The following is a 231,307-nucleotide window of genomic DNA, read 5'->3' on the forward strand; positions in this document are numbered from 1 at the left end:
TTGTACAAAAGTTAGTGATTTGCCAAAAAGTGTAATGTCAGTAAGTCCTATCTCATTTTACAGTCCATGGGTTTATCCCTAAGTTTTATTCCAATCTATAGGATATTTCTTGCCCTGATAGTATATGAGAGGAAAATAAAAACCAGAAACCTTATATTTTTAATGAAATATGAACATTTTGTGGGGAGGGGAGTGTCATTCATTCAACACACATTTATAGAGTGCCTAGCCAAGCACTGTGTTGCTGCTGAAACTACAAGAATAGTTAGGGGAATGGATTTTTTTTAAGTGTAAAATATATTAATATATTTAATATGTACTGTAAATATACAGTACATATTAATTCCCACACAAACTAAGGAACAAGTGAAGAAAGTCTCCAGTTATTACTTCTTATAAAAGTCTGCATATTTTATCCCACTAGGATCAATTTTCCAGTTAGAATTTAGATTATATTTGATAATTAATTGAAGAAATCCTGGATTCTTTGGTCTATAATTGTGATTATAACTTAATTTATATTTTCTCTTTATAAAACTTTTCATATTTTTTAAAGATTTGAAATCCTTAGTCATTCAACAATTTGATATAAATCTCTTATATTTTTTTCTAGATGTGTACTGCTGATTTTTAACTCTCTTTAAAGTGTTTGGGATTTGGTAGATGATGAGTGAGACACTGAATAGATTTTCTCAAATGTTCAGTCAGTTTTCACAGCACCATTTATTGAATAATTTTCCATCCCTCCATCTTTCTTTCTGAGAGATTTTATATGAGATGAATGTTGCACACCTTTTGGGCATCTGTCGAAATGATCATATGTGTTTTCTGATTTCACTGGCTGATATGATGTATTTATATTATAGTAAGGGTTCACATGTTTGCAATTATGTTATGAACTTAATTATTATGGTATAATCCTTAAGTTACTGTTGAATTAAGATTTTTAGTATTTAATTGAAGATTTTCTTTAGTTTTCATTTTAATAATTTTTTGGTTACATTTTAGTCTCAGAATTCTATTAGGTTAATAAAATGATTGGATAATTTTTAACCACGTTTAACTTCTGAATAGCTTATAAAGCAGGGGAAAATGCCATTCCATAAAAGTTTGCTGAAATGATCTGTCTGGACTTAGCAATATTTCAGAGTAATTCTTTAATAATATTAAAAGTATGTATCTTTTAGTTGGTTGTTCTTGATCAACTATAAAAAGTTTGGATAAAAGAAAGTATGAGGAAGAGAAATTAATTACTTTCAAGCCCATCTTTCAGAGATAACATTTTGGTGTATTTCTTTCTAACCAATTTTTAAATAACAAAATTGGCATTATGATGTATTTTTTTCTGATTTTCTATACCATATGTGCTTTTTCTCCTATAGTCAAATATCCTTTAAAACATATATATTTAAAAACAAGCATTCAATTGGTAGACATTTAAGTTTTTATTTCTTTGCAATTATAAGTAGTACATCATTTTCCTATGAGTCGCTCTAAAATATTTTAAAAGTCTGTTCACATCCAGTGTTCTATTAACTTACCTGAATAACCTATAATTTTTAATGATGGATTAATTTTGCTTTTACATTTAAAATTTAGAATTTCATCTGCACTTTGCTTTAGTGGATGTAATGTGAGATTGCAGTTTTGCATTCGTTTATTTATCCAATGATTCATTCAGTGGATATTTATCAAGTACATATTCTATTAGGTGCTGATAAACCAAACATAGTCCTAGCTCTAGTGGAATTTACAGTTTAGGGAGTGAAGACAGACATAAATCAAATAATCACACCAATAAAATACAAATATAAACTGAGATAAGTGCCCAAAATGAAAGGAAATGTGGGTTCCGTGGCAGCAGGGAGCATGATATCATTTGAAGTATTAGAAAGAGGGCCAGAGTGGCTGGTGTTGGGTTGCAAGGTGGAGATAACTAAGAGACGAGACTGGAGAAGCAGGCAAGGATACACCATGTAGAGCCTTCTGACTTATTAAGAATTTTAATCTTTATCTTAAGAGTAATGAGAACTATTTAAAGATTTTAACAGCAGGTTAACATGATCAAATTTACATTTGGAAAAGATCACTATGGAAGCAGAAGAAAGAGTTGGGGGGATGAGTGTCTTTGTGGATGGCAGAAGCCCGTAAGCTATTATAGTAACATAGGCAAGAAATGATGGTAGCCATTTCTGGCTACGAATAATAATTGATGACTAAGTTGGTGTTGCTGGAGACAGAAAGAAGTAGATAGCTTTGATGGATATTTAGAAAATAAAATGAGTAAGATCTGGTGATTGATTGAATGGGTGGGGTACTGGTCAGGGGATAAGGGAGAGAGGTATTAAGGAAGACCTCTAGATTTCTGGCTTGAACAAAATTGGATTCACAAAAAGCCATTTCCCAATATCATTTGTTAAATAGGCTATCATTCCTCCTTGGCTTATGACATATTGGAGTTTCTTCCAACTATCTGTACATTTCTATGGCAAATATGTTGCAACCATTTTAGTTTTACAATGTATTTCAATATTTAGAGAGAGGAATACACTCCACCAAAACTCTTCTTTTTAAAAATATCTTTGTTGGCTGGGCATTGTGGCTCATGCCTGTAATCCTAGCACTTCGGGAGGCTGAGTCAGCAGAACTGCTTGAGGCCAGGAGTTCAAGACAAGCTTGGGCAACATAGCAAGACCCATATCTACCAAAAAATAAATTATCCAGGGGTGGTGTTATGTGCCTGTAGTCCTAGATATTCAGGAGGTGGAGGCAGGAAGATTGCTTGAGCCCAAGATTTCAAGGTTACAGTGAGCTATGATCATGCCACTGCACTTCAGCATGGGTAACAGAGCAAGACCCTGTCTCTAAAACAAACAAACAAAATATTTGTCTGTTTCCACCTATTATTCCATATGAAGTTTAGAATCTTTTTTCAATTGCTAAGAAAAAACCCTAGAAATTGAGAAGTTCTCTTTTAATTTTTATAGCTCAGTATGAAGTTTTATTCATTTCTTTGTATAGATTTCACATATTTCTTGTTAGAATTATTCTTTTTTTTTTAAGATGGAGCAATCTCAGCTCACTGCCTACCGAATTCAAGCAATTCTCATGCCTCAGCCTCCTGAGTAGCTGGGACTACAGGCGTGTGCCACCACGCCCAGCTAATTTTTGTATTTTTAGTAGAGACAGGGTTTCACCATGTTGGCCAGGCTGGTCTAGAACGCTGACCTCAAGTGATCCGCCTGCCTCGGCCTCCCAAAGTGCTGGGATTACAGGCGTGAACCACCATGCCAGGGCTCTTGTAAGAATTATTCTAAGTATTTTGTTGTTACTATTGTTATTGTAAATGCAATGGATTTCGTTTATTTTAATGCAATAAGGTGACAAGATTATAGAAGCTTGTTGAAGAAAGCCACAATGATGCTATCTCAGATGTAAAACTTTTGGTCATTAAAGGATCCCTCTTTGTCCGAGCCCAAATACCTAACATGATTATATTTGCTGTTTGATGTTGCAAGCAAGATATCTGAATACACTGAACTTGAGACTGTAGAGAAAAAAGTGAGAAAATAGATGAGTCTGTGAAGGAACTAGTTATTAATATTAATACCAGTACCTGGGGAGTGGGTAGATGTTACTTGGAGCGCGCATTCATGTTCCATATCAGAACTGTCCTGTGCTAAATGGAATCACAGAATTTGAAGAATGGCTGAGCTATTTGGTAGAAATAAAATCTGAATTTCAAAAGAAATTCACTAGTTTTCATTAGCGTGAATTATGCTTTAAGATTCTGCAGCTGACTTTAGAGAGATGTGTTTGAATTTTGTAAGCATCTGCCTTGTCAACATGGCTCTACTTCAAGAGGAATTGATTGAGCTGAAAGCAAACCCATATAATCTCTAGGACTTTTTTTAATGAACATATACATCATATATTACTATTCTGAAATTTCTGGCTCTGTAGTCAAATTCTTGCAACATGAGAGTCCTCCAACTCTTTTAATGTATATTTTCTTTCCTGAAACTATGGAAATAAAATCTAAGGGCCACTTTTAATAATGTAAACCTGGACTGGGAATTGAGATGGGCCCTGTCTATATTCAGTTCACCCCTGCTTTTTTTTTTTTTTAACAGTTTCTTTGAAATAGAATTCACATACCATACAATTCACCCATTTAAAGTGTACAATTCAGTGGTTTTTAGTATATTCACAGATATGTGCAATCATCACTGCAGTCAATTTTAGAGCATTTTCATTACCTCGGAAAGAAACTCTACCCTTTAGCTATTCCCCTGCCCACCCATGCTCCCACCCTCGGCTTTAAACAGCCAGTAATCTACTTTCTGTCTGCATAGATTTCCATATTCCATTCATTTGAATGCAATCATATAGCATATGGTCTTTTGTGACTAGCTTCCTTCACTTAACATAATGATTTCAGGATCCACTCATGTTGCAGCATGTATCAGTACTTCATTCTTTTATATACCATAATATACTACATAATATACCATTATATGGATACCATATTTTGTTTTTGCATTTGTCAGTTGATGGACATTTGGGTTGTTTCCACCTTTTGGTGATTCTAAATAATGCTTCCATAAACAAATGTGTACAAGTTTGTGTGTGGACATATGATTTCATTTCTCTTGGGTATATACCTAGTAGTAGAATTGCTGGGTCATATAGTAACTAGATGTTTAATCACTTGAGGAACTGCCAGACTGTTTTCCAAAGTGGCTGTGCCATTTTACACTCCTATCAGAGTGTATAAGGGTTGCAGTTTTCCTCTATATCTTTGCCAATAATTGTTGTTATCTGACTTTTTTATTCTGGCTATCATAGTGAGAATGAAGCCTTGTAAGTGAAGAATGAAAACCTTGTAGTTTCTTTATTTGCTTTTCTCTGGTGACGTCAAGCATCTTTTCATGTACTTATTGGCCATTTGCATTTCTTCTTTGGAGAAATGTCTATTTAGATTCATTGCCCATTTTAAGTGGGGTTATTTTTTACTAAGAGTTCGTTATATATTATAGACATAGATCCCTTATCAGATACATGATTTGCAAGTATCTTTCCTATTCTGTGGATTTTTTCACTTTCTTGATGGTGTCTTTTGAACCACTAAAGTTTTCAATTTTGATGAAGTCCAGTTTATGGTGTTTTTGTTTGCTTGCTTCTGGAGGCTTGTGTTTTTGGTGTCATAGCTAAGAATCCTGTCAAATCCAAGGTGATACAAATTTATCCTTATGTTTTTTTCTGAGAGTTTTATAGTTTTTCTCTTACATTTAGGTCATTGATCCATTTTGAGCTAATTTTTGCAAAATGGTGTGAGGTAAGGGTCCTAGTCTTTTGCATGTGAGGTAAGGGTCCTAGTCTTTTGCAGTTGTCTCAGCACCATTCGTTGAACAATAGCCTTTGGTTCTTGAACAAAGTTTGATCCGTTATATACCAGTATTCTCGCTGACCTCAAAATTACTTGAAGGCTAGTACTTGGCCCATAATTTTACACCTTTTTATAAATAAACCTCATTAAACTAATGTGACACTACTTTGTAATACTGTAAAACTAAATACTTTTTTTCTGGTTGTTGAGACAGGCTCTCACTCTGTCACCCAGGCTGGAGTGCAGTGGTGCCATCATGACTCACTGCAGCCTCTACCTCCTGGGCTCAAGCGATCCTCCCACTTCAGCCTCTCAAGTAGCTGGGACAACAGGTCCACACCACCACACCTGGCCAATAAAAAAAAAAAAAAAGTTTTTAGAGATGGGGGTCTCACTTTGTTGCCCAGTCTGGTCTTGAACTGCTGGACTCAAGCAATCCTCCCACCTCAGCCTCCCAAACTGCTGGGATTACAGGCATAAGCTACTGTCCTCAGCCAAAAACTAAATACTTTTGAATAGCTAATAGGTTATAATTCTACTATTGTTATAATTTAAAATGTATGTGGCCCACATACATATGGATTTCTGATAGTTGTGATTCACTACTGGAAAACATGTAAACCTCTGAAATATGGCATAATCTTCACTTCCACCCTGTCATGCTAGTTTTTGTCTTACCACTAGGTGACATGAACAATCAAGAGTATATTTACCCTTGATTTAAAGGAACCGAAATGTGTGGGGATGGTGGGAACCAATGGTGAGTGGATAGATATTATGAGAAGGTTGGTAGTAAGATAAATGTGTTAAGAAGGAGTGATGAAAGTGAAGCAGCAAGAATGGTTAGCAAGCATGGGTTGCATTGGAGTTGCACCTTGGGGTGAGAACAGACAAACTACTTGGAAAGTTTGCTGTAAGCTTTCTAGATGTGGGATGAAAGTATTATTAAGTTGAAAGTATTATTGTTAAGGAGATTTGCTGCTAAAAAATAAATTATTAAATCATTCGACTGGTTACATTAACTTTCTCATTGATTCACCTTTCTCCACCCTCTCTTACATTCCATCCTTCCTTCATTCAGTTGCCCAAGCTTCTGTTTTAATTGAAATTACAAAAGCAATATATAGCCACCTCAAGAGTTCAGATGTGAAAGTATTATGTCAATGAATATGAACATTTTTACAGCTCAATACATATTTCTAAATTGTACGAAATTTCCAAGTTCACCACACCTTATCCCTTTTGTGGGGTAATGTTATAGGTACTTCTTTTTACTGTTAATTGTAGAGTTATTCTAAAATGCAAATTTTATCATGATGTTATCCTGTATGTAAAGTTCTTTCATATTTATTTGTTGAGTGTGGGGTAACAGCTGCCTCCCAGGTTCAAGCAATTCTTGTTCCTCAGCCTCCCAAGTAGCTGGGATTACAGGCATGCGCCACCACACCTGGCTAATTATTGTATTGTTAGTAGAGATGGGGTTTCACCTTGTAGGCTGGTCTCAAACTCGTGACCTCAAGTGATCTGCCCGTCTCGGCCTCCCAACGTGCTGAAATTATAGGCATGAGCCACCACGCCCCACCTAAGAATGTTATCTGTCAATTTGGATGTGCTAATTCAAAATCTTTAAGAAGCTCATATTCTGATATTCTTAGAATACAGTAATATTCCAAAAAAATAGGGAATTAGATACTTACTTATATTCAGAGGCATACTAAACTCTTATTAGTGAATGTAATAGCTACATTGTAGTCAGAATAGTTTTCAAACCAGTTTTATGGTGAGCATCTCCTAAAGAGCCAGATTTCACAACTATGATGTTTTACAGCAATATTGTATACAGAATGAAAATCCAAAAGATTTAATGTAAACACAAAATTAAGCTTAAGCATGATCATTTCTAAGCTCCTAGCCAAAATGGACATTCAAAAGTTTTTACAGAAATTCTGAAAGATGTGCAATATGTTCTTTAAATTAAAAATACTTTTCCATCTATATTGTCAATACTACTACAGCTCTTCTAAATTCATAATGTAAGCTATTTTCCCATGCATCAAGCAAAAGTTACATCATTTGGCTAGATATGATTATAAGGAATCATCTGACTGTATTGGAGAAAGCTGATGAATGTTGATGTTAGAATTAGGAAGAAGGCAACGTTGAGTGTTAATTGTACCGTTTTTGTAGAGTTAACTGTAGATGGTTTAGAAGCAGTACAGAATTCAACAGTGTAAGATGGAAAGAAGCTGATAAATCAGAAACATTACTATTAAATTTAGGTTTTGGTGCTGCTTTTTTAAAGAGAAAATAAAATATTTCAAATGTCTAAAGAAAAATGTTAAAAGCAGTATTCATGTGTGGGTACAAATTCCTGACTAAACTTTTATATTTAATTTTTTAGCAAAAGAGAAATTCTTTACTCAAACCTCATGATTTTGTTCACTGGAAGTCACTTTTTTTGATGGTTTTCCTAATCTGTCACTACTCCTTACTCTGGAATAAGACAAGATATGAGCTATTTTCTCACCAGCCTTTGTTTGGTTGAGTTTATTTATTTATTTATTATTTTATTTTTTTTGAGACGGAGTTTCGCTCTGTCACCCAGGCTGGAGTGCAGTGGCGCAATCCCGGTTCACTGCAAGCTCCACCTTCCGGGTTCACGCCATTCTCCTGCCTCAGCCTCCCTAGTAGCTGGGACTACAGGCGCCCACCACCACGCCCGGTTAATTTTTTGTATTTTTAGTACAGACAGGGTTTCACTGTGTTAGCCAGGATGGTCTCTATCTCCTGACTTCGTGATCTGCCTGCCTCGGCTTCTCAAAGGGCTGGGATTACAGGCGTGAGCCACCGTGCCTGGCCAGAATCTTTTAGATTATTAAATGAAAACTAGATAAAACAGAAATACCTATACTACATACCACAGATTCTGAAATGTTGACTTTGGTGACAAAGTTACTAGTTTTTATTGGACTTTGACATGAATTAACCCACTACTATGTTTATCAATCAGGAATAGTTCATGGCAAAACTATTGCCACTTTATTAATTTAATTTTTAAAAGTTCATAATAGCTATTTTTCATGAGTGGAAACATTTAAAAGCTTAGGCTGTTTATGCAATTCTAATAGCCCATATTCACCACAACTCGTGTGTAAAGGAAACAAATAATTAGAAGTAGTAATACTGGTTGCATTGAGGCTTTTTTGGTATTAAAATGTCTCTAGGCTGGGCGCAGTGGCTCACGCCTGTAATCCCAGCACTTTGGGAGGCTGAGGCGGGTGAGATCGCGCCACTGCAGCACTCCAGCCTGGGTGACAGAGTGAGACTCTGTCTTAAACAAACAAAAAAAATGTCTCTAGGACTGATGAGCTGTACATCTTGGATATCATCGCTGTGATTAACTGACTTGACACCAAATGCCAATTTATAAAATAATGCCAGTATAATATAGCATTATAAAAGAATATACCCTTCAAGAAGTTTACAGTCTACTTTCTAGTACTCAAAATCGAATAATTTGCTTTTTATTTTTTATTTTTTGGCTGGAGATCGGAGTTTTATTATAACTCAAATCAGTCTCCTGGAGCATTTGGGGATCAGTTTTTAAGGATAATTTGGTGGGTGGGGGAAGGCAAGTGAATAGAGAGTGCTAATTGGTTGGGTTGGAGATGAAATCATAGGGAATTGAAGCAGTCCTCTTGCTCTAAATCAGTTCCTGGGTGGGTGGCCACAAGATCAGATGAGCCAGTTTATTGATCTGAGTGGTGCCAGCTGATCCATCAAGGGCAGGGTCTGCAGAATATCTCAAGCACTGATCTTAGGAGCAGGTTAGGGAGGGTCAGAATCTTGTAGCCTCCAGCTGCATGACTATTAAACTATAATTTCTAATCTTGTGCCTAATTTGTCAGTCCTACAAAGGCAGTCTAGTCCCATAAATGATTTGCTTCTAAGTATCACTTTCTTGAAATCACTGGTTGCATACTGAATTTGTATGATTGTTCATATATGAATGAAATTAAATCTTTCAATAAAATTTAAGAAGTTTGTCTACTTCATAATGAAGATATGCTCCATGTCCTATGGAGATAGTGCTTAAGAAGTATATTTTTGGAAGGAATAAACACATGAGTAAAAGTATATATGGTATGTTTCCACAAACCTTGAAACAAGGGGCTAGACTAGCTAATTCATTTGGTTATTCAACTAAAAATGTTTGGGTCTTTGTATTTTTTATTTTGATGCAGTTAGCTAACGCTCAGCTCTTATAGTTTCACTTCAAATAATAAATAGATCACATCTATTCATTCAATATGCACCCATTCTATCAGGCATTTTGAAGTTCTTAGACAAGATTAAATAAACTGACATAATCACTTAGCTACTAGATTCCTCCAAACATCTCTCACAAAACAGATATTACTTTATTTGTTGTGTTTATAAACAGTAGTGGAAACAATTCTGTTCTCTAATTTTAAGCTGAAAAATCATGTCCTTATTAATTCATTGTAATAATTTTTTATTAAATTTTATCCCTTGTGTCTTAAATTAAATGCACATAAATTTGATGTACAACTTTATAGTTTTAAAATGTGTCTATTTATGGCCTAATTTCAACTTTAAGTGAAAATGGAATTATTAAGAAATATTCACTGTTACATTTGGCTAGCAATTCATCATAGCATTAAGGTACTGTTTTCCATGGTTTTTCCATCTTGTGTTATAATACTGAGACATTTCACTTGTATAGTTCTGCATTCAATTTTTCTTCCAATTTATTTCCTGCAAGGTAATTCTGAGTTATAATTGTCACTCTATCCTTATTTGATACATTGGTTGCCTTTCTCTCCTTATGACTGTCTTTTTGGTAAACTCAAAAAGTGAGCAGGGGCCATACAGTTAAATTCAAAACAGGAAGTCATATGATGTTCCTTTATAGTCCTACCTTTCATGATTGACTTGGCTCCCTCTGCTGGTTAGTAATATAATTCCTTTCTTAGTTCAATAGGGTATGTGTTAACATTGGTGAAATATTTGGGGTGAATAAGCTTGGAGTTAGAGCTTCTTATATGTTGATTCTCTAGCAAATTTTGTGTTTAGCTAAGGTTTTAACCAACCTAGGCCTTCCTTATCTATAATGGAAAGGGACTTGGTATCACATGCCTGAAAAACAAAATTTTTATTAATGCCATCTTAAATAGACTTGCCAACATTACAATACTGAAATCTACAAATAGCAAATAAAGTGAAAGAGTAATGAAATATTTAAATTGTAATAAAATATTTCAGTATAATATAATCCTTATCTTATTTGCTTTCTGGTTAGATACTTTTCATTCTAATCATGCAACATAATGCCTCCTTTTTAAATTCTATACACAATTCCTTCCTTCCTAAGTTTCCCCCTTTTAAATCCTATACACAAGTGTAAGTACATTTATTTAAATATATAGAATGAGTTGGATGGCAAATGAGAGTTACCTATTTAACAAATTATTTACTTTGGCTAGAGAGAAAACACTTATTGAAAGTTTATTTTTCGGAGGGAGAAAGAAGTTTCCACCATTTTCAGGGAGTAATTTGTTCCTATAATTACTCTGTGAAAGATAGAAATTTGCTTTGCTCTGACTTATTAATAAACACTTGTTTTAAAATTGAAGGTGGGAAAAATAGAAACAAACATATATTTTGCCCCATGTTTATTACTGTGCTGTATTGGACATTTTAGATTGGAAAATGTGCTACAACAGATCAATAATAGTCACAGATCTACACACAACAAATGTAGGTCCACTAGGAAAATAATTCCTCCTCACAACTTTAACCATATCTGACATTTCTGCTAACAACATACTTTATTTCCTACCCTTTGCTTTAAGATTACCTTTCTGAAACCAGTATCAGATCTCTAAAATATCCTGGTACTTCCTCTAAAATCCTTCACTAGTTCATAGGCAGTCAGATCTTTCTAACATTCTTTTTTTCCCCATTTTCTAAGGAAAATCTGAACTGTAGATTTTTAAAAACAAAAACAAACACTTTTTTTGGCCTGTAACCCCCAATAAGGAATATATTTTACAAGGTAATCTAACACATATACACATGAACAAATGTTTACTTAAAAACACATACCCTTACCATCTGTGATATACTCTTTTATTTTCTATTCTTTCCTATATTTTAAATAAAAAATGCTAGTCATAATGCAATAAATTAATTTCATGACCCATAGTGGTATTATAATCCACAGTTTAAAACACTGGTCTGGAGCAGATGCTTTGACTACAAGCTAACCTACTCAAGAATGCTGTTAAAATGAGCACCATAAGCCTCTCTTCATACCTATTTTAGATGTTTTAAGTTTTTAATAGATTTTATATTCTTCCTTCATAAATACAGTAATTTTTTAAATGATGTTTTTCCAGATTAGTTCAGTATTAAAATACTTGACTAGTTTAACTCTGGTTCACATGCAGAGTATGTGTAGGTTCCAGAAAGATTAGGCTTTCATGAAACTTTATGGTCTTAAATAATTTTACATTAAAACATTTCAGAAGTGCATTTTTTGAGGCCCTTCCCTCTGTGTAATTCTTATGCATTACACAGTGAAACTTGCAGTATAATGTGGAACTGGTCACTTTGATTTAGTAACATAAGCTATAGATGTATGAAAACATAAACAATAAGGCCGGGCACAGTGGCTCACGCCTGTAATCCCAACACTTTGGGAGGCCGAGGCGGGGGGATCACGAGGTCAGGAGATGGAGACCATCCTGGCTAACACGGTGAAACCCCGTCTCTACTAAAAGTACAAAAAATTAGTCAGGCGGGGTGGTGGGCGCCTGTAGTCCCAGCTACTGGGGAGGCTGAGGCAGAAGCATGGCGTGAACCGGAAGGCAGAGCTTGCAGTGAGCCGAGATTGCACCACTGCACTCCAGCCTGGGCGACTGAGCAAGACTTCGTCTCAAAAAAAAAAAAAAAAAAAACCATAAACAATATAGGAGTGTCATAGGATTATAAATACATGGCATGGATAATAAAATCTACAAGTTTAGAGAAAATTCGTAATTATAGGTGAGAAGTATTAATGAAAGGACAAAGCCTGCTCTTAGAGGATCAGAATAGGCCAAGATAAAAAAAGGCATCCATGGGAAAAGAACTGTTCATTTCTATAATTTTAACAAAATAGATAATCTATGTTGAATAAAATCCATAAATACTATTTCCAAATTTGATTAAGGTATTTACTTTGAAAACCTGAAACAGGAACATCTTTACAGTGTTAAGTGATTTGATAATTTTTGTAGCTCTGCCCTAAAAATCAATATCCTTAATTAACTCTTCATCAGTTTCTTAAGTCATCTGTCATCCTAAAAGCAATTTAATTATTCTAAATGTTAAATAATTTTGGTAGTGTCTAATCTATAAAACATACACACACTACCAGTTATTTTTTCTACCTTTAACAAATTCGTTCCCATAAGAGACAATTTTATCACTAACAAAGGACAACCGGCAGGCATAAAATAGTGAGTAGAAAATGATTTTCTAAAATTTTTCATTTCTATCATTTTATAGCAAGTTGCATTTATCTTAAAGATAAATATTCTTCAACAAAAATAACAATTCAGATTTTTCAGTTGTAGAATTTCCTGGTGATGACATTTGATATAGATAGTTTATACCTGAAATCCATTTAAAATTTTTAATCAAATCTTCTGCAATTCATTGATCAAGAATACATATGAGACTATCCAGGGATATTCCTAGCAAAGAAAACTGAGTCATGCAACTCAGTTCTTGAAGCAAGGGGGCAATTTAAAGTCAGAATAAAGGTTTACTGGGCTATCCTCAATGGACAAGTGGAGGATGTAAGTCACCTGATTTGGAACATAAAAGACTTAAAAATGTAAGAGCAGAACAAATGGATGGTATTGGGAAAAATAATTATTAAGAAAAAAAAACCCACAACAATGAAATGAAGAAAACACTAATATTAGATTAACAGATTCTATGTAAGATCTAAACTTGGATACTTAAATTTATGCAAGCAAAATACCATTTGATTTAATAGAGAAATACTGTGATATGAATTGAAACAATTTCTTTGATTCTATAACCTGGAAAAAAAATGGTATAAACTATATAAAAGTTAAAACCCTCAAAGGCAGTGTTGTGTTTTCATTCACTGCCATGCATGAGATGTGTAGCATAAAGCTAATTAGCGCCTAATAAGTCCTCAATAAGAAAGGGAAGAAACTAAAAAAACTTAAAAATTTTAAATTAAATGACACAATAATGCCAAGACTTTCCAAAGTAGATTGACTGTAGCAGCTGCAGTTACCTGGACATGCAAAATTACTAGTTTACCAGTAACATTTAAGAAAGCAGACAGGAAGATAATTGTGCTTCTATTAGCGAATTGAAATAATGGTATTTTGAAACTGAGTGAAAAACACATTCTGAGCCATCTGTATTAAAGCTGTTCTGAAGATTAATGGGAAAAATAATAATGAACAGACGATTGGATTTACTAAACAATGTTTGATTAATTGTATTAATGGTTATAAAATACCTATCAAGGCTGTCTTTTCTTGTCCAAAAATTCAATACATGAAATATGAAAATTTGTAATACCATAGCCAAAGCCTTATTGCATAGCTTCTAGCTTACTGATATATTTACTTATTTTAATTTAAAAAGCCTATTTTTCCAGCCACTAGGAAATAAAATTTCTCACGTTTTATAGTACTCAAAAATCATGATTAAGTACATCTAATGCTAACCTAAGTGTAAGCAAACAGCAAAATAAATGGTGAATTAAAATATCCACACCAAGCCTGGCCTCACCTTTCATTGAACCTTTTCTTCAGAAGAAAACTAAAAATAAATTTCACTAACATTTGCTTTGCTTGACAGCATAATTGAGTAGCAACCAAAGTAGCCGTATGTGGTCCTTTATGTAAAGCCTCCTAGCCTCAGAAACACACACCTTTTGAATTACCGTGCCTGGTACCCATTTGTCCCCAATAAATACTTGCTGAATGAACTTTTCCAATAGTGCTGGATTTGCTCTGAGCCAACCAAATTCTCACTTTTGATGTATTTTGCAAGACAGAGGACGACAAGATGAAGAATGCAGTTTGAGACTCAGGAGAGCAAAGATAATCGGCCCAGTATGGATATGATCATTTGATGCACTGTCCTCGGGCATGCCCATTTACAGAAGCCTAAAAAATTTTATCCCTCGTTTGTGGGTTTCTGGTGTTGTGGAGGGCTTTCCAATGTTTAGAAGCAATATATTTTTATAGAATTCTGTAATAAACGTTTTTTAAATCTTTTATAAAGCTCTCCGTAGCATATAAGTACATATTAAAGACAGAAATGGGGGAGCATCAAGGCCCTTATAATCGTCATTCATTCATTAACCACATACTACGCATCTACTGTGTGGCATTCTAGGCGGGGGCCGTAACACCAGTGCAGAAAAACACAACCTCTTGTCCTCTTAGAGCTTACATTGCACTGGGGAAGGAGAGATAAGAAGATAAACAAGTAGGGATATGTAGACTGTCCAAAGGATAAAATGAGAAGGGGGCTAGGGAACTTTCAGTTTAAAAGTAGCCGCGGAAGCACCGAGTGACACGAGCAAAATCCTGAAGGTGAAGGAGCAAGCCCTATGGACACTCAGGGAAGAGTCCTACTCGCAAGGATGCCAGGGCAGGCCCGCCCCCACCCCCAACAGCGCGCGGGGACTTCTGCCGCGGTCAAGGCTTTGGCTCACTCCCCTCAAGACGGGAAGCCATTCGCAGGGCCTAGAGAAAAGGAGTGACAGGATCTTGGCCCCCTGGGTGGCCTGAGGCAAAAGGAATAATCTAAGCCAGTTTTCCTACTTACTTTTAGCGCACTGGTACACACACAAATACACAATACAATTCATATAACACGAATTTCGTCCCGGTTGAGTAAAATTCCCCTTACCTACTGCACTTTTTACCGAAAATAGCCCCTTTTTAATTTACACAAACTTAATAGAGAACTGTGGAACGATGGAGTTATTTCTTGTTTTACAATTTAAACACTACAACAACCATAGTACTGTACGTATAATCACATTTTGTATTCCAGCCTTGTCCAGCGCCTCAGTGTTCCGAACCTAAAGAGGAAAACGATGTTTGAAATCAGCTGGCCGCAGGCCCGCGGGTCGCCCGCAGTCACCGGTGGCTGAGTCGGGGCCGGCGGTTCTCCCCGCGCGCTCGGCTCCACCCACACCTAGAGGGGGGCGCCGGGGCCGCCGCGGGCGAGCTTCTCGCTCGCGCAGCGTCGCCTACAGGCCTTTATCTCGACGGTTAGAGAAGAACCCAAACCTCTGCCGACAAAAAGCAAGAGCAGCGGAGACCGCGTATTTCCAGAAATAAACGCATCACAAACACGATTCCAATTCAATCCAGCCGAGAGTCGTCTTCACCTCCAAAGGTTGCGTTCTTATTCCGCAGAAATAACACGCAGTCGGGCGTAAGGTCCCGGCTCTCAAAAGGCAAGGTGTACGATCCATCCATCCACCCGGCTGCAGGGACACCATTTAAAACGGGCATCATCGCCGTCGAATCGCGGGCGTCCTCTGTGGGGCCGCCCGGAGATCGGCTCCCTAAAGCTAACGACGACCTGGGACAGCCAGCGCGGCCTCCTGCCGCCGCCGTCGGCTACCTGAGAGCCCGTCCGGGCCTGAGTGCCCCCCACGCTCACGACCACCACCGAACTCGGGCCCCGCTCCTGTCCGCCTCCAGGAAAATAAAGACAGAGGAGAGCCGGCCCGCCTGTGTCGCAGGGCAAACGTCGCTCTGAAGCGTCGACAATACTGGCAACATCCACAGCCGCCCTGAGGGGACGGGCGCAGAGGAGAGCTGCCGCCTCCCGGCTGCTGGACCCGGCTGGGCCCGGGTGCGGCGCGGCGCGGCGGAGGACGCGAGCCCAAGTGGCGGCAGCGGCGGCGGCGGCGGTGGCGGAAGTGGAGTGGGGAAGAGGGGGTGGTTGTTAGTGTTTGGCGCCGGCGGAGGGAGTCATTCCTGCAGCTGCACTTCCGGTCGGCATTTTGTTCTGAGAGGGAGAGACGGAACGAGAGAGACACACACACAGGGCTCCTTCCCCCCGCCCTCCCCCCCCTCCCTCCGTCGGTACCGACTCACCCGACACCACCAAGCCGCAGGGAGGGACGCCCCCGCCGACAGGAGAATTGGTTCCCGGGCCCGCGGCGATGCCCCCCCGGTAGCTCGGGCCCCTGGTCGGGTGTTTGTGAGTGTTTCTATGTGGGAGAAGGAGGAGGAGGAGGAAGAAGAAGCAACGATTTGTCTTCTCGGCTGGTCTCCCCCCGGCTCTACATGTTCCCCGCACTGAGGAGACGGAAGAGGAGCCGTAGCCACCCCCCCTCCCGGCCCGGATTATAGTCTCTCGCCACAGCGGCCTCGGCCTCCCCTTGGATTCAGACGCCGATTCGCCCAGGTAAATTCCTGCTCTTTATTTCGGCGGCGGCGGCGGCGGCGGCGGCGGCGGCGGCGCCAGGTCCTCAGCGTCTCTCCTCCTCGCTCCCCTCCCCGCCGTTTCCTTAGCGGCCCCAGGTCTCTTCCACAGGCGAGTCTAGAGTTCGCTCCTCTCTGGTGGCAGCCGCCTTGGGTAGCGGTGGTTTTGTACCCTCTCCCGGCCGGCTCCGGTGGCGGGGACTGGGCTCTTGCCGGGCGGCCGGGGAGGCGTAGGCCCGGCGGAGAGTGCAGGCCGCGGGCCAGCGGAATCTACTTGAGCTCGGGGATTAGGAGAGCTCCGGGCTGAGCGGAGCGACTGCTGGTCGGTGACAGGCCTCGCCCGGGAGTGGAGCCGTAGCTAGTGAGGAGGCGGAAACAATACAACTAACAGCAAATGTGCCCTGATCGTCCCCATATTTACAACTTTCCCGGTCCGGGAGTGGGGAACGTCCCAGTGAAACAAACAACCCCCCTTCTTCCCCCTGTGACCCCATGAAGGGAGGAAGTAGTTTCAGTTAGTGAGACAAACGTAAATACTCAGACGCGGATCCAGTGGTAATTCTTTCTCTTTCTAAAACTTGTTTGGACGTTGGAAAGTTCATAAAGACTCATTTTCTTTTTTAAAGAATTAAATCGTCCACATGAATATTTAATACAGAAAAGCATACTGTGGTAGACACTGCACATCTCCCCTTCCCCAAGAGCTTTTATCTTGTTGTTTGACAGTGTGTTGTTTCACATGGACTTTTTATTCAAAGACAAGTATAAAGTACTTGACAGGTTTACTCTGCCACTTTCTATTTGTATGCGTTATGTAAGGGCAGTTTTAAACGACTATACGTAAAACACTCAGGTACTTCCTGACCAAAACGTGTAGGAGCATACAAAGAATTTTAAGTGTTCTGAGAATTGTGCTGAGATACGGGTAAAACCAATTTTCTTTTCTTTTCTTTTCTTTTTTTTTCAAAAAATTAAGTTATACTTAAAATCCTTGGGAGGTTAAAAAATTGTAGAAGGTGCCATCCTTTCATGTCAGGGCAGTTCTTCTTGAGGTCCCAGGATTGTCATTGGCTGTTTGTGCCATGATGTTTGACTGTGTAATGAGAGAGGTGTCATTTTAATAGGTCAAATGTATCTGTAAATGCTGGAGAAAAATATCAGTTCTAACTTGACAAGTTCTAGTTCATGAGTAAGTTAAGTGTTTCGAGCTTGTTTATGGAGGCGTTCGTAATGTAGGTTGGTATAAGGGGGAAACACCAATTTAAGATTCCTCAAGTCAGGCAAATTGCTAGAAAAATGTACCTGGGTTACACGTTTTGATACTTTGTTTCATATTCGCTGAAGGAAAACTTTCATTGGTTAAAATGAAGCAGCACTGCTCAGCGAAATACCTTGTTTTACTAGTGTTTGTTACATTGGTTCATATTTTTTGTGTCATTAAATTATTGTCACTGTAGAATAAGTTATTTTGTGGAGGTTATTTTTGAGTTTAGCGTCCTTCTTACAATAAATTGTTTCACATTTCCTGCAAACATACGGATAAATGTTTAAAAGAATGAAGTTAATATAGCTGTCACGTACTAGGCATGTTTTTAATGCTATAAATCCGTGTAGTAGTCAGTAGCGTGTCCGTGATTTGTATTGGTCAGGGAGCAGTTTGAATTTTAAAAAGCCTGAAGCTCCTGCTGAGCCCCAGTCCCGGCCTCCCTCCCTCCCACTAATCTCCCATTCCTGTCTTTGTGCTGCCTGCTCCTGTTAGACACTGTTTGCTACGGGGCCTCAGGCCTACTGCGGGTGGGGGGGTGTACGAGTGGGGGGCATGCTAGGGAGGGAATGCAGACGGGAGGAACACTTCACATCTTAAGAAAGCAGAGGGTTTGCTTTTTTGGGGATGGGGGTGGTAAGGGCTTCATTATAAATGTTTAAAAGGCCTTCATATATTCCTGTGATTGTCTCTACAACTTTTATTTAATTAAAATACTAAGATGTATATCAAGGGATAAACATATTTTTACTAAAGATAATGGAAAGAGGAGTTGTGCTTGCTTAATTTTCACGAACTGAAGCAACTTATTTTCAGAGGTTGTCTTATGCAGATGTTTGAATAAGTGTGTTAGAGATGGGTTTATGTGATTGATTCTTTTTTTTCCTGAGACTTTGGAATTGTTATAGTGAATTAGTTCTTCCCAACTTATTTTCCCAATTCTACATATTTAGTAATTTGTGAATAATATAGATTGTGTGATATCTTTCATTATGATAGCATAAACATTTCTTTAAATTTAAAAATATGTTTTGTTTGGTCCAAACCAATTAAATACGTCATTTTTAAAGGAGAAAACATTGTGTAAAATTCAAATTGTAAAATTTAAACTTGAACTTTAAATCTCTGATAACCTAGTTGGAGAGAATAGTCTGTTTGCTTAAAGACTGTAGAGTGTTCTGCTTCCCCTCTGTTGGTTGGAATATTCACCAGTGGCTAATCATCTATTTCCATTAAAAAAAAATTAAAATTCAGTGAAAGGAGAAATCAGAAGTATTCCAGTAACCTTATAATCCTAGTTATATTATTTGGAGAAATATTTTCTCATGCACCTAAAGGAAATTTCAGCAATGTCGCTTATTGTTTCTCTTGACTGAAGAGTTGTCAATAACTTTTGTTACTTGAAAAGAGATTTCAAGTAAATCATGAAAGTAAATCAGAGTTGAACATTAAATAGATAATTTTCAGTGTTTGAGAAGTGTATATAGGATGCTTCCTTTTTAAAGTTATTCAACAATTTGTTTACTAAAGTTATTTGAGAACATTTTTGAACCTGTTCTAGAGATCATTATAATATTTTCTGCTTTTAAGGAAAAGTTATACATTACTTGAAAAAAGAAAAACTGTCTACTTGAGATTCTTTTTAGGGATGAAAAGTGAAAGTTTTTACTATGGCAGTAAGCTTGGTTCTTCATAGCAATCATTATTAAATTTCAAAAATATGAGCAAAGCTATGCCAATACAAAATTTTCTTTACTTGCAGCCAAAAAATGTATTTTCTAAGGCTTCTTCAACTAATTTCATATTTAATTTTTTGGTACCAATCCATCATCAAACTGTCATAGAAATATTTGAACATATCTGTGTTACATGTTTGATATACCCCATTGTGGTATTTTTACTTTCTCAAAATAAGATGTAGTAATTAATAATATGAGTAAATAAAAACCAGGAGTTTGAGTTTTATTTAATTTCATTTAATCCTCCTTTCTGGCGCTTATTAGGAAAAGCATAATTAGGAAGAAATTCTAAAATTTTAAATTAAGATTTCAGTTTTATGTGAAGTGATTAGGGAGTCTGAGGTAAACAATAATTCCTTTTAGAGAAATATAACTTTAATTCTGTTTATCACGTTTACTTGCCATAAAAATGAATGGGAAATAATTGACTAGGAACCTTTATAGAAGCCTGACAATTAACTGTTCAGTTGAACATGCTTATTTTAATATCCTGAGCATACTAGGTTAGGTTTGGTGGTAATTTATGGTCTTATATAGCCTTTAAAAATTGTTTTAAGATGGACTTTTTAAGCAAAGTTTTTCGTTTTTTCAGCAGTTGTCATTTATAATAATTCTTTGTATTTTAAAACTAGTCGTTTTTCAAGGTGACCTGAGTTCATTTAAAAATATTCTGATATCCCTGTGAGAGAAGTGACCAGCATGATTTCCGTTTAATGATGAAATACTTGACACTTAAGAGACCATAAGATTTGTGTAGATTTATGTAGTAAGTCAGCGGGAGGATAAGGGATTCCCTGACACTAGTGTTTTCTTAGATTAGGTTGCTTTAAGAAATACGTGAGCTCTGGTCTTGAAGCTAGGTATTGCTCAGTGCTGACACTGATACCATTTGTTACTTTTTCAGTTATCTAAGTTCAAAGTGCATTTTTCTCGTCTTTGAGAGAGAGGATACCTGTTTCTTGGTTGTATTTTCCTGGTATGAAAATAGAGTGGGATTTTAGTGTTTCTGGTTGATTTAAAAGGAATTTTAAACTCCATGTCTCTTAAGGCCATCATTGTAATTTTAAAGGGTATTTTATATGCTTAGAATATTTTGCCCAAATAAATTAAGTAATAAAAGTAATTTTAGGTATTTGTCTTGTGTGTAATTTTTTTTTGATGTAAATCTGGAGTCCGTTCTATTGAATTTTGTCAAATTGCATTATGTTTTAAGGCATATTTTTTTCTATTCCCAAAGTTATATCATTAGGAGAGATCATTGCTTGATGTAACATTGCCAGCTAAGATTTTGTCACATAAGATTTTGAGGACTTATTTGCCAGGAGTTAAGTCTGTCCCCATAATATCTCATTTAATCTTTTAACATGCCCAAAAGTAGAAACAATAATTATCTACAATGTACAGATGAGGAAACTGAGGCTGGAAAGGTTTAAAAAACGGCCCATGGTCCTGCAATTAGTAAATGATCAGTCTGATTTACATTTGTTCTTATGGATTCAGGATTCTATGTATCTAGTTTCAATGAAAATTTTAGTATTATCTTTTGGGTGTTAGTTGATTTGTTACTTGCCAGTAACTTAGTCAAAAAAATTGTGTACTTCAGGAAAAGAAGCTGAAACAGAATTCAGGCTATATATTCTGTATATATAATACTTTTAAAAAAATCAATAACTCTTTACCATCTTATATTTAAAACAATTTTTGTTAAGCAGTCTGTGAAGCTTTTAGTTCTTTTAAGTATTTTATATTGAGTTGAAGTTGTTTGTCAAAGCATCTGTTGTTAGACAAAATTCAGCTTTAGAGAGTCATTTCATTCATAGAAATGTATATGACCAATTGTAGGATAGTAGCTAAATCTATAAATTAGTATGACTGATCATTTTGTCAAGTTTCAGTATTTTTATAGCCAGAGAATGTTGATCATTATAGTCATCAACTTGGGAGGTTGTGCACTTATTCCAGAACTGTTGCCATTACGTACAATCTTATAGGAATTCCTTTTGTGAATACCTTTAACACATTTGAAATAGTCTTTTTCTCATCTTTATGACAAATCTTTATTTTCTGGGGTGAATTTGAGTTTTAGATACTGTACAACATCACTTGAAACTTAGTTTAGGGATTTTTTTGTGTCTGGCACTATGTTGAGTGCTTTATGTTTGTAATATGTAGTAGTATTGAATGTTTCCATGTGACAGAAACTGCGAGGGAAAAGGTTTTTCAGTTCCTCAAGGTATTGAAAAGTTGAATATGAAGTTGAAGTTAGTTATATGAGAAAACTGAGATATGGAATGATTACGTGACTAGCCCAAGGTCACACAACTAATAAGTTCAAGAAAGTGGAGAAAAGATTTCAGAGTTGATACTTTACCCATAAGCCTTAACCACGATACTGTGTATCATGATTTGAACCACCCAACTACTCAGTGAAGTTAGTGATACTGTTCTCTTTTTACAGAGGAAATTGAGATTCATCATGCTTAAGAAACTTATTCAGTGTAGCAAACCTAGCAAGTGTTAGAAGTAGGATTCCAGCTAAAATGTATCTAATTCTAAAACCTCTATTCTTTACATTCTACCACTCTGGCTCTTCAAAATTTATAATACAATTTTTGGTGAAAGGGTAGCCTTGGTTATGAAGTTAGTGACACTGTTTTTCTTGTGGAGCTTACAAGAGTAATTCTAAAATGTTTTGGTCAGTTATAGCTGATTGATCATTTGATTATAGTCTTTTTTTTTTTTTTAAAAAAAACACCTTGTTACTTTACTTCATGTATAGTACACAAAATGTTTGTATATTCAAATATGCATGTAAATAGGATATTGATTTTTAAATGCATGTACTGTGGAATATATTAAATGTAGGTATCTGTGGAATAGGTAGCTTTAGAAAATTTGGCAAAAGCTATTCTCAGGCTATAACAGTACTGAAATTTTAAAAAATGATCAGTCATGCTAATTTATAGATTAACTGTATTTTTATGATTTTATTGTGACTCTTGTTACTTTTAATAATGTTAAACATTAAAAAAATTCCCAAGAATGCGTTGAATTTTCAAAATAATTCATGTAGGTAAATTGCTTTGCCATCTTACATGTGTAACATATCTCTAAACATGGATATACCAATTTTCTTTGAGTTCTCTTTTGTACATATTTGTCCTTTGACAGAAAAGAAAAACTTTTTCAGAAATTAGCAATATTAATTTATTAAAATAATTATATATATACTTTTGCCTCTCCTGAGAAATTCAGAAGCTGTGACATAATTTTAAAATGCTGGATTTCCTTTTGTTAGAATTAACATATTTGGGTCACTTATGCAGGTGAAATGCACAGTTATTTTTATGTGAGCACTATTGAAAAAATACTATTCTAGATACATTAAAACTAACAATGTCTAAAACACTAATAAATTATTGAATTCTGACTATAATTTACTTTTAAAATATTAGTCTTTATGATTGATATTTATGATATTTAATTTGGTATTTGTAAAGCAAAAATGTCCTTTAATCCTGGCAAGGAAATACATTACGGAGTTTTCTCAGCACTGCTACTTGTCAACCCTTTCAGTATTTTAAAACCTGCCTTTAGTTGTCTTTATTTGAATCAGATTGTGGGTTGCCAATTTTGAGCTAAAGACATCGATCATCTGAGTGTATGCTCTATGTAATTTAGTTTTTTTTTGGTAATGACCAAGTTGAAATTTTACATTGTTTTAAGTTGGGCGTAACTCCATTTATTATTTATTTATTTTTTATTAATACTATTCTTTAAAATTGATGCACATGAAAAAATTTCTTCCTAGGATTCTGCGTATACCTCAGAAAGCTCTAAGATTGAAATTTGAAATGTCATGACCTGAAAACTGATTCTTTTCTCCTTTAAGAAAAGAATTCAGAAACTAGTATTTATTCCATAACGTTACCTTCAAGTTATCCTGAAAGACACACGTGACATATGCTTTTATTTAACTCTACTAATCTTTTTACTATTTTCTCTTTCCCTTTTCTTATGTATCTCTTCCTTTCACTATCAATGTCTATTTCATCTCCCCCAAAGCAAATTTTTACATACTGTGTAATATAGGTATTTGTTGTTAATGTGGATGATCTTGTAATGTGTTACTTTCCCTGATGAAACCCAGAGCAGTTTCAGAGGCCTCAAATTCTGTGATCTTCATAAGTTCAAAATAGATTGCTGGTGGAAAAGCATTGACATTAACCATAAAAATATATATTTGTGTATTGTTCCCACTTCTATAGACATGTATTACTTCGCAAAATGTCAGCTTAAGGACCAGAAATTTTTTCTGAGGAGAAAGAGAAAGCATTGCCTTTGCAAAAGTTTTCCTGATCATTCCATTTCATAGCATTTGTGCAGTTTTTTACCTGTATCTCTTGATAAAATAATTTGTTCCTATATTCGTCAGCCATACTAAACCATCAGCTCTGTGAAAGCAAAGAGACTTTGTATTATCTTCATCTGTATGTCTATAACATCATCACAGTGCTGCTCCTGTTTTAGGTATTCAATATATATTTGTTGTTTAGTTAGAATTGAGCCATATGGTATTTCTTAAAGGTATGTTTTTAAATCTAAGATTAGTGAATGGCAAGTACATTTCTCTTAATTTCAAAATACAATTTTCTTAGGTAGAGCTGTGTCCTTGAGGGCTTCTTGCTTTGGGGGTAGGAATATTTTATTTAAATATATCCCTAACAATACATACATAACTTTATAAAAATAAAGAAAAATTTAAAGCAGAGTTCCTTTTTAAGCTGTTAGTGAGGATCGTGAAGTACAGGAAGGGTTTTTTGTTCTGATTCCTTAGGCAGTATAATTGGAGTAAGATACTGGAGTATTGCAAGAGGTGAAGTATCTAAATACTTTCTTGTTTTAATCTTTGGATTTATTGCAGTTTTAATTTTCTTTGCCAATTTAAGAATTATATATAATCAGATAAGTTAAATAATGAGAAATACGTTACAGCACGTAAAAAATGCTATTCAGGGTCAGCAAAGCCTGAGTCCTGTCCTCTTGCTCTCCTCCCCGGACAGCATGTGCTTCACCACTTGCTCCACCTTCTCCACCAACTACTGGTTCCTGGGCTCCGTCCAGCCACCCAGCTATGGCGCCTGACCGGTCAGCAGTGCAGCCAGCGTCTATGCAGGCGCCAAGGGCTCTGGTTCCCGGATCTCCATGTCCTGCTCCACCAGCTTCTGCGGCGGCTTGGGGTCCAGGGGCCTGGCCAAGTGGATGGCCCAGGGTCTGGCAGGAATGGGAGGCATCCAGAACAAGGAGACCTTCCAAAGCCTGAACGACCACCTGGCCTCCTACCTGGACAGAGTGAGGAGCCTGGAGGCCAAGAACCAGAGACTGGAGAGCAACACCCGGGAGCACCTGGAGAAGAAGGGACCCCAGGTCAGAGACTGGGGCCATTACTTCAAGACCATCGAGGATCTGAGGGCTCAGATCTTTGCAAATACTGTGGACAATGCCTGCATTGTTCTGCAGATTGACAATGCCCATCTTGCTGCTGATGGCTTTAGAGTCAAGTATGAGACAGACCTGGCCATGTACCAGTCTATAGAGAATGACATTCGTGGGCTCTGCAAGGTCATTGATGACACGAGTGTCACTTGGCTGTAGCTGGAAACAGACATCGAGGCTCTCAGGGAGGAGCTGCTCTTAATGAAGGAGAACCACGAAGAGGAAGTAAAAGGCCTACAAGCCCAGCTCGCCAGCTCTAGGTTGACCATGAAGGTAAATGCCCCCAAATCTCAGGACCTCGCCAAGATCATGGCAGACATCCAGGCCCAATACGACCAGCTAGCTCAGAAGAACCAAGAGGAGCTAGACAAGTACTGGTCTCAGCAGATTGAGGAGAGCACCACAGTGGTCACCACTCAGTCCGCGGAGGTAGGAGCTGCTGAGATGACACTCACGGAGCTGAGACATACGGTCCAGTCCTTGGAGATTCACCTGGACTCGATAAGAAATCTGAAGGCCAGCTTCTGGAGAACAGCCTGAGGAAGGTGGAGACCTGCTATGCCCTGCAGACAGAGCAACTCAACAGAATCCTGCTGCACCTGGAGTCAGAGCTGGCACAAACGCAGGCAGAGGGGCAGCACCAGGCCCAGGAGTACGAGACCCTGCTGAACATCAAGGTCAAGCTGGAGGCTGAGAGCACCACCTACCACCGCCTCCTTGAACATGGCAGGAACTTCAATCTTGATGATGCCCTGGACAGCAACAACTCCATGCAAACTATCCAAAAGACCACTACCTGCTGGATAGTAGACGGCTGAGTGGTGTCTGAGACCAATGACACCAAAGTTCTGAGACATTAAGCCAGCAGAAGCAGGGTACTCTTTAGGGAGCAGGAGGCCAATAAAATGTTCAGAGGTCATTGGGGGAAAATAGGCTATTCCGTTAAAATAGTTATCTGATGACTGAAATTTTTTTTTAATATGTCAGGTGTATTGAGGTATAATTTATACAGTAAAACTCAGTCTTTTGGGTGTACAGTTTGATGAGTTTTGGCAAACATACACAGTCTTAAAACCACCACCACAATCAGTATATTTCCATTACCCCCAAAAGTTCCCATGTATCCCTTTGTAATCAGTTTCCTGCCCCTACTGCAGCCTGAGGCAACTAGATCTGGTTTCTGTCTCTATAGTTTTTCCTTTTCTAGAACATAAAAATGGAATCATATATAGCCTTTTATGTCTTTTTTTTAAATTTAGCAGAAAGCTTCTGAGATTCATTCATGTTCTATGTATCAGTAGTTTGTCAATGACTGAAGTTTAAAATTGTTAACTTTAGTGATGCTCTTATGAAAGAGTATTATCAAAAAATAGTACTTTGAACAGTGGTAGATATTTCTCTCAGATTTTGGCCTTATTTTTGCCTTATCATTGAACATTTTACTTGCTCATTTTTACCCCTCGCCCCCCAAATGTTACTTGCCTGTTTAACCCTCACCCCTCAAATGTAGTCTAATTGACATCATTATATGACATTTATTTATATTAGTAAATGCTGTTTAATGCTCTACCAAGCATATGAAATAGACCTACTCTCTTTTTCATAATTAAAATAGGTAGCATCTTGCATTTTGAACATATAGCACATAGAAACTAGAATAAAAAATGAGGGATGGTGCAGTAACACCAAAAACTTGAGTTTACATTTGCTTTAGGTTTAGTGTTTATAAGTTTGTGCTAAAAATAGAGCATAGATTATAGTGAATAACAGTCACAGCCTCTCTTCCAATGATTAAAGTTAGAAAAGCAGTGCTCTTTACTGAAAGTTGGGGGCAGATAATGAGAAAAGAGTCATTTTCTGGACATTTTATTCGACCACCTTTCCCCCAACCCCTTCCTTTTTGAAACAGCTTCATCTCTGGGATATTCTCTTCTTGTTGTTTCTTTATGTCTTTGACCTCCCATTTGTTAAGTCTTTTGCTAGGTCTTGCTCCTCTACCTACCCCTTTAAATATTTGTGTTCTCCAGGAGGTGCTTCAGACTTATTTCTGTTCTCCCTTCCTGTTGATCTCATTTATTCACATGACTTGTTACATGCTACCTGTATGCTGATGACTCACAAATCTATCTCCAGAATATATTTCTCTTCCGAGCCAGATCCAGCTGTCTACCAGGTACCTCCTGATGTCCCACGAATAACAGAAATTCCATAGTATGTAAGTCTGAACTCATTCCTTAATTCTTCCTTACTCTGACCTGTCACCCAAAGAAAGAAAACTATTCTTAAAAAATACATGATGTAGGTTAATGTTTTCACTATCAACTCATTTGCCTAAACTAGAAATTCGGGATAATCCTTGACACTTCTTTACCATACTTCCAATTCAGTTGTTCACCCAGTTCCGACATTTGTAACACTTCCTTGAATTATCACTTGAATCTACCCCTCCCCCAATGTTTTGAATCTGTGAGAGGGCCTGAACGTAGTTTTCTCAGATTTAATAACTTCTAGTACTTTAAGAAAGATTTAGAGGTAATTGTGAAAGTAATATGTATTTAGTATTGGATACTTTTTGCTTCTATGCTTGGGCTCTGGTATTTAAAATTAAGGTGTAATCTTTAGTAACAGTGACACTATATAGCCTAAATGTGACTGTGTTCTGTTATATCTAAAATTTAGGACTTTTGACTTACAGCCCAGTTTATCAGCTGGGAGACTTGAACTCATTTTTTATCTTTCCATTCTTGCTTTTAGAATACTGCATTTCATGGAGTTGTATATTCATTTCAATACTTTGTGTTTATGTGTTTTGGAGCAGGGTAGAGGAGAAAATGGGAATGTATAAGGAAAGTTAAAGGAAGGACTTTTGAATTGACTTTCCTATACTGTAGAAACGAGTTTACTTAAATAACTTTCACTTTTATTGCAAACAACAGAAAACTAAAGAAATGCTGTGGGATATGATACCATTCAGGTGCTAGGCATGCACATATTTTTAATGACAGGAGTTAGATGTGTTGTAACAGTATTACTTGTTTGTGAGTTTGGAAATTAATGTTCATGGTTTTGTATAACTTTATGATATTTCTTCCTTAAAATAAGAAATTACCCCTCCAGCCCACAGTTTGAGCCAAAGGGTCTGCTTGAAATTATTAAATAATCCTGAGCGCAACTTTTGTAAAGGGCATTTTAAAATGTAATGCTGCCTTGAAAAACAAAGCAAGCATTTTCTTCGTTATATCTAGAGTTTATAACTAAAGAAGTAATATGTGCTATATTTTGCTCTAGTGCCAAGTACCATATTTTGGAATGAATAGAATCAATCTAAAGGCAGTTTACAAAGGCTGAAGGGAGACCCAGTTTGGTAGTCATTGGATCCCTTTGGTGGCTTGCACATAGTAAGCACTCAGCAAACAATTGTTGAATAAATGAATTTGAATATATTTCAGTTTGGGGACATAGGACTAATTAGAGTGACAGAAGATGGGTGGGGCTTGCTAAATACTGAGCAAGTTTCATAGAGGAAGGAAAACATGAAACCCAGAAATGGTGGACAACATTGACGGCAAAGAATTGGTGTAATTTAGTTAACTATTTTTATCTGGACAATAAGATTTGTTTAGTTGAATAAGAGAAAGATCTATATACAGAAGTGTCTTGAGTTCTTTCTACTTTCATTTCCACTCTGGCTCTACTTCTGAACCCCCATGTTCACTGCTAAAGAACAAATTGTAGGCTTGGGGCTAAAATGATCTGCATAATCCAGATATTCATATTAAGAACGGGGAGGAGGTGTTGGGAAAGAGGTATTTCTTACAGTTCTTCAATCTTTCCAGTTACTCATGTTTCTTAGTATATGTCAGGGTGCCACTGCACTGTCCTCAGTATTCATATGAGGATGTCTAAAAACTAGAATTTAAAATCACATATAATTTACAATAAGCTTGTAACTGTCCTAGGATGAAGTTCAGTATCTGAATCTCTAATAATTAGTTACCTAGCTGTTGAGCCACATTGCCATCTACTCTGATTATCATATGGTTCTTATGATTCTGATATTTTAAACTGGAAGATAAACACCACAGTTTTAGTGTGTTTTATAAAAATTTTATAATTCAGTAGCAATCCATTCCTTTATTTTCTTGGAAGCCAAAACTACATATAGTTTTCTGATATGTTAAGCTTAAACTGTGGAATTTAGAACTTAAAAATTTTCAAGAGCTTCAAAGTTGAAGACTTCTCTTAATTTTTTTTCAATTGTAGAACCAATGTGAAAAAAAAACTACATGCTATTTGGGAAATGGGAAAAATATCAAATTTCATGTTTTTCCTACTAAGTTTCCTATTAAATTTTTACATACAAATATTTATAATGAATGTAATTATGGTTAAATACATATATTCATCCTATAAATTTATTCCTCTTTTAACATTGATCATAAAGATTTTCCTAGTTTTCTATATAGTGTTCATAATTCTTTAAAATGTTGCCCAGTATTTTGTCAGTGGATGAACCATAATTTATTCATTCTATTCTTGCGTATTTTTTGCTTTTACTTTTTATCTGTATAAATAATGAGGCAGTGAATATCTTTATATGTAGTTTTTTCCCCCTTTAGGAGCTTTATTCACTTAGAGTAGAATCTCTTAAGAGGAAGTAATCCTGTAAGTGGAAGTTGGGCCAAAAGGTTTGAACATTTTTATGGCCTTTAATATATATTTCCAAAACTAATTTTATTCTGCTATAATCTTTATTTTCATTCACATCTTAATTCATTCAGTAGATTCATTGTATTTTTCATATAGAATACACACTGCCTATGAATATTATTAGGTCATTTAAATGCTCCCTTTTCCCACTATTGTGCCTGTGGTCTCTTTTTACTATATATTTTTAACCTCTTGATGATAAACAATTGTGGCTTTTCAAACCCTGTATATCATTTCGAGGTGTTATATAGTAAAATTAGCATGGGATCTAAACTGCTATTAGCCAAGTGACATTTAGGCCATTCTTAACCCAAGCCCATGTCTTCAACTGTAAACTGAAGAGGTTCTCAGCTTTTGAGATTTCATGGACTAGTCAGAACAAAGCAAGAAAGTGCTTTTCTGCAGAAATAAAGTGGTAAGGATATGTAGATTGGAATGTAGTAAAAAGAAAAGTAATGTCTAGGTAAGACCCATTACCTAGTCTTAATATTTGAAATGTGAAATACCCAGTGTGATGTGAACATGGTCATGATCTCATATTTATTCTCTTGTATGTCAAACACTGAGTGATTCCTATGTCTTTTCTCAGGAACTATTAAGGCATTGCAGATGGTGAAATAAAAGACTTCAGGCCAGGCCGGGCACGGTGGCTCACGCCTGTAATCCCAGCACTTTGGGAGGCCGAGGCGGGCGGATCATGAGGTCAGGAGATGGAGACCATCCTGGCTAACACGGTGAAACCCCGTCTCTACTAAAAATACAAAAAATTAGCCAGGCGCGGTGGTGGGTGCCTGTAGTCCTGCTACTTGGGAGGCTGAGGCAGGAGAATGGCATGAACCCAGGAGGCGGAGCTTGCAGTGAGCCAAGATAGCGCCACTGCACTCTGGCCTGGGCAAAGAGCGAGACTCCATCTCAAAAAAAAGAAAAAGAGAAAGAAATAAAAGACTTCAGCCCACCCATATTATAGTCTAATACAGTTTATAGACAGGTAAACAGAGATTATGTTACAATATCTAAGTGCTATGATCAGGATAAACGAGGTGCAGTTGGAGCCCTGGTGGTAGTGGTGGTCACCTAATTTAGACTAGTGTGGTGAGGCAGTAAGTCAGGAGCCCTCCTAGGTGTGATGGTTAGTAGGTATGCAAACTAAGTTTTGAAGGCTGTTAGTCATACTATGGAGTCTGGGACAACAATTTGATTTTTGGAAACTGATGATGGCTTAGATTATTAGAACATAGGCTGGAAAAAGGGGCATGCCAAAAAGGTCTGAAGCTACAGAGATGGGCAGGCTACAGATTATGAAGGAATGGATATGCCTTACTAAGAATTCTATGTTTTATTTTACAGATGAGAAACCAGGAAGTTATTTAGTAATGGAGTATGTTTTATGCATATGTAAAAAATTTTTTGGGTAGTAGGCAGGAAAAGGGAGGCTCAGGAGGCCAGTAGGAGTTGAGGTCCTCAATTAAAATGGGGGATTGTAGCGAAGGAAACCCATAACAAATATTAAAGAGTTAATCTGGTTATAGTTTAGTGATTCTATGTAGGTAGACTGGGTAAGAGAGAATGAAAACAGTCAAGGATATATCCTTGTCTCAAGTTTCATGTGGGCATATGAGAGTAGAATATAAGTTAAATCAATTTTGGCTGCCTGTGAGTAAAAATATAGTCTACCAAAACCTGTATCACCTTTCACATTTTAAAGGGAATGGATATTGAAAAATTTAGTGGCTTGGTCAAATTGTACTAACGATTATTTGGAAATGACTTTTACAGCTGACCTAGAAAATCTCTCTAGTGTTAAATCAGGGTTAACAGTAGCATGGTGGATGAAAAAATGCTCATCATCACTGGCCATCAGAGAAATGCAAATCAAAACCACAATGAGATACCATCTCACACCAGTTAGAATGGCAGTCATTAAAAAGTCAGGAAACAACAGGTGCTGGAGAGGATGTGGAGAAATAGGAACACTTTTACATTGTTGGTGGGACTGTAAACTAGTTCAACCATTGTGGAAGTCAGTGTGGCCATTCCTCAGGGATCTAGAACTAGAAATACCATTTGGCCCAGCCATCCCATTGCTGGGTATATACCCAAAGGATTATAAATCATGCTGCTATAAAGACACATACACACATATGTTTATTGCGGCACTATTCACAATAGCAAAGACTTGGAACCAACCCAAATGTCCAACGATGATAGACTGGATTAAGAAAATGTGGCACATATACACCATGGAATACTGTGCAGCCATGAAAAAGGATGAGTTCATGTCCTTTGTAGGGACATGGATGAAGCTGGAAACCATCATTCTCAGCAAACTATCTCAAGACAAAAAACCAAACACTGCATGTTCTCACTCATAGGTGGGAATTGAACAATGAGAACCCTTGGACACAGGAAGGGGAGCATCACACACCGGGGACTGTCGTGGGTTGGGGGGAGGGGGGAGGGATAGCATTAGGAGATATACCTAATGCTAAATGACGAGTTAATGGGTGCAGCACACCAACATGGCACATGTATACATATGTAACAAACCTGCACATTGTGCACATGTATCCTAGAACTTTAAAGTATAATAATAAAAAAAAAAAGTAGCGTGGTGGATTATTATCTTATGTGATTAAGTTACTAGAAGATAATACTATTTCTTTTTAGTGCTTTGTTTTCTAGTATATTGAGTATATTATTGTGAGCTTAGAATAACATAATGAATGTTCTTTAATAACTATTTTCTATTGTGCAAAGTTCTCTTAGGGCTTTTCTGGTGTATTTGTTTATCCAGCGTCATCTGAAGACTGCCCCTTCAGTTAGTTTTATGCTAAATCCATACATACACTATAATGAAATCTTGTAGTGAGAACTATGTTACTTTGTTCATGAGGGGATTATCTTTACAAATATAATTAAAGGGATGCTTTTAAAATAAATTTTAAAATGGCGGTAGCTTTTTAGAATTGTTATATGCAGGAACAGTTATAAAGCAGTCAAACTGATGTATCCAAAATAACTGACCAAGTGACATACTGCCAAAACGAAAATAGTACTTTCCAAGGTTCTAAGTATACTTAAACAAATGTACTTCATTTTGGTTTTTGGCTTAAGAGGTAGCATATCAGAATCACTTAGGAATTTTTTTTTCTCAAACTTTAATCCTTTTTTGGAGATGAAGGATAAGTTTTTAAGTTTCTCTTTTAGCTGTGTTCCCTTAGACTTCTTAATCATTCAGTAAGAATTAATTGAATAACTGCAATGTGCTCAGCAATGAATACTAGATATTTGATATGGACTTTTTTTGAGTCTTCCTCCTGAATTTTACATGGCTACCTAAAAGATCTCTCTCTTTTTTTGTATTCTATGAAAACATAATCTGTGAGGTATAAAGGAGCAAGGAATCATGTGAGTAGAGTTAGTGAATTAGATTTTTTAAAAAATGATAGAATGGTGAGATGTGTTTAATTCTGAAGAATGGAGGAGGAGTTGCTGGATACTAGAGAGGACGTAGAAGTGAGGAAAGAAGTTAGGGTAGGAGATAGTGTAAATGAATGTGGTAGAAAAAATTCAGTACAACCTACCAGCAGTACTTCAAATAAAATTAGAAATTGTGAACTGACCTATCTGTTCCTAAAGGTGTCTTATATTTTAAAAGTCTGCTTAAAAGTCAAATTGAATCTTGTATACGTTAGAAATACACTACTTAAAAATATAAACCATGCCTGTGTGTTCACACTAAGTCCTCAGCAAATACTTCTTATTCATAGCTGCCTTTCTACTGATTTGATGGAAAATATATCCTTCTCAAATATATTTCCAAATGAAAATCTGCTAATTTTTGACATTTCTAATGGATTATTAGGAAGGAAAGTATTTGATAAGAAGCAAAGAAAAAGTAATCAAATTAGCTCAAGTTCATCTGATATTGAAATATGATAAGTACTCCTTAGTAACACAACTTAGCTATAAACCACAGATAAAGTGAAGTATCCCAAAAAAAAACTCTATTTATATGAGAAGTTTGATTTAACTTTTGTCTAATATCTAAAGTTAATTATGTCTCCAAAGGTATTGTACAATACTATACTGTCATGTATGTACTTTCAAAAATACATGTATATAAAAATACATATATACATATAATATATTCATATATACAAATATATCCTATGCACTTTGATAGCTCTATTTTGATAACTTGTTTTGTATTTTCCTACCTCACACCTTTTAATCAAAACATTTACCTCCTTTTTTATCCATCTATCCAAATCATACTTTCTTTCTATCATGATCTTATGTTTCTTCCCCCCACTGCGGGGAGGTGGCATATCAGAATCCTCTGTGGATTATTTTCAAGCTTAAAATCCTTTCTACCTTTTCTCCTACCCCAGTTCACATGATCTTTTCTAGCAGTACCTGTGTGTAGGAGTTATAGAAATTTTATGTTAGCTTGTCACATTTTCTTACTGTATATTAAGCTAAAGTTTATTTTGTTTTATTTTTACCTTATTTGCCTTCTCAGTCAGATTATAAACTCTTAGAGGACACAGTCTGCCTGTGGTGCTTGGTGTCTTACCTGCAACAGGCTTGTAGCAAGTGTTTGCTGATAACTGGTGTAGCTCATCTGGACTGGTTTGAAGAGATTTGGAAAATACCTCATACTCTTATAAACTGTAAAATTCACCCTTTTAAAGTGTAAAACTCAGTGATTTTTAGTATATTCACAAAGTTATGCATTCATCATTACTTTCTAGTTCCAGAGCATTTTCATCACCCCCCAAAAAACCACATTTCCATTAGTGGTCACACCCTGTTGTCTCCAGTCAGTCCTTGGCAACCATTAATTTACCTTCTGTTGCTATGGATTTCTGTATTCATATAAGTGGAACCAAATAATGTGCCCTTTTGTGTCTGGCTTCTTTTACTTGCTCATCTATATTGCAGCATGTATCAGTACTTCATTTCTTTTTAGGACTGAATATACTCCATTGTATGGATATACCACATTTTACTTTTGCTTTGTCGCTTGATGGACACATGGATTGTTTTCAGCTTTTGGCTATTATGAATAATGCTGTTATAAGCATTCATTTGTACGTTTCTGTGTGGATATGTTTTTACTTCTGAGTAGGTACAAAGGAGTAAAATTTTTAGGTCATATGGTAACTATGTTTAACTCTGAGGAACTGTCAGACTGTCTTCCAAAGAGGCGTATGGTTTTACATTTGTAGTAGCAGTGTATGAAGGTTAGACTGTCTTTACATCCTCACTAACACTTGTTATTGTCTGTCTGATTGTATTGGTCCTAGAGGGTGTGAAGTGGTATCTCTATGTGGCTTTGATTTGCATTTTCTTAATGACTGATGATATTAAACACCTTTTTATGTGCTTATTGGTCATTTATGTATCTTCTTTGGAGCAACATTCATCCAAATCTTTTGCCCAATTTTAAATTGGATTATCTGCCTTTTTATTGTTGAATTATAAGTTGTTAGACATATTCTAGATACAAGTTCCTTATCAGATACATGATTTGCAAATATTTGCTCCCATGCGGTGGATTGTCTTTTCACTTTCTTGATAGTGTCCTTTGAAGCACATACATTTTTAATTTTAAAGATCTCTATTGTTTTCCTTTGGTTGCTTATGCTTTGGGTGTCATAAGAAACAATTGCCTAATCCAAGGACAGGAAAAGTTACACCTGTGTTTAGTTTTAGCACTTACATTTAATACTCTGATCCATTTTGAGTTAATCTTTTTCATAAGGTATGAGGTAGGGATCCAGCTTCATTATTATGTATGTGTCTACCCAATTTTCCATTACCATTTGTTGAAAAGACTATTCTTTCCCATTGAATGGTCTTGGCATCCCTGTCAAAAATCAGTTGAATGTAAATTTAAGAGTTTATTTTTGGCTCTCAATTTTATTCCATCAGTCCATATGTCTATCCTTATGCCAGTACTACAGTGTCTTGATTACTGTGGCTTTGTAGTAAGGTTTGAAAGTGAAATGTGTGAGTCCTCCAACTTTGTTCTTTTTCAAGATTGTTTTGACTATTCTGGATCTCTCATTTTCATATGAAGTTTAGGATGTTTGTCATTTTCTGCAAAATAGGCAGCTGCAATTTTGATAGGGGTCATATTAAACTATAGATGAGTTTGGGGAGTATTGCCTTTACAATAATATTAAGTCTTAACAATCCAAGGGCATAGGAAGACGTTCCATTTTTTTAAAGCCCTAATTTCCTTTAGTGTTTTGTTTGTTTGTTTGTTTGTTTTGAGACAGACTCTTGCTTTATGGCCCAGGCTGGAGAGCAGTGGCATGATCTTGGCTCACTGTAACCTCTGCCTCCCTGGTTCAAGCGATTATTGTTTCTTAGCCTCCGAGTAGCTTGGGGTTACAGTCCTTTGTCACCGTGCCTGGCTAATTTTTGTATTTTCAGGAGAGGTGAGGTTTCGCCATGTTGGCCAGGCTGGTCTTGAACTCCTGGCCTCAAGTGATCTGTGTGCCTTAGCCTCCTAAAGTGCTGGGATTACAGGCTTGACCCACCACACCTGGCCGGTGTTTTGTAGATTGAAATGTACAAGTATTGCGTTTCTTTTGTTAAATTTGTTCCTGTGCATTGTATGCTTTTTAATGCTATTGTAAATGGAATTGCCTTTTTTTGTTTTGTTTTTTGAGAAGGAGTCTTGTACTGTCACCCGGGCTGGAGTGCAATGGCACAATCTTGGCTCACTGCAACCTCCACCTCCCAGGTTCAGGCGATTCTCCTGCCTCAGCCTCCCGAGTAGCTGGGATTACAGGTGCACACCACCACACCTGGCTAATTTTTTGTTTTTTCAGTAGAGACGGGGTTTCACTATGTTGGCCAGACTGTTCTTGAACTCCTGACCTCGTGATCCACCTGCCTCAGGCTCCCAAAGTGCTGGAATTACAAGCGTGAGCCACCGCACCCGGCCTGGAATTGCTTTCTTAATTTTACTTCCAGATTGTTCACTGCTAGGGTATGGAAGTGCAGTTGATTTTTATATATTGATCTTGTATCCTGCAACCTTGCTGAACTTGTTTATTAATTGTAACTCGTGCTCTTCTTTCTAGGGACAGTTTATGTTCTTCAGTTTGGTTCATTGTGCCCTCCTCCAGTTTTCCAAATAATACATGTCAACAGTGTTATAAGAAAGAAATTTCTTATTTTCTCAATCCTGCTTTGTGACTTAAACAAACTTGTGCACCTATGAAAAGTAAGATCAGACAACTCAGAAGAAAAACGATATCCACTAAAAACTATGTCAACATTTTCATTTAGTGCTCTGGCTGTAGCATAGGATTAAAAATTTGAGGATTGTGGTTCAGTAGTTAAAGCAGTAAGCTTTACCTGTAGTGAGGCATCTTAAGTATTTGTTGCAGAAATAAATAAATGCCTGCTAACAATGTGTATATAGGGGTGCAAAATAAATTCTTTTGGTCAGTAATTTCTGAAGCCTTTACTCCACTAGTCAGTAAGTGATTTTCAGTAGTGCATCTGGAAAGCTTGAGTCATACGGGGGGGGAAAAAAAGGAGGGAAGAAACAAAAGGAAGTAAGATTAATAATTTGAATTTTATTAATACAGATAAGATTGTGATTTAAATAAATCTATTGATTAGGAACAAAAGAGGAAAAAATGGTAACAGATTACAGTATTATTCCTCAAGTTCAAACTTCTGTGTTTTTTAATGCCAGAATCAAACCTAAAATGTCAAATACACATATAAAAAGATGCCCAAACTTACTAGCAGTTAGAGAAATAAAGAGTTAAAATGTAGCTAGCTTATTATGTATTTTGTTGATCAGTAAGGATAAATAAAGTGTTGAAAGTATGCTTCATATACTATAAAGTATGCTTGTTTAATAAGTTGTATCCTCTATTATCATTAATATTGTTGTTCTTAGCACTGACCTTTAGGTCTTAAAATAGATGTAGAGAAGGGTAGTGTAATCCTGCCTTTAAAAAAAATTCATCAAATGCTTTATGTCTTATTCATGGTCATATTTAATACTCCTGAAGAAACCCATGAGATAGATATTTTTGAGACAATTGAGGCATAGGAAGTTAAATAATTTGCCCAAGCTTACACAGCTTGAAACAAGAGGAAGAAGAAATCAAACCTATGTTTTTCTGATTCCTTTTTTTTTTTTTTTTTTGAGATGGAGTTTCGCTCTTGTTGCCCAGGCTGGAGTGCAGTGGCGCAATCTCAGCTCACCGCAACGTCCGCCTCCCAGGTTCAAGTGATTCTTCTGCCTCAGCCTCCTGAATAGCTGGAACTACAGGCATGCGCCATCACGCCCACCCAATTTTGTATTTTTAGCAGAGATGGGGTTTCTCCATGTTGGTCAGGCTGGTCTCGAACTTCCGACCTCAGGCAATCCGCCCACCTCAGCCTCCCAAAGTGCTGGGTACAGGTGTGAACCCCCACACCTGGCCTGTTTTTCTGATTCTAAAACTTAGTCTTAAACTTTTTTTTTTTTTAATTTAGTCTTTAACTTTTAATTGGTATACTATATTGCTTCTCCACTACCTTTGAACTTATTCCTAGGTGGATTATATAATAAATAATATTCCTTGGATTTTTAAATTGTATTAGTAAGATTTAAAGCAGAATTTTAAAATTGGATTTTGATTTTACTTCAGAAAACTCTCAAGTCTTTGCTTTGGGAAATCAAACAAAACATTTGCCCATTGTTGTAATGCTGCTGTATTTCCCAATTGTGATTTCCAAAATGTCTTTGATTCTCACTTTGGGAAATGGGGTCTTGAAATTCACAAAATCCGGTTTTGGGTCCAGAAGCAAATAGACTCAGTGAAAGAGACAGTCATGGGAGAACCTCTTAAATAGTTTTAGGACAAAAAGTTACAGTTTAAAGAGAAGGATGGGTAAATGTTGAAGAAAACTTAGTACCTCTTGTTTTCTCTATGTTGAAGACTTTTGTTTTGCATTAAGTCTTGCCTGCATTAAAAAAAAAGTGTAATGTGATTGTTTTATGTACTTACAAATTAATATGTATTGTATCTTTAATTGCATCTCTGTGGAACTTTTATATCATCTGCTTTCTTTGTTTTATACTTTTCTTTGGGAATCTCATATGCAGTGCAGACTGTTGTAATGAGTTTGGTTTGTTGACCTGGTGAGCAGTAGGATTTTGTAAAAGGAAATTCAGCTTAAAGCATTCAGAACTTTGGCTGTTGTGCCCTTTCAGAAGTGAATTTTTAAATAGGTTTAAAATAACTGACTGCCTCCAAAGGATTGCTTTCTAAATTTTGTGTTAGAGACATGCTTGCCTCCTGATTTTGTATTTTAGCCCCAAAGTGAATTATTTAAGCTTTTCTGCTTGAGTTGGTGAATATTACTTCTTAAGTACATGTATATACACAGAGTTAAAAACCTGCTAGTACTCAAAAATCAGTCCTGTACTGTATAGAGATTTGCCTGCTGATGGATCAGGTGTTGTTTTCAGTATACTGTTCTTGGACTTTATGACAGACTAGGGGTACTTAATGCCTGAGTTGATAATCACATTATTACTTCTTACACTTTGTTTATAGAATCTAGAAGGAGTTAAACAGAAAAGTATTTTCTGTTCCTTCCTTATGATTTAGAAAATAGAAAAAGTCTTCGCTAAAGCCTTTAATTGCCTTATTCTTAGTGATGATGATGATGATATTAATAGCAATGATGGCCAGTATTTGTCATGAGCTCACTATTTTGAATATTTGACTGGCATTATTTAATCTTCACTACAGTTCTTGAGGTATAATCAGCCCTTCATATTTGGGAGTCACACATTTGCAGATTCAGCCAAGCACAGATTGGAAATATTCAGGAAAAGAAACCAATAAAAAACAATACAAAAACATTTAAAGTGCAGTATAAAAACTATGTAGCATTTACATTGTATTTGGTATTATAAGTATTCTATTAATGATGTAAAGTATACAGGAAGGTGTGCATTTTATATGCAAATACTACACCATTTTAAATTAGAGACTTTAGCATCCATGAATTTCATATCTGCAGGGATCCTGGAGCCAATCCCCTCAGGACCAAAGGGGACTGTCTAGCTATAATATTATCTCCACTTTACAAATTAGGAAACTGATGCTTACAAAGAATGTGACTTGCTCAAGAGATAAGAGAAGGAAGTCCCACGAGCAATTCAGTCAGCATAATTACCATGAATGTATGCTCTCCTTAAGTTTAGTTAGACTTCTGACCTCCTTGAGGTCAGGGACTTAATATGTTTATTTCTTTAATTCTAGTACCAAGCACAGCACCCAGCATGTGGCATGTGCTCGGGTTTTTTTGTTTTTTGTTTTTTTAATAAAGAAGTTGTGAGAGGCTGATTCATTAGCTTTAGCTGTAAGTCTTCTGGAGGGAATCCATACCAATTTCATTTACATTGCGTGATTTTTTTTTCCTTTGCCTTGGAATACCCCTTGGCAGGGGACCTAGTAAGTTCCTGTTCATTCTTCAAGTTCCAGCATGATTCCATCTTTTCTTTGATGCCTTCCTTGTCTCTTTTAGGCAGAATTAATTGTTCCCTTTTCTATCCACTCCCTTTTTTTCCCCAGCCTTTATTTTAGATTCCAGGGGGTACATGTGCAGGTTTGTTCCATGGGTAAATTGCGAGTCGCAGGGGGTTTGTTGTATAGATTATTTTGTGACCCAGGTAATGAGCATAGTACTTGACAGGTAGTTTTTGATCTCCACCCTTCTCCCACCCTGAAGTAGGCTTTAGTGTCTCTTGTTTCCTTCTTTGTGTCCATCTGTGCTCTATGTTTAGCTCCCACTTACAAGAGATAACATGCAGTATTTGATTTTTTTGTTCCTGTATTAATTTGCTTAAGATAATGGCCTCCAGCTGCCTCCATGTTGCTGCAGAGGACATGATTTCGTCCTTTTTTATGTCTACGTAGTATTCCATGGTGTGTATGTACCATATTTTCTTTATCCAGTCCACTGTTGGTGGGCATCTAGTTGATTCCATGTCTTTGCTATTGTGAATAGTGCTGTAGTGAACATACACATCCATGTGTCTTTATGGTAGAATGATTTATATTGCTTTGGGTATATACTCAGCAGTAGGATTGCTGGGTTGCATGGTCCTTCTAAGTCCTTTTTTTTTTTTGAGTCGGAGATTTGCTCTTGTTGCCCAAGCTGGAGTGCAATGGCGTGATCTTGACTCACTGCAACCTCTACCTCCCGGGTTCAAGCGATTGTCCTGCCTCAGTCTCCCAAGTAGCGGGGATTACAGGCGTGCGCCACTACACCCAACTAATTTTGTGTTTTTAGTAGAGATGGGGTTTCCCCATGTTGGTCAGGCTGGTCTCGAACTCCTGACCTCAAGTGATCCACCCGCCTCTGCCTCCCAAAGTGCTAGAATTACAGGGGTGAGCCACTGCACCCAGCCCTTTCTAAGTTCTTTGAGAAATTGAACTGTTTTCCACAGTGGCTGAACTAGTTTACATTCCCACCAGCAGTGTATAAGCATTCCCTTTTCTCCATTGTCTCACTAGCATCTGTTGTTTTTTGACTTTTTAGAATAGCTATTCTGACAGGTGTGCGATGATGTCTCATTGTCGTTTTGATTTGCATTTCTCTAATGATTAGTGATGTTGAACATTTTTTGATATGCTTATTGGCAGTATGTATGTTTTCTTTTGAGAAGTGTCTGTTCATGTCCTTTGCTTGTTTTTTTTTTTTTAATAGAGTTGTTTTCTGCTTGTTACTTTGTTTAGATTCCTTACATATTCTGGATATTAGACCTTTGTTGGATGTATCGTTTGCAAACATATTCTCCCATTGTGTAGGTTGTCTGTTCACTCTGTTGATAGTTTCTTTTGCTGTGCAGAACCTCTTTAGTTTAATTAGATCCAGCTTGCCAATTTTTGTTTTTGTTGCAATTGCTTTTGAAGTCTTCATCATGAAATCTTTGCCAGGGCTGATGTCCAGAAGAGTTTTTCCTAGGTTTTCTTCTAGGGTTTTTATAGTTTAAATTTTACATTTCAGTCTTTAATCCATCTTGGGTTGATTTTTGCATGTGGTGAAAGGAAGAGGTCCAGTTTCAGTCTTGTGCATATGGTTAGCCAGTTATTATTGAATAGAGAGTCCTTTCCCCATGGGTTGTTATTTTCAACTTTGTCAGAGATTAGATGTTTTAGGTGTGTGGCTTTATTTCTGGGCTCTCACCTGTTCTATTTGTCTATGTATCTGTTTTTGTACCAGTACTGTGCTGTTTTGGTTACTGTAGCCTTTTAGCACAGTTTGAAGTTGGATGGTGTGATGCCTCTGGCTTTGTTCTTTTTGCTTAGAATTTCTTTGGCTATTCGGGCTGTTTTTTGGTTCCATGTGAATTTTAGAAGTTTTTTGTTTTGTTTTGTTTTGTTTTCCTAATTCTTTGAAAACTGTCACTGGTAGTTTGATAGGAATAGCAATGAATCTGTAAATTGCTTTGGGCAGTATGGCCATTTTAACAATATTGATTCTTTCTGTCCATGATCATGGAATGTTTTTCCGTCTGTTTTTGTAAACTCTGATTTTTTTCAGCAGTGTTTTCTAATTCTCATTGTAGAGATCTTTCACATCCCTGGTTAGCTGTATTCCTAGGTATCTTATTCCTTTGTGGCTATTGTAAATGGGATTACATTCTTGATTTGACTCTCAGATTGGACGTTATTGGTTTATAGAAATGCTACTGATTTTTGCACATTCGTTTTGTGTCCTGAAACTGTGCTGACGTGGTTTATCAGATCTAGGAGCTCTTGAGTAGAGACTGTGGGGTTTTCTAGGAATAGGATCATTATCATCTGTGAGGAAAGATAGTTTGACTTTCTCTCTTCCTATTCAGATGCCTTTTATTTCTTTCTCTTGCCTGATTGCTCTGGCTAGGGCTTCTACTACTATGTTGAGTAGGAATAGTGAGAGAGGGCATCCTTGTCTTGTTCCAGTTCTTAAGGGGAATGCTCCCAGCTTTTGCTCATTCAGTATGATGTTGGCTGTGGGTTTGTTATAGATGGCTCTTACTATTTTGTCCCTCTTTTTAAACTTTAATATATTAGTAATACCTATTATTATCATATTGTAATTATCTACTTCCTCTAGCCTGGGAATTCTTTATAGGTCAGGGAGGGGACAGTGGTAGGCTTTATCTAACTCATCTCAGTTATTGTCAGTATCAAGTATGATTTCTGGCACTTGGTAGGTGCTCATTAAATGTTTGGGCTGAATGAATTCATATAAACAAGCTAAAAATAGACTTGTAGATAAATGGTGGAGAACTTTATTTAAACGTTGTCTTCTCGGAATTACTGTCATTTGCTTTGTGATTTTAGGCTACTTCTTAGTTTATGAGCACCATTTCTCAAGGCTGCATTCTTTAAGAAATATTAGTATTTGAGGAGATACTACACCATCCAAAGATTGCCGCTAGTATTTTCTAAGATTTTTTTAGGGAAAAAATTTAAGAATGGAGGGAAGAACCTAATCAGTGAAAGATGTGATCATAAATAAGCAGACAGATTTATAGGAATAAACAGGTTAAGAATTTGAATATAGAAATATAGAAAGGAATATATTAGATTAAATGGTAGAGTCCTAAAGTAGAGTGTAAGCCAAAATTATATGTGCTCTTACACATACCACATACTGTATAGGATGGTTTATGAGGTTCAGTTGAGATAATATAAATAGAAGTGCTCGTAAGTAGGATGTTTGTTTCTACAAAATGAATTTTATTAAATATTTAGTGTACTGTAGATAAAGTGATTCTTAAGAATTTTTAAAAACTGGGCTGGGCGCGGTAGCTCGCGCCTCTAATCCCAGCACTTTGGGAGGCCGAGTTGGGCTGATCACAAGGTCAGGAGTTCGAGCCCAGCCTGGCCAACGTGGTGAAACCCCATCTCTACTAAAAATTCAAAAAATTAGCCGGGCGTGGTGGCATGTGCCTGTAATCCCAGCTACTTGGGAGGCTGAGGCAGGAGAATCGCTTGAACCCGGGAGGCGGAGGTTGCCGTGAGTCAAGATTGTGCCATTTCACTCCAGCCTGTGTGACAAGAGCAAGACTTCCTCTCAAAAACAAACAAACACACAAACAGTTATATATTGCCATGTAACAAATTACACCAAAATTTAGCAGTTTAGAGGAATAAATATTTATTATCTTAGTATTCCTATGGGCCAGGAATATGGCTGCAGCTTGGTTGAATGCCCTTTTACTCATGGTATTTCAGGAGGCTATAGTCTTCCTATAGTTAGGGTCAGTGGAAGCTGCAGTCATCACAAGGTTTGACTGGCAGAGAATCTGTTCCAAGCTTAATCACTTGGCTCTTGGTGAGCCATAGGTTGCCTGTAGCTATTGGCTGGGTATCTCAGTTTCTTGCCACCTGGGTCTCACCTTAAAGCAGCTCACAACATGGCAGCTGACTTCCCTTAAAGTGACTAAGAGAGGGTACCACAACAGAAGCCAGTCTTTTTGTAACCTAATCTCAGAAGTGACCTGCCATCACTTTTGCCATATTCTATATTTGTTAGAGGCAAACACACAATAGGAGGGAATTACACAAGGTGGATGGCATAATTGAAGGCTGTCTTAAAGGCTGCCTACCACAGTGCAATTAGCATGGCATTAGTATGAGAATTCCAGTGATGCAAAAGTGAAAAATTCAACAAAAACAAGTACAGGAAGCAAGTTGAGGTTTGTTTGTTTGTTTGTTTTACAACTTTTAATGCATAGAGGGTAAATTGGCCAAAAAAAAATTAGTCAAGAACAGAAATATGTAGCTTGTCAGCAGTTAGTTGGAAAGGGGTAATAAGCGATGAATTTGAATAATTTACTAAGAGATAATATTACTGTAATGTGTGAGTTCATGGGGTCAGTTCATCTCTTCCTATGTATTTCTCATTTCTGTGTTGGTTCTGACACAGGAGTTTTTTCCTGTTTGACTGAGATCTACTAATGGAGGATTGTTATTTGATGATTAGGATTTGGGATTGAGCAGAAAACACTACTGTTTGCTTGTAAGATCATAATTGGGGTTTTGAATATGGAATATACTACCTTCTTAAATTTAGTTTTACATATGTGAGTGAGGCAGTTTCCCCTGTGCAGTTTTTCCTTGCACTTCTCCTTCATGAACCAATCTTAATGAGGAATGTGTGTGACATGTACCAAAAAGTTCAAAACTTTAAGATAGAGAAAATATTTTGAAGATGCCTATTCATAAATTATTTATTGGTTTAATTTATTTTCAATAAAAATTTCAGTGAGATGTTAGGTAGGTGCACTATTTCTGAAATTTATCTAAAAATAAGAAAGTCAAAGAAAATTCTGAAATCTATGTTTTTTGTTTTTTGGTTTTTTTTTTGAGACAGAGTCTCACTCTGTCACCCAGGCTAGAGTGCAATGGCGCGATCTCGGCTCACTGCAAGCTCTGCCTCCCGGGTTCACGCCATTCTCCTGCCTCAGCCTCCCAAGTAGCTGGGACTACAGGCACCCGCCACCACGCCCGGCTAATTTTTTTTGTACTTTTAGTAGAGATGGGGTTTCACCGTGTTAGCCAGGATGGTCTCGATCTCCTGACCTTGTGATCCGCCCACCTCGGCCTCCCAAAGTGCTGCGATTACAGGTGTGAGCCACCGCGCCCGGCCCTGAAAACTATGTTAATGGGGAAGGAAAAACAGACATGCCTTACTACATATTAAAATGTCATTTCAAGCAGTAGTAGCTAAAACATCAATACATCATGATAAATCAGTGGATGAGAGCAACCCGAAAATAAAACCCTACCATTTCTGCGAATGAAGTATATAATCATTATCTAATATAGCTAATATGTAATATGTAGTATATAACATGTAATTAATATACATAAGATGTGTAAAGGAATTCTGCATTTTTAGACCTCCCACAACGATTTTAAATAGTGACAGTGATACGAATAATATTATGATTATTTTGGGACTCTGTTTTAACATTAATTTTAACAAGAATGTATTTTGTGTTAAGTATAATCTTGGTTGCTGGGGTTACATAATTTATCATTCTGTTAAAATCATTTTGTTGTCTTTATTAGTCTTTTCATTAAGAGTGATATGTCCTTTTTTCTATCAAACTACTAATGTCTTTTAGAAATTATTTCTGCTACCAGGACAGATTTTGTTTTACTTATTGCTTAAGATTGTTAACTTGCAAAACGAAGTGAAGTGAAAATTTAATCAACTGTGAGACTGTCCTGACTACCTTAATCACGTAAAAGAATTTACTTGACTTTGTTGCAATCTGAGCTTTTATTTTGTCAAAGTCTAGTTATCTTATTAAGTCTTCAGTAGAAGATATAATTAATACTTAGTGATTTCTAAATCTGAATATTGGAGAAAAGGGCACCAAATTGAAGAATGCTAGATTTTAAGTATTTTCTAGAACTTTAATCTATATGTTCCTCAAGGGGAATTATTGTTAAGCACTGTCTTGATGTGGGAAAATAGATCTACAAGAAATAGGAGTTTCTTCTTCCCAGCCCCTAAAGATACGCTACATTGTAACTTTAGACTTGACTGAATTTTTCAGTGTAGTGCTGTCTTTGCACAGGTATATTTCTTTGCACAGGTGGTGACTAGTAGAATGTGGTCACATCCCATCATACTTTAGTTTTTCCAGGTGAATATATAGCCAAGTTTTAAAAGCAATGCTCTGAGATTCTTACTCCACATCTTGTTAAATGGCGATTGTGAACCAGTAGATCTGGAGTAGGGTTTGAGAGTCTGCATTTCTAACAAACCCAAAGGTGATGTTATGCTCTCAGCAAGGTTCTAGACTGCTAAATTTCCTATATAGACTTAGTTGTTGTGATGTCTTTATTCAGAAAGAACTGCTTTGTTCTTGGTCTTATAATTGTAAGATATTTTGTTAGGTGAGTCCCATATATTTTTTCTCACTTAATCTTCACAACACCCCTGCAAGACTGTAATACATGTTCATTATGGAAAATTCAGATAAGCAAAAAGAAGAAAAATAAAAGTTACGTAGATATCAGAAATTAAGATAATATTTATTTATAAGTTTAAGACTCCAAGTGAAGATTAAAGCTCTAAAAGGAACTAAAGTTATAGCTTCGGGAGTATTATATGCATTTTCCCACCTTAAGTAAAGAAAACAAAACATTGTGGGAGTAATATTACTGAAACTAAAATGTATTTACTTAGAAAAGACCAGAAGAAAATGTCAGAGCATACAGTAGTTGCATTAGGGTGACAGGATTATAACAGGCACTTTCTCCTTTTATCTGCAGTCCAAAATATTTATAATGTGCATATGTTACCTTTACAATAAAAATTTAAAACCTTGGTCTTTTCAGAAATGCCACTGAGGAAAAGGTCTGAAAGGTAATAATAACTAAACTAAATAAATACTTTACAATTTAAATGAAAATCATCAAGATGGACAAAGAATAATTCACACAAGTGAAAAATGGTAAATGAACAACTGAAAAGAATAAATCAAATACAGCTTTAGTAAAATAGTAAACAGCTTTACACAATAGTAAAAAAACATGCAGCCAAGTAGGTATCTGTCTTTCCCAAAAGGAAGTATTTTAGAGCTAACAACCAATGCTGACAAGGCACAGCAAAACCAATATATTTGTTCATTTCTGGTAGTAGTATGCATCCTTTTGAAAGGTAATGTGGTTAACACAAAGATTCATAAATATTTAATGGCAATAGAATACAAAAATACTATACACACTCCATCTGTCACTATGTAACATGTTTACATGCTGAAAGACAATCTTTTGGGAAAAAAACTCTTTTTTGAGGATAAAGAGATGAGATTACAGAGTGCTTTAGTGTTTGCTTAAACATTCTTTAAGTCTTTTTAACTTAAAAAAAGCAAATAACCAAAGTTAACTTTACATATGATAGCCCTCCATCAAGTAAGCAAACCACATTTTGCATATTATGGATGTTTATGTTTTGTTTGTTTTTAGCGCTCTTTGGACTAATTCCTATAGAATTTTCCTAAATTAGAAACAAGTCTTGAGATTTGTTTTTAACTTTCCTAGTACTGAAGTCAACCACTTATTCCAAATTTATTGAATTCACCTGTATGTGGTACAATTATTATCTAGTTATCATACAGGGGACATAGAATTGAGACCACAAGGAAATAATGATTTTAAGAAATAGAAAGATTTAAAGATATTATTTCAGAAATGACTGGAGAACTTTAGGCATTAAAAAAAAATCTGTAAGTTCTGGTTTCAGTTTCTTCTCTTCAGTGTCCAAAATTGCATCAAAAATAGCACAGCCACTGCCAAACATGTGCATTAAATCTTGGAAAGCAAAAAGAGAAATGGTCTGTACCAGTAAGCCACAGTAGTAAAAAGTTTAAGCAGAGACTTTCAGAAGTAATCGGTCAGGTGCAGGTTCTGTAGAAACTTGAAGTCTTACCTAAGGAACAAGGTAAAAGAATGTATAACATATACCATGTTACATGAACATAACATTTAATATTGCAGATACTTTACAGAGCTATTATTTTATGTATATCCTGTCTGAAATGATTTGTCTCCACTTGAACCTTGTTGACTGTCTGTCCAGACTTCTTAAAACTGAAACCAAACAGCATACCCTAATTATCTAGTTGAGTATTTCCCAGCCATGTATTGGGTGAGAGCTGTTGGCATTTTGGACAAGACACTTCTTGTGCTGGACTGCCCTGTGATTTTGTGTCCCACTCAGTACTACCAGTTGCAACCCTCAGGAATTGAGTACTAGAAGCACCCTCACAGTTTTCATGGGGTTGGTGAGCAAGTACCTTCTGTTGAGAATTGGTCTAGTCCTTTGAAGAATGCTAGGTAGCTCTTTCCAAAATAGGTTAATTTCATGTCATAGTGTTTAGGTAAAAGCTTCACATTGGACATGAATAAAAAGGATTAGAGTTCAGTGTATTCGGGAAACTAATATAAGATCTTTGAATCTTCTTATTTTGTTCCAAGATTGTTGAAATTCAGGAGAGGACTTGCTGTGGTGTTTTTGGAGGGTAATTTTGCACTACTGTTTGAATCAAAATTTTAAATTATGCATTTGTCATTAACCCCACTTCTAGGAATCTAGCCTATAGGAATCTTGGAGGGCATAAAAAATTATTTGCCAGGATGTTCATTTGCAGTATTATTGGTAATCACAAAAATAATAAAAACTAAAAAAAAGAACGAAATAACCAACAACAATATAACCCCACCTACCTAAATGAATATTATAAATAGAGAAAAGGTTAAATGGGCATATAGTACATGCTATATGTTTATTATTTAAAAGGAACCAGGATGCTATATCCTGAATAAATTTTTAACAATGTATTATTAAAGGAAAAAAAAGAACAGTATGGGCCATGCACAGTGGCTCACGCCAGTGATCCCAGCACTTTGGGAGGCCAAGGTGGGCAGATCACGAGGTCAAGAGATCGAGACTATCCTGGCCAATGTGTTGAAACCCCACCTTTACTGAAAATACAAAAATTAGCTGGGCGTGGTGGCGCACGCCTGTAGTCCCAGCTACTCGGGAGGCTGAGGCAGGAGAATCACTTGAACCCGGGAGGCAGAGGTTGCAGTGAGCAGAGATCACACCACTGCATTCCAGCCTGGTGACAGAGCGAGACTCAGTCTTAAAAAAAAAAAAAAAAAGAACATTATGATCAGTGTCATCTTCAGTTTTGAAATAAAATGTGTGTGTATGGATAAGTAAGGCCTGGAAGGTGACTTCTTATATTGTTGAAACAAATAAATAAAAAAGTAGAACCAAGGCTTCAAAGGTTGAGAAAGGGAATAATACATCCTTTGTTTTTCTAGAACATGATTGGTCCTCCCATCATTTTCCTTCATTTCTTCCTTTAGACTGCACAGTTGCACTTGCAGTAAACCCTTCCTCTTGAATCCCTACCCAAGGATATTTTGAAAAGGATCTAGTAACTAATGGGGCAATAAGCAGCACTGTCATCATGGGCACCTTAGGCTCAGAATTTGTCGTGTTTTAACTGTTTCTCTGTCTTTGCTCCCATGTCATCTTCAGTTGTTGGGTCCAACTTGCACATCTTTTCCATATATCTTTATTGTTCTTCCTGTCTTTATCCTAGTTCAGTTCATACCTAGATTATTATAGTAGCCTGTGAAGCTGGTCTCTTTTCAGCTTAAGTATTTCCAGCTGTGGAGAGTATACCTCAATGAAAATATTGCTGTAGCAATTTGTACCTCTTTACTCTATAATTTATTTTTTATCTTACCTTTTTTTTAGTGGTGGAGTAAGAAGGTAAAGGGAGATACAGGAGCTGATACTATTGTGTTTCAGTACTGGTGATCAATAGCCAAATAATTATATAAGCTTGCATACTGACCCAACTCTTCTAGAAGGGAGAGTGTTAACAAAACTAGGAGAGAGATTGTAGCCAGGGTTTAAAATGGATATATTTATGGGAGAAGCCTGCGTAGTGAATTGTGTTTTAGGGTAGGAATTCTGAATGAGTAAGCATGTCTGCTCTTTTTCTAATATCTGTTAAGTTTGGGGTTATTTTATTCCATGTCTTTTATCTTCCCTTTTAGAAATCCTCAGTTGAATTAAGAGGAAAAAAGATCATTTTAAAAAAAATATTTAGATTAGCATTGTATGAATGAAGACTGCAGAAATCTGTAGAAACCTGCTAGAAATTGGTCAGTTAGTAAGGTGTATCCCCTTGATAGCAATTTCTCATAAGGAGGATGTAGTAGGGAGGTCATTAGCATCTGGAGAGCTTTTTCCTAAGTGACAGTCATCACATTCTGAGATGGCATCCCACTTATCACCTTTCTCCCTTTGAGAATCAGTTTTAATGAGTCATTATTACTAAGGGAATGTGTTTTATTTCTCATGTGCAGGGGCAGAAAATTAATTTGGAATAGTTACCTTAAAGAAAGTGAGTTGGCAGTAACAGTGATTATTTCCTTCACTCCCGTGCCCAAATCTTTCATACTCTTTAAGGCTGAAAACTGCCACTTCCTGTAGGAAATATTCCCTGCTTTCTTTCTGGCCTTTCCTATTTAAAAATAATTTGTCCCTCTTCTGATCTTACTTGAATCTTGTTTATGACCCTTGTTATTTTCTACATTGTACTATAAATTATGTGTGCGCTTATTAAAAAATCTATATTCTATACTAGAAACTCTTCCTAGAGCAGAGTACATGTCTAACGCCTCTTGTATTCTCACAGTACTTAATAGAACATCTTGCACATAATATAGAGGCTCAGCAAATATTTCCTGATCATATTATTAATTGTGAAGTTTGCTAGGAAAAAGTTAATGAACTTCAAATGTCATTGCTCTTCTACCCCTTTAAAATGTCTTTTACCACAGAGAAAAATTAGCAAAAATTATAAAGCTGATATCCAGTAGCTGAAATTAGGAAAGCAATGTATTGAAGAAGGAGCTAGTGTAAATCTAGAAGTGAGTAGAGATGTAGATAAGCAGTGAATTTTATAAAACCTTGTGGGTAATGCAAAGAGTTTGACCTTTTTGCATACTTGAAGAGAGCCGTTTGAAGACTTTTAAGAGGGGAGTCGTTTGATCAAATTTGTGTTTTAAATAAATTAGTCTGATACAATGAGGAAGCTAACTGTACAGATAGTAACACCAGAAGATGGGAACCCAATTAGGTTACTGCAAGAATCTAGGAAAGAATAAATCCTAAAATCTTAGAACAGAGGCAGTATAGTAGGATAAAAGAGAATAGATTTAAGAAATACAGATAAAATTGATAGGGTTGGTGCCTTATTTGATGTGGAGTAAGGCAAATGGAAGCATCTTGATGAGGCTTTAGAAATTGAAGTGCTGACGCCTAAGTTAGAGAAGGAATATAGGGAGGAGGGAGAATAGCAGTAACTTTAGTGGCTGAGATGAGTTTTGAATGTGGCAATATTGGATTGTCTGTAAGAGAGCCGGTTGAAGATGTCCAGCAGTTAGTTGGTTATATAAGACTCAGGTTTATGGAGCGGTCAAGTCTGAGAATCATCTCAGCGTATAGATTCAGAGTAAGAGTGGCTAGAGTTTGTCCTAGAGAACATGTATTACTGATTTTTTTTTTTTTTTTTTTTTTTTTTGAGATGGAATCTCACTGTCGCCCAGGCTGGAGTGCAGTGGCAGCAATCTCGGCTCACCACAAGCTCCGCCTCCCAGATTCAAGCGATTCTCCTGCCTCAGCCTCCTGAGTAGCTGGGATTACAGGCATGTGCCACCACTCCTGGCTAATTTTGTATTTTTAGTAGAGATGGGGTTTCTCCATGTTGTCAGGCTGGTCTCAAACTCCTGACCTCAGGTGATCCACCCGCCTCAGCCTCCCAGAGTGCTGGGATTACAGATGTGAGCCACCGCGCCCGGTGCGTTGTTGATTTTTAGAACCTTTTTTTTCACTGTTTTCTTTGGTGTTTCCATTAGCCAAGTATTTGTTATGGTTTACTTTCTATTATTGTTTTTATTATAGAAACAGTGTCTTTCAACCTGAATTTAATCATGAGGGGAAAAAAATCAAAGCAATCCAAGTTGAGGAACACTGTGAAAAACAATTGGCATTAAGTTTTCAACAATGTGTGTCTTGAAATATTAAAAATATAGGTTGTGGAATTGTTCAGCGTTAAAGGAGACTAAAAGAGACGTGATAACCAAATGCAGCCTGATTTGATTGATTGATTCCAGATAATCTTTTAGAGGACATTATTGGAATAATTGGAGAAATTTGAATATGGATTGTATTTTAGATAATAGTAACAATGTTAAAATGTTACTATACAATAAAATGATAATTTATTGTTGTATAGGAGAATGTCCTTTTACGTAGGGTAAAGTGCCATAATGCAACAACTGCAGTGGTTCAGCACACACAAAAAAGTATGTGTAAAGTGATAAAGCATATGTAGTTTGCATTGTAAGTGCTTCTTATTATGTAAAAATGTATTTTTATAAAAGTGCCTAGTTTTCTTATTTCCTTCTTTTTTTTTTTTTTTTTTTTTTTTTTAAGACAGACTGTCTTGCTCTGTCTCCCAGGCTGGAGTGCAGTGGCGTGATTACAGCTACTGCATCTTCTACTTCCTGGGCTCAAGCCATCCACCCGTCTCAGCCTCCTGAATAGATGTGTGCCACCACAGCTGGCTAATTTTTCTGTAGAGAAACTCCCAATTTTTCTGGTCTTGAACTCCTGGGCTCAAGCAGTCCTTCTGCCTCAGCCTCCCAAAGTGCTGGAATTTCAGGTGTGAGCCACTGTGCCCAGCCTAGTTTTCTTAATATATTTTTGCATGTGGTAGCATATTAGAGGTTGAATACAATTGTATTTATTACATGTTTGTGCTTTTCTCTACTGATTATGGGAAATTGTTAAGACAAAAATCGCATTCACTGTATAGCAGCTTGTTTATCCTGTGGTTCTTCTCTTTGCAGGCTAACTTACTAAGTAAATGGACCAGAATAAATTATTTTCATAAGCTATTATTATTAAACCCTGTATTAGTCAGAATAGGATATAATCTCAGTTATTTAATACAACTAGGGTTTATTCTTGCTCACATTACTTATCCAACAGTTTGTCAGGGAATAGATCTACTCCATACAGTAGCTCCAGAAACCACACTGATGGAATTTCTGACAGTGTATATCTGTACACCTGGAACATTAGTCCTCCACAGTGACCACCACATGGAAATAAAGAGCTAGAGGGTCTTCTGTTGGCTGTTAAATATTTCAGCCATGAAATGACACCCAGGTCATTCAGTCACTCACAACCTAGTAACCAGAACTAGTTACCTTACCCTGCTGGTAAGTGTCTGGGACATGTGGGAAGCACAGGTTGTTTGGTGAACTGTAAATGTCTCTGTCACATATTGTACTTCATCTCAAGAAATATGCATACTCTTTAAACCTATGGATAATGGCCGTTGTTGCCATAATTCTGCCTATTAAATTGTACTAAAAAAGTGTTACAGGCCGAGTATCCCTAATCCAAAAATCTGAAATCCAAAATGATCCAAAATCCAAAACTTTTTGAGTGCCTACGTGGTGCCACAAGTAGAAAATTCCACACCTGACCTCATGACAGGTTGCAGTCAAAACTTTGTTTAATGCACAAAAGTATTAGAGATATTGTATAAAATTACCTCTGGGCTATGTGTATGGGGTGTATATGAAACATAAATGAATTTTGTGTTTAGACTTGGGTCCCATCTACAAGATATCTCATTACATATATGCAGATGTGCCAAAATTTGAAAATCCGAAATTTGAAACACTTCTGGTTCCAAGCATTGACACTCAACCTGAATCACTTTTAGTGACAGTGTCTTTCCTCTTATATATTGACTATTTCTCACATAATCCATTTTTATTTATTACTTTCAAAACTATATAATAAATGTAAACTGATTTTGAGAGAAGTTTAGTGATTTGTCCAGAGTTACAGAGTCTATCACTTGGAGAGCTTGTAGAGTTTTGAGATTTTGCTTTGCCATTTAAATTTAATGATAGCTACATTTAAATACTATTTTAACCTAAAACTTTTTTTTATATTTTTAAAAAGGAGTTTTTTTCCTCAGATTTTAATTTTTCTTCTTAAAATTTATTTAGCATTAGATAGTGTTTTCAGAATGAAGTCTATCAGCCCTGTATATAATCATTCTTTTTTTCTTGGGCACTTAATTAGTTAGACATTTCTCAAAGGTATAAATTCTAATGTAGTTCTTAAAAAATATCCAAAATGTCCTATATTATAGTTTATCTTAAACACATTTGAAATGTCTACATATAATAGATTGATGAAATCTATATAAACTTTAGTAACATGTCTCTAAAATATGGCACTACAATTAATTTCTAATATTAAAAATTTTGATAGAACCACAAACAATAGAAAACATTTTACATTGTATTTAATTTTAGGATGTTTATTTTAAATCTAGTTATAAACAAAGTCAGTTAACCAGATTCTTCAATTGACTTGATCCCTGTACCAACCCTTCCTGCACACTTCTTTTTATTGAATTAGGTAAATTGTAAACCAAAAGCTCTTACTAGATGAAGTTCTCAGGTCAGTACAGGTTCAACAGTCTGTTATGCCCCTATAATTCCTGATTGGAGTTTTGTTCTTAAAATCATACTCTTATGAACAAACACAAAGCTATATCATAACTATTGAATGAAGGGGAAAGAGTTACATTTTAATATTTAAAATGTTTAAAGCTTTATATGTTTGAAGCAGGTTTATTAGCTTAGTAGTTTTAACTTTTGTTCAATTATAGTCAAAAGATAGCTTTCATATTTAAGTAATCTCTGACCTTTGGTTTGACATGTAAAGATGTTATAAATTTTATTGTAGTAATACATTGTAACACATGGCCAAGTATCTCCAAAACTGACTTCATCTTTTGTGGAAGTGATGCCAACTGAACATACCAGGAAGTCTTAGGCATTTGTATCAAACTGCCTAAGAACCTAGCTGTTAGCTTATAAGTCAGTGAAATTATATTTTATCATTTATTATCATTGATAGAACACAGACTAAAAGGAAATACATCTGAAGTCCATTTCTTTAGTTCATCATTATCTTCAGTGGAAAAAGATATGAGGAACAACATTTCTCATTGGAAATGAACTGTCTTTGTCATTTCATTTGTGGTAGTTGTCCTTTCTTTCTTCAAAAAGCTATTTCTTCAAGAAAAGGAAAGTTAGTGAAATTTGTTTTCTCATTATACTTTATCCAAATTTGAAGTTTCCTAATAAAAGTAGATAATTGCCTTTTGGCAAGTTTCGTCTTTATTACAAGTTCATGTAGGTGTTTGAGGTTGTTTTTCTTATTTATAAGTTAGGCAGAAGATGATACCTATTTTCACAGTTACTTACTTACTGCTTTAGTTTGAAAGAAACTAACAATTTTTTTTCTGAAACTTTTTAAAAATACAATTAATTAGGCACCTGACTAAAATAAAGTATCTCTTTGGGTTTTTAAATTGGACATGTCAGGTTGTTTAATATCAGTTGTTTTACTAAAACTACAGAAGTGCCCTCAATTTTTACAGCATTTTGTTTTTTGAGTGAATTTTACCAACCATTTACATTTTATTTTATTTTTTTTTATTATACTTTAAGTTCTAGGGTACATGTGCACAACGTGCAGGTTTGTTATATATGTATACATGTGCCATGTTAGTGTGCTGCACCCATTAACTCGTCATTTACATTAGGTATATCTCCTAATGCTATTCCTCCCCGCTCCCCCCACCCCACAACAGGCCCCGGTGTGTGATGTTCCCCTTCCTGTGTCCAAGGGTTCCCATTGTTCAGTTCCCACCTATGAGTGAGAACATGCGGTGTTTGGCTTTTTGTCCTTGAGATAGTTTGCTGAGAATGATGGTTTCCAGCTTCATCCATGTCCCTGCAAAGGACATGAACTCATCCTTTTTTATGGCTGCTTAGTATTCCATGGTGTATATGTGCCACATTTTCTTAATCCAGTCTATCATTGTTGGACATTTGGGTTGGTTCCAAGTGTTTGCTATTGTGAATAGTGCCGCAATAAACATACATGTACATGTGTCTTTATAGCAGCATGATTTATAATCCTTTGGGTATATACCCCGTAATGGGATGACTGGGTCCAATGGTATTTCTAATTCTAGATCCTTGAAGAATTGCCACACCGACTTCCACAATGGTTGAACTAGTTTACAGTCCCACCAACAGTGTAAAAGTGTTCCTGTTTCTCCACATCCTCTCTAGCACCTGTTGTTTCCTGACTTTTTAATGATCGCCATTCTAACTGGTGTGAGATGGTATCTCATTGTGGTTTTGATTTGCATTTCTCTGATGACCAGTGATGATGAACATTTTTTCATGTGTTTTTTGGCTGCATAAATGTCTTCTTTTGAGAAGTGTCTGTTCATATCCTTTGCCCACTTTTTGATGGGGTTGTTTTTTTCTTGTAAGTTTGTTTGAGTTCATTGTAGATTCTGGATATTAGCCCTTTGTCAGATGAGTAGATTGCAAAAATTTTCTCCCATTTCATAGGTTGCCTGTTCACTCTGATGGTAGTTTCTTTTGCTGTGCTGAAGCTCTTTGGTTTAATTGGGTCCCATTTGTCAATTTTGGCTTTTGTTGCCATTGCTTTTGGTATTTTAGACATGAAGTCCTTGCCCATGCCTGAATGGTATTGCCTAGGTTTTCTTCTAGGGTTTTTATGGTTTTAGGTCTAACATTTAAGTCTTTAATCCATCTTGAATTAATTTTTGTATAAGGTGTAAGGAAGGGATCCAGTTTCAACTTTCTACATATGGCTAGCCGGTTTTCCCAGCACCATTTATTAAATAGGGAATCCTTTCCCCATTGCTTGTTTTTGTCAGGTTTGTCAAAAATCAGATGGTTGTAGATGTGTGGTATTATTTCTGAGGGCTCTGTTCTGTTCCATTGATCTATATCTCTGTTTTGGTACCAGTACCATGCTGTTTTGGTTACTGTAGCCTTGTAGTGTAGTTTGAAGTCAGGTAGCGTGGTGCCTCCAGCTTTGTTCTTTTGGCTTAGGATTGTCTTGGCAGTGTGGGCTCTTTTTTGGTTCCATATGAACTTTAAAATAGTTTTTCCCAATTCTATGAAGAAAGTCATTGGTAGCTTGATGAAGATGGCATTGAATCTATAAATTACCTTGGGCAGTATGGCCATTTTCACGATATTGATTCTTCCTACCCATGAGCATGGAATGTTCTTCCATTTGTTTGTATCCTCTTTTATTTCGTTGAGCAGTGGTTTGTAGTTCTCCTTGAAGAGGTCCTTCACATCCCTTGTAAGTTGGATTCCTAGGTATTTTATTCTCTTTGAAGCAATTGTGAATGGGAGTTCACTCATGATTTGGCTCTCTGATTGTCTGTTATAGGTGTATAAGAATGCTTGTGATTTTTGCACATTGATTTTGTATCCTGAGACTTTGCTGAAGTTGTTTATCAGCTTAAGGAGATTTTGGGCTGAGATGATGGGGTTTTCTAAATATACAATCATGTCATCTGCAAACAGGGACAATTTGACTTCCTCTTTTCCTAATTGAGTACCCTTTATTTTTTTCTCCTGCCTGATTGTCCTGGCCAGAACTTCTAACACTGTGTTGAATAGGAGTGGTGAGAGAGGGCATCCCTGTCTTGTGCCAGTTTTCAAAGGGAATGCTTCCAGTTTTTGCCCATTCAGTATGATATTGGCTGTGAGTTTGTCATAAATAGCTCTTATTATTTTGAGATATGCCTCATCAATACCTGATTTATTGAGAGTTTTTAGCATGAAGGGTTGTTGAATTTTGTCAAAGGCCTTTTCTGCATCTATTGAGATAATCATGTGGTTTTTGTCTTTGGTTCTGTTTATATGATGGATTACGTTTATTGATTTGCATATGTTGAACCAGCCTTGCATCCCAGGGATGAAACGCACTTGATCATGGTGGATAAGCTTTGTGATGTGCTGCTGGATTCGCTTTGCCAGTATTTTATTGAGGATTTTTGCATCAATGTTCATCAGGGATGTTGGTGTAAAATTCTCTTTTTTGGTTGTGTCTCTGCCAGGCTTTGGTATCAGGATGATGCTGGCCTCATAAAATGAGTTAGGGAGGATTCCCTCTTTTTCTATTGATTGGAATAGTTTCAGAAGAAATGGTACCAGCTCCTCCTTGTATCTCTGGTAGAGTTCGAATCCATTTACATTTTAATATAGGATTACCAGGTTTTTATGCTGGTAAGGACATTTTTTGTAAAAATTATTCCCCCAAAAAATTAATTTAAAAAAGAGAGGACATTTTAATACGAAAAGGTAAAGTAGGAAAGGTGTATTTTCAGAATAAAAGACTGCCCTTCCATATATTTCAGTTGACATTATTATGCTGATATAGTATGTCTCCCATTGTCTTTATTTCTCTCCTACCTCTCTTTTTATTTAAGAGATAGGGTCTCATGAAACTGCCCAGGCTGGCCTTGAACACCTGGGCTTGAGTGATCCTTCCACCTCATCCTCCCTAGTGGCTGGGACTACCGGCATGTACCACTGCACCGAGTATTACTTTTTTTCTCTTTACCATGTGCTTCTGTGAACTTTATTTTAATCCTTACTTGAAAAGCATGATTTTGAACGCACCCTGTGATGAAGGTTACAATGCTTATTGCAATATTGCAATAGAAAAGGAGCTTTCAATTTTGTAGGCAAAGTTTTTGTGTGCCAGATCCCTGACTGAGAAAGACGATATTTTCATTTAAAAATAAGCAAATAATCGTCAACTTTTTTTCTAACACAGCAAATTGATCCATGTGCATGATGAAAAACCTCTGATATTGAACATAGAGATTCTTATTAATTGCAGTGTTCACAGGATTAGAATTTAAATACACAAATAGGTGTCTGCAGCTATCAATACCAGATGACTCAGTAAGCTAAATACAGACTTTAATAGAACTATCTTGGATGCCTTTTAAAATATCTTTTAAACTTGTTGTCAGGTATTCTGTTTTATGTTGTGATTTCTAAAATGGGTTGTAACATTTGAGACTCACTGAAGTTTCTTTTGTATTTTTGATGGTAATACTATTTTGCCATTTTCAGGATAGAAATACTCATTTTTTAAGCTATTACAGTAGGCAGCTTTTTTGTAAGGTGATATGAATATCAGAGAAATATAACTGCATGCTATACTTCTGATTTCATGGGATTAAAAAAAGAAAAGGCTTCTCAAGTGACACAAATGCATATGTTTTCAGAGACTAAGAAAGCATAAATTGATGACAGAACTTGTAATGCATTTAGATTTGTCACTTGAGAAGCACTTGTTACAAGCATCCTATCAATTTGTGTATTTCAACAAATAACCATTTTACAAAAAAACATAAAGTAAATAATAGTACACTGATGATACTCAGATATGGTGAACTCATACAGGTAGACCTTCAATGAGTAATGAGCACATTGCTTTAGGACAGATGTGACTCTCAACTTTTGATATTTGTGTAAGTTTAAAGTTGATGCTTTAATTTTTTAATAGGTCAAACTTGGGAATCTAATGACTGATAGTATTTTTGATAAGAAAGTACTAATATAGAACAAGAAACAATGTTCTGAAATGAAAATTATCAGACTTCCACTTTCTGTTCATATCTATTTCAAAAAATGTACGTGGCATATTGTGTTCTTTGCTACTAGTGGCTATTAAAATGGAATCATTTTATAAATGTCTTTCAGCAAAGAAAAATGTTGTCTGCTGCTGCGATCACCCACCACTAACTACTGTGCTCCTCCTCTCAATAGCTTGACCACCTTATATACTTTATGTGGCATCTTTAACCTGTGTCTGGCACCTTACATATCTTCTTCTTTGTTCCTTAATTTTTTTTTGTTTTTTCAAAGACTGCCTGGACTTACTCTCTTATTGTCTCCTCTGTATTGCTGCTATAGTTGTCATTTTCTTCTACATTCCCATTCTCTGCTTTGGCTGCTGTAATTATCTTTTGCTTTTACTATTTTGATCTTGTCATTCAGGACTGTACTATAAATTACATTTTACCATGGGTTAGGTTTACCTATCTTCAAAAAACTTTCAGATTACCTTATTCTCTCCTCAATACCAAATAATATACTCTAGTTTTCTTAGCTAATTTTTCAGTGTCTCCCCATTCTTCCAGATCCACCAAGAAAAATTCATCCTACACCACGTTTTTACCCCTGGACCTAAAGTTTATTGTATGTTCTTGAAAAGGAAAATTTCATCTCCTGGAAAAAAAAAAAACAACCATTTTTCCACTGATACTTCATGAGTACATATTGATTCTGATTTGACTACTATTTTGAAATAGAGTGGATGTAGAAATCTATGATGAAATCTTAAAACTAGTAAAATTATCATTAGAACTAGTATTATACATGGAACTATTAGTCTGGTGACATAGTCTGTTATACTACTCACGCTAAAGCAAAATAAAAAGTACTGTCTTCACTTGGAACTGTTGTCTTATAATTCTGTGCCTGCCTTCACCATTTCATGAAAATATTAATTGTTTTTCTTGGCTTACTTTTTCTTTAATTTATGTTCTTGCCAGGTCAAAATCAAAAGTGATGATTTAGGACTTGGGCATTTGTCGAGATAAGTTCATATTGTCACCACTTTCCCAATTTTGAAGCTTACAAAAAAAGTAGGCAGAATTTTAGTTTGCCTTCAGTTAGGGAAAGGAGAATTCATTTGCCACAGGAGTAAAATCCTATATTTTATAAAGCTATTTTAATGAAAATGCCAGCTTCCCAAAATGAATGGGACCAACACAGAATTGATTGATGCTTAAAAACTTTAACTGTATTGAGTTTTGGTAAATCATAATTCAAAAATAAAATGCAGGGGGACAAGAAATTATTAACTTTTTATTGTTGAAATACATTTTCCTCAATGTGTTTTTTGGGTTTTGGGTTTTTTTTGTTTTGTTTTGTTTTTTTGAAACAAAGTCTTGCTCTGTCACCCAGGCTGGAGTTCAGTGGCATGATCTCAGCTCACTGCAACCTCTGCCTCCCAGGTTCAAGTGGTTCTCCTGACCCAGCCTCCCGAGTAGCTGGGATTACACGCTCCCACCACCACGCCTGGTTAGTTTTTGTTATTTTTAGTAGAGGCAGGGTTTCACCATGTTGGCCAGGCTGGTCTTGAACTCCTGACCTCAGGCAATCTGCCCGCCTTGGCCTCCCAAAGTGCTGGGATTACAGGCATGAGCGACAGCACCTGGCCCCCTCAATGTTTTTCTTAAAAATATGTTACCAGTTTCTATCACTGCCCATTTTCCACCCCCTTATTTTTTGTATAATGACCTTAAATTTTGACCCATTTCTTAAAGATTGGATTTTTATCATAATTTTTATACTCTTATCCTAAACCTGTTGGTTTGATTTTTCAATAAGAAAAATCATGCTATTCATAGTATAGGTGAAATCTCATCTGAGGTTACCCACTCGAGTAGTATATTCATAGAAAAAGTATTTTGAGTCCTTAAGAGCCATGTAGAAAACAAAACTGTGAGGGGTCAGTTTTCTTTTGGCCATTGTCGAATATTATACTTTCAACTTAGTGTGAAATGTAGGAAGTGTCAAGCATACTGGATACTTATTTCTCTGGAATCACTCTGGCTGTCTAATGGTGGTATTTGGTATTACTGCACAAAGCACAGGTTTTGTTTTAGAAAGTCCTGGATTTGACTTTCTTACTCATTTTATGAAGTTGTGCAGTGATGAACTCTGAGGTTCATGTACTTATATTACTTACAAAACATTTAAATTGTTAGGGTTGTTATGCCTAAACTTGATCATTTTATGTACCATCGCAATTTTGTTGAGAAGATAAATGCCAAAAAGCAAACCCTTGGAAAATTAGTTTACCTTTCCTTACCTTACCTTTGATAAAGGGAGTGTTAAAGGGTAACTGATTTGAACTACAGATTTCTTTTCTACCACCTTTAAGGTCCTTTCCAGTATTATCTCTGTAAACAAAGTTAAAGAAAAATACATTTGAAAGAAAAGATTTGTTGTAACTAAACCAATTAAAGCTGGCTTCTCAGCCAGGGCTGGTGGCTTACACCTGTAATCCCAGAACTTTGGGAGGCCGAGGCGGGTGGATCACGAGGTCAAGAGATCAAAACCATCCTGGCCAACATGGTGAAACCCTGTCTTTACTAAAAATACAAAAATTAGCTGGGCGTGGTGGCATGCGCTTGTAGTCCCAGCTACTTGGGAGGCTGAGGCAGGAGAATCGCTTGAACCCAGGAGGTGGAGGTTGCAGTGAGCCAAGATCACACCACTGCACTCCAGCGTAGATGACAGAGCGAGACTCCATCTCAAAACAAAAAACAAAAACAAACAACAACAACAAAAAAAAGCTGACTTCTCAGGGCCAATGATGTTATTCTCTGAGAGATACGTATATTTTTTCTTTTCATGAATAAGTTGAGGACATTATCTTGATATCTCTTGATCTGATAACTAGAGTAATCTTTGAATATTGTTGGTAGTTAGTTATTATTAAAAACACTTATTAAGGTCCTTTATGGAAAGTGACCAGTTTCTTACTTTTATATTCATTCTTCTTTCTGTGGCCTGAAACGTTGTGTGGTCTTTGGTTATTTACTTTACAATTTAGTTATTCTGATAAATACTCTTACTTTAAGAATTTTATATCCAGAAGAAGCTTTTTCTGCAGGCACAGAAGTAGTCTTGGTTGACCTGTTTTGGCTTTCTGTGTAATGTCTGTATTAGATACCAACTGATTGATATAAATGAGACTCTAAGGGGATAATAATAAGTGTTAAGGCCCAATCAACACCCTGAGGCTGTGAAAATGTTCACTTCTGTTTGTAGAAAGTTCATATATAATATGATATAAAAATTGCAAATTGAGTCCTGACAATTTCTAGTCTTATAAATGGATAGAGCAAGATGCAGTTTTAAGTGAATGAATTCCTATTTTAAAGTGGTTAAGGATTATATTTCCAAGTTCCAAATTATCTGTATTCTACTAATTGTCCTATAGATGACATTGTTATAATTTGTTCACTCACATTTTTGCTTTCCACTAAGATCTGTTATTATTATCTTTAGGATTTTCTTATTTGTTAACATGATTAAGTGATTAATCAAACTAAATCAGATAACATAGAACTCAGTGAATATAGCTCTTAACTTTGGATAACAGCTATTTTCCTCTTGAACTAATATCCAAATTTTTAATCTTTAAATGTTACAACTGCAGTAAGCATGGAATATTATTGAAATAAATTTAAATATAACTATGTAATAAATTATTAATTATGGATGATTAATAAAATGTTTAGTGTGTTGTTGAATGTTTCTTGAGAAAATTTTATATCAGTTCAAATAGTTTTGTAGCTTGTCAGCATTACAGAATTTTTAATTTTTTTATTGTGTCGTTAAGTGTAGTGGTTAAGAACATAGGCCTAGAGTAAGATTTGAATTCATATTCTGATTGTGGTCTTTATTAGCTGTGTGAACTTAGGCAAATTACTGTAACCTCTTTGAAAAGGCTTCCATTTCTATAATAGTTTGCCAGCTGGTTTGGTCAGGAACACTGTATTGTCTTGTGTATAGGTGTATCCACAATGTCTGGCACCTTGTAGGTGCTCACTAAATTTTTAATGAAATGAATGATAACTGCTTTGGATGATTGCCATGAAAATTAAATGATGATATGAATGTAAAGCAGCTAGTAATGTACATAGCTGACACTAACTGCTCTTATTATCAACAGTGACAGAAAATCTCCAGTCTAGCTAATACAAGAAATAGATTTTTCCTCAGACTCTCATCTCACATTCCCTTTTAAGATTTCCTTGTCCTATCCCCACCCCAGATATTTCCATTTTGCTTTTATTTTCTATAATAATTCCTGGAGGCCTCTATTAAAGGCCTTTTTCTTTGACTACTTACATCCATTATACCAGCATCTTTGTCAGTAAAATTTTATATATCTTTTATCCTTACTGTCATCGGGTTAAGAAACAATAATGTATTTTTAAAGGAAAATATTTTACGATGCTACTAAGCAGTTACTTTGTCCACTTATGCAGGTATTTCATAAGTATGAAGTAGGGAGGTCAATATCTGTCTGACAGGAATCTGCTGAAGATTAATGTTATCTAGCAGAATGCCTGGCATATAGAAGGTACTCAAATAAGTGATGCTGCCTATTAATAGCATTGATAGTAATACTTTAAAACACACTTTTTTCTAGTATATCATATCTCCAAATTTAATATTTATTGTCTTTTACACTTATTTTACATACATTAATTCATTAATTTTTTTTTTCTTATGAGATGGATTTTCACTCTTTTTGCCCAGGCTGGTGTGCAATGGTGTGATCTCGGCGCATTGCAACCTCCACCTCCTGGGTTCAAGCGATTCTCCTACCTTAGCCTCCTGAGTAGCTGGGATTACAGGCATGTACCACCACACCAGCTAATTTTGTATTTTTAGTAGAGATGGGGTTTCACCATGTTTGTCAAGTTGGTCTCGAACTCCCGACCTCAGGCGATCCACCCGCCTCAGCCTCCCAAAGTTCTGGGATTAAAGGCGTGAGCCACCGCGCCTGGCCAGTTCATTAATTTTTAAAATAACTCTGTGAAGTAGGCACTATTATCCTCACTTTATAAATATAGACTGATGAAACCTTCAAAGAGACTAAGTAAATAACTTAAAGTCATTCAGCTAGTATGTGGCAGAATTATAATTAAAAACCTGTTTTTGCCACTATTGCATATTGTTAGAAGGCTGTTTCTTCTTGAGGCTGAGCTAAGAAAACATATATTCATCCTACATAACTTATGGTTCCCATTGTCTGTTCATTTGCCTATATTCTACTCACATTTCCTGCTTTCCATTCTTTCTTATTTCTGTCCAACTAGACCAAGAACATAATATTCTATACCCTGTCTCCCAAACTTCTGAGTCATGGATTTGTTTTAACCTCCTGCTATGCTCATTTAGCTAGGTATCATTTATGAATATTTTCTTCTCATTTTCATACCCATTCTCAAGTCTAATTCATTGATGACTCAGTCACGTCAGTAGTTTCTCCATTACCATGGCAATACCTTCCTAAATATGAGAATAAACATATTTCCTGACATAATTCCTTTGGCTCACTCTGTGAATTCTTTACCACTTTTGAACACTGTAAATGTACCTTTGAGAACTGTGTTGCCAATTTGATTTAAAAACAAAACAAAAAAATGTTACTGACTGTTCCAGTTATCTATTGCTGTGTAACAAACTACTCCCAGTACTTAGTGTGGTTTTAAAATAACAGCCATTTTCCTATGTCTCACAATTTTGTGGGTCAGGAATTTAGGCAGGGTTTGGCTTTGTTCATGTGGTAGTGATGGAGGTTACTTGGAGGTATTCAGCTGGTAGATGGGCTGGCCAGAATGGTTCCAGATGGCTTTACCCATATAAGTGCCGCCTTGGTAGAGACAGCCAGAAGGCTCAGTTCAACTGAGACATCATGTGTAGCATCTGCATACAGCATCATCAGCATGGCTTTTTCATGGTCATGTGACATTTAACATAGTGGATCAGGGTTTCCAAAAAGTATTGTCAACATGCTTATTTGAAAGCTGTAAGATTTCTTATCACCTAGCCCCTTTCTGCTGCATTTTATTCACCATGCATGTCACAAAGGTCAGCCCAGATTCAAAAGGAGAGAAATTAGCCATTATTCAATATGAGAACTAGCAAATAATTTGTGGTTTTTATTTTTTATTTTTGTGGGTACATAGTAAGTTATATATATTTATGGGGTACGTGAGATATTTTGGTATAGGCATGCCATGAGTACTATTCATGTGGTTTTTAATCTGCCACATTGAATTAAACCAATTATTTTAGATTGTGTAAATTCAAGTGAAAAAAATTGGTAATAGGGCAAATGGTTTCATGTATTTTTTTACCGGGAACAAATTTAAACAATTATTAGAATCAGAGCACCTATAATTGGAGTCAATTTTTCCTGAAGCTGAACCAAAATGTTTATTGGTTTGATTTGAAAGGAGAAGTTGGTTTTATTGACGTCAGAACTATAAACACTTTTTCCTATAAATGTGTATATTCTCCCTCTAATATTTGCTTTATGATTAACAGTATACTATCGTCTGCTTTTGTATCACGACTTGAGTTTAAGAGTTGTAAGTGTATAAGATCTGAGAAAAGAAAGAATCCTCCACTCCATTTCAGCTAATGTTATATTCTCACCAGTTTATATAACACTTACATATTATAAGTATTGTTTTCTCAAGTAGGATACAGGCATATATTTTACTGAGAGGAGAAAAGAATATCAAGGCGGATTTTTGGTTTAAAATGTTATTATTCATGTTCTAAACTTGTAGATCATTATAAGGATTTTGCCTTTGCTCTGAAAAAGTCATTGAAGGATTTCAAAAAGAGTGACATGATCCAACCTGTATTTTAATAGAATCTCTGGTTGCTATGTTCAACTGCCAAGGAGTGCAAGAGTGAAAAAGACCAATTAAGAGTCTGGGAAGGGAGCATGGTGGCTTGGAAATGGTCGAATTTTGGATATATTTTGAAGGTAGAGGCTCACGATCCAAAAGTTGTGTAAAAAAGATAGGAGTCAAGGATAATAAGATTTTTGGCCAAAGGAACTGGACAAATGAGTTGGCTTTACTTTAATCAAAATTAGGAGTATTGTAGAAGAAGCATGAAGAACAGTATAAGGAATTTATTTTGGAATAAGTTTGAGATGGTTGTTAGACATCCAAATGGAGATATCAAATAGGCAGTTGGATATTTGACCAGTCTGGAGTTCAGGAGAGAGGTCCAGGCTGGAGTCATTAATATATATAGTGTTTAAAATCCTTGAGACATGAAAATCACCAAGGGAGAATAAAGTGGTAAAGGAGATGGGTTTTGCCATGTTGGCTAGGGCTAGTCTGGAAATCCTGGCCTCAAGTGATCCACCTGCCTCAGCCTCCCGAAGTGGATTACAGCCATGAGCCACCATGTCCAGCCGCAGTGATTTTTCTTTTTTTAATTTTCTACCACTTTCTTCTTTCAATAAAACCATACTCGATGCACAAAAAGAGCAGGAAAGTCAGGAGACTGGGAAGCTTTGCAACTAACTTTGAATGTGTGGTCTTGAACACGTAATTTCATCTTTTTCTTATCTGTAAAACGAAGAGATTGGACTAGATTATTTGTAAGATGCCTTCCTACTTTAATATATAAGTGAATCTTTTCAAAACAGGGTAATTATATGGAATGTAACTGTCATCCTAGGGTAAGTGAAGTAGTCTTTAACTACATGCAGGTGACAGTTTGTAAGCTTGCTTAAAAACATGATTGCTTTGCCTATTCTTCTCAAGAAATTTTAGTCAAGTGCAAGTTAGAGCTAATTAATACAACCAAATCAGTGTTTGTTTTTGCATTCCCAGAAATTGTTAGTACTGTATATGATCAGTATGTACAATAAATGTTTTTACTAACTAAAAAAATTTCTTAAGGAAAAAAATATTGACCTAAGGAAAAATGTTTAGAGCCAGATAAAGGAGATTAATATCTCTAGATGCAATTTTACTTTACAACGTTATTGAGGTATGATCCGCTTAATATAAAGTTCACCTGTTTAAGTATACAATTTAATGGTTTCCAGTTTTGGAACCTTTTCATCAGTCCCCAAATTTTCCTCAAGCCTATTTGTAGTGAGTTCCCAACTCCCACAACCCTCTCCAGTCCTGGCAACTACTGATCTGCTTTTTGTTTCTATAAATTTTTCTGGACATTTCATCTAAAAAGAATTATGCTATATATAGTATTTTGCATCTGGCTTCTTTCACATTGCATGTTTTGAGGTTCATTTATGACATAGCATGTATCAGTATTTTGTTCTTTTTTATTGCTGAATGGTAGTTCATTGTATTATGATATTTTGTTTGTCTATACACTAGTTGGTAGATACTTATATAATTTCCAGTTTTTTACTTTTATGAGTAATACTTTTTTGAGCATTCATGGAGAAATCTTTGTGTAGACATACATTTTTATTTATCTTGGATACATTCCTAAGAATGGAATTGCTGGGTCATATGATAAATTAACTTTTTAAGAAACAGCCAAACTGTATTCCAATGTGGCTGTATCATTTTACATTTCTACCAGCAGTGTGTAAGGGTTCAAGTTTCTCCACATCTTCACCAACAGTTAATATTGTCTGTCTTTTTTATAATATTATGACAGTTTAATGGATGTGTCGGTATCATTGTGGTTTCAGTGAGAATATACCTAATGACTAATGATATTGAGCACTTTTTTTATATGTTTATAAGCCATTCATATGTGTTCTTTGGTGAAGTGTCTAAGTAACTTCTTTGCCCATTTTAAGAGTTGCGTTATCTTCTTGTTCACTAGTCAGAGTTCATTTAAATTCTGAATACAAGAGCTTCATCAGATTTGTGATTTGGCAATATTTTCTCCCAGTCTATGGCTTGTCTTTTCATTTTCTTATTGTGATATCGTTTGAATTATGAAAGTTGTTAGCTTTAATGAAATCCAGTTTATCAATTTTATCTCTTATGGCTCATGTTTTTGTTATCTAAGAACTCTGCCTTGTTTTTGTCATCTAAGAACTCTGCCTGACCTAAGGTCACAAATGTTTTCTCCTATATTTTCCTTTAGGTGGTTTATAGTTTAAGCTCATACATTTAGATATTTGATCCATTTGAATTAATTTTTGTGTATGGTATAAGATAATGGTCTGTTTTTTAATTTATTTTTGCATGTAGATGTCCAGTTATCTAAAAATCATTTGTTGACAAGACTGTCTTTTATTCCATTGAATTTTGTGGGCATCTTTGTGAAAAATCTAACAAATACAAAGATTTATTTCTGGACTCTAGATTGTTTTCATTGATCAATCCGTATACCTGTCCTTATATTAATACCACACAATCTTGATTACTGTAGCTTCATAGTAAGTTTTGAAATTGGGTAGTGTAAGTTCTCCAACTTTTTTCTTCACTAAATTATTTTGGCTATTCTAGATCCTTTGTATTTTCCTATAAAGTTAGGATCAGCTTATTTCTACAGAAAAAAAAAAACAGCTGGGATTTTGAAAAAGATTATGTTGAATCTATAGATCAATTTGAAGAGAATTACCATATTAACAATTTTGAGTTTTCTAATTTATGAGCATGGAATGTTTTAGATCTTTTTGGCTTAGCAATGTCTTATAACAGTGTGCAAATACAAATCTTGTACTTCTTTTTAAAAATTTATTCCCAAATATTCTTCATGGTCGTAGTTTGAATGGAATTGTTTTCTTAATTTCATTTTTGCTAGAATGTAGAACTACAACTGATTTTTGTATGTTGATTTTCTATCTTGTGATCTAGCTGAGCTTTTTTTTTTTTATTCTAGTTGTTCATTAGTGGTTTCTTAGGATTTTCTACATACTGGACAGTGTCATCTGATAATGCAGTTTCATTTCTTCCTGTCTAATCTGAATGCATTTAATATCTTAAGTTTTTTTCTTAAGATGTGTTACTTTTTGGTGTTTTACTGTACTAAATAAAACCTACAGGACAATATTCAGTGGAAGGAATAAGAACAGGCATTTTTGTTTTTCTCCTGATAGGGAAGTTAGCTGTAGAATTTTCATAGATGCTCTTTATCAGGTTGAAGAAGAGCCTTTTTATTTCTAATTTTTGAGAGTTTTAAAAAATAATGGTTGTTGAATTTTGTCAAGTGTTTTTCCGTGTCTTTGGAAATGGTCATGTAGCTTTAGTTGTTATTTCTATTAATAAGATGTTTTACATTAATTTATTTTTAGATGGTTAACCACTCTTGCATTCGCAGGATAAATCCCGTTTGGTCGTAATGTGTAGTCATTTTTATATGTTGATGAATTTGGTTTGCCAGTTTTTAAAAAATAATTTTTGTATGTGTGTTCATGAGGGATATTGGTCTGTAGTTTTCTTGCATTGTCTCTGTCTGGCTTTGGTGATACCAGACTCAGTTGGGAAATATTCTCTAGTTTATAAAACAGTTTATAAAAGTTTGCTATTCTTTCTTATATATTTCGTAAAAATCATTGGTGAGATCGTCTGTGCCTAGGCTTTTCTTAGTGTGAAGATTTTTAATAAGTAGTTCAATTTTCTTATTTGTTAGGGATCTATTCAGAGTTCCTATTTCTTGTTGAGTCTTTTCTGGTAATTTGTCTTTTGAAGAATTTCCTTTTTTTTAAATATAAGTTGTGTAATTTGTTGGCTTAAAGTTAATATTCCCTTTTAATTCTTTTTTTATTTTTTTGAAAAGGAGTCTCACTCTGTCACCCAGATTGGAGTGCAGTGGTGTGATCTCGGCTCACTGCAACCTCTGCCTCCTAGGCTCAAGTGATCTTCCCACCTAACCCTCCTGAGTAACTAAGGCCACAGGTGCATGCCACCATGCCCGGCTAATTTTTGTATTTTCTATAGAGATGAGGTTTTTCCTTGTCGCCCAGGTTGCTCTCGAACTCCTGGACTCAAATGATCCACCCACCTTGGCCTGGAAAGTGCTGGGATTATAGGCATGAGCCATCACACCTGGCCTTCCCTTTTAATTTCTAAAGGATTGGTAGTGATTTCCTCTCCTTCATTTCTGATTTTGGTAATTTGTGTCTGTTCTTCTCTCTTACTTTCCTGGTCATTCTGTTTAAGAGATTGTCAATTTTGTTGATTATTTTTTAAGAACTAATTTTTGAATTCATTCATATTTCTCTGTTTTTTCGTTTTCTGTTTATTTTTATTTTAATCTTTATTTTTTCTTCCTGTTTTTGATTTTGTTTACAGTTTTTCTAGTTTCTTAAGGTATGGAAGCATAGATACTGATTTGAGGCTGTTCTTTCTAATGTGGGCATTTAAAGCTATAAATATTCCTATAAAACTGCTTTAGCTGTGTCCCATGAAGTTTGATATGTTGTGTTTTCATTTTCATGCAGTTTTAAGTATTTAATTTCTCTCATGATTTCTTCTTTGACCCATTGATTTTCTCAGATTTTTTTCGGTTATGGGTTTTAATTTTATTCTTTTGTTGTCAGGGAACACCCTTTGTATGATTTGTTGTAAATTTAGTGAGATTTATTTCATGGTCCAGTATGTGATCAATTTTGGAGAATGTTCTTGTGTGCTTAAAAGGCATTGAGTATTCTGTGGTCTTTGGGTGGAGTGTTCTGTAAACTTAAGTTAGGTCATTTTGGTTGATAGTGTTGCTGAAGTTTTTTACATCCTTGTTAATTTTCTCTCTAGTTATATTTATCATTCAGTTCTGTTGGTTTGTGCTTCATATATTTGGCAACTTCGTTGTTAGGTATGAATACATGTATAAACGTTATATCTTCCTTATGTACCGACTCTATTATTATGAAATATCCCTCTTTTTCTTTATTACTATTTATTTTCAAGTCTGTTTCATCTGCTGTTAATAGCCACTCTGGCTTTTTTATTGTTTCTGTTTGTATGGAGTATATTTTCTATTATTTTACTTTCAACCTATTTGTATCTTTGAATCAAAGAGTGTCTTTTGTAGAAGTATATAATTGGGTCTTGTTATTTGAACCAATGTGATAGTTTTTGGCTTTTGATTGTCATATTTAGTCTATTCCCATTTAATGTGATTTTTGATATGAGTGAATTTACTTATGCCATTCATCCTTTACTGCCTTCTTTTGTGTTAAATATTCTTTTAGTGTACTATTTAAATTCCTCTGCTGTTTTTTTTTTTGTTTTTTGTTTTTAAAGAACAGGGTCTCATTCTGTTGCCCAGGCTGAAGTGTAGTGGCTATTCACAACTGCCATCATAGCATACTACAGACTCAAACTCTCTGCTCAAGTGATCCTTTCACTTCAGCCTTGTGAGTAGCTGGGAGTACAGGCATATAGGAGTGCATTGGAGTACAGGCGTACACTACTGCATGCAGCTCTCTTGATTTTTTTTAAAACAACTTTTTAGAGTTATTTCCTTGGAGGTTACTGTAGGGATTACAATATGCTTCTGAATTTATCACAATCTACTTGTATAGTTAAATTTTTATTCCAGTATAGTAGTAGAAAAACTCTTCCTTTAATAAAGTTTAAAGTAGATAAGTTTTTAAAAACATACTGTTTTTTAAAAATGTACTGTTTTTAAAATCCTAATTTTTATACTTAGTTATTTTTAGCAGTGTCACTCTGTTACGAGTTTCATGGTTACCTATAATAACCAGTTTCCCCATTACATGGTAGAATGTTATTTTTCCAATTTGAACTCTTAATTCTAAATTTTCTTCTACCTTTAAAATTCTGTGATTCTGTTTGGTCAAAAGTGTCTGTGGAAATAATACTTAATTTGATATGTTTATATAGTGGTTATTCAAAACTTACTCATCTATTATTTGCTGACATCTGATGAGATATAGTTCTAGAGACATTTTTTATTTCTGGACTTTAGTCTTGGATGGATGAAAATTTGATGTGATTTCAGGAAAGAAAAAGGATTATAAATTAGAATCCATAACATGGTGAAAGAAGTTTGTTTTTAATGTCAATCTAATGGTAATTTTTGATCATTTAATTTTTTAATTTAATTAATTAAATCTAAGACTGAGCAGATTTTTCTGTATGGTTTCAGACACCAGTAGTGAAAATTACACAATTCCATTTAATTCGGTAGCAGTAAGATATCAGTTGGCTTTTATTGATTAATCTTCCTTGCTCCTTCATCAACTATACCATATTTATATTTTATAAGTAAAAAGTTACTTATATTGCTAGCTTTTTGTGGATCTGTTTTGGATTTTATTCTCAATTTTCCCAAGGATTTTTACATTTTCAGTCCATGTAAAACTTCCAGTCTTATTTTTCTTAATAAGAGTATGGGGGGGTGGGCAGTTTCTATAATTAACTGATAGGTCTCTGCTAGAATGAGTTTCTCTTTCTAATAAAAAACAAATGTGACGTGGCTAATGTCAGCTTAACATGTAAAGATCATGGTATTAAGATCACTTGATTTATGTTTGCATATGACCACCTGGTATCATCATTTTAACTACATGAACTTGCTCAGCATCCAGATTTCACACTCTTTAACTTGGTGTTTGATTGTGTAAGGCGTTGTGTTTTTCATCTAATACATTCTCTAGCAGTTTTATATTTTATTTCAACCTAGTAACCATATGACCAGCATTGTGCTAGGTATTATGGAGAGATTTCAAAAATTAATTTTAAAAAATTAATGAGACAAGATTCTGTACTTAAGGTGCCAGTGAAATGATCTGAAAGGATGTAATTATGCATGACTGGATGCCGACTTTGTGTGCATCTAATACAGAAATTCGTTAAAGGAAAAGATTGTGAAGTAAAATGGTAGGTAGAGGATGGTTTCCAGGAAGAGTTGGAACTTGAAGGATAGTAAGTGAAATGATAGAGGAATAAAGGATGGATAGATTTTGTCTAGGTGTCATGATAAAATAGCAACATAGTCCTTGATTTACAGTGGGTCAACTTTAGTTTGGATTACTAGTGAATGGGAGCAATGGTAGAAATTATAAGATTACAGATAGTGGCTTTTCATTTTAGAAATATTTGAGCACTAACATTTTAAGGGGAAATGATTGTCACATTGGCACATTCATACATTGGTACTGTAAGAATTTGCCAAAAAAGAATCATGAATGAATTCCCACATAATGAAGCTATAAAGAACTTTCAGAGGCCATGGAAATAAATGAATTTTTGAAGAGCTATAGGTAGACCTAAGTAGCTAGAGTTAAGAAATTATCAAGGATAATGAACCACTGGAGAAAGTGGAGTCAGTAGAGTCAATCTAAGGTACAAGAAAGAAGATTGAGTCACAGAAACCAAAGAATGAGTTACCAGATAGAAGGACTCACTCACCATGCGCGTTGAATGTTGCAATACTGTTTCTCTTCTCTTCTGTGTCCCTCTTTTCCTCCTTATAGCTTAAATTCAAAGGTCATTTAATCATTCCCTTGCATACAAATACGTTCAGTTCCTTCGCTCCTCTCTGTTTTGGCAAAACCACAGCTTTGGTTAAATCTCACCCTTGCAGCTAAGTGGGACTGGAAATAATTCAAAAAGCATAATGACTGGTCTCACTTTAAAGGCAGTTGGCTCTTAATGTTACCCAGCAATTGTACCACACTTCTTTGATCCATTCACTCTCCTAAATGATTGTTTCATTCTTTTTCCTCTCCTGAAAACCTCCAACATCTCTTCTTCATCAAGGCAATTAGAAAAGTTTTCACAAGTACCTGACATCACATTTGTCCTCCTATTCTTTGTTGAACCTACCCTAAACAGGTTTCTGCTCTTCTGTCCCACCATTTTCAAAATGGGTCTTCTCTAAGTCACCAGTAACTTGTATCAAGTCTAGTGATCAATTCTCAGACTTCAGTATTCAGTGACCAGTTAATGACTCCTTTGGTATTGAGGGCTCTCTTCGTTGTGCTTCTAAGGTACCATATTGTATTAGAATTGCTGTATCAATACCATTGCCAACACAGAACACACAATATCCAAGGTTTCTTTTCAGTTCTTTTTGTTCTTAGAATATATTCCAGTATATTAGTTTCCTAGGGCTGCTATAACAACTTATAATACCATAAAGCTGGTGACTTAAAACAACAGAGATTTATTCTCTTACAGTTCAAGGAGCCAGAAGTCCAAACCAAAATGTCAGCGTGCCCATTCACCTTCTAAAGGCTCTAGGAAAGAGTCCTCCTTGCCTCTTCCAGCTATGGTAGTGGCTCCAGGGATTCCTTAACTTGTGGCTACCTAAAACCCCAGTCTCTGACTCTGTCCTTACATGGCTCCCTTTGTGTGTCTGTCTCTTTCTTCTATCTTATATAAGGATGTGTGTCATTAGATTTAGGGACCACCCAAAATCCAAAACGATCTCATCTTGAGATCCTTTATTACATTGGCAAAGACCGTTTTTCCAAATAAGGTGACATTTGTGGGCTCCCAGTGGACTTATTTGCAGGGGGTTGAGGGTTTCACATTTCAATAAACTACTCAGTAATTGTATAGTTGTAGTCCTGTCATCAAAGTTACTTGAATTAAATTTTTGTGTGTGATTATGGTATTATTTGATATATAGTTGGGTTTGTTTGTGTTCAGTTTTAGGATTTGCTTTTTCATCCAATAATCAATAATACTGATTTTTGAGTATATATAACATACATAGTCATGCACCATATGATGACATTTGGTCAACAACAGACCATAATGACCGAGGTCCTACAGGATTTTAATACCATATTTTTACTGTACCTTTTCTATGTTTAGATACGCAAATACTGTTGTGTTACAGTAGGCTACGTATACAGTACGATAACATGCTGTATAGGTTTGTAGCCTAGGAGCAATAGGCTATACCAGTAGCAATAGGTGCCTAGTAGGCTCTACCATCTAGGTTTGTGTAGGTACATTCTATTATGTTTGCACAGTGATGAAATTGCCTAATGGTACATTTCTCAGAACGTTTGTCCCTGTCATTATGTGACGCATAACTGTGTGTAGCTCAGAGGTCAAAGTTATATTAGGAGGATATGCCCAGAATTCTCACTACCATCCCATTTTACCTTCCTTGTGGATAACCATTTTATGATTACTTTCAAGTTTATCTTGACCTAACAAGTAAGTCTGATTAGTGTCATCTTAATCATGGGACAAAAACAAGCAAACTCCTCAAAGTTCCTATATTTAAAATGGTGATAACGAGACTTACTCACTGGATTATATTGAAGATTAAATGGAAAAAAAAAAGTAAAACAATTAGCACAGTGCCTGGCACATAGTAGATATAATTTCCTTTTTTCCCCCTCTGTACCTCATAATATAGGCTATGTATTGCCTACAATTAGGGAGGCTAATCAATTTGTTCACATATAGCCTTTTCTTTCTATAAAGGAGAATTTGTGGTATATTAAACAGGCATTATAAAATATTACCCAGAAGTTTTATCAGTTTTTTGGCTTTCAGCTCCTGAAACTATAGATAGCATTTATCTATAGTTAGTAGCACTAGTTTTAAAATTTGGAATCTTGATCCTCTCATTCATTTATGTATTAGAGCAGAGTCAGACTTATTTTAAAAACAATTCTAACCTGCCTGAGGCTTCTTTCTAGAAGTGGAATGTATTTTGGGTAAGCTTCTTAAACTTCATAAAATCACCTTCTCATTTATTCCTTGCCTTAATTAATAAAACATGTACTTCTGCTTTTAATGATATTCAGCCATATACTCTTTTTTTTTTTTTTTTTTTTTTTTTTAGCCATATACTCTTGACATTCTAAATTTTTCTAACACCCAATTTTGAGAAAATGTATTAATAGAGGACTGACTAAAGGTTGGCATTCTCTGCATTCCTCTGAATATTTCAAATTTTACTTTTAGGTTAAACCATACCATTGGAGATCTGTGTGCATGGATTGCATGATTTTGACCTCTTGTTAACTTTGCATTTACTGGATTGTACTTTTAGGATGTGATTTTTTTTTTTTTTTTCCAAGAAAAGAGAAGAAAAGGAGAAGTCGCCTAAAACAGATCTTTAGTTTTTTTAGGAATGCTATTAAGGACCTTCTCCATTATGTCATCCAGCGTCTTTCTGAGGACTTACTAGTGAAATTACTCTCAGATTTCTGCATCTTGGAAATGCTGTACTTCTGAACAACTACTAATTAACTTTTATTTTATATACATAATATTTTCTTCTTTGCCTTACTAACAAGGAGACTTAAGCCTTATTTTAGGACCAACTCTTGGAGTTTGGAGAACAATGTGTGTTTCTGTATGCCATTTTTATTTATTTTCGATATCAAATGTATCCTTTGCCCTGAATCTTTCCCCTGTTTATTTTTGGTCATATGTATGCATCAGAATTATGGGAAGCACTTATTAAATACCAGCTCCCATCCCTGAAAACCTTGGGTTCAGCGGGTATAGTAGATTGCATTAATAGCACCGGTTCTTTGCCATGTGACCACACCATTTACCCCCTACTCCTAAAGGGGCAGATTATATTTCCTTGCCCCCTGACTTTGGATTTGGTCATAGGACTTACTTTGGTTTTAGTGGGCATGACATGACCAAAGGCTTGAATAGCACTGGCAGGATTGGGCTCGTACTTTTGTGCCTCTATTTTCTCCAAAAGACCATGTCCAGCCTGGCCCACTGGTTCCAGGAGAAGCGTTGAGAGACTGTAGTTTTAGGCCAGTATGTATTGAAGTATTTAGGGGAATGAACTTTGATGTTGTCACCTCTTAAATGGTTCAGGGAGACACACACCACACACACACACACCCCCCCCCCCCCCGACCACCACCACCACACCACGAGTGAGGAAGGGAAAGAGTTTGTGATTATTTAAGCAGATGGAGCAAAATGTAAACAAGTGGTGAATCTGGTTAAAGATTATGGTAGTTTCTTGACTAATTATGTAATTTTTTAAGTTTGAAATTATATCAAAAGTAAAAGTTATCTCTTCCACCTAAAAATTAAAAACATTTAAAACCTTAAGAAAATTGTTCTGCAAAGTTTCTAAATCAGCTAGTTTGAACATTAAACTTTGTTCAGTGATAAAAATCTGTACTAATGAACTAGGTACTGTCCAGAATACACAGACTATTACTGTTTTTTAAAATTTTTAATTTTGAAATATGGTAAATCCATAGGAAGTTGGGAAAAAATGTACAAGGAAGTCGTCACCCAGCTTCTCACAATAATACAATTTTACATTACTGTATTACGGTTTCAAAACCAGGAAACTGATGTTGATACAATCCAGGAGCTTGTTCATATTTAACCAGCTGGATATGTACTATTGTGTGCGTGTACGGCAGGTGTGTGTGTGTACAGTTGTGTGTACATATAGTTATGTGTAACAGTACCACACTCAACTTACCATTCTATCACTGTAAACACTACTTCAGGTGCTATCTCTTCATAACGACACCTGCGCTCTTGTTGTTTTTTGTTTTTTCACAGGGTCTTGCTCTGTCACCCAGGCTGGAGTGCAGTAGTGTAGTCATAGCTTACTGCACCCTCAACCTCCCTGGCTCAAGTGATCCTTACACCTCAGCCTCCCAAATAGCTGGGACTACAGGTGCATGCCACCACACTTGACTAATTTTTGTATTCTTTGTAGAGATGGGCTTTTGCCATATTGCCCAGACTATTCTCGAACTCTTGGGCTCAAACTGTCCGTCTGCCTCGGCCTCCTAAAGTTGGTATTACATGCTTGAGCCACTGTGCCTGGCCCACTTGGGAGTTTTCAGCCCCTGGCAACCACTAATCTTTTCACCATCTCTACAATGTTACTATTTCAAGAATGTTACAAAAATCGAATCATGTAGTTTGTAGGCTTTTGAGATTGGTATTTTTTCTACTTAGTGTAATTTCCTTTGTATCATCCAAGTTGATGTTTTTACCAATAGTTTTTTTTCCCTTTTATTGTTCTAGCATTCTGTAGTATGGATCTACCATGGTTGGTTTAACCATTCTGCATTGAAGGACATTTGTTTCCAGCTTTTGGCTGTTATGAAATTGTCTTAGTCTGTTTTGTGCTGCTCTAACAGAATATCTGAGACTGGGTAATTTATAAAAAACAGATATTTATTTCTTATAGTTCTGGAGTCTGGAAAGTTCAAGATTGAGGGGCCCACATCTGGCAAGGACCTTCTTGCTGTGTCATCCCATAATGGAAAGTGGAGGAGTGAGAGAGCACAAGACATTAGTGGGGAGAAATAGAAGGGGACAGAACTCTTCTTTTTATCAGGAACCCACTCCTGAGACAACAACATTAATCCATTTATGAGGGCAGAGTCCTTGTGAACTAATCACCTCTTAAAGGTCCCATCTCTCAACCCTGTTGTATTGGGTATTAAGTTTCCAACAAATGAACTCTGGGGGACACAGTCAAACCATAGCACGAATAAAGCAGCTATGAACATTCATTTGCAGGTTTTTGCATGAACATAGTTTTCATTTCATAAATACCCAAGAATGTACAATTGCCCTTTTACTTAGCGTTTAGATTTTTCCTTTAAAGTTTATTCTGAGGCAGTTGTTTTCATACTCTATTTGTGAAAAACTATTGTTCTTTCCAAGGCCTTAAAGCTATGACTAATTCTGTAAACATAGTTATTGTAATTTCAGGTTAATATTTTTAAGGAGTATATACAGCCTTGTGTGAAAAGAGAGAAATGGATTCAAAACTAAGCAACTTTTAAGTGTGCCATGTTTATTAACTAAGATATGTATGTAAGTAACCAGTAGATTATTTTTTGAAGTAGCATGAGTCAAAATAAATCAAATTGAGAGCCCCTTCAGCTTGTCTGTCAGGTCAGGAATGAACTAATTTGTACGTACCTTTTCTCCCTAATCTTGTGTCAGTCATAATCTTCTTTCCTTAGCTAGGCTCTGTCCTTCTTCAGGGACTTGAACATGTTAATCATTACCGATCCTCATTTCTTCTTCCTCCTTTGTCTATTTAACTCTTACTTACGAGATTTCCTTAATGAGACATTTCCTCCCTCCCCAAACATAAGTTTAGTTACCTTCTTTTCTTCTCTTGCAGCACTGTTTTGTTTTGTTTTGTTTTTCATATGAAAAACAGCTAGGACTCTGGAATGTTAAGAGTGGGGATTCTGGAATCAGACTTGGGCAAGTTACTTAATCTTTATGTGCCTCTGTTATTATTGTCTTAAAATGAACATAAAAGTAGTACCTAGTTCATAAGATAAGGATTAAATGAATTAAAATATATAAATCCCTTAGATAACAATGTTAGGCATATGTTAAGCACTATGTTAGTATCATCAAATGTTGTTGTTACTGTTATGGAATTTATCACAAATATGTAATTATATGTTTCGTAGTGATTATTCATCATCCTTACTGGACTCTAAGGTCTGTGAAGATATGTCTATTTGGTTTACCACTGTATCCTCAACAACTGCTGATTGTCCCTATTGTAGGTGTTAGTTATTAAGTGCATGATAGTGAATACATAAAGGTTTACTTTTTTAAAAAAATTCAGGAAATCAGATAATCAAAAAGAAAGAAATTAATCACTTAATAAGTTTCATCTCCCAGGGATAAGAAAACTTAGGTAAAGAGAGGTTAAACTACTCCTTCACGTTCAGGCAATTCAGTATTCTAATTGAAAGTGTTGTGTTTCCTTTTTAAGTCTAGTTTTGCTTTTTGTGTTTATGTGTCATAATTAATTGTGTTAAAACATAATTTTAGAAACCGATCTTTCTATATCCCTCTTTTCTATACCCCCCAATTTTACTTCACTTTCTTAAACAACAATAAAAGTCTCCTGTAACATAAGATAAAGCTTTTCTTCCTAATTATCTTCTTTAGGTACTTTAAAAATCAATTAGCTATCACATGTTCTGGACAAGGGGAATCACTATTGAGTTAATATCCTAAGACTTTCAAAACCCAGAAACAAAATAAAAAAAACACCAAAAATGCTGTTTGGAGAGTTTCAGGTTTAATTAAAGAGTTTGTTCAGGTGTTTTTGCTGTTTGGAATCATTACCTGAGAAATTATGCTATAACATATGGTCATGTGATTCTGTTTCCATTAGCCTTCTACCCTGGGATATATGGCTATTACATTTTCTTTTTAATAATCTGTGTTTCATAGTAAGTTTACTTTTGTGGAACTCTATTATTAAATAAATCAGAAATCTCACTTAAAATTTAAAAATTTATTTTTCTAATGAAAAATTGATATTACAGAACTAAATTCTTAAAATTTTATGTACAGAAAGGATATAGTATTTGATGTTATCAAAACTTACATGTTATGATTAGTTCATTGACCATAAGTATATTAATTTAGAAAAAAATACATCCCTAATTTACATCATCTTTAATTTGTATACTTGTCATATAGTGCAGGGGTCCAGTGGAAATCATAGAAAGGTTACTGTAGGTAATGAGTCACAAGTCACTTTTCTCCATTGATAGCTTCTTTTTCTGTAAATCGAACTATTTAAAATAATTTAGAAACTTAGATCCTTAGTAAAAAGCTGTTTTTTATTTGTCTTAAGTTGACTTTTTTTTTTTTATCCTTTTAAGTTTCAGGGTACATGTGCACAATGTGCAGGTTAGTTACACATGTATACATGTGCCATGCTGGTGTGCTGCACCCATTAACTCGTCATTTAGCATTAGGTATATCTCCTAATGCTATCCCTTCCCGCTTCCCCCACCCCACCACAGTCCCCAGAGTGTGATGTTCCCCTTCCTGTGTCCATGTGTTCTCATTGTTCAATTCCCACCTATGAGTGAGAACATGCGGTGTTTGGTTTTTTGTCCTTGTGATAGTTTACTGTGAATGATGATTTCCAATTTCATCCATGTCCCTACAAAGGACATGAACTCATCATTTTTTATGGCTGCATAGTATTCCATGGTGTCTATGTGCCACATTTTCTTAATCCAGCCTATCATTGTTGGACATTTGGGTTGGTTCCAAGTCTTTGCTATTGTGTATAGTGCCGCAGTAAAGATACGTATGCATGTGTCTTTATAGCAGCATGATTTATAGTCCTTTGGGTATATACCCAGTAATGGGATGGCTGGGCCAAATGGTATTTCTAGTTCTAGATCCCTGAGGAATGGCCACACTGACTTCCACAAGGGTTGAACTAGTTTACAGTCCCACCAACAATGTAAAAGTGTTCGTATTTCTCCACATCCTCTCCAGCACCTGTTGTTTCCTGACTTTTTAATGATTGCCATTCTAACTGGTGTGAGATGGTATCTCATTGTGGTTTTGATTTGCATTTCTCTGATGGCCAGTGATGGTGAGCATTTTTTCATGTGTTTTTTGGCTGCATAAATGTCTTCTTTTGAGAAGTGTCTGTTCATGTCCTTTGCCCACTTTTTGATGGGGTTGTTTGTTTTTTTCTTGTAAATTTGTTTGAGTTCATTGTAGATTCTGGATATTAGCCCTTTGTCAGATGAGTAGGTTGTGAAAATTTTCTCCCATTTTGTAGGTTGACTTTTTAAAAATTTATTTTCCCTGGCCAGGCGCAGAGGCTCATGCCTATAATCCCAGCTCTTTGGGAGACAGAGAGGGGCGGATCACCTCAGGTCAGGAGTTTGAGACCCACCTGGCCAACATGGTGAAAGCCTATCTCTACTAAAAATACAAAAATTAGCCAGGTGGGGTGGTGCATGCCTATAATCCCAGCTACTCAGGAGGCTTAGGCACAAGAATCGCTTGAACCCAGGAGTTGGAGGTTGCAGTGAGCTAAGATCGTGCCACTGCACGCCAGCCTGGGTGACAGAGTGAGACTCTGTCTTAAAAAAAAAAAAATGGACGGGTGCGGTGACTAATGCCTTGAAATCCAGCACTTTGGGAGGCCAAAGCAGGCAGATCACTTGGTCAGGAGTTCGAGACCAATCTGGCCAAGATGGTGGAACCCCGTCTGTACTAAAAAAAAAATTAGCTGGGGGGTGGTGGTGCACACCTGTAGCCCCAGCTACTTGGAGGGCTAAGGCACGAGAATCACATGAACCTTGGAGGCAGAGGCTGTAATGAGCCGAGATCGCACCCCTGCACTTCAGCCTGGGTGACAGTGAGACTCTGTCTCAAAAAAAAAAAAAAAAAAAATTATCCTCCCTAAAAAGCTATTCCATTATCTTTTTTCACATTCATTAGTTATATTATTTAGTGGTTATATTTGGTTCTCTTCAACTGTTTTCTGAGTTTTTGAAACCAATTGCAGAGATAGAGCCCAAGGGAAACATGGTTTAGCAGTAGTAGGACTGAAAAAAAGTTTTAATTCTTGCTAACCTCACTGTGAGACTGTAGTGTTTTGTACCTAACAAAAAATTTTCCATAGTAATCTTTAGTTTAAAAAAAAAACTCTTCTATTACAGAAAACTGTATAGTTGTTATACTGTACCTTCAAATTTTTGTTGTATTTTTTATTGTCATATTGTTATTGTTTTTTCTCAAATATTTTCAGTCCACAATTTGTTGAATCCATGGATGTGGAACCTGTGAATATGGAAGGCTAACTGTACAAAAAAATCCCAGAATTAATAAGTAAGGTTAGTAAGTTTTCGGGATACAGAATTAATATACGGTATTCTATTGTATTTCTGCATCCTAACAATTAACAATTGGAAATCAAAAATTTGTCAATTATAATAACATCAAAAATGTGAATTACTTAGGAATAAATCTGAAAAAGTATGTGAAAGCACCACAGACCAAAAACTAGTAAACATTGCTGATTGAAATTAAGGAATATCTAAATTAGTGGAGACATATAAATTGTTTGTAGATCATAATGCTCAATATGGTTATCACTTCTACCCAAATGGTTACATAGATTGAATGCTATATCTATCATATTCCAAGCAGCTTTGTAGAAACTGACAAGATGTTCTAAAATCCATATGTAACTATGAAAAAAAACCCTAGCATCAGAACAGTTTGGGGAGAGGGAATAAATTTGTACTAAAGCAGAGATATTGATTGGATAGTTGGATATGAGTCTAGTATATGGGAGAAAAGTCAGATTTAGAGATACAAATTTGGGAGCCATAAGCGCAGAAGCACTATTTTGAAATCATTCCACTGAATAGATCAACAGTAGAGTATGGAGAGGAAGATAAAAACCAGAAGAGGATCCTGGAGTGGCCAGTTTAGTCAGCAGAAAAACTAGGAGAATGTGTTGTTCTGGAAGACAAGTAAAGAATTATTCAAGGAGGAGAGAGTGATCAACTTTGTTGATTACTAGGTCAAATCATATGAGGTGAGAGGCTTGCCCACTGAATCTAGCAATTTTAGTATAATGGCTAACTGTGGCAAGGTATTTGGTGGAATGGAGAATAAAAACACATATGGTTATGGGTTCCAAGAGAAAGTAGGAGAAGAATTAGGGATGAATATAAACAACTGAGGGAATTTTGCTGTGAAAGGGAACAGAAAAATTAAGCCATTGTTGGAGAGAGATCATAGGGGTCAAGATAAAGGGTGGGGTTTTTTTGGGTTTTGTTTTTATTGGGAGTAGGGAGAATTATTTGCATATGTATGTTTTATGCTGATTGGAATTATTCAATATGTGGAAAAATTGATGATGCAGGAGAGAGGAGAATTGCTGAAACGGTATTTTTGAATGAGTTAGAGCAGGATAGAGATCAGTATGCAGATTACACATAAGTGATCCATGATTTTTTGCACCTCTTCCATGTATACCCTTTCTTGATTGCTCTTTCATGTGCTTTATTAATGATCTTACCTATTGGGAGAGTTTCCTAAAGTATCTGAAGCATATTCCATGTTCTCATACTAGATTGTCTTGAAGAACTGAGGATCAAAAATCAAAGTAGCCAGAGTTTCTTGAAAAGATTCTTAAGGCAGCCAGATTCCAAATGGCTAACAGAACCAAAATGGCAAAGACTATTACATACTTTTATAATTTAATATTAATATAGAAGTCTTGTTCACAAGTTTTTCTTATATTTCACATACATCTCAAAAAGTTTCCGTTTCGGCATTTAAACAAAAAACCACACACTTCGGGATCTTTTGCTTTCTAATATTGTTGAATAATCAATTCAGAAGAATCTGGCCAATCTTTGATGTGCTAGTAAAAAAAAAAAAAACCAAAGCTGAATTTTTATTTTCTCACTTATTTACATTAGTTGAAAGTGTGCCCTCTTGTGGACTATTCAGTAATTTTCACATAAAAGCCTTTTCCTTGTATATTGCAGACTAAATTAATTGTATATCATCACATATGTTTTGGTCAGACGTTGAGATCTAGATCTTAATGTTATAGTTCTTTAAAACCTAAACCTCATTTGGAAATAAAGTCATTGTTTGATTTTGCATTTCTAATATGATTGTGTATGAAACAGTCTTATAACAGTTTCAACCTGCATAAGGGACTTGGAAACAGGCTATTTCTTTTGCAGTATAAAAGAAGATGAGAAATAAATTTTGTTTTGGTGTGTTGGGGGTGGACTAGGAATCCAAACAATTCATAGACGCGCTTGGAAATTTCCTCCATAGCCTCTATGTAGAAATAAATTTTTAATAATCAAATTCCAGGACACAGAACTATTTTTTTCCTGAGGTAGTTTGTAGTTTTGTATAGTTTGGTAGAATTAAACTTTGTGTAACTAACTACAGGCCTCTGCAAATCCATTTAACTGTATAACAAACTGGGACTGTTTAACGTTATGTGAAGTTTTATTAAAGTCAGTTCATAGATGTGTATAGTTTTACTCATTGTTTTATTTCTCAGCAAACATACACATATTTTATAAACTGCTTTTGAGAAACCCTAAATCTCAACCTTATTTACTTAGTGGTAACTTTTCTTTCTCTGCATAATAGTACTCAGTAGTGTAAATATATCCTTCTAATACACGTTATAAATATGTGATATAGCTACACTATTGGGACACGCATATACATTATTGGTATCCAGCATGATGGCTGCGGAGAGCTCAGGGTTACAGAAGCAAAGCAAGTGTCTCAAGAGAGTTTTAGAACTTTGCTTTATTTTGCATTTTAAAAATTTATTGGAAGTAATTTGAAACTTTAGAAAAGCAGAAATGTTTTAAAGAAAGTGAGAATTTTTACAGTGCAGCTTATTGGGAACTTTTTGTTTTTGAGCTAGGATTTGAGGAAGATCCTTTCAGAAGTATCTTAAATAGCATGTGAAAAATCTGTTCTTGAATAGCAGGCAGGGAAAAGGAATCTGAAGGTGGCTTGACTGAAGTGAAAGGATTCTGCTGGAGAGACGCCACTCTCTAGGGACTAACTGACCTATTTAAAATAGTAAGTAGTACCACATAGATTTATTTATTTATTTACTTAACCTGTGTAGCTATTTAGCATTTATATCCCACCTATTTCCTAAAAGGGTTTTAGGTGGTTTATAATGTTAAATGTAATATAAACCAGGACAATAAAAATATACTAGTTTAAACTTTTTAAAAAATTCTTTAATGTGAGAAGGCTGAGCAAAGGGCAAGGAGAACCTTTTCATTCTCCCCCCAGAAATCTTGCTCCTCTTTTACTAAAGCTTTCAGTCATCTCTCCAAGTGGTGGCAGGGCAATTCTAAGGTCTGACCTTAGTATGTTAACAGATTTACCCTTAGTTTCCTGGCCCACTAAGACTCCAGCAGACTTTCTGTTGTCCAGCAGGCTGGGCTGCAGCCACAGTATAACAAGGTCTGAATCTCAGCCTTGTGAGATGAGTATGCTTTTCCAAATTCTTATTTTCTTCAGATATTTTCCTCCCTTAAATGTGTGGATGGTAGCTGTTTCCTGTTATTTGCCATTCCTGTATTTTGTAGAATCCTTTTTATACCTTTTAGTTAACCATTTTTTTTACTACTTAATAATTCTATATATTAAATTTTTCCTGCTCAAAAACAGTGTGTGCGTGTGTGTATATATATATACATATATCTGTGTGTGTGTATATATATGTATATATATATGTACTTAGTTTTAAGCCTTTCCCCCACCACCAAAAAAATTAACATTAGCAAAGAAGGTGTTAATTAGCTAAATATTCCACATATATGAAATTTCAGTTTATTCAAAATAATGTTACAATCACACAAGGTGACAGTATAGTATAAAGAGTACTGACCTAGAGATCAAACACTTATATTCTAGTCTTGGCTAGTGAATTACTAGCTCAGAGACCTTAAACAGACACTTATCTTCTTTGAAGAACTTTTACTGTTTGCTGTAGGTTTATCTTTTTTCCATAGCAGTGTAGATGTTTCTCAGTTTTATGTCCTTTAGACAAACATAAGAATATAAGATTTGGTTAGAAACACCTGAGTTCAAATCCTATTTCTGCTGCATGCTGCCTGTTTAGCTGTAGACAGAGTATTTATGCCCTGAAACTTAATTTTTGCATCTGTGAAATAGTGATAATCTTTACTATCCTTTGATATTGGAATGATTAAGGAAAGGGATATATAAATATCTGACACATAAGAAGTGCCAAAAAAAATTTCCTCTACAGCGTTACTTTATTTCTTACCTATCTGATCTATTATAATGTAACTGTTATCAACCCTCAATAAGTGGCTTCCATAATTATAGCTATAGTTCAGACTACTTTTGTCAGATTGTGAATTTCCAACTTCCTGCTTTAGACATCTCCAACTAGATATTACACTGGCATTTTAATCTGAACAAGTCCAAAATCACACCATAGTTACATGTAAGTACTGCAGTATTCTAACAGAACTTTCTGCTTCCATCCTCTGTCTCTTTCTCCCCCACCCTATTTTCCTTATCACTATTAAATTAGTCTTAACTGAAAGCTTAAGGATGTGGAAAAAGATATCAACATTATGTAAGAAACTCCCTTGCAGGCTCCAATTGACCTTTCTGGCCATATGCTCTGTCTAAAGTGTTTATGAATATACCTTGCATATTACATTAGTCTTTAGCACCTAGCTCAGTATACTTCATAGAAGATGCTTAACATGGGTAATTAAATATTCAGAGAAATCTATGTACATATAGCAGCAACAGGAGACTTACTAATTTTTTTATTTTATCATAGTTTATTTTACTATTTTCCTGAATCATAAAGTAATATTCTAATCATAATAAAAGTCCAAGGAGTACAGATAGAAATACCACCAAAATAAGAATTCCCCAGCATCTCAGCATATACCCGACCCCTAATCATTGTTAAAGATTTAACAATGTTCTTCTTTTTCATGCCTAGACCATCATTTTTATGAAAATGTGTTTTAAGCAAAAGTATTTAGCTTGGTTGATGAGCTTATGATGTGCACATTGATATTTTCGGTTAGCAATATATCTTTAATATATTTTCATGAATTTTAATAATCTTTGCCACTCTTCTTTATTTTAGTGCCAATTTGTGGAGAGATTGAAATATAGAATCATCACTGTAAAGTTGATTCAGGCTTTAATTCAATGATTCTTTCTCTTTTCTCCCTCTGAAATATGTACCCCCTTTACCACATTCTTGTGGCCAAACTCAAATTTTAAAGGGCAGAGGATGTTCCATCTTGTTAGCCATTTTGCTTGCCTAGCATAGTGTCTGACACAGTAACATAAGATAAATATTAATTGGATGCGTCATGAAGGACTAAATATTTTAGAAATAGTATGTTGTGTTGGGTGCCACTTACAACTCAGGAGGTACTGACAGGTTTGAATGAACTGTTATGTAACCTGATATGGCATTTTAAACAGTTAACTATTAAGCATAGTAGAAGGAAAATGCTTTAGTTATGTTAAAGACAAGATGAAGCAGATTTTTCTGGAAAACAACACAAAGTAGAGTTTAAAGCAATTTCAATTATTAAAATACTAAGACAGATTGAATAGTTATTATGAGAAAAGTTACCAAAATCATATCTTACATCCATGATGTATTTAGCTCATTATTAGTGTATTCAAAGATGGAGGAAATAAGGGGTTTGTGCTTGGTAAGATTCATTTGTTAAAATGTCATTGTGCAAATTTTGAAAAGAAAGGTTATGAACTTAACATAAAAAATATCTTGGTGTTTACTTACTCATTGTAATCTTGTATCCAAAACTGATTTTCCTCAAAGTGAATTTTGCTTTCTGCTCAATAGTTCAGATCAAGAAGAAAGTAAGAATAATTGAAGTGCCATAGAAATGTGAATCACATACTAAATGTGGTTGTAAAGTAAGGAGCCTAACTCCATAAAGCCAGAGTCACCATACTTCGCTGTCACATGGTATAGTATACTGACTAACAGTCTTTTAAACTGGATGTTTCAATCAACCCGTAAAATAATATTTAAAAAAGAATGAGACAGATCTGTATAAATGAAAGATTTCTAAGATAATATACATGGCAAAAGCAAGATGCAGAAGAATATATAATAAATAACAGCTTGCATTTAACGAACACTTAATACATGCCCATCACAATTTTAAGAACTTTACACATATTATTTCATCCTCACAACAAAATTTAATAATAATTACCTACCTCTTAGAGATGAGGAAACTGAGGTGCAGAGATTAAATAAGTTGTCCAAGGGTATGTAGTGAGTGGAGGAGCTTGGATTCAAACACACAGCCTAATTAATCTCTTTCTTCTTGGCTGTATATTTTGAGTACATTGATTGTGTATGCATAGTAATCTCTGGATGTACCGTCATTTGTTATACTAATAATATTGTTATACATTTTAGCTGTTAGTTTAAGCATCCATGTGCCAGATAGCCTGATTTTGACTCCAGCTGTATGGCCTTAGGCAAATTATTTATCTTCTCTGTACATCACATTCTTCATCAAATAGAACTGTAATATTAGCACCTCAGGTTCATATGAGGATTAAATGAGGATTAAATTTATTACATAGTAAGTGCTGAGCAAACATGAGTTACCATTTCTATTTTTTAATCACTAAAATGTAGTAAAAATGTTGTGGGAATATCTACATGTGTATGTTTTTCAACATGTATATGATTATTTCTTTAGGATATATTTCTAAAGGTGAAATTGTTGAGAAAAAATGATGCATTTTTTTAAGGCTTTGGTTATAGGGTGCACAGTGGCCCTCCAGAAAGTTTATCTACCATCAGATAATAAGAATGCCTTTTATTCCAAATCTGTCCCAATTTTAGTATTGTTATAATCCCTGCTGATACTGGTTTATTTGCATTTCTTTTGTTTGCTTGAGGAAGTTGTAAATTTTGTTGTGAAATTAAATGAAGAAGTGGAGTCTTTAAAAATCTTGGCAAATGCTTAAAAGTTCCCTTCAGACTCATTAGAATGGGCTAAATTGATAATTTACTATAATATCTTCCCCTCATTAAGCATTCTTTTAATTAAACCTCAAGCCATTCTTAAATTTAGTTTATGATTTCTCAATGTATTTTGTTTGATTTAGTTCTTAGTATTACAACAGTTAAATTTTTTTCTGCTTTCTGTTGCCAGTATTTATTTCTCCTACCTTATGATTTAAATAATTGTAGGTGAGCAGGCCCAAGACTATGACTTGTAATACTGTGGTGAAATATATACTGGAATGCCAAATAATTATTTATAATAGATCTTTCAGAAGTAGGAATTATTTGTATTGAAAAGATGCCTTTCCCTCTATTTGTTTTGGAAAGACTCCTGTTCTTCCTCTGTTCTCCCAAATCTGTTTAGTAATGCTGTTAACTTTCTGGATCACTTACTGTGTGCCAGGTGGTATGTCAAATGATATATGTGCATTATTTTATTTTATTCTCATCACCACTTATGAAGTGGGCTGCTTTCCTCACTCTTCCATTTTTTCAAATCAGCAACTCTCAGATGGCTTTGCCTGGTTTAAAATTTACCCACAATTTTAAAGACATTTTACCTGGACTCACAAAGCACTGTGCAGTATACCCTTATAGTTCTATTCCCTCCATCCCTTTCAGTTTTCAACTCACTAAATTTGTTTTATAATCTACTAATCAGTCACCAATCACAGATTGTAAAGCACTACCTTAAGTGACAGTTTTAAAGCCCTCATTAAAATCTTCTTTACAGTTTGGTTGCAGTTTCATTCTGGACACATGTCAGCTTCAGTTTTACAAAAAACAATATACTTTCACAGAGCCAAGCAGTCCAAAACATTATTCAATCCAGAGCCAAAAATGTCATAGCTAGTTAGTTAGGGGTGTGTTTGTTCATGTTTAGAATCCTAGGAACGCTATATCTTGATGGACCCTGGTCACCTTTCAACATAAAGTAGCAACATTTCCACAGATTACTTACATTTATTAAAAGCTGTGACTTTAGCTAAAATTGTAACCTCATTTCTACCAAATTCCTCTGCTGTTCTTCAAAATCTTGGATTTCAGTGGAATTAGCCGTAGTTCAGCAGTGAAGATCAAATATTTTTGTCAGTAATCATCTATCAACGTATAATTAAAGCACTTTAAACCAAGTAAGTATTGTTGCTCTCCCGCCCCTTCCCCTTTACTCCCAGTACTTAGTTGACATCATTTCAGTGCATTTTTATGTCACTGTGAAAAGCACAATCTTGTGGTTAGGTTTATTAATCTTCTGGTTCATATATGGGTAACTGAATACATAGTCATTTTTAGGCTAAAAATCCTAGCCTGGGGTTGGATCTGCTCTATTTGTTACTCACCTAGGACTTAAGAAAACAGTCAGGTAGCCCACAGTAGAATCCTCTAGCATATTACTCTCTTTAGGTTCCTATCCTCTGAGTTAAATAATTAAATACAGTCATTTGTTACTTAATCTGCTTGAATATGGCAGTGTACATGTACAACAGTGAGTTGTATATGAATAACAAGATATTTTTGTGATCTGTAAGTAATTTTCATTCAATGATTTCTTTCCGTTAATTACCAAGCATAAGTTGGAACTTTCTTATTAGCAAAAATTTATGAAAAATTGTGTTTTGGTGACCTTTATCAGATTTTAAATTCCAACCAACTTTTTAAAGTGCTTGATGTGACTACTAACTATGCAATGTTGCATTAAACTTCTTTAGTAATTGTTAAATAATCAAATTAATAATTTCAAAGAATAGAAATTAGTAATTTCACAGTGTAGCAAATGGACAAATACAGAATAGCTAGTAGTGATTATAGCTTTCCTATATTATTTCCTGTGCCTTTTCCTTTCAGTGGGCTTCTGCTAGAAATTTTGTCAGTCATTCACCAAAGGAAAGTAATGTTTTTTCCCTTAGCTGGCAATTAGTAAAGAATGTACATATAAAGGTCTTTAAACTGTAAAGGAAAAAGAGGAAATGATTACCACAAAGACAAGATAGTTAATACCCCTAGAAGGAACCAGAATGCTAGCCTTTTGGATGATGATTCTATGGATGCTTACTTTATAACTTTGTTAAATTGTGTGTGTGTGTGTGTGTGTACGTGTGTGTGTGTACCTGTTTAATGTACCTTTGTGCAATAGGTCTTATATTTATAATAATAATGTTTGGGGTGAAGGAAATTCTTAATTTTAACTACCTGTATAATTATACATTAAATAATTCTATTTGCAATGTTGCATTCAGACATATGAGTAAGGGAAATTATTAGTATTATGTCATTTGAATGTTTGACGTTTACAACTCAAAAACTTAAGAGGTTCTCTTAAAAGTGACTGACTAGCAAATACAACCTTAAAAAGATAAATATTTAAGCTTTTTAAACTGGAAATTACAATTCAGTTTTTAATCTTAGCTCTATGGTTTAGTTGATGTAGACTTCCATTTGCTGATTAATTTATAAAGTAAAGCTGAAACTGGATCCCTTCCTTACACCTTATACAAAAATCAATTCAAGATGGATTAAAGACTTAAATGTTAGACCTAAAACCATAAAAACCCTAGAAGAAAACCTAGGCATTACCATTCAGGACATAGGCATGGGCAAGGACTTCATGTCTAAAACACCAAAAGCAATGGCAACAAAAGCCAAAATTGACAAATGGGATCTAATTAAACTCAAGAGCTTCTGCACAGCAAAAGAAACTACCATCAGAGTGAACAGGCAACCTACAAAATGGGAGAAAATTTTCGCAACCTACTCATCTGACAAAGGGCTAATATCCAGAATCTACAGTGAACTCCAACAAATTTACAAGAAAAAAACAAACAACCCCATCAAAAAGTGGGCGAAGGACATGAACAGACACTTCTCAAAAGAAGACATTTATGCAGCCAAAAAACACATGAAAAAATGCTCACCATCACTGGCCATCAGAGAAATGCAAATCAAAACCACAATGAGATACCATCTCACACCAGTTAGAATGGCAATCATTAAAAAGTCAGGAAACAACAGGTGCTGGAGAGGATGTGGAGAAATAGGAACACTTTTACACTGTTGGTGGGACTGTAAACTAGTTCAACCCTTGTGGAAGTCAGTGTGGCCATTCCTCAGGGATCTAGAACTAGAAATTCCATTCGACCCAGCCATCCCATTACTGGGTATATACCCAAAGGACTATAAATCATGCTGCTATAAAGACACAGGCACACGTATGTTTATTGAGGCATTATTCACAATAGCAAAGACTTGGAACCAACCCAAATGTCCAACAATGATAGACTGGATTAAGAAAATGTGGCACATATACACCATGGAATACTATGCAGCCATAAAAAATGATGAGTTCACGTCCTTTGTAGGGACATGGATGAAACTGGAAATCATCATTCTCAGTAAACTATCGCAAGAACAAAAAACCAAACACCGCATATTCTCACTCATAGGTGGGAATTGAACAATGAGAACACATGGACACAGGAAGGGGAACATCACACTCTGGGGACTGTTGTGGGGTGGGGGGAGGGGGGAGGGATAGCATTGGGAGATATACCTAATGCTAGATGACGAGTTGGTGGGTGCAGCGCACCAGCATGGCACATGTATACATATGTAACTTACCTGCACATTGCGCACATGTACCATAAAACCTAAAGTATAATAATAATAATAATAATAATAAAAGGAAAAAATAAAAAAATAAATAAAATAAAATATACCAACACTTAAAAAAAAAAAATTTTATAAAGTAAAAGTATCTTAATGAAAGCATATCTTTGATTAATGTGTAATTATTAAAATATTATCTACTTACAAAAAAGGACTTACCAAGTACTGTTAAAGGGAAGATAAATGTTTTACAAGCCATATGTTGAAAATAAGAGAAAAATGTGGGGGCTTTGAACAGAATAACAAAGTGTTCAGTTTTACAGAATGTCTTCATATATTTTTCTGTGTGTGAAAGAGAATTCCATCATGATAAATACTAAACATTAAAGTCAATTAAGTCATTTGTGTGGGGAACATTAAAAATGTTAACACATGTCTTTGTCCTTTATGTGGTTGCATATTGATTATGTGACTTATAAGAAACATGTAGTGATAGTTGGAAAGACAAGCTAAGTACATGAACATTAAGTAATCATGCAAGATTGAAATAAGACAAGTTTCAAAAGATGTCACAAAGGAATATATAATTATTTACCAAAATAATATTGGGCAATAAATGTCATAAGTTCAGAGTAGATTAAGATACTCATTTGGGTGAATTTGAGGTTTCATGAAATCGTGGGAACACGCTTTGGATCTTGAAGAATTATAGGATTTGGACCAAAGTAGGAATGGGCTTCCTAGGTAGGAAGAATGTCTTAAGGAAATGTATAAAGATGGGAATACACAAGGGAGATTTGGGAGAATCTGATTAGATCAGGTTGGTTGGAGAGGGTGGTTTATGTAGGATAGTGATAAAAGACACAGCTAGAAAGGCAAGTTGAAGCTAGATTATGAGGTTAAATGTTTAACATGCTTATAATGTGGAAATGAATTACAGTGCTTGTCGAGGTTGATCAAGTATTCCTTTCTAGCAATCCAGCCTAGCAGTTAAGAAACAAACTCTGGAATCAGATTGCTTTGGTTCTAATTCTTGCTCCACTAGTTACTTTAAACTCACTGTAAATTAATTTCCTCTTAGTAAAATGCAAAAAACAATAGTAGCTACCATACTGGGTTGTTGTGAGAACTGAATTAATGTGTGCAAAGCACTTTGCAATTGCTTAACATATAATAAGTGGTATGTAAAAATGATTATTATATAGGTTGAACAAACAAAAGCTGTAACTTTTTTTTATAGTGATTAAGCATTTTCCTGATAGTAATATATCTGACATGTTTCTACAAATAATTGTCTGTTTTGTGTGTTGCAGTGTTTGGGAAATGGGAAGTAATGTCAGCTGGCACCTGAACTAAGTACTTTTATAGGCAACACCATTCCAGAAATTCAGGATGAATGGGGATATGCCCCATGTCCCCATTACTACTCTTGCGGGGATTGCTAGTCTCACAGACCGTAAGTTTGGTTAATTTATCTAATTTAAGTTCTACTGTGTGTTAACAATAATTTTTACAGTGACTGTTCTAAAAATTATTATAGGTTCTTTAAAACACGTTTACAGAAATAGCAACTGAAACTGCCCTTTAAAGAAAAAAAAATTGACAGCCTAATTTATCTAACTTCTTAGTGATGTTTATTTTGGTTGTCATGTTCAGTAATCTGTTGGAGCTTGTTGGAGGTATCAGCAGCCTATTTTACTCTTAGGACTTAAGAATTTTAAAGAACATTGCCAGTCTTTTGAATTTTTTTCAGAGATTTATTCTTTTGTTAGGCATTTGTAACTATAATTCTTAGTCCTTGAATAATGATACAAAAAGCTACCTACAATTTTAGTTACTGTGTCATCCTACCTGAATAAATAAAAGGAAAAAGCTATGAGAGGGAAGGGTAGAAAGTGAGAGGATGGCATACTTTTCTTTGTATAGCATTGTGCAGGATTTGGAACTTCATAATAAGGGAGCTAGGAGAAAGTATCTTCAAGAAATGTTTTTGTCCATGTTCAGTATCCTCCAAATACAATTTTTCTGGCTTTTGTTTTTTGTGAATTTCCAGTTGGTTTTAGTGGGGTAAAATAGATAACAGCCTATTAGCTTTGAGCTTAGGAAATTAGCGTAACTAGTTTATGAGGTCTAAATTAACAGGAAAGTACTGTAGGTGATTGGGTCAGCGTTACTTAGGTAAGAAAACTTTTTGAAACTGGCATTAGTTTTTATTATCACTTGGTTGTAGGTAAGGCATAAATAGGAGTTCAAAATCAGATATACTGTCAGGAATTTCTTTTTGGTTTTTCTCCCCATGATCTTTGCTATACCTAAATATTTTGTCTTTCCAGGAAGCCCTGTTTATTAAGTAATAATTTATTTTCTGTGTTTTTATTAATGAAAATCCTGTTGGTACCTATTGGGGCTGAGCACCATGATAATTATACTGTATAGGTGATTAGAAATTAAGCCAAAAACAAAGACACCTGATATTTTAGTGAGCTTTCTTAACCTTTAGACAAATGAACAAATTTGTTAGGTGAACAGAGATTAAACGGCTGAATTTAAGCTACTATAAAACATTTATGTTCTTTTGTTTGCTATTAGAAGAGAATAAATAGGAGATAACTAGGAATTTGGAATTTAGAAGAATATTTTAATATTCTTACAGAATTCTATGCTATGAATGCTTTCTTTCTAAAGTGAGGTATTTGTATATTCTTCAGCTTTTAAAAAACGTTACTTGTCTACTTTATGAAGAGTCAGATATTGTTATTTGATTTATTTGTATGAGCATACTATTGATTCTGAAAAATCTTATAAACAAGAACAAATGAGATTAATGAATTGCTACATTGGAAGTTAGTTTGTAACCATGCCCTTTTCTCTAGTCATTTGTTAATAAAATTTAAGAAATGAAAAGCAAGGATGAATATAAGGGAGCTGAATTTTATTCCTAGAGACTAGTATAATCTGTTATGGTCCAAGTGATGTTTTGGAAATTTTGTAGGGTTGATTGAGGTTTGTTAGGAAGAGGAGGAATGCCTTTTAATAATTTGTCACATTGATATTTATAACTTACTTTTAATCCCAAAATACAGATAAGCACTAAGGAGACTTCTACAGTCACTCAATTTCTAATAACCTGATTTTATTCCAAATAGTCCTGAACCAGCTGCCTCTTCCATCTCCTTTACCTGCTACAACTACAAAGAGCCTTCTCTTTAATGCACGAATAGCAGAAGAGGTGAACTGCCTTTTGGCTTGTAGGGACGACAATTTGGTTTCACAGCTTGTCCATAGCCTCAACCAGGTATCAACAGATCACATGTAAGTATGATCAATTTTATATCTAAGTGAAAAGTTTTGGCCTAAGAGAATCCGTATTCCTGGTTTTAATTCAAAAGTTTTTAGATACATAGTTTATTTTTAAAATATATCAATATCCGAGGGAGAATATAGTCTTATTGCAATAATAGATTAAAGAGATTTAAATAGGCAATATTTATTTTTAGATAATAATTCTGACCCATGTAGCTCTATGGATATTTTTTCAGCTCTTTTGAACTTATCTTGGGGGATCCATCATTTGTGCAGAGATCTGGTCATGAAACTACATCCCTGTCCGGGCGCGGTGGCTCACACCTCTAATCCCAGCACTTTGGGAGGCCGAGGAGGCAGGTGGATCACAAAATCAAGAGATCGAGACTATCCTGGACAACATGGTGAAACCCTGTCTCTACTAAAAATACAACAACAAAAAAAAAAAAAAAAAAAAAATTAGCCAGGCATGGTGGCGGGCGCCTGTAGTCCCAGCTACTCGGGAGGCTGAGGCAGGAGAATCACTTGAACCCAGGAGGCAGAGGTTGCAGTGAGCCGAGATCACGCCACTGCACTCCAGCCTGGTGACAGAGTAAGACTTCGTCTGGGGAAAAAAAAAATTATTTTTCACTACAAAACCAATACATATTTATAACAACAACACAAAAATGCGTAAAAAGTAAAATCTCTCATTCTTATCCCTTCATATTCCACCACACGTTACTCATGTAACCTTGCATTCTTTATTTTTTTTTAATTTAAAAATTCATCATGTAAGGGAATGAGGATAAACACATTATAATAGAGAGATATCTGCATTAGATGCAGTACATATTTTTGGGGCATTTTTAAAGCTGATGACTCTAAGGTGAGATACTTAGTAAATGGATTTTCTAATGGAGAAGCTAAGAAATGATTGGTTAAAATCAGAAGGAAGTATAATACTAATATTTTGTCACTCCCAAAATTCACCAATATCTAAATCACTTCTTTTTTCTTTTTTTTTTTTTTTTTTTTTTTTTGAGACGGAGTCTTGCTCTGTTGCCCAGGCTGGAGTGCAGTGGTGCATCCTTGGCTCACTGCAACCTCCACCTCCTGGGTTCAAGTGATTGTTCTGTCTCAACCTCCCTAGTAGCTGGGATTACAGGCCCCCACCACCACGCCTCGCTAATTTCTGTATTTTTAGTAGAGACAGATTTTCACCATATTGGCCAGGCTGGTCTCAAATTCCCGACTTCAGGTGATCCACCCACCTCGGCCTCCCAAAGTGCTAGGATTACAGACGTGAGCCACTGCACCCAGCCTCTAAATCACTTCTTATGCTTGTACATACTTATTCAGTAGTTTTCACCAAATATTTAAAGATGTAAAGGAAATAGCACACATAAAAAAAGGACTTATTTTATGGAGAGCTCCCGTAAGATTGCCCTGGAAATGTAGTGAGTCTTATCATTGGACACCATCTTTATAGGTCTTCATGGTTAGATCCAATGAGTAGAACATTGACATGTATAATGTAAAATTAAAACACTGGCTATACTTAATTTTATCATCATCTCCCATGGTTATGAATTTAATTTGCTACTTACATTGAAGTTTATTGAAAATTGCTGTTGTGAAATGTATTGAAATTTGCGGTTTGGTTTCCGCTTCTCCCACACCATGAAATTATTTGAGAAAACAATATAAGATGGAAAAATTACATAACCTCTGGGTCTTGTCTTAATCAGTGTGGCAACAGTATCTTATTTGTAAGACATTCTCAGAAAGTCAGACTCACTCATATTCAGATGTAAGAAAACATATTCCAATACCAAATATCAACTTTTTGTGTAACTATCACTTCTCTACCCTTCCATTATTTTGAGTAGTTTAGAATAGAATATTTCTTTTCTATTTTAAAACTACTTGGAAATTATTAAACTCATAGTTCAATAAAATAGTGTTTTGGGCTTTTTTTCTCCTGACTGTGTAAAGTAAAATGAAGAAAAAAGATTGTCCTTAGAAGAATCCTTCTCTGTTATTTTTGATAATTATATTTCTCCCAGGGATAGCATATTTGAAAATTCATAACTGTTGGGCCAGGCACGGTGGCTCACGCCTGTAATCCCAGCACTTTGGGAGGCCGAGGTGGGCAGGTCACCTGAGGTCAGGAGTCGAGACCAGCCTGGCCAACATGGTGAAACCCTTTCTCTACTAAAAATACAAAAATTAGCTGGGTGTGGTGGCAGGTGCCTGTAATCCCAGCTACTTGGGAGGCTGAGGCAAGAGAATCACTTGAACCTGGGAGACAGAGGTTGCAGTGAGCCGAGACTGCACCATTGCACTCCAGCCTGGGGAACAAGAGTGAGACTTTGTCTCAAAAAAAATAATAATAAAAAAATAAGAAAATTCATATTGTTGGCCATACCAGTGTGATTTACTTTTATATGATAAGTCTTCTTAAGAATCAGTCACCATTTTAATTTTTGATATTTATTTTCTCAATGCCAGAGAATTGAAAGACAACCTTGGCAGTGATGACCCAGAAGGTGACATGCCAGTCTTGTTGCAGGCCGTCCTGGCAAGGAGTCCTAATGTTTTCAGGGAGAAAAGCATGCAGAACAGATATGTACAAAGTGGTGAGTTTCTTAATAACTGAATTCCCATATCAGAACTTGTTTTATACATATTTAAATCCAGGTGTCTTCTTTAACAAGCTGGCCTATCAGGAATGCCATGTTTATGCCTTCAGTCAAGCCAAGAACAAGAAGGAAACTAAACTGATAAAATTCTTGTAGTTTAATATGTAACTAAATTCCTTGAGAATTAGACAAAGCTTTAAGTGTATTTTGTTAAATATTTTGGAATATATCAGTTTACTCAGCTTAAAAATTTTTTTGTTTTAGAAGATCAGAATTAATTTGAAATAAGTCTTTCATTAATTAAATAGATATTTGCAAAGCTTTTGAACATGTATGTTGTAGCAGGTATATAGAGTTTTAATACTGATTGTGATTATATTCATGGTTTTCTAGTAATTGATTTAATACTCCTGTTGCCTTAGCAACAGAAAAATTGGTTAAGTATTATTATTAAAGAAAAATTGATTCATAGTATTATAATAAAAATATTACATCCAACACAGATATAATTTTTATGTAGTCATGGAGTACCTTTGGGTTAAGAGCATTGTTCTGTTCAAGCTTACCAAATTTGACAAGCCCAAGTGCCTGTTTGGCTCTCAAGATTAAAATAGTCAGGGCGGGAATAGCTTGGACAACTTCAGAAAGTTTGACTTTGTTAATTAAATAACTGTATTTAAGAATTTTACCAGCCGGGCATGGTGACTCATGCCTGTAATCCCAGTACTTTTGGAAGCTGAGGCAAGTGGATTGCCTCAGGCCAGGAGTTCAAGACCAGCCTGGGTAACATGGTGAAACCCTGTCTCTACAAAAAAATACAACAACTAGCCAGGCGTTATGGCGTGCGCCTGTAGTCCCAGCTACTTGGGAGGCTGAAGTGCGAGGATCGCTGAGCTCAGGAGGTCAACGCTGCAGTGAGCTGAGATTGCACCACTGCCCTCCAGCCTGGGCAACAGAGCGAGACCCTGTCTCCAAAAAAAAGAAAAAAATAAATAAAATAATTTTGCCAAGTTCATTTTGGTTTACTTTGTTGGCAGCACTTCCATGATGCTTGCCATTCCGTTTCCTTTAAATGATATTGCTTTGCTGATTCTGTGTATTTGTGTTGTTTGAATGGTATTTTGAAAGCAATTGCATAGTTACTATTGATTCCTCAAAATGCATAATGGGGATGCTTCTGACCGACTTGCCTTTTAGCAAGTTGAAGGTAGGTATGCAGGACAGGGCTCTGACTTCACCAGAATTAATAAGTCAGATTGCAATAGTAGGAGACAGATATAAATAATGAAGGAAGCTAGAGTTATGAATGCTTTCTGGAAAAATGTTGGAATTGAAAGAAAATATAGAAAGAGTTGAGTGGAAGAAAGACTAATAGAGTAGGAGTATTATATGAGAATGTGAGTAAATCTAATATTGGATAAATGAATCTAAGGCTACTAATACTACATTTTTGCAACTTACATTTTTGAGTATTTGGGTAGTAAATCACTCTGATAAAAACTTTTAGAGTGTTCACCTCTCAGTCACATATTTTGTGTTTTATACTACATATACTTGTTTTTTAGTCTAAAATATTGTTTGATTTCTATATACCCTACTTTGTAAAAGCATAAACTAGCATTTAAAATTAATCGATTAATTGCATGTTTTTTTTTTTTAAAGCATTTTCCCGATGATATATGGCTTTGAAATTTTAAAAGTTGGCTGGGCGTGGTGGCTCACGCCTGTAATCCCGGCACTTGGGAGGCCAAGGTAGGAGGATTGCTTGAGCCCAGGAGTTCAAGACCGGCCTGGGCAATGCACAGAGACCCTGTCTCATTGAAAAATAAAAAATAAAAATAAAATAGAAATTTGAAAAGTTGATTTTGGGGTTGGTAAGTTTAAATATGAGTCATGCATGTGGAGAAAATTTAATAAAATGCAAATCACTTTAATCATAGTTCTTTGGAACTTAGAGCTAATTGAAAAGGACTGTTAGAATTTCATTTACCCGTTTTATTTAGAAAGCCATTGCTTTCAAACTAGTAATTCCAGTTTGTCCCAGTGATGACTGTTAATTCAGGGGGGAAAAGCTTTTTAACTCCTGTCTCATTGAATGTTCATCTCCCTCCAAAAGAAAAAGAAAAAAAAAAAACCTCCGGCAACAATAATTATAGTAATTAAGCTATTAAGCTATGGAGCAAAACAATTTTGTGCTGAGTTTGAGTTGGAAAAGAAAAGTCAGAAGTTGAAATTTAGGCTACATACTTAAGAGAACACCCTTCAATGGTAGACTTAGAGGCAATGTAGCTAATTTCATTCAGCTACAATCTGTTTTATTTTATTTTATTTTATTATTATTATACTTTAAGTTGTAGGGTACATGTGCACAATGTGCAGGTTAGTTACATATACATGTGCCATGCTGGTGTGCTGCACCCATTAACTCGTCATTTAGCATTAGGTATATCCCCTAAAGCTATCCCTCCCCTCTCCCCCCACCCCACAACAGTCCCCAGAGTGTGATGTTCTCCTTCCTGTGTCCATGTGTTCTCATTGTTCAATTCCCACCTATGAGTGAGAATATGCGGTGTTTGGTTTTTTGTTCTTGCGATAGTTTACTGAGAATGATGATTTCCAGTTTCATCCATGTCCCTACGAAGGACATGAACTCACCATTTTTTATGGCTGCATAGTATTCCATGGTGTATATGTGCCACATTTTCTTAATCCAGTCTATCATTGTTGGACATTTGAGTTAAAACACCAAAAGCAATGGCAACAAAAGCCAAAATTGACAAATGGGATCTAATTAAACTAAAGAGCTTCTGCACAGCAAAAGAAACTACCATCAGAGTGAACAGGCAGCCTACAAAATGGGAAAAAATTTTTGCAACCTACTCATCTGACAAAGGGCTAATATCCAGAATCTACAATGAACTCAAACAAATTTACAAGAAAAAACCAAACAACCCCATCAAAAAGTGGGCGAAGGACATGAACAGACACTTCTCAAAAGAAGACATTTATGCAGCCAAAAAACACATGAAAAAATGCTCACCATCACTGGCCACCAGAGAAATGCAAATCAAAACCACGATGAGATACCATCTCACACCAGTTAGAATGGCAATCATTAAAAAGTCAGGAAACAACAGGAGCTGGAGAGGATGTGGAGAAATAGGAACACTTTTACACTGTTGGTGGGACTGTAAACTAGTTCAACCATTGTGGAAGTCAGTGTGGCCATTCCTCAGGGATCTAGAACTAGAAATACCATTTGACCCAGCCATCCCATTACTGGGTATATACCCAAAGGACTATAAATCATGCTGCTATAAAGACACACGCACACGTATGTTTATTGCAGCACTATTCACAATAGCAAAGATTTACAATCTCTTTTGTAGTACTCTTAGCAAATGAACTTCTGTTTGAATATTTCTAGTGAAAGGCACTTTTTATAACAATAGCAGGAAATGAAATTTGGAAATATAATTTGATGCTTGCAGCTCCCAAAAAAGAGATTGGCTATAGAAATCATAAGAAAATTCAGGGTGTTATTTATAGATTTTTATCTGACTTTGAAATGTCTAAATAAGTGAATTTTTCTGTGTCTCCTATATAATGAAATGTCACGTGAATAATTGAGAAATAACGTCTAGCTTGGAAATAAATGTAAGAACCAGAATGCTATTCTCAAGTTTTTATTTTTTAATCAAATATTCCGTTAATCCCTACTATGTGACAAAGAGTTATTGTGAAAGAAGGAATAGGTACATTCTGTTTTGCTTCAAAAGACATCAGATGGAAATTGCAGGAATTCAAACTTTTGGCCCATAAATAAAGTACTTTTCGAAACCTATGTCTGAACCATAATACAAATAGCTTTGTGAAATTAAGTTACCAAGCATGAGAGATGTATATGGTAAAATATTCATGTAATAAAAAGTACCCTGAGTCCTGTTGTAGAAGGAAGTGTATTGTGTTAGCTGCGAGGTTAGATAAGACAACTTTTAAAAAAATCTTTTCAATTCTAAGGCTAAATAATAGAATATTGAGTAAGCAAGTAAATTTTTTAAAAATACTATAATCTCTGTTTCTAGTCCTGGATTAGTTTTATGGAAAATGGTGTTGTAATAAAATTGTTCTTGAAATTTACAGTTTAACAGTGTCTATATTTTGCTCTTTGAAATGAAAACATTGATCAAAAAAAATCTCTGGAATGTTTGTGAAAGAATAACTGATTTCAGTTATTTAAAGGACACTTTACTGTTAGAAGAAAATAACGTTCTGTATTTTTGTGTTTTGCATAGGAATGATGATGTCTCAGTATAAACTTTCTCAGAATTCCATGCACAGTAGTCCTGCATCTTCCAATTATCAACAAACCACTATCTCACATAGCCCCTCCAGGTAATATATGTATATATCATTTATTAAATATTGTCTTGTATGGTGAATATGCTGGTGAATATATGGTTCATACATTTAGGTAATGGTGGATTATTTAGAGTTTAAATAGTTGAAATACTTAAACAGTAATCCACTTTGCATTTGCCTTAAAATGTTGTATGTGGAAATAGTCTGATACGCTAATTGAAGTAGCTACCATCTTAGTAATGTAATTTCATACAGACAAAAAATGTTAAAATAACTAATGTGTTTGAGATAAGAAGATTTAGGGAGCATGGCTTTAAGTACCTTAAACAGATTGGTACTTTTATATAAGTAAACAAATCACCTGTTTTTAAAAACTTTTTTATTGTAACTCTTTGATTATGAATTGTGAACAATTTTTGTATGTTATTTGAGTATTTTGCAAGATTCTTCTGTTTGCACAGATTTTACATATATAAACTAAGAGTTCAGAGGACTTTGTGACAGTCAAATTTCAAGGAATAGCATGTTTATTTTATTTCCTTATATTTTTTATTTGGGTTTTGGGTTTTAGCCGGTTTGTGCCACCACAGACAAGCTCTGGGAACAGATTTATGCCACAGCAAAATAGCCCAGTGCCTAGTCCATACGCCCCACAAAGCCCTGCAGGATACATGCCATATTCCCATCCTTCAAGTTACACAACACATCCACAGATGCAGCAAGGTAAGAAAGTTGTTTGTAACTTTACTGGGAATGTCTAAGTGCTTTAATTCCAAGCAAATTTGTTTTTTAAAATATAATTATTAAACGCAAACTAAAATACTATACTGTATACTTATTTGTCAGCCATATCTTTTTAAAGATATGGCTTAAATCATTAAAACAATGTTACACTTACCATTTGAAAATTTGTCATTTTAGGAGATGAAAGGAGCAGTGTCATTTTGGCTTTTTGGATTCAGTTATTATATAACTAAGTATATTTAGGTGTGAAATTAAGAAGAACTGCGTTTTTTAAAATTGCTCCTTCTTCTTACATTAGCACTAAGCCAAGGAACAATTACATTTTAATTGGTAAAGTAGATACAGTCAGCCTTTCACATACATGGGTTCTGCATCATGGATTCAACCAAACATGGAGTGAAAATATTTGGAAAAAAAATTGAGTCTGTAGTGAATGTGTACAGACATGTTTTCTTGTCATTATTACATAAACAGTACAGTATAGCAACTGTTTGCATAGCACTTACATTGTATAGGCATTGTAAGTAATCTAGAGATGATTTAAAGTACTGTATAGTGCATAGGGCTATATGCAAGTACTATGCATTTTATATCAGGGACTTTTGAGCATTTGCAGATTTTGGTATCCACAGAAGGTACTGGAACCAATGCCTCATGGATACTGAGGGATGACTACTATGAAAAATTTACTATACTGTAATAATTTGTAGTAAAAATTTACTGTAGTACAGTAAAGGAAAATTAATCTTAGATGCAAAAATTTGAGATTAAATTACCAGTTCTCACTTGATTACTAGTTCTTAATGTCATAATGTTGATATTATGATGTCTTTTTAAGGTTATATTGCCTTGAGATATATTTCATGGTTACTAAATAATTGATTTATTATTAGTATAAATTGTATGTTTTAAAGAAATTTTTTAAAGCAGAAAAGTGCAAAGGATAATATAAAACATCTTTATTTTTGTCCTTAATTAACAGCAAATTTTAAATATTTGCTGTCAGTCACTAGTTTCTACATGTGTATTCTTGTTTAATATGCATGAAGTTGAAACTTTATTCATTAATAAACTTATTAATATATAAACTTTTAACTTTGTCATCCATCAAAACAGCTAACTCTGGTTTCCCAAAATCAGATAATGAAATATTAGGTTGAGTTTTTTTACACACGAACTCAAGGAGAAACTGGGAAGCAAATTTGACACATTTGAAATAGACACAGCCAGGTGCGGTGGTATGCACCTGTAATCCCAGCACTGTAGGAGGCTGGGGCAGAGGAATCAGTTGAGCCCAGGAGCTCAAGACCAGCCTGGGCAACACAGTGGGACCCTGTCTCTACCAAAAAAAAAATTACCCAGGCATGGTGACACTTACTTATAGTCCCAGCTACTCAGGAGGCTGGGTTAGGAGGATTGCTTGAACCCAGAAGGTCAAGACTGCAGTGAGTCATGATCACACCATTGCAGTCCAGCCTGGGTGACAGATGGAGACCTATCTCAAATAAAAGAAATAGACACTTAGAAAATTACTGAATTGAGTGTGAGTGCCAAACATACATATCTATGTGTATATGTAGATTCTTAATATTTGTAAAATACTAGTATACTCAGGTATACAAAAGTCTGAGGGACATTTTACATGTAATGGAGGAAAAATGTCAAAAGAGCATATCTGTTTCTTGTGTAAATGTCCATATACACATGAATGTGTGTAAAAAAGAATGTAAATTTTATCTCTAAGAAATGTGATGTTTTTTCACAAAATTAACTTAGCTTTTTAATATAGTTTGAGGACCTATTCAGTATTGTGTCATTTCTTAGAAATGCTCAGATAAAGAACTAAAAACCATACTCAGGGATTAGCCTCACCCAGATATTAAAGTTATTCTAAATAAAAAAGTTTAGTCAGTACTACCCAAAACAGTTTGTATATTCAATGTAATCCCTATCAAAATACCAATGACATTCTTCACATAAATAGAAAAAATTTGTGTAGAACCAAAAAAGACCCCAAATTTCCAAAGCAATCCTGAGGAAAAAGAACAAAGCTGGAGGCATCACACTACCTGACTTAAAAATACATTGCAAAGCTATAGTAACCAAATCAGCTTGATACTAGCATAAAAACACATAGACCAATCCCAGAATAGAGAATCCAGATATAAACACAGATATTTACAGACAACTTACTTTGACAAAAGCACCAAGAACATAAAATGAGGAAAGGACAGACTCTTCAATAAATAATGCTGTGAAAAATATACTCAAAATGGATTAAATACTTAAATCTGAGACATGAAACTACTAGAAGAAAACATTGAAGAAACACTCCAGAATGTTGGTCTGTGCAAAATACTTTTTGTTTAAGATTTCAAAGCATAGGCAACCAAAGGAAGAAATAGACAAAAGGGATTACGTCAAGCTAAGAAGCTTCTGTACAGCAAAAGAAACAATCGACAAAGTGAAGAGACAACCTACAGAATGGGAGAAAATATTTGCAAACTATCTGTTTGACAAGTGATTAATAACTAGAATATCAGTAATATATAAGGAACTCAGTAGCAAAACAAAAACAATAACAACAAACTGATTAAAAGCTAAAAGATGTGAGTAGACATTCTCAAACGAAGACATATAAATGGCCAGCAGATAGAGCAAAAAATGCCGAACATCACTCATCATCAGAGAAATACAAACAAAAAGCACAGTGAAATATTATCTTGCGTTAATTAAAATGGCCTTTTTCAAAAAGACAGGTGATAGTGAATACTGGTGAGGATGTGAAGAAAAGGGAACCCTCATATACTGTTGGTGGGAATGTAAATTAGTACAGCCTTTATGGAACACTGTATGGTGGTTTCTCAGAATACTAAAAATAGAGCTACTGTATGATCCAGCAATTCCACTAGTAGGTATGTATCCAAAAGAAAGGGAATCAGTATACTGAAGAGATGCACGCCCATGTTTATTGCAGTACTATTCGCAAAATAGCCAAAATATGGAATCAACCTAAGTCCCCCATCAGTGGATGAATAAAGAAAAGGTATATGTATACGCAGTGGAATATTACTCAGCCATAAAAAAGAATAAAGTCCTGTCATTTTCAGCAACATAGAGGGAACTGGAGGTCATTATGTTAAGTGAAATAAACAAAACACAGACAAATATTGTATGTTCTCACTCATATGTGGCAATTAAAGTGGATTTTAAGAAGATAGAGAATAGATTGGTGGTTACCAGAGGCTGGGAAGGGTAGAGGAGGGAGGCGATGAAGAGAGCTTGATTAATGGGGACAAATATACTGTTTGATAGGAGAAATAACACATAGTGTTTGATAGCTCAGTAGGGTGACTGTAGTTGACAACAATCTATTTTATATTTCAAAACAGCTGGAAGAAGATAATTTGAATGTTTTTACCATACAGAAAAGACAAATATTAAGGTGGTGGATATCTGAATTACACTGATGCAATCTTTACAAATTATATGAATGTATTTAATTATCACATGTATCCCAGAAATATGTGCCTCTATTATCTATCAATAATAAAACATAATTTTCTTTGAAAAAGAAAAAAATTAGTCTGGCAGGGAAAAAGTGGATAGGTCAGTAGGACAGAGAGAATGCAGACGTAAGACAGTTTAGACTATTTAGAAAGGGTGCATTTTTTTTCAACTTTATATTACAAAAATTTAACTATGCAGAAAAGTTCTAAGATTAGCACAATGAACCCCTTCACCAACAGGTATCCTGCCACTTTGTCCTTAAGTACATCTGCTAAGACTATTCTCCTATATAAAAAATAAAGGTCAGTTCTACAGTATCATCTAATATCCAGAATACATTTGACTTTTACCAATCCAGTTGTCCTAAATATATTTTTAATATCTTTTCAAAGCATGTTCAAATCTAGCTTTTCACACATTGCATTTGATTTTTGCATCTCTTATGGAGGCTCTTTTAATCTAAAGCAATCTTATACCTTTTTCGCCCATGACACTAAGTTTTGGTTTTTGAAGAGTTTGGCCACTTTTGTTGTAGAATATTTCACATTCTAAACTCCACTCTTTTCTGCTGGTGTTGTTTAATTTGTTTTCTGTATTTCCTATCAAGTAGAAGTTAGCTTTAAGGTTTTACTAGTTTCCAGTTACACATTTTTGGCAAGAGTACTTGATAAGCAATGTTGTGCACTTTACATTGTATCTTATCATTATCATAAAATGGTCTCAGTGTTGGTGGTATTTAGGTGGTGAACCTCTCTTTATTGTAAAAGTGCATATTTTTCTCTTTGCAATTAGTAAATAATCTGTGGGATGATACTTTGAGATCATGTAAATATACAATTTCCCATTAATCTTTTACTTGAAGGGGGTAGCATTCAGTGAATCTCATTTTATCAGTTTTTACAAAGTCATTGGAAAAACGATGATTTTTTAAAATTTTATCATTCTAAAGATTACATTTTAAAATCAGCATATAAGAATGGATTGTTTAATAAATGATGTTGGTGATTGTCTAGGTATTTTGCAATTTTAGCTGGATTCCTGGATCACTGAAAGCAGAAGTGTTCTAGATTAATAAGCTGTTTATATTTTTTAAGTCATAAAATTATAAGAAAAACGTGGGCAAATTTTTGGTATTCTAAGAGTTGAGAAGGCATTATTTCTAAGCAGACCGAAAACCTGGATTGCAGAAATGAAAAAAAAAAGATTAATTATAAATTTGTATATAAGAGAACATAAATATATAAATTACATAAATATAAAACAAATATGGGGGAAATATGCAACATTTATTATAAACACAAAGTATTGATTTAATATACCAAAATCTCATAGAGATCAATAAGAACAAGACAAAAATGAACTAAAGAAGTAAACAGGCAATTTACTGGAAAAGAATAGCCAAGTCGATACAGAAAGATTTAATAAATATATGAAATTGTGGTCACCTTAGCTCATAGAGATGCATTCAAAATTAAGATGAAATAAAATTTTATATCAGATTGATAAACATTTCAGTCTTCATAGTGATATAAATTGGTACAACTTTTTTAGAGAACCGTGTGTTTGACAGTATCTATCGTATAATTTAAAATTCATATACCTCACTCAGTAGTCCAAAATCTACCTCCCTTAAAAGAAGGGGAAAGGGATAAAAACATACTCAGACTATTCTAACAAGTTCTACCAAACATTAAATGAAGAGATAGTCTAATCTTAATCCATTCCAGAAAAAAGAAAAACAGCAACACTTTCTCAACTCTTTTTATAAAGTTAAATTACAATCTGGATACCAAAATCAGGTGAAGTGAGGAGAGTATGAGAAAGGAAAATTATAAATCAATCATCATACGTGAACGTTCATGTACTGTTCCCGAATTGAAACAAAATGTTACTAATTTTTTTCTACCACTAGGTAAGATTAAATCAATCTCTTTTTCTTTTTTCCATACAGGTGGGGTCTTGCTGTATTGCACAGGCTAGACTCAAACTCTTGGGCTTAAGTGATCCTTAAGCCTTAAGGTGAAACAAATTTTTTAAACAAATATTAAGAAACGAGGCCAGGCATGATTGCTCACTCTTGTAATCCTAGCACTTTGGGAGGCCAGAGTGGGCAGATTGCTTGAAGCTTAGGAACTCAAGACCAGCCTGGGCAACATGGTGAAACTCCATCTCTCTCCACAAAAAATTAGCCAGGCATGGTGGTGTGTGCCTGTAGTCCCAGCTATTTGGAGGCTGAGGTGGAAGGATGGCTTGAGCCTGGGAGGCAGAGGTTGCAGTGAGCTGAGATCACGCCACTGCACTCTAGCCTGGGCGACAGAGTGAGACTCTGTCTCAAAAAAAAAAAAAAGAAAGAAAGAAAAAAGAAAAGAAAAGAAACCGAATAAGCAGTGTTATCAACCTATATGACAAAATTAGATATATATATGAATTGGTTAGTAGAAGACAATTAATATAATTCAGATTATGGGGCTGGGGTCCTGTGAGCCTTTTAATAGGTCTCAAAAGAGCATTCAGAAAGATTCAACTTCCATTCATGACATTTAAAACTTTTCACTGAATAAGAATACATTAAGCACTTTGGGAGGCCGAGACTGGCGGATCACGAGGTCAGCAGATCGAGACCATCTTGGCTAACACAGTGAAACCCCGTGTCTACTAAAAATACAAAAAAATTAGCCAGGCGTAGTGGCGGGCGCCTGTAGTCCCAGCTACTCCGGAGGCTGAGGCAGGAGAATGGCGTTAGCCTGGGAGGCAGAGCTTGCAGTGAGCCGAGATTGCCTGGGCAACTGAGCAAGACTCCGTCTCAAAAAAAAAAGAAGAAAAATACATTAAGCTGGGTGTGATGGTGCACATCTGTAGTCCCAGCTACTCAAGTGGCCAAGGCAGGAGGATCACTTAAGCCCAGGAGTTTGAGTCTAGCCTGTGCAATACAGCAAGACCCCATCTGTATGGAAAAAAAAGGAGAAGACGTTGATTTCATCTTACCTAGTGGTAGAAAAAATTAGAAACATTTTGTTTCAATTCAGGAACAGGACATGAATGCCTATAATGACATTTATTTAGTGGGTGTCCCAGCCAATACAGGAAGATAAGAAGTGTTAAAACTATGTATAATTATTGGTAAGGAAGAAAAAAGTGTCATTTTCAGGTGACATAATTGTCTTCATAGAAAATCCGAGATAAGCTACAGACAAGATACTAGAATTAATAAAAGCATTCCAGTTAGTTACTGGATATGACATCATTATAATGAAATCAATTGCATTTTTATATACAGCAATAAACAGGTATAATTGTAATCTTTTTTGATAGCATTAACAATTTAAAAGAACACCACAAGATACCTAGGAATAAATTTAATGAAAGATATAAAAGACTTTTGTGGAGCAAATTACAAAACTTTTGAAAGAGATAGAAGAAAACTTAAGAAAATGAAGAGTTATGCCATCTTCATGGATAGGAAGACTCAATAGGGTAAAGATTATTATTACACCCATATCTATAAATTCAGTATAACACTGATAAAAAATCTCAAGGAAGGTTTTTGTGAAATTTAACCTGCTTCTATAAATTCATATAGAAGAAGTTCAAGAATAGACAAAATAATAAGGAATGAAGTGTAGCAGCTCAGTCTAACAGCAGTCAAGATTTATTGTAATATTGGTGCAGGCATGGAAAAATAACATACAGTGAAGTGGAACATGATGAAGAGCTTAGGAACATACCCATGGACAAACGTAAACTTGGTCCATATGGCATTATATCTTAACGGGGGAAAGAATGATTTCTTTAATTAATGATGCAGTTATTCATATGGAAACAAGTAACATTGGATCCCTATCTCACACTTAAAAATAAGTTTTACATGGGTTAAAGACCTAACTGAAAAACCAAAATTGTAAGGCTTTTAGAAGATACAGGAGGCTGTCTTGTTATGACTTTGTATAAAGGAGGGGATCTGAATGGCCAGTACACAAGAGAAGATGCTTGGCTTCACTAGTAATCAAGGAAATCCAAATTAAAGTGACTGTCAGAAACATTTCCTACCCTTAGAATGATAAAAATTACTGGCAAGGATATAGAACAGTGGGAACTCTCATACGCCACCAATGAATACAAATGGTCATAAGTAATATGTTATTTAGTAAGGTTTAAAAATATGCATATCTGGCAATTTCACTCCTAGGTATTGGCACCTAGAGCTTTTACACATTTATAAAAACAGTCCTTACGTACAAGAACATGCATTGCAACATTGTTTATGGCAGCAAGCATTTTAAGCAATTTGAACATCCACATAAGAATGAACAAATAAATAGTGTACATCATACATCAGAGTATATGTAATTATTTAAAATAAATGGATTTAGGCCAGGCACAGTGGCTCACATCTGCCTGTAATCTCAGTGCTTTGGGAGGCTAAGGCAGAAGGGTCATTTGAAGCCAGGAGTTTGAGACCAGCCTGGGCAACATGGCAAGACCCCATCTCTACCAAAAAAAGAAAAAGCCAGATGCGGTGGCAGGTTCCTGTAGTCCTAGCTATTCAGAAGGCTGAGGCAAGAGGATCACTTGAACCCAAGAGTTTGAGGTTACAGTGAGCTATGATCATGCCAGTGAACTCCAGTCTAGGCAACAGAGCTGTCTGTAAAAAAAATAAATAAATAAAAGAATTTAAAACTATATATATATAATCTCAGTATAATATTAAATGGAAAAACAAGTTATATAAGGATAGATACATAAATCATCTATATAAAATTACAATGTAAAAACAATACAGTGAATTACTTAGGACTATATTCATGCATAGCAAAGGTATAAAGATAACACATAGGCAGAATAAACTCAGATCAAAATAGTGGTTACCTCTAGGGAGTAAAAGGAAAGGAATAGAGGAGAGAAATAACAGATAAATGGATATCTTCAACTATATTTGTAATGTTTTAGTTCTTTTCAAAAATAGATCAGAATCTGGCAGAGTGTTAAGATTTGATCAAACTAAGTAGTCAGTACCTGAGTATCTGTTATATTATTCTCTGTAATTTCTATATGCTTAAAATATTTGTGAATAATTATTATTCTCCAAGAATGTTAAGAATCTTTTAAATAAACCTTTTTTTTATTCTTATTAATTTCAGCGTCGGTATCAAGTCCCATTGTTGCAGGTGGTTTGAGAAACATACATGATAATAAAGTTTCTGGTCCGTTGTCTGGCAATTCAGCTAATCATCATGCTGATAATCCTAGACATGGTTCAAGTGAGGACTACCTACACATGGTGCACAGGCTAAGTAGTGACGTATGTAATATATTATCATTAAGGTGATAAAATAGTTCTAATATTTGTCATATAACCTAGTATTTCCATTTCAAAATGTGAATGATACCTACCTTATATCATTATACTAGGTACTGAGTACAACATGGCTCCTGCACATACAGAGCTTAGTCTAGAGCAGGATTGGTCAAGTGTGACCAGTAGCCTGAACCACAAAGTGAGAATGGTTTTTACATTTATAAAGAGTTATTTAAAAATATATATATATATATATATGCGACAGAGACTGTATGTGGCCCACAGAGCCTAAAATATTTATTCTCAGTTCCTTTATAATGAAAAGTTGGCTGACCCCTGTGACCTCGAGGTTTAGGTTCTTAATGAAATATTTCAGTTTTAGGTTAATACTGCTCACACTAAAATTTTTTTTTTTTAGATAATGAGCCTGTATTTATTAGTACTTGACTCTTTTTCCCTCTAATACTTGTACAGAGTTTTGTGTCTGAAATTTAATGTTGCCTTGATGTTATTAAAATATTCCACATTCTGGAAATTTGCCTTGCTATTGATTTGATTGTATTTTATGTAAGCTGCATGTGTCTAAGGATAATACAGATGACAATAAACTCTGCCCTCAAGACATTTACCACCTGGTAGAGTATTCATAGCTCCTTTTGTAGAAAAAAGCAAACAAAAATGGAGCATACTAGTAATACAAATTTTTTTATTCATTGCCATGCTTAGGCTGTTGATTCTTTTGGATACAATTTCAATTCTTCTAAGATATACCGAGAAGAAAACAGGAAAGTGCAGAAGAATTATGCTTTTGAATTCCAACACTTTACCTGTCAGTAATTTATGTCTCTTATTGGTTCTCTTTAAGATTTCTATAAAGCCTCTCCTGTCATTCAAAAGATAAATTGTATACTCTATTTTTAGGATGGAGATTCTTCAACAATGAGGAATGCTGCATCTTTTCCCTTGAGATCTCCACAGCCAGTCTGCTCCCCTGCTGGAAGTGAAGGAACTCCTAAAGGTATTACTGTAACTAAAATTTCCTTCTGTATATTTTATATTTGAAGTTGATTAAAGAACTCAAACTTCCTAAAGCAGATATTAAAAAGTTGTTCTGTATTTTTTTTTCATTGTAGAAAAAAAAATAAACCTGTACAAGCAGGTCTGGATCATGGGATTTAAATCTGTCCCTATTCATTGATTCATTCATCTTCCACTTACCCAGTAATCTGTTGATAGTATTCTCAGATACATCCAGTATCCATTCTCTTTGATAAATCCAGTGGTCTTTTCAAACCACAACATTCTTCTCTTAAATATTGAAATTTTTGATCAGCTTTCCTCTTTCCTCCAAAAAGACTTATTTCATATGAACCCATCTGTTTTTCTCCCACTTCTTTCGTTGATACTTTTTTTCTTCATTAGCTCTTCTCCTTATTCTTCTCAAGATTTCTATTATTAGACCTTTTATCACTCATCGTACTTTTTTCCCTGGCCGTTTTATTAAGTTTCATTAACAGCATTGATTATTTTCATGCATAAGACTCCTAAATCAATCTTTGGCTCTAGTCTTGTCTCCCAAGTTGTAATTCTTCATTTCCAGACAAAACTTCCTTCATACCTAGCAGATATTTCAAATTCATGTTCAAAATGGTTTTCACTTTTCTTTCTGCCATCCCATCTGTCTTAATGCTATTCCAGTCCTGAATCATTGTAACTTAAAAATGTTAAGTTATCATAAAGTCTCTTCTCAACTATTTAGTCATTTATCAAATCTAACCTGTTCTATTGTTACATTCTTTAATCTCTCACATCTACTTTTATCTCTGCCTTTTAAAATTCTATCTTTTATTCCAGGTCTAAGTTAAATGGGTGATCTTCCATGGGCCCTCCCCTAATCTCCTCAAGCTATTGGTTTATATTTTTTGTAAAAACTTTTACTACTTTATGTACACGAATTTCAGTTTGTTTATCTTTGAATTTTCAAAGAACCTTGCATAGTCTTCTATTTGTCACAGATTCACAAAATTGTGAATTTAAGTCCAGGTTTGAGCCAGTTTTTAAAATACTTAAAATTGTAGTCAAATAGTTTTAATTATCAGTTTGTTGGAAGAGAATACTGTCTTCTACTTTTTAAAATTAGCTTATAATTAATTTTAACATAGCTGGTAATATATTCTCTCAAGTAATGAGAATTTCTAATTATAGCCATCTAAAACATAAAGATATTTTACCTCCTATCTGCTTCATATGGTAAAGATCTTTTTTTCACTGATTGTATTCCTACTATTTATCAAGGACATTTTTCTTTTTTTTTTTCAAAATTTTTTAAAAATTTTTATTTTATTTTACTTTAAGTTCTGGGATACATGTGCAGAATGTGCAGGTTTGTTACATAGGTATACGTGTGCCATAGTGATTTGCTGCACCTATCAACCCGTCTTCTAGGTTTTTTTCTTTCTTTCTTTTGAGACAGAGTCTCACTCTGTCACCCAGGCTGGAGTGCAGTGGCATGATCTCGGCTAACTGCAATCTCCGCCTCCCAGGTTCAAGCGATTCTCCTGCCTCAGCCTCCTGAGTAGCTGGGATTACAGGCGCATGCCACCACAGCCGGGTGATTTTTTTTTTGTATTTTTAGTAGAGACAGGGTTTCACCATGTTGGTCAGGCTGGTCTCGAACTCCTGACCTCATGATCCGCCCGCCTCAGCCTCCCAAAGTGCTGGGATTACAGGCGTGAGCCACCACACCAGGCTTGTTGTCTAGGTTTTAAGCCCTGCCTGCATTAGGTATTTGTCCTAATGCTCTCCCTCTTCTTGCCCCCTACCCTCCAACAGGCCCTGGTGTGTGATGTTCCCCTCCCTGGGTCCATGTGTTTTCATTGTTCAGCTCCCACTTAAGAGTGAGAACATGCGGTGTTTGGTTTTCTGTCAAGGACATTTTTCATAGGGTGAAAGTTGAGCTCTTATGAGCCATTTCAGTTCTGTAAATTGTATGAATTTTCAGGGACAAAAACCCAGCTTCTGAAAGGGAGAAAAACTTCCAGAGTAACTATGTGTAGGTTAGATACATATCCCACAAGTGTTGTCAAGGTGAGAAGTTATTTAGATTGCCAGGGAAAGAGAACAGGGAGATAGGTGATTGATCTAGATAACTAGCTTTTTTTCTTCTGACTCTTGAGATTAGATAGATAAATAGTAGATGAACTTTAGATAGAAATGGAAAACTTTAAAACAAATAACCTCACTAATATATTATTCACCAAAAACTTGAACTTCTGTTATGAAGTTGTTTTCTAACTAGTTTTGAAGGGTAAGTGCATTGTCAGTCTATCTTGATTTTTAGATTAATTATTAGAATTTGAAGTTTGTTCTAAAGTGTATATAATTTGCCGCATAGAATTTAAATACAAAGGCATAATGGTATATTACAATTCAGACTTAGACAAATCTTGTTTTAAATCTTCAGGTTTGTTAACTACATAACCTTAGGCAAATTTCTTAACCTCTGTAGGCTTCATGTTCCATTTCTGAAAAATTTTAAAGCTAATACTCAAGAATGTTGTAAAAATCAAGTGAATTGCTACGTAAAGCACCTTTCACAACTCTGACACAAAATGTTAGACTAACATATATAGTTAATTGCTCCCATATCATCTTTATCACACTTGATTCAATAAATAAAGTTGTATGTTTATAGATAACATTTAAAATACATTAACCTTGCTAATTGAAAGTCCAGATTTATGTATCATGGAAAAAGACTGAAAGCTTAATTTAAGGCAGTTCTAGGTTTAAGTTCTGTCTGTAAAAAAACTTTTATCTTGACCAATTTTTACAATTTCTTACAAGTTTTTAAATATTTTATAGTTTAATGATAAATGTATACATTATTCAGATGCAGTTATACTATTATTTCTGAAGCATATCAATGCACTTTTTCCTTCATGTCTGAAGGATAATTTTTGTCTGAAGGCTTATTAACTAGGATAATTTTTCCATCTGATTATTTTTAACACCTTCCTGTTTCATATAACATTGGTTGATTTAATGGACTCTGGGCTCAATATATTTTATTGGGCCTTGAAATTTACTGAGCTTATTTATTTTTCTAATAAAAAGAGGATTAGCAAGCTGAAGAATGTGAATGATGTTAAGGGAGAAAGAGAAGACCACATAAAAGTATAAATCAATATTTTACCACCAGTTTTTGAAGTAAGTAAAGGCTGTAGTAATTGTAAATTGACCGCTTGCTTTTTGTTATCATCCCAGTGGTATTCATGTAAGATAGTCTCTAGGATTAAATTGTTATTTTTGTGTAATTTAACAAAAGCATACTTATTCTTACTTTAATCAGGATATATCCGTTTTCCCAGATAGTCCATGAAAGAACAGAGATGGTCGTGCCCAAAATATTTGTGTTGTATCATCTTTAGAAGCAATGAACTTTTTACCCCTATAAAGCTAAATATGTACACTTTATAGGCACAAAAATATAGAAATAATACTGGTCTGAAAAATTGAATACTCATACTTAGATTCAAACCTAGATTTTAGATTATCTACTAGCAAGCTAAACAACTGTGTGGGACAAGTCTTTAAGCTTTCTTTTCATCTTTTGTAAATAAGTAGCTTGGATTATATAATTTCTTATTTTTTTCTAGCATTACTATATTGTCACTTACTAATATTTCTATCACATTGTAAGAAAATGTGAAACCAGCACAACTGTTATTTCTATCGAATTATTTTTCTAGGCTCAAGACCGCCTTTAATCCTACAATCTCAGTCTCTACCTTGTTCATCACCTCGAGATGTTCCACCAGATATCTTGCTAGATTCTCCAGAAAGAAAACAAAAGAAGCAAAAGAAAATGAAATTAGGCAAGGATGAAAAAGAGCAGAGTGAGAAAGCGGCAATGTATGATATAATTAGTTCTCCATCCAAGGACTCTACTAAACTTACATTAAGACTTTCTCGTGTAAGGTCTTCAGACATGGACCAGCAAGAGGATATGATTTCTGGTGTGGAAAATAGCAATGTTTCAGAAAATGATATTCCTTTTAATGTGCAGTACCCAGGACAGACTTCAAAAACACCCATTACTCCACAAGATGTAAACCGCCCACCAAATGCTGCTCAATGTTTGTCGCAGCAAGAACAAACAGCATTCCTTCCAGCAAATCAAGTGCCTGTTTTACAACAGAACACTTCAGTTGCTGCAAAACAACCCCAGACTTCTGTGGTACAGAATCAACAACAGGTATCACAACAGGGACCTATATATGATGAAGTGGAATTGGATGCATTGGCTGAAATTGAGCGAATAGAGAGAGAATCAGCTATTGAAAGGGAGCGCTTCTCAAAAGAAGTTCAAGATAAAGGTAAAATAATCTCATTATTACCACTTCATCATCTGGGCAAATATGTAATTATAGTGTCAAAAATTTTTTTCACATTACTTTTTTTCCAAATATTTTGTATAATTTATGTCTACTCAAGTACATATTTTTATTACTAATACTTATAATGCAGAAGTTAAATTCGTAACAATTTCATTTATTGTCTGAAACAACTATATGAGATTTGGTAATTCTCTACTACAGGTCTGTTACTCATTATGTACTATATGATTTTACTTATTTGTGCTTTTCTGCTAAAATGAATATTAGCATTTCTATATGACATGTATATTTCACAAGTTATGTTAATATTGTTGTGCACCTTCAAATTTTTTTCTGCTGAAACAAGGTTAACCACTGTAGAATTATTTTGAACAGGTACATTTAAGAAAAGCTCGTGTGTATGCTTATTAGGCAGTTAGATATTTCACTTGGTTTATGATCCTACTGGCTTAATAATGTCAAATTTTTTTAGTAAACAAATCATGGAAAGAGTTAATATTAAATAGCAAACCTTAGAAATTAGGAGTCTTTTGGTGGTAATTACAGTGAAGTGTTCGCTTTTGTCTGACTAGTATGTTAGGATGGAGTTTCAAGACATACCTGGTCTATGAGTTTATGAGCTTTCCTTGTGCTTCATAATCAAACAAAAATAAATTCCTAGTAAGTTCTTAGTAATTTGGTATACACTGTATACAAAATTTCTTTCATGTTTTAAGAGACTGATCAATCAGTGATTGAAATTAGCAATATAATTGATGAATTTCATTGCTATATAAATGCATATACACATTTGATCAGACCAAAGGCATGCTTTATGATTTAATTTTATGATTAAAATATTCTAGGTTGATTTTCAGTTCTTATACTTTATTTCTTGGTAATGATAAAACTTCTTGATATTGGGTAGAGCTGATTTTTATATACGATGTGTTCAGTGTTTGACAGGATCATGACTAGATAATTGTGTTTCTGTGCTAAGAAACATGCTGAAGATTAGTATTATATCTCCTGCCTGTCATGATGGCCCATTTTAATGTTATTGAAAAAAAATGGACTGTATTTAGTAATTGTTGTACTACAATGTTTGCAACATGTAAATCAGAAATAGATGCAAATAAAGAGATTGCTAGAAGTCTTCATTTTACTGGCTAGGGAGCTGGGATTTTTTTTTTGTCTTTTTTTTTTTTTTAATATAGATTCAGGGGATATATATATAGGTTTGTTACATGGGTATATTGTGTGATGGTGAGGTTTGGGCTTCTAGTGAACCCGTCACCCAAATAGTGATTATAGTACCCATTAGATAGTTTTTCAACCTTGGCTTCGTCCCTCTTTCCCCCGTTTTTGAGTCCCCTGTGTCTGTTGTTTTCAACTTTATGTCCATGTATGCCCATTGTTGAATTCCCACTTACAAGTGAGAACCTGTAGTGTTTCGTTTTCTGTTTCTGCGGTATTTCACTTAGGGTAGATAATGGCCTCAAACTTCATCCATGTTGCTGCAGAGGACATGATTTCATTCTTCTTTATGATTGTGTACCATGGTGTATATATACCACATTTTGTTTATCCAGTCCACTCCTGATGGACGCTTAGGTTGATTCTGTAACTTTGCTATTGTAAATAGTGCTGTGATAAACATATGAGTGCAGGTGTCTTTTTTATAAAGTAATTTTTTTCCCTATAGATAGAAACCCGGTAGTGGGGTTACTAGGTCAAATGGTAGTTCTATTTTTTGTTCTTTGAGAAATCTCCATACTGTTTTTCATAACGGTTGAACTAATTTACATTCCCACCAACAGTGTGTAAATGTTCCCTTTTCTCTGCAACCTCTGTTATTTTTTGACTTTTTAATAATAGCCATTCTGACTGGTGTAACATTGTATCTCATTGTGGTTTAATTTGCATTTCTCTGATGATTAATGATATTGAGCATTTTTTTTAAATGTTTGTTGGCTGCGTGTACGTCTTCTTTTGAGAAGTGTCTGTTCATGTCTTTTGCGCACTTTTTAGTGGGTTGTTTTTTTCTTGTTGATTTGTTTGAGTTCTTTATAGATTCTCAGTATTAGACCTTTGTTGGATGCATAGTTTGTAAATATTTTCTCTCATTCTCTAGGTTGTCTGTTTACTCTGCTATGGTTTCTTTTGCTGTACAGAAGCTCTTTAGTTTAATTAAGTCCCATTTGTCAATTTTTCTTTGTGTTGTTTTTGCTTTTTAGGTCTTAGTCATAAATTCTTTAATTAGGACAATGTCCCAGAAGAGTTTTTTTGCAGGTTTTCTTCTAGGATTTTTATTGTTTGAGGTCTTACAGTTATATATTTAATTCATCTTGAGTTAATTTTTGTATAGGTGAGAGGCAGGAGTCCCATCTCATTCTTCCGCATATGGCTAGCCAGTTTTCCCAGCACCATTTATTGAATAGCGTGTACTTTTTCCATTGTTTATTTTTGTCAACTTTGTTGGAGATCAGTTGTTTTTAGGTATGTGGCTTTATTTCTGGGTTCTCTATTCTGTTCATTGATCTGTGTGCCTATTTTTATACCACTACCATGCTGTTTTGCTTACTGTAGTCTTGCAGTGTAGTTTGAAGTTTCCTAATATGACGCTACCGTCTTTATTCTTTTTGCTGAGGATTGCTTTGGCTATTCAGGTTCTTTGTTGGTTTTATATAAATTTTAGGATAGTTTTTCCAGTTCTTTGAAAAATTACATTGGTAGTTTGATAGGAATAGTGTTGAATCTGTAGATTACTTTGGGCAGTATAGTCAATTTTAACAATATTGATTGTTCCTATCCATGAGCATGGAATGTTTTTGATTTGTTTGTGTTATCTATGATTTATTTTATCAGTGTTTTGTAGCTGTCCTCGTAAAGCTCTTGCAACTCCTTGTTTAAATGTATTCCTAGGTATTTTATTTTGTGTGTGTGGCTATTGTAAATGAGATTGAGTTCTTGATTTGGTTCTCAGCTCAAACGTTATTGCTGTATAGACATGCTACTGATTTTGGTACATTTATTTTGTATCCTAAAGCTTTATCGACATTATCAGGTCTATGAATCTTTTGGAGGAATTTTTAGGGTTTTCTAAGTATGGGATCATGTCATCAGTGAACAGAGATAATTTGACTTCCTCTTTTCCTATTTGGATGCCTAATATTCCTTTATCTTGCCTGATTGCTCTGGGTAGGACTTCTGGAATTTTTTTTTTAACTGGTAAAGTTTTGATATTAAGGGTGAAATGTTGCTTGTACCTTTTCTCTTTAGTTTGCAGTGTGAGGTTCAGGAAATAAATACATAGGTTCCAAATTATATCTCTTCCTCTAACCTGTTATAAAAGTATGCGTATATCAAATAAAAAAGGGAATATTACTCAGCTTTTCTTATTAACCTGTTCAAAATTCCTGAATCTTAGGATAGCCAGTTTTGCAGGAAACATGCAATATCACAATTCCCTGACCAAGAAATATTAGTTACCCTGATAACTGAATTTTTGCATGACATTAAATCTGTATTATGGAAAAATGTGTTCTTGAAAAAGAATGTACGTTTTAAGTGAATTTTAATAGTTGTTGATAGTAACAAAAACAGAGAAGGAATGGTGACCTTTTTTTATGTATCATGTTTGTTGAATCCAAAGCTTCTACTTATAAAAATGGAATTAAAATAAGGGTCATATATAGTTCTAATTGCATATTAGCAAACTTATTTTATACTGCAAACTTTCCTTTGGAAAAATAGAACAAAGTCAACAGGTACAACGTACTGTTCTTGTAGAAACTTGTATATTTTATTTTCAATTATCTAAATAGTTTTTTCTGTAATCTGTGATGGCATAGTTAACAGATAACTGAAAAGTTGAATGAGCAGAGTTGACATTCAATTTTGGTGAAAATACAGGTATGTGGTGATATCCTGAGGATTAAAGTAGGTTTTGCTGAGTTCATATTATTGTTGTTATTTCTAACTTGTTTTCTGAAAGCCACTTTGCTCTTATTTCGTGGATTTATAGTCATGTATCACACAATGATGTTTCATTTCACACCAGACTTTATATACAATGGTGGTCCCATAAAAATATAATATTGTATATTTACTCTACCTTTTTTATGTTTAGATATGTTTTAGATACACAAATGCTTACCATTGTGTTACAGTTGCCTATAGTATTCAGTATAGTAATGTGCTGTACAGGTTTATAGCCTGGGAGCAATAAGCTATACCATATAGCCTAGGTATATAGTAGGCGATATCATCTAGGTTTATGTGAATATACTATATGATGTTCACGTAACAGAGAAATCTCCTAACAATGCATTTCTCAGAATGTATCCTGTTGTTAAGCAATACATGAAATACATGACCGTATTTGAAAACTTTTGGAACTTAGATGCCACCTAACCCTTTTGATTTGAACTTGGCATATTGCATTCAGTTTCTGCATTGTGTGATGGGATGGTATTTGTTATATAAGAAGTTACCTTGAGATTTTGAGATGATTAAAGGTGTGTATATTGGTCCAAGGGTGTAGGTGAGGTCATAAATAAAAGCAAAATTCTTCTGAAGTGGTGGTTTTAGAGCCCTTAAGAGATTAAATACTTCCTTGAAATTAATTTGTCCCTAGTTACCATTATTTTTACTTATTAAAGACTAAATGTTAAAGTTGACATTTAATATATTCAAACATTTGGCACTGAGGACTTTTTTACAACTGTTGTATTACTGGTGATATGGAGCAGGCAGGACTATTTGTCTGGCCTACTAGTTGTACTTTAGGATATGAGTTTGTTTGCCAATATATTCGTTTACTGTGAGAGAAATATTCCATTCAATAACCAGGAATCAAAAACACTATATCTCATAAGTAAGATTAGAAAGTTCAACAAAAGTAGAATATTTGTGGAATTCAAATAAAGGGACAGAATAATCTTAAGAAGTGTTTTACCTAGGCTGTGGTAGACCCTATTGTACCCTTGTTCCACACAAGAAAGACATTTTTCTAGCTGCTAGGTATTTATGTCCCTTTGTCCTGTTCTCTCTTTGAGCAGTTCTGTATATACATTGATAAGGCAACTTTGTAACCTAATATTTTATAATATTCCAAAAGGACCCTTTTCTCAATCCTTTTGCTCATACTTTTAGTGTCTCTAATTACATAAATTAATTTTAAAAGGCTATTCATCTTTCTTTGCTTCTGGGATGACCTGTCAGTAGATATTAATACCTTTTTCATGTGCTGAAAATTTCTGCTTTCTTTTGTCAAAGAGGGGGTTCCTTTGTTCATCTTTGCCTATTTCATCTTTTCCTAAGGTCCACTTTCCATGTTAGCAAGTATAAGGAATGGCTCAGCTTCACTAATGTTTTTATAATGTTACAGTATTCTTGCACTATAGCCCTTGTTAAAAGTCAATGATTACCTACTGTCATTTGGAATAAGAGACTGGGATTTGGTACAAGGAATAGGACAATTAGCCACTCAGCCTGTATTGTGGTTGAGGAGTGGTGTGTTTTCATTTTACATAATTGGCTACCATGTATACACAATTATTGTGCTTTCTGCTTTAAGTGTTTTCATTTATCACTTGTAGATTTAAGTAAGTGGTATAGTTTGTTTTTCTTGTAAGCATAATTGAGTTCAGAATTTCTGTAAGGGCTGCATCTTATTTTGAGAATAGCAGCATCTGGATGACAAGTGTTGGTTTTGAGATTACGATAATCCTTTTGTATGCATTTTCTTTAGGAATATATGTATTCTGATAGCTAATCTTATGGTTCCCAGTGCTGAAGAGGGCTTACAGGTGATCACTGTCCTAAATACCAAATTGATTCTTCATAGAGATGGCTTTCCATGATTATTAGGTGGTTATGATGTAATGAAGACTCATAACAAAAGTGGGTGGACAAAAGTGACCTGTACAGATTCAGAGCTGCTTTATAAGGAGTAAGTTCATGGTGGAATTGAATCAGACCAAGTGAATCAGAACATGCATGCTCTTAACATACCTAAGAATCCTTGCCACAGTAATGAAAATTTTCCAAGTTTTACAGGAGTAAAGTACTTTTCAGTAGTTGAACGATTAAAATTTTGTATTTAACAGCATTTTATATAACTGAAAAACAATGGTAAGATGTTTCCCAATCTTAATTACTTGTGTGCAAATACTTTCATACATTTTTTATTATAAATAATCATAGGATTCATAGTTTAAATAAAATATATCATTTCTTTGAAACTAACTTATTTTATTTGCTAAATTTTCATTTTAATGTCTTAAGGTAAATTCAATTGAGGTTAATAATATATAAACTCTTGAGTATTTTGTAATCCTTTAAAAATCAACCCTCTAAGCTATGTTAATGTTTTTCTGAAGACTCTGCATAAAAGAATGAGCCATAGATACCTTAAATCTTCAGATGCCTGAGACCTATATTGTTGTATATCTTAAGTATGATTAGGCTACCATTTTAATTATTTTTACAAAGCATATTTCATCAAAAATATAGAAATCTTAGGTTATACTCTTTGAATTTCTAGATTCTTATAAAAGTTTAAGGGATAAGTATAAATTGATAAAGCATCTTATTCATGAGATATCAATTGGTTTGCCCTGTGGCAAAACATAAAGATGATTTTTGAATGGCAGAACATTCTAAAAGAGGATTCTATAAACATAAATTTAGTATTCTGATTTCTTTTTTAAGGTATTGATGTAGAAAACTTCCTATAAATTCTTACCATGTTAGTTTTAACTGGTGGAAACAATCTAATGATAATATAATACACTTTAGAATTATTATGGTAGTGTTTTGCAAATGGAGCATGTGTGGTGATAGATTTGACTGGATAACTGAAGGAGCAGAAGGACTTAGTTTTACAAAATATAACTAACAAATATCTTAAGTAAATTGCAGTTATATTTGATTAGATTTTAAACTGGCAAGAACTGCTACTTCCCACTTTAAAAAGAAAACAGTGGAACTTTGCTATATAAAAGAAGCATTTCCATTAGGAAAAAAAGAAATCACAACTTGGTTCTCTAACAATAAGGAGCCATTTTTCAGTTGTCAGTTTGACTTTTAACCTTGTGATACCATCTTCCTTATATGATATATCACATTAGTGAATATTGCAAGAGAATCTAGAGATTGTCTTGTTAAAATAACTAAAAGTGACTTTTAAAACATACTCAAGCAATTCAGCAAATAAACAAAAGGAAGCCAAACCTCAAGGTGCTATAATGTAACCATTCCCAAGACCTAACTGGAGATTTAATTTATAGAAAATGACCTAGCTCCCTCTTAAGTCAGAAATGGAGTCATACACAGAAATATATAGATGTTAAAAATACCTTCACATTTTATTGTAATGGTGAATTTGTGTTTGTGTGCGCGTTTGTCTTTACATTTCATAATACTGTAAATTATTTCTTTCTGAGACCAGAATAGACCCCTAGAACATTATAACTTTATGTCGAAGAGTAGGAACTGTTTTCTTCAGTGAAAGTTGCTTAAGACAGGATTCTAATTTATACCTATTGCTCCCTGATTTTAAATTTTCTATACCTATGGTATCTGTTGCTTCCTTATTTTAAATTTACTTCTATCTAACATTGTGGTTAGCTTTTAAACTCCTTTCACACTTTTAACACTTTAAAGAATTTGAATTATTGATTAAAGTTAAATGACAAGTTATTAAATTCTTTTTTTAAACTCATTTTTTCCCAATGGCGTGGTATATATTTTCTTTCTTTTTTTTCCACACTTATCTTAGATACAGTAAAAGCTTATATTTCCTGTTTGGTATATTGGCAGATTTGGAGCTCTTTATAGTTTTTGGCTAACAGTTAAAATTAACCTGAGTGAGACTTTATGATTTATAACTGGTTGCTTGATTATTAGGAAAAGAATCTGATTTATCCTTGACATCTATGAACATAAATATGTTTGTATTTGGTACATTATAAGTTCTATTCATTTTATATTCTTACACTTATTTATATCCTTAAAGAGTATGCGATTACATTCTTTTTACTATATTTATTGAGATCTCGCAAGCATATTTCTTCAAACCTTGGTTTTCAAAGTATTGTGTCATTCATGCTTACTATTTTATGTGTACATATTTGCATTTGCATTTTGCTCCATTTTAAAAACATAACCTTAAAAAGATAAACAACGTCCATAGGGTTTTTAATAAGATAAGAATACATGTCTATTACTGATATTGATATTTATCTTTAAATTTCAGATAAGCCTTTGAAAAAAAGAAAACAAGATTCTTACCCACAGGAGGCTGGGGGTGCTACAGGAGGTAATAGACCAGCTTCTCAGGAGACGGGTTCTACGGGAAATGGGTCAAGGCCAGCATTAATGGTTAGCATTGATCTTCATCAGGCAGGAAGAGTGGACTCTCAGGCTTCTATAACTCAGGATTCAGACTCCATAAAAAAGCCTGAAGAAATCAAACAATGTAATGATGCACCTATTTCTGTTCTTCAGGAAGATATTATTGGAAGTCTTAAATCTACACCAGAAAACCATCCTGAGACACCTAAAAAAAAGTCTGATCCTGAGCTTTCAAAGAGTGAAGTGAAACAAAGTGAAAGTAGATTAGCAGAATCTAAACCAAATGAAAACCGATTGGTGGAGACAAAATCAAGTGAAAACAAGTTAGAAACTAAAGTTGAGACCCAAACAGAAGAACTTAAACAGAATGAGAGCAGAACAACTGAATGCAAACAAAACGAGAGCACCATAGTTGAGCCTAAACAAAATGAAAATAGACTGTCTGACACAAAACCAAATGACAACAAACAAAATAATGGCAGATCAGAAACAACAAAATCAAGGCCTGAAACCCCAAAGCAAAAGGGTGAAAGCCGGCCTGAGACTCCAAAACAAAAGAGTGATGGGCATCCTGAAACCCCAAAACAAAAGGGTGATGGAAGGCCTGAAACTCCAAAGCAAAAAGGTGAGAGCCGCCCTGAAACTCCAAAGCAAAAAAATGAAGGGCGACCTGAAACACCAAAACACAGGCATGACAATAGGAGGGATTCTGGAAAGCCATCTGCAGAGAAAAAACCTGAAGTGTCTAAACATAAACAAGATACTAAATCTGACTCACCTCGGTTAAAATCAGAACGAGCTGAAGCCTTAAAGCAGAGACCTGATGGGCGATCTCTTTCTGAGTCACTAAGACGTGACCATGATAATAAACAAAAATCAGATGACAGAGGTGAATCAGAGCGACATCGAGGGGATCAGTCTAGGGTTCGAAGACCAGAAACATTGAGATCCTCTAGTAGAAATGAACATGGCATTAAATCTGATAGTTCAAAAACTGATAAACTAGAACGAAAACACAGGCATGAATCAGGGGACTCAAGGGAAAGACCATCTTCTGGGGAACAGAAATCAAGACCTGACAGTCCTCGTGTTAAACAAGGAGATTCTAATAAATCAAGATCTGATAAACCTGGTTTTAAATCACCAAATAGTAAAGATGACAAAAGGACAGAGGGTAACAAGAGTAAAGTAGACACTAATAAAGCACACCCTGACAATAAGGCAGAATTTCCAAGTTATTTGTTGGGGGGCAGGTCTGGTGCGCTGAAAAATTTTGTCATTCCGAAAATCAAGAGGGATAAAGATGGCAATGTTACTCAGGAGACAAAAAAAATGGAAATGAAAGGAGAGCCGAAAGACAAAGTAGAAAAAATAGGATTAGTTGAAGATCTAAATAAAGGAGCTAAGCCTGTAGTTGTGCTACAAAAACTGTCTTTGGATGATGTTCAGAAACTTATTAAAGATAGAGAGGACAAATCAAGAAGTTCCCTTAAACCTATCAAGAATAAACCATCAAAGTCAAATAAAGGTAAGAATACTTCTACTGATGTCATTTATAATATAATCGATTTTAAGTGTTAAGGTTACTAAGTATTAAAAAGGAAATTTACAAAAAGTAGAAAGCTGCTACATGAAAATATAACATTTATGTCAACAGGAAATTTTTTTCAGGAGTATAGATAAAAAGTTTCCAATGAATTTTTTTTTCCCCACAGTTTTTTTCTTCCCACCCACTACTCAAGGTAGTTATGAATTTTACTGCTATTTGGTTACACAGAGATAAGTTATTTTACTGTTTAGTTATTTCTTATATTTCTGAAATATGCTTAAGTGAATGTTGTATTAAAATAGCTGTCTTTAAAAACTATTTAAAAGTGTCTTACAATACTACATTCTTATAGACCTGTGTCTGAGCCAATTATTGATGAATAGTTTGTATAGTTTAGAAAGTTATATAAAAGGTTATTTTTCATTTTGTTGGGGAGATGGTTAGTTAAATATGTTTTATATTTTTAAAACATATCTTTTTGTCCTTGTTTATGCAAAGGTAATAGGGAATGGTACTTACTTTTTAAATTTGGTTAAATTGTAAGTTTGTGGGAGGCAGGGGACTGGTGTTATTTTTGCATGGTTTCTGAATTAAATTCTCTGGTTACTCGAGTAAAATTATTTCCAAAGGGAGAAGAATGTCTTAAGTGCCAAAAGATAATGGCCATTTGTGCAGAAGATATACTTCTGTATCCCTTTGTACACAAGTATTTAAAATAACTTTTTTTATTTTTAAATAGAGATGGGGTCTTGCTTTGTTGACCAGGCTGGTTTCGAACTCCTGGCCTCAAGCGATCCTCTCCTCTCAGCCTCCCAAAGTGCTGGGATTACAGGCATGAGCCACCGTGTCCATACAGTCTAAATATACTGAGGTGTAGTGAAGGCAATAGAACTGAGAGTTTATTTGATTTTTAAGTTTTCCTTCTGTGAAAGAGAATTATTAAGAATTTAGATTTATACTTATATATATTACCAAGTATATGAAATCTGGAATTGCATTGGCCAAGAGGGTAGCCATTGCCTTTTTTGGCTATTTAAATTTAAGTTAACTAAAATTGGAATTTCATTTCATCAGTAGTCACATGTGGCTGTTGGCTACCATATTGGACAAAACAGAACATTTGCATCATCACAGAAAGTCGTATAGCACTGCAGTGTACTAGGAGATATAAAAAGTGTGTGGTTATTGTTTTTCATAACATGCTGTTGTAGCTTGTCTACCAAGAAAGCTCTTTGAAAACATAAAGAACTCTTTATTCAAAGAATGACTTGTGGCTAATCTGTTGTTATTCTTGCTTGGTCTTCGTCAACATTCATTTTTTCACTGTTAATTTATTTCATTTTGTCTTACAAAAATGAAAAAAGATTGCCTTCTGAGTTGCTAATATTTGTGTTCTTTGAGTGAAGCTTTTAAGTTTTAAATTATGGCAATTAGACTTACCAAAAATCAATTAAGACATCAGCCTTAATTAATAAGTAGGCTTTTTTATTTAACTTGAATACATCTTTTCAAAGTTACTTGTTAATATAAAAGAGGTTGTAGAATGGGGGGGTTGACATCAGAATTGTTTTCTTTTAGGTAAAAGTTTTCTTTAAAATTTTTTAGTGAAAGTTTGGAAGTAGCTTATATTTATAAACTAAAGAGTATGGCTATACAATTTTAGAAGAGTTAGGTGAAAGATGGAAAGTGGTACCCTCTTGTTCCTTTGATCTGGACCATCTTTCTCTCCCTCCCCTCTCAGCTTACCCTAGCCTTGCTTTCTAAACTCTGTTCTAACAAAGAGTCTTTTAAAACTCCTTAAAGAACATCCAGAAGTGAATATAGCTTTTAGTTAGTAATTGGTATATTATTTCGCCTGGTTTTTTCACATGCAGTAATATTGCCTATGAATATGTTTTTAGCACCAAAATGCATTTCTGATAGTATACTTTTAATGCAGATGTATATACCTGATATGGTCATGTTAGTATGTAAGTAAGCTATCTGGGTGTCTGTCTATTAGAGTGATGTGTGTGTATGTGTACATGTGCGTGTTTGTGTATATATACACATGTATTAATGTAACTGCAATTACAATAACAGTCCTTTTCATCAAAAAATACTATGTCAGTGCTTAGATTCATTTCAGGATGCCGTGTAGCTGTCTTTTGGATTAATTTATTTATGTCTTAGGATCCATATCTTTTTTTTTTTTTAGTAATGTTCTAATTTTGGTTTTATTTTAGATTTTTGCTACTCAGTTTAAATAGCAGAGTTGGGTAATTGTGGATTTTTTTAAATTGCATGTGTATGAAGCACAGTTGTAGATTACTGACCTTTTGTAGTATATATTGGGATTTTCTTTGGAGATTCACAGAAAATCACATTTTGATGTGTTGATGATTTTCTGAGTAAAGGAGTTAGTATGAATACTGCTGGGATACTTTTATGGTTGGTTCCTAGGGCCAAAATTGAAGAGCCATAAATTTCCATCTTTTAAGTATTTTACCTGATGTTCATATAGAAAATAGTCATTCTTTAGGATATATTTTAAGCTGATAAATTTTGATTGTGTAATAGAGGTATAGATTTATTACTCCTAATTTAGATTATTTTTGTCTTTTGTATGAGCATGATAAATGTAAAGTGGCATTGTTACATTTGATTTGATTTCTGTGGCAATATGTCTATATCCCTAGTACCTAACAAAATACTTCATACATAATAAATCATATTTAATGCCTATTGAATGGAGACGGTGTTGCCACCATTTTCAGGAAAAGTTTTTGTGTACAGATTAAAATTAGATAATCGTCTTTTATGTTCCCATCAATACACCCTAGCTCAAGAGCTACTTATTTTTCAAATCCTGCTTCCTAAACATTGTAATAACTCTTCACCCTGTCGACTACCTAGTTTTTTTGTTAAGATCCAAAGAAAACCTGCTTATAGTAATATGTGTTTAATTTTTCTGTCACACTTATTTTGATCTACAGCAGTTACAACATGGGATTAATATTATTCCCATTCTTATCCTGCTTTGTTAACTTCCCTATCTTTCCATCACCATGTTTATTCCTTGCCTGGGAGGGGTGGAGGGGGCAGTCAGGCAACGTAACTGTTTGTAGAATTCTTTTTAAGTTCTTCAAATGTCTTCTACTAAAATATACTTCAATCAGTATGTTACATGCCAAAAAATATTTTGTTAAAAATTTCATTAGACTATTACCCTAATGTATAGTGTCTCTAAATTAAAATAATAAAGTTAGGAGATCCTTTAAGATTGGCATAATCTCCCAGCATTTTGGGAGGCCAAGGTGGGTGGATCATTTGAGGTCAAGAGTTAGAGACCAGCCTGGCCAACATGGTGAAACTCCACCTCTACTAAAAATACAAAAATTAGTTAGGCACTGTGGCAGGCACTTGGTAGTCCCAGCTACTCAGGAGGCTGAAGCAGGAGAATCACTTGAACCCAGGAGGAGGAGGTTACAGTGAGCTGAGATCGTGCCACTGCACTCCAGCCTGGGTGACAGAGCAAGACTCTGTCTCAAAAAAAAAAAAAAAATTGGCATAATCATCAACTAACACATGCCTTCAGTGTTATTAACAGCTTATTATCAGTAATTACAAACATATTCGATTTTGTTTTGTTTTGTTTTGTTTTTTTAACTCCAGAGTGTCTCAAAATATCTTAGTTTTATGTCTAAGGAACCCATTTTTTCTTCTGTCTCCCCCTACTTCTTTCCAACCAGTGTATCATTCTCCATTGTGTGGACTCAGTGCTTGCAAGAAATATCCGTATTATTTGTTATTTGACATCATCCTTTAAACTGAAGAGTAAAGCAGTTTCTGAAAGTAGTCTTCACTGGGAATGTATCTAGCAGCTTTAATAGTCAATAGTGGTTAGCCTATATTGCTCACTTGATGAGCTAATGATTGCAGGCCTTACTAGCGACAGTGATCGCACTTCAATTATTTACTGTTACAGTTACACTACTAAAGGCTGATAACTATCATCAGCTGGTTGCCTTTTACTTAGCACTGAACCAGTCTAGTTAGATGGTGTTTAGGATCCTCAGCTTCTGCAAGCTTGAAAGTGTTGTTTCTGAGAGTGAATTTATAGCACAGTTTATTAATTCCTAAATTGAGGAATTTTCAGTGTGTTTTCTTTAAAGTAGATTGTAATATTGAATAATATTTAATGATGCTGCAGTGGAAATTTATTTTGTTTCATTTGTACAGTTTTATAAAATACCTTTCTAAAAAACTTAAATTTTCAGTTTCTGTAAAGATATTGATATCAGTGATATCTTTAGGAAATGTTTGGAGAAAGTTTATTACAGAAGTTGGCATAATCTGTATGTAGCTCTTGTGACTTTAGAGCAGTATTTTGAAAATTTGTACTCATGATTTCCATTTGTAGAAGTTTTCCAAAGTATGCTTAATAGATTGTTCATACAAATATTGCTTAAAAGAAATGCACTAAGTAGAAACCTTTTTATAAAAACTAAAGTTTGCTGGAGGTATTCTCTCTCCTTTCCATTCCGTCTCTTAAGGCAGTCCAAAAACATAGTTTCTATAGGGTTCTTGTGTCTGTAGAAATAGGTATATCATTAACAGCTAAGGAGCTAGCAAATATTAATTCTGTAAGACCCTGTGCCTATTTGTGAAGAAATAATCTTTGACATGCTAAATTCCCTCTTATATTCTAAAAAAAAAAAATTTAATGAAACCCTTCTTTACAAGGGCCTGATGTGAAATTAAGAGTATGAATACCTACTAGTATTACAACACCAATAAAATGGGTTTTTTAATACAGATCTCTCTGTCTTGCCTATAAAAATATTAGCATTTTCTGACTTCTAATGTATCAATTTTTAAAAATTCTCTTTTAAACTTATTACAAATTATACTACAAAGAGAACTAATATCAAAACCCTGAATAAGTCTTAACCTTTCAAAGCTTGGTTCATTCGCTTTTTAAATAAAGAAACCAATTTCCCTCCTACTTTATACAGTTATAAAGACGAAAATGAATGTTCTTATAGTAAAAGCTAAAGTCTGTCTGATTTTTTTATATAAAGGAATGTACAGTCATTCAATTTCTAATTGAATTGAATTTATCTAATGAAGAAAGTAATTTTTTTAAATAAATCTTTTTATGTATCTGTACTTTATATTCAGTGTAGATTTAAAGATATTACTGCCACAATTTATTTTTCTCACCGTGTATACATATCAAGGAAAGAATCATTTGATCCCTGCCCCCTACTTTTCTGTAATGAGTAGTAAGTTGTTACTTACATAATGAGTAGTAAATTGTCATTTACATGCAGTATTGTTTTTTGTTTTTTGTTTTTTTTTTTTTGCCCCTGCTTACCTCTATTTGAAGTTAAAGATCCATTTGGTGCTTCTGTGTTATATGGGTAGGTTAGTGGAAGAATTGTCACTGAATTGTTCCATTATGCCTGCCTAAGTTTGTTTTTTTTTTTTTTTAGGATTTATAAAATTTGGAGGTTTATGTGAGGCTCTTAGTTTTGTTTCTGAACGTGACTTGTTTCCATTGACCAAAGCTTCAGTCCCAAAGATTTTATTAGTTTACGTGATTTATTTCTATCTCAGAGTTGTTTTCCTGTTTTAAAAAGAAAACAGAACACATCGTTAGTTATCAAATCAATGATTCTTTTAAGTTTTTTGATGATTTCTGGTTTTAATAATCTGGCAAGTGCTAATTTGAGTGATTTATAATAGAAATCAAAGATTGCTTAAATGTAGCATATCTAGGAGTAAATGTATTCTTTAGCCATATTAAAGCCAGAGTATAGAGTGCACTGTATCTAATGGAATATATGTACAGAAGCTGAAAATTTGATATCTTACAAAACTGTGACTAAATGACATTATTCATCAAGCCAATAACATAAAGTTTTATGGGAATTCAGACATCTGATTTAAAGAATAAAGTAGTTAGGACAAAAGAAATTAGGTGAGAGACAATCATAAAGCACTAGTAATCTGAAGTTTTAGGAACAAATAACTTGGCAAGCAGCAATAATCCCTAAAATCATCAATCCCTAAAATACATCATCATATATTAAGAGATAGCAAGACTCTATGTTTGTATTTAATGGATTATTAACTAATTCAGGGGAAATAACATAACCAAGTATGTCATACAGATAATTTTAAGTACTTGCTGTTTATTCATTTCTGTTAAACTGAGTTAGTTATCCAGATAAGGATCCTTTTGTTTTTTAAAGACAGGGGCTCATTCTCTTGCCCAGGCTGGAGTACGGTGGTGCTAATTATAGCTCACTGCAACCTGGAACTCCTGAGCTCAAATGATCCTCCCATCTCAGCCTCCAAATGGCTGAGTTATCCAGATCCTTGATGTCATATTAAAGATCTCAGGCCTGAATATGGGAAAGTCATGCATTTTATTTATTTATTTATTTATTTATTTATTTATTTATTGAGATGGAGTCTTGCTCTGTTGCCCAGGCTGGAGTGCAGTGGTGTGATCTTGGCTCACTGCAAGCTCTGCCTCCCGGGCTCACACCATTCTCCTGCCTCAGCCTCCCGAGTAGCTGGGACTACAGGCGCCCGCCACCACGCCCGGCTAAATTTTGTATTTTTAGTGGAGACGGGGTTTCACTGTGATAGCCAGGATGGTCTCGATCTCCTGACCTCGTGATCCACCCACCTCGGCCTCCCAAAGTGCTGGGATTACAGGTGTGAGCTACCACGCCCGGCCCCTTTATTTCTTATCTTTGTAATCAAGGAACCTGGCAGAGTCCATTTATAAAGAGCTTCATGAAATGGAAGAAAGGACATGGTTAATTCAGAAAATGTGTGAAACCTGTGGAATAGACAATTCTGTTCAGAATGAAACAGGGTTCACTTTTGGAGGATGATACGTATAGAGACATTGATTCCTGGATTTTTTTTCTTTAAAGTTGGGGCACCTTCAGAAATAAAACATTTGGCCTTTGAATTATATTGTTTAAACTTTGAAAGTTTTACAGAAGTTAAAATGATCTAGAGAATACTAGAGAGGTCTCAATTGATAGTATTCTTGTTAATGTAGGGAATAAGAAAGGGTAACTACTGTTGATAAATGTTGATACCTGCTTTATTGGATATAAGGCACAGGTTATCTGTGTTTGGCTATTGTGAATAATTTTTTTAAAAAGAAAAAGAGCAGAGTCCTTGCTCTGGGAACATAATAATCCATTGCAGAGAGAGCACAAGAACTAGTACATATTTTAACCTTTGATTATTGTGTTAATTAACAAGGAAAATATTAATTCTGGGATATTAGTATTGAGTCAGTGTGTCTGTGATGTGAACTTAATCTAAGCAAAACACTTAGGTGCATTTGCTTTTAAAAAAAAAAAAAATCCCGTGATGAATGAAAGGCCAAATACTTTGGATTATCTGTATTTATAAACCCATAAAGATTATAATGTTTCCAATACTGCAAAAAAAAATTTCTATTCTTAGAAATTTTAGAAATGTACTCATTTGTCTATCAAATACAGCAGCTCAGGAACTATCCAGGAAGTACATCTGTAAGCGAACATGAGAAATTGTGAACCACAGAGTTAGGCAATCAAGAAGCATCTATTGACTATCCATATATATGTACTTAATATTATGTAGGTCATGTGGAAAAGGGAAGATGTATACTCTAAAACATGATTTTCCATCAAAAAGACACATATTAAAGTAGAGATATTCAAAGACTTTATAGTGAGGTGCAGAATGTGTTCAGTTTGGGGTGAAGATAAGCAATGCAAAGCTAAAGTTGACTTCTTTTACTTCTACCAATATTCTAAAAAAGAAGGCCCTCACTGATAAAACTTAACTAGTTAAATTAAGAAAGCCAATACAGAAAAATATTACCTGATTTCAAAATGTCAGAGAAGTTAAACTCAACATGAGTTAGAATTCTTAGCAATGAAGTCTTCGGGATATTACCAGTCATGAGTATTTCATGTTTGTTGGATAAAATTGTTGCTATGCATGTCCTTAGAAGAACAGAAGCCTGAAAGTTACTGAAATAACTCCTTTGTGATACTGAATAAAAGTTTCAGAATAATAGAAAAAGGGTTATTCTTCCACTAAGATTAATATTTTATATCTCCATCTTGAGTTATTTGATTGTATCGTCTTAATATTCTTGATAGCTATTTACTTTTCTGTCATGATTTTTATTCTTTACATAAGCACTATTATCATTTGCATGTTATAAAGGATAGTGTTAATGTTGATTGTAAGTTACTAATATTTCCTGCTATAAACCACAAAGGTACTCTTTGCTTCCAATTCATAAAATTTATCAGGTAAGATTTTTCTTTTTATACTTCCACTCAAAGTAAGTAAAGGAAGCTAAAATTGCCATCTTTAGTAATCATTAAGGACAAATTATCCTGAATAAGTAGCTTTTGCTACTTCTACTTTATTTTTTAAACTATCAGGAAGATAGTCCCAGTTTATTTCTTCATAAGAACTATTTGTGTATGTGTTTGTGTGTATGTGTGTAGGATTAAGTAGTATAATGGCTCTTATTGTCTTGTCTTCTTTGTTATTGTCTTGACTCGTGGGAAGATATGAACTTGGATTTCTAACTTGAAATGTACTTTTCAGTTACAGACATTTATATTTTAAAATATTTGTCATCTATTTATCCTGTGTTACATGTTTCTCTTGTCTTCAGTTAAATTTTATATATTGATTTGTCTATTTGAAGAAGTTCTCCATAATGCTAAAGGCATTACCATGCCCTCAAATAGACAGTAATAGGTAAAAGCATATGTAAAGCTCTTGTCTCAGCCACCATACACAACTGCCAAGATCATAGAGAAGGAGGAGGAGTGGTAAGTGTCTTCCAACACTTCTCACTTGTATTGAGGGGTAACATTAGAATCAAACTACTTCAGACCTACACAAAACAAAATTTATGTACTACCAAGAATGTCAAGTGTACCTCTTACCACAAATCCACTTGCTAATGTCAGTGAATCTCTAGTTTCAGAAAGTTTTTAGTCAGTGCAGACAAATTGAAGGCATTATATCAAAAATTTATTATATAATTACCCTTCATTTTTATGGTGGTAAGTGTCATGTTTTTAAAGTCATTACATAATTATATGTATATATGTACACATACATATATATTAACTATATCGTCACTTTAGGGTTAAGGGTATTATAGTTGTGTTTTCTTAAAATAAACAGGTGATTTAGAAAACAAATACTAATATTTTTATGATGCTAACTTAGTTAAAATTTTCCTTTTATCTTCAGATTTACATTTTTTTTATTCACCTTTCATTAATAGGTAGTATAGATCAATCAGTGTTAAAAGAATTACCCCCTGAACTCCTGGCAGAAATTGAGTCCACCATGCCACTTTGTGAACGTGTGAAAATGAACAAACGCAAGCGTAGCACAGTTAATGAAAAGCCAAAATATGCTGAAATCAGTTCAGATGAAGATAATGATAGTGATGAAGCTTTTGAATGTAAGTATCACAGAACTCTTTGTTATTATTTTAGAGTTTAAAAGCAGGTTGATGTGTTTTTCTCATAATTTGGGGGTTTAGCAAGAGCACAGTCACCTTAATTCTTAATAACACAGTATAGTAAGTTTTTTTCTCTATACTTTAAAAATGCGTGAAAGATGAGATCAGTTGGCACCAAGAAAAAAATATTAAATGAGCTACAATTAATTTTAAAACACAGGTAGGTATGTGTCTGTATGCATTCAGCAAACATTTATTGAGCTCCTGTTATATGCTAGACACTGAGAGTAAAAATACAAATAAGATATGGCCCGTGTCTTCAAAGAGCCTTCAGTCTAATGGGGGAAATATGTAAATAAATAATTGCAGTATGCTGATAAAAGTACAATGATAACAGTAAATCCAGGGTGCTATGGGAACACATTGGATTGGCATCAAAATCAGAGTGGGGGCTCAGGGAATGCTTACTGGAAGAGGTGACACTTGAGTTGAGTCTTGAAGGACACGTAGGAGATAGCCAGATGAAGAAATATTTAAAACCATACTATCACTAAATTATGAATGGATTAGCCACATTGCAGATTATCTCTGTGGTTTGGACCTGGCTTCTCCTTTTTGCCCAGCTGTGTCCTGGAATTCCTCCCTTGTTTCACTGTTTTCCAGAGCTGGCTTCTTCACTACACAGCTACCTCTCTACAACACTGTGATCACCTGTCTTTGCACTAGACTTGCTATACCTCGCCTGTCTTCCTACTGGTCCACTGAAAAAGTTCTTCTCTTTTATCCCTATCTTCCTTCTTCTGGAGCAAGAGAATTGAGCCTAGCCAAGAGGGGTCAGCAACCTTGTTTGACTTAAACGGCATTCAGTGGAAACAGACTATGGGAGATCTTCACTTGTGTGCCAACTGACTTAGTCATAATGACCAAAAGAAGTGGGAAGACCACCAGTGTTCTACTTTTTCCACCTAGTGTCCATAGATTGAGGTGTGACAAGCAAGGGCAGGAAGGACAGATGCATGCTGCCATTTTTAAATGTATATTGCTGATGGAAGCCCTTCACCTCCTCCAAAGTTTTTAATGTTAATTTACTGATTTTTTTTTAATTGTGAGCTCTTGAGCTATGAGCAGTAGACTATGAATACTGAACAAATCTGAAAAAAGTTTTAAAATTGAAATAAAATATACAGCAAACTTAACATTTAATCATGTATAATTGTTATAATTGTATTATGAAATGTATTGACACACAGTATATTAAAATGGCTAAAGTTAATTTTTTTTATTACAATCAGATATTTTGGTCATATGGGGACGTGGTTAGCTCTGGAAGATGAGAAGATATAAGAAACATGGGGCCCAGGAACTCATTCTCTTTAATATACATGCCTTACCACTCTGCCTCTTTCCCTCTAATAAACATATCACCTGTATCTAGAATAGCCAAGACGGAGGAGTCCCTGAATTCCAGTTTGATTTCAAATGACATTTCAAATCCAGTTGACTGAAAGTGGCTGCCTCCATTACTAAATTGCAAAGATTTCTGAAGCTGTCTCACAGTTAAGTGGAAAGGATAACATAATCAAAAATCTCCACCAAGTGTAAAATAGTGGAGAATAGAGCCACACATCCCTCATGTTTGTCACCAATGCAGCCACCATTCTTTTCCTCTTGATTTCTATCATGAAAGCTATTGTCTCATCTTATGGAGGCACATAGCTTCGTTGTAAAGCCATGGATCCTGTTATATCTATGCCCAACTATATCGAAAGGTAATATTTATTTTAAAGAACCTAAGCTTCACCCGCTGCTAGAAGAAAGGAAAGTTTCTCTGGATTTTTAAAGAGATGCCAAGAGTAGCTTCCTGTTTTTCTTCACTTATTTCTATACAAGTAACTATAGAAAAGTGGACACTGGAGCCACTGATTTGAATGGTGAAAGAAGTCCAAAAGATTGTTCACATAAACAACCAAATTGTTACACCACAACAGAAACAGTGTAGTGAAAATATAGCACAATACAAAATGTGAAACTATTATGAGAACGTTAAGTTGCAAACATTATGCTGCTGAGAGAGAGAGAAATTTTTGAAACTTAGCAGTTTAATCAAATTGGTTTCTCAAAATCTAAAACCAGGGAAATAGTTTTGTTGAAGGTTAGGGGAAAATGTTGAAGGATAATTTTGAAAGTTGGGCTACACAGATTTGGATGGCCATAGCACAAATATAAGGTCACTGGGTGCCTGGGGAAAATGGAGAGAGGGGCGATGTAAGAAGCTCAAGAGATATATATAGGTGAAATTTGGAAAGAGAGGATAGAGAACACCCAAGTCATATTTTACGTACCTTTCTTTTGAGTCCTTTCCCCTCCCCTGCTTATTCCAGGGTAATGAGAGAAATGGAGAAAGAATAAGCTAACCACAATGAGTTGGTATCCTAATAACCTCATTATAACACAATGTGTTATGGAAGTTGTTTTTTTTTTTTATTTGTCACCCCATTTTTATCTAAATTGTCTAAAATTTGATGAATGTGAAATAAAGATTTACAAGATCTGTGGATAGTTACCACCAATACAGCATATACTATGTAATTACAAACCACTATAAGATTTTTCAAGCATTTGCTACTCATAGGATTGAATGCTTGAAACGGATTTGTTATGAAATTAATTAAAATGTACAAAGACTAAAGCAGGTCATATTTGAGGTTGTAAAATACTAATTTCTGGCGCGGTAGCTCATGCCTGTAATACCAACACTTTGGGAGGCCGAGGTGGGAGGATTGTTTGAGCCCAGGAGTTTGAGACCAGCCTGAGCAACATAGCAAGACCCCTTCTCTGCCCCCATAAGAAAATAGTGCTTTCTGAAGAAGTTTGCTTATTAGTTGTCATCCCTTGTAATGTAGGCATTTCAGTACTTGTGAAAAAACCATCTAAGGAATTCTATATAGAAATGACCTGTTTCTCTGTCACAAATACATACACACACCCTACTTATATTAGTGTATGAAACAAGTTGTCACTAAAGGAATGTACTAGAGCATACTGTAATCATAAAAGAGGAACAGTCCTATCACTCTTCACATACCTCATAACCAAATTCATACCTAATTATGAAGAAAATCTCAGATATTTATATCCGTTTACATTTGTGCTTTATATGAACCTTTTGGCTATCCAAGCCTGTGACTGTAAAGAAGAGGAAACAAAATGACCTTTTCCTGCCATGTTGTCCATAGATTGGCTAGAAGAGTCCAGAACCAGAAACCAACCTAGATTCTTGAACAGGAGTAGTTAGGGTAGCATTTAAGAATAAGATTAGACAGAGTATAGACATTTATTACCCACACATGAAGACACTGGCACAAGCCTAGAGTGCCTGGGCCAGAGGTTGGCATCCTTACATCTAAGCCAAGTAGGGGACTTAAGCAAAACATTTGTCTTAAGTATTTGTGTATTTATCATAGTTAGGGATTCAGAAAAGAGCAGTTGCTAGTCAAATAACAGACTAGAAAGTTTATCATTGTCAGCAACAAGTGATCACAACAACAACCAGTGTGTGATTTCAAGGTAGGACACATCACTTCTCTACCCTGGTTTTAACTTGGTGGTACCCACTGCATCCTAGAACAGACATGGTAAATATTTGTCACTCATAGTGCCCCTCAGCTCTTACTGCAGACACATTTCTAATCAGTCTTTCTTGCTGAACTATGATGCTTTCTCAGGGCTTGGAGTTATTTTCAACATAATGTTCTAGGCAGCTATTGCCAGTTGATGAGAGTTGATGTGTTAGATGAAATCTGTTTGCCAGGTCTGCCTAAAGGCTCCTGTCAGTACGGGTGATTTTAGCAGAATGCTAAAATGATGGGGAAAAGATTGAAGGTAACATATATAATCATGCTTATGAAGCGTGCATAAGCTTAGAAACTTTTCTTGGGTTTAAGCAAGACTTTTGTTGAAGAACTGAATTCATTATGTGAGTATTTACAACTGTACAGGTTTTTTCTGTCTTGGTAGGCTTGTCACGTTAGGTCACCAGGGCTTATGGAATTTATCGCTGAGTTGTGGGTTTAACTTAGCTATTAATTGATGGTGTACACGGTTACCCATATTCTGTAACACTTTCTCAAAAGTTGACTTTTCCTCCAAACCCTGCTCCCCATCAGTAATCTAAGTGCTTTAAGGTGGTTCTGTTTTTCATCTAATTCCTAAATATAGTTTGTTTTACAGCCTCAACTAATCTTGAAGTTTAGATATAACCCTTACTGACTTACTGAATAACTGTCCTTGAAGTGAACACTGTAGTTTAATTTCAAGAACCTTCCTATCTGTATTTATTAGCAGTAAATACCGAGTTCATGTAAAGATCTTTAAATCTGGGTAGATTGTGCTAAAATTAGTGATACTTTTTCTATATCATAACTTAAACTTCTGGATAGACAAAATCACTGAATTTCCTAGACCCTATGGAATGAAGATTTTTTTCCCCATGTGATTCATTTGTAAAGTACAAGTTTTAATCATCTTTTTAAATGAGGTAAATTATTTGTCATGGGGATTTGCTTCTAGCCTCTAGGAAACGACATAAAAAAGATGATGATAAAGCTTGGGAATATGAAGAGCGTGACAGAAGAAGCTCTGGGGATCATAGGAGAAGTGGCCACTCTCATGAAGGAAGAAGGAGTTCAGGTGGTGGTCGTTATCGAAACCGAAGTCCGTCAGATTCTGACATGGAAGATTATTCTCCTCCTCCCAGCCTTAGTGAGGGTAATTCATCAGTGTCAACGGATTTCTTACATAAACCAATTTAAATTTAGGGCTTTAACTTTGAAGAATATTTTATATCTTTTTATGAGTTAATTAATAACTAATTTTCAATTAAGACAAAAATACTTAGTTTCTATGTGCAGTGATTATTGTTTAAGTCTTTAACATTCAGGAAAAAAACTAGAAACAAAAATGGAATTATTTTAAGTTGTCAGTCCTACATTTCAGTACTTCTTTTTGTTCGTTTTAGTTGCTAGGAAAATGAAGAAAAAAGAAAAACAGAAGAAAAGGAAAGCATATGAACCAAAACTAACACCTGAAGGTAACACTTTAGTTTATTTAATTTGTCTTTATTCATATTCTTCAGCTTCACATGTCTACTTGGAATGTGAGAATAATGAATGTATTTTTCTCTCTTGCAGAAATGATGGACTCTTCAACTTTTAAGAGATTCACAGCCTCAATAGAGAATATTTTGGATAATTTGGAAGATATGGATTTTACTGCATTTGGTAAAATCAACTTAAAATACATTTACACATACTCTAAGTGTCTTAACTGTATCCTCTAGAGTAACTGAGTTACTCTAGAGGATACAGGGGCATGCTCTGTGCTATCAAGAAACTTGAAATCTAGTTGTAAAGTCAAATCTAGTCTGTTACCAAGAAATTAAAAACTTTAGTACAAAACTAAACTATAAATTAATCAAGTCTGGATAGTATCTAAAGAATCATGAGTAAGTCAGAGTAATTAAAAAAGTCTTTATGCAGGTGAGGAGGCTTGAAAAGGCCCTGTATAGTGAAGGTACTCATAGGAGCAAATATGCAGAAATAAGCATCTATTCTTCTGTTCATTTATTCTGATGACCAATATTTATTGAATACTTACTGTATGCCAGTAGTATGTTAAGTGCTAGAGATGCAAAAATAACTAAAACCCAAACACCTGGCTTTAGGGAATACAGATTCTAATATGGAAAACAAAATAGTAAACCAGTTAGAATACAGTAGGATTAATGTTACATTCGTGTATTACTTTTACAATGACATAAAGATTACATCTATAAATATTAAAATATGTTTATAAAAACACTGCTTACAATATATAGAGCTATTCTTAACAATCTTATGCCACCTTCAGCTGGTAAAATAAGTATTTGTTTTGTGAGAATTACTTGCCTGAGTATCATTGTGTTTGCTGATTATTTAGAATGTCAGTTTCATCTTTTTTTTGTTTTAAATCATGAAAGGATGTTGAATTTTATTAAGTAATTTTTCTGCATATACATAATCATGATTTTCCCTTTAGTTCATTAACTTTGCATATATACTAATTACTTTTATAATTTTTTTTTTTAGGAGTTCAAATGTAATAGCTACAAAAATCACAAAATGTACAGATCAAATGATGAGAGTCACACAGTTTACACATTAAAACTTTACAATTCTGTGCTGAGAAATTGTCTTCTGTATCATTTAGGGTCCCAAAAGTACAAAGGGCACTCTCAAATTAGGATAATATGAGGAGGAGTTATTTACAAAGAGACCAGTTAAAAAGATGGAGGCAAAATAGTACCAGAACCCAGGGTTAACAGCCTTAAACCAAAAGAGTGAGGATACAGAAAAGTCACCAGAACTCATTCTGCGGGAAAAAATGTTGTAGAGTAGGCTGCCTTGAAGCAATACCTTTTGGTCAGGGGACAGAGCCAGCCTGAGGAGACCTTGTAAGCAAAGAATAAGAGATATAAATACCTTGACCTTCCACTCCTCTTTGATCTTCTAACAGGGCACCCTACTGGCCAAACCCAAACAAAAGCCAGAGGGCATGGGAGACTCTTGATGTAGTCCATTCAGGTCAGCCTCCTGAGGCAGAGAGTGTCAAGAGTATATACAGAGAAAGAGTCAAGAGTATATCTAAAGTAGTAAAGATAAGATATCTATCTCATCTTCCCATTTTAGTCATAAATCTGACTTCAATTTCTGTCGTTTTTCATTCAGGGTTCACTTGAGGTTTATATATAGAGGTGCCTTAGGTTGTTATTTGTTTAGTTTGCGTGTCTAAAAATTTTATTAGAAAGTTAAGCTTGACATTTTGAGCTATTTCATTTACCTAAACTTTGTTTGTGTTTGTTTGGCTTGATTTTGCAGGTGATGATGATGAAATTCCTCAGGAACTGCTCTTAGGAAAACATCAGCTTAATGAACTTGGCAGTGAATCTGCTAAAATAAAAGCAATGGGTATAATGGATAAGGTATCTCACCAAAGTAAAATTTATAAATTTACTTCATAGAAACATTTGAAATTAATTTAAGGTTTTCAGGGTAAATTATAAAATTTATGTAAAGTAAATAGTAAAAAGAAAACTCATTGTTGACTTCTGAGCGTCTAAATGAGTTTTTTTGTTTTTTTACAAAAGAATAAAAGAAGTATTCTACAGATTATTCTAAAGAGAATCATATTACTGCATTGAAAGAGGCACGGACTTTAATTTTTTCCAGAGTTTTTTTTCATTTTCTCAGATATTTAGATTATTTAAATGCAGAAATACATTAAATTTTTCTTTGACATTTGCTTTAGTCATTTAGGGTCGTTGAGTAGAAGTTCTAAGTGGGAAAGTTTTCTTACTCTTTAAGAGGGTGACAATGCTATTTCCTCCATAGCTCAAAGGGAATAATGTACAGATTGTTTCTTGAATAATATATAACTTTTACCAATGATTGATAAAGAATTTATGTTGCTATTTTAGCTTTCAACTGATAAAACTGTGAAAGTCTTAAATATCTTGGAGAAGAATATTCAGGATGGGTCAAAGCTTTCCACTTTGTTAAATCATGTAAGTTTCAGATCCATACTGTTAATTTTACCCTTAATGTTATTAAGCTCTATAGTAGTCCCCCACTTCTCTATTGTTTCATTTTCCATGTTCTCAGTTACCTACAGTCAACTGTGATCTGAAAGTAGGTGAATAATTTTTATTACAGTCTATTGTTGTATTTTTTATGGTCATTGATCTCTTCCCATGCCTAATTTATAAATTAAATTTTATCTTAGGTATGAATGTATAGGAAAAAACACAGTGTATATCGGGTTTGATAGTATGCGTGGCATGCACTCAAGGTCTTGGAATCTATCATCTGTTCATTAGGGAGGGACTAATGTGAATTTTTTCACAAATGACTTTCATGTGTAGGGGAAATTTCACATTTCGTTAATTTGAGCATGTTACCATGAATTACTAGTTACATTCATTAGCATTGCTAATAGAACTTCACTTTTAGTAATTCAGAATTAATGTTACACATTGTCAATTCACAGCTTTGCCATAAAGTAAGAATAATAAAGACATGAAAATTTTTGTCAATTTAGGGGGCAGTTCTTTAGTTTATGCTCTTCCTTATGTAAGTGTATGACTGTTTAAATTTTGTTTTTGATTTATGAGATGATAGTAGGTAGTAATTCTTTTTGTTGAGCTTCCCTGAAGAAATAACATAGTTAAAAACCTTATGATTTCCTAATATATACTAATTAATATACATTACTCCTTATATACCTTTTTTATACCTACCTCAAAGGGTTGTTCAAAGGATTAAAGAATTAATTCATGTAAAGCACTTATAACAGTGTCTGGCACACTTTAACTTCTCGGTAAATGTTAACTCCAGCTGTTACTATATTTTAATATGCTTATATCAAAAGCAGTAGCAACATGGTTGCAATGGTTTATTAATTCAGTGAAGCAAATTTCCTGGGATTTGCCTTCCTAGCATTGTAGTGGACTATAAATTATATGTGCATTCAAATTGATCTTGATATCTCTGACATTAATGAATGCAAACACTAATGCTTATAGGCATTTAATAAGTTCTGAGTTGATAAATTTTCTTTCTCTCTCTTTTTTTTTTTCTCCCCTGATAGAGCTAGGGTCTTGCTCTGTCCCCTGGGCTGGAGTGCAGTGCTACAGTCATAGCTCATTGTAGTCTGGAACTACTGGGCTCAGGTGATCCTCCCACCTCAGCCTCCCAAGCTGCTGGGACTACAGGCATGCACCACAGTGCCTGGCCAATTATTTAAAATATTTTGTAGAGCCAAGGTCTCACTCTGTTGCTCAGACTGGTCTCAAACTGCTGGCAACAAACAGTCCTCCTGCCTAGTCCTCCCAAAGCTCTGGGACCACAGATGTGAGGCACTACACCTGGCCAAATTTTATTTATTTTTAAAAGCCTGATTATAAAATTAACATATTTATTGTAGAAAATTTCCAAAACACAGAAAGCACCAAAAAAGCTATATTCTAATCCAGCAATAACCATTTTGAACACTTTTGATATATATACTTCTCATGTATACATGTGTAGTATATATATTTAAATACAAGCACTAGATTTTATTTTATCTTACGAGGGAAATGCTCTTGGTGTTTACAAAAGCCACAGGATTGCTAGGGAATCTACATGGAATAAAACAAGCTTGTCCAACCTGTGACCCACTGGCCCATGTGGCCCAGGACAGATTTGAATGCAGCCCAACACAAATTCGTAAACTTTCTTGAAACATGAGGATTTTTTGCAATTTCTTTTTAAGCTCATCAGCTATCGTAATTGTTAGTGTATTTTATATGTAGTCCAAGACAATTCTTCTTCCATTGTGGCCCAGGGAAGCCAAAAGATTGGACACTTCTGGAATAAAATATGTAGAAAAATAATCTCAGGTGGTAGTTTTCTGGATTATTAAATATATTTATATTTTTAAGTGTCCTCTCTTTTTGCATCACAGAAACAAAGGCTTAGAGAAACCTAAAGTAACAATCTACTCCATTGTTAGTCTACAAGTTACTTAAATACTTCACCAAGAAATTGTGATAATCATCATCAGAAATCTAGAGTTCTGGAGAGCTGGCTGACTCAGTCTTAAGGAAATTACTTTCATCCCTAAAAACCGTAACAGTATTTGATATGTTGTGGATAGCCTTAACGTTTGGCATGAATCATGAACCTCCTTAACTGACTCTTCCAAACAAACAGCAATGATCGCATCAAAGACAAGCTACTTTATCTTTCCTTTGTGAGTTTTTAGGCATTACTGAACAGAAAGCCCTGTCTGCTTTACATATTATATATTGTGTTTTTGTTCATTTTCCTAGGGTATAAGCTTTGAATTGGAAGTAGTCCTATAATATAGTTTATATTTCATAACTAAAGATGTGATAGGAGGATTTTTACTCTAACAGTAAGATTACTCCTAATTGCAATGTCAAGTTGCTGATGTGTAAATTAAAATAAAGTCTTCTGTCAGTTCTTAAATTATCCGTTTAAAAAAAGTCTTCATTAGTCTGCATATTACTACTTTTTAATCTCAGTTTCAGAAACTGTGTTGTCGAAAAGCAGGTGTTAGGAATGATTGTCAATAACATTTTAGTACTAAGTAAGATTTTACCCTTTGTCATTAATTTTTGCTTTGTTTATCACAGCAGCAAGCAGAATTTATAAAGTTTTTAAACTATCATAATGTTTATGCCCAAAACACAAAATTAATTTATATACAGTTAAACTCATAAGCTAAATCTTAGATTTGTATAAAGCACACAAAGGATATAAAGATAATTAAAACTTTGTCAGTAGGGTGTCATCTAGTGGTGAAATGAGGTAGAGTATATCACGTTTGAAAACATTGAAACACAAATCGTGCTCAAAGTAGTATCAGTATTTGTATCTCATTCTGGATATTCTTAAAAGAATTAACACACATCATAACACTTTTCCACCAGTGAAAATCAAATAAATCATAATTTTAATGTATATTTTAAACCTATAAATGTGTTTATTTCCATTTCATTAACAATACTGTTTTACAGAATAACGATACTGAAGAAGAAGAAAGGTTATGGAGAGACCTTATTATGGAGAGAGTTACAAAATCAGCGGATGCTTGTCTTACAACCATCAACATTATGACATCCCCTAACATGCCAAAAGCTGTGTACATTGAGGATGTAATTGAAAGAGTTATACAGTACACTAAATTTCATTTGCAGAATACACTTTATCCTCAGTATGATCCTGTTTACAGATTAGATCCTCATGGAGGTTAGTTCGTATAATATCAAAATTATTGTAAATTTTTGCCATGTTAGATGAGTCAAAATAGGACTTAAAATGGCACCAAAATTTTTGAATCATATAACTTGTAATAAACACTGATTTTGATTATGGATTTGACTAGAATATAGTACTAGTTCAATTATAGTATAGTTCAATTATAATTTCTTTAGGAACTATTTATATATAATAGAAGTTATTTCTACTTGTCAGGGAAAATCTCAGAAAATACTACCTTCTGGTTTCATTTATCACTTCACCCTAATTTTACGCAAAATAGCAGTTGTCTACAAAATGGATTGATTCAAGATAAATACTCCTTCTCTTGTTCTTAACCTTCATAAATGAGCAATGAAATGTATACATTCGAAGGAAGTAAGGTCATACTTAGGTTTCTGAATAATGAACTTGATGATCTATTGTATAATTGCAAATTAATTTAAAGGGAAATGTAATCTTACTATCCTGCTCCAATGGAGAAAAGTAGAAATCAAGATAAAATAATATTTTAGGTACAAGGATTTAATAACTGCTGAAAATTATCTGATGCAAGAATGTTTCTAATGGAATATCTCCAGAGAGTAATTCTCTATTTTAATAAATAAAAAGCTTAATATTCCAGGTTCTGTAGCTAAAAAATTGTGTTCTCTTAATTCAAAAAACAGTTTGAGTACTGTTTATTAAAAATTGTTAAAAGTTGATGTTTTCCTTATCTTGAATTTGTTTCATTTTAGGAGGCTTATTAAGTTCAAAAGCAAAACGGGCTAAATGTTCTACACATAAGCAGAGAGTAATAGTAATGCTTTATAACAAAGTTTGTGACATTGTTAGCAGCTTATCAGAATTGCTAGAGATACAACTTCTTACAGACACAACAATTCTTCAGGTAAGTTTTTTTGGTAAGCATTTTGTGTATTTCTAAACTAAATGATTAAGTCCAGTATAACCTAGCTCACTCAATAATAAGACCAGCACTATATTATCAAGAATTTTTCCTGTTAAGAGTATGTTATTTCTAAATTGAAGAAATAAAACTGCAGGAGTTTTAAAAAGACATTCTTTCAGGAGACAGACAAATGTAGTGTAAATTCCAAACTCTAAATTCTTTGAAAGATAGGTTATATTTTCATGCAGATATTAAATGTTTGTTATTTCTTTATATTCCTGTGACATTTGTAAACTCAAAAAGTAGAGATTAGAGGACTGATAGCTATGAAACAATGTACCTGTTGTATGTGCTAACTTGATTTGAGGATGAAGGGGAACAGAGAAAAGAATAGATGCTGATTAGGTGGGGGAAAGAAAAAATGCCTTCTTAGTGTTTTCCAGTAACCTTATGAATGTATTGGAATTTAGTAAGATAGAATGTTACTGAAATCAACTAAAGATGTATACTACTTACTCTTTTCTTTTTTAAACAGGTTTCATCTATGGGAATAACACCATTTTTTGTGGAAAATGTCAGTGAACTACAGTTGTGTGCCATTAAGTTAGTCACTGCAGTAAGTATAATCAATTTGTATTTTTAGTTACCCCACAAATAAAACAATATTGATGTCATTTAATCCAAACTTCCAAAAAATAATGAAGATACCTGGTTTTCAGTACATTCATTTCAATCTAAGGACTGTTTTACTAAGTCTTATTAGACTTTCTTAATTGAGGATTTATTTTTCTGTTTTGTTAATTTATTGGGTTATTCTGTTTTGTCACATTTAAAACACTTCTAAATGTTTGCAAATATTTCAGCTAATAATTCCTTGATATTTATAATAAAGTTAGAATGGTTTAAAATCATTTAAATCTTGTCTGACTGCCTAAAGACAAGATTTCATAGTCCTTAAATGAAACTAGTGTACTCTTTGACTTCTGTAAGAATGTTATAATTAATGATAGGAAAATAGAGCAACTTACCTTAGATACTGAAAACATTTTCATTCTAAATGGCAGGTAATTTTTTTAATCACATGATATTATTTTTTGGTTTGTTTTCTATTATAAGTTTAACTTGGAATCTTATAATTACTAAACAGGTATTCTCAAGATATGAAAAACATAGGCAGTTAATTTTGGAAGAAATTTTTACTTCACTTGCAAGATTACCAACCAGCAAGAGGAGTTTAAGGAACTTCAGGTAATTAATTATAACAGAGGTCAAGTATAATGAAGAACCGCCATTATATTGAACCGTCATACATTTATTCTTCATTTCTGTCTGATTTATATTTTAATAATGAAAAACTAGGCAGTTACATCAGAACAGCATGAAGAATAGCTTAGATGTGTGAAATAACATGGCATATTTAGGGGGCTTAGAAAACTTCACTGATTCTCAAAGGTAAAGATCTGTGGCAGGGTTTTTCAGTCTTGGCACTGTTGACATTTTAGGCCATATAACATTTTGTTATGCATAGCTGTCTAGTGCAATATAGGATGCTCAGCAGCATCCCTGACCTCTACCCATTAGATGCCAGTAGACACCTTTCCTCCTTCCAGTTGTGACAACCAAAATTATCTCCAGGCACTGGAGAGCAAAATCATTCCTTATTACGAACCACTAGTCAGTGAGAAGATGTTGTTGATCCTGTTGGAAATATGGCTGAAAATAATCAGATCAATTCAAAGAGGATTTTATAAGATTTTTGTGTCTCAAAAAAAATAAAAAACAAAGATTACTCTAATGGCAGTGTGGAGAATAAACATGGGGATTAAATGCTCTTTAATTGCTAAGCATACTGTTAATAAGGAATGTTACCCACTGTTGTGGTCAGCATTATTGTCTTTGCCATCATAGATAATCACCAGAATTATCTTAATATTCCTGAGTGATTAAAAGTGTTGACGTGGCATATAGGATTGTTTTTAAGATTGCTTTGAAGGCTTCTTTCTTCTCTAAAATAATTATCTTAATCATTTTTTGGACTAATTGTATACTGATAAACATTTATTGTCTGTTAAACCTGAAAAAAAATTATCAACATATAAAAGAATCCTTAGATTTTTACAATATCTGTAGAACAAAAGATGTGGAAATTGATTTTTTATAATCTGTGCTACCAACACTAGCACAGATGTCAAGAGCTGTGTAGCAGATTTTAATACCAAATGAATAACAGATTCAGCAGATGAATAGCAAAATATATGGGCATTTGGAAACTTTGAAGACTTTTATCATTTTCAAAATCATTTTGAGAAATGTTTAGTATTATGAATTTTTATCTGCAATGTATGTAAAGCATAGAAATTTATATTAAATACTGTATTTTTCCTTTGACTGTTTTAATTATCTGAGCATGCATAGGTATTTACTTGATGTTTTTGCTAACTTATGACAAATAATTACACATAAGAACACTATAAGCACTAAGTTCATGCCTAGAAATATTGGCAAAGTATCGTGAAACTTTCAGACAATAGATGACATTTAAATGAGATTATCTTGATACTCTATACAAATTTTTTTTCTTCATTAAAGGTTAAACAGTAGTGATATGGATGGAGAACCTATGTATATTCAGATGGTTACAGCACTGGTTTTACAACTTATTCAGTGTGTTGTACACTTACCATCATCAGAGAAGGACACTAATGCAGAAGAAGATTCAAATAAAAAAGTAAGGAATCTATTAAAGGTTTTACAACTGTACTTTTATTGAAGGAAATACCTATATTCTCTGTCATTCCTATAAAACTGAAGTTTTGTTTTTTTTTTTTCTTTTTTTTGAGACGGAGTCTCGCTCTGTCACCCAGGCTGGAGTGCAGTGGCGTGATCTCAGCTCACTGCAACCTCCGCCTCCCGGGTTCAAGTGATTCTCCTGCCTCAGCCTGCTGAGTAGCTGGGATTACAGGCACGCACCACCGCGCTCGGCTAATTTTTGTATTTTTAGTAGAGACGGGGTTTCACCAGGTTGGTCAGGCTGGTCTCGAACTCCTGACCTCGTGATCCACCCTCCTCAGCCTCCCAAAGTGCTGGGGTTACAGATGGGAGCCACTGTGCCTGGCCAAAGCTGATGTTCTTAATTAGAGGTTCATGGCTGGGCTTTAAGGTCCTTTTAGAGCACTAGACATGGTGTTGGAAGAGTTGAGTTCTGATTCTATTGTATCCACCAGTCATAAAACATATAAATCATTTTAATCTTTCTGAGTTTATTCTTCAGCTGTAAAATGGAGGTGATAATACTTATCAAAACTGCTATACCAGGTTGTAAGGGTCAGTGAGATATTAAATGTGAAAGTGAATATTACAATATGTAATATATATGCATGTTGAGTATCCCTGATCCAAAAATCTAAAATCAGAAATGCTCCAAAATCTGAAACTTTTTGAGTACCAAAATGATATTCAAAGGAAATATTCATTAGGGCATTTTGCATTTCAGATTTTCAGATTAGGGGTACTGAACCCATATATAAATACATAACATAGGATTATAATTAACATTAAATTCATGGGGAAAATGAGTTTATTCCCTCCCTAATAGGTAGCTCATGCCGACGATTTGCTTTTGGTTTTATAGCTTTTGGAGATGTTTAGAATTTTTCCAAGTGTATACTTTTACCTCAACAAAAGTTTAAGAGAAACAAATAATTTTGTTTATCTACTGTTAGATCCAAGCATATGTGTGTATCTTTTTGGGAATAATAATAAATATATAATAATTATTAATAACTGGACAGGCACTTTGGCTCATGCCCATAATCCCAGCACTTTGCGAGGTCAAGGTGGGCAGATTGCTTGAGGCCAGGAGTTCAAGACCAGTTGGGCAACATGACAAAACTCTGTCTCTACAAAAAATACACAGATTAGCTGGTCCTGGTGTTGTGTGCCTGTCATCCCAGCTACTCAGGAGGCTGAAACAGGAGGGTCGATCGAGCCTTGAGAGATTGAGACTCAGTGAGCCGAGATTGTACCACTGCACCCTGGCCTGGATGACAGAATGAGACCCTGTCTAAAAATGAATGAATGAATGAAAGAAAGAAAGTCAAATACTATCTGAAAAGTTCAGATCCTCTTTATTTCTCCCATCCCAATCCCATTGTTTGTCTCTAGTCTTCCTTTCCTAACCATTGGTGACAAGTGTGATGAATATGTTTATTTCTTTCTTTTAATTATTTTTATGTAAATTTGATATGCAATTATTTCATTTTTACGTAAAGGACAGTGACATATTTACAGCTAATTTTTTCACTCAACATCGCTTTTAGTACATACAACTCATACTAGATTGTTTTTTACTTGAGTTAAAAACACCATATCATAGAATCACAACTTAAAGCAAAAGTTTCTCTAGATATACTTAGAAGTAGAATTAAGATAGTATACATGCATTAAATTTACTGGAAGTTGTCAATTTGCTTACTAAAGTGGTGTTTCATTTTATAGCCCTACTTACTTAAAATTATGGTCATTGAGAAATACCCATCTTATTTTGCGTTTTCCTGGTTATTAGTGAGCTTGAGCCCCTTTTGCTATAGTTATTTGTCTGTTGTATTTTTATAACTGTGAATTGACTGTTTATATCTTTAAATTTCTGATGAAGGCATTGAATTTTTTTTTTTTTTCTCTTTTTTTTTTTTTTTTATTTTTTATTTTTTTATTTTTCCATTAGTTATTAGGGTACATGTGGTATTTTGGTTACATGAGCAAGTTCTTTAGTGGTGATTTGTGAGATTTTGGTGCACCCATCACCTGAGCAGTATACACTGCACCATATTTGTAGTCTTTTTTTTTTTCTTTTTTTTTTTCTTTTTTTTTCTTTTATTATTATTATTATTATTATTATTATACTTTAGGTTTTATGGTACATGTGCGCAATGTGCAGGTAAGTTACATATGTATACATGTGCCATGCTGGTGCGCTGCACCCACCAACTCGTCATCTAGCATTAGGTATATCTCCCAATGCTATCCCTCCCCCCTCCCCCCACCCCACAACAGTCCCCAGAGTGTGATGTTCCCCTTCCTGTGTCCGTGTGTTCTCATTGTTCAATTCCCACCTATGAGTGAGAATATGCAGTGTTTGGTTTTTTGTTCTTGCGATAGTTTACTGAGAATGATGATTTCCAATTTCATCCATGTCCCTACAAAGGACGTGAACTCATCATTTTTTATGGCTGCATAGTATTCCATGGTGTATATGTGCCACATTTTCTTATTCCAGTCTATCATTGTTGGACATTTGGGTTGGTTCCAAGTCTTTGCTATTGTGAATAATGCCGCAATAAACATACGTGTGCATGTGTCTTTATAGCAGCATGATTTATAGTCCTTTGGGTATATACCCAGTAATGGGATGGCTGGGTCGAATGGAATTTCTAGTTCTAGATCCCTGAGGAATCGCCACACTGACTTCCACAAGGGTTGAACTAGTTTACAGTCCCACCAACAGTGTAAAAGTGTTCCTATTTCTCCACATCCTCTCCAGCACCTGTTGTTTCCTGACTTTTTAATGATTGCCATTCTAACTGGTGTGAGATGGTATCTCATTGTGGTTTTGATTTGCATTTCTCTGATGGCCAGCGATGGTGAGCATTTTTTCATGTGTTTTTTGGCTGCATAAATGTCTTCTTTTGAGAAGTGTCTGTTCATGTCCTTCGCCCACTTTTTGATGGGGTTGTTTGTTTTTTTCTTGTAAATTTGTTGGAGTTCATTGTAGATTCTGGATATTAGCCCTTTGTCAGATGAGTAGGTTGCGAAAATTTTCTCCCATTTTGTAGGTTGCCTGTTCACTCTGATGGTAGTTTCTTTTGCTGTGCAGAAGCTCTTAGTTTAATTAGATCCCATTTGTCAATTTTGGCTTTTGTTGCCATTGCTTTTGGTGTTTTAGACATGAAGTCCTTGCCCATGCCTATGTCCTGAATGGTAATGCCTAGGTTTTCTTCTAGGGTTTTTATGGTTTTAGGTCTAACATTTAAGTCTTTAATCCATCTTGAATTGATTTTTGTATAAGGTGTAAGGAAGGGATCCAGTTTCAGCTTTCTACATATGGCTAGCCAGTTTTCCCAGCACCATTTATTAAATAGGGAATCCTTTCCCCATTTCTTGTTTTTGTCAGGTTTGTCAAAGATCAGATACTTGTAGATACGTGGCATTATTTCTGATGGCTCTGTTCTGTTCCATTGATCTATATCTCTGTTTTGGTACCAGTACCATGCTGTTTTGGTTACTGTAGCCTTGTAGTATAGTTTGAAGTCAGGTAGTGTGATGCCTCCAGCTTTGTTCTTTTGGCTTAGGATTGACTTGGCGATGCGGGCTCTTTTTTGGTTCCATATGAACTTTAAAGTAGTTTTTTCCAATTCTGTGAAGAAAGTCATTGGTAGCTTGATGGGGATGGCATTGAATCTGTAAATTACCTTGGGAAGGATGGCCATTTTCATGATATTGATTCTTCCTACCCATGAGCATGGAATGTTCTTCCATTTGTTTGTATCCTCTTTTATTTCCTTGAGCAGTGGTTTGTAGTTCTCCTTGAAGAGGTCTTTCACATCCCTTGTAAGTTGGATTCCTAGGTATTTTATTCTCTTTGAAGCAATTGTGAATGGGAGTTCACTCATGATTTGGCTCTCTGTTTGTCTGTTATTGATGTATAAGAATGCTTGTGATTTTTGCACATTGATTTTGTATCCTGAGACTTTGCTGAAGTTGCTTATCAGCTTAAGGACCAAGCGGACCTAATAGACATCTACAGAACTCTCCACCCCAAATCAACAGAATATACATTTTTTTCAGCACCACACCACACCTATTCCAAAATTGACCATATACTTGGAAGTAAAGCTCTCCTCAATAAATGTAAAAGAACAGAAATTGTAACAAACTGTCTCTCAGATCACAGTGCAATCAAGCTAGAACTCAGGATTAAGAATCTCACTCAAAACCGCTCAACTACGTGGAAACTGAACAACCTGCTCCTGAATGACTACTGGGTACATAACGAAATGAAGGCAGAAATAAAGATGTTCTTTGAAACCAACGAGAACCAAGACACAACATACCAGAATCTCTGGGATGCATTCAAAGCAGTGTGTAGAGGGAAATTTATAGCACTAAATGCCCACAAGAGAAAGCAGGAAAGATCCAAAATTGACACCCTAACATCACAATTAAAAGAACTAGAAAAGCAAGAGCAAACACATTCAAAAGCTAGCAGAAGGCAAGAAATAACTAAAATCAGAGCAGAACTGAAGGAAATAGAGACACAAAAAACCCTTCAAAAAATCAATGAATCCAGGAGCTGGTTTTTTGAAAGGATCAACAAAATTGATAGACCGCTAGCAAGATTAATAAAGAAAAAAAGAGAGAAGAATCAAATAGATGCAATAAAAAATGATAAAGGGGATATCACCACCGATCCCACAGAAATACAAACTACCATCAGAGAATATTACAAACACCTCTATGCAAATAAACTAGAAAATCTAGAAGAAATGGATAAATTCCTCAACACATACACCCTCCCAAGATTAAACCAGGAAGAAGTTGAATCTCTGAATAGACCAATAACAGGAGCTGAAATTGTGGCAATAATCAATAGCTTACCAACCAAAAAAAGTCCAGGTCCAGATGGATTCACAGCCGAATTCTACCAGAGGTACAAGGAGGAGCTGGTACCATTCCTTCTGAAACTATTCCAATCAATAGAAAAAGAGGGAATCCTCCCTAACTCATTTTATGAGGCCAGCATCATCCTGATACCAAAGCCTGGCAGAGACACAACAAAAAAAGAGAATTTTAGACCAATATCCTTGATGAACATTGATGCAAAAATCCTCAATAAAATACTGGCAAACAGAATCCAGCAGCACATCAAAAAGCTTATCCACCATGATCAAGTGGGCTTCATCCCTGGGATGCAAGGCTGGTTCAATATACGCAAATCAATAAATGTAATCCAGCATATAAACAGAACGAAAGACAAAAACCACATGATTATCTCAATAGATGCAGAAAAGGCCTTTGACAAAATTCAACAACCCTTCATGCTAAAAACTCTCAATAAATTAGGAATTGATGGGACGTATCTCAAAATAATAAGAGCTATTTATGACAAACCCACAGCCAATATCATACTAAATGGGCAAAAACTGGAAGCATTCCCTTTGAAAACTGGCACAAGACAGGGATGCCCTCTCTCACCACTTCTATTCAACATAGTGTTGGAAGTTCTGGCCAGGGCAATTAGGCAGGAGAAGGAAATCAAGGGTATTCAATTAGGAAAAGAGGAAGTCAAATTGTCCCTGTTTGCAGATGACATGATTGTATATCTGAATTTTTTTTTTGATTGTATGGGTTAGGTGTTTCTTAAACTTTGAGGTTGATATATATTTTTCTAAATTCTTTTTTTATTTTCAATCCATTTCTTTCTGTTCTGACCAGGATTATGATAAACAACTATTGATATTAAATTTGTTAACCACATGTGTTACTCTTACATTCTTTTGATAACACTCTATCTGTATTTTTATTTGTTTCTATAAAGTTTTAAAATATGCTTAGTGTGCTAATTTTGGCTTCTCTCGTTATATATAATGGAATAGTTTAAGCATTTTAGTATTTAAATGTATTACCCCTCTTCAGTAATAACATGACAATAGCAACAGGGCTAACTTATTATTTCTTGTATCTTTATAAACTCATTTTTTTCATTCTAGATTGACCAGGATGTTGTCATTACTAACTCTTATGAAACAGCTATGCGAACAGCCCAAAACTTCCTCTCCATCTTCCTTAAAAAGTGAGTAAAATTAATATAAATCTGGTTTTTCTTTTCCACAGTATAGAGAATAGTTCATTTTTTTAAAAAGATGAATCCAATTTCCTGCCATAATCTGAACTTTGAATACGTCTTCCTGACACTTGGTTTCTTGATCTTTAAAATGAGGCAATTGGAGTATTAAAAATCTAAAATTGGGATGGGACTACATGGGGGAAAAAAATCTAAAATTTTGTGAATTTTCTTATGTGTTAGACTCCAGAAATTAAAGTACTAGATTGAAATTCTGTAATTTGTCTTCAGTAGATTTTGGAGAATTTTCCTATTGTACCTGAATAGGAAAGTTTGTGAAGAGATGTTATTTAGCCTCCATAAGAAGTTTTTTTTTTTTTTTTTTTTTAATGAGACAGAGTTTTGCTCTTGTTGCCCAGGCTGGAGTGCAATGGTGCGATCTCAGCTAACTGCAACCTCTGCCTCCCAGCTTCAAGCGATTCTCCTGCCTCAGCCTCCCAAGTAGCTGGGATTACAGGCGTGCACCACCATGCCCAGCTAATTTTGGTATTTTTAGTAGAGATGGGGTTTCACCACGTTGGTCAGGCTGGTCTCGAACTCCTGACCTCCAGTGATCCGCTTGCCCTGACCTCCCAAAGTGCTGGGATTACAGGCGTGAGCCACTGCGCCCAGCCCAGCCTCCGTAAGAATTTATGATGACCTTGGCCAGGCACGGTGGCTCACGCCTGTAATCCCAGCATTTTGGGAGGTCAGGGCAAGCGGATCACTGGAGGTCAGGAGTTGGAGACCAGCCTGACCAATGTGGTGAAACCCCGTCTCTACTAAAAATACAAAAATTAGCCGGGCATGGTGGTGCACGCCTGTAGTCCCAGCTACTTGAGAGGCTGAGGCAGGAGAATCGCTGGAACCTGGGAGGTGGAGGGTTGCCGTAAGCCAAGATCATGCCACTGCACTCCAGCCTGGCTGACAGGGTGAGACTCCATCTCAAAAAAATAAAGAATTTATGGTGATCTTTTAGGTAGAAAAACAGTGATCATTTTTTTAAATGTGTTTCACTTGCAAGAAAGTAGTATTAGTATTGCTTAATAAATGAATTCCCTATAATTAAGGAGAAAATGGAGTTTGTGAAATAGACTCATTTTAAACCATATTTTATTTAATGTACATTTATATGTCTTGTTACTAAACATAGAAAAAAGAAAACTTAGCTAACAATTTCAATCATGTTGGTAGACAGATGACTGACATGTGTCACCTAAATTGACATCCTTTTCATTATTTGTCTTTGAACAGATGTGGTAGTAAGCAAGGTGAAGAAGATTACAGACCACTGTTTGAAAATTTTGTTCAAGACCTTCTTTCAACAGTCAATAAGCCTGAATGGCCAGCTGCTGAACTACTCCTTAGTTTGTTAGGGAGACTGTTGGTAAGAGTATAGCATTTAAAGATTATTAGATTACTAGAAGACAACATAATGAGGATGTATTCTGATTCACAGATGATGAATTCTTTAAAAATGTGTAAGGAAATATGAACATTGCATCTCTTTTTGCATGTGCATAGCTGTACACAATATTGTCAGTACCTTGTAGAAAATTTTCAAATGTTGTGAAGTTTGGTGCTTTCATTTCATTACATAAGATAACAGTGCTTTAACAGTTTTTTTTTTTTTTGGAAATGTTATATTGTTAAAAGCATCTCAACACTGAGTCATAAGTTACTCATTTCAAAGCAAGAAAATGATTAATATAGACTCCTTATCATCTTTAAGAGTATTTCTACAAATATGTGGCATTTTGTAGTCCTCATGTAATGCAGTAGGTAAATGCAAAGAAATGTGACTCTCTTTATTTTTAAACTACATTTGAACTTGCACAATACACATTGTTACAAAGCTTCTGGGACCTTTTTGTGAATGGGAAAATATGTTAATATTATTCGGAAACGATAATAACTTTTCATAGGCATCAGAATTCCACCCTAAGAAATTCTTACTCAGTAATACCACATTTTGTGCAAATAATACAGTTGAGCCTGCATATTTAATGAGTTATGTTCTTAAGGAAGTTTAATCTGTAATTTTTTTAGTCACATGAAAATGTTCAGATTCCAGAAAATCAAAAGGCAAAAATGACTTTATGGGACAGTATCACAGGAAAAAAAAAAAGTTTAAATTTTAAATTATACAATTTAGATTGGGAATTTATATGATAAATTGCTATTTAAAATATATTGTTATAAATCTATTCAATCAAAAACTATTTTGATATTTAGGTTCATCAGTTCAGTAACAAGTCAACAGAGATGGCTTTAAGAGTGGCATCTCTTGATTACCTTGGAACTGTTGCTGCACGGCTGAGAAAAGATGCTGTTACAAGCAAAATGGATCAAGGATCTATAGAACGCATTTTAAAACAGGTACTAAGATAAAGGATTAAAATTATGGGAATAAATAATAGTTATTTTCTTTGCATGTCCTTACGTTAGTTTTGCATTTCATTTTGTGGATTCAAAATAAGATTTTTACTTCTAAAAGTGGGTTTTTCAAAGCCCCAGTGAGAAATTTTAAGACCCGAGAATGAATTATTTAGTCTAACAGGGACTTCTGAATGGTTCATATAAATCATTTACTTTCTTTTTGTGAAGTACTCTTAATAATGTATAATGCTGTTTTATATTTGATTTAACATAAATTTTATTTAAGTTTTTAATTTACTGAATGGTGATTTAGCATACCCAATAAGATTGTTTTGTACTTTTGAATGTTATGTATCTTCTCATAACAAGGAGGTGTGAGGAGAGCTTTTTTATACTTTATTACATTAGAGAGTTTTCATCTTGGGGGAAAAAGGGTTTTATTGCTTTTTTTTTTTTAATGTGGATGAAGTGGTAGTAATAAAGTTACGTGAGAAAATTGGTGAGGAAATGATTTCTAATCCTACTATATACAACTTCTGTTTTCATTTTTTTCTAGTCTTTTTTTATGCTCATAATCATATCCATGTTGGTAGAAATGCCTCTAATTTTTTTTTAGCTATAGTTCGTGTTTTGAAATAATTTCAACCTTAGAGAAAAATTGTAGGAATAGTACAAAGAACTCCCATAAAAGCTTCTTGCAAATTCCTCAATTATTGACAATTTACAAAATTTCCTTTATCATTTTTCAAAATATAGATGTACGTGTCTGTATATGCATTTTTTTTTTAATTTTGTTTCAAACCACTTGAAGTTAAGTTGCAGACATGATTCCCTCATTACCCCTGAATTCTCTAATGCAGGGATTTTCAAAGTGTGATCCCCTTGACAAGTAGCACCAACATTGAAATCATCTGAGAACTAACAAGTACATTTCTAACAAAAGTACAAATTCTTAGGACCCTCCCTGGACCTACTGAATCAAAAACTCTTGGTTTAACAAGCCCTCCAGGTGATTCTAATGAATGAATGCTGACGCTTGGGAGCCACTGCTTAGAGTATATTTCTGCAAACAAGAGCTCTCACTTAAATATCTATAGTACAATTATCAAAAGCAAAAAATTATCATTAATATAATATTAACATCTAATATAATACTGCAATACCTACTCTGGTAAATTATAATTTGTTGCCATCATTATTTTAATGCTCAAATCATCCTAGATTTGATCAATGAGAACCCTTTGAAGCTGGCTTTCGTATCCTTTTGATATATTCCCATCATAATTTGAGGGCTTTCTAGAACAAAAAGGTGTTTCAGGAAGATCTTTTACCTTCCCTACCCCTGCCCTGGGGTCAGTTGTTTCTCCTAGGAATCTTGGTTCCTTTTATTGGTGAATTGTAATGTAGAAACCAAGATCTAGTTGCTGGATGACTTTCTGTATTTCTTAAAGTGGGCCTGGAACCTCTTATTGCCATGTATGGCTATGTTGATTATACATTGTGCAACTCAAGGGGAAGGATCATTTGTAAATTTTTATGGCTCTCAACACATATTTCCAAAAGGAAATTCTTCCTACCTCTGAAGATTTAACACATTTTTCTGATCATTTTTATGTCAACTACCTGTGAGCTGCTTTTTAAAAAAATGACATATGGTTCATAAAAATAATGGCCGGGCGCAGTGGCTTACACCTGTAATCTCAGGAGGGTGGATTATTTGAGGTCAGGAGTTCGAGATCAGCTTGGCCAGCATGGTGAAACCCTGTCTCTATTAAAAATACAAAAATTAGCCAGGCATAGTGGACCATGCCTGTAGTCCCAGCTACTAGGGAGGCTGAGGCAGGAGAATTGCTTGAACCCAGGAGGCAAAGGTTGCAGTGAGTCGAGATAGTACCACTGGACTCCAGCCTGGGCGACAGAGTGAAACTCCATCTCAAAAAAAGTAAAACAAAAAAGGCAAACTTCAGCTATCAATATATAATATTTTTCAGAAATAATATTTTTGTTTTTTCCTTTTAGTTACTGTGGTTGTATTTTCATTTTTAATATCAGTTTTTCCTTCAGATTTGTGTTTACAATTAGATGATTTATTAAAGCACACCAGTAATATCTTTTTTGTTCTTATTTGGTTTATTCTATAGGTTTCAGGAGGAGAAGATGAAATCCAACAATTACAAAAAGCATTGCTTGATTACTTGGATGAAAACACTGAGACTGATCCTTCACTAGTGGTAGGATTCTTTTCCCCTGTTTTGGAGATACTACATGTTTATTTAAATTGGGTTTAAGAAAATTGGGAGGTAGCATGATGAAGAGGAAAACTTAAGTTGTTTGGAATATTGATTTTCGAAACAAAGGGGTACTTGATAATTTAAACAGAAAAGAATGCTTTGGGTTGATTTGTCTTATATGGAATTCTGGTTACAGATACTGTACTGTACTAAAATTGTGTGACAAGAGAAATATTTGGAAGTTTCTCCATAAGTGATCTTTGAGACTAGGCTAGGTCATTGGTTCTCAGAATGAGTATGGGCCGAGTAGTACATGAGATGATCTATAAGCCTGTAAAAATAAACTATTGAATTTTTAAATATAATTTTACTTCTATTTCATGTATGTTACACAACATAACCAAAATATTAGTATAAGAGGTTCATGTACAAAATTTATAAACTATTATTTGAGAACGTTATACATAGAGATATTTTATTTTATTTTTTAACTGATGGGATATGCAATTGAAAGAAATGGTATACTACTAAGCTCTTCAGCCAAATACTGCAGGTTTTCAGTTTGTATTCAAAGGAACAGATTTACAGGTGTGTCTCAGTGTTAAACTATTTCAGTGACAATTGTCTTGTGTGTTTCTTGGAGAACTAAGGCAAAATTTGAAAACAGATGAAGTCTTCTACCTTCAGCATTTTATCCATTTGTTATAAACTTTCCTAGTTGACCCATCATCTGTTTAACTTTGTCATGATATTGTCCTTGATTAAGTAGTTGATAATAGTATTCTATATTTAATACAGTTGTGTTTATCAAATTATCTTGACTTCATTAATGTAAGTATTGGAACATAGTAAAATAATAAGTTTTCTAACATTTAGGATATTCTATATTTTCTGGCTTTCTTAAAATCTGTTTTTATCACATGGAAGTTGTTTTAAAGTAAACTTTAATATTTGTATTCCTGTAATGTGAGCACTCTAACTTTATTACTTAACTTGGAAATCTTGCTGCTAATTTCATCAAGCTCAAGTCTGTCTAATTTCTTTCCAGTTTTCTCGTAAATTCTATATAGCCCAGTGGTTTCGAGACACGACTCTGGAAACAGAAAAAGCAATGAAATCACAAAAAGATGAAGAATCATCTGAAGGAACACATCATGCAAAGGAAATTGAGACAACTGGCCAAATTATGCATCGAGCTGAAAACCGAAAAAAGTTTCTTAGAAGCATTATCAAAACCACACCTTCTCAGTTTAGCACATTAAAGTAAGATCCAAGGAGAAAACAGTCTACATTTATCTCCTTGATATCTATTTACCTAAGTTACAAAAAAGAAAAATAAATTTTTAATGACTTTTTGTTGCAGGATGAACTCTGATACTGTGGACTATGATGATGCTTGCTTGATTGTTCGATACTTGGCCTCCATGAGGCCGTTTGCCCAGAGCTTTGATATTTATTTGACCCAGGTAAACTGGATAAGAATTCCTTATACAGTGATACTGATTTTTCTGATTTGGGATGCTTGTGAGCAGTATATAATATCATTCATTGTTGAGTACAGATACTTAAAAGATCATAGATGTAGTATTTATTTTTAGGTTCTCCGGCCGGGTGCAGTGGCTCACGCCTGTAACCCCAACACTTTGGGAAGCCAAGGCAGGTGGATCACCTGAGGTCAGGAGTTCGAGACCAGCCTGACCAACATGGTGTAACGCCGTCTCTACTAAAAATACAAAAATTACCCGGGCATGGTGGCACACGCCTGTAATCCCAGCTACTCGAAAGGCTGAGGCTGGAGAATCGCTTGAACCTCGGAGGTGGAAGTTGCAGTGAGCCGAGGTCGTGCCATTGCACTCCAGCCTAGGCAACAAGAGGGAAACTCCATCTCAAAAAAAAAAAAAAGTCCTTGTTCTACATCCCTTTTACATATTCTTGTTTTACAAGTATATATTTGTATGAATGCACACACATACAGTATCAGTAGAGTAAGTGACATTATAAAAACATTCAACTAAACCCCAGCACTTTGGGAAGCCAAGGAGGGCAGATTACAAGGTCAGGAGATCAAGACCGTCCTGGCTAACACAGTGAAACCCCATCGCTACTAAAAATACAAAAAATTAGCTGCCGTGGTGGCATGTGCCTGTAGTCCCAGCTATCAGGAGGCTGAGGCAGGAGAATCGCTTGAACCCGGAAGATGAAAGTTGCAGGGAGCCGAGATTGCGCCACTGCACTCCAGCCTGGGCGACAGAGCGAGACTCCATCCCAAAAAATAAAGTAATAAAATACAAAACATTAACTACCAAATTATGATTTAAATGATACTAAATATCTTTGATTCAAGTTACACATAGCAAGGTTTTAGTGGGGCTACAGGTTCTGCAAATGAAGCATAACAATTAAAAAACAGGTTTAATTGGATAAAGGAAAGGCTCCAAAGTATGGACTGTACGCTTAACACCTGTACTGATCTTTAAGTTAAACTTTGAATCAGTAGGAAAGATCCTTTACTCATTTATATACAGATTAAAGAGAGGTAAATAATAGATTTGTTTTCTTTTGCATGTTTTCATGCTATTTTTAATTAAATTTTATGTATTCTAAAATTTACAAAAATGTCAATGTTTGCTTGGCAGATCCTACGAGTTCTTGGTGAAAATGCAATTGCTGTTCGAACAAAAGCCATGAAGTGTTTGTCTGAGGTTGTTGCTGTAGACCCCAGTATTCTAGCAAGGGTAAAGAGCAAAAATGATTCTTTTCTATTCGAATTGGAATATTCACTCTATTTAGGTATAAATTGTTTTTTTCTCTTCATTTTTCTTTAGCTTGATATGCAACGAGGTGTTCATGGACGACTGATGGATAATTCGACTAGTGTCCGAGAAGCAGCAGTAGAATTACTAGGTCGATTTGTCCTTTGTCGACCTCAGCTTGCTGAACAGTATTATGATATGCTGATTGAAAGAATATTGGTATGTTTGTCATTTTTATAATGATTCATGAATATAATTTTGCCTTTCAAGCATCATGTTTTGTTTTAAAGTGTTAAGCTAGAAAAATAAATGTACCAATTATGTATTTATATTGTCTAATTTATGAACTATTGCCACTTTCTAAACAAGTACATATTTTCAAGAATAGCCCTTGCAATAACATAAAACAAATCATTGGTAATAATTGGATTCCATTTTTCAGTTGCTGTTTCTTTTTAATTATACCAGTTTACAATGAGTAGATGATAGGAACCACATGGAATAGTTCAATGTTTTTGAACAAGAATCTAGAGTGATTTTATGTATATATTTATGTATGTATATATATAAACAGGAAGCATTATTTCAGTGAGAGACACGTACAGAACATTGGTATCTGACAATATTTTTGGATCCCTTATGTGCATCTTCTTGTTTCCTTAAAGCTGAGTAATGATGAGCTCAGATACCTACAAGTTAAGCCTAAAAGTTCATTGAGGTTTAAGAGCAAACTAAAGAGGTTCTACATACATCATGGAATTCTCTGGCTCTGAAGCATTTTTCTGAAAAATGAAAGGAAACATTGGCATTAGGAAATATCTGTGGAATCTCCACACTACCCATTGCAGGCATATTGACTTATTGTAGAACTCAACATAGATGCACTAGTGCACAAAATTAAGTATTACCTCAATGACAAGAGTTTATTTTGTCACCCTTGGCCTAGTATCAGAACATTGTGTGACAGAAGTATAGAGTCATTTTTAGCTGCAACTAGGCATAAATCTTGGTTGAGAAACAAGTAATTTAAAGAAAAGCTGGAAAAATTTTTTTCCTTCTTAGGGCTTCCATCTTTTGAAGGGTAAAAATCAACAGGATTCCCAAATATCTAATAAACTCTGATATTGGTAACCCTAGTAAAATATCCTAAAATATTTTGGGGATTGCTAAAATCACATGATGGAGATTAATAATTTTGCACACTTCATGTCTGATGCTTTTTATTTTTAAAACTCTTTAATATGAAAGTTTGTTAAAGAAAAATAGTACAGTGAACACCCTTGTACCTACCTCCATACTTCATCTGTACTTTCTGCTAAATTATTTTAAGTCAAACATTTTTACTTCTTTTCTTGTGAACACTTCAGTTTGTAACACCAAAAAAAGATACTGTGCTATATAAACAAAACCATTATCTCACCCAAATTAACACTCTAGTATCATCTGAATACTAATTCTTAGATCCTCCATTGTCCTAAAAATGTTTTTTCATTCTTCTTTTTTAAGAGTCAGAATTCAGTCAAAGGTAATACATTGTATTTGGGGGTCATGTCTTAAAATTGAAGACTATTTTCTTACTCTTCTTTTTTTTTTTTTTTACATCCCATATGACATTGACTGATTCAAAAGGACTGATCGGTTTTGTTATCTTCCCATGCTTCGTTTAATTTAACTTGTGTTGTATCTCTTATAAACCATAAGATAGGCCAGGCGCAGTGCCTCACGCCTGTACTTCCATCACTTTGGGAGGCTGAGGTGGGTGAATCACCCAAGGTCAGGAGTTCGAGACCAGCCTGACAACATGGTGAAACACTGTTTCTACTAAAAATACAAAAACTAGCCAGGCGTGGTGGTATGCACTTGTAATCCCAGCTACTTGGGAGGCTGAGACAGGAGAATCGTTTGAGCCTGGGAGGCAGAGGTTGCAGTGAGCTGAGATCGCACCATTGTACCCCAGCCTGGGCGAGAAGAGCGAAACTCCATCTCAAAAAAAAAAGGAAGTAACCATAAGATAGTACCAAAGGTTTGATTAGATTCAGGTTAAACATTTTTATGAAGTCTACTTTTAAGTGATACTTCATGTGCTGTTTAAGTGCCAGACACTATTCTAAAGCTTATGTTTGTTTTCTCATTTAATTTTGACAAGCGTATACTTCTAGTCTTGTGTCCAGGGCTTAACTATAAAATATGTTTCTGTGTCTTAGATATCATACTTTAAAAGTAAAGACAATATAATAAAATAACACATTTATAGTAGCAGTAAGAAAGCATGTAAAAAGCAAATATGTCAAATCTGTTTATCATGTTAACAAATAGCGAATATACTGTGTATGGATACTTATTTCTAATTTCACACACAAGGCATCTCAATTTTTCTGACACTTAAAAATACCTTTCTGTTTTTAGGATACTGGTATCAGTGTCAGGAAAAGAGTAATAAAGATTCTCAGAGACATTTGTATTGAACAACCAACATTTCCAAAAATCACAGAAATGTGTGTAAAAATGATTCGCAGAGTCAATGATGAAGAGGGCATTAAGGTAGTGTTGACTGTTTTAAATTTATTTTTCATTAATGTTTAAAATAAGTTAAATGTTTATTGCACCTAAATGTTGATTTTAAATATATCCAAAAACTTTACAATGAATCGTTTTTAGTTTATAAACTTAAGAAAAATACATACTTTAATACTTTTTTGTTTCTAGATTTTTATATTAATTCTTATAATCTGATTTTAACCAACCAATTCCTCAGTGGTAATATTTATTTAAGACTGGCCATAGTAGCTCATGCCTATAATCCCAGCACTTCGGGAGGCCAAGGCAGGAGAATGGCTTGAGGCCAGGAGTTGGAGATAAGCCTGGGCAACATAGTAAGAATCCTATTTCTATAAAAAATAAAATGATGAAAATAATTTTTAAAAATTTCACCAAACATAGTAGAGCATGCCTATAGTTCCAGCTACTCTAGAGACTGACACAGGAAGATTACTTGAGCCCAGGAATTCAAGGCTGCAGTGAGCTATAATCTTGCCACTGCACTCCTGCCTGGGCAAGAGTGAGACTCCATCTCAAAAAATGTGCATGTGTGTGTTGATTGATTTATTGATTGTTATTATAAGAGATTGCATTATATTCAAAGGTTTCTCATGGGATTATTTTGATTTTCAATTGTTATGTTTTTAGTTTTCTAAATTATTAAATAAATACTTTGTTTCATTATGTTAAGTGAAATAAGCCAGACACAGAAAATAGCACATATTTTCACTCATGCGTGGAAGCTTAAAAAAAATTTATCTCATAGAGATAGAGAATAGAAAGATGGTTAGCAGAGGGAGGGAAGGGTTGTGAGGGGTTGAATAAAGAGGGGTTGGTTCACAGTTATCAAAAATACACCTAGAAGGAATAAAATTTAGTGTTCAGTAGCATAATAGGGTGACTATAGTTAACAGTAATTTATTGTACATTTCAAAATAACTAGAAGAATGGAAATGGGATGTTCCTAACACAAAGAAATGATAAGTGCTTGAGGTGATGGATACCCCAGTTACCCTGATTTGATCATTATACATTGTATGCTTGGATCAAAAGTTCAAATATACTTCAAAAATGTGTACAGCTATTATGTATCCATAAAAAAAAATTTTAAGTTTAGTCCTAAATTCATTAGTAAATTTACATTTATATATAATAATATATATAATTGTCCCTTTTTTTTAAGTTTAGCAAACACTGTAACAACTTCTTCTCCAAAAGCAGTAAATATATTTTTTAGTTTGATCATAAACATTTGAGTGTATAGTATGAAGAAGTTCTAGGCTAGGGATAGTATCACCCATTCATATTGTTTAAAATCTTTACCAAATTGAAAATTTTCATAGTTTTGAGAAATTAGTAGTTTTAGGAAAAACTGAGGAAATTAATACCAGAAATTTCTGGCAATTTGTGTTTTGATTAGTTATTTATAGCTTTGTGTTGGGCCTAATGAGAATTTGGAATTGTGAAATTGCCGTATTTGTTATAATTAGTTAATTTGAAATTTCTCTTTCTTCTAGAAATTAGTAAATGAAACATTCCAGAAACTCTGGTTTACTCCAACTCCACACAATGACAAAGAAGCAATGACAAGGAAAATTTTAAACATTACCGATGTGGTAAGAAGGACTGGAACAAGGGTGTGGTCACTGTTGATCCAGACCTAATTGAGGCCTACATGTCTTATGAAGGAAGAGACAATAATGAGATATTTCATTAATCTTGACATTTCGTACTGCTGCCTTTACTTTATATTTCTGGAGATGCTGAAGGGATGCAAGTAACATGTCGTTGATGTTTCCATATAGCCCTACTTCTTGGCATTAATTGATGTAAACACTGATACTGAGATTTTCCTATTCCTCCAGCAATTAAATACAGGGAGGGAAAGGAGAAATGGAAGAACAGATACAATCGCCCAAGGGTAATAATCTGCAAAGATAGTAATGCCTACTTTTTTCAGAAATTATGAATATGGATTAGCTACATTTTTTTATTATGCATAAGCTATACATTTTGTGTTTTTAATATAAGAAATTTTTGCCAGTCACAGTGGCATATGCCTATAATCCCAGCTGCTCAGGAGTCTGAGACGGGGGATCAAGAGATCTTTGAACCAGGAGTTCAAAGCTGCAGTATACTGTAATCATGCCTGTGAATAGGCACTACACTCCAGCCTGGACAATATAATAGCAAGATCCCTTCTCAAAAAAAAAAAAGAAAGAAAAATTCTGTATATTCAATTACATCGTCTTCTACATTTCTATTGATGTCTTTAAAATGTGCCATCTAGAAGGGTAATAAGAAACAAATATTTTTGTTCTTAATGTTTAAGATATTACAGATTTTCCTCACAGAGTGTAAAGTTATTGTGCCATTTTAAACTTATGCCACTTTAAACATCTAGTGCCATATTAAACCTCAATACATTAAACTAATTGCTTCAGTGTTTTCCAAGATATTTTTAGAATAAAGTTCTGTAGTGTTGGTAAATGGTTGTGTTACTGAAAAAATAGTTTACTTTAAAAATAAACTTTTGAATTGAGAAAATTGAAACATGTTTCAGGCTAAAGCATAACAAAAGTATATTTTATTCATATTTTTAAATATACTTCTAACTTTGATACTTTTTCATCACCCTTAGGTTGCAGCATGCAGAGATACTGGATATGACTGGTTTGAGCAACTCCTTCAAAACGTGAGTGTTCTTTTGACTCCTGATAACCTAAAATTTAATAGGTTAGTTTTTTGTTGTTGGTTTTTTTTTTTTTTTTTTTTTTTGACTGTATGATTTAAAAGAACCTTTTTAGTACTTTTGGTAGGGAAAATTTATTTCAATGTTAGGCTGGATGATTTTGTTAATTTCTATAATTAATTCAGTTGCCTGGTTGTGATTTTTTTTTTTTTTTTTGGGACGGAGTCTTGCTCTCTCACTCTGTCGCCCAGGCTGGAGTGCAGTGGCACAATCTTGGTTCACTTCAACCTCCGCCTCCTAGGTTCAAGCAATTCTCCTGCCTCAGCCTCCAGAGTAGCTAGGATTACAGGTGTCCACCACCACACCCGGCTAATTTTCGTATTTTTAGTAGAGACGGGGTTTTACCATGTTGGCCAGGCTGGTCTCAAACTCCTGACCTCAGGTGACCTGCCTGCCTCGGCATCCCAAAGTGCTGGGATTTTAGGCATGAGCCACTGCGCCTGGCCTTCAGTTGTCTATTATAGAAGTAAGTTTTCTGAATAATTAACTAAAATTATTACTTTCTTTCCAGATAATTATTTTTTTCTTTAATCTCTGTGATTAATAGTTACAAGATTTATAAATGGATCAATATATTGCATTAAAAATATAATTACATGATTTAGTATGTTATGCATAGAATTTCCTTTAGTAGTACAGAATCAAACCACAACTAGTGGTTTTTTTTTAAGTTTCATAAATAGAAATGTTTATCTCCCTATGAATTGTTAAATTTTTTATTTTAGAAAATTTCACATAGGCAGAAATATCCATCACCCAGCTTCAAAAATTATCAGCATTTTCCCAGTCTTGTTGTAGCTATCCTTCCTCTATCTGGTTTTCTCCTTTTCTTTCTTCTTTTATTTTCCGTAATACTTTTTTTTTTTTTTGAGACAGAGTCTCACTCTGTCGCCCAAACTGGAGTGCAATGGCGCCATCTTGGCCGGCTCACTGCAACCTCCGCCTCCTGGGTTCAAGGGTTTCTCCTACCTCAGCCTCCCAAGTAGCTGGGGTTACAGCACTTGCCACCACACCCAGCTAATTTTTGTATTTTTAGTAGAGATGAAGTTTCGCCATGCTGGCCAGGCTGGTCTCAAACTCCTGACCTCAGGTGATCTGCCCACCTCAGCCTCCCAAAGTGCTGAGATATAGGCGTGGGCCACCATGCCCAGCCTGAAATACTTGTAAAACAAATGCCAAACTTTATATTGTCTCACTCATAAATACTTTAGCATCTGTCTATCTGTAGCAGATGACTTTAAAAAAAAAATTATCATTTATATCAAAATAATAATGCATTATTCCATAACTAATACCTATTCAGTGTTCATATTTTCCTGTCTCAAAAATGTATTTTTATAGTTGGTTTGCAGTTGCTTTGGTTGATATACTCTTAAGTCTCTTAGATTAGTTTGCCCCTTACCTCCCTTTTCTCATGTGACTTGTATGTTTTTCTGTAGAATCTCCCACATTCTGGATTTAATAGTTCACTTTTTTTCTGGTGTCGTTTAAGTTGTTCCTGTATCCACCAGTTTTCAAGTAAACTCTTAATGAAATCTAGAGGCTTAATATGATTGAAGTTCAATTTTTAATCTAGGAGACAAATACCTCATAGGTGGTGTTGAATATTATTGCATCACAGCAGGAAGCACATGTCTGGTTGTCTCATTTTCAGTGATTGATCTTTGATGAATTTAAGTTATGGTATACAGTCATGTAACCTCCAACACAATGAACATACAGGATATCACCCTAAAAAACTTCCTCATGCCTTTTTGCAGTTGATCCTCTCTTCCTGGCCCTAGAAAACTATTGATCTACTTTTTGTTACTGTAGTTGTACCTTTTCATGTACATTGTTCCTGTCGATGGAATCATACAGTATGTAATCTTGTTTGACTTTTTAAACTTAGAATATTGATTCATTCTTGTTGCTAATATATTAATGTATCTTTTTATTACTGAGTAGTTTCAGTAGTGTGGATATATCATAATTTCTTTATCATTCACCATTTTGTGGACTTTGGGGTTCTTTCCAGTTTGGGGTGTTAATGAATAATGCTTCTGTGAATATTGGTGTGTAAGGTTTTGTGTAGATGTATGTTTTCATTTATCTTGGGTAAATTCCCAGGAATGTGATTACAGGGTCATATGGTGAGTGAGAAACTGCCAAAATATTTTTCCAAAATTGCTAAACCATTTTTCATTTCCACTATCAGTGTATGAAAGTTCCAGTTGCTCTACATCCTCACCAGTTCTCATTATTGTCAGTCTTTTTTTAAAACTTTAGCCATTTTGGTGTGGTGGTAAAAGTAGTACATTACTTTCTTAAGATGTCTTTTTTGAAAAACCTCCATGGTGTTTTCAATGTGTAATCTTAGACTGTCTTCTTAAATTATCTTTCATTTCATATTTTTACGTGATATGTTTGGCATCATTTCTTTCCTAAATCAAATAATTAGCTCTATATCATAGAACCTTATGACCACCTTAGTTAAGTTTATGTCAGCCATCCCAGAAGGTACATCATGATTTCTAAAAGGCTGTAAATCATATATTTCATTTGATAGTTATTATAAATGATCAAGTAAGAATTCAATGTAATTATCAGAAATGTCACTATTTAGGATTACTAAAAAGAATCTACAATAATATCATCTTGTATTAGCAAATTAGAAGCAGAAGGGACATGACCAGATTTGTAATCTCTTAACATTGATAGTTTTACTTGTACATTCTTTGTATCTTTATTCTCTAGTCCCATTTATTTAGTTAGTAAGTTAGTTTATCCATCCTATTCATGCTCTCTATTCTGTGCTTTCCTACTTTAGTTTCTGCCAGCAACTTAGTTTACCAGTGATATTGTGACTTTGTGATATATTTCCTTATACTAGCAGAGTTTGGTTTAGTGAAAGAAAGCAAACTCATATATATATATATGACAGAGACATAACTACTCTGAGCAATTATAACATGTATGCATAAATGTTAAGAGAAGCTAGGAATGATATAAAGAATGGATTGCTGTAGTTATTACAAATTCTTGAGTCCAGAATAATTAACATGCTTACTGTTTTTACATGAGCACATATACATGCATTGCATTCAGTCCAATTTCAGATATTTCTAATTTTTATTTTTGGATTGGGTTTTTGGGGTTTGTTGTTGTTGTTTGTTTTTTGTAGATCATTGACTCTCCCCATTTATTGAATTTTTTTTTTAGGGAAACTTGAAGTACTACTAAAATAGCTTCAAATTCCCACATGTACTAAACTCTGTTCATTGTCTAAATAATTATGTTAGTATATCTTTTTTTTTTTTTTTTTTGGAGACAGGGTCTCACTGTGTCGTGCAGGCTGGAGTGCAGTGGCACCATCATGGCCCACTGTGGCCTCAACCTCCCTGGCTCAAGCAGTCCTCTTTCCTCAGCCTCCCAAGTAGCTGGAACCACAGACATGCACCACCATGTTTAGCCTTTTCTTTTTTTTTGAGACAGGATGTCACTATATTACTCAAGCTTTTATTATATCTTTTGTTTTTGTTTTTGAGGCGGAGTTTCACTCTTGTCGCCCAGGGTGGAGTACAGTGGCATGATCTCTGCTCACTGCAACCTCCGCCTCCTGGGTTCAAGTGATTCTCTTGCCTCAGCCTCCCAAGTAGCTGGAGTTACAGGCACCCACCACCACACCTAGCTAATTTTTTTATATTTTTAGTAGAGACGGGGTTTCACCATGTTGGCCAGGCTGGTCTTGAACTCCTGACCTCAGGTGATCTGCCCACCTTGGCCTCCCAAAGTGCTGGGATTACAGGTACAAGCCACCGTGCCTGGCCAGTATGTCATTTTTAAATGTATGGTGCTATCATTCGTTTATAACCTTTAACAATTCATAGTTTTTTGGCATTTTTCAGTAGGATGTGGAAGAATAACTTCTGTCTTGAAGGTCCTCACATTTTTTTTATTTCTAAAATGTACTCCAGTTAGTTTAAACCACTACCATAAATTGAGTAGCCCTTTATGACAGTCTTCTTCAAAAAAAACATTGATAGCCCTGTGATGGGTACACAAAAATTAAATAGATTTTACAATGCCATTCATTTTAATTACTGAAGATCTGAGACTGACCCTTTTTTAGTTTGTAAGGAAAATACAGGCAATGAAAAACAGTTAAGAGTAACCTGTTTCAGCTGTTCCTGTCCTTTGTAATCCAGAGCAAGATCTTTCTGAGTTTACGATAAAATATTTTATCTCTGTCAACCAGTGAATGGATAAATAAACTATGACAATCCCATGCAATTTAATAGTACTCCACATCAAAAAGGAACAGACTGTTAATACATACAGCAACATAGATAAATAATGAAAACATTGTGCAAAGTAAAAGAAGCCTTACGTAGAAGAGTACATATTATAATTCCATTTATACAAAATTCTAGGAGAGGTAAAACTAATCTATACTGGAAAAAATCAGAAGAGTGGCTGCAGGGAGCTGGGGATTGACTGGGAAAGGACATGAGGGAACTTTCAGGGATGATAGTAATGGTCCCTAGCAGTGGTTCTAAAAGTTACCAGCATTACCTGGGGTTTTATTAGAAATGCAAATTCTTAGGCCCTCCTCCAGACTTAATTCATCAGTAACTCTGAGGGTAGAGGCCATCATTCTGTATTTTAACAGTCTCTCTCCAGATGATTCAGATATAAGTTAACGATTGAGAACAACTGTTCTGTATATTGGTGTAGGGACTTGAGTTACGGTGGTAAATGCATGTGACAAAACTGAGCAAATGTACACTAAAAATTTGTGCATTTTATTGCGTGTACATTTTATCTCAAGGAAAAAACGGGGAGTATACTGAAGTCTCCAGTTTACTTTGAAATGCATTGAAAGTAGAATGGATATAGGTGGGTGTGTATGCATATATGTGTGTGTGTGTGTGTGTGTGTTCATCCCAGCAGAATAAAGTCTCAAAGGTAGGATCCAGGAGCCAGGCTCAGTAGCTTGCACCCAGAATCCCAGCCTCTCAGAAGGTTGAGGCAGGAAGATCATTTGAAGCCTGGAATTTTAGACCAACCTGGACAACGTACCGAGACCCCATCTCTGAAAAACATAAATAAAATTAGCTGGGCACTGTGGCCTGTGCCTGTAGATTCAGCTGCGTGGGAGGCAGAGGCAGGAGGATCACTTGAGCCCAGGAGTTTTAGGCTGCCGTGGATTATGATTGTGCCACTGCACTTTCTTCTGGGGAACAGAGTGAGACTCTATCTCACACACCAAAAATGTTTTTAATGGTAGAATCTAGATGATGGTCGTTAGAGAGTGTTTATGATAAAACTTTTTTCAACTCTTTTGTTTGGCTGAAATTTTTCATGATATTAAGATGGTGTAAAAAATGTACCTATATCACTGAGAATGTTGGTACCTTTAAAAGATATTTTTTAAATGAGCAAACTAAATTATACTTTAAAAAAATTTCATGCACCTTGATTAGTTCTTATTTATATTATGAGTGCATGGCTAATATATGTGTGTAGGTTAACATTAAAGTAGAAGAAATCATTTCAGAGTGGGCAAGAAAAAATTTTGATAAAATTCAATATCCTTGGATGATTACTTATAATGAATAAGGATACAATGTAAATTCCTTAATCTGACAGATAAAACTACAAAACCTAAAATGAAAATAATGCAAAATGGAAAACTGTGAGCTTTCTTCAAAATCATGAATAAAAAAATTTAAATATATCAAGGTGATTGTAAAATGTATATGGAAAAGCAGAGAAAAGGTAAAAATAACTAAATAATTTCTGAAAAAAGCTGAAGCACTGACTTGCCTTACAAAATATTGGGAGTTATTTTCAAAGATACATAATTAAGAGCAGTAATAAGTAGATTAGTACTAAATAGAACAATGGAACAGGATAGAGATCCCAGAAAACAGGCTTACACATATAGAATATGCTTGCTATAAAACAGAAGTGGCACTGCAGCTGATGGAGAAAAGACTGTTTAGTAAATGGGGTTGGGATATTTGACTGTCCATAAGAATTTACAAAAAAAAAGATTCCTACTTCAGCTCAAAAATCAACTCCATGTAGATTAAAGGAGAACTTTAAAACTTTTAGAAAATATAGGAGAAAAAAAAGTTTTAATTACATATGTGTGTGTATGTGTATATATATATACACACATATATATACGTATATATGTATATATGTGTGTATATATATGTGTATATATGTGTATATATATGTGTGTGTGTATATATATATGTATATATATATACTTTTTTTTTTTTTTTTTAATGGCATGGTCTTGCTGTGTGGCCCAGGCTGGACTCAAACTCCTAGGCTCAAGTGATCCTCCTACCTCAGCTTCTTGAGTAGCTGGGACTACAAGCGTGCACCACCATGCCCAGCCTGAATATATTTTTGATCTCTGGGTAGGAAAGGATGCCTTAAACAAGTCACAAAAACCATTAACCTTAAAAGATTGAAGAAAGTGAAAATACAAGTCACAAAATGGGAAAAGATATTTGGCACATATATAACCAACAATTAATACCGAGAATAAATACATAAGAACTCCTCTCCTACAAAACCAGTGTAAGTCAAGAGTCCCAGTAGAAAAATAGGTAAAGTTCATTAATACGCATTTCATGGAGAAAATAGCATATAGGGCCTATATTGTGTTCAACCCCATTAGTAAAGTAAGGAATATAAATCAAGACCACATTCTATACCTATACCATTTTATTGACAAAAATGGAGAAGTCACACAATCACAAGTGATGGAAAAGAGGGATCAGGTAGTGTCTTTTAATACAGATAATAATTGAAAAAGTATTACAGCCACTTTGAAAAACGATTTCATAAAATTATCTCATAAAAGCATTATCTTGTGAAGTTGAACAATGTATATATCCAATGACCCAGCAATTCGACTTCAAGTATATATACACACAAAAGAATCTTGCATATTTGCATCAGGAGGCATATACAAGAGTGCTTATTATACTAAAATTGGGATTAACCTATCTACAAAAGAGTGGATAAATGAATTAAGGTATAGGTACACAGTGGGGTGTTGTACAGCAGTGAAAATCAGTAAAATACAGCTGTATGCAACAACCTAGATCATAGTGGCATAATGTTGAGTGAAAAAAGCAAATCTCAGAAGACTACATCAAGTATATTACCTTTTTAGAAAGTGGAAAATCAAAGAAAAATATAAATAGCATACAGCTTATACTTTTTTTTAAAACAAGGAGATGGTAAATTTCTGATAGTGGTTACCTTAAGTGTGGAACAGGAAAATGGGATAAGGGAAGGAGCACATTGGGAGATACGAGATATTAAAATTATTCGTGTTCTTGATTTGGATTCAAAGTATGCCATTTATTAGTAAATTAAAAGGGCATATACGAGTGGCAACAGTGTGTCATGAATCAAAATTTATGATTAATTCTTTTGTGTGTATCTGAAGCCTTGGAAATGAAAAAGGAAAACCAAGGATGAGAGAGGATAGTTTTCTACTCCTGCCGTTAAATAAAAGACCAAGCTAGGCCGGGCATGGTGGCTCATGCCTATAATCCCAGCACTTTGGGAAGCTAAGGCAGGCGGATCGCTTGAGCCCAAGAGTTTGAGACCAGCTTGGGCAACATAGAGAACCCCATCTCCCCAAACTGTACAAAAATAAGCCGGGCACGATGGCTCACACCTGTGGTCCCAGCTGTGTGGGAGGCTGAGCCTGGGAGGTCAAGGCTGCAGTGAGCTTTGATTGTGCCACTGCACTCCAGCCTGAGTGACAATGAGACCCTGTCTCAGAAAAGATCAAACTAGAATGTGATTTTAATAGCTGCTTTAAGGAAATTAGAGAGTGGGGCAGGAAGAATTTGCGGTTCATAGTTGAAACCTAGTACATTGAAGCTGTCTGCTTTATTTATTTCTTCAAATTGGAGGAAAAGGGACAGTGTGTGTGTTATGTTACTCTGGTTGCTGTCAGTTGTTTTAATCATTTATGCATCTTGTGGGGAAAGTTTAAGCTTGTGCTGCCCAAGCTTGTGCCCAACTATAAGCCACATGCATTTTTTTAAATGTTAACTTAATTTCAATTTTTATTTTATTTAATTTTAATTCCTCAGTCACAGTAGGTACATTGCAAGTGCTTAATAACTGCATGTGACTCTTGGAAACCATATTGGACAGCAAAGATATAGAACACTTCCATTATTGCAGAGAAAGTTATATTTAACAGCAGTGGAACTCTTCACAGAAATCAAATACACATTTAGATTCCTTCAATATCCCCAGAATTAGATTAGCTAGCTTTTCTTAGCAAAACAGATATACCTTATGACTTTTCTGTTGACTTTTGATTATGGAAGATTAGATTGGTTTTACTTTTTAGCTATATTTAGAATTATCTCTATCCTCATCTCATTATTCATAACACTTTTGTAGCATTGTTTGTGATTTTGCAAAGGATAATGCAGAAATCTACCCTTATGTTTTATAATTGCCTTTTAAGGTACAATTCAGATGCAGTTATTAATTATTTAAAATAATTCAACTAGTATTATGTGATACTGTGTTTTTGATTGGAATAGGGAGAAAGGGAAGGTCATCTTTTCTACATCTTTCACATATTACCTTAGGTCATACACAGCAATTTAAGTACTTTGTAGTAAAATTGTTTGAAAGTATTGGTAAATTACTGGTTTATAAGATATTTTTAAACATATATATTTTTGTTTTATTAATTTGCACTTTGAGTATTAAATTGTTAATGACAAATTGAAAAGTATATTACTTATGGACACTTTTAATGTGTTTATATTATTATTGCCTAATGAATAATTATACCGGGATTTTTTTTCTTTTTTGTGTGTGTATATATATATATATATATATATATATATATATATATAGTTGTTGAAGTCCGAAGAGGATTCCTCATATAAACCTGTGAAGAAAGCTTGTACTCAACTTGTTGATAACCTAGTTGAGCACATTCTTAAATATGAGGAATCTCTAGCTGGTAAGACATTTTATATATATATTGATCTTTAGTTGATTTTATAAGATATTTTTAAATATTTTGAGCAAATTTCTCATTTTTGCCTCTGGCTTTGCTTGTCTAATGATTACTTCACTTTTAAATGAAATACATTTTTGTTATATAGATATCTGTTTGTTGCATCCTAGATTATATTAAGACTGACTAAGATTATCTAGAGCATTGTAATAAAAGCATGGGCCTCACCTCTTCCACATATCTTTTAATAGCATATTATAATTTTAGATGTCATATTGAATAGGAGTAAAAATCCAGGGGCTAATATGTATCTGGCTAATGATACTCATCACAAAACTGATATCTTCTAAGTCATATAAAATTATCTCTCAAAATGAAATTGTTTTAGCTATTATAAAAATGTTTTTTAAAGATTTGTATTGCATTCCTAATATTTATTATTTATAATTGTTACATAAAGTTTGCTTAATCTTTAGCTAGAAATTTATTAAAATGTTTAAAATCACAAATTATTTAAGTACTTAATATTTTATATTATCTCACATTATTTACCAATCACAAATCTGAAATTTTTTAATCAATTATAAATAAATGATTATTTAAGAAATATAAAAATTGGGCCAGGCACGGTGGCTCCCGCCTGTAATCCCAGCACTTTGGGAGGCCGAGGCGGGCGGATCATGAGGTCAGGAGATCGAGACCATCCTAGCTAACACGATAAAACCCCATCTCTACTGAAAATACAAAAAAATTAGCCAGGCATGGTTTCGGGCGCCTGTAGTCCCAGCTACTTGGGAGGCTGAGGCAGGAGAATGGCATGAACCCGGGAGGCAGAGCTTGCAGTGAGCCAAGATCACGCCACTGCACTCCAGCCTGGGCGAAAGAGCAAGACTCCGTCTCAAAAAAAAAATATATATATATATATATATATCTATATATGTATATATAGATATATATATGTATATATAGATATATATATGTATATATAGATACATAGATAGATATAGATACCCATTGCTTGAAACGCACAAAGACTAGCATTACTTCCCATCTAATGCACATTAATGAGGAACAACGTCAGCCTCAGTTCTCCAAAATTGGGAGCCAATAGCCTCTAATAGCCGTCCATTTGTGGCACCTACGGAAGTTGTTGATATGCTTTATATTTTTTATGCAGTCTTTTTTTTTTTTTTTTTCCATATGTACCTCTTTTTTTTCTTTTTATCTCCTTGTTCCGTTTTTTTATTTTTCCCCATCCTGGAATTTAGGGGTGATACTGATGTCCCTTAATGTTAAAAAGTTGCTAATTTCCTCTGAAAATTTGTTTCCTAAGAACCAGTGTATTTCCTGATTAGGAACATTTTCTTCCCACCTGAACAGCATTTTGTTTAGAGCTGTCTTATAGCATTGTTCCAATTTCTGTTTGTTGCTCCCATTTTTTAACATTCTTCTACCGCAGCAACGTCTCTTTTTGTACCAGTACCCTTAAACACAGTTTCACCTCAGCTAAATTGCTCACTTTTTTTCCCATATTCGCTTCTTTTTTTTTTTTTTTTTTTTTTTTTTAAAGACAGGGTCTCACTCTGTCACCCAGGCTCTGGGGTGTAGTGGCGCAATCATAGCTCATTGCAGCCTAGAACTCCTGGGCTGAAGCAATCCTCCCACCTCAGCCTCCCGATTAACTGAGACTACAAGTGCACATCACCACACTGGGCTAATTTTTTATTTTTCTGTAGAGATGCAGTTTTCGCGTGTTGTCCAGGCTGATCTCAGATTCCTAGACTCAAGCCTTCTTCCTGTGCTGGCCTCCCAAAGTGCTGGGATTACAGGTGTGAGCCATCACACCCAGCCCATTGATTTTAGATAAAACCAATACGACATTTATTCCCAAAAGCCCATTCCTAAGCTTCCCAATTTCCATTAGTATAAAACTTGCCTTCTATAGAGAGCATGGCCTTTTGTTCTTTATCTTGAGTATATGTTATTTCTATATCAAAGAAAAAATGAGATGGAGAAAGTCTAGTTTCATAAGGATTACTAATTCATTATATTGAGGCCTATACTGGACCTATTTAGGGGAGAATATTAAGTAATTTAAATAATATTCTGTATAATTTCCACTACCTTGTCATATTTTAGTGTCTTATTTCTCTGTTTGTTTTTCCAGACTCTGACAATAAAGGTGTGAATTCTGGAAGATTGGTAGCTTGCATAACCACTTTGTTCTTATTCAGCAAAATAAGACCCCAGCTCATGGTTAAACATGCAATGACTATGCAACCATACCTTACCACTAAATGTAGTGTAAGTATAGAGCTGTCTTATTCTTGTATCTTACATAAAACATTAAGTGCTTTAAATTTAGAGTTCACATGCGTCAACCACATTCTCACTGACAGACCAACTGTGTCATTTACTTAGATATATGTTCTATTTGTAGCAAGTGATCTATAAACATCAAGTCTGACATAAATAAAGTTCAGGTTCCATTTTGCTGTAAACTCCTCAAGCCAAACCCTCAGTAGATGCTTACTAAATGTTATAGCTATTGTTGAGATCTCAAAATGAATGAAGCAGAGTTCCTCTCTTTGAGAAATTTACTATGTTTTGGGTCCTGAATTTACTTTTCATTTGTCTGTCATTTATAATATAATAAATATAAAAATTGATACCCATTGCTTGAAGCACACAAAGACTAGCATTACTTCCCATCTAATGCACATTAATAAGGAACAATAGTCAACCTCGGTCATTCTCCAAAATTGAGAGCCAGTAGCCTCTAACAGAGGTCCATTTATGGCACCTAAGGAAATTGTTGATATGCTTTATATTTTTCATACAGTCTTTTTTAATTTTTTATTTATATTTTATAAATATATTTTATTTTTATAATAGAACAATATGTTAAATATGGAAAATCTATAATACCATACCAGAGATGTTAGGCTGTTAATATTAACATACACTATGTTTTTCTAAAATAAGGTGTGAGTAGTAAGACATTGCTTAAGTTAAATTACCCAGCAAATTAAGATTTTAAAGTATATATGACAGCATAGTGAGTTACATGGTTTACATGTATAATCTCATTTACTTTATGAAGTAGGTACTATCATCTCTGTTTTACAGATAAGGAAACTGAAGCTTAAAGAGTATAAGTAACTGCTAAAAATTCGAAATTTTAAAATACTCTAGAAACTTAACAAATATAAAGGTTTCTCACATACCGTGTTCCTAATGTTCCTAAGGAGCTAATTTTAACTGTTTACTCTATTGCATTTGTTTTGCTGCTATGGTCAGTTTTTTTGATTATCTAAATTACAAGCTCTAGGTGAAAACCTCAGGACTTCCTGAGAAAACTTTAAGAACTGAGGAGAGTAATAAAGAATAATAAATACCTAAAAACAACATGCGTTTACTTCTGAGACACTAATTCTATCTTTAGGGTCTGTATTAGATCCAGAAATAAATTGTTTAATATTGTGGCTAATAATAATAGCTAATAATTTTTTAGCACAGTACCAAGCACTGTGAAAATTTTACATGTATTATCTCGTTTACTTTGTGAAGTAAGTACTATTATGATCTCAGTTTAATAGATAAGGAAATTAAAGCTTAAAGAATATAAATAACTGGCCCAATGTCACATAGCTAAGCAGTCCCAAAGTTAGAATTTAGCCCCATGTCTGCCAGTAGAGTCTGGACTATAATGAAACCTGTTATATATTATTTATATTATAAATAGTCCTTGCATGATTTTGAACCAGTAATTTTTTAAAACAAAATCACTTTTAAAATGTCTTGTACATTTTTTATGTATGTATGTACACAAATATAAAGTTGGATATAAATAAGAGTATCTCATACATGGTAAACTTTTTTTAATGTTTTGTGATTTTGGTTTTTGTTTTTATATCCTATCTCCATCTTTATTCATTTTCCCTTCAGAATAAACATCTTAGAGTATCCTTAACATACTTTTATAGTTGTGGACACACAGGTATATATAAATAGTTGACCGGGTTTTGTAAAAATTGAATCATATTATATAGATATTTGTTAGGCATATTTGGTAATCTCACATTACCTGGTATATATCTAATTCCTTGTTTTAGATGGCTATATATTATCCATTTTATGGATGTCCTATGATTTATTTAATCATTTCCCTATTTGGCAGGTGTTTACATATTTCCTTTTGATCACCACTACAAACAATTTTTAAATAAACATTCCAATTTAAATACCTAAGTACTGAAGACTTTATTTTGTTGGAACAGTTTCTGAGAAGTGGACTTTCTAGGTTGAAACAATGGTTATTTTGGTTTTCATTTTTAATTGATCTTGCCATTTTGCGGTGGATGTGTTTTATACAACCTTTTGGAAAGCTGTATGTGACAATCATTGTCATTATTTAGTATTCTTTGCCAGTCTAACTGGTGGTAAGGAATAATTCATTATTGCTTCAGTTTCCTTCCCTGACTGCAAAGAAGGTTGAGCATCTTTTCATGGTACTGACCAGTGGGGCTTGCTTTTCTGTTAATTCACTATTTATATCATTTTCATATCATTCGTCCATTTTACCTTTGAATTATAGGCTTTTTTTTTTAGGAGAGCTCTTTAAATAATTTAAATATTTTAGATATTAAACCATCTTATAGTATATTCATTACAAATATTTTTTCCTATTCTGTTCTGTTGCTCTTTTACTTAATGGTTTCCATCTTTCTTTAAATTTTTCTTCTAGAATTTAAGATATTTCTTTTACTTGATTTTCCAGGCCAGTATGTTAAGGGAAGGTTCAGAAAATGCTACTTTTTTGTTCTTGTGTGGTTTTTTTTTTTTTTCCGAGACTGAGGCTCGCACTGTCACCCAGGCTGGAGTGTAATGGTGCGATCTTGGCTCACTGCAACCTCTGCCTCCTGGCTTCAAGCGATTCTCCTTCCTCAGCCTCCCGAGTAGCTGAGATTACAGGTGCACACCACCACACCTGGCTAATTTTTTGTGTTTTTAGTAGAGACGGGGTTTCACTATGTTGGCCAGACTGGTCTTGAACTCCAGACCTTATTGATCTGCCCCGCCTTGGCCTCCCAAAGTACTGGGATTACAGGCATGAACCACTGTGCCTGGCCTTCTCTTTTCTTTCTTTTTTTTTTTTTTTTAAAAAAACACAGTCTTGCTCTGTTGCCCAGGCTGGAGTACAGTCCTGCAATTTTGGCTGACTGCAACCTTCGCCTCCCAGGTTCAAGCAATTCTCATGCCTTAGCCACCCAGGCAGCTGGGATTTTACAGGTGTGCACCACCACACCCGGCTAATTTTTGTATTTTTAGTAGAGACAGGGTTTTGCCATGTTGGCCAGGCTGGTCTTGAACTCCTGGCCTCAAGTAATCTGCCCACCTTGGCCTCCAAAAGAGCTGGGATTATAGGCATGAGCCACTGTGCCCAGCCACTACTTTTTTTTTTTTTTTTTTTTTTTTTAAGTAAAATGCTGGCACTGGTTCTCAAATGAATTTATCTTACCCAACAAAAATTCTTCTATCCCTAGACCCACTTTAACTCATTACGGGAAACAACAGGATTTCTGTGCTACTTAAAAAGAATTTATCTTTTCTTTTTAATCCTGTGGGGATCCTAAAAGGAAGGATATGATGTGGGAATTTCTTTTTTTTTTGTAATTAATACTTCTACTAGCCAAGTGGTGGGAATGTTTTTAACTAGTGTGTTAATGCGCTCAAAAAGTCCAAAATGGGCTGGGCACGGTGGCTCACGCCTGTAATCCCAGCACTTTGGGAGGCCGAGGCAGGCGGATCACGAGGTCAGGAGTTCAAGACCAGCCTGGCCAGCATGGTGAAACCCTGTCTCTACTAAAAATACAAAAATTAGCCAAGCATGGTGGTGCGCACCTGTAGTCCCAGCTACTCAAAAGGCTAAAGCAGGAGAATCGCTTGAACCTTGGAGGCGGAAGTTGCAGTGAGCTGAGATTGCGCCACTGCACTTCCGCCTGGGTGACAGAACGAGGCTCTGTGTCAAAAAAAAAAAAACTCCAAAATCTATGCCGGTAATCCATTACTAACAATGAGGATTAGTAGCTTAAAAACCAGATTAAGGCTGGACATGATGGCTCACACCTGTAATCCCAGCACTTTGGGAGGCCGAGGTAGGCAGATCACAAAGTGAGGAGTTTAAGACCAGCCTGGCCAATATGGTGAAACCCCATCTCTACTAAAAATACAAAAATTAGCCAGGCGTGGTGGCGGGCTAGTTGTCAGTCCATATTCCTGACATGCTGGTGCTTCTCCTTCCATGCCTCCAGCTACTCTGGAGGCTGAGGAGAATCACTTGAACCCAGGAGGCGGAGGTTGCAGTGAGCCAAGATCGCGCCACTGCACTCCAGCCTGGATGACAGAGCGAGACTCCATCTCAAAAAAAAAAAAAGGAAAAAAAAAAACTAGATTAAAAACATGCATTGAAAGCCTTACTACACACACACACACACACACACATACATATATAACTTTGATTGCCTTTGGGGAAATGAACTGGGTGGCTGGAGGATAGATAGAAACAAGACTTTTTATTGTAAATCCTTTTCTACCTTTTGGTTTTTTTAAAAAAGTCTCTACCTGTTTTTTTAAACATGCTTATTAATTTTTCTAATCAAAGAAATACACATTTAAATTTAAAATAAAGAAGTCCTAGGCTGAGCATGGTGGCTCACACCTCTAATCCCAGTGCTTTGAGTGGCCAAGGCAGGCGGATCACTTGAGGCCAGGAATTCAAAACCAGCCTGGGCAACATAGTGAGACCCTGTCTCTACAAAAATGAAAATTAAGGCCGGACGCAGTTTCTCACACCTGTAATCCCAGCACTTTGGGAGGCCGAGGCAGGTGGATCACGAGGTCAGGAGTCCTGGACCAGCCTGGCCAAGATGGTGAAACCCCGTCTCTACTAAAAATACAAAAATTAGCCAGGCATGGTGGTGGGCACCTGTAATCCCAGCTACTTGGGTTGTTGAGTCAGGTGGTTGCTTGAACCCGGGAGGCAGAGGTTGCAGTGAGCCAAGATCATGCCACCGCACTCCAGCCTGGGCAACAGAGCAAGACTCCATCTCAAAAAAAAAAAAAGACAATTAAAAAATTAACCGGCTGTGGTATTATGCGCCTGTAGTCCTAGCTACTCGAGAGACTGTCAGGAAAATCGCTCAAGCTCAGGAGCAGGATTGCATTGAGCTATGATTGTGCCACTGCACTCCATCCTGGGCAATTGAGCAAGACTGTGTTTCTTAGAAATAAAGAAGCCTTTTGCCTAGTTCTGGGATTCTATGTGTTTATCTGTCATAGAAAATTTTAACACAGAGTTTCTCAACCTCAGCACTATTGACAGGACTAGATGATTCTTTGTTGTCAAGGATTGTTCTGTGCATTGCAGATTGTTTAGCAGCATCCCTGGCCTCTAGCCACTAGATGCCAGTAGTGGCTCCCATTGTGACAACCAAAAATGTCTCCAGATACTGCCAAATACTCCTGTGTCAGGATACGGGGGAAGAAGCTTATTCCTGATTGAGAACTACTGGGTTAACATACACAGTTTGGAAAATACTAATCGTAAAAACTGTACCAGTCTTTGTATAATGCTGTCAATATGTAAATACCTTTGTTTAGAATTGACTTATGTTACATTTTAGAGAAAAAATATAACTTTAACATTGTGATTAAGTGACCCCAAAGTCACATTTTGGTAAGTTAGTTGTTGGTCCATATTCCTGAAATGCTGGTGCTTCTCCTTCCATACCTTGAAAAAAAAACTCTAATAGACTTTTTTTTTTAACTGGACCTTTACATGCAAAATGCCCTATTTCTGCCCCCAAATACGTAAAGCTGTATATAGTTTCTTTTCAGGTTTTGGATATTCATAAAGCATTAATTTTATTCTTATAGACACAAAATGATTTCATGGTTATCTGCAATGTTGCAAAAATCCTAGAGCTAGTTGTACCACTGATGGAGCATCCAAGTGAAACTTTTCTTGCCACTATTGAGGAAGATCTAATGAAGCTCATCATCAAATATGGCATGACTGTAAGCACTCAGTTTACCATTTCTTTATTCACTAGTGTAAAGTTCTAATGTATTTTATTAAAATTTTTAAAGCAAATATTTGTAAAAAGCTAAGTTTTTAAAATAGTATATTTTTAACTTTTATCTAAACATTTTCTATATCTTTTAGGTAGTGCAACATTGTGTGAGCTGTCTTGGAGCTGTTGTAAATAAAGTGACACAAAATTTTAAATTTGTGTGGGCTTGTTTCAATAGATATTATGGTAAGTTCAATACCAGGGTTTTAAAATTATTCTGCTAGGTCCTGCAGGGGGTCAGCTCATTTTAAACACATTTGATAAAAGGCTAGACTCAAGGAAATTATGAGGTGTGATTATCCACTGTGGTCCTCTCAGAAACAATATTTTCTAGTGTCTTTTGTATTTCCTTAAGAACCCACTGTGATTACTGCAGAAATTTATCTCCTGATAAGTAAAGGTTGGTAAATTTTTTGCGCACTGTGAAAAGTAAAATTTAAATTTTCTTACATTAATTAGTTTAGACTCTGAAGAGCACTCTCATAATTCTAGACATATTTAATATTTAGAACCATTAGTAAAAAATTAATTGGCCGGGCACAGTGGCTCATGCCTGTAATCCCAGCACTTTGGGAGGCCAAGGCGGGTGGATTACCTGAGGTCGGGAGTTCAAGATCAGCCTGGCCAACATGGTGAAACCCCGTCTCTCTACTAAAAATACAAAAATTTGCCAGGCGTGGTGGCACACGACTGTAATCCCAGCTACTTGGGAAGCTAAGGCAGGAGAATCACTTGAACACGGGAGGTGGAGGTTGCAGTGAGCCAAGATCATGTCACTGCACTCCAGCCTGGGTGACAGAGTGAGACTCCATCTCAAAAAAAAAAATTGTAATTCATTAGTAGTAATTACTTGAACTTAGTAATTCAAAGATAAATATTATAAATAAATATTACTTATCTTTATTAGGTGCCATTTCAAAATTAAAAAGTCAACACCAAGAGGACCCAAATAACACTTCACTTCTAACAAACAAACCAGCACTTCTTAGATCCCTTTTCACCGTTGGAGCGCTATGTCGGCATTTTGATTTTGATCTGGAAGATTTTAAAGGCAACAGCAAGGTAAAGATAGTAATACTTAAAATGCTATAAAACATAGAACTATATGGCACTGTGATCTGAGAATGACAGTAATGACCCAGGATGAAGGCCATATTAGAGTAGTCTGGTTTAATGAAAATTCTGAAAACAGTGCTACTCAAAGCATGGTCCTCAGACTGGCTGCTAATCCATCACCTTTTTGTTACTGGTGTGTAACCAGATAATGAAATTTCCCTGACAAGTTATATCAGCTTTGTAACAGTAGGCACACTGTTGACATCAACAGCTGACTTTTTACAAAAATTTTTTTCAATGAAGGAAACAGTGCACTGATTTACATTCTGAAACAAGCTTCTTTGTCACAGACTGATACTTTGAATGCCACTGTTGTAAAATAAATGAAATTGGTTACTTATTTTTTTAATAAAGTTCACACAAATTCTCATTGTCTTTAGGTATTTTTTTTCCTTTATAGTTGAAAATTAATCTAAGTTACTGTTCATGAATACTTTAATGTGTTTTCCTCCCCTTAGGTTAACATAAAAGATAAAGTACTTGAACTATTGATGTATTTTACAAAACATTCAGATGAAGAAGTACAAACAAAAGCTATCATTGGTCTAGGTAAGTCTAAATTTCTTTATAATTTGTAGCTATTTCAGAGGGATAGAGCACATTTTTAAATATTGTGAATCTAAAATGTTGATTTACTTTAATATGTTTCTATTAGCAGTAGGATTTGGTGTATAGAATGTAGGTCTGAGGATTAAAACAACTGGGTTCCATTCTTGTCATGGCCATTGACTTCCTGGGTAACCTTGAGCAAGCCATTTGTCTGTTCATCAGTTTCTTCATTAGTAAAAATAGAGATAACAATACTTTCTTCTACCCCTCCTCCATAGGGTATCTTAAGAATATTTATTAAAGCCCTTTGATAAAGAAAAATAATGTAGAAGAATTCTGTGCTCTTTGCATTTTTTTAATTGTCCTTTTTCATTGCAAAGCTTTGTCACTACAGGAAGCTGCCACATCTATTTACAACAATGATCAATCTACACTGACTTATTTATATAAAAGCAAATAATAAGCAACCCAAAAGGAACAATTTGGATATATACCTGTTTTATATTTATTTTTCCAGGAAGGATTGATGTAATAAAAACATGTTTTGCAATTGTTAGGCAGGTCTATGTGGCTTATATCTAGGAAGGAATTAGAATATGAGGAAATAGGAGGCGAATGGCATTAAAGTACCTGAATTGAATGCACTTCAAAAAAATACAAGAACAGTCTGTCCAGGTTTTTGGTTTTTGTTGGGTTTTTTTTGGTACAAATACAGTTGGCCTTCCATATCCATGGGTTTCACATCTGTGGATTTAACCACCAAGGATCAAAAATACTGAGAAAAAAAAAATTACACCTGTACTAAATATGTGCAGACTTTTTTTGTCATTATTCTCTAAACAATACAACAGCAATTTACATAGCATTTACATTGTATTAGATATAAATAATCTAGAGATGATTTAAAGTATATGAGAGGATGTGAATAGATTATATGCAAATACTACCCCATTTTATATCAGGGACTTGAGAATCCACGGATTTTGGTATCCCTGGGAGGTTCTGGAGCCAATTCCCCATGGATACCGAGCAATGACTGTACACGTAAAGCTACCCAATGAGATTAATAACTTATTTGGAAATTTTATTTTGGTGTTATGATTAAGGTTTATACTTTAATATGCATGAATAGTTATTTATATTAGTCTTTTGAACAAAAATGAGTAAGAAAAGATTCTAAGTTACCCAAACCTTATTAAATCATGTTTATGATTTCTGTAAATAAATTGAAACCTTATCATTTTATTCTCCTCCATCCCTTTTTGAAAATTACTTATAGCACATAGAGTAAAAATTCAGACATCATTTACTAAAGAGTTAAACCGGTGCAATATTAACTTCAAGCCAATGTGTACCTTTAAATATTCAGTCTGGACATAATTTATATGGAGTGGCAAAACTAATAGTGTTACAAGTATTTTAGAGTACAAAAAGATGAAGTTTTAACTTAAGCAGTGCTATTCAGAAAATATTGCCTCTAGACCAGTTAATAAAAGACATCTTGCCTGGGCCATAGTTATCCTGAGTGACCTTGGGCTAGTTATCTGATCACTCTATGCTTTGAGTTTAGTTTGTTGTTTGTTATCAATAATACTTGCTATCATCAGAGATCTTCATTTTTTCCTCAAATAAACATTATATACAAATAAACATGGATGATATATTGCTACTTATTAACCTGTGGTTATAGGATTCAGCATTGTGGCCTTATTATAATGCCATATGAGAAAGAAATGGAAGATATTTTTAGCTCTGGTTTATTATATTGTTTCATCAAATGAATATATTTTGATTTTTTTTTTAAAAATAATGTCAATGTAGTACCTTCTGCTGGGGATCTGAAAAATGTTTGCAGACATTACTTCTTAAATCCTGAAAACATCCCTGTGAGGTAGGTGGGTGGTAAATATTATTATCCCCATTTTACAGATGGAGAATTGAGGCACAGAGAGATTATGTGACTCACCCAAGGTCACACTACAAGTCAGTGGTGGAGCCAGGAATAGAACCCAAGACTCCTGACTCCTAATCCACTCCCCTAGCCACTAGGCCCTGCTCCCTCCTCAAGGTTTCCTCTTGTGTGAAATTCTCCTTTGAGAAATGCAATTTCTTGTTTTTAATTCATGGGGAAAGAAGTACCTGCTCTAATGCTTCTCTAGGTAAGGCCACTAGCATATTCTTCCAGTCATTTTAAGTTTTAATTTTTTGAAATAAGGAGCCGTTTATATAATTTATTAACTATTTATTAAATGTTTTATTTAATTTTAATATGAATATATGATGAGATTTTTCCCCTCTCCCATAGGATTTGCCTTTATTCAGCATCCAAGTCTAATGTTCGAGCAAGAAGTGAAGAATCTATATAATAATATTTTATCTGATAAGAACTCCTCAGTCAATTTAAAAATACAAGTGTTAAAAAACCTCCAGACCTACCTACAAGAAGAAGATACACGTATGCAGCAGGCAGATAGAGACTGTAAGTGAAAATATATTTTTAAATTTCATATACGTTTGTATTATAATGGTTTTATCTTCATTAATCTAAATATCTAAATTTCCTTGTTTGTTAGATGAAGAAATTCAGTTAAATAGCAGTCCTTATGCTGAGGTCTATAGCTAGGCTTTAGCATATTCTTAAATTCTCTAAAATAGTTTTAAAATTGTGTATGTGTGTAAACATTAACATTCTGAGGGAGGAAAGAGATTATAGTTCTCATTGGGTTCTCAAAGGGGCCTCTGATACAGACACACACACACACACACACACAGATTAAGAACCATTGAGCCAGAACACTAGCTATAATGTTTTGTGACTTTGGTTATGGCCTAATTTTGAAATATTTAGTAAAGTTAGTATAGGTGCTCTTAATGTGTGTTTATCCTTTGCTTTCTTTTGTAGGGAAGAAAGTTGCAAAACAGGAAGACTTGAAAGAAATGGGTGATGTTTCCTCAGGGATGAGTAGTTCCATCATGCAGCTTTATCTCAAACAGGTGCTTGAGGCATTTTTTCACACCCAGTCAAGTGTACGCCACTTTGCCCTAAATGTCATTGCATTGACTCTAAATCAAGGTCTTATTCATCCAGTTCAGGTAAGCATGTTTTATGGCAGCAGCACTTACTAAAAGAGCAAGATTAGTTGTAATTTGATGCACTGTGATTATAGAGAATAAGTAGTTCTTTGTTCCTCTTACTCTTCTTTGTACTAAACTCTTAAGAATCTGGCAGTTTTAGATAATCTCTTGGGTTATGATTACTGCAAAATACCCATATATTCATAATATTGTCTCTGTTATAAACAAACTTGTAATTTCTATTGGCAGAACATATACTCAAATTATTTTTCTAAGTAGGGATGATATATTTGTTTTAATTCATATTTACTTTTGTCCCTAAGATCCAGCAATCTATAATGTAAAGAGAGTTAACTGGGTTTAAAAGTATAATCTGTTCAACAGGGTGGAGTCTTAGTCCACAGAAAAGTAAATTATATAAACTCAATTCCTTCATCTTTAAGTTGGGTATAACACCAACTACTCGACACCTCATAGCATTGATATGAGGACACGACGATGTAATAAAGACATTAGTATTACTGAAGATTGGCAGCTGATGCTGATGTAGTAGTATATACCATCTGATGGTCAAGAGAGCACCATAGGCTACAAAAGTGTATGTATTAAGTAAGCAGAGTCTATACCCTTCAAGATTTTTATTTTGGGTATTTTTCATGGAACTTTTTAAAAATATGATATATTTAAACATACTGTGGTCTTCCCTATGTCCTGAAACAAAGCATGTTAACAAATATTTATCCTGTTCTTCATGACTCTGGGCTATTATCATAAAGAATCATACATTATAATGTAACAGTAGTACATTGAGACTGTCACCTTTTTAAACTACCGAGGGTTCTTTGTTGGGTGCTTTTTATTATATGTGCCTTTTAAACTTTTTTTTTAATTTCACACAAAGGAGTCAGGTGCAGTGGCTCACACGTGTAATCCCAGCACTTTGGGAGGTGGAGGTGGGCGGATCACTTGGGTCAGGAGTTCAAAACCAGCATAGCCAACATGGCAAAACCCCGTCTCTACTAAAAATACAAAAATTAGCCAGGTGTGGTGGCACATGCCTGTAGTCCCACCTACATGGGAGGCTGAGGCAGGAAAATTGCTTGAACCCAGGAAGCAGAGAACCCAGGAAGCAGAGGTTGCAGTGAGCTGAGACCATACCATTGCACTCCAGCCTGGCCAACAGAGGGAGACTCCACCTCAAAAAAAAAAAAAAAAATTCACACAAAGAAATTGCAAAAGTGATACAATGAATTCCTTTATTCTCTTCACCTGTATTCACCATCTGTTGACATTTTGCCACAATTGCTTTCTCTCTCTCCCTTTATACATCTGCTTTTTTCTGAATCATTTGGTAGGAAGTTTCAGATAATTATGATTCTTTACCACTAAACACTTCAGCATATATTTTCTAAGAACAAGGACATTCTCTTATAAAATCATAATATAATCATTAAATTTGGGAAGTTTAACACTGATACAATATTATCTAATATACAGTCCATTTGCAGATTCTGCTAGTTAACCAAGGGCGCTCTTTATAGCCTTTTTCTTTTCTTTTTTTTTTTTTTTTTTTTTTTTCTTTTTTTTGAGGCAAGATCTTGCTCTGTTTCCCAGGCTGGAGTGCAGTGACGCAGTCTCGGCTTACTGCAGCCTCCACCTCCTGGATTCAAGCACTCTTCCCACCTCTGCCTCCCAAGTAGCTGAGACTATGGGTGTGCGCCACCACCTGGCTAATTTTTGCATTTTTGTAGAGATGGGGTTTTACCATGTTGGCCAGGCTGGTCTCAAACTTCTGAGCTCAAGTAATCTGCCTGCCTCAGTGTGCCAAAGTGCTGGGATTACAGGCATGAGCCACCGCACCCACCTTACAGCCTTTTTTCTTTCCTGATTCGAGATTTAACATGATCATTTCTTTCATTTAGTGCCATGTCTGTATTTTAAAGTTATGTTTGTTGTTGTTTTTCTGGCCTTCACATTGCTTTTTGATTCAGACTCGCTCAACATAGTACTGTTTTTTGACTCTAGAAGTACAGTGAATATGACTGTTATCAACTATCTGTTCCTCAAAGCCACGTATGAAATCAACTTTGAAAAACAATTATATTTTCGTAGCTTTGAGTATGGAAAACAAATTACTGTTTGCCCTATATTATCTTTACAAGGCAAATTCAGTCAAGCTTTAAAAACTACTGGATTATACATTTGTAGTCTATATCATAATCTTAAATAGATATTCTTAGTGTGAGAATGCTTTATGTTTAAAGAATCTTAAATTTACAATGAAATTGTTTAAATTTTATCACGTCAGTATTTTTGCTGATGCTCCAGTGCTTTCTGGATTTAAGCCGAATCTCAAAAGATCTGTTATTTTAAAAAGAACACTAAAACATAGTCTTTATAGGAAAGCCTATAAGGTTAAATTCATATATCTCAGATATACAAAAAGTTTTGACATATGTCTAAATAGAGAGTTTTTACTACCGTGATACCTCATAATTTTTTTTTTTTTATTTCCAGTGTGTGCCATATTTAATTGCTATGGGCACAGACCCAGAACCTGCTATGCGGAACAAGGCTGATCAGCAACTTGTGGAAATAGACAAAAAATATGCTGGATTCATTCATGTATGTATTTTAACATTTTATAACCTAAATTTAAACATTTTTCTTGAGTAAAGCATTTCTTTGATAAATGCCCTGCCCACATTCATAATTGGAATAAAATGTCTTACTTAGTACCTATCTTCTAAACATGCAACTAAGTTAGTCTTCCAATGTGTTTATTCTAGTTTAAAGTTAAGATTGGTCTAGAGGTGACGGTACCAAGCACACCAGACTAAAAATCAGGAAACCTGGATTTTATATCTTACTATGTGAACCTGGCTACAGTGACTCTCCTGGGCCTCATTTTTTTCTTCTTCTTTGAAGTGAGGGAATTGTAAGAGATAATCTCTAATGTTCCTTCTAGCACTTCATTCTGTGATTCGTATTATTTTAATTAAAAAAAACAAATAATGAAGCTAGCCTCAGAATGTAATGCTCTAAGTATATTTTTAATTTGTGTCTTTTAATTTCCCTGACAAAAATGAGACTTTTATTGATTTCAGATGAAAGCAGTGGCTGGTATGAAGATGTCTTACCAGGTACAACAGGCAATCAACACATGCCTAAAAGATCCTGTAAGGGGTTTCAGACAAGACGAGTCCTCTAGCGCTTTGTGTTCACACCTTTACTCCATGATCCGTGGAAACCGCCAACACAGACGAGCCTTTCTTATTTCTTTACTCAACCTCTTTGATGACACAGCAGTAAGCACAAAAACTTATTATTTTAAGAAAATAAATGCTCTAGAAATTTTATGGATAAAGTAGTCATCATTTTTAAAATATTACCATTTTATTAGTATATGATAGTAACTTCATTAAATGTTTTCTTAGTCTTCTAAGTTATTTACAAAGTACACAGTCAGAAGTGAAGGGGAAATTTTGTATGAGAATAAGTGTAATGAGGAATAATGTATAATTTTGCCTCCATACTGAATATCCTATAAACTTTGATAACAGTTTCTGTAAGCGTATCTTTAAATAAGCAACATCACTAAACTAATCGCTTTGGGAATCGATTACCTCAAATATTGTTAGAGAATAACTGTTCTAGGTTTTCGGCTATTGAGATCCCTAGTTGTTCAACTTGATTTCCCTTAATGAAGGGAAGTCACTTTTCTGTATAGTAGTCCACTTTTGTGTATAGTAGTCCTCCCTTATCATTAAAGATACATTTCATGACCCCTAGTGGATGCATGAAACCATGGATAGTACTAATTATTATATATACAGTCATGCATCACTTAATGACAGGGATACATTTGGAGAAATGCATAGTTAGGCGATTTCTTTGTAGGGTGAACATCTTACTTAAACCTAGATGTTGTAGCCTACCTAGGCTATATTGTTCCTGGGCTACAAACCTGGACAGCATGTTACTGTACTGAATACTGTAGATAACTATAACACATGGTAAGTATTCATGTACCTAAACATATCTAAACATCGAAAAGGTACAGTAAAAATATGATAGGATAATCTTATGGGACCATCATCATATATATGGTTTGTAATTAACTGAAACATGTTATGTGGCACATGACTGTACTGGTTTTTCCAGTACATACAAACCTATGTTAAAGTTTTAATTTATAAATTAGTCACAGTAAGAGATTAACAATAATAATAAAATAGAACAATTAAAACAATATACTGTAATAAAAGTTATGTGAATGGGATCTTGCTTTTCTCTCTCTCTCAAAATACCCTGTTGTAGTTTACTCACCTATTTTTGGACTATGGTTGACCAAGGGTAACAAACTATGGAAAGCAAAACGGCAATAAGGGGGGATTACCATAATTACAATTTTGACACTTCTGGCTGTTGCACTAGTTGCATTGGCCAGGACCGTAGGCCAAGAAAACTGAATATTCTTTTAAGTTTACCTTTTAATTTATTTATTTCACACAATATTTATTCTGCATCTGCTATGTACCAGCCATTGTGCTAAGAAGTTTAACGAGCATAAAATAGTAAAGACAGATATGGTTTCTGCCCACACAGAGTGCACATGAGTCTATGTGTATAGCAACTTTTAAAAGAACAAAAGAGGCCAGGAGTGGTGACTCACGCCTGTAATCCCAGCACTTTGGGAGGCCAAGGCAGGTGAATCACAAGGTCAGGAGTTCGAGACCAGCCTGACCAACATGGTGAAACCCCATCTCTACTAAAAATATAAAAATTAGCCGGGCATGGTGGCACGTGCCTGTAATCCCAGCTACTCAGGAGGCTGAGGCAGGAGAATTGCTTGAACCCAGGAGGCAGAGGTTGCAGTGAGCCGAAATCATGCCACTGCATTCCAGCCTGGCCAACAGAGCGAGACTCCGTCTCAAAAAAAAAAAAAAAAAAAGAACAAAAGAAATACTTTAATTAACTTGTTAGCCTGACAGCAGATTTTTGCAATAAAGCAAAATTATAATTACCATAGTGTAGATATCTTACTAGACCTCTTCTTTTTAAGTACTACGTGAAATTTATCATCAACATTGTCATCATATCATTATCAGTATTAAGTTTGCATTGTGTATAGGACACTATACTAGGCGTGCCAGATGATATAATGTAGTGCTTTTGCCCTGAAAGGATTTTCCCTCCAGTTGTGGGGATAGGATACAAAATTAATAGTGATTATGGTTAGTATATCCTGAGTGCCCTGATGGTTTGTTTTGATAATATTGTTCCAGTCCTTGTTTCTCTCCAAAAGAACTTCATTTCTATGTGATTTCACTGCCTGCTTTATGTCATTGACTAGATGTTCTGTTATCTCAGCATTTGAAATGCTAAACTGGACACCCAGCTCTCACAAAGCAATGCTTTCTTCTGACTACCTCCAGCAAAGAATGTCAGAGAAGGAACAAATGCCTGAAGGCCCAGAGGGATAGAATGAGAGGGATCTGCTATATAAACCAGGGGAGGAAGATGTTCTAATCAGGGCCAAAAAATTAATTAAAAATACAAAGATAAGAATGGGAAATAATGAATAGTTTGTTATTTGACTGGGGCAGAAAGGTCATAATGAGGAATAGTATATAGAGGATCCTGTAGATGGCAAAAAAAACATTGGAAGTGTGTGAATAAAATAATGAGGACAATTGCCAAAGAGCAGTTTAGGAAGATGAATTTTTTTAGCATTGTGGTCACACTGGAGGTAATAAGAAATTAATCTATTATTATAACAGTAGAGGAGAAAAAGAATGGATAGTAGAGGCTGGGTGCGGTGGCTCATGCCTGTAACCCCACCATTTGGGGAGGCCAAGGTGGACAGATCACCTGAGGTCAGGAGTTCGAGAACAGCCTGGCCAACATGGCAAAATCCCGTCTCTACTAAAAATACAAAAAAATTAGCCAGGCATGATGGCGCGCACCTGTAGTCCCAGCTGCTTGGGAGGCTAAGGGATGAGAATCACTTGAACCTGGGCAGCAGAGATTGGCCAGTGAGCTGAGATCCAGCTGAGCGACAGAGCAAGACTTCATCTCAATATAAAAAAAAAAAGATAGTAGAAAAGGAAAGTTGAGGGAAAAATTAAATGAGACTGTGTGAAAAGAATAGTCAGTGGACAACTGGAATATTTTTATCTTGAGCACCTGAAAGAATAATAGGATTGTTGCCAAAGTCAGATTGCAAAGGAGTTGGCTTGAGGAGTACATAAAAAGGGAATAGTCAAAGAGCTAGGAAGAGAAAACTTAAGAAGATTTCATGAAGGAAAGCGTGGGTAATAGTCAGATGCTATTGAGAAGTCAAGGAGAGTAAGAAGTGAAAAATAGAGTAGAATGGTGAACTTCGTGGACAAAAACAGTCAAGCAGTGAGGGACAAAAGCAGATTGTAATTGAAGAGGGAGGGCCAGGTGAGATGACTCATGCTTGTAATCCCAACACCCGAGCCAGATGATCGCTTGAGCCCGGGAGTTCCGTACCAGCCTGGGCAACATAGTGAGACCCTATCTCTACAAAAATTAAAAAATAAAAACTTAGCCAGGCCTGGTGGTATGCATCTGTACTCCTAGCTACCTAGCTACTGAAGAGACCGAGGCAAAGGGATTGCTTGAGCCCAGGAGTTCAAGGTGGCAGTGAGTGGTATCATGTCTCCTTTAAAAAAAAAATAGTGGGCAAGACATGGGAGGAGCAGTCTAAACTATTCTTTGAAGAACTTTGGAAGGAAAGAGAAATACAGGGCTTTTATGGATGTTGAAGAAAATATATATATTTTCTTCAATATATATATGAGTTTTGAAAATATATATGTGAATTATAGTGTTAAAACTAATAGATGAGGTAGGGTTTTATGTCTACATTTTTTCATCTGTAATGTGGGTGTTGATATATATTGTACATATTGTAAAGTAAAAATAGAGTGAGAGTGATACTCTTATGAATATTAATAGCAAGGTTATTCCATCTGTGCTATGGGATCTTGCTGCTGCTGCTGTTGGGTTTTATGTTGTTTCCATGGCAGGGGAGGGTAGATGGTAGGAGGGAGTGTTTTTTAGTTGTGAGCTTTTTTTTTTCCTTGAGCTATAAATATTTAAAAGAAATTTGAATATTAATATGCCTTTCTGTTTATGATCATGAAATGCTTGAATTCTGTTACTTCTTTTTAAAGCAAGCAACTAAATAATCATAGTTTTTCCTTAAATTTTGCCTGCTTCACAGTTTTTACAGTGTGAAACTGATAGCATTGTCAAAACAACTCTAACATTCTGAATTACATATACACAGGAAACTGACAAATGTTTATGAGTACGTGGGATTTGGGTTTTTTCTTTTAACCTATGTATTAGTACTATAATTACTAGTTATTTTGAGGGCAGAATAGTAACTGTGTGTAACTGATCTCCATATAGGTTAAACTCTTAGTAGCACAATGATATAACTAGAACTTTCATGTATACTTTCTGATATGGTATGGATTTATCATAAAGATTCCATATACTCTAAGAAAACTTCAAGGAATTTCACATGGATGCAATAAAAAATTTCACCTCTTCTCTTGAGATAGCATAGTGTAAGTCATTATAAAATTTAAAAAAAGGGCCTAAGATTATTTTATAAAATTCCATTTCTGTTCCCCCTTTTCCCTTTTTCTTACACCTGTCTCCCTTTCCCTTTTTCCCCCTTCTATATTTCTGTCTCTCCTCCTCTCCCTCTGTCTCTCTGTGTCTCTCCCGACTCCGTGTGTGTCTGTTTATCTCTGTCTAACATTAAGTGAGGTGAAAGTGCCCTGTATTTTTTCTAAAAAAGGTTTTTTGGTTGGGTTTCTAGATTATCCGCTAAACATGTGTGCTTTTTCTTAAAATTTACAGAAAACAGACGTGACTATGCTCTTGTATATAGCAGACAATCTAGCCTGTTTTCCATACCAGACACAGGAAGAGCCGTTGTTTATAATGCATCATATAGACATTACACTCTCAGTTTCTGGTAGTAACCTACTGCAGTCATTCAAGGAGGTAAGTTACACACATTACTATTCTTAATCCATCTGTCAAAGTGCAGGCATGCTGTTTTCACTGTTTTGTTTCTCATTATTCTTTTTATCCTCTTCACGAGTATATAAAATCTTTCTAAGTGAACTTAATGAAATCTGGCCAGTACTTGACTTGGGAGAGGATGTACATTGCCACTTTACTTCTATTTAGAAACATCTAAAATACATATATGGATTGTTCTGTTGATAAGCCATCACATTTATTTTTCTCACTTTAAGCACTGACCTTAAGTGTTTGCATCCATTCATACATTCATTTAAACTCCATTTTAAAACATTATTCTGTAAATCTTGTAATGCTGTAATCATAACATTACACATGAAAATATATAGCTTATTTACACTTATACAGAAAATGTATGACACCATTGACTTTCTTATCCCTCAACTATAGCACCGTAATAGAGTTTGCATATGTGTGCCCAAAATCTTTTACTAAATTTCCTGTTGAACCTTCCATTGTTTCTGTCATGACTTTTAGGAGGAATGTAATTTATTTAATTACAAAAGTACCTGCTGTAGCACTAGGCATATAGTAAGCACTCAGTAAATTCTTTACAAATTGAATATTCTCATGTATCTAATGATCCAAGTAGATCTCATTTTACAAAATTGTATTGCTCACAACTCAGCCTTGTCAGACTAGTAAATCAGACAGATTATTTTAGATGCCTCCCGAGGGCTGGAATTACAGAGGTGTCTTAAACCCTTACTACTTGAAGTGTGGACCACACACCAGCAGCAGTGGTTTCACCTGAGAGCTTATTAAAGCTGTAGAACCTCAGGCCCCACCCAGATTTTCTGAAACAGAATCTGCATCTTCAACAAAATCCACAGATGTTAATACGCACATTTAAGTTTGAGAAGTTAATAATTCCCAGGAGCTTTAGCCCTCATGTTCTCTTATTTTACCTACTTACTGGTATGGCTATCTTTATAAATGTTTCTTCCACTTTTGAATAAATGTTGTTATAATGTGCCCCACACACACACACCACACAGCCTGCTTAAATGCAGCTGACTTTGTTTCTAAGACCTAACATTTTCATAAAGTACAAAGAAACAGGATTTAAGTCTTCAGAGAAAATTGCTTATTATCTTGCCAAAATGTTCTCGAAAAGGAGAGTTTGCTAGAAGCTGGGATGTCCAAAATTACTTTATTCTCCTCAGTTAAATTATAGTTACTGCTTTTCCTCTATAATGACTTACCTATGCACCAAATTGATACTTTTATAACTATCTTTTATTACTATCCTTAGAAGAAAATTGTTTCCCTTTGAATGATATTTCAGAAGGATTTTTTTGAAGGAGTGGTTGTGGGGGAGGGGGTGGATATTATATATAATTGTATTCAGTTTTAGAAACTATACCCTAAGATTACATATCCAGTTGTTGACATAAAGTCAAGAGGTTTATAAAATATTAGTTTAAGGAAGCTTTTTCAAGCTGTTGAATGGAGCATACTTATATTTACTAGTGGCATTTTGTTTTTATTGTTTATCAAACAATTTTTTCTTTCAGTCTATGGTAAAGGACAAAAGGAAAGAGAGAAAATCATCACCTAGTAAGGAAAATGAGTCAAGCGACAGTGAAGAAGAAGTTTCCAGGCCTCGGAAGTCACGGAAACGTGTAGATTCAGATTCAGATTCAGATTCAGAAGACGATATAAATTCAGTGATGAAATGTTTGCCAGAAAACTCAGCTCCTTTAATTGAATTTGCAAATGTGTCCCAGGGTATTTTATTACTTCTAATGTTAAAACAACATTTGAAGAATCTTTGTGGATTTTCTGATAGGTAAGGTTACATAAGCAGTGAAAGAAAAACCTTCACTCTGTTCAAATAATAAATATTTGGGCTGGGTGTGGTGGCTCATGCCTGTAATCCCAACATTTTGGGAGGCTGAGGCGGGCAGATCCCCTGAGGTCAGGAGTTTGAGACCAGCCTGACCAACATGGTGAAACCCCATCTCTATTAAAAATACAAAAATTAGCCAAGTGTGGTGGTGCACGCCTGTGACCCCAGCTACTCGGGAGACTGAGGCAGGAAAATCGCTTAAACCTGGGAGGCAAAGATTGCAGTGAGCTGAGATTACGCCACTGCACTCCAGCCTGGGCAACAGAGCGAGACTCCGTCTAAAAAAATAATAATAAATATGAAACCCAGTTTTGTTTGCATGCTTACTTTAATGTTAGAAATGTTCCTTTTTTAAAAAGGAGTTTATTCTCTTCTATTGCTGGATAGTGTTCTATTGTGTAATATGCCATAATTTATTTTTGTTAAAGGGAAAAAAACATATTCCTATACTTGTTGGTAATGCATTACAAATTGAAGGACTTATTTTGTTGATTTCCTTAAAAAGACTCAGGCTAACCTTAAAATAGATTACAAGTTTAAGTTTTTAAAGAGCTCTGAAGTAACAGATGTAAACCAACTAAACTGAGCTCCAGTAGAACTCAAATAGTATTTAAAGTACTCTATAAAGTAAGAGAGAGAAAAGGTACAGCTATTATAAACACCCTGTAGTTTTACCCACCAGTAGTCATTAAAGATACCTTTTTTCTGCCTGTAACCATGGAATTTTGGTCATTTTTTACATTCATTGAAATCTAAGATTGGGAATCACAAAATCAAATGTTAATAGGCCACCTGGTCAATGGCCAACTGGAAAGAGTGTGTTTCATGTAAAGAGGTCATTTAAGTGGACCTGTCTCAAGTTTCCATAAGCTTGTTGCCAAAGGAGAGGGTGGGCATAATGTGGCCAGAGCTCCCACTTTTTCAGGAGACACTAGAAATCCAGATTTTTAAGAGGAATATCTCTGTATTTGTTTGAAACAGGGTCTCGCTCTGATGCCCAGGTGGAGTGCAGTTATGCAATCATAAACTCCTGGGCTCGAGTAATCCTCCTACTTCAGCCACCTGAGTAGCTGGGAGTACAGATGCATGCCACCACACCCAGCTAATTTTTTTTATTTTTTACTTGTAGAGATGATGTCTAGTTGTGTTGCTCATGGTAGTCTTGAACTCCTGGCCTCAAGTGATCCTCCCACACTGGCCTCCCAAAACTCTGAGATTATAGGCATGAGCCACTGCTCCTGGCCTTATAAGGAATATCTTGATGTTAAATGTTGGCAAGATGCAAAATAATTTAAAACCTTTTAAGGTTTTGAGGCAATGCTAAGGAGTTGGAAAGATTTTTAAGCAGAGTTGTTAATAACCTGAAACAGGTTTATAAACAATCATTCTGGCCACTATATAGAGGATGGATAGGTTGGGGGTGGGGGAGCAACTAGTAGAAAGAGGTAAACCAGTTAGGTGGTATTAAGTAATTGTATTGAAGCTGTCCTAGGATCACAATAGTATTAAAAATAGACATGAGTAATTTCATTAATATGGTGCTTCCTACCTATAATTGGATTTCTCCAAATATGTTGTTTCCATAGTTTTAAAGTTTTTGGTGTTGTTTTCCCAAAACAGTAAAATTCAGAAGTACTCTCCATCTGAATCTGCAAAAGTATATGATAAAGCAATAAACCGAAAAACAGGAGTTCATTTTCATCCAAAACAAACACTGGACTTCCTGCGGAGTGACATGGCTAATTCCAAAATCACAGAAGAGGTGAAAAGGAATATAGTGAAACAGTATCTAGATGTGAGTAGTAAAACCAAAAGTTTTTACTTCTCATAAGGGCTTTTTTGACAAGTAAATGTGGGGGGCCGGTGGGGAGATGACTATCTCCTTCACATTGAATATAAGCTTCATGAACTATCAAGATAATTTTTCTCTATGTTGTTTTAATGAGTTACTTTAAGCTTGTCTTTCCCATTGCACCCATGGCATCCTAATTATTTTTTCTTAGGAAACAGCAGCCCACGAATAATTTTATTTTAGTAAAAATGAAAGATTATAGGAAAACCTGTGTGTGTGTTTTGTAGTTGTCCCCTGGTATCTGTGGGAAATTGGTTCCAGTCCCCCCATGGATACCCAAATCCTCCGATATTCAAGGGCCTGATAAAAAATGGCATAGTAGTCTGCGTGAGGTGGCTCACGCCTGTCATTCCAACGCTTTGGGAGGCCATGGCAGGTGGATCACTTGAGCTCAGGAGTTTGAGACCAGCCTGGGCAACATGGCAAATCCCCATATCTATAAAAAATACAAAAAATTACCTGGGGGCAGTGGTGTGTACTTGTAGTCCCAGCTACTCAGGAGGCTGAGGCAGGAGAAGTGCTTGAGCCTGAGAGGCAGAGGTTACAGTGACCTGAGATTGCGCCTTTACACCCCATACTGGGTGACAGGAGTGAAACCCTGTCTCAAAAAAATTATTTAAAAAGCATAGTATTTGCATATAACCTACATACCTCCTCCTATATACTTTAAATCATTTCTAGATTACTTATAATACCTAATACAATGTAAATGCTATATACATAGTTGGTATACTGCATTGTTTTTTAAGTTGTATTATTTTTTATTGTAATGCTGTTTGTTTTGTTTTGTTTTGAGACGGAGTTTCACTCTTGTTGCCCAGGCTGGAGTGCAATGGCACGATCTCGGCTCACCACAACCTCTGCCTCCCGGGTTCAAGCGAGTCTCCTGCCTCAGCCTCCTACATAGCTGGGATTACAGGCGCCTGCCACCACGCCCGGCTAATTTTTGTATTTTTAGTAGAGATGGAGTTTCACCATGTTGGCCAGGCTGGTCTCAAACTCCCGACCTCAGGTGATCCGCCGGCCTCCCAAAGTGCTGGGATTACAGGCATGAGCCACCATACCTGGCCAGTGCTGTTATTTTTTATTGTGGCATTTTCCAAATAGTTTTTGATCCACTGTGGGTCGAATCCGCAGGTGCGGAATCCGGGGACACAGAGGGCTATGTTTTTAATTCAGAAAAATACATGGCTTATATGTCATAAAAGGTAAAACTGCAAGCAGTCATTCTCTTACCCTGTTTGGCCATTCTGTTCCTTTCTTTTCTGATAACCAATATTATTTCTGATAACCAACATATTTTTGTATGTTCTTATATGAGTAATGCCAATATATATATTTGTAGATTTTCTCACTTAACAAGTATGCAAATTTATGTATATAAAATGTGCTTTTAAAATAGAGACAGATAATAGACTAGAGGTTACCAAGGACCGGGAAAGGAAAGAACGGGGAGTTATTGTTTAATGAGGACAGAGCTGTGGTTTCCAGTGATTAAAAAAAAAAAAAAGAAAGAAACAGCTCTGGAAATGGATAGTGGTGATAGTTGTACAACATGCCAATGAATTATACATTTAAAATGGTTAAACTGGTAGGCTGGGCATGCTGGCTTATACCTGTAATCTTAGCACTTTGGGAGGCCTATGTAGGAGGTTTGCTTGAGTCCAGGAAGTCCAGGCCAGCCTGAGCAACAGGGCAAGACCCTGTCTCTACAAAAAATACAAACATTAGCCAGAAATGGCATTGTGCACCTGTAGTCCCAGCTGCTGGGGAGGCTGAGGTGGGAGGACCACCTAAGCCTGGGAGGTGGAGGCTACAGTGAGCCATGATCATGCCACTGCACTTCAGCCTGAGTGACAGAGTGAGACCCTGTCTCAATTTAAAAAGAAAAAAAAAGGGTTAATCTGGCAAATTGTATGATATTTCTGTTTTACCACAATATAAAAGTTTTTTAAAATATTTTTGAAATTAGAGGACTGTCCTAAAAAATAAAAATAAAGTTTTATATTTTAATCTACTTAATTTCAGGTGCAGTGGCTCCCAAGCACTTTGGGAGGCTGAGGTGGGCAGATCACTCGAGGCCAGAGGTTTGACACCAGTTTGGCCAACATTGCAAAACCCCATTTCTATTTTTCTTAAAAAAATTTTTAAAAATCTACTTTAAAGCAAGTAGCTGAACATAAAAATAAGGTTTTTTGAACTAAGAATATAATCTACACAGTGGCTTTTCATATTATCCATTGACTGCAAACCTTACACACTCTAAAATTTAAAAATATTTTAGTTCTTATTTAAAATTTTTCAGCATTCTTTGCTTTCTCTTGCATCCTCTTAGCAGAGAGCAAAGAGGGGAGATAACTAGAAAATGTCTATCAGTATTATCACCTGGTTGCTTGATGACTTGGACCAAGGGTCTGAAAACTCTGGCTGTTTTTCTATCTAACCCATTGCCTGTTTTTGCAAACGAAGTTTTACTGAAAACATTCATGCCCACTCATTTATTTGTCTGTAGCTGCTTTCATACTACAGTGGCAGAGTTGGGTAGTTGTGACAGACTATTTGGCCTTCAAAATGAAAAATATTTACCACCTGGCTGTTTACAGAAAATGTTTACTAGCCCCTGACTTAGATGATGGCTAACGTCTGTTTCACCCACACCAAACTACTGCCATAGAAAACATTTAGGAATTTGACAATCTTGCTTGAAATATTTACTTAAAATTCTGAAATAATATCTGTTTTTTTGTAGTTCAAACTTCTCATGGAACATCTGGACCCTGATGAAGAAGAAGAAGAAGGGGAGGTTTCAGCTAGCACAAATGCTCGGAACAAAGCAATTACCTCACTGCTTGGAGGAGGCAGCCCTAAAAATAATACAGCAGCAGAGACAGAAGATGATGAAAGTGATGGGGAGGATAGAGGAGGAGGCACTTCAGGGGTGAGGCGGAGGAGGAGTCAACGTATTTCGCAGCGTATTACGTAAAATGATTTTTATGTGCTTATATATGTCAGTCTATTAAATGTACACCAAGTAATGTAATACTTAAAAGAGAAAACATTTTGTAGATAGAGATTCTCTACTTACCCATTTATACATCCTTTTGTAGAAAGTTTAACATAAAAAACAATAAAAAAAAACAGAAATGAGATTTATCCAGCATAAAGGGTTAATTTTTCTTTGAATTGTATTAATGTGTGTTATTTTTATTGTTGCTAAGTTTTATGTAGCTTTATGGTTCATATGTATATATAATTTTATATATCAGTAAGAGTAAAGACACGGGTACAAATTAAGAGTTATATGGTTTTACAAGTATATGTTAACCCCTTGGCGCTGGCGGTCACGGTGCGGTCTCATTGCCGGCAATGGAAGTGTGCCGGGAAATCCCAACTCCCGGCGTCAAGGGATTAAAAGCAATAAAAACAATAATTTCACTAAAATTCTTTTGTGTAACACTTGGTCTTTTTTCCCCCCTCCCAATGTTTTAGTCATTGAGAAGGTCAAAACGAAATTCAGACTCTACGGAGTTGGCAGCACAGATGAATGAAAGTGTTGACGTCATGGATGTCATCGCTATTTGCTGTCCAAAGTACAAAGATCGACCACAAATTGCAAGAGTAGTACAGAAAACCAGCAGTGGCTTCAGTGTTCAGTGGATGGCAGGCTCCTACAGTGGCTCCTGGACTGAGGCTAAGCGCCGTGATGGCCGCAAACTGGTGCCTTGGGTAGACACTATTAAAGAGTCAGACATTATTTACAAAAAAATTGCTCTAACGAGTGCTAATAAGCTGACTAATAAAGTTGTTCAGACTTTACGATCCCTGTATGCCGCCAAGGATGGGACTTCCAGCTAATGAATTTGTACATGCAGCCAAATTTACAGGAATTTTTTAAAAGGCAGAAAAACTTGAAATACCAACATTCTGGCAAAAAAAAAAAAAAAAAAATCAGTTTTATGAAGAGTAAGTGGAACCTGGGATGCAGGAACAAAAGAAGGAAATGTTGGGCAAACATTTTTGTGGGAGCTCCCTTCGCTGTTGTGCAGCAGAAACAGATTCTCAGTTCATTTTTACTCCCACTGTATTATAGTTTAACAAAAATTGTTTATATCTTGGAAAAAAACTTCTGTTTAAAAAAAATAAACAAGTGAATGTTGGAAATTAGTCTGTTAATGTTCTTAATAAAGTGTTCTTGGAGTTTAACCTAGCAGCGGATGGCTTTCTTTAGCTTAGCCCAGTTTCCAGGGAAGCATTGTTTTTTCCAGGCTGTAAAATGGCAGAATCTCCTGGATATATAATTTATTCTGTTGAAAAAAAAAAAAGCATGCAGTATCTATGACCTATCTGCAGAAGGAGTTTTTGTAAATGTAGATTTTGATGTATTAGGTCACCCTGAAAACAATACAAGAAAAGGGATCCCCAGGTAATCTGGTGGAGCGAATACTGCAATAAATTTTTTTACTTCTCTTTGTTACTTGTCTGTTTCCATTTGAATTTCTTATTGTAAAAATCTGTTTAAATCCATTTATATTATTTTACAGTCTTTTATGTAAAATTTATTATATCACTGGTTTTCAAAGCAAAACATAAAATATTGTTTATACAGTTTGTATAGGCTGACTTCTGAATAATTGGTATCTATTATTTTCATTCCCATAAGAGGGTGTAAACAATTAACTCCAGGGTTTTATTGTATCCTGCAATATTTAGTATTAACTATATATGATTTAGCACTGTGCCAAACACATTTTCAAGAGTACATTTTGATATAAAAAGAAACTATAGTTTATTCCTTGTATGCTTCAATTTCTTTCTAGTGATGTCATGATGCTGATATTTATTCTTTAAACCTCGGGTAAAGGTAACCTGTTATTTGGAAAACCAGCATTTCTCTGAGTTAAAATGATGTCCTGTTATTTTAGAACTAGAGTTGAGATGAATATGACACTTCATAATTACACTCACTACATTTTTCACAAATTATTTTTTAATGCTGAAAAGAGTAATTTTACTTGTTGAGATGTTTATTCATTTTCTAATAATTCTATGCTAAAAGCTTTTATCATAAGTCTTTTGGGAACAGTTGTCATTTACACATTACTTACTGCAGATATCTTGACTAAATCAGGAGGGAGGTGTTTAATCATTTGATATGTATAGTTGACACTCAGGAATAGTAATGCCTAAAATTTACAGTGGATGAGGTCTGTTTCAAGTTTAATTCTTTTCAAAAATGTTTTACTTATTTTTAAATGACTTTGAAAAAATTGACCTCCAGAATGCTGTTTTATGAAATTGGCAAATAAATGAAGGTATTCAATTTTTGAGGAAGAATGACATTGCCACAAAATACCTTTTTTGTGACACCTATTAAACCACTATGAAAATAACTTTTCAGGATCTATTTCCTATGTGGAATTCTTTCAAATGCTTTCTTCACGGAAATGTTTTCTCACTCTTCGTTTTCTTCCCCTTACTTACATGTTTCTCTTTTCCTTATACCGTGAACTCTGGAACAAAACTAGATTGGGTTGGTTGGTTGGCTGGGTCTTCTTGGAGTTTATGTATATCAACAAAGGATTTGAGGTCACTTCTGAGAATAATATATCTAAAAGAGTAAAATACTGGTTAGAGAAAATATAAGAATAAAATCCAGCCCAGAGAGAGTACTAAGAATGTAAATGTGAGTAGAAAGCCAGTTTTGAATGCTATATATGTGACAACGATGCATGCTGTCATTTAATTCTCACAAAAACTCTTGTTACATATTTTATCCTCATTTTGTAGATGAGGATAGCAGGCTTAGAAGGATTTGGTAATTTACTAATGTCATGATAGGGATTTAAATCTGGAATTGAAGTAATTGTGTCTCACTACTCTAAGCTAATTGAACATCAGACATTAAGAGAGATGATCCTTATTGAAGTAAACCAGTTCCTAAAGGATCCTTGTAGTATACATACTTGGGAATTCTGTTTAGAGTAATTTTTAGGAAGTAGGTACACAGTAGTAAGTCTTCTGTTGCCTCAGTTGGCCATAGATGGAATTTTGTGTTTGCCATTCATTAGAAATTTAGGAATTTTAGGCAGGGCATGGTGGCTCACGCCTGTAATCCCAACACTTTGGGAGGCTGAGGCGGGCAGATCACCTGAGGTCAGGAGTTCAAGACCAGCCTGACCAACATGGGGAAACCCCGTCTCTACTAAAAATAGAAAATTAGCTGGGCGTGGTGGTGCATACCTGTAATCCCAGCTACTCAAGAGGCTGAGGCAGGAGAATCGCTTAAACCCAGGAGACGGAGGTTGCGGTGAGCCGAGATCACGCCATAGCATTCCAGCCTGGGCAAGAAGAGCGAAACTCCATCTCAAAAAAGAAAAAGAAATTTAGGAATTCTAGGAATCAGTTTTGAAATTTTTTGTATATTCTAAGCTCCTATTTTATCTATTAATAGAAGCCGAATGTTAATATAAGCCTTAACTCTTAAATATACAAACCAAAATTTTCAGAAAGTTGAAGATTCTTCAAGATGAATTTTTAGGTCTTAACACTATTAAAGCTTTGGCAGTCAAATATACAAAATCAAACTTTAAGTATATTGGGGATTTACAAAGTTCTATTAAGTATTTAGAAAGTTCAGTCCTACTCTATAGTGTGTTGATTAATTACTGTAGATTAATCTTGTTATATTGACTTGAAAAGATAGGTTATATTTGATATAAAAATTTTCAAGTATTTCTTCACTTTTTAAGTACATTAATATGAAATTTTAGCCTTATTGAAATTGTTTATTAAGAAAGAATGTCTAGTTTTTAAAATATATTCATACCAAAATACACATGGCAGAAAGTGATCTCTAGAATTTTCTAGATGTAGTAATCTCTAATGGAAGAAATGCTGACTTTTTTTTAGAGAGAAATATATAGCTTACTCTGTTGATAGGTTGAGTATTTGAATTATTCAGGTAACTGAAGCACACAGGTGATTTTTATGACCATAGTCTGTCTCATGAAAACAGGTAAGTCAGGCTGATGTTTGTTCAATACAGATTTCATGATCAGCAAGCAAATTTACCGTATTTTTATTTAGAAATAAATTAACCAGGGAAGTATGTGGTTCTCCCTCCCCTATACACCACTTTTAGTTGCACAGAAAAATTCATCCTTGTCACTACCTGTGTCCAGGTGGTCTGCATCTTCAGAACTGTAGATATGGATAATTGGAATAAGATTACTTTTGCAAATATGAAACTCATCAGATTACCCACTTGAAATAATGTAATTTGAAACACTTGATAGTAATTTTTGCCCCATAAAAATCCTACGTGTTTGAACCTTTTGCTGTTTGCCATGCTCATTTTAAAACCAAAGTTTGTTTAGTCCTACAGCTAATGTTTGTCATAGGCAGCATTTATTACAAATTGATTTTACTAATTTTTCACTTGAATTTTTTTCTGAAATACACTCTGTCCTATTGGTGCTAGCCGAGAAACAATTACATGCAAATTAATGTAATAGAAAGTCACTGACCAAACAAATTCAGTTTGGTACTCTGTTGACTAAGTGGTCATAAAGTTCCTGTGTGTTTTGCATGATGATGTGAGTACCACCAACCCACCCTTCCTTTTTAAGACCCCAATTGTATATGGCTTCACTGCTGAGAGTGGTACAGTGTACACAATTATTTTTCTTATATGAATTTTGTAAATTATTTTTACTTTTTTTTAAGAGAATCTCCATTTACCCATTCCTGTTTCAGTCATTCTGAATTTCTGACCAAACTTATTTGAGCTGTACTCCATGCACCCCTTTCCACTCTTTTTGAAACAAGTCTCAGGCATCATTTTATCCATAAATAGGTTATCTTTTTTTTTTTTTTTTTTTTTTTTTTTTTTGAGACGGAGTCTTGCTCTGTCACCCAGGCTGGAGTGCAGTGGCCCCATCTCAGGTCACTGCAAGCTCCGCCTCCCAGGTTCACGCCATTCTCCTGCCTCAGCCTCCCGAGTAGCTGGGACTACAGGCGCCCGCCACCATGCCTGGCTAATTTTTTGTATTTTTAGTAGAAACGGGGTTTCACCATGTTAGCCAGGATGGTCTCAATCTCCTGACCTCATGATCTACCCACGTCAGCCTCCCAAAGTGCTGGGATTACAGGCGTGAGCCTCCGCACCCAGCCCCATAAATAGACTAAATATTCTTCCTTGATATCAAATATCCAGTAAGTGTTTAAATTTTTGATTTTCTCATAAATGTCATATTTTTTAGGTCCTTTCTGTAGGCTTTCTCATGTCTTTTTAATTCCTTGCAAATTTTTTATATTGAAAACACAAGTATTTTTCCTTGGGTTCTTAAGTAGATTCTAGGGGCTGGGTGCAGTGGCTCACGCCTGTAATCCCAGCATTTTGGGAGGCTGAGGTGGGCAGATCAAGAGGTCAGGAGTTCAAGACCAGCCTGGCCAACAAAATACAAAAATTAGCTGGGCGTGGTGGCATGCACCTGTAGTCCCAGCTACTTGGGAGGCTGAGGCAGGAGAATCACTTGAACCCGGGAGGCGGAGGTTGCAGTGAGCCGAGATTTCACCATTGCATTCCAGCCTGGCAACACAGTGAAACTCTGTCTCAAAAAAAAAAGTTGATTCTAAATGGAGAGTCTAGGTGTTTTCTGATTTTTAATCAGTTTTCTTACCTGAAGTTATTGTAGGCTTGAGAGATATTGGATCTCTTTCAAATTCATAAGTAGCTTGAGCCTGTATAACTAGAACAGAGTACCACTACAGAGATAATGAAGTACGGAAATAGGTCCACTTTTCAGGAAGATGGTGATAAGCATTGTTTAATCCTTTGATTTGGAGTTGGCAAATAACCAAGCAGGCAGTTGGAGAGAGAGATTTAAAGTAAGGAAATGGAAGTTGAACTAGATGCGGGAGGATGCCCTATAATCAGAGTTCCTTTTGTTGGTCAGTAATTTTGTAATACATACTGCTTGAAATAAGTGGACTGCAGGCTATGATTTTTTTTTTAATGATATAGCTTTCAGGGTGTTACAGATTTTGTTGAATGGAATTTTGCCCTTTTGTGACTTTTTTCAGTCATCGTTTAAATCTCAATCACATAGAACTTGAAAAGTTAGTGTTACTTTATCAAACATAGTAGCCTCACCCTTTACATTGACCTTTCTTCTGCTACGAAATAGCAGAGTAAGCTTTTCTTGATTATAACATGCCTAGAATTGTAATTTAGCCTTAACCTCACTAGATTTAGATCCTGGAGCAAAAAACAGAAAAAAGTCATTATGGTCTAAGTTTGTTATACAATTTAAACCAATAATGGATCTCCAATTCCATAGTTTTAAAAATATTTATACAGTCATATGAGAGATGACAAATAATCTGAAGTTTTTAATCACTTTGGAATTTACTAACCCCTTTGAGAATATAATGAAAGCCGAGAAATCTCTCTCCTTAGAAAACAGAATAAGTTCATATTCAGAATTGTGCATAAAATTTCAAGGGGTTCATGGACATCCCCATCCCATTTCCGTCTTTGGCCTATCTTGGGAATCTATGGACTGACTACAGGTTTAAGAAGGTGAAATTAAGAGGTGAATTGATATCACCAAGCTGCATACCTACTTATTGCTAGAGTCAAAAGCAAAACTGGGTTCTTATCTCCCATAAGGAAGATTTAATCTTGGGAAGTTCTTATTCAGTCTCCTGTTAAGATCTGAATGTAGGCTACTTAATGACTAAATTTTACTGTTTTTTTTTTGTTTTTTTTTTTTTTTATGGTAATAGTACAAACAAGAATTTAATTAAACCAAATAGTTATGGATAACATTAACAAATACTTTTAAAAGTCTTTTGTGAACTAGCCTAAAAACTTAACTGTCCATTATTACTATTTTTATTTATTTTTTTTTCTTTTATTATTATTATTATCATTATTATACTTTAGGTTTTATGGTACATGTGCGCAATGTGCAGGTAAGTTACATATGTATACATGTGCCATGCTGGTGCGCTGCACCCACCAACTTGTCATCTAGCATTAGGTATATCTCCCAATGCTATCCCTCCCCCCTCCCCCCACCCCACAACAGTCCCCGAAGTGTGATGTTCCCCTTCCTGTGTCCATGTGTTCTCATTGTTCAATTCCCACCTATGAGTGAGAATATGCGGTGTTTGGTTTTTTGTTCTTGCGATAGTTTACTGAGAATGATGATTTCCAGTTTCATCCATGTCCCTACAAAGGACGTGAACTCATCATTTTTTATGGCTGCATAGTATTCCATGGTGTATATGTGCCACATTTTCTTAATCCAGTCTATCATTGTTGGACATTTGGGTTGGTTCCAAGTCTTTGCTATTGTGAATAATGCGGCAATAAACATACGTGTGCATGTGTCTTTATAGCAGCATGATTTATAGTCCTTTGGGTATATACCCAGTAATGGGATGGCTGGGTCGAATGGAATTTCTAGTTCTAGATCCCTGAGGAATCGCCACACTGACTTCCACAAGGGTTGAACTAGTTTACAGTCCCACCAACAGTGTAAAAGTGTTCCTATTTCTCCACATCCTCTCCAGCACCTGTTGTTTCCTGACTTTTTAATGATTGCCATTCTAACTGGTGTGAGATGGTATCTCATTGTGGTTTTGATTTGCATTTCTCTGATGGCCAGTGATGGTGAGCATTTTTTCATGTGTTTTTTGGCTGCATAAATGTCTTCTTTTGAGAAGTGTCTGTTCATGTCCTTTGCCCACTTTTTGATGGGGTTGTTTGTTTTTTTCTTGTAAATTTGTTGGAGTTCATTGTAGATTCTGGATATTAGCCCTTTGTCAGATGAGTAGGTTGCGAAAATGTTCTCCCATTTTGTAGGTTGCCTGTTCACTCTGATGGTAGTTTCCTTTGCTGTGCAGAAGCTCTTTAGTTTAATTAGATCCCATTTGTCAATTTTGGCTTTTGTTGCCATTGCTTTTGGTGTTTTAGACATGAAGTCCTTGCCCATGCCTATGTCCTGAATGGTAATGCCTAGGTTTTCTTCTAGGGTTTTTATGGTTTTAGGTCTAACATTTAAGTCTTTAATCCATCTTGAATTGATTTTTGTATAAGGTGTAAGGAAGGGATCCAGTTTCAGCTTTCTACATATGGCTAGCCAGTTTTCCCAGCACCATTTATTAAATACGGAATCCTTTCCCCATTTCTTGTTTTTCTCAGGTTTGTCAAAGATCAGATACTTGTAGATATGTGGCATTATTTCTGACAGCTCTGTTCTGTTCCATTGATCTATATCTCTGTTTTGGTACCAGTACCATGCTGTTTTGGTTACTGTAGCCTTGTAGTATAGTTTGAAGTCAGGTAGTGTGATGCCTCCAGCTTTGTTCTTTTGGCTTAGGATTGACTTGGCGATGCGGGCTCTTTTTTGGTTCCATATGAACTTTAAAGTAGTTTTTTCCAATTCTGTGAAGAAAGTCATTGGTAGCTTGATGGGGATGGCATTGAATCTGTAAATTACCTTGGGAAGGATGGCCATTTTCATGATATTGATTCTTCCTACCCATGAGCATGGAATGTTCTTCCATTTGTTTGTATCCTCTTTTATTTCCTTGAGCAGTGGTTTGTAGTTCTCCTTGAAGTGGTCTTTCACATCCCTTGTAAGTTGGATTCCTAGGTATTTTATTCTCTTTGAAGCAATTGTGAATGGGAGTTCACTCATGATTTGGCTCTCTGTTTGTCTGTTATTGATGTATAAGAATGCTTGTGATTTTTGCACATTGATTTTGTATCCTGAGACTTTGCTGAAGTTGCTTATCAGCTTAAGGAGATTTTGGGCTGAGACAATGGGGTTTTCTAGATATACTATCATGTCATCTGCAAACAAGGACAATTTGACTTCCTCTTTTCCTAATTGAATACCCTTGATTTCCTTCTCCTGCCTAATTGCCCTGGCCAGAACTTCCAACACTATGTTGAATAGAAGTGGTGAGAGAGGGCATCCCTGTCTTGTGCCAGTTTTCAAAGGGAATGCTTCCAGTTTTTGCCCATTCAGTACGATATTGGCTGTGGGTTTGTCATAAATAGCTCTTATTATTTTGAGATACGTCCCATCAATTCCTAATTTATTGAGAGTTTTTAGCATGAAGGGTTGTTGAATTTTGTCAAAGGCCTTTTCTGCATCTATTGAGATAATCATGTGGTTCTTGTCTTTGGTTCTGTTTATATGCTGGATTACATTTATTGATTTGCGTATATTGAACCAGCCTTGCATCCCAGGGATGAAGCCCACTTGATCATGGTGGATAAGCTTTTTGATGTGCTGCTGGATTCTGTTTGCCAGTATCTTATTGAGGATTTTTGCATCAATGTTCATCAAGGATATTGGTCTAAAATTCTCTTTTTTTGTTGTGTCTCTGCCAGGCTTTGGTATCAGGATGATGCTGGCCTCATAAAACGAGTTAGGGAGGATTCCCTCTTTTTCTATTGATTGGAATAGTTTCAGAAGGAATGGTATCAGCTCCTCCTTGTACCTCTGGTAGAATTCGGCTGTGAACCCATCTGGTCCTGGACTTTTTTTGGTTGGTAAGCTATTGATTATTGCCACAATTTCAGCTCCTGTTATTGGTCTATTCAGAGATTCAACTTCTTCCTGGTTTAGTCTTGGGAGGGTGTATGTGTTGAGGAATTTATCCATTTCTTCTAGATTTTCTAGTTTATTTGCATAGAGGTGTTTGTAATATTCTCTGATGGTAGTTTGTATTTCTGTGGGATTGGTGGTGATATCCCCTTTATCATTTTTTATTGCATCTATTTGATTCTTCTCTCTTTTTTTCTTTATTAATCTTGCTAGCGGTCTATCAATTTTGTTGATCCTTTCAAAAAACCAGCTCCTGGATTCATTTATTTTTTGAAGGGTTTTTTGTGTCTCTATTTCCTTCAGTTCTGCTCTGATTTTAGTTATTTCTTGCCTTCTGCTAGCTTTTGAATGTGTTTGCTCTTGCTTTTCTAGTTCTTTTAATTGTGATGTTAGGGTGTCAATTTTGGATCTTTCCTGCTTTCTCTTGTGGGCATTTAGTGCTATAAATTTCCCTCTACACACTGCTTTGAATGCATCCCAGAGATTCTGGTATGTTGTGTCTTGGTTCTCGTTGGTTTCAAAGAACATCTTTATTTCTGCCTTCATTTCGTTATGTACCCAGTAGTCATTCAGGAGCAGGTTGTTCAGTTTCCACGTAGTTGAGCGGTTTTGAGTGAGATTCTTAATCCTGAGTTCTAGCTTGATTGCACTGTGATCTGAGAGACAGTTTGTTACAATTTCTGTTCTTTTACATTTGCCGAGGAGAGCTTTACTTCCAAGTATGTGGTCAATTTTGGAATAGGTGTGGTGTGGTGCTGAAAAAAATGTATATTCTGTTGATTTGGGGTGGAGAGTTCTGTAGATGTCTATTAGGTCCGCTTGGTGCAGAGCTGAGTTCAATTCCTGGGTATCCTTGTTGACTTTCTGTCTCGTTGATCTGTCTAATGTTGACAGTGGGGTGTTAAAGTCTCCCATTATTAATGTGTGGGAGTCTAAGTCTCTTTGTAGGTCACTCAGGACTTGCTTTATGAATCTGGGTGCTCCTGTATTGGGTGCATATATATTTAGGATAGTTAGCTCTTCTTGTTGAATTAATCCCTTTACCATTATGTAATGGCCTTCTTTGTCTCTTTTGATCTTTGTTGGTTTAAAGTCTGTTTTATCAGAGACTAGGATTGCAACCCCTGCCTTTTTTTGTTTTCCATTTGCTTGGTAGATCTTCCTCCATCCTTTTATTTTGAGCCTATGTGTGTCTCTGCACGTGAGATGGGTTTCCTGAATACAGCACACTGATGGGTCTTGAGTCTTTATCCAATTTGCCAGTCTGTGTCTTTTAATTGGAGCATTTAGTCCATTTACATTTAAAGTTAATATTGTTATGTGTGAATCTGATCCTGTCATTATGATGTTAGCTGGTTATTTTTCTCGTTAGTTGATGCAGTCTCTTCCTAGTCTCGATGGTCTTTACATTTCGGTATGATTTTGCAGTGGCTGGTACCGGTTGTGCCTTTCCATGTTTAGCGCTTCCTTCAGGAGCTCTTTTAGGGCAGGCCTGGTGGTGACAAAATCTCTCAGCATTTGCTTGTCTGTAAAGTATTTTATTTCTCCTTCACTTATGAAGCTTAGTTTGGCAGGATATGAAATTCTGGGTTGAAAATTCTTTTCTTTAAAAATGTTGAATATTGGCCCCCATTCTCTTCTGGCTTGTAGGGTTTCTGCCGAGAGATCCGCTGTTAGTCTGATGGGCTTCCCTTTGATGGTAACCCGACCTTTCTCTCTGGCTGCCCTTAACATTTTTTCCTTCATTTCAACTTTGGTGAATCTGACAATTATGTGTCTTGGAGTTGCTCTTCTCGAGGAGTATCTTTGTGGCGTTCTCTGTATTTCCTGAATCTGAATGTTGGCCTGCCTTGCTAGATTGGGGAAGTTCTCCTGGATAATATCCTGCAGAGTGTTTTCCAACTTGTTTCCATTCTCCCCGTCACTTTCAGGTACACCAATCAGACGTAGATTTGGTCTTTTCACATAGTCCCACATTTCTTGGAGGCTTTCCTCGTTTCTTTTTATTCTTTTTTCTCTAAACTTCCCTTCTCGCTTCATTTCATTCATTTCATCTTCCAGGGCTGATACCCTTTCTTCCATTTGATCGCATCGGCTCCTGAGGCTTCTGCATTCTTCACGTAGTTCTCGAGCCTTGGTTTTCAGCTCCATCAGCTCCTTTAAGCACTTCTCTGTATTGGTTATTCTAGTTATACATTCTTCTAAATTTTTTTCAAAGTTTTCAACTTCTTTGCCTTTGGTTTGAATATCCTCCCGTAGCTCGGAGTAATTTGATCGTCTGAAGCCTTCTTCTCTCAGCTCGTCAAAGTCATTCTCCGTCCAGCTTTGTTCCGTTGCTGGTGAGGAACTGCGTTCCTTTGGAGGAGGAGAGGTACTCTGGTTTTTAGAGTTTCCAGTTTTTCTGCTCTGTTTTTTCCCCATCTTTGTGGTTTTATCTACTTTTGGTCTTTGATGATGGTGATGTACAGATGGGTTTTTGGTGTGGATGTCCTTTCTGTCAGTTTTCCTTCTAACAGACAGAACCTTCAGCTGCAGGTCTGTTGGAGTACCTGGCCGGCCGTGTGAGGTGTCAGTCTGCCCCTGCTGGGGGGTGCCTCCCAGTTAGGCTGCTCGGGGGTCAGGGGTCAGGAACCCACTTGAGGAGGCAGTCAGCTGGTTCTCAGATCTCCAGCTGCGTGCTGGGAGAACCACTGCTCTCCTCACAGCTGTCAGACAGGGACATTTAAGTCTGCAGAGGTTACTGCTGTCTTTTTGTTTGTCTGTGCCCTGCCCCCAGAGGTGGAGCATGGTGATATGCACCTGTGGTCCCATCTACTCGAGAAGCTGAGGTAGGAAGATCACTGGAGCCAGAGAGGTTGAGTCTGCAGCGAGCTGTGATGTGCCACTGCACTCCAGCCTGTCTCAAAAAAAAAAAAAAAAATTGCTCCCACATTTTATTCCTTAGGGACATGGTGGTTGAGCTTTAAAGTATGAAGGGGAAAAAGTTGAAGGGAGGGGGAAGCAAGGAGAGTGTCCCAAACAGATGACCAAGCACTTACAAAGGCCCTGGATAAAGTAGCATGTGGCCCTCAGGAGCTTCACAGTTCCTATGAATGGCGGAGAACAAATGAGAGAATGATGAAGCCAATGAAGTAGGGGCTGATTCATGCTTCTGTAGGCAATGTTAAGGATGTCCTATGAACAACAGAGTGCCATTAAAGAGATTAAGACACCTGGGGCTGGAATAGGGATTTGTATTTGTAGAATTCAATTTGTGTTTCTAAAAGATCACTGACTACGATCTATAGAATGATTGGAGCAGGGTCATAGTGTTCCATGTGAGACATGACAATAACTTGGGCTGGGGGGTGGTAGTAGTGGAGGGAGGGTAGTGGCCTCATTTGTTTGGAAAGTTAAGTCAGTCACATATCTTTGGTTATTATAATTTAAATTGTAATAAGGAGATAACAAGTGTGAACTTGCTTAGTAAAATTAGATGGGTGAAGCCAGCCTTTCTGGGTTGCATCAACATAGGGAGACAACATGACTTACTCCTCGTTCTTCTGGAGAATGGCCCATGAGGGAATAACCATGATTTTAAGTGAAGAATCTAAATATATTACATTATCCAGAAAGGAGAAAAGTAGTCTAGGTGGATTTCTGCATAACTGTAAAAAGTCAACTGAATCTTTAACATTTTGCCATTTATACAATTCAAAGTAATTTCAAGACAATTAATGAAGGTTTTAACTCAATAAAGTTTACGTTACTTAATAGTTTGATTTTGCTAATTATTAAAGAAAGAATGCCTTATCCCACCTCTCTCCATCTAGTCCTTTGTAGAGGCAACCACTTTAAATTCTTAGCTCTTTCTTTGGGTCATTTATATTTCTAAAGAATATACTGTTACAATTTGTTAACACTAGACCTTACATATTGAATTATATTATGCTCTGTTGACTTTTTTATGATAGGTAAGGACTTGGCTCTCATGTCCTTCCCCTCTCCTCCCAATATGGATATCATATTTAATGAGCATTTATATAATATAAAACTATGTAAATATTGTTTAATCAGAGCCAACACTTAGTGTACTATAAATACATGTTCTTGTTTATGTTTTCTTGTGTACTTTAATTCCTTTAGAATGTTCTTTTATATCATTCGCTCTTTGGAGTCTTCCCCCACCCTCTTCCTTTATCCCAGCCCCTCCTCCCCATTAGTTTTGTATCAATGTGGATTCGTTTTCCAGGGCTGCTGCAAAGTTGTTCCAGACTTTTCCTTCCCCATTTCTGGCTGGATCCAGAGTCCATCTCTGGGATCCATACTTTTCTCCTTTTAGCTTAAAATTCTCAGTTTGCTTGAGCATATCCTGCCATAACTTCCTAAGAATAGGTGCATGGGGACAAAGTTTTTGAATTATTGGATGTCTGAAAATGTCTTTATTCTCATGATTGATAGCCGGGTCTGGAATTCTAAGCTGAAAAGTTTCCCTTTGAAAGCTTCTCATAATCTCCTAGCCTGTGCTGTTGCTGTTAAGTGCATTGATACAATTATTTTTGTTCTTTTGTATATGATCTGTGTTTCCCCTCTCTAAAAGACTTTAGGATATTTTTTGTATTTCTGGTATTCTAAAATTTCATAGTGATGTCCCTTAATGTGAATCTTTTTTAAAAAACTCATTTTGCAGCTGGGCACCATGGCTCACACCTGTTATCCTAGCCCTTTGTGAGGCCAAGGTGGGAGGACTGTTTGAAGCCAAGAGTTCAAAACCAGCCTGGACAACAAAGCAAGATCCCATCTCTATTGTTTTAATACAATTAATAAAATTCATTTTGCAGGGCATGTTGTAGGCTTATTTAATCTGTGTCCTTAGCTCTGCAGAATTTTCTTTTTACTAATTTTCTCCCCTTTAGTTTATATTTGTCCCCTTAAATCTGTAGATATTGTTCCTTTTAGACTAATTTTCTCAGCTATGTGTTTGCTCTTTTTTTTTCCTTTCTTTTTTGGCTCTGTCTTCTTTGAGAGTTTTCCAACATTATCTTTTAACTCTAATATTAAATTCATTACAACTATATTTTAAATTTTGAAGGTTTTTTTCTTGTTCTCTGATTGCTGCCTTCATACAGCAACTTATTTTATGAATGAATATACCGCCTTCTCATATCTGTTAGATTAGAAAGTAGAATTTTCAGCTGGGTGCGGTGGCTCACGCCCGTAATCCCAGCACTTTGGGAGGCCGAGGTGGGTGGATCACGAGGTTAGGAGATCGAGACCATCTTGGCCAACATGGTGAAACTCCGTCTCTACTAAAATACAAAAAATTAGCCGGGCGTGGTGGCGCACGCCTGTAGTCCAAGATACTCAGGAGGCTGAGGCAGGGGAATTGCTTGAACCTGGGATGCAGAGGTTGCAGTGAGCTGAGATTGCACCACTGCATTCCAGCCTGGTGACAGAGCAAGACTCCATCTCAAAAAAAAAAAAAAAGAAAGAAAGTAGAATTCTTACTTGCCATTTGGGGGCCTGAGCTCAAGTCACGGCCAACATATCATGTGTTCAGGATTAAGTAGGCTGAGAAATCACATGCCTTATTCCTTAGAGATCTGATTCAAATTATAAACTGCAGCCAGATAGATGGAGGTAACATTAACAGCTTTATTGTCAGTAGAGCCAGAATACAGAACACATTGTAACCTGGACCTGCAATCACAATCAAGCTTGCTGCCATCTTCCTGGAATCTAGACCTTGCAATGCATCTGCTCGGTCGATTATTTGGCAAGGCAGATACTTATCTACTTAGGCAGCCTACCGAAAGAAAAACTGCTTACCCCTCACTTGTCAAGCCTCAAGTGTTGGGAAAGAATAGAGGAGTCACATGCAATTGGTTTTTAATACAGGTATTGCACTCACTTAAGAAATGGAAACAGGCTGGGCATGGTGGCTCACACCTGTAATCCCAGTACTTTGAGAGGCTGAGATGGGAGGAATGATTGAGCCAAGGAGTTAGAGACCAGCTAAGGCAACATAGTGAAACCCCTATCACCACAAAAAAAAAAAAAAATACAAAAATCAGCCAGGCATGGTGGTGTTTACCTGTGATTCCAGCTACTCAGGAGGCCAAGGCAGGAGGATCACTTGAACAAGAGGTAGAGGCTGCAGTGGGCAATGATCACACCACTGCGCTCCAGCCTGGGTGACAGAGCAAGACCCTATCTCAAAAAAAAAAAAAAAAAAGAGAAAAGTTGGGCTGGGGGGAGCAACTGATGTCAAACTCTTTTTTTTCTTTTGTTTTTGTTTTTTTGAGACAAGGTCTCACTCTGTTGCCCAGGCGCAATCTCTGCTCATCACAACCTTCGCCTCCCAAATTCAAGTGATTCTCGTGCCTCAGCCTCCCGAATAGCTGGGATTACAGGCACATGCCAATATGCCTGGCTAATTTTTGTATTTTTGGTAAAGACAGGGTTTCACCATGTTGGCCAGGCTGGTCTCAAACTCCTGACCTCAAGTGATCCACTCACCTCAACCTTCCAAAGTGCTGGAATTACAGGCATGAGCCACCACACCTGGCAATGTTGAACTCTTGCCACTCACCAATCAGAAATGTAAATTCTCTTTTTTCCAATGAAATAACCTTATAGAAATGTAAGGATAGAGTTCCCTTTGTCACTGAGCATACCAATTAGTTTTAAAAAACACTTCTTTTATTTCTTTTTGAGTTATTTTCTCTATTATTTTGCCTATTTAATTTGGATTTTCCCTTTCATAATGAGGATTTTCTCCATGCATCCAGGATGCCTAATGGTCTATTTAGTTTTAGGGAAAGATACTAAAACATTTCTTGAAGCTCTGAGTGCGTAGGTGAAGCTCCTCTAGCAGGCTCTACTCCGGGCAGTGGCCAGCAAACTGTTTTCTGTAAAGGGCCAGAAAATATTTTAGGCTTTGCAGGCCATAAGGTCTATGTTGCAACTTTGCAATTCTACCATAGATAATATGTAAATGAATAGACAGGATGCATTTCAATAAAACCTTATTTGTAAGAAGAGGGATTGAGCCACTTTGCAGACCTCTCTGCTCTAAGGCAAATCAGTTGGACCCTTGCTTGGGGGTATAGGTGCTAGGAATTCTTTGCAGAAGTTTGCAGAGATGAAGAGTTGCAGCTAATCTACATATGGACTAATAAACCATGGTTGTCTCATGGTTTATTAGTGCATATGTAGAACAGCTGCATGCCCCTGTTCGAAAAGCTGGTATGCCCCTTTTTGTGCTTATCAGCTCTGAGTCTCAAGTTCACTTTTCATCACCATCCTCTTTTGCACAAATTGTATCATGGCTTTCTCCACCCTGTTACATCTGTTGCTGCTGCTTTTGTCTTCTCTCTTCTGAAAATTTGTTGAAATCTTTCATCTAGAATTGTCTCCTTTCCAATTCTCTTTATTTGCATTGATTTATATATTTCTAAAATTTATTATCCTTTCACTTGGGTCTTAAGAGACAGAATAAAAAATATTTATGAATACACTATATCAAGAAACTTTGTGTGTGTGTGTGTGTGTGTGTGTGTGTGTGTGTGTGTGTGTGTTTTGAGACAGGGTCTCGCTCTGTTACCCAGGCTGGGGTGAAGTGGCATGATCATGGCTCACTGCAGCCTTGACCTCTCAGGCTCAAGTGATCCTCCCACCTCAGCCTCCCAAGTAGCTGGGACTACAGGCACACACCAACACACCTGGCTAATTTTTAAATTTTTTTTGCAGAGACAGGGTCTCACTATATAGCCTAAGCTGATCTTGATCTCCTGGACTCAAGCGATCCTCCCACCTTAGCCTCCCAAAGTGCTGGGATTACAGGTGTAAGCCGCTGTACCCAGCAATTTTTAATTTTTTGTAGAGATGGGATCTCCCTTTGTTGCCCAGGCTGGTCTCAAACTCCTGGGCTTAAGCGATCCTCCTGTGTCAGCCTCCCAAAGTAAGATTACAGGTAGAAACCATTAAAAGACAATTTTTTATCTTCAGCTTTTAAGGGGTACATATGCAGGATGTGCAGGTTTGTTACATAGGTAAACGTGTGGTGTGGTGGTTTACTGTACAGATCATCCCATCACCTAGATATTAAGCCCAGCATCCATTAACTGTTCTTCCTGATTCTCTCCCTCCCCTCCTCAACAGGCCCCAGTGCGTGTTGTTCCCCCCATGTGTCCATGTGTTCTCACCATTCAGCTTCCACTTATAAGTGAGAATATGCAGTGTTTGGTTTTCTGTTCCTGCCTTAGTTTGCTAAGGATAACAGCCTCCAGCTCCATGCATATCCATGCAAATGACAAGATCTTGTTCTTTTTATGGCTGCATAGTATTTCATGGTGTGTGTGTGTATATATATATATATATATATATATATATATATATATGTACAGTATTTTATTTGTCCAGTCTATCATTGATGGACATTTGGATTGATTCCATGTCTTTGCTATTGTGAATAGTGCTGCAGTGAACATATGCATCCACGTATCTTTATAAAAGAAGGATTTATATTCCTTTGGATATATACCCAGTAACGGTATTGCTGGGTCAAATGGTATTTCTGCTTTTAGATCTTTGAGGAATTGCCACACTGTCTTCCACAATGGTTAAACTAATTTACACTCCCAGCAACAGTGTAAATGTGTTCCTTTTTCTCCACAACCTCGCCAGCATCTGTTATTTTTTTTAATAATTGCCATTCTGACTGGTGTGAGATGGTATCTCATTGTGGTTTTGATTAGGATTTCTCTAATGATCAGTGATGTTGAGCTTCTTTTCATAGGTTTGTTGGCCATATGCATGTCTTCTTTTGAGAAGTGTCTGTTCATGTCCTTTGCCCACTTTTTAATGGGGTTTTTTCTTGTAAATTTAAGTTATCTGTTGACTCTGGATATTAGACTTTTGTCAGATGGACAGATTGCAAAAATGTTCTCCCATTCTGTAAGTTGTCTATTTGCTCTGGTGATAGTTTCTTTAGCTGTGCAGAAGCTCTTTAGTTCAATCAGATCCCATTCGTCAATTTTTGCTTGTGTTGCAAGTGCTTTTGGTATTTTCATTATAAAATCTTCGCCTGTGCCTATGTCCCAAATAGTATTGCCTAGATTTTCTTCTAGGGATTTTATAGTTTTGGGTTTTACATTTAAGTCTTTAATCCATCTGGAACTAATTTTTGTATAAGGTGCAAGGAAAGGGTTCAGTTTCAATTTTTTGCATATGGCTAGCCAGTTCTCCCAGCACCATTGATTAAATAGGGAGTCCTTTCCCCATTGCTTGTTTTTGTCAGGTTTGTTGAAGATCAGATGGTTGTAGGTGTGCTAAATTCTTAATACTGGGGTAATATTAATTAGTTTATTTTTACTTTCACTAGCTTTGAATATATTTAAAATATTTGTTTTTAAATTAGTATCATTTTTTTAAATCCTATGTAAAAAGTTTCCCTTCAGGTAGGCAACTCCTACCACAGAAGTTGATTGCAGGCCCACATATATAGTTACAAGCTGGGTCATTCCCAATTTCCAGACCAATCTTACCTAAAAGGCTTTTTTCCTCTAAGGTGTTCCCTAGATTGAATATTTTCATGAAAACAGAAACATTAGCTTTCATCAGGGTCTCTACGTCACAAGACCAAGTTCAGATGCTGAACACACATGAATGGTCAGTGTGTGAACAGTGTCTGAATGCAGTAGAGCTCTGGTGGCTGCCACTAGGACTTCTGACCAATTATTAAGTGTTTTCCTCTTCTCAATAAGGTCCAAAGTTTTCCTACAGAAAAGCCAAGCAAGACATAAAGCACAGTACATGGTGATTATTTGAATTGTTGAGAAATGGCAAATGGTATAAGCTATAATGGCTTATCATTAGTTTATCAAATATTTACTAAATATATACTATATTTATACTTTATAAGCATTGCATCTAAAAAGCACTCATTGGATGTTTCCTCTGTATTCAGATACTTTGAGCAAAGCTGGCAGATCTTCGTGTCTCGAAGATAAGCGGATATTCAAGCTAGAGGCTAGGTACCTCAGGATTGTCAGCTTTCTGCTGATATAACCGAGTAACTACTACCTGACTAGCTTACCTGCCTTAACCGTAAAATTGGACAAAATATATGTAAGGCAATTTCTTTTAGACATTAGACAAAATGCAGCACAAGACAGTCAACCCCAATAGAAGGAAAGTTCCTGAGGTAAGTCGCATGAATGCCTGGCTGTCTGCTTAAGGACATTACCCTGACTCTAGCACAGTAAGTGGCGTCCAGGCAGACCACAGTGCTCCCACTGAGCTGAGCGGGGACAGATCAGAGTTCTGGGCAGTCACAATGGCTGGAATCTACAAGATCAAGAGGGAAAAAGCTGTACAGAGGCTAGCTCATAATTTGGGGGTTATTTTTTTCAACGCTTTTTCATAACAACTCAAAGCACGGTAGATGCAGATACACTGAAATTGGATCTTAAAGAGACACATTTTTTTCTTGTCAGGCTTGACATTATCTTGCAAAAGCCCACACGAGAGAGTTCCTTGTAAGGTCTTTGCCAAGGGCTTATGTACACTGCAACACTATATGCAATTTTCCAGAAAGTAGTAGCTACTAAGTTGAAAGAGAACAGAGATACTAGAAGCTAAGAAGTGCTGGAGGATGCTGGAGTCCCAGCCCAGCTAGAGTGGAGCACCAACACCTGATACTCCAGACATCCAGCTTAGACACCAGAAAGGCCCCCTGAGAATGAAGAATTGTGCCCTAGAGTAAGGCCCACAAAGCATAAAACTAAACCCATACGATCCACAGAGGGAAATTTTGGAGGTTATGTTCTACTAAATTAAACTCAGAATAAACCTGGCACTTACCACATATTCAAGATGATTATCTTTGAGCTTCCTACATGAATAAAAACTATCAACTTTTCAGAACAAGCCAACGGAATTCACAATCTATTACAATTCACCCACTATATGAAGAATACAATAAAAAATTACAAGCTGGGTGTGATGGCTCACGCCTGTAATCCCAACTACTCATGAGGATCACTTGAGGCTAAGAGTTCAAGACAAGCCTGGAAAAGAGAGCTAGATCCTGTCTCATAAATAAATAAATAAATAAATAACCACTAGACATGCAAAGAAAGGAAACTATGACCCAGAGTCCAGAGAAAAAAGTCCATAAAAACTAACCTTGAGATGCCCCAAAGACTTTAAAGCAGCTATTTTAAATATGTACAAAGAAACAAAAGCGTTTACAGAATTAAAGGAAAATGTATGGTTCTGTTTGTTTTGAGACAGAGTCTCTCTCTCTCTGTCACCCAGGCTGGAGTGCAGTGGTATGATCTCAGCTCACTGCAACCTCCACCTCCGGGTTCAAGTGATTCTCCTTGTTCAGCCTCCGGAGTAGCTGGGACTACAGGCATGTACCACCACACCTGGCTAATTTTTGTATTCTTAGTAGAGATGGGGTTTCACCATGTTGGCCAGGCTGGTCTCGAACTCCTGTCTTCAAGTGATCCACCCACCTCAGCCTCCCAAAGCGCTGGGATTACAGGTGTGAACCACTGTGCCCGGCCTGAAAATGTAGTTTTAAGGAGAATGGAGAGACAATAGGGCAGAAAAAAAATTTTTTTAAGAAATAGTGCCTGAAATTTTCTCATATTTCATGAAAACCATCAACCTACAAATTCAAGAAGCTTAGGGAACTTCTACAAGAATACATCAAAAGGAACCCAAACCTACACACATCATAGTCGAACTGCTGAAAATCAAAAATAGAAAATACTGAAAATACTCAGAAGAAAGTGACATTTGCCGGGCACAGTGGCGCACGCCTGTAATCCCAGCACTTTGGGAGGTTGAGGCGGGTGGGTCACTTGAGGTCTGGAGTTTGCGACCAGCCTAACATGGTGAAATCCCGTCTCTACTAAATATAAAAAAATGAGCAGGGCGTGGTGAATCATTTGTACCTGGGAGGTGGAGGTTGCAGTGAGCCAAGATCGTGCCATTGCACTCCAGCCTGGGCAACAAGAGTGAAACTCCGTCTCAAAAAAAAAAAAAAAAAAAAAAGTGACATGCAATGTATTAAAAGTAGAGAAATAACAGAGGTAATAGCTGACTTTCCAATTAGAAACAATGGGAGCAAGAAGACAATGTAAAGCATCTTTCAAATACTGAAATAAAAACTTGTCAACCTCAAATTTTACATCAAGCAAAAATACCATTCAAAAATGGATGACTACACATTCAATGCAATCTGTCAAAATTCCAATGACATTTTTCAAATAGAAAAAAATCAAAAATTTCATATGGAGTCACAACAAAAGACTCCACATAGCCAAGGCAAATCTAAGCAAAACAACAAAGCTGGAGGCATCACACTACCCAATCCCAAGATCCATTATAAAGCCAGAGTAATTCAAAACAATGTGATAGTGACATAAAAACACACACAAAGACCAATGGAACAAAACAGAGAGCCCAGATGTATATAACAGTCAACTAATTTTCAACCAAGAAGACACCATCAGGAAAGGATAATCTCCTTAATAAAAAATGAAAACTTCCCAAGGACCCTTTTTCCTCTCTATCTTGCCTAAAATAATTTCTTAATAACTTTTACAACATAACTATATGTTACCTATAAGAAACTTATTTCACCTATGATGACACACAGACTGAAAGTGAAGGGATGGAAAGAGAAATTCCATGTACGTGGAAACCCCAAAATAAAGAAAAAAGCAGGAGTAGCTATACTTAGATGAAATAGACATTAAGTCAAAAACTTTAAAAAGAAATGAATGGCAATCATTAAAAAGTCAGGAAGCAACAGGTGCTGGAGAGGATGTGGAGAAATAGGAACACTTTTACACTGTTGGTGGGACTGTAAACTAGTTCAACCCTTGTGGAAGT

At 35.3% G+C, this 231,307-nt stretch overlaps 1 protein-coding gene and 1 pseudogene across 2 annotated transcripts; both read left to right on the forward strand.

Moving 5' to 3' along the window:
• The first annotated feature begins 7,973 nt into the window (after positions 1-7,973).
• Positions 7,974-210,395, forward strand: NIPBL (NIPBL cohesin loading factor). Of its 2 annotated transcripts, none has more exons than XM_054487074.2 (47): positions 7,974-16,885; positions 95,507-95,649; positions 97,340-97,505; positions 99,990-100,117; positions 104,416-104,515; positions 105,054-105,205; positions 113,875-114,035; positions 114,954-115,050; positions 118,784-119,410; positions 127,674-129,299; positions 138,643-138,825; positions 143,395-143,592; positions 143,843-143,914; positions 144,015-144,104; positions 145,740-145,843; positions 146,339-146,425; positions 149,444-149,675; positions 150,422-150,573; positions 151,109-151,189; positions 151,721-151,821; positions 153,163-153,301; positions 159,339-159,421; positions 160,706-160,838; positions 161,687-161,830; positions 163,972-164,061; positions 165,110-165,324; positions 165,425-165,527; positions 166,698-166,796; positions 166,887-167,033; positions 169,221-169,355; positions 170,870-170,968; positions 171,994-172,047; positions 181,009-181,117; positions 183,282-183,418; positions 189,053-189,193; positions 189,342-189,435; positions 190,157-190,311; positions 190,824-190,914; positions 193,220-193,393; positions 193,817-194,007; positions 196,507-196,614; positions 197,097-197,297; positions 201,895-202,041; positions 203,601-203,875; positions 205,556-205,730; positions 208,537-208,725; positions 209,277-210,395. In XM_054487074.2, exons 2-47 carry the CDS (start codon positions 95,586-95,588, stop codon positions 209,640-209,642), a joined length of 8,415 nt encoding a protein of 2,804 aa, XP_054343049.1. In that variant the 5' UTR covers positions 7,974-16,885; positions 95,507-95,585; the 3' UTR covers positions 209,643-210,395. The 2 variants fall into 2 exon arrangements, with proteins under 2 accessions (XP_054343049.1, XP_063520802.1); XM_063664732.1 differs by having other exon boundaries at positions 208,537-208,766; positions 209,277-210,261.
• Positions 24,970-34,167, forward strand: LOC129036111 (keratin, type I cytoskeletal 18-like; annotated as a pseudogene).
• Positions 210,396-231,307: the final 20,912 nt, after the last annotated feature.

Source organism: Pongo pygmaeus, chromosome 4 (assembly GCF_028885625.2).
Source record: "Pongo pygmaeus isolate AG05252 chromosome 4, NHGRI_mPonPyg2-v2.0_pri, whole genome shotgun sequence".
In the NCBI taxonomy this organism is placed as follows: Eukaryota; Metazoa; Chordata; class Mammalia; order Primates; family Hominidae; genus Pongo; species Pongo pygmaeus.

Bases quoted from the DNA above. Each gene is read 5' to 3' on its own strand.
- NIPBL (XM_054487074.2), top strand. From the start codon at position 95,586: ATGAATGGGGATATGCCCCATGTCCCCATTACTACTCTTGCGGGGATT. The intron at 143,915-144,014 runs GTAACACTTTAG...TCTCTCTTGCAG, and splicing joins ACCAAAACTAACACCTGAAG to AAATGATGGACTCTTCAACT. The intron at 205,731-208,536 runs GTGAGTAGTAAA...GTTTTTTTGTAG, and splicing joins TAGTGAAACAGTATCTAGAT to TTCAAACTTCTCATGGAACA.